Below are 253,153 nucleotides of genomic sequence, written 5' to 3'. Positions count from 1 at the left end.
CATCAAGTCATCTCTTAATATGCAGAACTTTTATCACCACCTCCAGACGACTACAGCCACAAGCACATTTGGATTCATGTCAACCATCCCATTATTTTGAACACCAATTCCTTAGGATTGTTCTTATCTTTTCAGCACTTCATAGGAGGGGTGTTTGGGCTTTCCCATTAATTTTCCTCTTTCTAGGGGAAGGGTTTGTCCCTCATTTTAACCTTGGAAAGTGATGTTTGGTAGTTTGTCTTGTGCTTTCAGCTTTAAGTTGTATTTAGTTAACCCTTGAGTTACATTCAGTACTGTTCCTTGTTTTATTCATTCTGTTATAGCTATACATAGAATATATATACTTGTAATAAGTTGATTTATATTTTAAAATTCCATGGGGTCTACTGAACTAATTTATCATTTTAAACATTTCAATCATGTTTCCTCTTAAGTTTACTTAACATGAAAAGGTTCCACTCCTTCAGTCTCTGCTTATTGCTCAAACGTCATGGTCCTAAAACCAGCCTTGTCGATGTCCTCTGGACTCTCTGCTGCGTTCTTTTTGCAATGTGGAGATCAAAACTGTATACAGTACTCGAATTGTGTATTGAGCTGCTAGGTAAAATTCAAGACGTTAATTAGCTTTACACTGACACCATGTTTTTGGTATGCAGTAGAATCCCACGAAGGCACAGTTCTGGGTTCGTGGCCTCAGTTGTTTGCGGATTTTTCCTTAGAAACTAATTGTTAGCAGAAAGTGCAAATATCCTCCAATTTTTTTTTATAGCTTTTTTCGTGGCAATACTGCACTGTAGAGAGAACAGGAAAGTAACCGTAGAGGAAAACGCAGCTTAGGATGGTGAAAGTAGCCAATCCAAGAGCGCTGTACTCTACTAGAATTTGAAACTGCAACTCCCAGCAGTCCCTACAGTGGCTCTGATGGTGCAGGGGCTGTTGGGGTCAAAAGATGTCAGTGTGGCTTTTAAAAAGTGGGCCAGTGACCAAAAGAGGACAAAGTTTTTGTAATTTGTGTTTCAAGTTTCTGTCTCTGCTGACCTGCCTTCTGTTGGTTTACCTGTACTTATTCGTTTTGTCCTGGATCGTTTCGTGGTTGGGGTCTGGATTGTCTGCCGTCTCCCTGTGTACATGAGGACTGTAAGTGGATTCATTGTCATCCTACGAAGAAAGGAGCATTTCTGAACCCCGTCCACCTGTCACCATTTCAGGAACTACTGGTAGTCCTATCTTTTTATTCCCATTCAAAAGGCAGATCTATCTAGATCAGGATTTAAAACAATTAAAATCCCCAGCCATTATAATTTTAAGTGTTCACATTGGGAATGGATGCAAAGACATTTTGGATGAATTTCCTATCGTCCACATTGGGTGCATAAACATTTATCAAAATCACTTTACAATTACATCCTTGTGATGGGTAATTTATTTATCTCCCTTCAGGATCAGATACAACATCTGATACCACAAATGAGACTGTTCTATGTATGAATTACCACACCTCTAGTTTTTTTTTTTGTAAAGCTGGAGTGGAACATTTGACCAGTCCAGTCTTTTTGCAGCCGGAACTGATTCTTGCTTAAGTGGGTCTCCTGTAAAAAAATTACTATTTTAGCGTTTAGACCTGTTAGCTGAGAGAATACTTTCTTTTTTAATTTGTGATTCAGATCTCTAACATTCCAGCTCACAAAATTAACTGTCCCATCTTGGAGACATTGATTCTGAATTTTTGATGTCTTTTTGTAGTCTTAACCAAAAGTGAGACAGCTTTGACCTTAATTTCAAATTTTCCCAGGGGTTATTGCAATGCAGTCTGTTACACTGGTAATTATAAGGATTAAAAGTAGATAGCTTGCTCTTTAACCCCCACCCACCCCCCAGGCTGCCTCCTGATCGTCAGGCTGAACCAAGCTTCACAAAGTCCCAGTCCTCTGACATACCTAGAGACAGAGCATGTCCAAAACCAGCCCCCAGCAGTGGTCTATGTGAATTAAAATAGAGATCTATTGCCAATACAGTCTAAATACTATAAGCATAACAAAACAAATATTAGAAATGTTAGGATAGTAATCCCAGGGAATGGTGTTAAACAGTCTCCTTTAGAATACTGTAGTAAAAAAAAATAAAAGGGGTTACTAATTTAATTTCTTCCACACATACATACATAAATGTGTATAATTGTAATTAAAATAAAAACAGATAGTGACCGAGAAGGGAAAAGGATGTATAATTACGGTACCAGTGTCACTGCAAGCGGATCAGACAGCCAGTGATATCATCTTTATGATGCCATGCCAGGGTGTGACTCAGGGTCTTATTTCAGAAAAGTTTCAGGATCAGCTTTCTTAAATCTTTATCTGCTTCTCCACTGATAAATATGTAATGTTTGCCTTGAATCTCCACTTTGTTTGGCAGGATACAAGAGGCTGTATCTGATACCGGTTTTTCGTAAGCACCGTTTAATATTATAAAAAGAGGCACGCTTAGCAGCTGTTGAGGGTGAGAAGTCAGGGAAAATACGAATTCGGTTATTGTCAAACGTAATCTCTTGTTTCTGTCGGAGAAGTGACATTACATTTAACTTAGATTGTAACTTCTCGAAGCGCACAATAAAAGTCCTATGCTTAGAGTTGTTCAATCCCCGTATGCGATAAGCTGTGTCTGATTTAAAGTCCTCTCCAATTATTTTGGAGAATAGTTCAGCTACAAATTTCACTGGGTTTGGACTTTCGCGATTCTCAGGTAGACTTTCATTTCTGTTACTCCTTCTGCATCCATCTTCCAGAGCAGCAAGTCTGTCTGTTTTTTGCATTCGGAATTCGCAGCTGTTGCTTTTCCATCAGCGGTGGATGCTAGATTTTCGGCTGTTTAAATTCGAGTCGTGAATGTCAGCATAACATCCTCCAGCTGATCGGCAAATGTGCTTAGTTTAGGTGCATTTTCCTGAATGTGCTCCTCAATTTTTTCCAGCATACATTTAAAGGCTGCCTCAAAGCGATTATATACGCATTTCTCCGAGTCTTTATTATCCTGCCGCAGCTTCTCACTTGTCTTCTCGCATACTATTTCTTTCTTTATATTATTCTTTATCTCTTGCTTGAGCTCCGCGATCATCACCTTCAGTTCAGACAGATCATTTGTGCTTTCGTGAAGCGGCGGGCTCTATTACAGCAGATGTTTCCGGCTTGCCGACCATGTTTATATATGCTTGCATATACTGTAATAGAACCCTCGGGTTGGATAAATACAGGATACCTCCGAAAAATAAGAAATAAAAACACGGCTGCTAACGGAGCTCAGCTTCAGATGTCCATCTCCCGCAACAGACTTTCTATTTTCATCATTACATTTGATCCGTTGCCGTTTTTCATAGACTTTACTGTATGTGTTTTGTTTGTGCTTTGTTGTATTTAATGTATAATCGCCGTAAGGGGAACAGGGGTGGTATTGTTGTTATTACATTCTTTATTTGCTGTTTGATTACTGGTTTGCTTTGTTTTTGTCTGTTTGTGAGTGAGTGCGTGCGGGTTGGGTCAAGGCTGGGTGCATCCCTGGAATCTCCACCATAAAAATAAATAAATCACCGTCTTCTCAACGGTATGAATCTTAGCAGTACTGGACCGCTACAGCGTTACTCATTTCTCCTTGCTGCTGATTGACTGCTGCCCTGAGACGCATCTCTAGCCAAGTGTTCTCGTATTTTCCATTTTGTTCTTCTTAATCCTTAAACCACTGCAACCGGCTATGGTCATTTCCCAGTGCCATTTGCCAGCACGTAGCAGCAGAGTATATTTGGCAGCGTAGATTCATTGAACACCGCAACCGGCTATTGTCGGTTCCCAGTGCAATTTACCAGTACGCCGAAGCTAATCAGTCAGTGCCGTACATTCATTGAGCAGTCCGTCCGCTCATGACCACTGCTGGCCCCTGCAGCACTGCAGCCTCACTGTCTTTGGGATTGAGCCGCTGCACTAGACTAGCCTGCAATCATCAGTGTTTACCTCTGTGTGCTTGCGTGCAGCCAGTTCAACCGCAGTTGGCTCAGTGATTTACTGAATTTAATCCATAGCGTCAGTTGCACCTTGTACATATTGTTCCAGTAGTGTTTTTAAATAGTTTTTACAGTTCATTAGCAGTGTGTAAAATGATCAGTGTTGCAGTAATCGTGGTGCTCTTTGCATGAAAAAAATCTGTTCCATTAAAATTTCACTTTTTGTGAATTGTGACGTTTACTTAAAAAATGCAGCAAAAAAGTATTTGGCATCCAGGGATACATTAACCCCCAAGTATGTGGCAGTTTAAGGGTTAAAGCCCCAAGATGCCACCGAAATGCCCTGCACCTTCTAAGGCTTCTGGCAATGACATTGGTATTTTATATTCTAGCACTGCGGGTGACACATCAGTACAGTACTGTGCAGTATACGGGTTTACCTTTACATTATTTTTTTTAGGTAATGTATTAAGCTGAGGTTGAAATGAAATTAAAGTGTTTTGGGGCCATATTTAGGGTTTAAACTATGAAAACAGGCATTTTTTTAACCACATCCATAATTTGCGGTTTTTCACAATTCGTGGGTACTCTAGGAACGTAACCCCTGTGAATTTTGGAGGTGTACTGTATAGGCATATAGGCAGGCTCTCATATAATGGCAAATTACTAGCAAATTTAAGTTTGTTTTTTTTTTGTTTTTAATATTGATTTTAATTTGAAGAAAATAACATTCCATACAATCAACTCAAACTTAACAAACCAAATTTCAACCCCCCCCCCCCAGAGCAAATCTTTAAAAGCAGCAAGGAAGAGTAGCATCCTTTTCCTTAATACAGAAGATTAGTCAAAGATTTCCAATTTCAAGTCGTATAGGACATCAGTTACCCACTGACTTGAAAGAGGTGGGATGGGATTTTTCAATTGAGCAACATAAGTGTATGTTTAAGCCTATCACTTTAAGCCTATCTGGGAGTACACCAAACACCGCTATTAATTGGTTTGGAGTGATTGACACCAAGGCAGCCTGATAGGCATTCAGATTTCTTGTTTACAATATTAATTTGGTGCACACCCAGAACATGTGGCCCAGTGAGGGTGGAACTAGACTGCAACATTCACAGGTTGAATCTTGCCCTGGATACATTTTGGACAATTTTAAATGAGACAAATGTGCTTGAAAAAAGATTAAGTTGAATATTTGAATGCTTTGCACATATGGAGCTAGAGTATATTCTATGCATGGCTGCCTCCTCCTGTTCTGAAATATTAAGGTTATTTTCCCCATCATATCCTGTAATCTTTGAAAGGAAGGGACTTCAAAGTGTTTTTATATATTGTAGAGATGCTATGAGTTTTCACGGTTGATTATTACAATGATCCCTTCTCCATCGTGGGGGTTGCGTTCCAGAACCCCCCGCGAAAGGTGAAAATCCACAAAGTAAAAACCATATGTTTAGATGTTTATTTTTATTTGTCTCTTTTCCAAAAGCTTAAACTGTGCTCCATGACAAGACAGAGATGACAGTTCCGTCTCACAATTAAAAGAATGCAAACATATCTTCCTCTTCAAAGGAGTGCGCGTCAGGAGCAGAGAATGTCAGAGAGAAAGAAAAGCAAACAATCAAAAATCAATAGGTGCTGTTCGAGTTTTTAAGTATGCGAAGCACCATGCGGGAAGCATATCACTTGACAAAGCAGCCGCAAGAAAGGGAGCAATATGAAGGTAGTCTTTCTGCATTTTTTAGACGAGCGTCAGTATCCTCTAGGGGTGCGAACAACCCCCCTGCTCACACACCCTCCGTCAGGAGCAGAGAATGTCAGAGAGAGAAAAGCAAACAATCAAAAATCAATAGGTGCTCTTTGTGCTTTTAAGTATGCAAAGCACCGTGCGGGAAGCATATCGTGCAACAAAATAACAAGCCCAGCAAGGAAGGGAGCAATGTGAAGGTAATCTTTCAGCGTTTTTTGAGGAGCGTCAGTATCCTCTAGGGGTGTGAACAGCCCCCCTGCTCAAAATGTATTTGAGGAGTTTTATTTAATACGTAATACGTGCTCTGATTGGGTAGCTTCTCAGCCATCTGCCAGTAGGGTCCCTTGTATGAAATCAACTGGGCAAACCAACTGAGGAAGCATGTACCAGAAATTAAAAGACCCATTGTCCACTGAAACCCACGAACCAGCGAAAAATCCACGATATATATTTAAATATGCTTACATATAAAACATAACATATAAAATCCGCGATAGAGTGAGTGAAGCTGCGAAAGTCCAAGCGCGATATAGCGAGGGATTACTGTACTTCTTTTGGTGTGCAGGGTGATGAAGATTGGCCAGGTTCCATTTAGCAAAGTTTTCTAATTTGAAAGAAGTGGAAAAATTGTGTTGATGAGAAATTAAATTTGAAGCTTAATTGTTTGGAAGATGCAAATACATTATCTATGTACACATCTCTACATTTGTTTAATCCTGGACATGTTCCAAACATTAAATACTATGTATGTTTGAAAGGATAGAAAAGGTGGTTGTTGTATAGAGGTGCAACAAGATAAAAGCTTCTTATGATTGATTTCAATTTCTTAAAAAAATGTTAATGTATATGGGGATGCTTTGAAATAGAAAAAAGCTTGGGAAGGTTATTCATCTTGACAGCGTTGATTCTCCCTGCTAATGTGAGATGGAGGGTAGACTATCTATTCACGTCTTGTTTAATATTTTCCATGCAGAGAGCAATGTTTTGTTGAAAAAGAGCTTTATATTTGTGATATGTTCCCCTAGATATTTAAACTAATTGGCTAAGAAAAAATGAAGGTATCTAGTCTAATATTGTGTGCTAGAGAGTTTACTGGAAAAAGCAGTTTTATTCAGATTGATTGAATCCAGATATCTTTTGAAAATTTCCTTGTCAAGTACCATGTTCTAGTTTGAAGTACAGTAATCCCTCACTTATCGCGGGAGATAGGTTCCAAGGCCGACCGCGATAACTGAATTTCCGCGAAGTAGGGACACTATATTTATTTAATTATTTAACGTGTATTTGGACATTTTTACACCCTCCCTGTATTGTTTACAACCCACCATTTACTCTATTAAAAACAGGGACAACTGCTAAGCAATATGAAATCGGTAGATAAGTTTACACTTACTGTATAGCGAAGTACACGTAGCAGCTTGTAGGCGGTCATGACGTCGTCAACCTTGTTGCAAAGATTCCTAAAGCAGATTCCATCCAGACTACTGCCTTATCACGTCCACTTGCAACTCGTTTTGCACCCTGGTTAAAGGACACTGCGGCCGTAGATCTTATATGCTTTTCCTCCTTTTTAAATAAAAAGAATAGATGTCCTGCAGCGGTGTAGCTGTTCCCTTCCTTCAACATATCCAAAACTTTTACCTTTTCTGCAATCATTTGCATCTTCTGTTGGTGCTTGGACACGGCCCCTGAAGCATTAGCACGTTAATGATGAATGAGTGAGATGAGACTTCCTGGTTAATGCAACACTCCGTCGCTGAGCCAATCAGCAGCACACAGGAACTTAACTGCGTGCTCTGATTGGGTAGCTTCTTAGCCATCCGCCAATAGCATCTCTTGTATGAAATCAACTGGGCAAACCAACTGAGGAAGCAAGTAAAAAGACCCATTGTCCGCAGAAACCCGCGAAGCAGCGAAAAATCCGCGTTATGAATTTAGATATGCTTACATATAAAATCCGCGAAGTCGTGAATCCGAGAAAAGTGAACTGCGAAGTAGCGAGGGATTACTGTAGTCTGAAATAATGTTAATACAAAGTGAGACTTCTGGACCAGTATAAAGTTGTTTATGTACATATGTTTCCACAAATTTGGGTTTTGCCCAATGTGGTGAACAGGTAGTCCTAATGACCCATATCAAATGCTTTTTCTGTATCCAAAGGTAAGATCTCCGGGGTGTTAGATTTAATGGGTAAATCTATTATATTAAACAAATGCTGAGAAGCTAAGTGTTTGTTTATAATAAATCCAGTTTGGTATTGTGGTGTTACAGAAGAGGTTAAAAGTTCTGGTGGCAAAAGCTGTCTTTTCCTATAATAATAATAATAATAATTCATTACATTTATATAGCACTTTTCTCAGTACTCAAAGCGCTATCCACACAGGGAGGAACCAGGAAACGAACCCACAATCTTCCACAGTCTCCTTACTGCAAAGCAGCAGCACCTCATTTGGAGACCTGCCATATTCTAAATCTATACTGGCAATTTTGATGATTAACTCGGATGTTTTCTTGGTGTCCAGTTTATTTTTGTGAAAAATATCTGAAATCTGTCCTCTTAAAAATGCTTTTAGTGTTTGAGTATTCCTGCAGAGACCTCCTGAGGATATATTTGCAACAACCCCCCCCCCCCCACCTTGCTGCCTCCAAGTGAGGCTAGACCACACTTCACAAAGTCCCAATCCTCTGACATGCCAAGAGACGTAGCATGTCCAGAACAAAATGAACCCTGCCAGCACCTGTGTAAAAAAGGTTAAAATTGAGATCCTATGGAAGTACATGGTATGACTAATCATCATGGTTCAAAATGATGTCTGGACAAGGCGGCTTAGCTCTTTCTCTGCCTCATTGGGAGTGCTAAAAATGTAAAACTGACCTTCAATAACCATTTTCAATTTGACCTTCAATAACCACTTTCAATATCTGATTTCAGCTCTGCGTGGACGCTGTTTAATGCTGTAGAATGTGCTGCATTTAACATGATATCAAACCAAAACATAGCTTACCACCTTCTAAGATGCTTAATCCTGAACAGGGGTGCTGCATCCAGCACCAGCAAGCACAGCCTACTAAAGGAAACTTTCATATATCTAATTTTCAAAATCTTTCTACAGAAATTTATGTTGGTTCATACTTTAACACTAGAATTACTGAAGTCTACGTAAAAAACTCATAATCCCAGTCCACCTTAAATCCCTTTGCACCTCTCTGTCAGTGTCTTTTGTGTTGTAAATGTGTCGATCAGCACAAGCAGCCTGCTATCCCATCCCCCCCGCCCACCATTGCAGCTCAATTTGCAAAGAAGGTTCTCAGTGCTCAGTGTTTATCTTGGAGTGAAGTGGCTGGAGTTGTATTCAAAATGTCGATATATTACTTACCCTGTACATTTCTTGTGTGTTCTGTGTCTGCAACAATCTATGTAAACACATTGTTATAACAAATGTTTTTCATGTTTTAGTAATTGACAAAATGTAGACATGAAGTGTATAATGTGTGAAGCCTAAAGTCCAAATAACACTTTCACAAAAGGTACAAGTATAACAAAACATCCATCCATCCATCCATTTTCCAACCCGCTGAATCCGAACACAGGGTCACGGGGGTCTGCTGGAGCCAATCCCAGCCAACACAGGGCACAAGGCAGGAAACAATCCTGGGCAGGGTGCCAACCCACCGCAGGACACACACAAACACACCCACACAGCAAGCACACACTAGGGCCAATTTAGAATCGCCAATCCACCTAACCTGCATGTCTTTGGACTGTGGGAGGAAACCGGAGCGCCCGGAGGAAACCCACGCAGACACGGGGAGAACATGCAAACTCCACGCAGGGAGGACCCAGGAAGCGAACCCGGGTCCCCAGATCTCCCAACTGCGAGGCAGCAGCGCTACCCACTGCGCCATCGTGCCGCCCCTATAACAAAACAAGTGTGCTTTTATTCAAGAATATAACCAAAGAAAAGAAGTTGCCTTAGGGTAAGTCGATGACATGACTGCTTGGGTGGTGTAGCAGTAAGAACTGCTGACTCCTAATCAAGAGGTTGCTGGTTCGATATTGGCAGCCTCCCAAATTTATCGTTTTGAGTAGCGAGCTGCCCTTATTGTTAGACACAAATCAAATGTGTGTTTTTATTGTATTAACAGTCAGTGTAAATTTTATGGTACTTGTAAAGTTACCTTCAACCCCAGTTTTATTGTCACGTTCACGCTCCTCCAAACCCCCGATCTGATGCGGTTTTCAGATAGATGTGGTATAACAAATTTGTTTTTGTTATACCACCTCTTTATTTGAAAACCTTGTCAGATCTTGTGCGTGATTGGGACTGGGAAAACTGGGTGTGCGTGACTGAGAATGATTGTAGATCATTTTTTTTTCTCTCTTCAGTTTTCTTCAAGTGTTCCTGCTCATGCTGAATTAGTATGCACCTTCTGGTCCATGATGTCAAAGGCACAGTGACAAGAGAGACAGATATATATGACATTAGGAATAATTCATTTTAGGACCTGTATAGTACATTTCGGAAAACATTGTTCCACTGCTGCAACATTATTCATATTCATTTGCATACCTTCATGTGGTTGTAGTCAGTTATTGCATTAGTTTTGTGCCCCACCCCCTTGCCCAGTCTCCACATGTTGGTGCATGGTGGTGTTTCTTTTGTACTCAAGGAGATGCAGAGGACAGAATAGTACAGAGAAGTCAGTTCTGCGCTATATACAGTACAATCATCAAATTCAAATGTTAACAGTTCCCACACACCCAAGGACTGTCCTTCCTACATTTACGACATGTGTACCTGTTGCAATGTACACACCTCTCTCTACTTCGAGTAGTAGTGTTTTATTATTTTTACCGTGTGGTGAAGCCTCGGTATTAGTATCAGAAAACTATAAAACGTCCTCATTAGTGTTAAGGGGTGCCATAAAATCATGACCACTTTCATCCTCAGATGTGCCTCCTACTTCTCCTGGGGACTAGTAGTTGGAAGTTTCATAACTATTTCTCATGTCCTACTCTGAAGTAGGAAAAACTCCTCATAGTCCCTTTTTTTGCCTGAGGAAAAAAAAAAAAATTTTGTTATAATTTTGTGATAGAAGGAACTTAGAGTCCAGCTCAGGGCGGTGAAGGAGCAGTACAGGAGAAAGCTGGAGCAGAAGTTGCAGAATAACAGCATGAAGGAAGTGTGGGATAGGATCACTGATCACAGGCTGCAGCTCGAAGCGGGGTGCCACCATCGAGAGAGACGTTCATTTGGTTTGCTGTCGTCACAACTTCTTTAACAGGTTTGACCACCCTAACCCACTCTCACCTCGGAGTACTGCACCCTCCACAAATCCTTCTGCTGATACCAGCATAGGAGAGACATCCCCACCCATAATTACAACAGCGCAGGTGAGCAGAGAGCTGAGGAGACCGTACCAGCAAAGCAGCGGGTCCAGATGGAGTATCGCCACAACTGCTGAAGGTCTGTGCATCGGAGTTGGGGGGTCCTCTACAGAGCATCTTCAACCTGAGCCTGGAACAGGGGAGAGTCCCGAGGCTTTGGAAAACATCTTGCATCACCCCAGTCCCAAAGGTATCATGTCCTAGTCAGCTGAATGACTTCCGGCCTGTTGCTCTGACGTCACATGTAATGAAGACCATGGAGAGGCTGCTGCTTCACCACCTGAGGCCACAGGTTCAACACGCCCTTGACCCTCTGCAGTTTGCATATCAGGAGAAGGTGGGAGCGGAGGATGCCATCATCTATATGCTACACCGATCCCTCTCCCACTTGGACAGAGGAAGTGGTGCGTAAGAATTATGTTTCTGGACTTCTCTAGCGCCTTCAACACCATCCAACCTCTGCTCCTTAGGGACAAGCTGACAGAGATGGGATTAGATTCATACCTAGTGACATGGATCGTGGACTATCTTAAAGACAGACCTCAGTATGTGCGTCTTGGGGACTGCAGGTCTGACATTGTGGTCAGCAACACAGGAGCGCCACAGGGGACTGTACTTTCTCCGGTCCTGTTCAGCCTATATACATCGGACTTCCAATACAACTCGGAGTCCTGCCACATGCAAAAGTTCGCTGACGACACTTCTATCGTGGGCTGCATCAGGAGTGGGCAGGAGGAGGAGTATAGGAACCTCATCAAGGACTTTGTTAAATGGTGTGACTCAAACCATCTACACCTGAACACCAGCAAAACCAAGGAGCTGGTGGTGGATTTTAGGAGGACCAGACCCCTCATGTGACTGTGACTGTGAAGAGGGTGCAGACCTATAGATACCTGGGAGTGCAGCTGGATGATAAATTAGACTGGACTGCCAATACTGATGCTCTGTGCAAGAGAGGACAGAACCGACTATACTTCCTTAGAAGGCTGGCGTCCTTCAACATCTGCAATAAGATGCTGCAGATGTTCTATCAGACAGTTGTGGCGAGCGCCCTCTTCTACGTGGTGGTGTGCTGGGGAGGCAGCATTAAGAAGAGGGACGCATCACGTCTGGACAAACTGGTGAAGAAGGCAGGCTCTATTGTTGGCATGGAGCTGGACAGCTTGACATCTGTGGCAGAGTGATGGGCACTGAGCAGGCTCCTATCAATTATGGAAAATCCACTCCATCCACTAAACAGTGTCATCTCCAGACAGAAGAGTGGGGTAAATGTTAACATTATTCAAAGTTATTGTCTGTTTTTACCTGCATTGTTATCAATCTTTAATTTAATATTGTTTTTTGTATCAGTATGCTGCTGCTGGAGTATGTATGTGTATTTCCCCTTGGGATTAATAAAGTATCTATCTATCTAATTCCGAAAAAACAGGTGTGGTGTTGGAATTATCACAAAAAATTGAAATTATTAAAACATTTACAAAATGGTGAAAGTGCTTCAAGTATTACTTCAGTTTTCGGAATAGGAAGAACAATGAGTGAGATAAAGCATGCTGTTTAACCAAACTGTCTTTGAGTGTATCTGAGTGTTGCACACTAGAAAAAGCAACTGTCCAGGTGCACTGAGATGATACTGCAGAGAAAGGCAGCATCACTCACCTTTTGTAGAGGAAGACAAAAGACAAAGTAGTGCCTGCTTCACAAACATTTGAGAGAGGTGGTTCTGTGTGAAGAAACAAATATTACACCAAGTGCAAAAGGCCTAAGCCGTGAGCTGTGCACACACATGCGCTTTATTCACTGCACTTAGCTGCTCTCGATTGCCTTCTTTTATCCATTCAAGAAAAGAAAGAAAAATATGGATGTACAGAGAATAAATCCCCTGCATTCCCCCCCTGTGCCGCTGCTTTATAAGGCCCAGTAGTCAAAGCCTGAGAAATATCAGCTTGTCATCAAAGGCACATCAGCAGTAATGGAGCAGGGAGATCACTTTATGCCAAACACTCAGAGCTGAGACACTTTAAGAAGGAGGAAAAGAAAGAAGTGATGAAATGTAATTCACAGAGGAGCATCTCTGAGAAGTCTGTGGTTAACCCTTTAGAGCCAAACAGCTCTGCCAAGTACCAACAATGTTGGTGAGTTGAGATTTCATAAAGAAATTGTAAAATAATAAAAAATACAAAAAAAAGTTGCCTGCCCACTTGCAAAGAAATCCACCCCATTTATGGACCCTTTTCTACCATTTCAAGGTCAGTGAGACTGTGACCTTAATGCAAGGGGTAACAGGAGTGAGGCCTGAACAAACCTGAGACCACAGACTTGTCAGGCTGCAGTAGCAAATTGCATGGGTTTGCTATCTTTTATTGCTTATTTGGGTGTTTTCAGAAGTTTGTATTAATTAAAAGACAAAACTTAAGATTTCCTCCTCCCCTTCCAGGATTTTAGGATTTTCAGCAGGCAGATGAGTGTATCAGCAGCACGACACGTACACTTGAATCTCAATTTAAAATCCTACTTTCCTGCCATTATATTAAAGTGGTTCAGCCACTGCAGGACAGTTAAGAGCAGACCTGACTATGTTGAGCCTCTCGGACTGGGGGTGTGGAGTCCTATTCAAAGGACATAAAATCAAGACGCAGCACACAGTCCTCTGGTGATACCAACACTGCAGACATATTTGTTTTTTTTCTCTCCTTTCAGGTCAAATGCAGCTTTGAAATTTGGCCTGTGAGCTTAACTTGTACTTCTCAATGACATTAATGAGAAACATTATCTGTGGCCTGCATTCCTGCCCCTCTGTGCCTCCTGACAAGTCATCTCCTTATCAAAAAGGCAGAAAAAGGAAGTTATGAAGAAAAAAATACAAACCACTTATTAAGACAGTTGTGGTTCAGTTGGGCAGACATTGAGTCCACTTCAAGAGCAAAGATTCACAAATTTATAAAATTTGGACATGAATGTCAGTAGGCTTCGCGCTCTAGGAACCAAGTTATCTGAACTAATCTATAACATTTCAGTAATTAGTTACTGCTCTGATGCTGATCTTTCTGATCATAAAATAGGTCATTATGATAGCAACTGACGAGAAGAATTCATACTTAATTGCAGAGTTACAGTATTTGAGGGTGCCTCTAGAGCAGAGGTCTGCAGCCTTTTTTCCCCTGAGAGCTACTTTTACAAAATGAAAATGGCCGAGAGCTACTCATGTTTTCTAACGTTTATTCTCATAGCTTATTTCAACCCAAACAAACTGAATAAGCTTGTTTTGCCTGAACATTTACAAAATGTTGGTGTCCACAACTCATCACAAAAAAATATTTAGTTCACCTGCAAGTGCATTTTGTATGTCTGTATGGCATCTCACACTATTGAATTAAAACATGAATGCTGTCAAAACAAAACAATGCAATTACAAATACAGCAATATTACTTATTCATTTGTCATTTTGTTCCATGTCACTGTTTCACTTCACAAGAGTATTCACATGTCCAGTTGCATGTGTGATATGTTTTTTAGTTAGTCAGATGACTGGCACTGCATGGAGTCAACAAGAGATGCAGGTCTACGGTGGAGTGTAGCCACTTAGGTTCACTCTTATGGAGTCACTTAAATGTTCATCTGTCAGTCTTGTCCTGAACTTTGATTTCATGACATTCATGTCAGAAAAGGCAGACTCACAGAGGTATGTAGACCCAAACAAAGCAGACATTTTCAGAGCTGCTTGGTTATAATTATCTGGCTGTACTAAGCTCCAGAAATTCTGAGAATGCTGTTGAGACTGCACATTATTTTGAAGGTTTACTAATATATCTATACTAATAAAAGGCAAAGCCCTCACTGACTCACTCACTCACTGACTGACTGACTGACTCACTCATCACTAATTCTCCAACTTCCCGTGTAGGTGGAAGGCTGAAATTTGGCAGGCTCATTCCTTACAGCTTACTTACAAAAGTTAGGCAGGTTTCATTTCGAAATTCTACACGTAATGGTCATAACTGGAACCTATTTTTTGTCCATATACTATAATGGACTGTAGCTCGCTGGCCGTGGGAGGCGGGGTTGCGTATCGCGTCATCACGCCTCACACGAAATCACGTGAACTGACTGTGAAGGAGAAAGGACGGCCTTATATGGCGTTCGTTTATAAAACAGCGGCTTCACAAAAAAACAGATCCTTAACAAATTGTTATTGGTATATTTTCCCTCAATTTAAAAAGGTTTTCTTTTCTTCTTAATTAAAATTTAAAAGCAATACTTCAACGCTGTGAAGCCCCTCTAGCGCTGACGTCCGAGGTTCGATTCCCGTAAGCGAGTGCAGTGAGTGTGTACGCCTGATGAGCCAAGAATTAGGGCGAAACACGTGTCGCGTACTCTTTGCATTATTTGACAGTAAACTATTTTCAAACATTCTATGATCTGCTTCTCACAACTGAAGGCACCGTGGCTGATATTAGCTGACTTGCTGGCCAACCATAAGCATTACCTGGTAGGTAACCACCCATACAATCAGATTGTGATTCAGACTACGAATGCCGTGAATGTAATTACCCCGCTCTACATGCTGTCAAATAAACGAACCACACGCCTTGGCGCAATGTTAGGGGCTTCGCCTCTAGCGCCGAGGTTCGATTCCCGTAAGGGAGTGCAGTGAGTGGGTGGTTACCTACCAGGTTGGCCAGCTATGGTTACCTTTTTATGGTTGGCCAGCTAACATCAGCCATGGTGCCTTCAGTTGTGAGAAGCAGATCATACGACCCAAACATACATTATGAGTCTGACAAAACAGTACACATTGGATCCATGGATGTTCACTGTGACTATTGTCAAGCTCAGAAGTGGAAATGCGAGTCTCCTGGTTTGTGCTGCAACGGTGGTAAAGTCTCTGTCACTCTTTTACGTAAGCTTCCTGACCTAATTACGTTCACTTAAAAGATTCTATTGACAAAAACGACACTGATTTAATAGAACTTGGTCAAGCTGTGAGATTACCATCTTCCTTCACTGGAGGACCTCGCTATATGCACGACCGTACACAAGACGCAATGACATACGTACGTCATTATGGCCGCCCTGACTTATTCATCACATTTACTTGCAATCCTAAATTGCCTGACATCACTGAAATTCTCCTTCCACGTCAAAAACCTCACGATCGCCACGACCTTATCAGTCGTGTATTTCATCTCAAGATTCGCTAAATGATAGACTTTCTCACGAAGAGTAACATTTTCGGCTGTACAAATCGTTACATGTACACCATAGAGTGGCAAAAGCGAGGTATTCCCCATGCACACATTCTATTGTGGCTAAACGATAGGATTAAACCAGCTCTCATCGATCAAGTCATCCGTGTGGAAATTCCTGATCCACAGACTGACCCTGCCCTACACAAGATAGTAAAATCCACCATGATATTCGTTTGTTCAAAACCTTAAATCTCCGAAAGTTCTTCACCGATTGCTTTGAAATTTTGACACAACGTTGCATTCGAATATGCGCGTGTTTTTATATACATATTATATAGATGTCACACCTGTGACAGGTAAAAACATGCTTTTTTTTAAAAAACAGCGCCATCTGTTGGACGTAAAGGCAACACACGCCATACTAAATATTTTACGATTCTATTTCAATGTTTCGATCAAATACATTTGTAAGTACGTGAATAAAGGCAGCAACATGGCAGTTTTTGGCGTGCAACCAGAAAGAAATGATAGGAATGCGGTCATACATATCGATGAAATCGCACAGTATCAGGCTGGAAGATACATAAGCAGCAATGAAGCTGTATGGCGAATTCTTTCATTTCCCATACATGAACGAAGTCCAGATGTTGTTCACTTAGCAGTACATGTACAAAATGGACAACGCGTTTATTTCACAGCTGCAAATGTGCAACAAATAGCCCTGAATCCACCGGCTACAACGTTAACTGCTTTCTTTACGTTATGTCAAAATGACGCGTTTGCGAAAACACTGCTGTATTCGGAAGTGCCTACGTATTACACATGGAATGCGAGTAGAAAATCATTTGAACAACGCAAACGAGGAGAGTGAGTCAACGGACAACCTGGCATATTCAAAGAAACTACGATAGGCAGACTGTACATCGTGCATCCCAATCAAGATGAATGCTTCTTTGTTCACATGCTGTTGGTAAATGTGCCCGGTCCAACGTCTTTCCAGCAATTGAGAATTGTCAATGGTGTTACACATGCCACTTTCCAAAGTACATGTCAAGCTCTGAATTTATTGGAGAACGACCAATACTGGGATGTATACATTAATGACGCGTGCAACACGTCACATCCAAATCAAATTCCTGCATTGTTTGCAATCATATTGACCGCCTGCTCTCCTTCTCCAACACAGTTATGGGAGAAATATAAATCGCACATGGCTGAAGATATTTTCCGTCGAATACGCAAGTAAAATTCAAATATAAACATGGATGTCACAGCAAACATCTACAACTAAGCGTTGATAATGATTGAAGAGTTGTGCTTAGAAATCGCGAACAAAGTTCTCAATCAATTGGGAATGCCATCACCGAATCCATCTGCTGCTGCTTCGTTCAATGTAGAATTGCGTCGTGAACAAAATTACAACACGGGTGATCTTTTGTCGTATGTGCAATCAAATATTCCTAAGCTAATGCTTCAGCAAAAAGGCATTTATAATCAAATAATGTAAACTGTCAATAACGTGGTTGGAGAAATCTGGAAATTGGGAACAGAAAGGTGCCGGTTGATCTGACCTCAGGACGAATTTCATTGCCTCATAACTTCTGCAATTTAGTGACGTCAAAAGAACAATTGGTTGAAAAAGTATTTCCCAATATTCAAACCAATTATAAGAATCACGATTGGCTGAGTGAATGAGCTATTCTTGCGGCCAAAAACAAAGACGTCTACGAACTTAATATTATTCAGTCTAACATTCTGCACAGACAATGGAACAAAAAATATTGTATACCCACAAGCATTGTGAAATTAACCATATTAGAAACGTGCGCTTTCTGTTTTCTTTCTTTTCCATTTAACCAGACTGAGCCACAGCAACGCGTGGCCGAGTACAGCTATATTATATATATTATATATATATATATATATATACATACACACACACACACACACATAAACAGTATACATATACATATACATATAAAAAGCGGCTCATACGAAAACAACACGTTTGGCTCAAAAAAGCCGATTGTGGATTTGCGTACAGCCACAGAAACTTTGTAACGGCACGAGACTTCAGGTCACATCTCTGCAAAAGAACCTAATTGAGGCATCTATTTTTACTGGCGGTGGCTCAGGGGAGAGAGTTTTTATTCCTCGCATCCCCGTTATACCCTCTGATCTCCCATTTCAATTTTTGATCTCTTGATTTCAATTCAAACGCCTCGAATTTCCAGTAAGGCTCTGCTTCACAATGACAATTAATAAGTCTCAGAGACAGACCCTACAAAAGGTTGGCATTGATTTGAGGCAAGCTTGCTTTTCACATGGCCAACTGTATGTTGCATGCTCAAGAGTACTGTAAGCTCAGTGCACAGCTTGGCCAAATTACAACCGGAGGGCCGAACTGACAGCGTGGTATACAAAGAGATCCTTAACAAATAATTATTTGTATATTGTCCCTCAGTTTAAAAAGGTTTACTTTTCTTCTTAATAACAATTTTAAGGCAGTACTTCGCCGCTGCGAAGCGCGGGTATTTTGCTAGTAATATATAAAATCTAATGTCTGGCTGTAGGTCTGTCTGCTTTTCACGAGAGAACTACTTAGCGGATTTAGATCATTTTTTTTTTATTATATATAATTTGCTTGAACATTCCGGTTGATTTTGCAACTTCTCATTGCGCTATGTATCATAGTTTACGTGCGGTACCGATTTATTTGCATGAATCCGAGAAACACGCAGCGAGCCGAGAGGAGGGGCCTTCCTCACTCACTCGCCAGTTTCAGGGCGTGTTCCTTAACTCCACTTTTTAAATATCAACTTTGTTTGATATTTAAAATAAAGTGTTACTTAGGTCTTGATGGGTTTGAGTCCAGATATTCTCTTAAGTGTATGCCAATTGAAAAGATTGATTGCAATTCAGATTGTGGATAGTGATTTTTTTTTTTTGGAAAGATCGTCCACCCCTAATTTGACAAGTTAAGTTTTCAAATGTATGTAGGATTCATTAACCCTTTGGCGAGCTAAAGGCTTATGTTTTGAGTTTGGTATTTTTCTGTCCAGTCGTTTTAACTCTAGACCGTCCTCAAGAAACTGACACACACCCATCATCAAGGTCTTGATGTTTTTGATATTGGGATCATAAAACGTTGAGATAGTCCCCCATAGATGACAGGTTATGATTGGTGTGGGCACAAAGCAAAAAAAAAAAAAAAGTCTCTCATAGTCAGACCCTATAATCTATCAGTACAAGAAAAAATTAATTTACAAACTTTGCACATAAATCCAGAAAGGGAGACATATAAACTTGAACTCTGGCAATGGCCAAAGCTTCAAAAACTCATTTAAACATTTAAAAAGCTTCAGTCAATTTTCAGAATCATTTTTCATTACACTGAGAAACATTCTGTGCTACCTCAATCACTGATTAGCTTGCTGTTTCAAGTATACACGTGTAGATGTTGTTTCTATGTGTGTTACCTTCTTCTCTCAACAGCAAAACAAATCCTCAGTGCAAGTTATTACTAACAGTCCGGTGCACAGCCTGAAAGTTGCTGTCATGTTAGCTGCTTCATGTGCAGGCCTTATCTGGACCGTATCTAAGACTCGCACAGCAGATTTTGCTGTAATTTCTTTAGAGCAATAGACAATTAATAGGATGCTAGACTTCTCTACAGCCTGATCCAGTCCAGAGCAACTCAATGTTACATGTGTTAGAAATGTACAATAACATACAGCAACTCAAACATGCACTGTTGAGACCAGAAGTGTGCTTCTACAAAACTGACGTCAAACCTCAAACAGGAAAAGGGCAAAGTAAATCCAAAACGTTTATATGAATTTGTCAGTTCTAGGAGGCTACTGGAGAAAAAGGTGGTGATCATAACAGCAATTCTCCTTGATGCTTTCCAGTTTCAATGTTGGGCTCTCCTGGCATTGTTTTCCTATAATCTTAAATGCAGGAAAGAGTCCTATTGATAATGTCACAATACTCACAAAACTGGAAGAGATGGATTCCATTAAAGAGTTCACCACACAATCGAGGGTTGGAGGTGAAGCTTTATCCTCATGACTTCAGAGAAAGTTCAGTGGCACACATGGAAGGAGGGTGTTATACAGCATGTATTCCATTGCTCAAGTCCCTCACTACCACAGTTACATCTGCTGATGGTTAGCAATCAGCTGATGAGTGATTGTCAGTGAATCCTGACTCTATGTGGAACCCGCTCCCAACTCTCATACTGAGATCCTTGCACTAAGATTCTCCTCGGAGGAACAGCATGCCCAAACACTTGTTGAGGGCCTCACCCTAGGCAGCAGTCTAATTCAGAGAACAAGTTTTAGCGCTTACCTTTCATTATAAAGGCGGCATGGTGGCACAGTGGCAGTGCTGCTGCCTCACAGTAAGGAGACCTGGGTTCACTTCCCGGGTCCTCCCTGCGTGGAGTTGGCATGTTTCTCCCCGTGTCTGTGAGGGTTTTCTCCGGGTGCTCTGGTTTCCTCCCACAGTCCAAAGACATGCAGGTTAGGTACATTGGCGATCATAAATTGTCCCTGGTGTGTGCCTTGTGGTGGGCTGGCACCCTTCCTGGGGGTTGTTCCTGCCTGGCACCCTGTGCTGGCTTGAATTGGCTCCAGCAGACCCCTGACCCTGTGTTAGAATATAGCGGGTTGGGCAATTACTGACTGACTGACTTTCATTATAAAGGACTGGTAGGATATCGGTACAGGGTTACATGCAAATAGTTTTTAAACTCTGAACTTCTTTTATTTTACTTGGTAACTAATTTGCTTTGACTTTATTCCCAAACTTCAATGTTAGTCTCCTCAGCTTGAAACTAGAATATGTGGAGACCTAATCCAGGTATGTTAAATCCTCAAAGGTATTTATAAAATAGATCTAGCAACATTCTTTTCATTGTGAATTAGATACTTGAGGAGTCAGTGCATTTAAGTCTAATACCAGGCAGTAATTGCCTGGATCTACTGTGCTAATTCCTTTCATAATTTTGACAGTTCAATCATACCACTTCGTAATGTCCCTTTGCTTCAGTCTTGCCTTATAGCTGATACCACTCTGTCCTGGAAGCGGCCTGGTCACCAGTGAATTATATGATGATGCGTTCACGCAGTCTCGGACTGTTCAGAGTTCCGAGTTCTGACGTTGTCACCTTCTCTCTTCAGTGTGTTCACATGGGTTTCCAGTCAGACTGTTTGGAAAAATGTGAGTTTGCTGTTGATTTGTTACTTGGTCTTCAAAAAAATAAAAATTTGAAGGCAAATGCCATTTTTGTGGAAATAAGGATGAAAAGAAACATTAACTTTCTCTTTCCTGTAAATGCAATTTGATCATTTTAAACAATTTACTAAAGTATAAGGTCAGTGTTATGTCACAAGTCGGACAACTCAGTTTGCTTTGTCTGAATTGTGAGAGTTGTAATTCCAAGTTTACAGTGCATCCGGAAAGTATTCACAGCGCATCACTTTTTCCACATTTTGTTATGTTACAGCCTTATTCCAAAATGGATTAAATTAATTTTTTTTCCTCAGAATTCTACACACAACACCCCATAATGACAACGTGAAAAAAAGTTTACTTGAGGTTTTTGCAAATTTATTAGAAATAAAAGAACTGAGAAATCCCATGTACATAAGTATTCACAGCCTTTGCTCAATACTTTGTCGATGCACCTTTGGCAGCAATTACAGCCTCAAGTATTGTTGAATATGATGCCACAAGCTTGGCACACCTATCCTTGGCCAGTTTTGCCCATTCCTCTTTGCAGCACCTCTCAAGCTCCATCAGGTTGGATGGGAAGCGTCGGTGCACAGCCATTTTGAGATCTCTCCAGAGATGTTCAGTCGGATTCAAGTCTGGGCTCTGGCTGGGCCACTCAAGGACATTCACAGAGTTGTCCTGAAGCCACTTCTTTGATATCTTGGCTGTGTGCTTAGGGTCGTTGTCCTGCTGAAAGATGAACCGTCGCCCCAGTCTGCGGTCAAGAGCGCTCTGGAGCAGGTTTTCATCCAGGATATCTCTGTACATTGCTGCAGTCATCTTTCCCTTTATCCTGACTAGTCTCCCAGTTCCTGCCACTGAAAAACATCCCCACAGCATGATGCTGCCACCACCATGCTTCACTGTAGGGATGGTGCCAGGTTTCCTCCAAACGTGACACCTAGCATTCACACCAAAGAGTTCAATCTTTGTCTCATCAGACCAGAGAATTTTCTTTCTCATGGTCTGAGAGTCCTTCAGGTGCCTTTTGGCAAACTCCAGGCGGGCTGCCATGTGCCTTTTACTAAGGAGTGGCTTCTATCTGGCCACTCTACCATACAGGCCTGATAGGTGGATTGCTGCAGAGATGGTTGTCCTTCTGGAAGGTTCTCCTCTCTCCACAGAGGACCTCTGACAGAGTGACCATCGGGTTCTTGGTCACCTCCCTGACTCCCTTCTCCCCCGATCGCTTAGTTTAGATGGCCGGATAGCTCTAGGAAGAGTCTTGGTGGTTTTGAACTTCTTCCACTTACGGATGATGGAGGCCACTGTGCTCACTGCGACCTTCAAAGCAGCAGAAATTTTTCTCTAACCTTCCCCAGATGTGTGCCTCGAGACAATCCTGTCTCGGAGGTCTACAGACAATTCCTTTGACTTCATGCTTGGTTTGTGCTCTGACATGAACTGTCAGCTGTGGGACCTTATATAGACAGGTGTGTGCCTTTCCAAATTATGTCCAATCAACTGAATTTACCACAAGTGGACTCCAATTAAGCTGCAGAAACATCTCAAGGATGATCAGGTGAAACAGGATGCACCTGAGCTCAATTTCGAGCTTCATGGCAAAGGCTGTGAATACTTATGTACATGTGCTTTCTCAATTTTTTTATTTTTAATAAATTTGCAAAATTCTCAAGTAAACTTTTTTCACGTTGTCATTATGGGATGTTGTGTGTAGAATTCTGAGGAAAAAAATTAATTTAATCCATTTTGGAATAAGGCTGTACCATAACAAAATGTGGAAAAAGTGATGCGCTGTGAATACTTTCTGGATGCACTGTATGTGGTCATATGGTATTTCAGATTGACAGACTTCAAATCTGAGATGTACAGAGTATTTGAATGCTGAATTTTTCCATACAAATGATAGATAGATAGATAGATAGATAGATAGATAGATAGATAGAGATATATATAGATAGATAGATAGATAGATAGATAGATAGATAGATAGATAGATAGATAGATAGATAGATAGATAGATAGATACTTTATTAATCCCAAGGGGAAATTCACACAAATGAGCTATAGTGTTGAAGTCCATACTTTCTAGAGCAGGAGTTCTTAAACTTTTTTTTTTATCTTGTGACCCAATTTTGCTCTTGTTATTGTCTTCAAAACCCACTCCTTGATAATCGCCATTGGTGGGGAGGAGTGGTGGGATCATCCCCCCTTGGAGACTCACCACCAACTGACCCATAGTCAATCGGAGTAACCCATAGTTTAAGAAACTCTGCACTAGAACCATGCCAGAGATTAAAATGGAGTGGAAGACAACCTCGGTGGGAGTCTGAAATGCCATCACCATTTTAAATGCTGGAGGGACGGTAGTGTTGCTAGAAAAAACCGCCAGTCTGACTCCCTTGCTTGCATGACTTCTGTGGCCTTTTCTTTCCTTCACTTTCTTGAAAGTCGCATACTCTGAATTTAGGTCCCTTCATTTCATAAAGCTCTCCGAACAGACATACAGTTGAGAAGCATCACGGCACCTGTCCAGTCTGCCATAGACGCGTGGCCATTTTCCAGTAGGCAGCTCTGTCAACTGATGATGGTTCTTTCTCTTTTCTGCTCTTGGCATGTTGATACATTTTAAACGTTCGGTACAATTTCAACTATTTTGAGGTCCACATTTTCTATTCACTCCTTCTTGTTCACTTTATAAAGATACAAATAATTACTTTCAGGTTAGGTCAACTCCAATTACCAAAACCCCCTACGGCGTAGGGGTACTCAAAGTTTTTGAATGCCGGTCCACATTCAGTTTGCCACCAACCATCGGGGTCCGCTATAGCCAGGTTTACCGTGTGGGTCTGTAGGAGGCTAGTAATAGATTTAACGCAAATGATAACATTTTTACACAAGACCAAGACATGCACAAAACATGGAAAACAATTCAAAAAAGTCACATGACTACTTGCAATTAACACACCATGACACCAATTACAACAGTTAGTATGTAAATGAGTGTCACTCAGTGTGAAGTGTGAAACTGTTGTTTCGATTTCATAATGGCAGCATAGTTCGGTGAGTAACCAGTCAGTGCAATTCTTATTGCATTCCTGAGGTTCTGGTCGGTAATTACACTTCGATGTTTCGTCTTGATAGTGTTCATAGTGGAGAACGCACACTCACAAGAATATGTTGAACCAAACATAGTGAGCACGGAAATCGCCAGTTTCTTTGCAGCAGGATACTGAGAATCTGGAACAAACTTTGACCAAAAAATTGTTATGCCGACTTCGTTCAATTTTGCTTTCAAAACGTGAGAAGCTTGCAAATCAGCTGCTTCCATTTGCAACAGTGACGGGTTTGAGTCCATTCACCGTCAGGCTGGACAATGAAAGGATCAGCAACAAACAAAAACACAGGCTTCAGTTTTCTGAAATCCTTAAAACGTTCATCAAACTCGACCTTCAAATGATGTAGAAATGTGGAAATCAACTGAAAACATGCCTGTTGATCAGCTGTCATGCAGCTCTTCAGGTTTGGGAAATGCAGCATCTTGCCACCTTCCAAGTCATTGATGAAAATGCTCAGTTTTGTTTCAAAGGCACAACATTTTTCTTGCAATTCGACAACGGTTTTGTCTGCACCCTGAAGTGACAAATTCAGTGTATTTATATGTCCCATAATATCAATAAGAAATGCCAGCAGTGCGACCTTGTCACTGTCTTGAATAAATGTTAAAAATTCTGCAGCTTCTTTGTATTCAAGGACTGCAGGAAGTCAGCTACATCTTCACGGAGATTCCAGAACCTTTCCAACACACGGCCCTTGCTTAACCATCTGACGTCATTGTGAAGCAGCAAATCTCCAAATTCTGCAGACATCTCTTCAAGAAAAGAACGAAACAGACGATGCTGCAGAGACAAATTACATCGTAAAAAATTCACTAATTTCACAAGAGTAGACATCACTTCCGCCAGTTCGTCACAAAGTTTTGAACAGAGGGCAGACTGATGAATGATGCAGTGATAAGCAACAACGTTGGGCTGAAGTGCCTTCATACGAGTGACAAGTCCTCCTATCTTTACCAGTCATTGCTGGTGCCCCGTCTGTTGTAAGGGAAACCATTTTTGTTACATCCAATCCAGCTGCGTGCATAAACTGCGATAATGCTGAAAACACGTCCTCACCGCGGGTCTGTTTTGCTAGCGGTAGTAATGTCAGAAACTCTTCAACAAAATTATGGCCATCAAAAAATCTTGTGAACACACAGAGTTGAGACATGTCAGTTTTATCAGTGGATTCATCGCACGCGAGAGCAAACAATTCAGCCTGTTTAAGATCTGATATTAACTGACCACCGACCACATGTGAATTTCCCATTGGGATTAATAAAGTATCTATCTATCTATTGTCAGAAAGGTCATCTGCACGATGACTAGCAGTATTGTCTGATAATGGTATCTGCTGAATCAATTCAACACACTTTTTGTCGCTAAACAGAACCGAAGAAGCAGACATCATGCATTCTTTAACAACCTCTGCATCAGTAAATGCTTTCTTATGTCTGCCAAGAACCCAAACAATGCGTAGCGAAGCTTCTATAACATTTGATTATGTGGTGGTCGCTTTCGTCATCAGCGATGAACTCGCTACCAACGACGACTTAAGGGCGTCGATCTTATGCGAACGGAGCTCTGACTTTGGTGGATAATTCGCATTGTAAAAAAGACCAAAAAATGCCAGATGACCAAACACAAATTTTATATGCCAGTTTTCAAAAATGCCAGATTTCAGTTATTTGGCATAAAAAATGCCAGTTGGCAACCCTGCTACAGAGTAAATAATAAAACAACAATAATTTTGGTGCTTTTACCCTGTATATTCGGACTTTTGACTTACGCCGTCTGCCAAAAACGTCTTGGCGGTCCGGATTGTGGACCGCGGTCCGCCGTTTGAGTACCTCTACCCTACGCTATTACTTAGACTACAAGGTTACAAGCAGTAGTCGTCTCAGAACCATAACCATAAAGCAGCAGTGGCTGTGATGTGGTGGCACCCTTAGCTTGCACATCTTTTGATGTCTACCCCAGTGATCCTCTTTCTAGCATAAAATATGTCTGCTGAGCTTGGATCATTCCTTAAAGGAATATTTCATCCAAAAATTATAGAATTTTTTTTTATCTGTTACTTACCCTGCATTGTTTTTAGTAATGGATTAAAAAATGTTTACTCTCATATTGTCATGAAGAACAGAGATAAGAAAATTCTTGAAATAATGCGGTTCAGCAGGGGCCAACGGCAAACAGTATTAAAAAATGCCCATGACAAAATGTCAGAGTACTCGTATGCTAAACAACGGATTTTGGCTGAACCGCTGCTAAATAAAGCACGCGTGAATGCCATCTTGTGAGTGCCGGGAGACCGGGCCCACCATTTTAAATACTGGGCTGTTAGTTTTTCTGAATTGCTAAAACACTAAATCCACTTGTAAAAACTAAACTGTCAACTACCAAAATTCTTTCATCAAATCAATCCCCCAGCTGTCAAAATCTTAAAACACTATTCATCTGGTTAGGTCACAATTTGCAAATCTGAATCTCCCATTTACCACAACTCTAAACACATTCTCAAACACAAATCACATTTAGCAGTGTGGTGCACTTGTACCCAGAATGAAGTTAAACACAACTAACACACTGTGTTCATCATTTACACACTACCACTCAAAATTGAAAACACGTGTCCAATCAGTGAACAGTATATAAGTCTAGTGAAATGCAAATGGCATGAGTGGATCCAACAATGGAGCAATACAATAGAAGAGGAAGAGGAGTCCGTGTCAGAGGTGGTGGGCATGGACTAAGACCAAGAAGATCTGTAATTTCAAATGACATTCGAGCAACTGTCATAGATCATGTTCTGGTGCATGGCATGACTATGAGGGGGGCAGGGCAACGTGTGCAACCAAACCTAAGCAAGTTCTCAGTGGCTACTATAATCCGGACCTTCAGAGAAGAAAACAGGTAAAAAGTATACTTATCTATCTCAGTAAGAGGACAATGAAAAATAATTTCTCCATGGTACTGCGTTTGAAAACATTTACTGAAAATAGTAAAGTAAGTAGAAGTATACTTATAATTAAACGGTATTTTTTTTAGAATTGAAAGACAGCCATGAGCGTGGAGAACACGCATGTGCTCACAACACCAGGAGACACTTATTGTGGATATGGTCCATCAAAATAATGCAATTCGACTGCGTGAAATACAGCAGCAGATTATAGAAGACAACATACATTTTGAGGGAATAAATAGTGTGAGTCTGTCAATAATTGACCGTGTTCTGCAAAGCAACAAGATAAGGATGAAACAAATTTATCAGGTACCATTTGAGCAAAACTGTGAGAGAGTGAAAGAGCAACGATGTCGATATGTTCAAGTAAGTAAACTTTTACAGTAAATTCAGTACTAGAATGTATACTGTATTGTCTGGGATGCAGCACATGTATACATCATACTGTGTCATTTACAGAACTAAATGTAGTTTGTTGTCACTGTGTACAGAGAATCTTTGAGCTTGATTCAATGGTTAGGCCTCATGAATACATCTTCGTGGATGAAGCTGGATTCAATCTAGCCAAAAGGAGAAGAAGAGGTCGCAGCATCATTGGTCAACGTGCCATTATTGAACTGCCTGGCCAGCGTGGTGGAAATATAACTATCTGTGCTGCCATCAGCAGCTATGGGGTTCTCCACAGTCATGTTACTGTTGGGCCATACAACACCGAAGTTCTAGTAACATTCCTGGATGGTCTACGGGATGCTTTGCTTGAGCAGAGAGATCGCGAGCAGGCAGAGCATCCCATGTATGTTATCATTTGAAACAATGTGAGCTTTCACCGTGGTCCAAGAATACGTGATTGGTTTCGCAATGAGCAGCATTTGATGAATGTGTTTCTTCCACCATACTCTCCCTTTTTGAACCCTATTGAGGAGTTTTTTTTCGGCATGGAGATGGAAAGTATACGACCAAAACTCTTACACACAGGAAAATCTACTTCAAGCAATGAATGGAGCATGTGGCGAGATAGGAGTGGAATCTTGCCAGGGCTGGATTCGGCATGCTAAAGGATCCTTTCCTCGTTGCCTTGCAAGGGAGACCATAGCATGTGGTGTGATGCTGAGGCAGAATAAATGATCTGAATATGCTGTAAAAATATATAATTTATATATATATATATATATATATATACAGTGGTGTGAAAAACTATTTGCCCCCTTCCTGATTTCTTATTCTTTTGCATGTTTGTCACACAAAATGTTTCTGATCATCAAACACATTTAACCATTAGTCAAATACAACACAAGTAAACACAAAATGCAGTTTGTAAATGGTGGTTTTTATTATTTAGGGAGAAAAAAAATCCAAACCTACATGGCCCTGTGTGAAAAAGTAATTGCCCCCTGAACCTAATAACTGGTTGGGCCACCCTTAGCAGCAATAACTGCAATCAAGCGTTTGTGATAACTTGCAATGAGTCTGTTACAGCGCTCTGGAGGAATTTTGGCCCACTCATCTTTGCAAAATTGTTGTAATTCAGCTTTATTTGAGGGTTTTCTAGCATGAACCGCCTTTTTAAGGTCATGCCATAGCATCTCAATTGGATTCAGGTCAGGACTTTGACTAGGCCACTCCAAAGTCTTCATTTTGTTTTTCTTCAGCCATTCAGAGGTGGATTTGCTGGTGTGTTTTGGGTCATTGTCCTGTTGCAGCACCCAAGATCGCTTCAGCTTGAGTTGACGAACAGATGGCCGGACATTCTCCTTCAGGATTTTTTGGTAGACAGTAGAATTCATGGTTCCATCTATCACAGCAAGCCTTCCAGGTCCTGAAGCAGCAAAACAACCCCAGACCATCACACTACCACCACCATATTTTACTGTTGGTATGATGTTCTTTTTCTGAAATGCTGTGTTCCTTTTACGCCCGATGTAACGGGACATTTGCCGTCCAAAAAGTTCAACTTTTGTCTCATCAGTCCACAAGGTATTTTCCCAAAAGTCTTGGCAATCATTGAGATGTTTCTTAGCAAAATTGAGACGAGCCCTAATGTTCTTTTTGCTTAACAGTGGTTTGCGTCTTGGAAATCTGCCATGCAGGCCGTTTTTGCCCAGTCTCTTTCTTATGGTGGAGTCGTGAACACTGACCTTAATTGAGGCAAGTGAGGCCTGCAGTTCTTTAGACGTTGTCCTGGGGTCTTTTGTGACCTCTCGGATGAGTCGTCTCTGCACTCTTGGGGTAATTTTGGTCGGCCGGCCACTCCTGGGAAGGTTCACCACTGTTCCATGTTTTTGCCATTTGTGGATAATGGCTCTCACTGTGGTTCGCTGGAGTCCCAAAGCTTTAGAAATGGCTTTATAACCTTTACCAGACTGATAGATCTCAATTACTTCTGTTCTCATTTGTTCCTGAATTTCTTTGGATCTTGGCATGATGTCTAGCTTTTGAGGTGCTTTTGGTCTACTTCTCTGTGTCAGGCAGCTCCTATTTAAGTGATTTCTTGATTGAAACAGGTGTGGCACTAATCAGGCCTGGGGGTGGCTACGGAAATTGAACTCAGGTGTGATACACCACAGTTAGGTTATTTTTTAACAAGGGGGCAATTACTTTTTCACACAGGGCCATGTAGGTTTGGATTTTTTTTCTCCCTAAATAATAAACACCATCATTTAAAAACTGCATTTTGTGTTTACTTGTGTTATATTTGACTAATGGTTACATGTGTTTGATGATCAGAAACATTTTGTGTGACAAACATGCAAAAGAATAAGAAATCAGGAAGGGGGCAAATAGTTTTTCACACCACTGTATATAATAGCTTTTTTGCTGCAGTTTTTTTGTTAAAATGTGAGTACAAGAATAAATGAATGAATAAATAAATATTATTTTCCCACTATCCCAGTGTTTTGTATTTATTTATGTAGTGTGTAATCGTTACCAAGTTGTGTTTGCACATTGGCTGGTTTTGTGTGGTTTTTGACAGTAGTGCTTGATTTTGAGTAAAGTTAAAATAGTTTTGGATCAAATGTTTGGTTTTGCAAGACAAGTCGAAGGTTTTGTGAGTATAGTTTGAATTTTAGAGTTTGTGTTTAGTGTTTTGAGACAAAGAGAGATTTTAGGAAATGTGTTTTAGCAAATCAGAAAAACTGTAATGTAGCAGGAGCTGAGAAGGACCTGGTAGGTTTTCAGGGTGACAATATATAAATGTAATGAATTATTATTTATTACAAAGCATTTGTGACTTCAGCAAGCCACAGGAGTGAGGCAGGTTTTTCTTCATTCAGCTTATTGTCCAGCAGTATGAGAAGGACGTGAACTGATGGATTTTTGATCTTTAAATGCAACACTTGCTAGCACCTCTGCGGTTTGCCTGTTAGTAGCCCGACTTCTGCAAGGCTCCAAGACACTTCTTCTTTTTACATTTCAAAGTTGTACCTTGTGCCACAACAGTAAAACTAAAAAGGGAAGTAAAGCCGATAGTCCCACCTGTTAACACCAGACGTTTCAAAAATGTGACATTCATTGTAGGAAAATGTCAAATGCAGAAATCAAGACAAAAGGTGAAAACAGCACGTTTTCCTGTGACATACGCAATGCAGACATCTCGCACGAACATGGGAGACGCTGCAGCGGGGTCTTGTTGGTCACCTCAGTTAATCAGGCAGAAGGCGGGTGTGTGGCCTTCATTTCCATGCAGATTAAATAAGCAGCGGCTATCAGATAGGATTCAGGACAGAACGCAACCCACCTGACCACCGTGAGCCCTTTCAATTTATCTCACATTTACTTGAAGCATTAACCTCTGGACTTGCTGTTCTTTCTCATTAAAAATTAAATTGTATTTAGCTTCATTTTTCATGTCTGTGCCGACATCAAGACAAAATACCACCCACCGCACGTGGCCATCTCTGGCTGCACTTCAAGTTTCATTTCCACCAACATTTATCACTTTTTACATGCAGTATGGAGGACAGACTGGAGGAAATTTCACAGAAGCCCTACTTGGTTGCTTCTATAGCCCACGATAGTTGTGGTCAGTTTTATTGACATCCTGGAATTTTAGGTATATCATGTGCAATATGTCCTGGAAAAAGTGGACAATGTAACAGAGTTGGTCTCCATCCACTCATCTGTTTGATAAGGAGCAGCACAGGATCAAACAGGAACATCTAATAAAGGAAAAGTGAAGGAAGAGTCAAAAACTGACTGGCTAGAAGTTGAGACTAACCTGTGTAACACTGACAGTACTCCTGTGACACAAACTAACCAATGAATGATGGCTTCAGTGTTTAAAAAGGTCACTTTCCCAGTTCTTTACTGATAATGCCAAAGACAAGAATGGAGATTGAGACCATCAGAAAAAACTATCACCACCAAATATAACAACACAAAAGGGTACAAGGCCATCTCCAGAGACCTTGGCATTCCAGATTCCATAGTGCACCATTCTAATGCTCATGAAACTCGAGAAGAAAGAAGACCTCAGAGGTCAGTGTGAAAATATCATGAAGAACATCCAAATGGCTCAAAGCTAACAATGGAGTGATGGTTTCAACCTGCACTAACCACAGCATACTAAAATGAAGAAGTTGTCCTGGGCAAAGGCCAAGGAGGACTCCGATGTTAAAGGACAAACATGAAAAGGCATGACTGATCTCTGGACGATGAAACCGACTCAAAGCTCTTTGGCAACACAGACCAGCGATCTGGCAACAACATGAAGCTCGTAAGGAAGAAAGCACTAGCTATGATTAAATAAGGGGCTGCTTGGCTACCTCTGGTGCTGGAGGGCTTGAACGCATCAAAGGAAACATGAAATCGGAGGGATTTCGGGACAGGATAGATGGATGGATAAAAATCAAGCCCTTTTTCACATGGAAAAATTACCTTTTTACAGATGCTCAAGAAATAATATAACAACAAAACCATCACCACCACTCGAACACACACAAGAATTACAAAAACAGAAAACATCTGCCTTGTTTAAATATTAGAGAGCGGTCCTAATGACGCATTATGCATGTGTGTTACTGATGGGTCTCGACACATTTCTGCTGAATAATTTGTTGGCTGGAAGTCCTCAGTGTTAGTGTGTCTGTCAGAGGATGTACAGCATTGTTCATAATGGCGCTCAGTTTTGCTTCAAGTACTACCTGCAGTACTGATAATTTAGCCTGCCCTTTTAATTAGCTTGTTGATTTGGTGGGCCTCTCCTGAAGTGATGTTACCTGTCCAGCCCACCACAGTGCAGAAAATTGCACTGGCCATCACAGAGTTATAGATGATGTGAAGGGTATCATTTACCACATTAAAGGAGAAATGGCCTGCTCTGAAATAGCCCCTGGGTTCCTCTGTGGTCTGAGGCCAGTCCAACCTGTCATTAATGTGGACCCCCTTCTACATCCACTCCTTACACAGAGACTGGACATCGAGGCTGTTTGGTGCAGCAGCAGTCAATAACCAGCTCTTTGGTTTTTGCCGATGTTAAGATGCAGACAATTCTCTTTGCACCAAGAAATAAACTTAATATAACTTAACAAGTGCAGAGTCATCAGAGAATTTCTGCAAGTTACATGACCTGTTGTTTATAGTTGTAGTTGCAGGTGTACAGAGTGAAAAGGAGACAGGACTGTTCCTTGTAGTGGTCTACTGTTGCTTACATCCGTAACAGAAACACATTCATTGAGACTCACAGAGTTGTGGTCTACCGGGTAGATAGTCCATTATCCAGGAGACCTTAGGATTTTCCACCTGCACATCTCTGAGTTTACACCTTGACAGGGATGGCTGGATGGTATTGAAGGCAATGGAGAAATCTAAAAATATAATCCTCACAAGTTCTGCCAGCTTTGTGCAGGTGATAATAACCCTTGTTGAGCCGATAGATAATTACATCCTTCACTCCAATCTTTGTCCGAACGGCAAACTGCAGTGGGTCCTGGTGGTTTACCATAAGTGGCTTTATGTAGTCCAGGACCAGTCTTTCTAAGGTCTTCATTATGTGGTACATAACTGCCACTTTTCTGTGGTCCTTCGGTGAAGAGGCGCCTGCCTACTTTGGAACAGGAACAATACAGGATGTCTTCCACAGCAGTGGCACTTTCTGAAGCTTTAGGGATGGACTGAACAAGTGACAGAGGACACCACAAAGTTGGTCAGCACAGGCCTTAAGAACCTGAGGACTCCTTCTGGTCCTGCAGCTTTTCCTGTGTTTAGCTTCTTCAATTGTCTCCTTACTTGGTCTTCATTTATAGACATTCCACACTGATGATCAGGGGTGGACTTGTCATTTGCCATTCAGTTGAAGTAATAAAAGATTTGTTGATGTAGTAGGGATGGTTGGGTTGTATTGGTCGATGGAAGAAGGAGATTGTGGAGGAAAGGAAAAATCTGTTAAAAAATGGTTTAGACTGCTAGCTTTGCTCATGCCCCCTCTCTAGCACCTGGATTGCTGGTCCATTTCCAAGTATCTTTCATGTTATCCTGTTTTAGTTCTTTAAGCTTCCTTCCTTCCTTTCACTCAGCTTTTTCCTTCATCTTAGATTAGAATGTGCAACCCCGTGTCATTGTCACAGGTCCTCCAGCAGGACAGCGACTCTAAAAGCACAAAGGAATGGATAAGAAGAAATAAAAAAAATGACTGTTCATCCGGACAGCTAAGAGTTCTCCTAGAAGCTCATGCTTTTACGGAGTGGCTTCTGAGGGCTTTTGTAATCCAGACATTGTGGCTTCATGACTCTACCACCTGCAGGTGCCACAGTGTAAATGTCTGGACTAGGACAGGTCAGGTCAGGTCAGGTCAGGTCAGGTGTGTTTCCATAAAAAAAAAAATCATACCCCCTCTCAACCCTCAGTGTATTCATGTAACATTGTTGCCAACTACACTAAAATGCTGTTCTTGCCAGAAGTGGTTCAGAAAACAAACTGCTGATAATCCTCTGACACTGAGCAATTCACCCAAAAACTTTTGCAAAATGTTAAGATTTCTTCTTTGTTGCTATGCATAAAGCTTTTTTTTTTTTTTTTTTTAAAGCTCAAATTGAACCATCGGCTCTTGAAATATGCTGGAAGGTTGAGATGATTGCTTCATTGTTTAGTTACTACTTATAGCTTATTACTTTTTTCCCAAGAATTTGATATATAGGTAAATTTATAAGTTAAGGTATTTTACAACTGTAGGACAGACTGGCATTAACCACTTGGCTATGCTTTGGCACACAAGAATTTGAGTTAGTTTGCTCTCCACCACGACTCCTCTGGAGTGCAGCCTCTCAGCCTTCTCATAAAATAATCAGTCATAGATAAAGCGACACCCACCGATACATCCTTGATAAACCCTCTAAACACTTCAGGGGAAAAGGCCTGGAACTCGACAATGGGCAACACTGATGGGCAAAACTTTGCACCAATTGTGAAACAAAAGTTTCAGCTTATGCACTCCCAAGAAACCAGGTGCAAAACGTCTACTTCTTTCTTTAAAAACTTTTGCAAACACCAGAGCTGTGCTCTCTCGGCGTGCTTGATGTTCTGAGCATGGATGTAACTTTTGCTCTCCACAGCAGAGGTTGTGAAAAGGCTGGAGCGACCCCTTTTACTTTGAAGGGCAACCTGAGGCTGGACTGGAAGAGTGGAAGACTGGTCTGTATTGGAGTTAGATAAGGATGCCAAGAGACCAACCCTTCCTGAAGAAAAGCAAGTGGCACAAGCAAGGAGGACACCTACATAAACATCACAATTTTTGCTAATGCCAGGACCTGACTGAACTACCATACCTACACCTACTTTGATTTCAAGAACCAATAATTGTAAAGCCAGCTAAAGCTGTGGGCAAATGAACTTCAATGTGAACACCCTATAAACTTAATAACTAGATAGTGAAATTACCCTTTGTGACCACATGAAAGATCAGAATTCATAAGTTATGTGCCTTTTTCTACAGGAGAGAAAACCTTCAAGTAAGCTATTACAATTTTGTACTGTTTGTTATTGTCCTTTGTCTATATATCTGTACACATACACACACACATTCCACCGTCTATTACCTTTATGTTATGAATACATTTTATTATTTGATTTACTGCAGCAAGCATGCTTGGGTTATTTGTTGAAAATAAGTCTGTTGCCACTTCTGAACCACAAAAGACAAAGTCAGAATGATTTAATGTTACATTTTGCGGATTGTGTTCATAAATCGCATAGATCTCTTCACGTTTCTCGCGTCCTGGCTGGAAAGTCAAACACAGACTCCTCACACATTGTACATTAAGAATATTCAAAGAACAGTGAAAATAAACGCAGTGAGTTCACAACATAAAGGGCATAGCGCATCTCTACAGACACAGCCAGAGCTCTTACCTTGCTTACGTCACCCCAAGACTCTTTGAACTGCAGAGCTGAGCCAATTCATTTATTAAAATAACTGTCTGCTCTTCTCCAAACTACATACAATAATTAAAGAAGTAAAAGAGAAGTGTTCTCCACCTATAATCACATAAAAGAGTTTTAAACAGAAAATGCACACAACAGTTCATGGAAAAATACTAATTTATTTTTTTAATAAATAGAACTTTGGTGTTTATAAAATCTAGCTGTAAAACTAAAAGGTTTAAAATGGTACAAAAAAGTTAAAAAAAAAAAAAAAAAAAAAAGAAGAGAGAGAGAGGCCAACCAGTAGCCTCCAACAATTCTTCTTAACCCTACAGATTTATTACGAGAACCCCTTTGTTTAATACAAATTTGATCACAACAAGCCCATTTTAATAGAAATGAAATACATCAAACCCTTTTTTGCAAAACAGTGCTTAGAAATGTACGCACTGGAAGTTGCTGCCAAGATGCACAGTTTAAAGACTGCTGAAGAATACATAAAAGCTGACATGTACGACTGGCATTAAAGGACCATCGCGGTCATACTGGTTCGGTTTAAAAAGGTTAAATAGACTCACGGCAGTGAAACATGCTGCGTGTGTCTGGTTTTTGACTTTCCGGTCAAACACGTTCCATTTTTAAGTGTTCTTTGAGCTTCTATGCTCCTGCAGACCGACAGGTAAGAGCAGGGCATTACTGACAGAAGATGACAAACAAATGAGCAAAATCCATCAAAATACAATTACACCTTTGATAATGAAAAGCGCATTATTACATGGACTGCTTTTGTTAAAAGATTTCAATGGAGTTGTTTTAGATTGTAAAGTGGGGAATTTTACATTTCTGTCACCTCTGAAGAAGGCTGGCTACATCATTACTTTAAACTTGAAGGCTGTAATGTAATGTAGACAGTTGATATAATGAAATTATTCTTAACATATCAGTAAAGGCAAAAGCTTTTATCAAACAAAGTTTTCCATATGCTGCTGAAGTGAAAATTAATTCAGAGAAACAGGAAAACCTAGAAGATCTAGCCGTACTTGAAAAATCAATGTTGACCAAATTCTTTACCTTTAAAGTTGGGAAAGGTAATCTTTATTTGAAAAACACTGCAGAAGTTTGGAGAAATGTTGAGAAATGGGATAATCTGCACTGCACTTTAGTGAATGGGATTATTCCAAGCAGGATATTGGCATTTATGTCATAACGTATAATACATGCCAAATTAATGTTTAACCTGAATTAAACGAAATCAAATTCAGGTAATGAGGAAGTCAATGTTTTTATTTATCTAGTAGTTTAATATCAGGCTGATGATCATTTTAAGGTGCAAGGAAGCCACAATAATATTAGCAGTCACGGATATGCACAACATGACATAATACTTTTGCAATCTTTACCAAAAAAAAAAACAATTCCTTAATTTGAAAGGGGTGGCATCAAAGTTCCTTAGTATGCCTTAATTAAATAAAATGATGGAAAAAAAAAAAAAAAAGATTTCACATTTCATGAGGTAGCAGAGAGAAGGGACATGTTTAGCGTTCCTGCCCAGTCACCTGTATGTGTGGAGTTTGCATGTTCATTTTGTGTTCCGGCGGCACGGTGGCGCAGTGGGTAGCGCTGCTGCCTTGCAGTTAGGAGACCTGGGTTCGCTTCCCGGGACCTCCCTGCGTGGAGTTTGCATGTTCTCCCCGTGTCTGCGTGGGTTTCCTCCGGGCGCTCCGGTTTCCTCCCACAGTCCAAAGACGTGCAGGTTAGGTGGATTGGCGATTCTAAATTGTCCCTAATGTGTGCTTGGTGTGTGGGTGTGTTTGTGCATGTCCTGCGGTGGGTTGGCACCCTGCCCGGGATTGGTTCCTGCCTTGTGCCCTGTGTTGGCTGGGACTGGCTCCAGCAGACCCCCGTGACCCTGTGTTCGGATTCAGCGGGTTGGAAAATGGATGGATGGATTTTGTGTTCCCTCTGGGTACTTTGGTTTTGTCCAACATCTTAAAGTCCTCAGTGTTCTAATAAATGGTGAGAGTGAGCGCGATTGGGGCTGCATGGGTGCCCTGTGATGGACTGGGATTCAGGGTGAACCCGTCCAAATGTGAAACAAAGGTTGTACAACTTGACAATACATTCAGTTTGAAGTAGTAAAAGTTCATGGTTAAACAAATCGTGATCTGCAATATGAGGGTATGCTCATGACCACATAAAGCTGTGGTCTGAGAGAAAGATTCTATGAGGCCTTATGATGACTGCTGAGAGTAGTGGATTTAATAATAATAATTCATTACATTTATATAGCGCTTTTCTCAGTACTCAAAGCGCTATCCACACAGGGAGGAACCGGGAAGCGAACCCACAATCTTCCACAGTCTCCTTACTGAAAAGCAGCAGCACAACCACTGCGCCACCTGTGAGGATTTGGTGTCTAGTGATGCTTTAGCCATATTAACTATCATGATGTCTGTACAAATCATAAACATTTATAGCAGTAAAAGTACATCGTATAAATGTCAGCTTGCTATTCTTAATGTTTCAAATAAAATAAACCTACAAATGAGCATAGCTGAAAAAAGAATGGCTTAAATACTAAAACTGCCATTAAAGTTAGCAACTTTAACTTTGGGGATGCCAAATCCCAATAAGCACATCCCTGGTAATGGGATTAAGCAGGTGAGAAACGAGTGACATGAAAACACTCATAAAAAATGGACTACATTTTCGTGAAAACACTTTGTATTTAACATACGTGTACTATTAAGATTTGAATGAATATGGAGAGCCATCCCCATGTCAAAGTGGTTGTATTGGTTAACTTCTGAGGCTTTCTTCCCCCCTGTGTTAGGCCGGGTGCTCTGGTGTTGTATGCCTAAGAGAGATGTTGTACTGATACGGCTTTCATTCAGCAAATCAAAATCGTTGAAGTAGCCTTTAAGAATGTCCCCAGTTCAATCAAGGCAACGTTATACACTCTGTGTACTAACCTTTCTTTAGTGCCCCATGATTATCTCCTCGTGTAGAGGACCTAAGATAGCACACCATTTTTAAACCCTCATAATCCAGTACGGAGCTGTGGGCCACCAAGCACAAGGCAGTATATGCCAGTCCATCCCAGGGCCCACTGCTACCGAGACCAGTTTGGAATGGTTGGTTAACCTAACTCAATAGGTCTTTGGTGATGTGGAAGAAAAGTACCTACAGAATATCCACACGAACACAGAGAGAACATGGAAACCCGACTCAGACACTGACTCGATGCAGGATTCAAACCCTGGAGGATGGATCCAGGAGGCAGTAGTGCTAACTACTGTGCCACCATTTCACCCCCCCCCCACCCCATTCTTGCATGTAAATAATTTAAAAATCATAAAGCATTAATCAACATTGTTTTTTTTCTGTTGTAAGAATTAATCTCCCGTACAGTAAATTTTAAGAATAACAAAATGTTTACATACACTCAATAATTCATTCATTTCTATCAACCAGAACAGACAAGTTTTTTCCTGACTGCTGAAAATATCAACATATATAAATAAAACAAAGTAAAATTTACACTAAATCTTTAGACTGTTTGCTCGAAATGTTAAGTTATAAGAATCAGAAAACGTATAGGAGGTTGAACAAGGCATTTAAAATGTAAAATAAAATCTGCAGATGGGAGTAAGAAATACAGTGTTACAATGTGGGTTGGATATTGTGAAAATAAAATAAAAACTAAAAACAACAAACAGATGCTTTACATGTCCAATCTGAAAACCAAAAAAAAGAAAAAACACGCAGTGGGCATTGCTAAAAACATTGCGATATGCTGGCCACAGAAACAACACGTATGGTAAACCAAAGGTAACTCCAGGACCGGCAACTACTCCTCAGTCCACCATGTCATTTAGACATGTCGTCAGCCTGTCCTGCATAGCTGAAAACCAATGAGCAACTACAGTACAAAATTCTGTCTAAAACATCAACAGAACTGTTTTACTGTGAAAATGTCTCTCAACTCTGAAAACAACGTCCTATTTTATACTGAATTGTCCCATCTTTAAGGTGAAATGGGCCTTGGCAACTCAAAACCAACAAGAGTAAGAGGCTTCTCTGCTGCAAAGAGAGCATGGCTTACCTTATGGCCTGCCACACTACGTGAAAATAAAACCGGAACTGGTGCGGCGCATTCCGCTTTATAAATGGGCAGAAGAGCGTCCACAGGGTCAGCATTAGGAAAGAGGGGCAATTCAGTAAAGTAAGAGAAATTCTCAATTTAAAATGGGACCAAATATTTGTGTGTTTTAGACTAATTAGTGGGAACTGAAATTCCGATGTTCACCGAGGTGTGGTGCCATAATGAATTTAATGAAAATTGTAGCAGGAAGGACCTTGCGCTGTTTGGGAAGAACTCAGGATGACATTTAAACAGCTCAGGGAAATAAGGAAGCAGCTCTACACTAATCAAAAGAGGGAGACGTATCAGAGGATAGTGCAACACTACAACTTGTACAGATGTACGGTACCATTAGCATTTCAAGGTTAAGGGGGTCTTGGTAAGACAGCGGCCAACTGTAAACGCTCTCATAAATAATACATGAAAAGCAAAAGTTTGAAAATACTGACCGAAAATAACAATGTAAACTATTTTCACAGTTTGTTCCTACATTCAGAATAACGCCTACCCCAATGAATCTGACTCGCAAAAAAAAAAAAAAAAAAATACTGTTTTTTTTTTATGTCAGCAAATAAACACTTTTTTTTCTGCTTTTAAATTGGTTTGCAAGTTGAAATTTTCCAATATGGCTCTGTAATAAAAATGCAGGGAAGCGTGAAAAAGCAGCATTAAAAAAGTATCACAGTTCATTATTGCAAATAGGCAACAAGATGTCACTGAGTGATGCAGCTGTCTCCCATGTCCTGAGCATAGCGGTCTGACACCATAGTCCTCAATTTGTCAATGTCCTTCCGTAACTGGGACACCTCGAGGAGCTTTGTGGAAAGACTGCTCTCACTGTGGAGGTTTTCATTTTCTTCACCTGGATAAGTCATTGCTGATAAAAAAAAAACAAATTAAGAACATGTTATTTAAGAAAATACCACGCACAGAAATATAACAATATTGACTTAACAGCAAACAATGAACTAAGTCTTTTATAGGATGGCTAAGTCTTCACATTCTTTCCAATATGAAATTTCAGACGACTGACAGAGAAACATGGAGGAAAAAAACAGGATGTTGCAACACACCACGAATCAACAGATTAGAGGAATGAAAATGTGCAAAACTTACCAATCTAACACTTTGAAAATGAGACGGAGTGGGAAGTAGAACTTGGGCTTAAAATTGCACAGTGCATGCCTGGCGTTAGTGGGCTGCAGGCAGCACACTCTTTTCTGTGTGGCTGTGCAACTGTGCCCTGCAATGGACCAGCATACCATGTTTTCTTCATGCCTTACACTTAGTGCTCTTGAGATAATCACTGCTTCCTTGAGACCTTAAACTGGGTGAATAAATGTATCCCTTAGCACTTGCAGGATTGAATGTATACCTGTAACTTTTATTCTGTTGTTTTACTTGATTGCACGCTACGCAAGAATTTAACTTCTTCCTCTCTAGCAGTCACCAAACGAGTAGTAGACACCGTCTTAAAAAGGCAATACTTGAGCAAAATAATGCAGTATTTTATATAAGCTTCCGTAGTGACACATAGCTGTTTTTTAAGTAATCAGGTTAGGTTGGAGAGCATGCCCTGATACAACGCGTTGTCGCACCCCCCAAACAACGGAACAGCGCGGGAACCTAATTGTCAACCCACATACTGTAGGTATTTTTACTTCAATAAAGTAAGTATACTGTTAGATTCTCCAGAACCAATTTTGCTTTTTCTTTATAAAACTACATTATACTTTTGTACAGCAATCTGCATTTCACTGAATGTATGAAATGTATTATAAAACTAATCGCTTTATTGTTGAAAAATAGTGAATGATTGTATGAAATGTATTATAAAACTAATTGCTTTATTGTTGAAAAATAGTGAATGATATTTGCTTGTGCTAAACAGAAGTTGGTTTAGGCTGTTGGCAACTATATGAACAGTATGGCAATACTGAAAACTCAAACCAGAAAGCTTGAATTTTAATTTACCCGAATCAATCCAAAATTTAGATGTTATGATTGACATGATTTCAGGCTTCACATTTGTGTTTTTAAAAACTAGCCTTCTCCCATTCAGAAATAATACAAAATTACAGTGGTTCTGTAGGGTGCACTACCTTGAACTTCTCATTCATTCATTCATTCATCTCAAGCAGAACCGATTGCTCTAACACTTTAGGTTAAAAAGTTATCTGAACTGTTCACTTACTGATTGACAGTTAAATCAAAACATGGCAGCAACGACCATTAGCAGACTTAGAATTACAACCATGTAATTTTGGTTCTTAAATCACATCACTGACTCCCAGTCAAGTTTACAGCCAATTTTACAATCCTATTTCTCAAGTCAGTAATCCAGGACACAAATTGTGCTCTCAAGAGATGGACTTCCTTAAAATCATGAGGGTGAATAAAACCTCCCTGGAACACAGAACCTTTAGCTATAGGGCAACCTGACACTGAAACAATCTACCTTCTAATATTAGTGAACCTCTGTGGTTCACTAAAATAAAATTTTAGCACATCACACAATTACCACATCATAGGAAGCTGCCAAGTTTGTTTCATAAATTCTCAAGTCAATAGTCAAGTCTGTCCACCTTACAGGACCTGTAGTATTCCAGAGTCATGAAACAGGCAGGGATAATCATCACCGACCCTTCACATCCAGGCCACAAATTTTTTGAACTTCTTTCATTGGTGCTGACATTAGAACAGTTTTTTTCCTACACAGGCCATCAAGCTCATAAATGGTTAATTCAGCTTAACTGGGCTAGGCACCCCACCCCCCGGGCCTGCCAGGGTCTTGCAATACTATTTACATATTGTTAATACTTGTTTTTCAGAATTTATTTCAGCATTTCTTGCATACATAGAGTGTATGTTTACATTCTGAGACTTGTTTTTTTTTTTTTAATTTCAGGCATGAGTAACAGTTGTGTGTTTGTCGATTATGTAACTTATACAGTGGAACATCAGGTCACGACCGTAATTCGTTCCAAAACTCGATTTGGTCGTGACCCCAAGTAATTTCCACCATTGGATTGTATGTAAATACAATTAATCCGTTCCGGACCGTATGAACTGTATGTAAATATATTTTTTTTAAAGATTTTTACGCACAAAAATAGTTAATTATACCATAGAATGCACTGTGTAATAGTAAACTAAATGTAAAAACATTGAATAACACTGAGAAAACCTTGAACAAAGAAAACTAACACTGCAAGCTCACGCTACAGCCTTACGAACTGCTCGCTGTAAACACTTTTTTTTCCCCATGAGTTTTAAGCACAGGGAAAAAAATGAACATTTGAGAAATCCGTAAATTTATACAAAAACTAACCATAAACAACCACGAAAACTAACCTTGCATGAGTCGAGTTCTGGCATGAAGGAAGTGAGGAGGAACTGAGTGGAAAGGAGATTACAGTTTTGATGTAAACTCTGTGACGATGCGGGTTCGCTGCATACTCCCACCTTGCTTCCCTCTTAAGGGAGCCCTTAAACCCGTCACTGACGGTAATGTTACCGATGAGCACGACAGTGAGGCACTACAATGGAGCAAGGGGATGGTGCAAAAAGTGCCAAGTGCTTTTATGAAAATCAACAAAACAACAATCAAAAACAATCTAAAATTTAACAAATCTAAATTAAATAAAGTGCAGTGCTTTCAGAATCCTTCAATAAATAAATAATCCCATAAAAACAGAAGTGAAGTGAAGGTTAAAATCCAATAGAAAAAAGTCTTCACTAAATACAACGAGGTTAAAACAATGCTCGAATCAGTCTCTTTAAAAACAAGCCCGGTGAATTCTTTAACTTCTTAAAGAAGTTAATTTTAGAATTTAAACATTCTTTAAACGGTGACCCCCGCTGCCTTCTCGGCCTTACGCGGCCAGCCGTCCTTCTGGTTACTCCAGCTCCTTGATTGCTCAGCTAGAGTGACCGCTTCCTTCTGCCCCACCGAGTGTCAGTCAAACACCCCTGCTTGGGCTCACTGTCCAGCTGCCTGCCTACGAGCGCTTACTCGCACCGGTTCTTTCCACACTGTTTCCTGCTTACTTCCTCACTCTGCAAACTCTTTCTTTCTTTTCTTTTTTCATCTTTTTAGCCGCCTCACGCTTCTATTTATGAACAGGACATGGCAACTGTAGCGTGGTGATTATTTAAAACTGGCATCTTGACGTGAGCTGTGGACCCGCTATACCACAAAGTTCTTCTGCGCGATGCACGTCTGACCAAGAACAATGCACTGTAGAGGGAGAGACTGAAGACGTGCATAAATCACCGGCATGTACAAACCGGAAGGGAAACGATATAGAGCACAAAGAGTTCACAGCGAATGCACAGGGAGAGACTAAACACGTGCAGAAATCATCGGTGTGTACGAACCGGAAGGGAAACTGACTTGTTCATCACTCGAGTGTGTGGTCGTGAACAGATGCAAAAGTTTGGCAAACTTTTTGGTCGTAACCCGATTTGTACGTGGTCCGAGACTTTCGTTATTCAAGGTTCCACTGTACTTGGAGAGTCATCAAAACTGGAGTCAAAATCTTTGTATGTATATAATATAGCACCCTGGACTAATAAGTAGAATTATGAACTTATCAAAAATAAAATTTTATTCTCAAGATTTAAAAGCAATAGATTCAAAAAATGGAATTCCGAGTGCAATTAGCAGTTTGAACTGAATGGGTGGGTACTGGACTCCACTGAAAGTGATTCGTTTGAAAGAGAGTTTGACAAGTATGTGCAATTTGTATTCTCACTACATTTTGGTTATGGTGGATATATACACGCAGGTTTCTTTCGGTACATTTCAATGCATTTTCTTAGCATTTCTTTTCAAACATGCCATTTCAGCATTTCAACATTCATTAAGATAAAGAAAAAAAAAAACAGCAGAAACACTTACATCTAATGCCAAGCAACAGTACAAGATTTGGCTCCTTTCCCTGTGCTCTTTCTGTAAGTATGCTGCACAAGGCCCTTAACTCAACCAAGCAGCAAGACATTTCCTTTAAAAGTTCTTCAGCTAATGGCAGATTCTCATTGCAGGGCTGTTTCAGCTTCTGTTCGTCCTGCTGAGTCTGTGACCTCATATTCAAGCATTCTTCAAGTTGTCTTTGGTTCTTGATGGAAAAAATACAACAACAATTTTCAAGAAAATTCCACAATGTCCTAGATGTTTGCCATGTAAGTCTACAGGGAAATGACTTAAGTCCAAATGACTGTATGTCAATCAGTAAAATGCAGCTCTTTAAATATATTTTTAGACAATTATTAAATAAAAAGGAAACACACAGTTATAAACATTTCAGTATAATTATCCAAAAGGTGTGTTTTTCATGTAAAAGAATTTGCTGAAACAAGTTAAAACATACTTTTGATTTCATAATGGTAAAAGTAGACACCATATATTGAATTCTATAGAGTACATAAAATAAAAAACAACACAAATCTAATTGAAAAAAATCCCTGGTTTCAGCTTATCACTTTGTAGATGAAGAAGTGATTTCATTCTTAATACTTATCCGAGTATGAATGATGATAAAAAATGTCTTTCCAGGCTGGAATGAACAAATATAAAACAATTACAAATATAGTAGTATGTCAGTTAAGTTTATTGGAAAGTACATTCATGGGTAGCACTAAATGATTTGCTTCAGTTTTTTGTGTGTACTCAACGCAAAGGATTCTATTCTGTGTTGGAACAATGTTAAATTAAAAGAAAATGACTAAAGGTTTTTTGTTTTTTTCCTGAGCTCCTAATACTTCTTGTTATTAATAATAAACCTGACACTGAATGCTGCTTTTCATTTAACATATTAACAACTTGCCACTCTTCTAGAGGATCAGGTAGCAGGCTGGCAAATATTAAACTGAGCACAGCATAGTGCAGATCAAAGAAGCTGGGGGAAAAAAAGACTGAAAGAATTTCACTTCTACACTGCAGGAAGAATACTCCTAACACTTCCAAGAAGACAAGTTGAAAGTTTTTCAATGTGTTTGAGGGTACCTTTATAGATACAAGATCAATCCAATCATTCTACACTGAGCTGGATGGCTGATTGAGATCACTGTCTACCAGCAATGTTGTAAGTACAGGTTTACTAACACAGCATCTTCTTGAGGAGTCTGTGGCCAGTCCTCGTCTGTCATGTTTCAAATTCACCAGCTGAGAACTACAAAATGAAGGTCAGGATTTGCCTCCCCTACAAGCGGCTGGGTCTACCAAGAAGTTAGAGGTGCAGCAGGTCCAGCAGAACAAGCTTTAGCTTTCTCTCAGAAGCTTGCAAAGCTTAGAAAACCTCACATTTTACAGCTACTGTATATTTTTATTACATTTTCTAATAATAATTCTGGACAGCAAGTTAATGTTTTGGTTATACTTAAAACATATAATTCACAAGTAATGATCAGTATGTCAGTCATATGATATATATTCTTTAAATTCCTGTTATGTAAAATGATCTAAAACAGGACTTAAGAGGTATTCAGTACGAAACAATCACTTTTAATTTAAGTGCAGAGATGAATTCTCACTCTAACAAAGTAATGTTTTCTGCAGATGGAAGGCAAAGTTAGGGTGTACCATGTGCCATCTTATCAAACAAGCAACAGTACTATTAGTCAAATATTAGTTTAGCATTTAATTATGATTTTTTTTTATTAACATGAACAAACACAATGTTCTCATCTCACCAAAAATGCAGAGATGTGAACATCCCAAATGGAATAATTTTAACAACTGACATGTCACTTTTTAAAAAGTCATACCTGTGGGTCAAAGACTTTACTTTTCATAAAGGATTTCATCCTCAAACCTCATTAAAATATGGTTTGCTTTGTTTTTTAATAATATGAAGAAAATATCTTAAATTTACTTTTTGGAAAAAAGTAGTCATCTAACATCATATTGTTTTGTTTCTGACTAATTACAAAAATACTGTATAGTAAAAATTATTATATTGCAACCTCTATTGTGTAATGTATCAAACTTAAATTTATGTTTATCGTCTCACCCCATTAGGATACTACACAATAAAGACATTGGTACTGTTGTGATAAAATTTAAAAACCACAATTTATAATTTAAAAATACTGCGTACAGTTATCCTTCTAGCATCCTTGTATATATATTAAGCATGACTTCTAGATGACAGATTGAAACTGTTTGATGCAAACTTCATCTTTACAAATACTTGCAAAAACTACTCCAGATACCTCTTGCATGGATATTTTCAGCTCCTGTATGTAATCTTCCTTTTCCTTTAGCTGTGCTTGCAGATCTTGGGAGAGGCTCTTTTCATCAGTTAGCTTATGTTCCATCGCCTACAAAAATTTCAACAATCAAGCATTATTAATATGTGCCACTTGAGTTACAGTCACACCATTAGGAGACATACTTGTGCTTTACTGAGGAGTAAGGCTGGATAACATTTACCTGAGTTGTAACTTTAAAAACACAAGGATAAAAACATCATAATAGCAGGTCATCTTTATTGATAAGGTGGTATAATTTACCAACTTGTATTTCACGGCAGAGTAATTAGAATTTGAATACAAATGTAACTTGAGGTTTTTAGTTATCAAAAATATCCCAAGAAATGCAACTTATGTTTATGTAATAAAATTAGTGGAAAACTTGCTTAAAAATATATTTTAGAAATACTTACTTGTAACTCTATAGCTAATTTCTCTGTTTGCTTCCTTTGATTGTCAATGACCTGAAAGTATATATATATATATAAAAAAAAAAAATCAAACTTAAGATGGTCGTTTGACTATAAAACATAACACCAGTTTTTGTGCTAACACTGTACATAAAATCTTCTAAAAGTCATCTAAATCACCTTGTAACAACTCAATTTGTTTCAGTTCTACTTTTCTTAGGGATGATAACAAGACTTCTTAAACTAAACATTTGCAAAGCAGAAATAGTAAAAGTTAAGTGGCTTGCAAGTCTTCATCATCTGAATCAATAGCTAATCTTGCACTTCTAATTTGATTTTCACTGCGTAATTAACTCTTTCCTAATTTTGACCTTTTATTTAAGAGGGTAAAATGATCATTTAACATATAATAAATTATTTAGCAACTGTTTTATGAACACTGTACTGGGTTCAGTTGGTAAACAGGTAGCTTAAAGATGCACACAAACTCATCCCAATCTTTAGCTATGTACACAATCTCTGGATAATAAGCTTAAACCACCATTAGGTTTCTCAATTTATGAAAATGACTATTTTTAATTTGTATAATGAAGTTACATTTCTTCATAAATTAGCAATGGAAACAATTTATTTGGTTGCTTCATTAACATCAATACAAGGATATCACCTATATTCTAACATTTTAAAACATAATATAACTTCATTATAGATCTCCACTTTTAAAACTCATGTAATTATCATTAGAATGCACAATGTCTGCATATCAAATTACTCAGTGTCTAAACCAGGGGTGGCGAACTCCAGGACTGGAGGGCCGCAGTGGCTGCAGGTTTTCACTCTTACCATCTTCTTAATTAGTGACCAGTTTTTGCGGCTGATTACTTCTTTTAATTAACTTGACTCAGGCCCCATAGTTGTTTCTTTTTCTTTAATTAGCAGCCAAACAATAATGAGACACAAAACAAGCAGCCACATGACCAGCTCCCCTCTGCCCATCACACAATTATCTGAAATTAAAGAGAGGTGATGGTCTTGGTAAGGCTGATCTCTCAGGTCACCAAAACATTTTGACGGTGCTCAGAACACAAAAACAACAGTTTTTGAAATGTGTGCTGTGGCAGAATGAGAGCAGCAACAAGCCATGGAATTAAATAACGGGTTTAATTAACAGCAAGAATTGGCTTCTCATTAAGAAAGTGATTGGAGTGAAATTGGTTGGAGTTTGATGCCCCAGTTTAGCTGGTCATCTGTCAGCTCGTTTCACATCTCATTTCTGCTTGGCTGTCATTTAATGAAGAAAGGAATCAATTCAGAGGGCTGAACTCTTCATTACAGGGTTACTAAAGTGATGGGGAAAAAGTTAATTAGCAGTGAAAACTGGTCACTGATTAGGAAAAGGGTTAGAATGAAAACCTGTAGCTACTGCGGCACTCCAGGCCTGGAGTTCGCCAACCCCTAGTCTAAACCATATGTCATTCTTAGCAGCAGTCATATAACCTCCTTTTCTTATCACCTCTAAAACACTGATGAAGTTCATTCGTACCTCCACCCACCCCACCATAAGGCCATTCAACAATTCTACTTCAAATGCTTTGCCTTTTTCCAGCCAATGTACTAAACAATGCTGGAATTTCACTTCCACTGCACTTAATGACACAGAGTTTGCTCACTCAGTTAGCCAACAAGAGATTATGGGCAGGTTTCAAAGGGCGCATAGCTGGCAGAATATAGTCACAGTGTGCTTCGTAAGTTAATGGACAACATATTTTAAAAATGAACACTTGAGCTGATTGTTGTCAACACATCGTCAATATAGCTTGAGGCCATGTGCTGCCAGAAACTGTCATCTGATTCAATGGAAAGGAAACTGTGCAATAAACTATAATCAACCATTGAGCTCCAGGTGGAAGTTATGCATTTGATTTTCATGCCCAGTGCTTTTTTTTTTTTTTTTTTTTTTTTTTTTTTTTTTTTAACTCAAGCACCCACCAAAAACTGGGTCAACCCAAAAATGAAAACAACTCCAGTAATGTGAACATAACAATGTAAGTGTATGTCGTTTGAAAACACCTACCTGAGATATAAATACAACAACTGCACTTCCAACTTAGGCCACATGTATCGACCACATAGCATCGCAAATGGCTGAACCAAGCAGCTTTCTGGATTGTTCTCAAATCTTGAATATATACATTGTAAGCTATAATTCCAGAAGACTGCTTTGGTTGAACATTGCATGCATGCAAACCTCTTACCTCTCCTAAGGTAAGAATGTGACTACTTGTTAACACTAGAATTACCAGAGCCTACGAAAAAACTCATAGATCCGTCCCACCTTAAAACGCTTCCCACTTCTCCGTCAGCCTCTTTTGTCCTTTAAATGTGTTGATAAGCAGCAAACAGCAAGCAGTCTGCTATCACATCCCCACACCGGCACACAGTTTTCTCAGCTCAAGTCTGCTTACCTACTTGTCAGTTGCTTAGAGCTGTACAGAGTGAGAAGTCATGCAAAATGACACCTTTTATAAATACTATATCGTTATTTGGAACACTTGCATTTCATGTGTGTTCCGTGTCTACAACGATCTATGCACAGCAAACACATCGTTAAAACAGAAATGTTTTTCATGTTTTAGTAATAATTGACAAAATGTAGGCATAAAGTGTAGAATGTGTGAAGCCTGAATTCCAAATATCTTTATACACTTTCACAAAAGATAAAAGTATAACAGAACAAATGCGCTTTTTTCTAAGGCTATAAGCGAAGAAAAAGAAACCAGGTTAGTGCTGCATGTTGTCCTGCCTTCTTGGGTAGTATACTGATTAGAGCTGCCGACTATAACTCATTAAGGTTCTGGGTTCGAGTCTTAATGTCTTCCAAAATAACGTTTTGAGTAGTAAGCTTGTTCTTATTGTTAATATTATACAATAAAAGCATACATTTGATTTGCGACTGTAACAGCCCCTGTACATATATAGTACTTGTCAAAGTTAGCGTCTTTTTTTAGTTTTACTAGTTTTACTTTATTTACTTATCTTCCTACAGCATAAAGTCACAAGTATACTGCAGAGCTTCCTCTGTTTGATCGTCAAGGGCATGCTCACAAATTACACGTGTAATGCCACGTAAAATACCTGCTGACACTTTAGTACGCGAACAATGGTACGAGAATGCAGTTAGACATTTTTGGGCACATACACCACGCTAGTGTTTAGATCTGGGCGGTGTAGCATTGGCGAGCTCTGTAAGCCGTGCTGTTTCTTTGAAGGACAGGTGATTGGCAGGATGACGCCGGACTTTCGCCTTTACGCCTGGTGCAGCTGTGTTGTTCTTATATGTGAGGGGACGTTTCTTGCGGGGATGGCTTCTGTTTTCTCCGATCTGAGTTCACCCGTTATAGTGCGTCTTTATTTGAAAACAGCAGTGTCAGATCGGGACGAGCGTGAACGCTAACTTTGACAAGCACTATAAATGTACAGCAGTTGTTACAGACGTAAATCAAATGTATGTTTTTATTGTATAATATTAACAATAATAGCAGCTCTCTACTCAAAACGGCAAACTTGAGAAGCTGCCAGCATCGTACCCAGAAGCTCTTGATTGGGAGTCAGCAGTTCTTAGCATTGCACCACGCAAGCAGTCGTATCAACCCCTTACCGCAACCTGCTTTCTTTTTTCTTCAGTTATATTCTTGAATAAAAGAACACTTGTTCTGTTATACTTGTATTTGTGAAAGTGTTTATTTGATATTTGGACGTCAGGCTTCACACCAGTCATTCTCAGTCACACACACCACTCGCATCCACGTCCGCGCACAAGTTCTGACACGGTTTTATATACAATCATCAGATTCAAATGTTAACAGTTCCCACACACAACTGCTGACCATTATTATAAGGACCATTATTCAATAATTCCCATTTAATGTACCTGCAGACAGTTGTAGTTTCCTGTGATAATATAATTTACCTGATTGTTTTTTTTCTTCTCCTCCTGAAGAAGATCATTATCATGCTGAAGCTGCTTCATGTCCAACATGGGTAGGCGGACACCATCTTCAAGGCACTTTTCAACTTTTTGCTGCAAGCTACAAGTAAGAGATAATTATTACTCCATTATAAATTTCACCTTGCGCATTATCAATAAAAACAATCAAACAGCATGCAGGCATTTTAATGTACTGTATTCCAGAGACAAAAACTTGCATTTTTATTTAAATTTTCAACTAGTGTGACAAACATATATCATTTGTTTGTATAACTGAGCTCTCTCTCTCTCTCTTACAACAAAAAGGTCCTTGGGTAACAGGTTTGATGAAGGAAAAGCAGCTGAACAAACTGAGGTAAGGCAGTCTTTTTACAGCAAACACAACTGGGCTCAATGGAATGCACGGAGACAAATGCTCTATAAATAAACCTGGCTAATCTGCACCTGTTCACTGCTGAGGACACAGCTCTGCCTCATTCTAATTGCTTTCTGGCATTAATACCAAAAGCATTTTGAGTGAGGCACGTCAGAAATCTTCTCATGGTCTTTAACTTTATATCAGTGCCAGCACTAATATATAATTCACCGCAATATAGTGTCCGTTTGTATATAGTCTAGAACTGTTCTTTGAAATATCTCAACTTTGCTATTTAAATGTTTTAATATGGTCCCATACCATTAAATAAAGCTATAACAGATTTGTTATAACAGAAAGGATCTTTCTCAACATTTCTAAACCTACTAAATCTAAATTACATTCAAGTGGTGCTGGAGCCTATTCCTTTGTAGCAGTATTTTCGAGAGAGGAACCATCCCTAGACAGGGTGCCAGTCCTTAACACAGCCCACTTATGCACGCTCCCATGCTCTCATTGACACTGCACCAATCTGGAATCTCCATTTAATCTGATAAGTGCGTCTTTGGGGATTTTGGGAAGAGACCAGAGTACCTAGAGGAAAACCACACAAGTGTAGGAACTCCACACTGGATACATCATTTGAGCCCAGAATGTTGTATCCATAGGTCAGTATTGCTAACCAGTAGGCCATCTATCACTGGAAAGGATCAACAGTCCCAAATTAGAATTTTTCCCATTTCTTAATTTAAGATAATAATGACTTCTAGATAGGACACCCATTTATTGTGTTCTATTCTGCCGGATATGAATGATTTTCCCAGTCTATCCGTTATTATTATTTTTTTTTTTACTATGACTGAACTAAATACATTATTTTACAGTTTCTTTTCTTCTATTACATTCTTGTTTTTATTCTTTTGCAGAGAGCCTTGTGATGATGCCCATGTGCAAGACAGTATTTAATATTAATTTGATGAATGGTTTAGTCCACAACGTTTAATGTCTGATTAGTTATAATTTCAGTTTCATACAGAAAGTATAATTACTGTACACACTGCACATTAATACCACATTTTATAATGAAATGACTATTCATATCTATGTGATTTTTTGGGTTATTTCACATATGTAAGAAAGTTTAAAAGAAATTTACTAATTAAGAGAATAAGAAGTGCATCAACAACAAGGGTCCAATTTCTGGCCTTGCATTAACTGTGACAATTCCAGGATCTGCATTGTTTTGTTTTTATTACCTACACAACTACAACATTACAATTAGTGTTGCAAATTAAATTTTGAGAGTAAAACAAACTCACTATTTTAAAAATATATATGTTCAAATGGGAATCTCCTCTACAGCACAAATAACTATCGAGTTAAATATTTATCTGAACACGGTTATAGACATTGTTTCCTAGCGGCCCACTAAAGCACACAGTTCAAAGCTGACTTGTAGTTCTTACATTTCTTGTTTAGGGGACATTAGGAAAAATTGCACACTTAGAAGATAAATGCTATAAAAATAACCCTTGGCAAGAATATAACATCACCTCCAAGTTATTGTTTGTGTTTTGTTATTTCACAAACCCTAATTTACCACTGAAACCTCCTGGTAACACAGCAACATGTTAAAGGTTTTAAGGTTATGTTTAAAGTTAGGGGATGAATGCATAATTGAGGTAAAACAAACTACTATATGTTCTTTTATAGGGGCTCCACAATAACACCACAAACATATTCTAGTAAGTTGGTCGATATTATAATAAAGTCAGCTCCTAACACTTTAAGCAACCAAAATAAAGTTCAAATCCATCCTGAAAAATACAGTCTGTAAGAGGTAATAAAGGTAGATTTGTGACAGTAGCACAAACAATTAAAAATATTCGGGTTGCAAACCTTCACAGCATACATCCTAAGTTAGTGTAATTCAGTACACTTGTTTAGTGGCAAAAAAGTTGAATACAACCAAAAATACACTCTTGAGATAGATAACCTTATTCATTTTAAAATACCAAAGCCAGTACCACTTCAAAAGGGTTTATTCATGAGTTCTGCCCTGGGGGAATCATCTTCAAAGATTTTGCTGGGCTTATACAGTAGAAGCAGCGGTCTAGTCTATAAATTGAGGACAGAACCATTAAAATTGAGACCTCAACCTTACCTCTGCACGGTGATAATTAATTCCTTTTCTTTCTTTTTCTGGCTCTCAATGAAAGTCTCCTTTTCTTTGATCAGAAACCGTCCATCCTCCCACTTCTTCTTGAGATCCTCAATTCTTTCCTGTAGCTCACATTTTTCTTTCTTTAGTAATTCAATCTATATAACAAAAACAAAAAATCTTATTGCACATTAAAATGTAAAACTCCCCTTAAATTTACATGATTTCTACTCAGTATAAACTAGAAAAATCAGCACGTCACTGATATATAATGCTGCACTCCATTTATACTGGGAAGTCGGAATTTCTGAGTTCCAAGTAGAAAGTTTTAGCTGGATCGTCCGAGTCGAATTTCTTAATCAGAAAGTAGGGACAACCTCGACAAAAGCAACCTCAAACTTCATGATGGCCGCACTGTGCATAAACATTAAGTGAAAACTGTAGTAATATGCTATTGGTGTCCCATGAAATCAGTTATACACAAAGTACCATCTCAACTCTATCTTTGGATATTTTGCTGCACTGTTTAGATGTGTAAAATACCACATAATTCATTGTTATCAAGTTGTCTAGTAGTTGTCTGTATTCCAAAAGAGCAAGCACAACAAAGGATTTCCTGGAGCCGCTCACATTGGTGCTCCCAAATGTTTTGATGACACACTGTGAATTTGGGTGTCATTCCCAGCTCTGAAACACTACTTAAGAGGTAAATGGAATGAAACACTACCTCTGTATGGTAACGATGTAAACAGCACCCCAAGTCATTTTCAAAAACAAAGTAAACACAATTTCATTTACATTATATAGTTAAATACAATATTTCTATGATGGACCCAATACAATGGTGTACTATTGTCATTTTAACAGAAAGCAAATTAAGGTATAGAAATCTATATTTGCTAAGTCCCATCGACTGAATGTGCATTTTTAATCAATAAAATGAAAATGAGTTAAGTAACTCCGAGAATTTTGCTCTCTCAGCACTTATTTACATCAAACTGACTTTTACCAATAAAAATGATTTACAGCTCCCTCCTCCAATGTTGGCACCCATGCTAAATAAATACAAAATGGGTTGGAAAAAATTCAGTCTTAGCTGAACACCTAACAACTATGGTCATGCTGACCACTTAAGTATTCCTACTCACTTAAGATAATCTTAAAAAACAAAATATTAATGGGACCATGTAACTTTAGTTAAGATTTCTCTCAGATGTCTTTCTATGGGTGTCAATAACTGTGGCATACATATAGCATTTGATTAAAATGGTTTACGAAGAGATTTTTTTAATTTCAATTATTTCACTTCACTTAAAGGTTAAGATTTTTTGTTAATACTCTGAATATTATATATATATATATATATATATATATATATACACACACACACACACACACACACACACACACTTGACTATTCTGACTTCATATCCTACTGATAAGGAAGACAAAAAGTAAATAAACAGGATATACAGGCAACTGATTAATATTGGTTAATTTAAGTAATTCTCAGAACTCATTAGACAGCCACCATTAATAAATGTGACTGCAATGAAATGAAGTAATTGCTTAAACTAAAAACATACAGAAAATTGTCCTTGTAATGTACCATAAGCCATATGGATGGGAAAGACCATGCATTAGAAAGTTCTGCAAGACTGTAGTTGTGAACCATGTTCGTGAAATCGGTTACTACATTTTGAAATATCAAGATAAGCATTTAAATTGCTGTTCAGCTGCAAAGGACCACTTGTCAGACCACTAAGTATCCATTAAAGCTGAGTGGCAAAGTTTACCAAAGCATTTTTCACAACAAGTATGCTGTGTTTACAGATGACCTTGGCCACTAAGTAAATTCCTGCATATTTGCAATGCTCCCGCGTGGCTTATCTGGACATTGTGTCTAACCACACTTGTTTCTTCTACTCATGGTAGACTTTCAACCCCAGGGCTCTTCAGTTGCCATATGTGGGTCGTCAGTGAACGTAAAAAGGAAAAAAAGGAAAGAAATAAAAAACTTGCAGTATTAGTACAGTAATCCCTCCTCCATCGCGGGGGTTGCGTTCCAGAGCCACCCGCGAAATAAGAAAATCCGCGAAGTAGAAAACCATATGTTTATATGGTTATTTTTATATTGTCATGGTTGGGTCACAGATTTACGCAGAAACACAGGAAGTTGTAGAGAGACAGGAACGTTATTCAAACACTGCAAACAAACATTTGTCTCTTTTTCAAAAGTTTAAACTGTGCTCCATGACAAGACAGAGATGACAGTTCTATCTCACAATTAAAAGAATGCAAACATATCTTCCTCTTCAAAGGAGTGCGTGTCAGGAGCACAGAATGTCACATAGATAGAGAAAACAATCTCTAGCAAACAAATCAATAGGGCTGTTTAGCTTTTAGGTATGCGAAGCACCGCGGCACAAAGCTGTTGAAGGCGGCAGCTCACACCCCCCTCCGTCAGGAGCAGGGAGAGAGAGAGAGAGTTTGTTTCTCAGTCAAAAATCAATACGTGCCCTTCGAGCTTTTAAGTATGCGAAGCACTGTGCAGCATGTCGTTTCAGGAAGCAGCTGCACAAAAGATAGCAACGTGAAGATAATCTTTCAGCATTTTTAGACGAGCGTCCGTATCGTCTAGGTGTGCGAACAGCCCCCCTGCTCAATCCCCATACGTCAGGATCACAGATAGTCAGTGCAAAAGAGAGAGAAAAGTAAGCAATCTAGCTTCTCAGCCATCTGCCAATAGCGTCCCTTGTATGAAATCAACTGGGCAAACCAACTGAGGAAGCATGTACCAGAAATTAAAAGACCCATTGTCCGCAGAAATCCGCGAACCAGCAAAAAATCTGCGATATATATTTAAATATGCTTACATATAAAATCCGCGATGGAGTGAAGCCGCGAAAGGCGAAGCGCGATATAGCGAGGGATTACTGTAATGGAAATATAATGCTGATTACTGTGGCTGGCAATACAACACCCCCCCCCCTGCAAAAAACATAGAACACACTGTGAAAGATTAAAAACAACACATTAACTATTATTTACAAGGCATTTCTTTATTCTTAATGGGAGAAGAAAATGCGAAGCATCTGTACAGATGCATGGGAAACAAAAAAAGAGGTTTCCGCTGTGCGTGGAGTTTTTTTTGGAGCATGGCTAATGTGTGCCCAAGACTGGCACATACTTAGTGCAATGATCTACATTTTATTTATTTGTTTCTGTGGCTGTTTGTTGTATTTTATTTGTGGTGTTCTTTTTTGTTTGAGGCATGGTGGTGCAGTGGTTAGCACTGCTGAGTCACAGCTCAGATCACATACTTGGCCACAATAATCAGTTCAGAATTGTTGGCAGGCTTTTTCTGTAGCTCTCAAGAATACTTAAAAGACCATTGCACCTCTATAATCCATTAAAATCTAGTTCCGTTCCTACTTCCCATTTAACTTCAAAGCATTTCACAAAGTTCAGTAAAGTTTGCAAACATTTCCATGATTTTGACGAATTCTGGGCAAAGCAAATTCAGTGTAATTCACTCATCACTAGTAGCCACCAACCAACACTTCCAATCCAAAACTGCACTGCTATGGCTTTGTAAAAATTAGCCATGTGGGCCAAGTAGAGTTGCAGAAGACACATTTGGGATTAGTACGGCGACTATACACCGTTGTGTTTACACAGTGTACCACTTAAGACAGAATAATGTGCAGGTACACTGAAGGAACCAAATGTTGTGAAGGAATGTGAGAATGTATACTGCAATTCTCTGGCATATATGGCATAATAGGTGTAGGTGTACTTGAGGGGGGAAGCCGATCGACTCTTGCCCTGGTTTCCTATAGAGAGATTGTATGCAAGAGGTGCAGAAAGAGGCTTCAGATAATTCAGTATAGGCAGGTGGGGCACAGTTAGATATAAAAACAAAACAATATGACCATAATGTTCAGGGGCATCAGCTCCATTTTGGAGGTGCCCATACATTTTCAGGATCTCACAGGGAAGGTAAGCAGGGTTATGGAAACTCAATGAGTCACCGTAAAAACAAGTCCCTAGAAAAATTAGCGAGCCTTATACAGTGGGTTGTCTTCACGGCACACAGGTGTAGGATAGGTGGACAGGCTAAAATTCAAATAATTGTTTTTCACATAGGAGCAAATTACACATGAAAAGAACAAGCTGCTAGTTTCTGCAATCCATATTCAAGGCATTTAACATGCTAGGCTGAGGAGTAGAACTGACAAAGTGATTTCTCTGAAGGTCTGCATATACCATATACTCTGCCCTATCCTAGACGATGCTACAATAATTCACCACCTTTTAGGTGTGATGTATTCTACTCAGATTAATCAACCTTAAACTAACCTTGGACCCCTTAGTGTAGCGTTGACAGATTAAATAACAGAGTAATTAAATAGAAAGAAAATGACCCATTCAAAAAGAGCAGAAAATAAAATGTAATAAAAAAATTATATATAACTCACAAAAAACAAATGACAACAATCTGATACATAACTCCACACCCCAAAATTATACAGTGTACAAATAATGCGTATGGAACAATCTTTTTCCTGTCTCCAGATGTCACATCCTAGAGTAAAAAATACATCTCACTCAATCACTCAATCCACCAAACTCTTCTGTTTGTTTCTTGTTATAAATCCTCAGCCCATGAATAGCCACTCCGGGTAGTGGCAGTGGCCAACTCCAAAATGAAACGTGATCCAATATCAAAGTTGAGAAATCTTCCCTCTGGTCTGCACCTGCTACACCCACAGTAATGTTTTTGTGTTTTGTTCCTTCTCTCTCTCCCACTGTCTTTTTTGTGCTCCTCATTTAACTGTAGGTTAGCGTCTGTGTCTCAGTGCTACAAATAGTCGAGGTGAGATTGAGGAAATTACAAGGTTTATAGTTCACATCATGGTGTAGAATATAGGGGAATACCTTTATAGATCACTGGAGTTTTTTTGTGTGTGGAAAAGAAACAATCCAGCATTAACCATAGAGCTTATGGGAAAATGGGAGCAACTGTATAATTGGAAAGCTAAAACACAGGTGGAGAGGAATATTGTGAAAAATACAAAAGCCATCTTCAGTATTTTAGCAGTAAAAATATGGTCACAAAGGAGGTAATGTATATTAGGAACAGCAAGTGTGAACTCTCACAGTGTCCATGGCTGTTGAACTGGACAAACACTCCGCCAGAGAATGAATTTACACAGGTTCCACATTAAATATGGCAACACAGATGTTCCTGTAGCGGCCCACTTCAACAGCCATGGACACTGTGAGAGGGACTTTAAAGTCACAGTGCTTATGGGCAACTTCAAAACACAGCAAGAGAGAAAAGAATGGGAAGTTAAACTCATGCTAAAATTTAATACATTACAACATGGATTGAATAGAGACAAGAGTTTTATGGCCAGATATGAGGATTGTTTACATCTCTCAGAATGACAGACAACCTGTCTACAGACCACATTGTTTTGAAAAACTCATTACAAACTTCAAAAGACTTTGTTGGACAGTTATCTTATCCAGAGATCTTGACAATACATTGTTCTTTTCTCTCTTGTTAAATTAACCCTAGCCTGAATGAAATCTATTAATTTTTTACATTTAAAATTTCTCATTTAAAGATTTATCAATGTTGTTTCTTGTCCTAGAGTGTGTATATAAACATAGGGAACTCCAGTTTCTGTATTACATCTTGCCTGAAGAAGGGGCCCGAGTTGCCTCGAAAGCTTGCATATTGTAATCTTTTTAGTTAGCCAATAAAAGGTGTCATTTTGCTTGGCTTTTCTCTGAAAATTTGGAAATTCCAGCAAGAAAGACGTGCTGCTTTGATTAAAAAGTTCCTGTGACCTTATTAAAAAATTAGTGAGTACATATACAAGTCTTGCCACATATTTTTCACTGACCACAGAGGAAATTTCAGTAGATTGGGGGAAATTAAAAACAAATACTGCCCCCCATTGTATAAAAAAGGTGATCAGGAGGATCCAAGTAGCTCTAGGCCAGTAAGGTTATGAGAAAATTAACAAAAGCAATTATCAAGGAAAAGATTGACCAACTCATGTAAAGAACAGATGTGAACAGCAAGTTTGGTGTTGGACAGAGGAAGTCATGTTTCAGTAATAAGCTGGAATTCTACAATGAAGCAACAAAATCATATGATAAGAGACATGTACTGTATTTGTTTTTTTTTTTTTCTTTATTTCCAGAAATCATTTGATTTGATTCAACATGAAACACTTCTGATCAAACTAAAAATAGTGGGAGTTCAAGGCTCAGTGTGCAGAGGAGTGCAAAACTGGTTTAAACAGAGGAAGCCAAGGGCTATGGTGAAAAAGTAAATTATGCAATAAAAATGAATAAAATATAAATTTTACAGTTACAGTATTGTACTGTCTTCTAGATGGGTTTCCATTTTTCCCCATATTTAGTGTGCTAGTTTTATGAAGGCGAATTACAAACTTTCTTATCCCCTTTCATTTACCACTAAACTGTCAGGTTGCATCAACACAGATATCACTCCCAAGTATGCCTGGCTCTGCCTGCTAGAAATTAATCTATTGTTTGGTTATTTTAATTGATCCTGTAATCAATTTACAACAAAACCTACCATAGCTAAGCATTAGGAAGTTATTAATTGGACAGCCATTTAAAAACCTAACAAGCTGTGCAAAGAGACTAGCCATATCACTTTTTAAAGGTGAAAAAAAAAACAAAACCTGAGAATAAGACTTTTACCTGTTCAGTCTGTTTCTGGATCTCATCAAGCGTTGGCAAGTCAGCAAGATATGTTTCCAGTGTCTCAATCCTCTGTTGTTTCTCTTGGTTCATTTCAGATTCTCGCTGACATCTTTTTTTAAGGCTACTAATATATCTGTCTCGGGTTTTCAACTAGAGAACCAATAAATAAATAAATAAAGTGCTTAATCTAAATAAAAGAAATCATTTTAGTTAAGGTCAAGTAAATTTAAACCACCCAATAAGATAGTAATGAAAACAGGTAAGGTAATTCAACTTTACACAACTTGTCATTTCTTAGTCTTCTAATGTGAGCAAAATATTACTGAATATACATTTTATTGTGAGCAAGGTGCTACTCTCAACTAAGCTACAGTACTTCAAGGTACCCACTGTGCAACATTTATGCAAAAAATGACCCTAAACAAATTCCCTGGTTTTGTTCCTTGCTGAAAAACTAATTTTAAATCAATAGGTGATGTCTAAATTACCATATACATCTTGGATAATTTTAAATATATAGATCAGATCACTTTAAATGAAGCTGTTAAAGTAATGTAAAGAAACACTGTTAAACATTATTTCTTATGTGTAAACTTTATAAAGTAGACATGACATAAAATACAGTAAAATATGTATTAGAACAATGAATTGTCAAATGCAATATTCAACTTGAGGGTTCTTTCATTCTGTCGGTTTATAAAACCAAAATAAATAATGTGGGCTTTCAGTTCAGTTTCAATATATTGGGGTTAGTATCCTCAAATTAGCAGCATCAGCAGATTTCTGCTTAATGTATTTCTCAGTGTTTGTCCAATGTATGTATACAACTGTTGCAAAGATACTCAACTTACACACTATACACAGTGTTTTTTCATAGTATACTTATTACAATGCAGTGGGGTATCCTTATTAATCTGGCATGATTTTTGATTTCAATTTTTTGCTCTCCATTATATTCTTTTGATTATCAGTGATGCTACAGTAATTATGATGTTAGATTTAGGAGAGCCTTTAACACTACTGGCCACTCTGTTCTCTGAAAAAAATTATGCTGGATTCTCAAACAGTCTTTGTGTGGTTTAGTTCATATTTATCAAATCAATCTGAGTATGTACAGAAATGTGATGATGGACTTGGTCATTATACTCAGAAATTAAATACAGGGTCCTGCAGTGCTCACTCAGTATTCGGATATTTACTGGTTACTCTTTTGCATGCTTCCGTGGAAAGCATTATTAGAAAACTTAGGTCTACCACTGCTTCAAAAAAAATGAAAATATTATCTGGGAGAACTGTACAGATTCTACAAGGTCTTGTTGGTTTTAATTAAATAGGTCTAAATGTTGCTTTTACTTAATTGGCACACAATTTAAGTGTTATCTTTGACAACAAGTTGTCTTTTAAAGCTCACATTACAACACTATCTAAACCCTACTTTATTTTTTAAATTAAAAATATTGGAAAATTAAGATACATTCTAACATATGGAAGATACCCAGAAATTAATTCATTTACTTACAGTAGAATTGACAACTGCAGTGACCACATAACTCCTGTTCTCAAGTTCTTACATTGGCTTAATTTCAATGTAACACTAACATGTGAAGTATTAAATGGCTTTGGTCCTGCTTTCCTGTCTGAACTTATTACTACATTCAAGACAGAATGCACTTATCATTAGATGCCACTCTACCAATATTCTAAGAACTAATAGAACAAGAGCTGCAATGATCTGCGTTCTTAAAGAGTGGATCCATCCATCCATCCATTTTCCAACCCGCTGAATCCGAGTGGATGCCCCATCATTCTCAGCTTTCAAATACATCCTGAAGACTAGAGCATACTGTTAAAGAGCTGCTACTTAGCAGTTCTTATCGCATCCCTGTTTGTTAGTCATTTCTATAAAAATGAAAGTATTCCAACTATGACCCCTTCCTAACCAACCTCAATTGTTTTTTTCGGTGTCCTGTTGTGGTATATGATACCAACACTACTTTAGAGCTATTTTCTTGCCCATTGGAAATATACTGGAGATATTGGGAGCCTTAGAACACAATGATCAAAGGATTTTATCATCTTATTAGAATACCAAGCATCATTTATGTAATAATGCAAAATGCAAAGGAGAAGATAAATGGCCACTTGGCCTAGGTTACCAGAACTGTGACTGTGGTTTTTAGTTGTAAACCCCCCAGAAGTTCTTTTTTCTGTCCATGGATACTCCTAAATGGAATGTATGTTTTCCTTTCCTCCAGTTTCAACTAAAAATATCTTAACTGTAATAGCAACAGACAGTATCCAATGGAATTCATTTTGTTTAAATCAGATTGATGAAACTATTCACTGTGCATTTAAATTAATATTTATTTCTTCATGTGTACATTTTGTACTTGGTACAATTTGTATTTTATCTGTGTCTTGTAGTATGACAAACATCTGGCCATAAAAGGCACGGTACAAGAAGCAATTAATACCAATCACATTTTAGAACTGGGAAAGAAAGGTCTGTGATGAAAGTACCTACCCTTTCTTCCAGCTTCCGGATTTCTTCTGTGTTCTTTGAGGATCTTTGCTTCAGTACTTCTGAAAGCCGTGCAATCTCTAACTTGGCTGCAGCAAGCTTAGACTCCGGTCCCTCATTTTCACCATGAAAAAGTTGTGATCTTACAGACAGCTCTGTCTGCAAAGGAAGGCTGTCGCATGTCATCTCCTGTTAAACCAAACAAAATGAGGTAAAATGTATAAGGGGTGAAAGGATTTTTTTCATTAAATATAATTCAATGTTGATACTAATCCTGTGTCTGTTATGCTGTCCAGCACTCTGTCTTGACAAGGATTTTAATTATACCATTTAACAGCTCTGGGGTCCCCAAACGAAGGCTTAAAAGTGCAGCATGTTTTCACATTAGCTTGTTTAATTTTATACACTTTACTCCAAAAATATCCAGCAGCATACACAAACTGATTTGGACTACAGTAATCCCTCCTCCATCGCGGGGGTTGCGTTCCAGAGCCACCCGCGAAATAAGAAAATCCGCGAAGTAGAAACCATATGTTTATATGGTTATTTTTATATTGTCATGCTTGGGTCACAGATTTGCGCAGAAACACAGGAGGTTGTAGAGAGACAGGAACGTTATTCAAACATTGCAAACAAACATTTGTCTCTTTTTCAAAAGTTTAAACTGTGCTCCATGACAAGACAGAGATGACAGTTCAGTCTCACAATTAAAAGAATGCAAACATATCTTCCTCTAAAAAAAGGAGCAAATAAATCAATAGGGCTGTTTGCTTTTAAGTATGCGAAGCACCGCGGCACAAAGCTGTTGAAGGCGGCAGCTCACGGCAGCTCACACCCCCTCCGTCAGGAGCAGAGAGAGAGAGAGAGAGAGACAGATAAAAAAATCAATACGTGCCCTTTGAGCTTTTGAGTATGCGAAGCACCGTGCAGCATACTTAAAAGCTGCACACAGAAGGTAGCAAAGTGAAGATAATCTTTCAGCATTTTTAGACGAGCGTCCCCCCTGCTCACACCCCCTACGTCAGGATCACAGATAGTCAGCGCAAGAGAGAGAGAAAGAAAAGTAAGCTGGGTAGCTTCTCAGCCATCTGCCAATAGCGTCCCTTGTATGAAATCAACTGGGCAAACCAACTGAGGAAGCATGTACCAGAAATTAAAAGACCCATTGTCCTCAAAAACCCGCGAAGCAGCGAAAAATCCGCGATATATATTTAAATATGCTTACATATAAAATCCGCGATGGAGTGAAGCCGCGAAGGGCGAAGCGCGATATAGCGAGGGATTACTGTATTACTCCCTTCGCTTTGAACAGTAAAATAATTTTTTTTTTGTAAAGTAACCCTATTCTTTCTGTAACAAAATGACAGATTTTAAATTTACATATGAAATCTCTTCAGTCATTCACAGGTATCTACATAAATAATACTTCATTACATACAGATGAATCTAACAAAAGTACCTTGAGCTGAAAATGGTATGGGTTATTACATATCCGAACCGGACCCTGCAGGACTTGTGTTTGCAGCTCATTTTCCCTGATTCTTTGTTGAAGTTGGTGGATCTGCTGTGCCTGCCTGAAAAGTTGAAAGTTAAAAGAGGATTACATTAGAATGGACTGCTTAAATCAAAGTGCAGAGACTTGAGAATGTTCTAAAACAAAAAGGTCAAAAATTAAAGTAGTAAAACAAAATAAATAAACTGATGACAAAGCAGTTACTTTCACTTGTATTCAAGTGGAAAGACTTTAGCATTTTTTGTGGACTTTGCAATGGAAATGACAAAGTGCTTTATAATACTGTATAATACGTAAGTAACAGCACAATTTAACAGAGATATCATCACTTTATTTAATCTATAACATGATCAAAATGAAAAAAGAAAGAAGGAAAACAAATAAGGAATAGGGAAGGGAAGCAGGATTATACAATTTTGTTTGAGAAAAGGTTAAATGGGCAAAATAGCATAGACACTTGACGGAATTTCTGGGTGACCCAAACTTTTGCCCATTTTAATCTTTCTGTTTTATTTCCCAGTTTCAAATATAGCTTCTTCTTTGAAACTAAGGCCAGCATCCCAGAGTCATCTTTTTCACTGCTGCAGATGAAACTGGTATCTGACATGTACTACTTAAGGAAGCAGCCAACTGAGCATCTGTAAGGTGGCTGATTCTCTCAAACTACGGACTTGCGTACTTGTGCACCTGGGCCTTCAATTTCTTTTTCTCCCTAGTATGAGCTCTTCCTACAGAAGAACAGAGAACACCTTTGAATGAAATCTTCAGTTTCCTGTCAATCTGTCACATGGAATAACCTTCTTTTCGCAAAACAGGAAGACACAGAGTTTTTTTTTCCCTTATTTTGGCCATTTTTTAACCCAGAATTAAGCTTTAGGTATCCCAGCATTTGGAAACCCAAGGAATAACAATAATATACTTACTTTATTAACAAGAAGAACAGGTTTCATCTGTACTAACACAGTAAGAAAGGTTTCTCTAATAACCAGTTTGCATTTAAACCTGATTAAAGATGAACTAATAGAGTTTATAATTAGAAAACTGAAGTAATTGCTGACGAAAATCAGTTTTATATATGTCAATAATAAGTCATTTCAAGTGGTAACGGACATTTGCAACATTAGTAATGTCAAAGTTTTATCTTTAAATCAACTTAATGTTACTTTCATTAAGCATACACCAATTTCTTTCAAAAACATGAACATTTCCAGGTGATTCCAAATTTTTGAACACTGGCAAATATCAGATCAGGATCCAGTTCTACTATAGAAATCACACCACAGAACACTTGCAAAGCCAATAAACAGACACTGAAAATATTAAGGGAAAAAAGATGCTGATCTAGCAAAACCACTAGTACCCCATTAATTAATTAATTTAGTTTTATGGTTTACATTTGCAGACATATAACCATTTGACTTGTCTTGATGTCTATTTATGAAGGCTGTCGAGCCTTTTGGGGTTATCCTTATTTTTGGTACCACAGACCTGTAAAACCCAAATTTTTAGGTCTCTTTTGGACCATACTTTGTGTAGGAAATGACACCCTTGTGGTAAAAAAAATAAACCAATAGAGGTTTTCAGCAAAAATGATAAGAAGGACTTTAAATTGTACAGCCATGTCAACCAACTCCAGGGGTTCACCCCTTAATGGGCCGCAAAAGGTCAGGAAGATACATCCTTCACAAAAAATAAAAAAAAAAATGTGGATTTGGTAATTTAGGCATATTAAGTGTCATTTTATGCTATTTTGAGGTTGCTACTCATGAATATGATAATATTCTTGATATTTGGTTCTTTGCCAGTGGCCCTAGCCCTAGAAGAGCACTCACAGAAAGGTTAAAAATGACAAATTTCAAACATAAGCATGTGGGCTATAGTTTTAGACTACTACAAGGTCAGTGATTACGAATATGATAGGCCTTTATGAACCTCTATCAAAAGGTGAAAATGACAAATTTCTATTACAACTGAGAAAAATTAGACTTTAAACATTTAAACTAAAGCACACATTTTAAATTTTCAAATATTTCATGCATTTATTCTTGTTTATCATAGGGTGTTATTTCATGAAGCAAACCATTACATTTGTTACAAATGCCCCGAATTACGGTAGCTTATGCTAATTCAATCTCTTTGGAATCTGAGATCCCAAGATACACTGTACAATTATACAAATGCTGAAGAACTAATTCTTCAAGGAACCCTTGTCATGGGTAAAACACAAGGAATATTTCTCTCCAAGTGGGAAAAGTGATATAGATCCAGAAGGCAAGCAAATCTGAAACTAAACATTTAGCAGTATTTTCACATTAAAAATCCTCAATACTTCAGTATTATAGAAGTACTTTGGAGTTGTTTTATTTTAAAATGCATTATAATATAATGAAAAATAAACAGAACTTTGCATACCATACAAACAGCATGAGAATGCAAGTTATTGGAGGAGTTGCTACACCTGTCTATGTATCAAACGAGAGTTTACTTCAGCCACAAACATACATTTTTTTACTTCAATCCAAGTGATAAGCCTATAGAGACAATGGAGGGGGTGCACGCAGACACAGGACCAGGCACTGTGAGGCAGGAATACTAATCACTCTGCCTCCAGAAAACACATTTTTGAGATTAAAAGCATCTATCCAGAGAAAATAGCATGGAGGATTACAGAAGACAGGATCTCCACAACGATTATACAATTCATGAACTAGTGAGTGAGCAGAAAATTTACTTGTCTGAATATTAACATTTACTTATATTAAAATTTTAAATACACAAAAGTTCAAATGTAAGAAGTATGCCACAAGAAAAGGTTAACCTAATATATTTCACTTACCCTTCAGAGAACCAGTTACTATTTTTCTTAAAGTTCAATATGATCCACTTATACAAGAAAATAGTACAAAAATAAACTACTTAGACTAGAGATTTAATTACTCTTGACAAGTACAGTAATCACCTGCAAAAAAAGTGCTACAACATTACTCTTTAGAAAAATAGTTTGAATAATAAATGCAATATACTAAAATTGCACTAATGCATTTATTTTTACAGTTTGAACAGTTTTGGAGGAAAACCATTTTTTTTAAATGACAATACCTTTTAAAGCACAAGAAGTATTAATTATCTTAGAGTATAATCCGTTTTCCATAACTAAACAAGATTAAAAAAAAAAAAAAAAAACACTTCATAAATATCAACTAAAATGTCACAGCCTCTTGCTTGGTAATACAACAACCTAATATACACTTACAGCCTCATGGCGCCACCTTATGGTGGAGATGACTAAAAACCTATCTTTTATTTCAAATCAGGCACAGTAATAGATTTTTAAAGAGGCTTAATTTTAAGAGGGCAGCAGATTTTCTACAGAGTTTTTCTTCTTGGAATTAACGCCTATGAGCAAACAGTTATTACATATACATATATATATATATATATATATATATATATATATATATATATACATACAGATTGTGACACAGACTACGAATGCAATGAATATATATATATATATATATATATATATATATATATATATATATATACACACACACATATATTTTATGTACATACATACATACACCCAAATGCATCTTTTAACTTGCCATTAAATGCACTAAAATTAAGGCACGCACTTTTCTCCCATTATACTTATATTTTTTAAAGTCAACTTTAAAAATACTTCTTTAAGATAATACATCTTTAAGATGTTTAAATATTCAAAATGTGCAAAGATTTGAAAAGTTCTAAAGAACATTTTTCTCGCCACTGACCCATGCTACTGCAACTCCAGATTCTCAGAGATGACTAGAGATGGTGGCAGACTTCAGTCATATTATTCAAATTACCTCAGTCAAAAACATAAAACTAATTCATGGAAACAGGTTCTGAGCAGAATGTAGGTGTTAATATTATTGACACATTCTTTCAAACAAATGCACTGCTTGCTCAGTTTAAATAAAGAGGAAAAAAAAAACTTGTAGCCAATTCATATTACATTTGTACATTTACAATTGTAAAGCTCTACATTTAGAATGTTCAAAATTCTCTTAATCCAAATTACCTAAGGCAAGGATAATAAATAAAACTATAAGGTACAATCATATTATTCTAGTCTTGAAAATTGCTTCTTTAACCTTTAGAACTTTAGAAATTCTGGGCCTATTCATTCTTTTATTTCAAAGTGTACAATGAAATCACAAAATGTAAGTGTTTGAACAAATCACAGAATAAATAAAACCACTTCCGATGACGAAGATTTTTTTTATATTTAGTCCCACTATACTGTGGAATGATCTAACCACACACAATGTAAAGTATGCCCCATCTGTTTCAGCATTTAAATCAAGGATGAAGATCTGTTATTTTAGCACAGTATATGCTTATTAGAGCTGCTGGTGCAGCTGCTGATGCTGCATTGTTGTCTGTCAACTTTATCCAAGTTTGTCCAGTTTATCACTGTAGCAGACCTACTAATGGACTTTTGCTAACCCATTCATTTCTGAATTCTCTGATCTCTTGGCTGATATCACCCTCTCTCATGACAAAGTTCTTATTGTTGGTGATTTCAACATTCACATTTGTTGTCAATCGAAACCTTTGGTCAACGACTTTTTATCACTTTTGAACTCATTTGATTTTATACAGCATATTAATACGCCAACCCACTCTCTCGGTCACACCCTCGATCTCGTTCTTACTCATGATATTTCAGTGAATAATATTGATTTATGTGATGTTTCTTTTACTGATCATTTTTCTATAATGATGTATCTGAATATTACTGTCAATGTCCCTACTAATAGCTGTCCCCCACGCTGCTCGCGCTTTTTAAATTCTTCTATTATATCTGATTTTAAAACCATTTTCTCTAGTCTTTATGTGCATGACCAAAATAATGATATCGATGATTCTGTCATAAAATTTAATTCCTCCTGTAAAACGATTTTAGACTCAATTGCTCCGCCCAAGATACGTAGTAATAAGGGTAGACCTGCTCCCTGGCTTAATGAAAGTACACGATCACTGCGCCACGCCTGTCGAACTGCTGAACGGCGTTGGAAAAAAGATGGACTGATTGTCTCTAAACAGATTTTTAGGACATCTCTTTTCAATTTCCAGGCTGAAGTTAAGAAAACGAAACAAAATTTCTTTGCCGATTTAGTTTCCCGTCATTCAAAGAATCCTTGGGTCTTATTTAATTCAATTAATGCGGCCATTCACCCCCACTCTGCAATGGGATCAAATAGCATTGTTCATTCATGTGACCAGTTTCTATCATTCTTTGTCAGCAAAATTTATACTATCCGCCGTGGCATTGTTCAAACGGGCTATGAACTTTCTACTGTTAATCATGACATTGTCTTAGAATCCTTTGATCTAGTTTCACTTTCACAGCTAAAAAGAACTATTGACACCCTTAAACCAGCCCCCAGTCCACTGGATATTGTACCACCACGTCTCTTAGTGGAAGCCTTTGATGTGTTGGGCCCACCCTTATTAGCCATCATCAATAATTCTATTAGTTCGGGTGTTGTGCCCTCATTTTTTAAACATGCTGCAGTCCGCCCCTGTCTTATAAAGGCAGAATTAGACCCTGGAGTTTTAGCTAATTTTCGTCCAATTTCCCAACTGCCATTTCTGGCTAAAATTCTAGAAAGAATTATTTATAATCAATTGGTTTATTGCTGATGCGGCTTGAACATCTTGTTGGGCTTAAAGGGGCTGCTCTTAACTGGTTCAGGTCATATTTAACTGGTAGACACTTTTCAGTGACTTTTAATTCCTCTTCTTCATCTACTGCTCCTCTTAAATATGGTGTTCCTCAGGGATCCATTTTGGGTCCTATTTTATTCTCCATATACCTTCACCCTATTGGAGCAATTTTTAGGAAATTTAACATTTCTTTTCACTGCTATGCTGATGATACTCAGGTTTAGATTCCTGTCTGCAACTCTACAACAAATCAACTCCACAACTGTCTGTCTGAATTAAGATCCTGGATGACTAATAATTTTCTTGATCTAAATCAAAATAAAACGGAGGTGCTTATAGTGGGTCCATCAGCTAAAGCCCAAATTGGTCTTGGACTTCTCGGCTCTTTCTCTGTCTTTTCCAAACCTCAAGTCCGCAATCTTGGTGTTATCTTTGACAGTAACCTCTCTTTTGAGAAACAAATAAATTCTGTAGTCAAGAGTTTCTTTTTCCAACTTCGTCTATTAGGTAAGATAAAGCCTTTTTTATCTTCTAGGGATCTTGAGATAGCTATTCATGCATTTATTTTTTCTCGCCTCGATTACTGCAACTCGCTGTATTCTGGGATTAACAAATCCTTGATACACAGGTTACAGTTGGTCCAAAATGCTGCCGCTCGCTTTCTGGTTGGGGCAAGAAAGTATGACTCTGTCTCTCCTATTTTAGCTTCTTTACACTGGCTGCCTGTCAGTTTTCGAATTGATTTTAAAATCCTGCTGCTAGTTTTTAAATCTTTACATGGGCTTGCTCCTGCCTATTTATCTGAACTGTGTGTTTTACATCAGCCATCTAGAGTTCTTAGATCTTCTGGTCAGCTGTCTCTGGTTGTCCCTTGTAACAAGTGTAAAACCAAGGGGGACAGGTCTTTTGCAGCTGTCGCACCTCGCCTGTGGAACTTTTTACCTCATCACATAAAGGAGTCGTCTACAATTGAACTGTTTAAAACAAGATTAAAGACTCATTTCTACTCACTTGCATTCAGTTACCTTCAGTAATACTGATGGCTTCCTCTTTGTGATTATATTACATTACTTCTATTTTTTATGTATATAACATTACTTCTATTTATTATGTATTTTATTTTATGTTCATATATTTTATTTCTATTTATGTTTTATGTAAATTTGTTCTATTTTTGTAAAGCACTTTGGCCATAGCATTACTATGTTTGTTTAAATGTGCTATATAAATAAATTGACATTGACATTCACAATCCTTTTCTTTGTGCTACTTGCCACTTAGTTTCATATTCTTAAAAGTCTCCTTCATAGTATTTTCTGCTTGAAGATCAATTCATTCAAACTGGAGATCATTCGATGCTGCTTCAATATTAAGAGTAAAGGGGTAACTCGGAAAACTTAATTGATCTTCCAAAGATTTAAAATCAGCAAACCACCTTGAAAACTCTTCCTTTAATGCAGGTATCTGTTGACTGTACTTTCCTGAACACGCCTGTTTGATAATCCGTGTCTGTAACACAGGAAAATCATGAGTTTTGCTCACTCAGTTGTTTTGATAAGAGTACTAGTTTCAATTCAAATGATTTAATTTCCACAAACAATTAATTTGCAAAAACACTCTTGCCTTGTTATTTAATGTTCACTCAACTGTGAATGCTCAATCACACACTGTGTTTTTCATGTTACTTTAAAATTCACAACTAATGCCCTTTATTTAAAAAAGAGCAAAATTTCTTGTCTCAGATTCCATAATCTTCTCAAAATATTTCCAATGCTTTATCTATGTACATTGCTATGATAAAGCACATCTGAATATTCAAAAACACTGCCTGTAATTTGGCTCAAATTAAGTTTGTAGCATGCATCACAGGATCAATTACGTTTGAAATCTAAGACAGATTTACGCAAACTCTCCTGGTGAATAAGTATGACACGGATGCACCCCTTTCATTTTATTATTAAGCAGCTTTATGAGGCCAACTTGTTTTCCTTTTGATAAAGGCACACCATCTGTTGTAAGGCTTACCAACTTATTCCAAAGTAAGCCTGATCTGTCCAAGCAGTTTTCAACATATTCATACAAACTGTGGCCAGTTGTGGTGTCCTTCAGTGATTAAACTGATAGCAGCTCTTCTGTTATTGCAAAATTATGATCAATTCCTCTGATAAACACAAGCAGTTGTGTGGTGTCTTGTATGTATGAGCTCTCATCTAGTGCCAATGGATACCATTCAAATGACTTGCCAGCTTCAAGTAGCTGTTCTGACAGATTCTAAAAAATGACATCACTACAATGTACTATAACTCTTTGACAAAGATATAGTATTCATTTTTGCTTTGACTGCTGGGTAGACAATATCAACAGCATCAAGCATACAGTCCTTTAAAAATTCTCCTTCAGAAAAGTTTATGTTTGGCAATTTTATAAGCAATTATTAACTGGCCCTATGAGGAAGCCTCTTGTATGTCTTACAACCCCAAATCAGAAAAAGTTGGGACAGTGTGGAAAATGTGAATAAAAAAAGAAAAAAGCAAGTTGTAAATTCTCCTCAAATTTTATTTCATTGCAGACAGTATGAACACAAAATAATTCATGTTTTGTTTTGTCAACATCATTTGATTTGTAAATAAATATCCATTCTTGCCATTCAGGCTTGCAACACATTCCAAAAAAAGTTGGGATAGGGGCAATTAAGGGGTAGTAATGAGGTATAATAACTAAATAATGATGTGATTTGAAACTGGTGATGTTAACAGGTGATTGCAATCATGATTCGGTACAAAAGCAGCATCGAGGAAAGGCCTACTCCTTTAGGAGCAAAGATGGGCAGAGGATCGCCAGTTTGCCACCAAGTGGGGGCAAAAATCTTTGAAATGATGAAGAAAAACATTTCTCAAAGACAGATAGGAAGAGATTTGGGCATTTCTCCCTCTACAGTGCATAACATAGTGAAAAGAATCAGGGAATCTGGAGAAATTACCGTGCGCAAAGGCCAAGGGCGCAAGCCTAAACTGAATGGCCGTGATCTCCGAGCCCTCAGACGGCACTGCATTAAAAACCGTCATTCATCAATAAATGATATAACTGCGTGGGCTCGGGACTACTTCAGGAAGTCACTCTCAAGCACTACAGTATGTAGTTACATTAGTAAATGCCAGCTAAAACTGTACTGTGCCAAAAGGAAGCCCTACATAAATAGTGTCCCGAAGCGCCGTCGACGTCTCTGGGCTCGGAGGCATCTGGGATGGTCCATTGTGCAGTGGAAACGTGTATTGTGGTCAGACGAATCGGTTTTTCACATCTTTTTTGGAAGAAATGGACGCCGTGTGCTGCGGACCAAAGAGGAAAAGGACCATCCAGACTGTTACCAGATACAAGTCCAAAAGCCAGGGTCTGTCATGGTATGGGGTTGTGTCAGTGCCTTCGGCAAAGGTAACTTGCACTTCTGCAATGGCACCATCAATGCTGAGAAGTATATCTCAGTTTTGGAGGAACAAATGCTGCCTTCAAGACGACGTCTTTTCCAGGGACGCCCATGCTTATTTCAGCAAGACAATGCCAAACCACATACTGCGCACATAACAAAGGCATGGCTGCGTAAGAAGAGGGTGCGGGTGCTTGACTGGCCTGCCTGCAGCCCTGATTTGTCTCCTATAGAAAATGTTTGGCACATTTTGAAACGAAAAATGCGTCAACGAAGACCCCGTACTGTTACAAACTAACACCTGCAACACTTAGTCACTTGATTTCTTCAATGCCTAAACGTCTTTTAAGTGTTGTTAAAAGACAGGAGAACTGTACAAAATGGTAGATGCTGTACTGTCCCAACTTTTTTTGAAATGTATTGCAAGCCTGAATGGCAAGAATGGATATTTATTTACAAATCAAATGATGTTGACAAAAAAAACATGAATTATTTTGTGTTCATACTGTCTGCAATGAAATAAAATTTGAGGAGAATTTATAACTTGCTTTTTTCTTTTTTTATTCACATTTTCCACACTGTCCCAACTTTTTCTGATTTGGGGTTGTACAAAAACATTTTGTTGTCGTTATAAACTTGTTAACAAGTCATTAGCTTTTTGTTGTAATTCACTTTCTGATAAATTGTTTATAAACTTACTGTGTCTAGTTGCATATACTGTAAAATAAATGGACATGGCTATTAATCTGTTAAATGACATGTAGTGTTAATAATAATGCAGTTGGATAAAGCAACCTATAGCAGTAACAGTAAATATGGATTGTTATACAGTCATATGAAAAAGTTTAGGAACCCCCCTCAGCCTGCATAATAATCTACTTTCAACAAAAAAAATAACAGTGGTATGTCTTTCATTTCCTAGGAACATCTGAGTACTGGGGTGTTTTCTGAACAAAGATTTTTAGTGAAGCAGTATTTAGTTGTTTGAAATTAAATCAAATGTGAAAAACTGGCTGTGCAAAATTTGGGTACCCTTGAAATTTTGCTGATTTGAATGTATGTAACTGCTCAATACTGATTACTTGCAACACCAAGATGGTTGGATTAGCTCGTTAAACCTTGAACTTCATAGACAGGTGTGTCCAATCATGAGAAAAGGTATTTAAGGTGGTCAATTGCAAGTTGTGCTTCCCTTTGACTCTTCTCTGAGGAGTGACAGCATGGGATCCTCAAAGCAACTCTGAAAAGATCTGAAAACAAAGGTTGTTCAGTATCATGGTTTAGGGAAAGGCTACAAAAAGCTATCTCAGAGGTTGAAACTGTCAGTTTCCACTGTAAGGAATGTAATCAGTAAATGGAAGGCCACAGGCACAGCTGCTGTTAAAACCCAGGTCTGGCAGGCCGAGAAAAATACAGGAGTGGCATATGCACAGGATTGTGAGAATAGTTACAGACAACCCACAGATCACCTCCAAAGACCTGCAAAAACATCTTGCTGCAGATGGTGTATCTGTACATTGTTCTACAATTCAGCGCAATTTGCACAAAGAACATCTGTATGGCAGGGTGATGAGAAAGAAACCCTTTCTGCACTCATGCCACAAACAGAGTCGCTTGTTGTATGCAAATGCTCATTTAGACAAGCCAGATTCATTTTGGAACAAAGTGCTTTGGACTGATGAGACAAAAATTGATTTATTTGGTCATAACAAAAAGCACTTTGCATGGCGTAAGAAGAACACTGCATTCCAAAAAAAACACCTGGGGCCTCATGCATAACGGCGTGCTTAGAATTCACACTAAAACCTGGCATAAGGACAAAAGTGGAAATGTGCGTATGCACAAAAAAATCCACATGCATAAATCTGTGCGTTCGCCAACTTCCACGTTCTTCCGCTCCATAAATCCTGGTCATCGTGACAAGTAATGCGTGTGCACGCACCTGCTGCCACTCCCCAAACTCCTCCCAGAATTACGCCTCTTTGAATATGCAAATCAATATAAATAGCCCTTAAGCTCAGAGTTCTGTGAAAAGGCAATGGCAAAAGCACGGGGGAAATAAAAGAATTTCAGTGAATACCAAGTGGAGGCAAGGAAAAACATACTATTTGTTGGTCTAAACAGTGGTATAAACAAAAAAAGGAAGTTGATCGAGTGACATAGAGTGTCGGAGAAACTTGAAAGCTCAAGTTCACAAAGTCCACAGTGCCCGAAATAAAAAAGTTGTCACATGAAAGCTTATTAGGGTACAGAAAAAAAAAAAAAAAAAAAAAGGCACATAGTGGGGGAAAAAAGCACGAAATGTCAACTTTAACCTCAAAATTTCCACTTTAATCACGTAGTTTATTTTGTCATTAAAGTAGAACATCATAAACTTCATCTTAAAATCGTTTAATTTACTAGTTTCTCAAATCCCATCGTAACTAAAGTAGAACGTTAAATGATTTGTTTTGTATGTGATCTTCTATGTGCTCTATGTGCACTACCTGCTTCTTAAACGGGCTTTCTCTTCCTCCGACAGGACACAGAAACAATTACATTCGTAATATTACAGCTCTCTGAATAATTAAAAAACTGAGATGTATACTTGATATAATTTTCACAATGATAGGAGTTAAAGCATGTTATTAAACATGGGAACACGGTGGCGCAGTGATTGTTCATGCCTCACGCAAGATGCTTGCTGGGCCGTGCGTGACCTTCGATGAAATAATTTATTGCAGCAGTACTGTCTCTTTCAAATGTACTAACCCCTAATTCCTGTCCTTCCTTTTCTTTCTCCAAATACCCAATCGCCATACAATCAGTTCTGTAATAGACGTTAAGCCATCTGTAAGCTTAGAACGCCGATTCTTCAAAACGTTTAAGTAACATTGAAATATCTTCGTGGTACATGTTTTATTACTCTATCCTTCAAGTGTCACGCCAGCCCCAGCAAGAATACAGCGCAAGGCAGGAACAATCCGTGAACGGAGCACCAGCTCCTTGCTAGCGCTGCAACACCGTATCCTCACATGTTTAATCATTAACAATACAGACTTTTTAAATTAAGTTAAAGTTTTATCTGTATAATATAATAAACATATTTTGCTGCATTTCATTTTAAAAATGATATCATCATCATATGTAAATGCGCGCTTTATAAAGTGGCTCAGGTTGTGCAATATTATAACTGTATCGCAAGTTTACAGTGAGGCGATTGTACTAATAAGTACAAACAGTTGGAGCACTTGATGGACTGATTGAGTGTGTTTATAGTTCTTGGGATAAAACTGTTTCTGAACCGCGAGGTCCGTACAGGAAAGGCTCTGAAGCGTTTGTCGTATGAGAGCGTTTCAAATGGGCAGCATGGCTGAGGCTTCATGTGCTTGATGCTGTATACCGATAATTCTCTTTCCAATCAGCTGCTGTACAGCTGTGATTTCCCACTCAGATACAGTGATATACATACTCCAAGTGGTGCAGTGAAAGTAATATGGAAAAAGATGATCCACTGTGGCAACCTCTAACAGGAGCAGCTGAAAGAAGAAGAAGAAGGTGTAGTGAGAGTAACAACGGTAAAGCAGCTATGGTATTTAGAATAGTTTGACCATTCTGTGGACCATTATATTGTTACAGGTTAATTACAATCAGATGCATTAAAGTAATAAACAATATGCGGTTAATTTCAGTGTATTTATAAAGCACGTCAGGGATGTGGATCTAAAAAAGAAAGGGTAACCACACTGAAACAGAAGCACTGCTTTGACGCTGGGTGCCGCCAGTTTGCAAACGACAGAGTTTGAGCTAGTGTGAAAATGTGCATGGCTTTACGGCATGTTTAGGTTTTATATATCGCGATATGAGCGCGGAAGCGGGCTTACGCAACATTTTTGTGCATACGCACCGTTTATACATGAGGCCCCTGCTACCTATTGTCAAATTTGGTGGAGGTTCTATCATGCTGTGGGGCTGTGTGTGGCTTGTTCAGGGACTGGGGCCCTTGTTAAAGTCGACAGTCGGATGAATTCAACCCAATATCAACAAATTCTTCAGGAAAATGTTAAAGCATCAGTCACAAAGTTGAAGATACGCAGGGGCTGGATATTCCAACAAGACAATTACCCAAAACACAGTTCAAAATCTACAAAGGCATTCATGCAGAGGGACAAGTACAATGTTCTGGAATGGCCGTCACAGTCCCCTGACTTGAATATCATCGAAAAGCTATGGGATGATTTGAAGCAGGCTGTCCATGTCCGGCAGCCATCAAATTTAACTGGAGAGATTTTGTATGGAAGAATGGTCAAACATACCTCCATCCAGAATCCACACATTCAAAGGCTATAGGAGGCACCTAGAGACTGTTATATTTGCAAAAGGAGGCTCAACTAAGTATTGATGTAATATCTCTGTTGAGGTGCTCAAATTTATGCACCATTCTAATTTTGTTATGATGCATATTGCATATTTTCTGTTAATCGAATAAACTTAATGTCACTGCTGAAATACTACTGTTTCCATAAGGCATGTCATATATTAAAAGGAAGTTGCTACTTTGAAAGCTCAATAAACAAAAATCCAAAGAATTAAGAGGGTGGTTCTCAAACATTTTCATATGACTGTATGTGCCAAAGATTCATGAATATAAATTAAGCAGTCCCTTATATGAAAAAATACCTGGCAAAAGACTACAGGAATGGCAGGCTTCAAGAAAAATTTCAACTTTGCTGCTTTGTAAAACTAAAACTGGAAATTAACATTCAACTTGTGAAGAATGAATGTGAACAAGCTATCTGAAAAACCATTACACACATTTGACAGCAAACTATTGACCACCATTTTGTTTTCATTGCATTAGTGAAAAAATAAATTAATAGATGCATTAAATCACTTTGAACAGCGAAGCATACTAAATGTTTCCATGAGTCCCATTATCTAATTTTTTTTTCTCTTATTTTTTTAGGAGAGTGTATGATTTGAGGGGGTCTTCCTATCCTTCTGTCACACTACTCATTTTTGACTATTATAATTTAATTATGTTTCTGAGTAAGCTTCTTGTAGTCTCATATAGTCTCTTCTACAGTCTTCATGTAATAATAGTGCTTCAGAATTTGAAAGTACAGATAGCTTGAACAAAACAGCTTAAGTTCCTCACAAAGGGGGTTGTCAAAGTTTTGTGATTCCTATAAAGTGGTCTCTGGAGTAATACAAATGTAATCTAAGAATTGGCTTTAAGTAAGTGATAAGATGCCTTGGGAAAATAATGTATGGAATGTAAGTAATTACAAAAGGCACAAAATTAGGTGACCCAGATGTGGATACACATTTAACCACTTTAATTGTACGACTAAAAGAGAATATAATAAATTTAAGAAGAATTGCTAATTTAAAAGTATCCTATTCAGGGCCCCTTCATTTTCATGTCCTGTGCTCTAAGACCTACTTGCAAATTTTCAAGGTAACATACAATATGGATGTATTTACAACATATTTTAAGCAATTATACTTTATTTGCAATACAAATGCAAATAAAGTAACTCAAACCAGTTAGTGTCCTCGACCACACTTTATTTAAGCCTGTTATATCAATACTGCCTATTGTTCTTATAATTTCTGCTGTGACGGTGCAATTGTCAGTATTGTCTTTTATAGTTGCCTTAGTCTGAGCCTAATTTAAGTTAATTTCATTGATTTTTCTTAACAGAAAGCAGACAAGATTATATAATTTTAAATATGTTTCTAAGCAGATTTATTCACTTAAAATAATTTTTCATATCACATATCTGAATTTTTTCAAACACACAGAATTTTTTGCCCACAAGAAAAATAACTGTAAAATACTAAGGATATCATGCTGTACATATTTGTATTTATCAGTCTACATATATGTTTCGATTAAATAACTGAACATAAGGACTAGAAAAAAAAACATTTCTTTAGCCTTGCATGAACAATAACACATAAAAAGAACATTTATTTGAAAGACAATCTGAACTTCTAAAGGATACCCTTCAACACTGATAAATGGCATTATATAAGATGTAAAAACTGAATTTAGCTTAATAGGTAATGAAGTAGAACGCCAGTGCACTCAGCAAAAATACTCTTAATATAAACAGCTACCTTTTAAGATTTTTTTTCCCAGTATCTGAGAAATGACTCAAGACACATGTCAAAATAATGCAAAATGACCTGTCATGGGAAATTCAAAGAATCATAGTTATACTTGTAATATGTGAGGCATCCAAGGTACATAATAGTCCGTGTAAATCCCTGTGTGCCGTTGTGTCTGAAGGAGAATGCTGCATGGAAAAGTATCACCTACAAATAAAATCTCACGATAAGAGAGGTGCCAGTTGAAACTAAAGACAGCTTCATAACTGGCACACAACTTGGCATTGCACTTCTCAGTCCTCTTAACCCTTGCTCTCTTCTCTTTTCAGAGCCTTCCCAATGTTTTTCAGTGTTTTCTTTATAAAGGTCTGCTATATTGCAATGATTTTTTCTGAAGGGTTTGTTAACTGGTGCAGGTAAATCCTAATTGTTAATATTCTGATTATTGCTTGAGAGCTAATCTTTTACTTGTTTAATACTAATTTACTGTAAATTGCCATGGTAAATTAATAGGAATATTTAGCCAAAGTCTGCGGTGGGCTGGCGCCCTGCCTGGGGTTTGTTTCCTGCCTTGCGCCCTGTGTTGGCTGGGATTGTCTCCAGCAGACCCCCATGACCCTGTAGTTAGGATATAGCGGGTTGGATAATGGATTGCCAATGTACACCTAAAGACAAATTAATATATTTCAATAACAGTATTCATTTCACTTAAATATGTAATATAAAAATGCAACAAATATCAATGCAAATTATTTTTAAATACTTCCTGATTTTGAGGAAAAAAGTAAGAGGCTGCATTATAAATTTTATATAAGTAATGCATTCCTGACCTTGGTTTTAAGTTTGAATTGGAGACATTTACTTTGCAACGGTGGTTGTTTGGGAGAGTGAAGGTATATGTTAATTCTCCTCCTCCATTTTTAACATATTTTCATTTCATTTCATGCCACGTGAGATACTAGACGAATACATTCCTTCTAATCTTGTCTTGTTCTCAGTACTTGTTTGGCTTGTTGACAAATGCACAGACACATATGTTCCTATGTCTTGTGCAATATTGCTTCTGATTATGCTTATGTCTTTGACCTAAGTAGTGCAACACTTCTCCTTACTCCAGGCACAGATCTTATAAAAATCATAATTTAACTTAATAGCATTATAATTAATCTGAACAGCCCAGGTGGGCAATACCATTAACCTTGCTTTGCAAATAGGCAAGACAAAAACTGAAACAATTGTAGTCTTTATCTATCCATTTTATTCACAAAGCTCTTGAAAAACTGACTTAAACAATTGTTGTTGGAATCTAGGAAGTACATATATAATGATCAGCTATGTAAGATGTCTTAGTATTTAATTGATCATATCAGCGTTTGTGATACGTGAAACTGATTAATAGTTTTCTCAAAGACTAAAATCAGAATTATAGGTCACCATTGGAGTAAATGATAGAAAACTACAGTCTGAAACCAAATGCATTCTTGTTGTTGCATCACATTAAAAATACATTTCATTGAACACATAGTCTTACTTACCAGCTAATTATCTGTTCTTTCTTATTAAGTTCATCCTCTTTTAATTTCACTAAAGGCATCACCTAAAGAGAAAACAAAGTGAATAATTCCAACTTCATGTTTTCCTCATATCCAAACATCCATGACAATACTTGACTTTGTGTTAAGTAATCAATAATGAAAAAAAAAAAAATTAAATCAACAATAATCCCTTAAAGGGTAATCTCCAAGAAATTAATGTAAAATGTTTAAAAATATGTAGACTTAGGATAAAGCGTTACAGATTCACCAATGTATATTAATATGTAGTCTTGTAGTGCACCAATGATGTGGATGGAATAAAAATATAAAATAGATTACAAATGTAAACATCAAAATGAAAGGAGTTTAAGGGATATTATGATAAAACTCGATTCATAGTCAGAGGAAACTGCCTAATAGTTTTTCCTTGTGTGATCTAAATAATAAGTTCATTTTTTGTTTTTAGGTAATGGAATTTTTAACAAGAATTTTGTCATGCTTCTCTTGTCAATTCTGTACAGGGTCCTTCATTATTATTGGAGGGCATTGAAAAAAAAAAGTCTTATGGTTGTTTATGTTTTCAATTTTTCATTCAAAATATCAAAAATCTAACTTTTACTTGAAGTAAAATAAATGAAAGGGAAAAGAAATTCTCATCATAAAACAATTTTTCTCAATTATTGGTACCCCTCAACAGTCATGTAACAGTCTTATCTGCAAAATTCAGAAAATAGCTATACCCCAATGATTTTTATGAATTGGAGCAACAGCTTTTTGTAAGCCTATCTACACTATGCCTCAAATGAAGGCCCCTCTCTTTCTGTGGAATTTGGTGATGACTGGAATGGTGTGATTTCCAAGGGAAGCAGAGATAGCATTTTCCTACAAATATTTCCCAGTCAGCTCACTTGACTGTGTGGGGGGCTTCAGCAAATGTAAGAGACAAGAGATAGAGTCACTCAGGGAAATAAACACCAAGCATCTCATAATTATGTATTTCTATACGGGTAGGTGGGGAGATAAAGATAGATAAATTTGAAGTTGCTGCTTGCCATATATATTCATGTATAATTCGGGTCTTGAAACCTGAAAAATCGATCATAAAATTACTTTTTTTTTTTTTACATCTTCTTGCCTCCTCCAATCTTGCATCAGTTTCTCAGATGCATTGAATTTTGTTGCAGCAGCGCAGTTACCAATTTCTTTCGCTACTCCAATGACGTTTAATTTAAAACCAGCTTCATACTTTCTTTTGATCGAACGCTTCATCATAGATAAGGGATGCTCTTACGATAAAGTTGTATGAGGGTGTGTAATACAAAAAACACAAATCAGTGCAAACGTCACTTCTAAATAGTTTTGGTATTACCGTGTGGTCACGTAGATCAATAGAGAGAGAGAGAGGTTAGGCGTACGCGACGATACAATGCATTGCCACACCCACATAGAAAAAAAAGGACAGTGTGCTCAATGGTTACTACCTCAGGAGAGGTAACACAAAGACAGAAAAGATATAAAATAAAACAACCACTATAATTGTGTGGTTATTTCAAAGCTTTCCCTCAGAAGATGTCGCTGCCTCAATCAGATAAACTGTAGTCAATGATCTGGCAGTTTTTGGACTTCTAGAAAATTCTGAATATGAGTCAAAGACCATTGATAAACCAAACACAATCTGCACACTTTGAAAGCTATACTTTCATAGAGTGTCCAGAACAACATCAGCATAACCACAACAAGACAACATAAGTTATTGAAGTTGAACCCCTAGCCATCAATCAAAAGGATAAATAACTTTGCATCAGTCTTTGTGCCACCAGTTTCTATCAAAGTCCCCATGGCTTGAGACCCTTCTTTGTTATTAAAAACAAGGTATTTAAAGGATTTAAAAATCTGGTTGAAAAGCTACATCTGAAGTATATATTTCCAAACCAACTTTATCTTAGAAGAAACGTTACATCTACTTTTCTGATGATATAAAACAGAAAGCTGTCAGTGCTACCAGGGATCTACTAAGTTATCACACCAGCCTGGAAAATGGCAGATTGCTTCACACAAGACCACTATATGAACATTCACATCAATACCAGTGAAGTGCTATGTTCTGCTGTATAAGAGTTGAAATTTGTGAAACCACACAATCCAGCGGCTGTTGCAACAGACAATGCATCCAATATGGACAATGTTGTTTGAGAAAGTGGGTAAGAACAGCATAGTAAGTGCCTTTGTAAGTAATTTAACAGCCCAGAAATGTTTGCAGATTCCTTGAATAAGCAGCATTATCAACTATATATTGCAAATAAAAACAGTTTTTCAAAGAAGCATCAGATGGTTGTGAGACTCTCAGTCTACGTAACGCTCAAGTCCATAATACAGTATTTTGTCAGAGGGTATCACAATAATAATAATTCTTTGCATTTATATAGCGCTTTTCTCACTACTCAAAGCGCTCAGCAATTGCAGGTTAAGGACCTTGCTGAAGGGCCCAACAGAGCAGAGTCCCTATTGGCATTTACGGGATTCGAACCGGCAACCTTCCGATTGCCAGTGCAGATCCCTAGCCTCAGAGCCACCAGTCCGCCAATGACCAATGATGACCAGGCACCAACAGCATCTAAGTGTTTAATTGATTTACATATCGATCGCTAGTTGTTAGCTAAAGAGGGACAAATATTATTACTTAGCTAAGTTAATGTTAACATTAGAGAAATATGCACATGAAAAAACAAAAATACTTGTACCAGAATTTTAAATGCCAAAAGTACCATTGTATGTTATATTCCAATATGGGAAAATTCTTAAATGGCCAAATAAAGGAAAGAAAAATCATAGTTTTGTGTATAATTAGGTTGTTAATATTAAAATGCATGTGGGTTTACTAATTTGTTATCATTTACTTCTGGAAAGAAAATGAAAATATGATTTCCAGGGAACACGTTAACTCCAGATAATCATAGTTCATTATGGTATGGCCAGATTGATGAAAAAGTGGCCTTTTAAGCAAGATAATGAAATATGAAATGAACTAAGTCTCCAACAGAGTGATACACTTTGAAGGCTCTAACGTTTATTTTTGTAAATTGTACCTCTACTTAAACTGTACTAGATTTTCATTCTTTGTTTCCCTTTCATTGCAGGGACCACGACTATAGTTTAATGAACCTTTTATACCTTTAGCTAGCTTGGATACTACTACTGAATTCAAAATTATATAAGAAGAGTATGCTATGACAAATCTGTACCTAACCCTTTATACTAAAAATAATCAGAATTATTTCATTTATTCCTGCAGGTATTGAGAATTAAATTTTAATCTCTATTAATTCAGTGCCATTACTTGCATGGCAGATACAGTGGATTAAAATACTTACATAAAATGCCAATCATAGCTTTCTGAAACTAAGATACATGGACAAGCATGGATTAATTTGTTATGATGAAGTGTCATGTGGAAGGGATATCCAGTTTTCTTTCTGGAGAAATTATGAGAGTCCTTGCACATATGTAACACTAATGGGGGGGTTGGGGGGAGGGAGAATGAGAATGTGAACTTTTTTAGGCCATGTTCTCAATTAAGAGTTTATCATTATGCTTTGCTGCAACATTTTGTCTAATCATGTTTTCCAAGAATTTATATTTAATGTAATGAATAATATAATGGTTAACATCGGTTGCCCCATAACTCCAGAAATTTAAAAAACACTGGAAAAATTAAAAAAATGAGACACCTGCCTTATCTAATCTAACCCACTTAATACCATCTATCTCACTTCTACCTTTTGGAGAGACCAACTATCAAAGTCATGATATGAATTTGGCAAGACATATGGCAATTGGGTATGAGATGCTAGTCCACAAAATTAGTCTGCACAGGTTTTAAGAACTTGACAACTGACTCCGCCTGGTCCTCCAGCTTTTCCTGTGCATGGCCTCCTCAGTTGTCCCCTACCTTCATTATCAGTTACAGCCTAATACTGATGGTCAGGGTTGGACTTTTCACTAACCATACTTGCTGAAGTGAAAGGCATTGTTGATGCAAGGAGATTGATTGTGTGGTGGGACAACCAATTGGAAGAAAGTGCTTGTAGAAGAAAAGAATAATTTATTAAAAAATGGTTACCTTTGTCCACATTGCCCTGAGCCCTGGACTGCTTAAGTCCCGTAATATGCCCAGCCCATTCAAGAATCTTTTAGGTTATCCTGAGTGAGTTTGTTTTCTATTTTAGCTCTGTAAGTTTCCTTATCCCTTCACTCAGCTTTTTATTCAGTCCTCGCTGCACACCCTTTATAGCCTCTCTGTCATAAAGTGTGAATGTTTTCTTCTTCTCATTCAGGAGACTTCAGCTTGTTAATTGTTATTTGGAAAGCACCACAATGTTTGTTAAGGGTGCATTGATCAGGTTTTTTATGGGCCAATACTGATCACCAATATTATGTGACTGGATTGTCCATTCCGATTCCTTTTTTTTTCGTTATCTCTTTAAAAACATTTTATACTAAGCAACTGCATAATCAACTCAAGTGGCTTTATTGTCATACCATAAAAAAATAGCAAATAAGAAGAAAAAAAAAACAGTATTAACAAATGTAACAAATGTACTGAATATAAATAAGCTTCCAGGAGCAGATCTCAGGGCAGGGGGGCAGCACAGAGTTCACAGTCTGGACAGCCAAGGGGAAGAGGCTGTTGCAGAACTGGATGGGTCTTCTGGATGCGAGACAAACAGACCTCAAGAGAGGTTTGAGCGGTCCTTCACAATGCTATTGGCTTTGCACATACAACACTTTATAAAGTTGTCTTTAATGAAGGATAGAGAGGTCGCAGCAATCCTTCCTGATGTGTGCACTAGCCGTGGTAGGACCTTACAGTCGGAGACACTGCACTTCGCAAACCAGACAGTGATGCAGCTGATCAGAACGCTCTTACTGAATGTGGTGAGAACGGAGGAAAGGAGGCTTGCCTACTTCAGCCCCGAAGAAATGGAAATGTTGCTGCACCTTCAAGGCTACTGAGGTGGTATCAATTGACCAAGTAAGGCCAGCAAACAATCAAAAGAAAAGTGATCCATTTTAGGCTGATATGCAACAGATTTGACACAGGAAATTATTCAAAATGATTTTGAGCCCAAAGAAAGAAAATTCCTCCATACATTACACAATGAGTAATGATGAGTGACACAGAATACCACATCATAAGCATGGATATATATCATTTCATTTTCTCTTATAAAAGTTGCTATATCTCTGGCTCTGACTGAGGATTAATAGCTTGGGGTTATACAGCCCTGCTTAGTATTATAATCAGAATTTATTTAGTTAAAATAAAGACAAGCTTCTAGGCAAGAACACACCAATATGATTCAAGGACATACATAATTCACAAATTTGTAAAGTATTATAAAAATCTCACTATTCTTTGCTGCAAAAGTTTTTCTGTGTCTAGAGAGAAAACAATACCAGCCATAGCTAAGGTACTGAAGGTGTACAGTATATAAGTCAAACAGTCAAATGTCTGACGATAGTTATCTATATTTTACAAATCCTGTTTGATCTTGTGATATTATGGAAATACACACTGCATTCTTAAAGTTCTTATAGTTAAAACCTCTGCCATTATCATAAATTTCAGTAATGAAACTGGTCTCTAAGTTGCACACTCAAGAGGATCTTTATTCTTTGGAAAGACAGTGAGCAAAGCCTGTCAGAGTTACTGGTAAATTATTGTATTCTCTAGACTACTCAAATATAGCTATTATCAAGGTAACAAACTTAACGTATAACTTTTTATTGAATTCAACTACTGTAGGTAGCCATCTAGACCTGTGTATTTCTGTTTAATAAAGAAATCAGCATTCTGGATTTCAATGAACCTCAGTTGTTTGTCTTGCCATTCTAAACGTGGTGTACTGACCTGCAACAATTCTGTTTTATCAAGGAATTTGGTAGTGTATGTGTCTCCATCACTGCACTCCAATGTGTGTACACAGCCTTATTATATTCCTTAAATATATATTCCTTACTTCTCTACATTTCACTAACTTTGATTTCTCTCTTATTATTAAATCTTTACAACAATGTCCTAGAACTCCTTTTTCTTGTATTTGTTGAGTTAAAATCTCACTGGCTTTTTCTACATGTTTAGATTAAGACAGACATGAATTAAAAAGGTTGCTCTCTTTCTCTTGTGGTCAAAAGACTACATTCTGTGTATAATGACAACCTATTCTTTGTAAAACATATTACAAAAACCTCAATAGTCAGTTCAGATAGCCTTCTAGTTTGCAGTTTATTGCTATGCAAAACATATGAAGCGATTTTTATATTTTAGATGTGCTTTAAGTATTTAAAATATTCTTGATGATATTTCTAAACATTGATCTCTAAGAAAATACAAATCAATGTAGAAATAAATGTAAACAAGTCTTGGTCAGCTAATATTACTCATTTTAATTGCCAACAGTGACCTCCAGTAGTGGAATGCATTCCTTTAGGCTTTTGAGTAAGAGGCATTTGATCTTAAATAATAGCACTACTGTACTAACAAGACTTAGGTGAAAACAAAAATATTTATGGATAAAGAAAATACCAATTTCTGAGGAACTCTTATAAACATGTTAAAAAGGGAATATAGTGGTGAAAATAAGTAGAGAAATATCCATTTTTCTAACAGGATTATGATCCTAAAAAATTTGAAATTATTATAGCAATGGTAGATAGATATTGCAGCTGCAGGTGATCTAAAACTTGTGACATACAGCTAAAATTTCCTACCATCAACAGACCACAAGAGGTCATATCGACAATTAAGACAAAAATTAGGGTAAAAGGAGGTCAAATGTAAAAAAAAAAAAAAACAACAATTAAAAACACTGCCACCAGAAGGCAATTTGTGTCAAATGTCAATGGCTGACAATAGGCAGAGAATTACCTGTCTTCCAATGTTAAAGATGCTATAACAAGAGAAAGAACTGCAATTTAATACTGACTGACACAAAGCATATTTCCTTGGCTCCATACTTTACCAATGCTGAAACTGTTCACATTTCTTTTTGTATTATTTATTTTACACCAAAACTAGAAAAAGGGGGTTTACAACCTATGTAGTAACTTTTCTACATTTGTTTTTGGGATCTTTTAAAGGAAAAAAGAAACGCAACGTAGGTGATTAGAACATTAGAACACTCTAGACGAGAACAGGCCATTCAGCCCAACAAAGCTCGCCAGTACCATCCACTTATTTCTTCCAAGAAAACATCAAGTCGAGTTTTGAAAGACCCTAATGTCTTACTGTCTACCACACTACTTGGTAGCTTATTCCAAGTTTCTATCGTTCTTTGTGTAAAGAAAAACTTCCTAATGTTTGTGCAAAATTTACCCTTAACAAGTTACCAACTGTGTCCCCGTGTTCTTGATGAACTCATTTTAAAATAACAGTCTCGATCCACTGCACTAATTCCCTTCATAATTTTAAACACTTCAATCATGTCACCTCTTAATCTTCTTTTGCTTAAACTGTAAAGGCTCAGTTCTTTTAATCTTTCCTCATAATTCAACCCCTCACAATTATTGCACTCATTTTCATTTACCGTTTTCTTCTTTGTTGACATGACTTGTATGCGTTTTTGGCTAAAGCACGGAAGTGAACAGTCTTGGCAGAATAAAAATTACACCAACAAAGCAGTGCAGGACAAATCATAGCTCACAAGTCCTGGTTATAAAGTGACATGGCTTTTAAAACTGATAAGTGTTACTGAAAATATACAAATGGTATAAATCAAGACACTTTAATGTGTTAAACATCACAGAGCTAATCACTGTGATGCACGCAGAATGTAGCACACAACTGCTCCTCCACTCTATGATCCATTCACAAGATAGGGATACACGATTGCAATACTAAATTGCTTACATAGTAGATGAATAACTACAAATGTATGCTGGTAAACTACTCTATAAAGACAAGTTTTGCCTTCTTCTACATTTTACCTCAATACTGCTCTGGACCATAGGGTATCACAATATTTTCAACTTTGACTCTGCCCATGATTTGGTCTAGACCAAATGCAATATAACAGTTAATCATCAGAATGACTACAGAGGCAGTGTGGGTATTTTATCAGCTTTAAATGTTTTACTCTTTTCTGGTAGTAAGGTGGTAGGTAGGTCATCACAGTGTTGCAAACAATAAAAACAGTTGCACAGAGTCAGGTTAAGATCAAGCCTAAAGTGTCAAAGTGACTCTAGAGCTCTCACTGTTTTAAACACACTCATGCACAAAACCACATACATCACAAAGCCAGCCTATGAAGACTCAGGCTCTGGTCCTGTCACTGCTATAAAAATCTGCAGGCAAAAGTAGGTGAAAGTTTGTCTACTGCAGATTTTCCAGAGCATGACATTATTCTCACATACTGTATGGATTGTCAAGGTTTCGAAATGATATGCCACCTAACACATCTGAATAATTAGTTTATATTTACCTAGAGCCATGATTTACCCCACCAAAGTTCCATGATACCAGCGAACTTTTCTTTCCCATACTTGCTTATTACCAGGTACCAGGTGCCTAAAAGTTTCCTTTAATCCTCAGTGATTCTCTTTTAATTAAAATGGCAAGTTACTAATCTTTGTTTTCTAAGTGCTATTACCTGTCAGATATATTTCAACTTTTGCTTATGGGTAGTAATTTAGTAAACAATGTTCATTTGATTCATAAGTTCTGCAAATGAAATTGCAAAATGTACATATATATGATTGTAGTTATAAAAAAGTATTTTTTCCAAGTAATAAATATTATGGAGCAAATGAAGTGTTCTTCAAAACAAACGTATTTCAACTCTGGACCAGAGCCATCCAACAGTATTCAAGTGTTCTCTCTCTCTCTCTCCTTCATGTGCCTTTGCGACTGAAAACAGACGTGTCTCCTAACATGTCACACAACACAGTTAATCTCATTGCACTTCCAGGAATGTTATCTCTGGCGGCTACTTCCACTACTGCTTTGCAGACACAAGGCTTTCAGCACATTGCTTTTGGCTGACAATGCACTACTAGTACCATTATAAACGTGCGCCTTATTTTCTTCACAAAGTTGTTTCGTGAGCTGTCAATGCACTTGGCTTGAAAGGATTCTGATAAGTCAGTAACTTATAGTGTATTCTTTTAAGTTGTAGAGCACTTGTACATTCCATTATTATTAATAGTAAAGCTGGAGGGGTGTAGAGGCACAAGAAGAATTAAATAGTTCTTTCTGTAGCAAGTTTGATCTTCATTACTACTGTATAGAGCAGTGATTCGTAAACCTTTCTTTCATAACCCAATTTTGTCTTTTTTGTGCCTTCAAGACCCATAATATTCCCACTGGGTGTTCCCTCTGGAGAATTGCCACAGTCAGTCATCCCCATGGTCCACTTTGGAGAATCACCGCCAACAGTCATACAGGGGGTTGCAACCCACAGTTCAATGAACAGTTTTATAGAGAGAAATTGTCTACTTTAAGGAGCCTAAAAATATGCAATCGCAATGGGCAGTAAAACATTTTCTTCTTTGTCTTTCAAGGAGAAAATCTATAGAAATAATAAAATAGTGGCTAGGAACACCTGGAAGAAAGGAATATGGATATGGCTGAACTTTTACTCTCCTCTTAGGTTTTGTTCCAGCAATGTTCATGGTTAACCTTGAAAGACATAAAGCTAATCGCTCAACCAATCGTTAAACTGATCAACCTTGTATTGCAACACTAAGATAAGAAATAGCTGTAACTATCGGATTAACTTATCTCGATGTCAAACCTCTTGAGGCACTGTGAAAAAGAATCAAAACCAAAGCACCTTTATATTCAGAAAAAAAGGATTCTGGATATTTTTTTGATGAATACTAAGTGGAAAGACCTAATAAAGTGGGTATGCATAGTATAATGTTTACTTAATGCCTTAATCTGCTCACACAATTAAAAAAAAAAAATCACTGTTCTGCAAAACTGTAAACATTTGCATTATTTGAAGAATATATATAGTCATCTAACAAATGATAATTATTTGGCCACAATAAAAAATAAGCTTAGTGCTCCCAAAAGACATTTGATATTCTTTTATGATGGATCAGAGAGTCCACTCGTTCTTACTTAAGATTATTTCAGTCTTGTGACATCTGAAAACATCAGCATATATATATATATATATATACCTTGAACAGTTTCAAGGGGTAAGTGCATACCATGACCACTTCATCATCATTATTATCTTTGCCTCTGGGCACAAGTACACACACACAAACACTAACTGATCCCAGTCATCAGCAACACAGATAGTCCAGGATTCTCTTGGGAGATGTCCTCTTTCAGCAGCTTACAAGAAAACATTTTCATTATCCTCCGCTTTTTCCAGAAATATAAAAACTAAAAAAAAAAAACAAAAAAACAACAAACATCTGGCACTCAGCTCTCATTAAAACTCTCACGATAGCCACAAGCAATGGGTATACACATGGAATGTGAAAATGTGTAATAATATGAATAAAATAATATTAAATAAGGAATCAACAGATAAACACAAATAGAAAAAAAAACATACAACGGCTCAAACTTAGTGGAGGGAGGCTGGCTGCCTAGTTTCATTTGCACAAGGTTGTAAAAGGGGTTGAGGATTCAAATATTTGTTTTGGTGCCAGCTTATAAACTTTGTTTATCTACAAAGTAAAACCTCAACTCAGTGTACAGGCTTATCTTTAAGAGGATGAAATTTATAGATTTTGATTCCGGACCAGTGAAATGCACTTTCTAAATCTGATATTTTCCATTCTCACATAGTAAGAATAAAATTAGCTCTCCCTCAGGGTGCTGCATTTTAGATCCATATTTGTTTAAACTCCATATAGGGGACCTTTAATCACTTCAGTCAGACTGCAGCCATGCGTCTCCAAAAATTAAACAGTTGATTCAGAATTCTAAAATAGTGGTGCATAGGGATGACCGACTTTATATTTTGGGAGTCAGAGAGAGAGAGAGAGAGAGAGAGAGAGAGAGAGAGAGAGAGAGAGAGAGAGAGAGAGAGAGAGACACACACACATACACAGAGACTGCTTATTGCTTACTACTTGTGCAGAAAGCAAATACAAACCACAAATTAAACAAGAGCTCACATTATGTGCACTGTAATCATATAGCATTATTTATACATAAACGCATCACTCAATGCCCCAACTTTTTCAGGCAAGAGAGAAAGTTGAGGATTCACTCTGTAGATAAACTTTATAAGCTGGCCCCAAAGCACCAAATGTTTGACCACTTTTACAACCCTGTATAAATGAAAGTAAAAAATAAGGGACAAAATTAGAATAAATAACATAAGAGGACAATTGTTAGTCCCCAAAAAAAATAATTACAGCACAAAAACTGAAAATGTTCAGGTATTCATTGAATGTAGACATAAGCTAACAGGAAGTCTTTCTCCCAGAACAGTCTCCTCAGTTCTGCTGCAGTACAGGTATCCTCAACAAAAACCGGAAGACTCTAAGCCTCTGGTCAAAGGCTTAATGTTCTCTTCTCCAATGACACATAGTTATACTCCACCACCTTCTTGTTCATTACAATTTAATTACTTCTCAAAATTATAGCAACAGGCACAAGTATCCTCTATATGTAACTTGGCATAGCTTGCCCATACCAAAGTCATGCAGCCAGCCAAGAGCAATAAATGCACTGCCAGAAAAAACAGTTTACTCCTCCACTGCTTCCCCTAAAAGATACGCTAACACAAGTCACTTGAGAACAGCAGGGCTGGCAGGCATTGAGTTTAAGAGAAGCAGTGGATCGCCTTCTAAGGATGCACAGGACAGAGCTATAAAACAAACTGCTGGTCCAGGAAAAAAAACAAAAAAGCAAATACCAAAACATATTTAATCTAATTTCATAAGGTGTTATTCATTCAGTAATTGCTAGCCTTGAACATATGATAATCACTTTATTATTTTTGTCTGCTTACTTAGGCTATAGGCACTAGTATAGTGTGATTTTTAATCTGTGCAAAAGGTTTACAGTAAGAATTCTTAAAATGAACAATGGTCGTTAAGGAATATCACTATCAATTTATCAGTCATTTTCGCGGTTTACCCAAGTTGGCTGCTTGTCCCCAAATATTTTTCCTCCACTTTCTATAGCACTGGACATCCTTTGAGGTGGCACTGATTATTCTCATGTTATGCTTTTAATTTACTGCCAGGAAGGCTTCTTTAAAAGACAGAAAAAGGGTACAGCACCCACAAATCCATCCATGGCTCCACATCATTCATGGCATCATTGCTGTGTACAAACTGTTTAACCTAAGCCGAAGAACACGTTAATTTCTCTAAAACAACTTCATTATAAATACTTAAATATCTACATGTCAGCATCTAACTTTCTCAATACCCATCACATCACAATGTCTACTCCAGATCTATAAATGCATAATGGTATTTCTTTCACTTCACTTAATGCTTCCTTCTCTTCCTATTCATGAAGCCAGCACTCTCTAATTAATTAATTAACTCAACTAATTAATTAATTAACTCAACTAATTACCTGCTTTAAAAGCCCAATTACTCTATATAATCCACTCCAATGGATCACCATTTACTTTGTAGACTGGAATATGTATGTTTACATTTTCGACTCTTCAGGAATCATCCCTAGACCTTCCACTAACATCAATATTTTCTATACCATTCCTCCTGCTTTACCTATATTTGTTGTCTTTACCATCGTCAAAGCTTCCCCTTTCAAAAACTACAGTGGAGGCCTATTATTTTCTCCCAATGAACATCATTATCCTCATTCAACAACTTCTTGAAGTATTTGCTGCAGGTATCCTTAAGGCCATTATTATCAATTACTGTGTTCCCTTCCAGATTTCTGAAGACATTCACACCTACAACACTCTCTTTTGCTTCCCATCTCCTGAATGATTAAGAACACATTCTTCCTAACTCATAGCTTTCTTACAAGACGTATCTTTGTTGCCTTCAACCTTTGTTTTCTGCCAAACCTTTTCTCCTCAATTTTCTTATCAATATCAGTATTCTAATACTAAGTATCTCGGAGTCTTTGTGGCCCCTTAGTATATCTGAGCTGTCAAAGTTTTTAGTTGTTTTCAAACAGCCATTCTTTGTTTTCTCATTCACGCTTAATGGTTCCTAAGATTCAATTGCTCTTTAGCAAAATTCAGGTTTACCTGCCTTTGATTTTGTCTTCAGTTGTAGTGGCAGGCTCAATGTCAATACTCATCCATAAATACAATGCATAGAATGTAGTGATGAGGAATAAGGAACATGGGTATTTTGAACCTTGCAAACAGAAGTGAGGCTTTTCTGTCAGACAGACAAGACAAGACAAGACAAGACAAGATTAGATTAGATTGTACCTGCTCAGGCAGCAAGTTAATGGCTGTCACCAAAAGGGGCAAGCGTGACTATGCTGGAAGAAATGGACATGGGCAACGATTTTCAGTCATTTAAACTGTCATGGCCCAAGTGATGAGATCAGTGACTAAGGTTGGCCAATCTGATATACCGCACAAGAAACAGTCACACAAAATCAGAGCCTCTAATCAGCCATAACTGCAAATGTATAGGCAATGGATGGATGGATGAATTATTATACAGACAGGATTATATGTAAATACCACACATATAATAACCAGAGGTAACTAGACTGAGAAACCCAATCCATACAATTTGCCAGATCCAAAGTGCTCTTTGTCCTCCCTTCCCCCTTTCTTAAATTTCAAGACTTTCATATGCAGTAGTGTTTTCATAAGAATAAGTTTCCGTAACTTAGCTGCTCAGCACAACCCTGCTTCTTATCCATACTATAATCAAGAAGCAGCCAAGTATACATACAATATATATATACTGTACTGCTTTGGCTAAATTATAAAGCTGCAGTCTTCAGATTTCAAACCCATGACACCCTTCCAGAATAAAAGAACAACTGATCTTGAAACTTTTCTAAAGGTTGAAGCAAGTACACCAAATTCCTTTCACTGCTTGTCCTTCTCCACAATACTGCACTAGATCACTAGAAAAGCAGATTCAATATATTTAATATAAATATTTAGAAAAACTGAAGACAAGTGCTTAGCTAGTTAGAGTTCAGTAAACTTTTGTTAAATGAAGCTGGCACATCACCATAGCCAATCCCAGCTTTCAAAGGGCTTTGTCACAGCAGTAATCCCTCCCTGAATTGGATTCTGACTCCCCGCCTCCTCCTTTAAATTCCCATAAACTTTGTGACATGCTGGGAAAAGTTGCCAGAAAACCACTAGATCAACTCCAGGAAGAGATTTTCCTGAACAGTTGTGACACAGGCCTTCTACAACTGGCAATCCACCTCAAAAGGTAGGAACCTTCTTCAGGGATTAATAAAGTATCTATCTATCTATCTATCTAGTATGTGATATAAAGGACACTAGCTAATTAAAATTGGCAGAAGGATCTATGAGACATCCTGCGAATTTTTTTCAGAATTCACATTTTAAAAATGTTTAATAAACCTTTAAAGTATTTAGTAGTTTTAGGAGAGAAAGAATATTTTTTAAAAAATGATGTTCTTTATTATATTTTCTATGTAATGAAGTAGTTTTTCATGTGATGTTCACTTACAGACTGACATTGCACAAGAACAGAATATAAACATCTAGACTGGAGGAATACATTTCATTTTCACAGGAATATACAAAAGTTTTTACAGGGAGCTTTTCCAAAGTATCAGATACACTATGAGCTAACTATGCACGAGATCAAGTACAAAAATCGGGGCATTTTATTTTTTAGCCAGTTAATATATATATTATAAAGGGGCAGTACTGAAATAAGGGGTTTAGAACTGAATGAAGGAATTAGTTAATAACTCTTACTGCCAATACAAAAATATGTAATTCATACAACTTATTAATGCTGCTAATCTAAAATATAGCCAGACAAGACTTTAGATAAATACAAGCCCCCTCCAAATATCACTATGTAACTTTTCATCCCAAAACTATCAAATTAAAGACTTAAGGATCGACAGGATTAACTTTCTGTTCACTAGTCCAAAAAAAAAAAAAAAAAAAAAAAAAGACATCCTACAATAATTTCACAGTCAAACTTACTTTTTATGTTTAAAAAAAATTAGCATTCAAAATTATCATTAAAACACAAAAACTACAAAAGCACCATCTGTTAAAATTATATTTCAGATATTTATTCAACTTCAGAATATAGCTTGGATAGATAATGATCTCATGACAGTTGTTTACAAAAAAAAAGAGTCTTAAGAAATCTATTCTAACTATCATCTGGTTCAAACAAAACATTAAGAACCTTCACTCTGAATTAAAACAGGAGTAACTGCTAACATTTTAAAGATGGTAAACCATGAAAAAGACGGTATGATTTCTCACTTAGATTTACAATAAGAAGTATGCACAAATACATCAAGTCAGTCAAAGCAAATTTAATACATTATTCGCAGTGAAAGCTGCTAACACTGGAAAAAATAAAGACTTAAAAAGAAAACTACTTATAACAGACAGGAAATGGTTACCAGAATAAACTTCATTTATTGCTATGTGCAAATCATTCTATGGTCAAAGGCAAATAAGAAAACACTCTACTATTGTTTATACCAAAACTCTCTTTGTTTCAAGTTGCATTGCTGGTAATGTGGGTTACCGATTTGAATATCCTAAACAAATTAAGTTTTAAAATTAGTGACCAAATACCTCTAGCAAAAAATGTAACATGCCTTAAAAGAAAATTATGCTTTAACTAGGCTGGAGTTCACTTTCAAAGAATAAGGAATGTTACAATGTTGCATTCACTAATCTACACATAGGTGAATGCAGGTTAGCAGCAATAACATCATTAAACCAAGGACTACCCTGTCTATAGTGTATATTAGCCAATCTGTCGATTAATCTTTATTTTTATAAAGCACCTTCAATGGTGACATTTCCTCCAAATGTTTCAAATACACAGCATGACAGACCCAGTTAGGCCTATAAGGAAGAAGCATACTGCTAGCTAAACGACATTTTGGTTTCTGGGCCTAGACTCGTACCCACTAAACAAGATCCCCAAGAACAAAGCACTTACTGGTCCTGTTTAAGTACCTGTAAAACTATTACTGTTGTCTTGGTATTGTAAAGCACTCTGTCAGTCTTTGTTTACATCTGACAATTTTCTGATTTGGAAAACTAACATCTAATTGCCAAAACTGTGATTATATCTAAATGTAACAAACAAAATATTAGATAGATAGATAGATAGATAGATAGATAGATAGATAGATAGATAGATAGATAGATAGATAGATAGATAGATAGATAGATAGATAGATAAATAGATAGATAGATAGATAGATAGATAGATAGATAGATAGATAGATTAAATAAAGTCAACTATATTGTTAATTAACTGAATATGATCTACATCACTTGTGAAAGGATCTTATTTGTGAAGACTATACCAAGTAAATCTAGAATAAGCATGGAGAGAATATGCATGCATTTGTGGAAGCATGTCCTGTGTGGGAGTGGCACTTTGTTCACAGCAGATTTCTGATGGAAAAGGCCCTTCTTTTCATGATTTTAATTGGATTACATGGATTCAATACTAAACATATGCACTGTCAGTAGGTGAGAGTTCATTTTAGCATTGTTGACAGTTAAAATCCAAAACAATGAAATGATTAAAAAATAACAAGCGAAAAATCATTTGAAGAGTGATTTTTCCCCTTAATAGAAACAAAGTGCTAGCAGAAGCCAGGTCTGGAAGGAATGCAAATCCACTACATGTATAATTATTAATCAATCTAGACATATGTGGTAGAACTCAAAGATAAAACTGAAAAAACACCAAGATATTAGTTAACAAGAAATTAACAAAGAGGTTGCAACAAAGAAGGTTAAAATTTGGCAAACACATAGAGTTGGGCTCCAAGTGGCTGGTGTGACCAACAAGCTGCAACATATATTGCACATTACTTACTTTTGGCGTAGCTTAGAAAAGAGCGGATTCTAAAACTCTACAGATTTATCACTAGATTCAGTTTACAATTACATTGAACTTGGGTGGCATAGTGGTTTAGTGCTACTGCCTCGCAGATTTAGCTTCCTGGGTTCAAATCCCATGCCTGGTTTCTGTCTGTGTGGAAGGTACACAAACAACCTGTGTTTGTTATTGTTTCCCATTATGTGCATGTTCGAATGAACAAAAATACTAAATGTGTGTGTCTATATGGATGGGTCCCATGATGGATTAATTCCCTCTCCAACACTGCTTTCTACCTTGTGCTTGATACTGTTAATATAGACTGGTCTCATGTGACCCTAAAATTGTATAAAATAGGGGTTGAGGATTTTTCAAATTGGTGAAAATAACAGAATCTAGATTTTAAAAAACAAAAAATATTTAATTTACATTTAAAGATACTACACATGAAACAAATAAGATATTTTAAAATGGGTTTGGAAAGGCATGTAATTAGGACAAGTATGTAAGAATATAATATATACAACATTACCCCCTAAAAAATGCATTTTCAGTTTTTCTTTCCTTGTTCTCTGTTTATTTTTATTTTGTAATGTTAAATAACAAAAAAAAAGTTTTTTCTAATTCTGTGAATATGGGCTTATCTCAATTACGTTGTAAATTGCATTCTAACTTTTCAACTCAAAGGGTGACATCATAAACATTGGAAGTGAACAAAGTAAACCTTATTGGTAGAATAATCACAGAACGTCTCACTCGACATTGAATGGAAAGGAAGAATTTTGCTTTTGGTGTTTGTTTTAAGCTTTTATGACTGGACCATTCCAAAATGTTGACTAGATTCATATTATTTAAAATTGCTTTTATACTTGAAATAATGTAAGCTTACATTTATCTTTAGCTATTTAGAAGATTTATGACAAAAGCCCAATAACTTTGTTTAGCTATTCAAGTCAACTTGTTTTAATTTGGTAAGCCAAGGAGGGGTCATTTCGAGGCTGTCTACAGCTGAACAAACCAACATTAACTTTCCACCATCATTTGTAGTTCTGAAGCAAGACACATGCTGCCTCATAAAATGCATTACAATGATGCCAACTAGGTTTTTGTGGACTAAAATGGTAGTGTGTACAAGTACAATGAAATTACAATATTGGCTTCTCCTCATTCTTCGAGAAAGGGCTCCATTTCTATATTTAGGCATTCACTTTTAGGGAGGGGCGGCACGGTGGTAGCGCTGCTGCCTCACAGTAAGGAGACCGGGTTTCGCTTCCCGGGTCCTCCCTGCGTGGAGTTTGCATGTTTCTCCCCGTGTCTGTGTGGGTTTCCTCCCACAGTCCAAAGACATGCAAGTTAGGTGCATTGGCGATCCTAAATGATCCCTAGTGTGAGTTTGGTGTGTGTGTGCGCCCTGAGGTGGGCTGACGCCCTGCCCGGGGATTTGTTCCGGCCTTGCGCCCTGTGTTGGCTAGGATTTGCTCCAGCAGACCCCCGTGACCCTGTGTTAGGATATAGCGGGTTAGATAATGACTGACTGACTTTTAGAGAGCCATGGTTTGAAAGAATGCTCCCACCCCATTATTGATGCTAAATTTATTCTTCTTCATTGGTGTTCCACTAGCATACATTTTTTTTCTGCTGTATTGCAATTAAAAAAGACCCAACAGGATGGTCAACAAATTTTAAAATGTAATCATTTTTATTAAGTAATAATAAGGTAGCTTATCCCAGAGCTTTCAAATGACTGTTTCCATAGCAGACAACATTTTCTGATATACATCCTAAAGTTTCATCCTATTAGACCTTTTTTGTTCTTTGCTATTATGGCTTTTTAACAAACACCCCAAAATACTTTATACTTAAAATGACACTAACGCAAAATATTTTTTCTACATAGTACACTAATAACATGGCAGGCATCCTTGAAAACCTTGTTAAATTTTAACTGTCTCTAACATCCGGAGGTCTATCATATAACCATTCATCTGTCCCTTCAAGATTATGTATATCCACTTGGAGGGGAAAGGACTCGAGAGGCTACTTCGTCAGAATCAAGATGCAATGTTGAACATGACCCCAGTCCTGCCAATCAATGATAATAAAAATTGATCGACATCCTGGTTTTAAACCACACGCATTCCTAAATATTTCCAAATCTGCAGATCATGTGAGCTTCATAGCTCTGTCAAAGAAACAATACCAAATTTTCTTATCAACTAGACCTTTTGTTAGTCATTCACTACATTATTCATTTAGCCGAGATCTGTTTTCCAAATTTGACTGAAGTGTCTTAAGTATTTTAAATTCCACACAGGCAGCAGTTATCTTAAAAATATGACTGGCCCTGGTGAAGATGCTGCAGTATTACAATTACTATACCTGAAGCATATGGAGTTAAATGTACAGTCATGTGCATATATTTCAAAAGCCATTTCCAAAAGTAGACTATCTACTATGTAATCATAGCACAGTTACCAGCAATGGAAAATAGCCCTTTAGAGAATACTGATGTTACAGGAATATAGAAAAAAGTCTGCACCAAGGAACTGCTTTGTGTCATTAGAGTTTTTCCCACTGCAGGAGCTTTTTTCAGGAACCAGGGATTTTTCAGAACCTCAGGAACTTTTATAGCTGTCCCACTACAGGAGCTTGAGCCTTTTGTAGTCAATGGTAGGCAGTTCTCATTACATTTTGTTTTTAATTCCTACTTTAGGGTATGTACTTTTTGTACAACTGGGGACTATTGTGGATGAGGCTTGGGTGATGAATTGTGCTGATTGGCTGACCACAAGAACCAGCACCATCTTAAAAATCTGTTAGTAGTTTGGATTTTGGAGAGTTACCAGTGAAGGTGTAGAACCACACTTCACACAACACATCACTCTTTATTGCTGCCTCCCTGGTGCACTGTACCGTAGACTGCATTTTAGCAATAACTGGGGATCCTCCATGAATTCTCATACACATCTCACATTCACACTCAGTCACTCTTCTTTCCACGTCACATATTTTCCATAAAACCTTCTGTTCCTGTTGTGTAGTGGGAATACAACAAACGAAAGTGGCCAGGAAGCACAAGTGGCTCAGGGCCTACATTGTACAGGAACTCACTGGTTCCTGAAAAAGTTTCTGCAATGGTAAAGCGCTTATAGGTATACTTTTTTGGTGGAGAAATTTTGATGGATTGCAGGAATACAATCTGAAAAACTAACTCATCCTGAACTACAAGCCATTATGTATTATACTTTTAACCAAAAAGAGTTAGCGATTAGCTTTTCAGTAATCACACTATTCCTTGCTTGTGTTCTGTTAACATTAGTGTTGATTGGCAGACTTTGACAAAGCATTTTTCTTAGCGAATATGCTGCATTTGCCAGAGAACTTATTTGCTGAATATTTCCCTGGAAATTGGCCGTATGGCTGTCTTTGACAAACATTTTTTCCTTATAAACCTAAGATGCTTTGCAAGGCCAGCATGACAGTACAGATCTGTAGTAGCCATAAGGAGAACTTTCACACATGCTTATATATTATTCATAATGGCTAACATGGTATGCAACACCATAGTACTACAGACACATGCTTATTGCAAGCATACTCCACCTCATTTAACATCACTACCTAGTCTGCTTCACATATGAATGATGTCACTTCCCCAAGTATGACTTTAAAAATGTGCTGTGGGCACAGCCAATAAGTGCCCCAAAAACTACAACTCTGTGACTGCAATAAGTTTTACTTATTGCTAGTTTACAGCCATTGTTGCATTTTGTTTGTGTCTGTTTCCATTATCTCTTTTGTTGTTTGAGGCATAGTGCGTTCACAGTGGTTAGCACTTCTGCCTCACAGCTCAAGTCACATTTATTGCCACAATAATCAGTTCAACATAGTTGGGAGGTGCTTCCCTAGCCCTCAGTGACACTTAAGACCATCAATCATAATCAATTCAAAACTAGTTCAATTTCTTCTTCCCCATTCACTTCAATGCATTTGGCCAAGTTTGGCAAACTTCCCAAACATTTCCATGATTTTGTGCACTAGAGTGTTGTACCGTGTTAACTATAGATTGATACAGGAGAAAGTAGGGTGTAATGACACCTTTTATTGTCTAACTATTGTGGTAACGCAAAATAAGTGGGGTTTACTCATCACTAGTCTTCATCCATGCAATTGTGGTCAGAAGGTACATACAATTTATTTTTGCTCTTTACACATATTTCCTTTTTGATTTCCCATGATGCAAAATGCCTCTAGAACACCCAAATATATTTAAATAGTGGTACCCTGAGCAGTTATATGTTTATTCAGTTGCTGAGCATATAACTATCATCAATAGTTTGCTTCTCAATCACTCCCCAAAACATCAGAATATGCAGATTTTAAAAAATGTAATCTTAGATTGCTGGTGGTTAACCTAACTCTGCTTCTATTTGTTTATGTTATGAGTGAGATATACACATAGGCTGAAACAAGGTTTTATTCATCCATCCATTTTCCAACCCGCTGATTCCGAACACAGGGTCACGGGGGTCTGCTGGAGCCAATCCCAGCCAACACAGGGCACAAGGCAGGAACCAATCCCGGGCAGGGTGCCAACCCACCGCAGAGGTTTTATTCATGTTGATTTAATAAAGCTTTATTGTTTTACAGTACATTTAATATTCTGACACATTTTTTTCTCTAAATTACTTTTGTGAATCAGATAAACACGCATGTCGACTTCAACTGAAATGGGGAAAAGGTTTGAAATCATGGGATGTTCATATCAGTCTATTTTGTTTTCTACTGTTAAACAAATATCCATGAAAAAACCTTTACAGCGACTTTAAAAATATTTAAAATACTTACTCCTAAATCATGCCAGCTGAACATTTCTTATATTTACCAGTGTTCATAGTCAATGGGGATAAAAACACTTACTTAAATTCAATTATATGATCAGAGATTTAACCAAAGTAATCCTGACTAAGGATACCTTAGTTAACAGCATTCCAAAAGAATCCACAGATAAAAAGTAGTTCTTTTCTGGTAAATAGCCCATTTTTCCATAATAAAATGTTTGTTGTAGCATGAGGTGCATAAGTGTGTATTTATCAAACATACACATAAAACTTCTATTTGTTTTGTTTCATTCAAAAGCAAGCCTTTACTAAATGACTCATTTAAAATGCTTGCTTATGTTCTTCACTATCTACAGCACAAGATAAAAAAAACCTTTTCAGCCCACTACAAAAGCCATTAGAATTTGTCCATCTTTACAACTGCCCCCCTCGGCTCACAAGCACAATTTCAGCAATGTATCTGGGCTGAATCAACTTAAGTGTGTAACCTAAGTTCCTGAATACCATAGTTAAGTCTCTAGCTTGTGCTCATTGGATCTACCAATAGGGCGGATACCGGTCACAATGCTTTGAGATACAGTATTTAAACAACACAGATAAAACTGCAGTAAGTCAACATTAATAACAAACTAAATAAAAAACAGATGTGGAAAAGTACTTAATTTCTGAAATGAGAAAAGCTATTCTGCCTGTGGAGTAAATGAAGTAATGATTCTTTAGTTATTATTAGTTTGCCTGTCAAAAAAAAAAAAAAAAAAAACTTTTACACTGCAGCGCAGTATCTTGCTGATCAGCAAGGATTGCCATATATTAAAGAGCACAGTAACTTCCATATATGTCAATTTTCATCCTTGACTTGGTCAGCTTCCAGAACAATCTGTGCTCATTGCAATGCTATGATGTAACAAAGAATTGTTTGGGGGTAGGTTTGGGGAGGGCATGTCTCTTCAAAAATGTATTATTGCTGGTCAGGTTAAGTCAGAAAGGCTGCACACTGATTCTTTCTCTTACAATACACTTCTTTAGACCAGACACAAACACTTTATTTTTAGACTATTACACCACATTGTAAAATTGTTTCACTCTCTTATTAAAGTAGTTAATTCATCACAGAAACAAAACATTGGGCAAGTTTTCACAATTTGAATTTTTCAATAATGTTCTGCCTAGGACTACTTCTGAAGAAGAAAATCTTAAAGAGAACCGAATAATGTCATTTTTAATCTTCATTCTAAATACCTACAACCACTAAACACTAAGTGTTGAACCCAGATTGCGGGCTCTTTGAGTCTATTAAAAAAAGGTCAGAACTATGAATAACTATGATCGCACAATAGACATACAGAAGACTCATGTCTCTGGCTGGCAACATCAAAGTTGCTCAGTCACCTGATGAGAACAGTTGCCTAGTCCAAAGCTTTATCAAAAATAATTGATGACCCCGACAAAGGAAACAAAAAAAAAAAAAAAAAAAAAAAAAAAGGCGAACCGAGATAGGATCTTTTTTAACAATGTAAATTGTGGTACTGCTCTTGATCACTATGACCTCTTTCCTCAAACAAACTAATATAATGTGACTATGTTTATCTAATATTATTCTGACCTTCAAAATATATTTTTGAACAAAAAAATTCTAACTACTTGTTGCACAAAGTAGACGTCATAATGACATACCAGTTAGGAAAAAGAGCATAATCAGGATGCAAATTAAGCTCTACTGTAATACTGTTTTGTCAGACATTATACAAAAAAGTAAATGTATACAATATTGAGGCAGGCAGGTATATTAAGGCTATAATAATATAATAATTAGCATAAAGTATAACCATTAACACATTTCAGTACACTGTATTAGAAGGCACACAAGTGTTTACTGACAGGATGCAAACTTGTCATCTTCTGGTGCAAACCCTGATGCTTATTCACTTACTCAAGCAGAGTCCAACACTTGAGTCAGAGGTCAGATTGTGCTAAAATTGCAAGAATCTACCAAAGCGTGATTCAGAGTTCAGCAACTCTCAAATTATTTATTGTGAAAACAGAGAAGGGGGGCGGTATTGGATTCTGGCTTGGACAAAGTGATAGCATCCTGGTACAGACAATCACTAGCCTCAATTACAAAGATAATAAATATATAAATAAATATATAATATACTAGGGGGTTCCCCCCTGCTTACTTCACTCGCCAACCCCCCCAGCCAGCGCTATGCACCAGCCAATTCACGTCTCTGCCGCTCGTGTTGTGAAGAGGGGAGCGGAACGCACCCTAAGGAGACGCGGACGATCCTCCAAAACCCCCTCTTAAACGGTGATACAATGGAAAACAAATAGGAGGTTAAAAAAAAAAAAACTCTTTGGTTGATCAGCTGCTGGCTTCCTACTGCTGCCATGTCGCGTGATCTGCATCTCGCACGGCGCTTCGAACATTTAAAAGCCTTTACAGCAGCTGTACTACTCTTTGTCTTTTATTTCCAGCCCCAGGCGTGGTTAAATCTTATGGCACAAAGTCTCGTCTCTCGGGACTTTTTAGTTTATAATTTAAACTGGAATAAGAATCTGAAAATCTAACAACATCAAATTAAAGTTCGATAAATTCTGAAAAGAATGATACCAAATATATATATGTAGGTTTTAAAATAAGCCCGTGACAAAATCATTGCACATTTAGGCTTAGGATTTTATATTATATATATATATATATATATATATATATTATATATATATATATATATATATATATATAATCACACACACAGTCATGTGAAAAAGTTTGGGAACCCCTCTTAATTCTTTGGATTTTTGTTTATCATTGGCTGAGCTTTCAAAGTAGCAGCTTCATTTTAATATATGACATGTCTTATGGAAACAGTAGCATTTCAGCAGTGACATTAAGTTTACTGGATTAACAGAATATGCATCATAACAAAATTAGACAGGTGCATAAATTTAGGCACCCCAACAGAGATATTACATCAATGCTTAGTTGAGCCTCCTTTTGCAAATATAACAGCCTCTAGACGCCTCCTATAGCCTTTGATGAGTGTCTGGATTCTGGATGGAAGTAATTTTGACCATTCTTCCATACAAAATCTGTCCAGTTCAGTTAAATTTGATGGCTGCTGAGCATGGACAGCCTGCTTCAAATCATCCTATAGATTTTCCATGATATTCAAGTCAGGGGACTGTGACAGCCATTCCAGAACATTGTACTTCTCCCTCTGCATGAATGCCTTTGTAGATTTCAAACTGTGTTTTGGGTCATTGTCTTGTTGGAATATCCAACCCCTGCATAACTTCAACTTTGTGACTGATGCTTGAACATTATCCTGAAGAATTTGTTGATATTGGGTTGAATTCATCTGACCCTCAACTTTAACAAGGGCCCCAGTCCCTGAACTAGCCACATAGCCCCACAGAATGATGGAACCTCCACCAAATTTGACAGTAGGTAGCAGGTGTTTTTCTTGGAAGGCGGTGTTCTTCTTACGCCATGCAAAGCGCTTTTTGTTATGACCAAATAACTCAATTTTTGTCTTATCAGTCTAAAGCACTTTGTTTCAGAATGAATCTGGCATGTCTAAATGAGCATTTGCATACAACAAGCGACTGTTTGTGGCGTGAGTGCAGAAAGGGCTTCTTTCTCATCACCCTGCCATACAGATGTTCTTTGTGCAAATTGCGCTGAATTGTAGAACGATGTACAGATGCACCATCTGCAGCAAGATGTTCTTGCAGGTCTTTGGAGGTGATCTGTGGGTTGTCTGTAACCATTCTCACAGAGAGCGGCATATGCGCAGGACTATTTTTCTTGGCCTGCCAGACCTGGGTTTAACAGCAACTGTGCCTGTGGCCTTCCATTTCCTGACTACATTCCTTACAGTTGAAACTGACAGTTTAAACCTCCGAGACAGCTTTTTGTAGCCTTCCCCTAAACCATGATAATGAACAATCTTTGTTTTCAGATATTTTGAGAGTTGCTTTGAGGATCCCATGCTGTCACTCTTCAGAGGAGAGTCAAAGGGAAGCACAACTTGCAATTGACCACCTTAAGTACCTTTACTCATGATTGGACACACCTGTCTATGAAGTTCAAGGCTTAACGAGCTAATCCAACCAATTTGGTGTTGCAAGTAATCAGTACTGAGCAGTTACATGCATTCAAATCAGCAAAATTACAAGGGGACCCAAATTTTTGCACAGCCAGTTTTTCACACAACTAAATACTGCTTCACTAAAAATCTTTGTTCGGAAAACACACCAGTTTTCGGATGTTCCTAGGAAACGAAAGACATACCACTGTTATCTTTTTTGTTGAATTGAAAGAGTAAATTATCATGCAGGCTGAGAGGGGTTCCCAAACTTTTTCATATGACTAGATATATATTGTTGTGAATTTCCCCTTGGGATTAATAAAGTATCTATCTATCTACATATCTATATCGATCGATAGATAGATAATATAATAAAATTCAGTTTTTATTCAAATCATTTCATATAAAAAATATATGAGCACGGCAAGGTTGTGTTATGTGGAGGCATCAGGGACCCATGTTCAATTTTCAACCCAGTCACTGTTCACTGTCACCTTTAAACATTCCACACCATTGGGGGTGTGTATATGTGTGCCCTATCATGTAATGGGATTTATTTACCCAGAGTTGGTGTGTGCCTTGACTCTACTGTTGCATTGATAGGTTATAGCTTAGTAAAAGGAAAAAGATGTTTCAGGAAAATCAACAAATGGCTATGACCAAATTCTTTTCTCAATAAACTGACACTCTAAGGAGTGCTTTCATGACATGCAACACATTTAGCAGACATTAGCCTCCTTTCCTTATAATATATTGAAGGGTTATTACTACGTAATTAATACTTCAATATAATGTTTTGATTTAGATCATCATTCAAGTAGTACTCTTATTATTTAAAGAGTAGACAGGGGCGTTGGTAGGGGGACGTGGTGTTAATGAGAAAAGATAAACAAATCAGTAAGCTGCCAAGTTAAGTATGACTGTTTCGTAATAAAAATCACATTCTTCCACTAGTGTGTTTGTTATTTGTGTTTGTGCACAATCTATTACTTTTTCAGTTCTTAAGTGCTCAATTACTTTCTTATGGGGAGGAGAGTTGCATGCTTTTTCCCAGGCTCCTTAGACTTGAAAGAGCATAGGTCAACAGTTATTTACAGAATAGGACACAATCATGTTGTATAACTTGGTGCAATGTTTTCCAGTGCTGCAGAGAGGGGTGCTGGAGAGACAGAGACTTTAAAATCTTATCTAAACTTTTACAGTTAAGAGAACAATCAGAATGGATATTTTTAAGTCGCTTATTTACTGAGAATTTCTGATACAAGGTGGTAACGGTAATGGGTTTGAACATGAAAAGGCTAATGGACCTCACTTGCAAGAGCTGCATGTCTACTCCTCATGCTAAATCATCTAGGTTTTACTTTTCCAAAAAGGCTTAACTATTTATATGGATTACAGACAAAAATGTTAGTGCACTTTGGTGTGATTTACTGTGTCAATATATTGAATACCCTTGAATATGTCTAGCAATATACTTCTGTACCGTAAACAAGGTTGATAGGTATTCTAGCAATTATTTGATTTCTTGGTATACAATTAATTTTACATTTAATCTGGTAGGTCTATCTGGTAGGTAGAATAATTTAATTTTAGATGTTGTTTGCAATATCCCAATGTTATAGTAAACTGTTAATCAAAAAGGAGTGCCATGTTTTTAAAAGTAAACAACTGCTAAAGAAGCATCCACCTTGCTGTTCTGCTTTTAAACAACGGTGGGCACAAAGTAGAATGTAAAATGAGGATGGGCATGTCATAAAACATTTTTTAAACCTTGTAACAAGTGGTTTAGTTGCATAACAATTAACTCAAAAGGTTCTACGATATATTTAAAATGTGGCGTCTTTCTGAACCATTGGAAGCCTCCAGAAGTATTAGGAACAGCAAGGCCAATTAATTAGTTTTTGCTGTCCACTGAAGACATTTGAGTGTAGATAAAAACATGAATATGAGAAGAGAAATCAGAGTTTTTAGCTTTTACTCCCTGGTATTTACATTTAGATATATTAAACACCATTGAACATAGCAAATTTTGTATCAAACCACCCAGTTTTTCAACTGAGCAAAAAGTATTGGAACAGAATATTTTCAACTCAAAGTCAAAAATACTTAATATTTGGTTGCATATCCCTTGCTTGCAATAAGTTCATCAAGCCTACAAACCCATAGACTCCACCAGATTGCTCTTTCTTCATTGGTTATGTCTTTCCAGACTTTTACGACAGCATCTTTTAGTTGATGCATGTTTTGCGGAGCTTCTTCCTTCAGTCTTCTCTTCAGGAGGTGAAATGCATACTCAATGGGGTCAAGATCTGGTGTTTGACTTGGCCAGTCCAAAATCTTCCATTTGCCCCCCTCATGAAGTCATTTGATGAGGTTGCAGTATGTTTTAGATCAATGTCTTGCTGCATAATCAAGTTCCTCCCGATTAGTTTGGTGCATTTCTCTGTAAATTTGCAGACTCTGTAGACATCCAAGTTCATTCTGTTACTACCAACATGAGTTACATCATCAATAAAAATGATTGAGCCTGTTCCAGACACAGCCATGTAAGTCCAAGTCATGACAAATCCTCCACCATGCTTCACAGATGAGCTTTTATGTTTAGGATCATGAGCAGATCCCTCCTTTCTCCATACTTTGATCTTTCCATTACTTTGGTAGAGGTTAATCTTTGTCTCATTAGTCCATAAAACTTGATTCCTGAACTGTTGTGGCTCATCTCTGTATTTTTTTGCAAATTCCAATCCGGTTTTCCAATTTAAAATTTGCATCTTGCATTTTTTTGTTCTTTATTTCGCCTTATACAATTTCTTGTATTAGGAATTTGTTAGTTTTCGCATACCCCTTGGGGTCAGAGCGCAGGGTCAGCCATTGTACAGTGCCCCTGGAGCAATTACAGGTTAAGGGTCTTGCTCAAGGGCCCAAGAGAGTAGGATCTCTTTTGGCAGTGAAGGGGATTCGAACAGGCACCCTTCTGGATACCAGCACAGATCCTTAGCCTCAGAGCCACCACTCCGCCCCATTTTGCTGTATGGCCCTTATATTGTTGTTCTCTTAAGTCTCCTTCAAACAGTGGACTTTGATATTTCTATCGCTGCTTTTTGAAGGTTTTTCATGATGTTATGGACGGTTGTTTTCGGGTTTTCTTTACTGCTCTCACCATCTGTCATCAATTTTTGTTGTTTTCTTCAGACGACCAGTTTTGATGCCTGATGCTCAGCACATTAGTGCTGACATTCCATAGTGGTATATACAGTGCTACATCCAATGTTTTTGAAATATCGTTGATAGATTTTCCCCTTTTCTCAGCTTCAAAATAGCATGCTTTTCTCCCACAGTCAGCTCTCTGGTCTTCATGTTTGTCTACCCTTCTTAACTACAACTACAACTTCTTAACGTTCCAATACTTCTGCTCACTTGAAAAATGGGGTAGTCTAATAAAAAATGTTCTATGTTCTATGTTGTATAACTAGCTGTAAATACCAATCATCATATTCATCTTTTGATCTCACACACAAATGTCCTCAGAGCACAGCAAAAGCAAATTAATTGGCCTTGCTATTCAAATACTTTTGGAGTGGACTGTAGATGTAAATGCCAAACTTGGGGGACAAATGGCATTCTTTCCATTTAATCTTGTGTGAAAAGAAATATCACACCAAAGAATATTTTTGGGCAACTACCCTTCCTCAAATGTGATACATACTCAAACCCTACTCCAAAACAATCAAACACCAAGATGTCCATTATAGCATAAAGCATAGATCAATTTGTTTTGGAAATGAACTGCTATGTTGAAACTTTCACTTCAGTTCGGGTCACTTGACCAACCAGTTTCTAGCTCCATATCATCCTTCAGGAAGGAAATAATCTATTGCAGCATTGCGTTTGTTTATTGATAGTCTTGTAGTGATTGACCAATCACTCACAATTTTAAATGAACAACTTCACTGTGAATCACCAACACCCTATGCGCCCGAGAGTAATAAATACATATATTTATTTAAATAAGGCTGCATGGTCAGCCCATTATTTTTCATGCTGCTCACCCACAACTGCACCCTCATCAGCAACCATAATGACACATCCTACAGAGAGGAGTCTGAACATATGGTGAGGGGGTGAATTGAAAATAATCTGTCCCTAAATGTCGGTAAGATAAAAGAGATGTTTGCCGATTTCAGGAGAACATCATCTGAATATTCCTCACTGCTCATCAATGGCTCTGCTGTGGAGAGAGTCAGTAGCAATACGTTTGTTGGTGTGTATATTTCTGATTACCTCTCCTGAACAATCAACGCCAACTCTGTTGTCAAGAATGCACAAGAGCAGCTTTTTTTCTGCAGAGACTGAAGCGAATTGGCTTGCCATTACCCATTATTAACACCTTTAAAGGAGGAAAGGTGGAGAGCATCCTGACAAACTATCACTGTGGGGTATGAAAAAAGCAAAGCTCACAAATACAAGATTCTGCAGCGCGTATTGAGGACAGCCGAGAGGATCATAGGGGTCTCCCATTCCTTGATCCAGGACATTTTTCAGACACGCTGTCTGAGTAGAGCTTCTGCCACTGTCAAAGATGTCTCCCACCCATCATACATACTGTTTGTCCTCCTGCCGTCAGGTAGAAGATTCGGCAACATTAAGACTAGAACAACCAAGTCCTATAACAGCTACTTTCCCCAGACTTCGCAACACCTACATGTCACAAAGTACCATATCCCTATAAAACTTCTCCAATTATATACTGTCACTTTACACTCTGCAGTTTATTATGCATATTGAGCATTGATTGAGCTTTATAGTCCTGCATCCTTTGTTTTATTACACCATAACATTACCAACAATAGAATGTATGTTAAATGTAGGATGTTCTGCCTATGCACCGGGGACTGCAAGGAACGAAATTTCATTCCACAATATACAAACCCCAAACACAAATGCACAAAATGAGTCATGGGTTCAAATAAAGGGGTGATTTTTTACAAAATATCTTGTACAGATGGGGTATACAAGTTTGTCTCCTTGCAGTGTGGTCTCTCTTTTTAAAAAAAAAACAAAACACGGAAGTACTTCCAGTGCCAGGGCTTCTCCTGTTGGAAGCACTTTAGGGTCATACAGAAAAACACAAAGTAGGGCTCTCCAGCCCCTACAGGGCCCCCCGGTGGCACCCACAGGACCAAACAGGGTTGACCCAAACAACTTCAAGTTCCATGATGGCGGGGCGTAAATACTGGGGTATTGTCGCCCAGGGATATTGCCACCTTGTATATTGGGGGGAGACAATAACCTAAACCTATTCCTCTCACCCGTCATTCCATATTATTGGTGTCCCTGCTGGGTAAAGTTCCCAAGTTAAGTCCAGCTTGGACGCTAGTCCATCTTTAAAAATACATTTAAAAAACTCTACAATCTTAGGAGAAGGTAGGAAACAGATACAACAATCCTAACCTCTTTATTGCCATTCCATAACTGTGCACCAGTAGAAGAGAGAATGGTATACAATTAAAATCTGAGGCAAGAGTAGGAAATAATGATGAATTAATTGATGAGGACTACTCTGAATTCTAAATAAACTGAAAAATAGGTTGAACATAGTATGTGATCTAGCATCTTATAAACTGTGTTGCCTCTGTGCTCACTGATTAGCAGTTAAGTTTGAGAAGCAATGGCTGTACAGTGCAGCAGCTGGAAAAGAATCCACTTACTCCAATGCACAGTCATGCACAGCACAAACCTGTACAAGAAACACTGGATGCAAGGTAGGAACTAAATTTTGGCTTGTAATCTCAATCACAAAAAAACAATCAAGCGCACACCCTTGTACTCTTCTGCACTTTAAATGATACCCATTGACCAATACTTCAAATCTTTGGGATGTGGAAGAAACATGGAGTGCATAGAGAGAATCCATGCAAACTCCATACAAATTCAGACTGTCCCAATATTTTAAGACGAAAAATTAAAAATGTAGTGTTTTATAATACAGTAAGTAATTCCTAATATTAAAATAAGTATCAAATAAAGTTTTAAGTATAAAACAAGTATGTTGCTCCACTTAAAAAAAAATACATATATTTTGATTGATGCCTTTATCCAAGGTGACTTACAATATTCAAGAGACACAATTGATTATCTTTCTTTTGTTTTCCCAATTGCAGCAAAGTCAGGTGAACCAACTTACTCATGGTCACACAGTGACCCACAACCACAGGGTTTCAAGTCCACATCCTTAACCACTACAGTAATCCCTCACCTATCGCGGGGGTTACGTTCCAGAGCCCCCCGCGATAGGTGAAAATCCGCGAAGTAGCGACCTATATTTATTTTATTATTTATACATATTTTAAGGCTTTATAAACCCTTCCCACACTCTTATAAACCTTTCTCACTCTCTTGTTAACCTTTCCCACGCTCTTATAAACACTTCCTATGCTCTTAAACACTTTCTGCATTCTTAAACACCTCAGACCAACACTGCACACTGCACGCAGCGATCAGACGTCAATGTGTCTGCATTCACTTTGTGAAGGGGGGCAGCTGAACTCACGCTGAGCAGAAATGGACTTTGTGCTGCTTCTGCCAAATTTGCCTGCTTGTCGCTCTGCTCGTTCAGAAGGAGGAGGAGGAGTGTGTGTGTGTGTGGGTGTGTGAGAGCTGAACGCACCTTCGCTCAAACCCCCCCTCCCCGGAAGCGCAGTACGCTCCTGCCACTTCGCATTGTCAAGGGGGTGGGGAGCTGAATGAACGCTAAGGAGAAGTGAACTTTGTGCTGGCTTTGTGCTGCTTGTCGCTCTGCATGTCAATAATTTAAAAGCCTGTACATCACCAATTTTACTGTCTCACTGTCTTGTCTTGCGTGAAGTTAAAATGTTTTATAATAGTAAGATGTTACTCATATCCTTAGCCCGACATCCACATATCATATGTGTTAACAAAGTGTGTTTTATAAGTTTACATGTGTTTAAAGCATGTGGGATGGGTATTTTAAGGCTTAAACTATAAAAATGTTTATTTATATGGTCTTTCTATATCGCGGATTTTCTCCTGTTGCTGATGGGTTTGGAACATAACTTCCCGATAGGCGGGCAATCACTTGTATTTAAAAACCCGCGAAGTCGTGAATCCGCAAAAAGTGAACCGCGAAGTAGCGAGGGATTACTGTACACCACACTTGCCTGTCTTACCATTACCCACCACACAAAACTGCAAAATGTGGGAAAATGTTTAACAGGAAAAATAATAAAAGAAAACCCGCACATTAATAAGAAATAAAAGTTGCATGTATATGTAAAATCAAAGCACAGAATAAACCTGAAATGATAGTAATGAAACATAAAATTAATAAGTTAATGTAAACGCATCCTGATAATTCTGTTTTAAAGGCATCTTAAAGAAGTAAATGTAACATTATTATACAGATTGATTTAATAAGTATTTAGAGAGCAACATATTGTTACATGCTGGGGCCACTGTACCACTTGTATAATGTGCTAGAATACACATACAGCACCATCACGTAAAAAAAAAAACCTCAATGTCCAGTAGTTGCACACCGAGTATGTATATTATACATTGTACAGAATATATACTATTGTAATATTGCATAGAATATGAACATCATTGCGCAATGAACTCGTACCTATATAAAGGTAAGACACTACTGCATCAGCTTAGCCACCATGGTATGTAGAGTGTTTAGTTTTAGTATAAATGTCACAGGATTTTCTTCAGTCACTAAGCGTAACCTATAACAAATTCACCAGGGCCTGGTTCAGAGTTTCCTCCGTAGGGTGTCTGGGCTTTCCCTTAAAGATAGGGTGAGAAGCTCAGTCATCCGGGAGGGGCTCAGAGTAGAGCCGCTGCTCCTCCGCATCGAGAGGAGTCGGATGAGGTGGCTCGGGCACGTCTAACCGGGAGGAGGCCCCAGGGAAGACCCAGGACACGCTGGAGGGACTATGTCTCTCGGCTGGACTGGGAACACCTTGGGATTCTCCCGGAAGAGCTAGAAGAAGTGGCCAGGGAGAGGGAAGTCTGGGCATCTCTGCTCAAGCTGCTGCCCCCGCGACCCGACCTCAGATAAGCGGAAGAGGATGGATGGATGGATGGTTCAGTCATTTAATAATTTCTTTTATTATATTTAAATAACATTTAATTAATGTGTTTTCCCCAACTATTATGAAACATGTATACAATAAATAACTGTTTATTAACTGCCTTTTATTTCCTGAAAAATTGTAGAAAGCCTATTCTAGAAGTGAGGAAGGATTTGAACCAAAACCTGGAAACAAAGAGCTGAAACAGGTGGGTTTATTTCCCTCTGCATTTGAATGTACGGTAGTTTACAGAAAACATCTGACCAGCAAACTTTCTCTGAGAACAGGTTTAGATAAGAATTTTAGATACTGAAAAAATATGATTAAATTTGAAAAGGTCTGCTATAAACACATATAGCCATTTATTTGACTGGAGCTTTTCTGAGCAAGACCTAGGAACACAGACTACACTAGGTTTGACAATGCAATTGTTTCAGTATGAAAGGTCCTCTTGCTTCCAGACAGCCTACCCCGATTCTTCTACATTCTTGCTGGCTTTATTACTTTTCCCCTGGAAGACCCTGGAATTCAGGGTCAAATGTGGACCAAATAGATAGAGTTGGCAACAGGATACCACTGTATGTGCTAATGAATATGCTACCAGAAGAGTTGTGTCCTTAAGGAAAATCTACATTATAAATGATTAGTACCAAGTATAACCATTGACATGTTTCAGTATAGTAAAAGTGTTTACATACTGTGGATATATTAATGTAATATACTTGTGCAAGTCCACTAATTAACTAAGCACATTCCCTTTGTTAAAAAAACATTTCACATACTAGATACCAGCACCAAAACAAAACCACCTAAACTTTTTACTATAAAAACTATAAAACCAGTCACATTTTTAATGGCGATGTGAAGAAGTGTTTTGAGGCTTCAAAAAAAGAATCTTCTATCCACTGCGGCAGGCTGGCGCCCTTCCCAGGGTTTGTTTCCTGCCTTGCGCCCTGTGTTGGCTGGGATTGGCTCCAGCAGACCCCCCGTGACCCTGTAGTTAGGATATAGCGGGTTGGATAATGGATGGATGGATGGATCTTCTCTCCAGTGACACAGTTCATCCAAAAATACATGGTTCATCTGAAGGCATAAAAGACTGTCGATCGCCTCTCCAAAAGTCTGCATTTTGTTTTATAACTTAATGATTCCCTTGATGTAACTTACACGACTATTCTGCTGGTTATGTGTGATAAGCATGGGATGGACATCCATAAACAGATCTCTTTAATACCGACTTGCCTACATTCACAACTAAAGTAAATATTTTTTTACAGCAGCAGACAGTGGGACTCAGCCAGTATTCTGTGTTGGTGTAACAAAGGATGGTGACACACGTATGAAAGGCAAACATTTAAGAGTTGTGAAAAAAAAACAAATACTTAATGGAGCATCACCAAACAGAACTGTAATACATGCTTTAAGCAGGGAGGTATTAGACACTAAACATATAGTGCCAGAATATCATACAACTCTATATGAAGTAGCAAAAATTGTAAACTACATCAAAAACACAGCTAAAAATAAAAAAAATGGGAAATGAGCATGTACAACTTTTGTTTTATTCAGAAATTTGCAGACTTCCCTAACATTATGTACTGTAACTAGTATAAAAAGGTAAAGAGGTAATTGACAGTCTTACTGAAGGAAAACTATTAAAACTGGGCTGTGCATGTTGAAACCACATTATTGATTGGGGGAATCATGGACCTGGCAGATATCTTTGAACATTTCAAGACACACCAGGCATCACTACTAAGCAAAAGGCAGTCACCGATTTAAGCAAATAGATAAAACAAGTGCCTTAAAAAAACACACCCTGGACTAAGTGTGTGCCTATTAGAACACTAGACATAATGGAAATTAAGATGGACTTTAGGACTGTACTCGCATCACTCACATCTGATTTGTACAAACTTAGGAAAGATGACAAGCCCTCTTTTCCCATTTAGAAGACTTCAAAGACAGGTATTTAAATTACAGTAATTACAAACTTGTAAGCTGCAGTGTTTCTGGGAGGATTTGCATGCATATTTCATTTATTATGTACATTGTATTTAAATGTTGAAAATGTATTTACTGTTATTAGTTAATAAGTGGAATCCAGAAGAATATGCTGGTTAGTAGGAACTAAAATTACAGCTAATAAACTGCCATTCCCGAACAAGCAGAAATAAAAAAAAAAAATGGTTTCCAAGGCCAGGAAAGTTGAGAACCACTGCTATACAGGCATCTATTTAAGCATGTCAGAGTTAATTGATAAACCTATTAATCTTTTGTATTTAAACTGTGAATGTCTAGTAATATTCACAACCTCTGCTCACACACTTTCTCTTTCTCTCTCCCTCTCTTTCTGCTTTCTTAGCACTACAAAACAAAGGCTAACAAGAAGACTTCACTACCTTATTACACTGCAAAAAAAGAATCACCTCTTCCTTATACTTTGCACTTTTTCCTTAACCTATAGCACTCTGCTAACCTCTGCACCCACTGTTCCTTTTCACGTCACTGACAGCATGGAGAAGGTGCAGCACATGACCCGCTCTGCTATTAGGAGGGCCTCCACCATGGAAGTCAACCCTCAAACCAAACAGAACCTGCAAGAGCTTTTTGTCAACTTCTGTCTTATTTTGATTTGTCTTCTGCTAATTTATATAATTGTGCTGCTTCTATGAAGGTCCTCTGGTCCTCACAGAATGGGAGGAGTGAACAACAACCAGCATGAAACTGAACTGTGATGTAAAGCAAGAGTGAGGATGAGTAAATTGATAAAAGAAATCCTTGTTAGCAATTTGTTGTTAAAAGGAAACACCAACAACCTGACATAACTGCTTGGTTCTACTTGTTTGGACTTTCCCTGTAAAAGATGCAAGAATTCTATTCTATTTACAAGTGTTAATTTGCATGCCACATACTTTTCTGAACAAAATAAGAATGTCTCATAAGTATAGAGATCTGATACTCTGTATGTAAAATAAACCAGCATGAGTTGTGAAAGACAGAAGGCGAATGTAATTGCACAAATCTTTAAATAACTATTTGCTAAATGCATCAAATGCTTATTTTGATCCCATTAAAGAGTCACAATTAAGCATGGATGATTTGGCAGAATATACTCAATCCTGATTATCCTTCTTGAATCAATTGTCATATCAAAAATGGAACAACTTAATTGTGGTCGCGAAAAAAATATATACTTTCAGGTAAAACAAACAATCATTGACTACTTTATATTTAATACCTGGTTACTTAGTATTTGAGTTTTTACTTTTTAACAATTTCATATCATTTAATTTTTAGCTTATCTTTTCTCTTTCAATATAAAAAAAAACTTAAGTTCTCCTTGCAACAAAAATGCACCATTCTTAAATAAATCTCTAATCTTCAAAATGACAATTATTTATAGCAGTAATCCTCTTTAATAAAATCCCTGTGTGCGTCCAGGTGTCCGTGTGTGGGTGTCTTCTGGTGAAGTGCGCATGTGCGGGGCTTCTGGTGTAGTGCGCATGCATGGGGCACGGTGCGATGCGCAATATTACTGTCAGAGAAAGTTAGAGGCTTTTTACGGAAATAAAAAACAGTATTACTGCGAGAGGAAATTAAAGGTACACAATACAGTGACGCATATTACAGCCACATACAAGCCAGTATTACTGTCAGAGGAGATTAATGGCATATTACCGACGCGGAAGCCTGTATAACCGCAAGAGAAAATTAAAGGTATATTACGGACATACAAGCCAGCGGACGTACAAGACAGTATTACTGTCACAGAAAATTAAAGACACACTATACACGGCGGTAGCCCACGAAGAACGGTCAGCTCAGCAAGTAAACATCAACAAAAGAAAGGCTGAAAGACAGAAAAATACGACCAACAAAAAGAATGAGGTCAAAGTCCCTTGCCATTTAATATAGACTGTTCCTACTAATGTTTATGCACTACTGTTCTAGCGCCCGTTATTGATTGTAACAGGCTAAATGACTAGTTTATTAAATAACATCATTCTCAGATATTTGTGATATCTTATGTCAACTCAAAAGTTGTGATACATCTTCCCTGATAGTTCTGCAAGGTTTCAAATTTGCATTTTTTTTATAATTAGTCTGGGGTTCTAAATTATGACACATTCTATTAAAGCCAATTCTGCAAAATGACATTTATTGCTACGTGCAAGATTTCTCCAAGGCCAGGTGTGTAAGATGCTAAATTATAAGCAGCAGCTAATAACAAATCTAAATAAGAGCAGAATAATTCTATTAGTGGCACGTACCTGCACAAGCAAAATTCCTATCTGATAAAAACACTTATAAAGGAAAACCACTAAAAAAAAAAAATGCATTAAACAATAACTGAATATTTCAAAAGGTACCACTTCTTTGAAATTAAATGCTGTAGGTAGGAATGTATGGGCAATAAAATGGTTGATTCTGTATACCAAATTAAATTATTATGACAGTGAAAGTTTTTGGCAGAATGAAGGCTGGCATAACTCAACTTTATAGTGCCAGAATGGGCCAAAAAAAAAAAAAAAAACAGAGTCTCTTATATTCTGCATTAAAGTATTTGAAAGCAAAGTCCTATTTCCCTGACTTACATTTATTTTTTGGTTATGCATGCCTTTTAGCTTGTACATTTTTACATTTATCCAAGGCAACTTGCAACATTTTAGATACAATTAGCTATATTTGTTACACTTTGTTTTCCCAACTGGAGCACAGGCAGGTGAAGTGACTTCCTTATGATCACACAGTGTCAGAAGAAGTATTTGAAAACACAATCTCAGGGTCTGGGTCTTAAGTCCAAAACTTTTAACTATTAAGTCACACTGCCTACCTTACTTATAAGATTGTATGTCTAGCAAATGGTAAATATTAACAGCTATTTCTTTATTGTGAAAATAAGTTATCCATAAAAAGCATACAAAACACCTTTTACACAGTACAAAATCACAAGCAACCCTGTAAATACATGTATACATTTCCAACTACAATGATAAAGTACAATGCAAAGATAGTTCAACAAAAAAGGAAATGATCCTAGAGTACCATAGATGAACTCAAATGTACAAAACAGTAAACTGATCATACAGCATTAACACAAGAGTTGGAGATCACAAATTACCCCATGTAAAGCAGATCTAAAATAAAATGTGTTTTTGGTACAACATGAATATTAAAAGTTGTAAGGCCTTCAAAACAGACCTAGAGTACAAAGCCTGTACCACAGACTAAAAATCAGTGTTAGAAGACGTGTTTGCAGAGAATTGTGTAAGGGTTTGAAATAGTGAAAACACTAATGTCAGATATTTCTCATGTCTGACATGATGTTGATAGAAGACAAGCAGTGATGATTCACAATTTGTGTTACTGGAATTTACTGAATAGCTTGTCAATTCTGTAGCAGGAATTTTGATGATCTGATAATAATAATAATAATTCATTACATTTATATAGCGCTTTTCTCAGTACTCAAAGCGCTACCCAAACAGGGAGGAACCGGGAAGCGAACCCACAGTCTTCCACAGTCTCCTTACTGCAAAGCAGCAGCACTACCATTGCACCACCTATGAGGATAAGGCAAAAGGATGAATTAATTGAGTTTAGGGAGTCATGCTGGTAGCTGAAGCATTATGAACCTGTAAAACACCTGTGGAATTGGATTATAGATGACAGAAAAGAGAACCAAAATATCCTGAATGAGAGTTAATGAAAGGATAACAGAATTCTTTTTCACTGGAAATAAGGGAATGTTGTGTTCTTTGCAAAATGATAGCAAAATGTCAATACTATCACTGATATTTGATATTCAGGGAAACTGGGGTAATTTTGTGAAAGCAACAGTTCAGTAAAAGACGCATGTCTCTTTAATCAGTTTAGAGATCCTACATGACAGATCTTCAACACTCTTCTGTCACTGAGGTGGCATGAGGCTTGCCGTCGTCAAGTTCTTCCATGAGAACCCTGAATACAATGAGGACAGATCATTTATGTCAGGCAGAATGCCTACAGTGGGCTGGGTCGTCTTATGGCCTGGAACCCCTGCAGATTTTGTTTTACTCTCCAGCCGTCTGGAGTTTTTTTTTTTTGTTTTTTCTGTCCTTCCTGGCCATCAGACCTTACTTTTATTCTATGTTAATTAGTGTTCCCTTATTTTAATTCTTATTTATTTTGTCTTTTTTTTCTCTTTCTCCATCATGTAAAGCACTTTGAGCTACATTATTTGAATGGAAATGTGCTATAGAAATAAATGTTGCCAACGGACAAAGGCACATTTAAGAGTGATTCTGAAATAATGATGGGTATCATAAGCAACAAAAGATGAAACTGACAAATAAAAGAGACAAAAAAAAATGAATACATCAAAAATAACCATACATCAAACCCAAAGAAGCACAAGAATCCAGTATGGAAAGACTCAAAGCAATTGTTATCACTTTTGTGTCAAGCAAACTAAGAAGAAACAGTGCATTCAAGAATATTAGGCATGAAAGAAGAATGAAAAAAAAATGTCCAAGGGAGATCACAATAGACAATTTATAACACAGCAATAACTTTGTAAAATTCAGGGTAGAAACAATGTCAAAATAAGGGACTAATAAATTGTGTTTAGGGGAAGACCAACTACATTGATTTTAGAAACAGAAAACAATGACTCTGTCTACATTCTACGACTGCGGTTTACAAGCATTGACTTGAAAAAACTGGAACCTGTTCATCATTGAGGAGACGTATAAATTGAGAGAAACTGAATCCAAAAGCATTAAAAAACGTTTTAATTTACTGACTCTTTATACAGGACTATAACTGACCATTACTACCTATAAACATCTCATAATTCTACTGCATAAATTAAAAGTCATCCTATCGTACCGGCTGGCTACTTTGGTGGTGGTCTGGAGGCAAAAATGTGAAAACTACTGTCTCAGTATAACATGAAGCTGATTTGTCCGATCTGCTTGGCCACTTACTTTTCCTCAAATCCACTTTGCCAATCAAAATTTATAATCTGTAGGATAATTAGGGCTATGGTTTCCACAAAAATATCTACCTGCTAGAGTTGGGTTTTGGAGGCAAGTTAATACCTTTTGAGCATCTTGCAAAAATCACCTCATGCTCTTTTCACAGTTTGGCCTAGTGCCTTTTTTATATTAGATCACTTTTATAGGTAACACCCTAATGAAAACTGTGTAAAAGGGACTAATGGGCACTAATGATCTTTATATTTACATTTTGGTGCTACTGCCTTAGTTAACTGTTATAACACCACCATCATTTTAGTAAGCTGTATATTTATACAGTAATCCCTCACCTATCGCGGGGGTTACGTTCCAGAGCCCCCCGCGATAGGTGAAAATCCGCGAAGTAGCGACCTATATTTATTTTATTATTTATACATATTTTAAGGCTTTATAAACCCTTGCCACACTCTTATAAACCTTTCTCACTCTCTTGTTAACCTTTCCCACGCTCTTATAAACACTTCCTATGCTCTTAAACACTTTCTACATTTTTAAACACTGCAGACCAACACTGCACGCAGCGATCAGACGTTGATGTGTCTGCACTCGCTTTGTGAAGGGGGGCAGCTGAACTCACGCTGAGCAGAAATGGACTTTGTGCTGCTTCTGCCAAAATGCCTGCTTGTCGCTCTGCGCGTTCGGAAGGAGGAGGAGGAGTGGGGGGTGGGGGGGGTGTGTGTGTGTGTGTGTGTGTGTGTGAGGGCTGAACGCATGTTCGCTCTAACCCCCCTCCCCGGAGGCGCAGTAAGCTCCTGCCACTTCGCATTGTCAAGGGGGTGGGGAGCTGAATGAACGCTAAGGAGAAGTGGACTTTGTGCTGGCTTTGTGCTGCTTGTCGCTCTGCGTGTCAATAATTTAAAAGCCTGTACATCATCAATTTTCCTGTCTCACTGTCTTGTCTTGTGTGAAGTTAAAATGTTTTATAATAGTGAGATGTTACTCATATCCTTAGCCCGACATCCACATATCATATGTGTTAACAAAGTGTGTTTTATAAGTTTACATGTGTTTAAAGCATGTGGGATGGGTATTTTAAGGCTTAAACTATAAAAATGTTTATTTATATGGTCTTTCTATATCGCGGATTTTCTCCTGTTGCTGATGGGTCTGGAACATAACTTCCGCGATAGGCGGGCAATCACTTGTAATTTAAAAACCCGCGAAGTCGTGAATCCGCGAAAAGTGAACCGCAAAGTAGAGAGGAATTACTGCATTATCAATAAACATGCAATACCTTTTTTAAGTGCCTTGGAGTCAAATGCACATGCTTTTTAGTTTTTATTTCTGTGGTTCATAATAGGTTTCAAAGAACACCTGACCAAGTGCTGGGTGGTTGCAAAACTTAAGTGTGTGGTGACAGATGCATGCAGGAAAATGTTAAATTTGACAAATGCACCAACATACTTTCCCTACAGAACTAGAGGCAGCCAAATCAAGATATCCAGCTTAATTACCACCAACAACAGTACATATCAATACACGAACGGGTGTTGCTTAGGGACTTTTACAAGGGACTGCAAATAATGTGCTACTACAAATTAAAACACACTGCAGTTAACAGTGTAGTTACATGGTTTTGGGTTTTCTCTGTCTTGTGTATAAAGTTTCTCCTTGTGTAATACCATGTTTTGTAAAATTTTGTGTTTTATTTTTATTAAAAAATAAATATTTTAGGTAAATAACTTATCTGGGGACCTGGGTTCGCTTCCCGGGTCCTCCCTGCGTGGAGTTTGCATGTTCTCCCCATGTCTGCGTGGGTTTCCTCCGGGCGCTCCGGTTTCCTCCCACAGTCCAAAGACATGCAGGTTAGGTGGATTGGCGATTCTAAATTGGCCCTAGTGTGTGCTTGGTGTGTGGGTGTGTTTGTTTGTGTCCTGCGGTGGGTTGGCACCCTGCCCAGGATTGGTTCCCTGCCTTGTGCCCTGTGTTGGCTGGGATTGGCTCCAGCACGACCCCCGTGACCCTGTATTCGGATTCAGCGGGTTGGAAAATGGATGGATGGATGGTAAATAACTTTTTTTTCAGGGTTAATAATCACAATTCAAGAACGGATTATAAATCCTAATATAAACTATATATGTGTACTACTGTATTAAGTAATAGAAAAATTACCCAGATGGGTTTTACCTTACTTTAAATGTTCACAATTCAAGAAAGGATTATAAATCATAATGTAAACTATACATGTGTACTACTGTATTAAGTAACAGAAAAATTACCCAGATAGGTTTTACCTTACTTTAAATGTTTAAAACATTATAAAAATTTTGTCCCACACACTTTTGTCAGAGTACCGTGATGGGCAAAAAATAGATCTGGAAAAAGAATTTTTTTTTTCAAGTGCTTAAGTTTGTATTGCTCATGTTATCACTCAACATATCTCTTTCCTCATGTAGCCTGTGAAATTTTTGGCTATGTAGCTAAATATATGAGATTATGTTATAATCTCTAAGCATTTTGTTTATTGCATAACATTTCCATCTATTCTTATTTTTACTGGGAGAATTATGAGAAAATGTACATGAACTAATTGCTAAATCTTATTAATAATTCTAAGAATAAATTATGAATTTTAAAATTGTTACTTCTACTGAGAGTAAGGATCAGTCTGATTAGTAACCTCCAGTGGGTTTGTTATATCAGAAGAAGCAGTGCAGTCAGATGCTGCGACTAAATAAGAAGTGAAAGCTACTTTTTTATTGTTTTCCCTAAATATTATGAAAAAAATGAAACCTGGCAATACTAAAACTAAGATATTCCAACGCATGCAAAAATAGTGTCTACTGATGTCTCGCATGCAATGGTGCTGCCAGTGTTGGCTATATAGTATGTATGGTATTAGAAATTTCTTAAGATACCAAAGGATTTAAATTTGTGCTTATCCATAGAGAGACAAAGTCTGCCAGCTCCTCAAAATTTTAACTCTTAGCTGGCAGCTTTTCTGATGAAGGTAACTGCTGTAAAAACTTAAGCAACTCCCTACATAATCCTTACAAAACAATTTAAAAAAATACATATGAAAACTTAAATGGTTACCTTGACAAAGAGACACATCAAAATAAGACTTTTACGTGTTTCTTCCAATTATTTGTCTTTTTTTTTTTTATGCATTACAGATTTCCACACTGAATCACACAATTTATGAAGTTGCTGCAGTTACACAAGCACGGAAAGCACAGATACCGAACTGAAGATCCCAGACCAGTCTACAGCTCTTCAACGCTTCACGATTCAAAAACCCTTCTATTCCAGGTGAAGTCATCTATTGCTGCCTAACAGTGTGTGAAAGTAAAAGAACAGAATGGATTTGTCAGCAAACCGAGGCCTCAATCTCTTGCTCAACTTCCTCCTAATTGTCCTAGTGCTGATCCTGATGCTAATTTTGGTGAAGCTCATGTGACAGGACCATGACAAATGTAACTAAAGTAATCTCAGAGGTAATGCAGATGATTTGAAGACAGGAACTGTTTAAAGTGTGCCCGTGAGGAATATACTGTACTACAGGTCAAGGAGAACATACAGAATGGCTCCATTGCCAAAGATAAAAAAAGAAAGCTCTGTTTGTGTTTTTTTTTTTGATGGAGTATAACAACTAAACATAAAAAAATATACTCAAGCACAAAGCAGTATACAGTACATAATATGGCATGATTCACTTTAATTAAACCTTTACTTTAGGATCTACACTATTGGCACTTAGCAATCTACTAACAACTCAATATAGGATAAGGATTACACAGATTTTCATTTTGCTGTATTCTAGCTACACATCTTAAGAACATGCAAGCAGAATACCGGGTTATTAAAAAAATAAAGGCTTGTCACCCCCTAGTGGTCATCAATTTCAGAAAAACAAGATTCTCTCTTCCTAATACTCAAAGGCATATTTTGTCTTTCAATCTATATGTTTTATCAGTAAATTTCATGAAGAATAAAAAAAAAAAGTGTATTCTCTTATTGTATGTTAAAAAGACTATATATCCTATTATCCTCTTGAAATACTGTTGCTTAAAACACATTCTTTTTTTGTCAGCTTACACATTTTGAATGTCACAGCCAACATACTGTTAATATTCACAATGGACTTCAAATAGAAGAATTAAGTCTCAATTCTTCAAGCTATCCTCTGTTTTCGGAAAGCTATTGGGTGGGAATTTGTCTAAACTGCAGACTACTGCATCTCAAGCCAAGTTACGGGAACTATGAAAATTCATCCCATTGGTTAAAAATACATCAATCATATTGTTAAAATGAATAACAATCATTTACAATGAAAAGCTCAGTTTAGGAAAAAATCTAGATGCAACTTTATTCCCAAAGTCTATGCATTCTGGTCACAAAACATTTATCCAAAACAGCAGCACTGCATGTTGTAAGTTATTTCATTTAATGTCCTGGGGTCTTAAAATGAATGTTTTTTTTTTTTTTATAACCACTGCTTTAAAACTACACTTTCAAGCCCTTATGGTGTTCGCATATTATAAAAAACACAAACTACAAAGAAGTGTTACTTACTCAGTTAAACCTGATAGATTTTAATCTTGTGCTTTAGCTCAACTAAAACATATGGAAAGCTTAATAAACAAACAAACCACATAAAGGAATCTGGTATTGCCTTTGTATGGCAGACACTCTAGTTATCCACAAAGAAAAATACTTAAAAGGAAACTACCCCATTACACAGACATTTGTGTAACTCACATCAAAATTAAAGTAAGAATAAAAATTAGTGTGTAATGTGCAGACAGAATACGTAAATCGCAGAGACACACAATTAGTGAGGCTACTAATACAGCACATTTTTATTGATGAAAGAAATAATAAACAAAATCCATATTGTTTTGGGTTTCTGAGGCCTAGTATAACAACTGAAATGCGACAAATACAGTGATAGGACAAATGACACACATTTGAATTGTAATGGAACGAACAGCATGCTAGGTCCAGTTAGTAATTACTGCTGATTGCATTAGTCCACTTCAATGGCTAATTCTGTATGATTAGTACACAGGCATAAGCAATAACAAAAGTATTATCTCATATTTGAGGCACCTTGAAAACTATAGAAAAAAATGCTTTTTTTTTTTTTTTTTTTATATAAACGTTCATTCTGAAATAATGGATTGTGTTCAAATCATGTTTGATTTCACAAATGTAGCCTTAAATTTAGGATAAATGTGAAAAAGGAATGAGAAATTTAGAAAGTAAAGCAGAAGGTGCTTGAGGCATTTGAAATTTGAATTAAATTGACTTGTCCATTATTTACTCTTAAATATTACTCTTAAGTAAATATTAAATATTTTTAAGCAGCTAAAGTCTCTTTCTTATACTCTGGCAAAAATAAATGTCACAGCAGCAAATGTTACAAACCTCATGGTGAACTCTGACAAACTTGATTTTAAAAATGTACAGTTTAAAAAGATACCGTAAAAGACAATATAATGAATAACCCTGGCAATCACTAAATTATGGGGCAAGGATATTAATGCTTGAAATTTTATTTTTTTTTGTATTATTTTAAGCAGCATTTATTTTTCTGTTACCAAATAACAAGTATCAGTGGAAACATTTAGTATTTGCATATAGTAAAAATAAATCAAGTATTCCATTATGATCATACTAATCTATATTTATATCTATAAATCCTATGCTGATATTTCCCTGTCCCACCTCTGCCCTAAAATCTCCCACACTTGTTGCACTGGGATAAAATCCCTAGTTTTGTCAGAAGTGAATTGTAGGCCATAACAGTACATTAAAGTTTAACAACAAGTCAGTTGTGCCAACATGTTACGATATAGGAGAGCACAACAGTTTATGATACTGCCGAATGGGCACAGCATCCTGGTTTTGAATCTAATGACAGGCCACAGAGTGCAGGTTCACCCAATTTCTGTTCCAGTTTTCTGCTGAATCTCAAAGATTGCAAAGGTTACGTTAATTGGCAAATATCAAATTAACCCAGGGTGTGTGTGTGTGTGTGTGTGTGTGTGTGGTTGGGCCATGTCATGTACTGGCACCCTTGCTCAAGGATGTTTCCAGCACTATCAAAATAGGCATCAGCCACTGCACCCCTGAATATTATTAAGTGGGTTTGAATATGTTCAAATACAACACATCATATGAAATTTAAGATCTCCATTTCACATTGGATTTCAAATGCATTTTTTGCAGTTTTGAGGATTTCAGGCAATCTTTATATTTAGTGTTATAATAAAGTCATTATGTAAAAGTGTATATTTCTAAAAACAAATACACTGTGTGTGCTTATTCTGGGTTTAATGAACAACATGAATGAAATAATTAAAAAAACAGACACAAGCTTAATCGTGTCCCTTTCCTTAAATCACCTACTTTAGCAGGAATAGCAACTACAGAAAAAGGTCAGTATAATCTGAGAAGAAACCATTTTAACAAAATATTTAGGAGAGTGTAAGGAGACACACTGCAATACTATGATTTCATCAGTTAGTGGAAAAAGTGAGAAAAAAAAAAAACAACAAAATGCTCAAGCCTGGAGATAGAGTACATTAGGCAAAAATATATGTAAAATAAAAACGGTCAACGGTAAGGTGTCAAAAGAAATCCATCACAAATATTGGTCATAATTCTAATTCGGGTCATAAAATTACACTGCTATATAAACTGTTTACATATGCACACTTACCTGCAAAGTAACATATACATAAACACGTATATATACACACATACACACACATATATATATATATATATATATATATATATATATATATAGGTATGTGTACATGTATGTGTGTTTGTGTATGTGCATATGAGACTATATACAGTGAGGAACATAAGTATTTGAACACCCTGCGATTTTGCAAGTTCTCCCACTTAGAAATCATGGAGGGGTCTGAGATTCACATTGTAGGTGCATTCCCACTGTGAGAGACAGAATGTAAATAAAAAAAAATTCAGGAAATCACATTGTATGATTTGTACAGAATTTATTTGTATTGCACTGCTGCACATAAGTATTTGAACACCTGGCAATCAGCAAGAATTCTGGCTCTCAAATACCTGTTACTCTGCCTTTAAGAAGTCCACCTCTACTCCACTTAGTAATCTTAATTAGTAGCACCTGTCTGAGCTCTTTAAAGACACCTGTCCACCCACACAATCAGTCAGACTCCAACTACTACCATGGGCAAGACCACAGAGCTGTCAAGACACCAGAGACAAAATTGTGGACATCCACAAGGCTGGAAAGGGCTACGTGGCAATTGCCAAGCAGCTTGGTGAAAATAGATCAACTGTTGGAGCAATTGTCAGAAAATGGAAGAGGCTAAAGATGACTGTCAGTCTCCCTCGGACTGGGGCTCCATGCAAGATCTCACCTCGTGGGGTATCACAGATGATAAGAATCATCCCAGAACTACACGGGAGGAGCTGGTCAATGACATGAAGAGAGCTGGGACCACAGTTTCAAAGATCACGGTCGGTAGAACACTATGCCGTCATGGTTTCAAATCACGCATTGCACGGAAGGTTCCCCTGCTCAAGTCATCACATGTCCAGGCCCGTCTGAAGTTTGCCAATGACCATCTGGATGATCCAGAGGAGGCATGGGAGAAAGTCATGTGGTCAGATGAGACCAAAATAGAACTTTTTGGTCTAAACTTCACTCGCCGTGTTTGGAGGAAAAAGAAGGAGGAGTTGCATCCCAAGAACACCATCCCTACTATCAAGCATGGGGGTGGAAACATCATGCTTTGGGGGTGCTTTTCTGCGAAGGGGACAGGATGACTGCACTGCATTAAGGAGGATGAATGGGGCCATGTATTGTGAGATTTTGAGCAACAACCTCCTTCCCTCAGTCAGAACACTGAAGATGGGTCGTGGCTGGGTCTTCCAACATGACAATGACCCGAAGCACACAGCCAGGATAACCAAGGAGTGGCTCCGTAAGAAGCATATCAAGGTTCTGGAGTGGCCTAGCCAGTCTCCAGACCTAAATCCAATCGAAAATCTTTGGAGGGAGCTGAAACTTCGTGTTGCTCAGCGCCAGCCCCAGATCTAGAGGAGATCTGTGTGGAGGAGTGGGCCAAAATCCCTGCTGCAGTGTGTGCAAACCTGGTCAAGAACTACAGGAAACGTTTGACTTCTGTAATTGCAAACAAAGGCTTCTGCACCAAATATTAACACTGATTTTCTCAGGTGTTCAAATACTTATGTGCAGCAGTGCAATACAAATAAATTCTGTACAAATCATACAATGTGATTTCCTGAATTTTTTTTTTTTTTACATTCTGTCTCTCACAGTGGGAATGCACCTACAATGTGAATTTCAGACCCTCCATGATTTCTAAGTGGGAGAACTTGCAAAACCGCAGGGTGTTCAAATACTTATGTTCCTCACTGTATGTGAAAATGCCTTGTGATGTGCCCAGGGTTGGTTCGTCCCTTGTACTTATTTTTTTTCTTTCATAGCTGACTCTTTGACTTTGTCTCTTCTGGTTTTAATTCCACAAAATAAAAACTAAATTGTTGAAAATATACATCTAGCAAATAACTAGCAGATATAGTATAACTTAATTTTGCATTCTTGTGCCTTTAGGAAGAAAAAGGGGGCATGGATTAGTAAGAAATACAAGGTACCCTAAACTTGCCATAATTATGTTTAACAGAACATGTATAGTTTTCCTTATAATTCTTCAGTCTTGCTCCATTACTGGATTTCAATCTTCTTTCTCTCTCAGGGCTACATCCTTTTTTTACATCTGCTCATTATTCAGATGTCAGAGTACTCTACTCAATATAACTGTGACTCCAAATAAATATCACAATGAACCAAAATAGTTGCTGCTATACATTAAGTGCTAAAAAAGGCAGCCCTAGTAAAATACCAGAGACACTAAGAAATACAAATATGAAGCAAAAAGTGAGCACATTTCAAAACCATGAATAAGACTATTTAAACAAAAAAAACAAGCTATCACAGTTGGAAACGGAAGCATTTCTTTATGCTCAACTAGAAGTCAGCATACTACAACTACTATGTGCCACATTTAAATGTAACCACTAGATGTCAGCCTCTGCTTTTTAACACTAACCTGTGGAATCTCTGGATCCTTGAAGTGCTCCAGCTGATTGAAGGAAGTTAACCGAGAACTACTGTCCAGCAGTTTACTGTGATTTGAATGCATTTGCTCGCTAAGCCACATCTGAGTCCGCACAGAGGGTTGAATAGGTGAACACTCTATTGTTTGCTGTCCCAAAGGATTATACGTCTTGTACATCTCAGATCCAGTTGCCACAGGCTTACTTTCAGGTAAGGCACAAAATGACAAGTCTAAGGCATTTGATTTACTGGTCAGTGAGGGGGTGGGACTTGAATTCACTTTGTTGTGCATACTGAGTTTACACCTTGGGTCTGGGCCCAAGGATCGTATTTGGTTCAGTTGACGCTCCTCCATTGTTAAGTGGCCCATGACAAAGTGCAAGTTGTCCACTTCAGCAAGCTTACATCTATAGGATTTTGCACTGTCAGTCAAGCCCTCTTTACCTGTTCTTAAGTCATCTTTCATGTAAGCCCTACCATCCACAGAACTGTTTCCAGGCACACTGAGCTTAGTGAGTGAGGACCATCTCTTTATAGGACGAGGATCCTTCATGTCCAGAGGACCATCACTTCTTCCGTGATTTGGTAAAGTATAGCAGGAGTTTCTATCAGTGCCTGCTATTCGCATGCTAGGTCTCATGTTGGTGGTAGATGGCATTACAAGGGCAGTTGGTATGGATCCCTGCATACTGACTGGTTTAAACAAGTAAGTGCTGCTGGAACTGGAGTGATCTGTGGAATGAGAGAGACACCAATTAATGACTTATACGGAAAAACAATTCTTATTTATTGAAAGCATACTTTGTCTTGAAATTCTATACACTCAACACTTCAAATTATTAATTTAAATTAAATTTCATTAATGTTCCAAACTAACCAAATAAGGTATTTTCAGCATAAATAAAGCACACTCATGTGTACTGAGCTCACAACATGCAACACGCACAATAATACTCCAGTTCACAATACAGCATTGGACCAGAAGTAGAACACCAGAAGAATATTTGGAGAGAATGTAAAATCTACAGTATATACCATACATCTCTAAAGTTAAGTTAAGTTTTAAAACTACAGGTACTTTGACCATATTCTTATAATTGGCAGTCCCTCCATACAAAAATCTTAGTTTTCCACTAATTAATAGTTGCTACAATGAATTAAAAAAAAAAAAAAAAACCCACTTTTGTTTACAAATTTTTTAAATGGATAGTGGGTGACATACTGGTAGTCCTGTGGCGTGACAGCTCTGGATTTCTAGGCAGGAATCCAAACTTAGGCATTTCCTGTGTGGACTTAGAATGTTCTCCTGGTGTTCAAGTGTGTATTTATTATCATATAATGAAACCTTAAGAATTATAATAATAATGCTTGCTTGTACTAGTATTTACTTTCTGGTCTAAAGTCAGTAAACATCTTTTAATAAGCCAGAAACAATGTATTCAGCAAGGGAAGATTTACAAGATTCACTCAGGTCAACATATAATCTTGGCAAGTCCACCCCATGTCAAGTATCAATTTATTGCTCAGTCTTGTCAGCAACAGAGTCACTATGAAGAGAATGCACACAACCCAAACAGCCAGACCTCCAAAACACACTCCATGTGGTTACAAACGGTTTCTTAGCATGTACATATTCATTATACACTGGTTCTTAAGAAAGTAAAAGGCATAACCTCAGCAATTGGACAAAAAACAAAAGTCATAAAGTAGTTATTACATTACTATATAATGTATATTTGACAGTCCTGCTGTGCAAACATTGTTGAACACTATAAAAGAAGTGAAATGGATTTGAGTTTACCGTCACCTAGTTCAAAGAAATCACTTGAGAACCCCACAGAATATCACAGATGGGATTTTATCTTGTAAACTTGTAAGTTCAATTCAACTTGCAGCTCTCAGGCTGTTAGACTACAAAGCATCACACAAATCGTGTTCAGAAACTTTTCCACTTGTAGTATTATGCTCATTTAATGTAATGACAGAGTGCATGACATTTCCCTTGTAATTCCAGTATTCATTCTCAAAATTTATGAAGGTGCAAACATTTCTCACACAGTCAAGTAATCATTCTATACATTGCTAGAACCTAAGGACCCTTCTTTCAGGACACAAGGGAGGAGTTAGCCTCATTGCCAAATTTATAACAACCACCACTTATTGATAAAAATTCTTACTGCTATGCCAAATTTCTCAAAATTGCACTCCTGACAAACTGTAAATACTCTACACTGAGATCACATTTAAAGAGACAGAAGGAGTGTTAAAGCCAGCTCTTTTGAATAGCTACAGTCCTAAGGTATACAGTATTTTGTTCACTGTGTGTTAAGTTCCATCTGGTTTTAATGAGTAATATAAAAAGCACAGCCTAGCTGACTCTCAATTTCTAGACTAGTTTCCTTATATGGTTTGAAAAAGCTGCACAAAATTACATATGTGCAATGGATTATAATATAACTTCACACTGGAGTTTGGTATTATGTCTCTATCGTTCAGCACTTACTCCATTATTTAAGAATTACATGGTACAAAGTTCTCTGGAGTTGACATATTGCATATAACAATTTATTATAGAATATAGCTTGAAAAGCCGGCAAAGACAAACCACTGCTGAAGCAGCATATTCCAATCATATTTTTTGTACCGAGTTCACTTAAAACCATGCCAAAACAGAATAACTGGTGAAATAAAAGAAACAGACATGTATGATATATTCCCCATATGTTTAAAAGAAACTGAAACTCAAAATATTAGAAGAAATTGGTAGAAATGTTCTGAATTTTGCATGCATTACAAAATATTCAAGAGAACCTGAATGCTTTACAAGTGCTTTTCTTTTTTTTTTATTGAATTTATTTAAAGCATGTAGCATTCCATACAAACAATCCATCCATCCATCCATCCACTTTCCAACCCGCTGAATCCAAACACAGGGTCACGGGGGTCTGCTGGAGCCAATCCCAGCCAACACAGGGCACAAGGCAGGGAACCAATCCCGGGCACGGCGCCAACCCACCACAGGACCACACACACACACACACACTACGGACAATTTAGAATCGACAGTCCACCTAACCTGCATGTCTTTGGACTGTGGGAGGAAACCAGAGCCATACAAACAAGACAAACTTAAAAAAAAAAAAAAAAAAAATTCAATTCATCCCCACCCATGAAAAACAGAGAAAGGCCAACAGCCGTAATACTTTTGAGAGTAGTATAGAGGGAAAGGAGTCTCCCCCCAATATAAGTGCTTACTCTAAAATATTATTAGATCCTGCAAGGTTTTAAAAAAAGTTTTAAACAGATCCTCTAAGAGAGAATTAGATTTTTTCCAGTTTCAAATAGTATACAACATCAGATACCCACTAACTAAACAGAGGTGGGTTAAGATTCTCCCAGTTGATCAAGAGAAGTCTACATGCTAATTGTGAAAAAAGGATATTACAGTTTGTACGTCCTTCTCCACTTCAAATCCATCTGGGAGTACACCAAACACAGCTGTTAATGGATTAAGAGGGACTGTGACACCAAGGCACTCTGAGGCATTTAAATATTTTTGTCCAAAATGATGTTAATTTGGTGCAGGCCCAAAATATGTGGCCTAGTGAAGCTGGAGCTCAATTGCAACGTTCGCAGGTTGGATCTTGCCCTGGAAACCTTTTGGACAATTTTAAATGAGGCCGATGTGCTCCATAAAACATTTTAAGTTGAATAATTGAATGTTTTGCACATATGGAGCTCGAGTGAATTCTGTGCATAGCTGCCTTACACTCCTTTTCTAAGATGTTGAGTAAGAAGGGTTTTTTAAATGGTTTTATATATTATAGAAATGCTGTTTGCATCTTCAAGACTGATCAGTTTTTCTTCTGGAATAGAAATAGTTGGGAGGTGAGAAAAACTGGACAGATTTTGTTTAGCAAAGTTTCTAATTTGGAGTTAGTGGGAAAAATTAGGTTGATGGGAAACTAAATATAGAGTGTAATTGTTCATAGGATGCAAAGACATTATTTATATACAAATCTTTTCAAATGAAGCATTTAGTAAGAGTAAAATGGGAATACAGTGATCCCTTGCTATATCGCGCTTCGCCTTTCGCGGCTTCACTCTATCGCGGATTTTATATGTAAGCATATTTAAATATATATCGCAGATTTTTTGCTGGTTCGCGGATTTCTGCGGACAATAGGTCTTTTAATTTCTGGTACATGCTTCCTCAGTTGGTTTGCCCAGTTGATTTCATACAAGGGACGCTATTGGCAGATGGCTGAGAAGCTACCCAACTTACTTTTCTTTCTCTCTCTCTTGCGCTGACTATCTGTGATCCTGACGTAGGGGGTGTGAGCAGGGGGGCTGTTGGCACACCTACACTATACGGACGCTTGTCTAAAAATGCTGAAAGATTATCCTCATGTTGCTACCTTCTGTGTGCAGCTTTTAAGTATGCTGCACGGTGCTTCGCATACTTAAAAGCTCAAAGGGCACGTATTGATTTTTGACTTTGTTTCTCTCTCTCTCTCCCTGCTCCTGACGGAGGGGGTGTGAGCTGCCGCCTTCAACAGCTTTGTACCGGCGGTGCTTCGCATACTTAAGAGCCAAACAGCCCTATTGATTTGTTTGCTTTACTCTGTTTCCTTTGAAGAGGAAGATATGTTTGCATTCTTTTAATTGTGAGACAGAACTGTCATCTCTGTCTTGTCATGGAGCACAGTTTAAACTTTTGAAAAAAGAGACAAATGTTTGTTTGCAGTGTTTGAATAACGTTCCTGTCTCTCTACAACCTCCTGTGTTTCTGCGCAAATCTGTGACCCAAGCATGACAATATAAAAATAACCATATAAACATATGGTTTTCTACTTCACGGATTTTCTTATTTTCGCGGGTGGCTCTGGAACGCAACCCCCGCGATGGAGGAGGGATTACTGTACATAAAATAACTAGGGGGCTCCGCCCCCTGATCGCTTCACTCACCAACCCCTGGCGTTGGGGCATGACAAAGAGTGAGATGTATGAATTAGATATAGAATAGTGTGCAGGTGTGGATGATGCATATAGAAAGCAAAAAATACAGTGTTTGGCACAGAGTAATGGTTTATTGGAATATTTCTTTGTACACAACATTAGTAGTAAAGATGGTGTCCTGTCCTTGAATGAGTCTTCCTTGGCATGGAGCATTTATAACTTTAACGTCAGATGAACGTCGAACACGTGAGAAGGCAACATAAAGTTGTCCATGTCCAAAAATGGGCTCAGAGAGGTAGATGCCAACCTTGTCCATGGTTTGTCCTTGTGATTTGTTGATGGTCATGGCAAATGCAGGTTTAATGGGGAAGTGTCGGCGTTTCAATGTAAAAGGTAATTCTAGGTCAGAACTCGTAAGGTCAATTCTAGGAATGAGAACAGTATTGTTAGCATGTGATCCTGTAAGAACTGTTGCTTGAATAACATTGTGTGTCATGGTGTTGACAACTAAACGTGTGCCATTGCATAAACCCTGTTTAGTGTTAAGGTTTCTTAATAGCATGATTATTGTTCCGTTTTTTAAGGTTAAGATTGTGTTGTGGTAATCCGGCTGGGTTAATAGTGTTCAAATATTCTAAGGGGAAATTTAGATGTTCATTGTCGTCATCAGAGTCAACTTTGTCAGAGCTTAGAAAGAGTCGTGCCTCTCCAGGAAGTAATGAAATGACCTGGTTATTAATGTGATCAACATTAATATTTTTTGGACATAATATAGTGCGTTGTGTTAAAAGGGGCATTTGGTTTAATGAGACCGCTGTTCCAAACATCTCCGTAAGTAAGTTGTCACAGATGAAGGGTTGAGGAATTGTAATAATATCTGGGTGAAGTCCATCTGTATTGGTGAGTGTACAATGTTCTAGTTGTAATAACCAATTGTTATATTCGGGATCTGGAAATCGCATGTTTTGTACCAAGTGTATGTTTAGAAAGCAAAGCCAATTGTTTGCGTAACATTTTTTGTTCCGCGGTTTTTAGAAGCGCGCCGAGGTGAATTTTTTTGTTTGATGCGGGTTGGTGTTTGTGGTCCCGTTACTCGAGCCGTCTAGTTTTGTATCCGTGATCGTGAATTGATGACTTGTTTGATCTTTATCGTTAGGAATATGGATAAGTAATAAGTAGGATCGAACTCACTGTTAATATGCGGACTGTTCGTTTCTTCGTATTATCACCAATCAGGTCTCGCACCTGTATATGTATTGTAGTTCGGTCTCGTGTTGTTTATATGACGTCGTCGCATATTTTAAGGTGGACTGAATAATAGCTGAGCACATGGCATGTGGAGCAATAGGTAAGCACTGTCTAAAATCTACTCCTAATAAAAGTACCTTCACTCCAAAGGGAATATTATTATTCATCAACGCAATGCCAATTGTCCGCGTATTTTAAGGTGGACTGAACAATAGCTGAGCGCATTGTAAGTGGAGTAATAGTTAAGCACTGTCTAAAATCTCCTCCTAATAAAAGTACCTTTCCCGCAAAGTGAATATTATTATTCATCAACGTTTGTAGAAGTTTATCAATGGTGTTGAGTAAGTGACTGGATGCCATTGTACATTCATCTATAATTAATAGTGTGGCAAGACGGATGTCACGTGCATTGTTACTGTGCATTGTCATAGTGGATAGCGATGTTTCTGTGATTGGGACCGGTATTTGGAATAAGGAGTGACATGTGTTTTTGGAGCCGAGACATTTTTTCTTCCGCGGTTTCAGAAGCGCTTTGTAGGTGCCGACGTGATTTGTGCATATTTGCGTTCTTGATTTGTTTCAGGGTGCACTGTTCCAATGCGATGTAATATTTGTCCACATACGCGGAAAGCAGTATGGGTCATTGCCTTTTGGTGACCTGATATTTACTCCGGTAGATGCAAAATCAAATGAACTATTGTAGGATGTAATGCAGATGCGCCGCCGTGTATTTTGTTGTTTCATGCGGGTTCGTGTGTTTGGTCCCGTTATCCGAGCCGAATCGTTTTGTACCCGTGAGCGTGTATTCATGACTTGTTTGTTCCTCAGCATGCGAAATATGGATAAGTAATAAGGAAGATCGCACTCACTGTTAATATGGAGCCTTTTCTGCAGTTGAACGGTTAATAGTGCTTTATTGTAAGGAGATCCACCTATGCTGCCTAGTGTGAAGGTGTTGAGATGACGTATGTTTAATACGGGACGGTTCCTTTAGAAATGGGGCTTTGGGTGTCACTTCTTATTGATGTTAGTGTGTTTATGGGTCTGATTTGTCGTTGTTGTGAACGTTTCGTGTGCAATGTCTCGTCTCTAATGGGCCTGGCGTGGCGGTCACGGCTTCTTGTTTTTCGGTGCGTTAGGAGCTTGTTAAATCCTCCTGTTTGTGTGGGTCCCGTTTCGTGTGCAATGGGATTCGTGCGGCGCTGTGTGCTTTTGCGGCGTCTGAGCGGGTGGATTGGTGGGGCGAGAGGCGTATTCTTTCTTTTTGTGTGCCAGGGGCTTGTTGAATCGTCCTCTTTGTGTATGTCCCGTCCGTTGCTTGAAGGGTGGGTGGGGGGGTTTTGGGTTCTTTTTTTTTTGTGTGCCAGGGGCTTGTTGAATCGTCCTCTTTGTGTGTGTCCCATCCGGTGCCTGTGGGGGGGGGGGATTGCAGGTGGGCGCGAGCGGCTTCTTTTTTTTTTGTGTGCTAGTTTCGTGTGCAATGGGTTTCGTGCGGCGCTGTGAGTCGCCTGCGTTTGACTCCTTTTTTCTGTGCTGACTCCTTTTTTCTGTGGTCGCGGGGCCTCATTTCTTTGACTCCTTTTTTCTGTGCTCACTCCTTTTTTCTGTGGTCGCGGCCGCCACTCGCGGAGCCTCATTTCTTGGGGCGCCTGCGCAGTACGTCTTTTTGCGGCTACGGCCCATGGGCCGGATGTCCCTGCGTCCATCCGGTTTAGCATTCTCGGTTAGTAATACAACAATAATATACATTTAAATATACATACAAGGGGGATTTGCCCGAGGGGGCCAATTCCAATATCCCAATTATCTGAGATACTGAATTTTGAGTTTTCATTACCTGTAAGCCATAATCAGCAAAATGCAACGAAACAGACACTTGAAATATATCACTCTGTGTGTAATGAATCTATATGAGTTTCACTTTTTGAATTACTGAAATAAACGTTTCGATGATATTCTAATTTATTGAGATGCACCTGTAATATACTGTAGCAGAGTACAATGACAGAACATGTGGTTCACAAGGGTTTATTCCCTTTTTTTGGCTTGTTGTACTCATAGGGATCACAAGGAATACGGGTCAGTTAGTAAGACGGTGACAGAGTGAGAATAGCAAGTGAAGTGTTTAAAAAAAAAAAAAAAAGCAGGTAAAAGGCAAGCACGTCAAACTTGGGCTTGTTTTATTATTTTGAAGGTGACCAATGGGCAGTGGCAGGACAATGTTTATATAATGGCATTCCAAATAAAAAGCCTGTTGGTACCTGTGGACTCACAAAAAAAGTGCTTAAGATTGTCACAGTAACAAGTCAGGTTTCGAACAATCAGTCTACTTATTTTCTCCTTTACAGATGCAGGACATTTTAATACAAGTAGCCTAAATATGTTTAATTACACCTCATTGTTTCAGGCATTGTATGTCAAACCGGTAACCACAGAAGACGGGAGACTAACTTCTGCACACAGCATGTTGGCTATTTAAAGCGGTGATTTTAAAGCATTGTAATAAAACAAAAAAAAAAAAATCATAATTATGAATTATTTTCCATTTGCTTTAATGAAAAGGTCTTATCATTAAACAACAGTCAGGGATCACAGGTTTTACAGCAAATGTGGCAGAATCATATGCAAAGTGATATTTTCAATGCACCGGTAAAATCACTAGCTAAGTTTCCATCCAGTTTTTGCGACGTTTTGTTATCGACAAACAGAATATACGTAAAAAAAAATGTGCGAAATTTGCTGTCTCCAGCCTGTTTCCATCAAACTGGCTTTTTATCGATAAAATGGTGTGCGTGATGACGTCATCCCCCCCAAAACGAACTGTCGCATAACTTTTGTTGTATCGCGAAAAAAATCTGCCCTTGAGCCGTTTCCATACATATGTCGCAAATTATCTACCTTTTTGTTTTCCACGTTACACCCCCTCCACTAAACAAAGAAACAAAGAAATGGAGAGATTATTCAGACAGTTTTTTGAAATTTGCCAGCTTACTGTTATTTCAGTTTCACAAATAATTGGAATTGTACATAATATCCGAAGACGACAGCAGAATGAAGCAGTTGCTTGTCTGATAGCCTTAGAGCTCGAAGAAAGTACCCCAGTGCGACGAAACCCACGGGTATGGGAGAGACGACGGAATAAGACCTTCTGGGAGGAGGTGGTGGAGAGACTTAACAGAAAATCTCTGGCTGCAACATTTTATAATGACACGGCCGATGTTTGAGATGTTGTGTGGATTCATCAGTCCTGATGTTGCGCCCATCACAGGTTGCCACCGACCACCGGTTCCAACCCAAAAGCGGATTGCCATCGCCCTTTACAAGCTGGCAACCTGCGCCGAGTATAGAGTAGTTGGAGAAACTTTCGGGGTTAGTAAAACTACCGTCCATCGATGTGTATATGCTGTGTGCACCGCTATTAAAAGAAAAATTAATGCGGCGTTATATCAGACTTCCGACTGAAGCGGAGGCCAATGAAATTGCATACCGCAATTCCTTGGTGCATCTTGTGCCACAGATTTACTGTGCGCTGGATGGCATGCTTGTGCCTATTCTTCCCCCGATGGAAGGCTACCGCGATTACATTAATCGCAAAGGGTGGCCATCTATTGTTCTCCAGGCCCTTGTTGATGACAGGTGCATGATATGAGACATTTGCGTTGGCACTCCTGGAAGTGCCCATGATGCAGCTGTGTTTGCAGCATCGGATCTGTACAGGTGAGCCTACCTTTCAACATCACTTCACAGTGCGATAACAACTGAATTAACCTGCTTCCCTTAAGGTTTTTAATTAAAACTGAAATTTGAATTAATACAAAATAACGACGTTTAATCAAAAAAAAAAAACTCTCTTCATCAGACCATGCGAACCGCTCCGCCATTCTCGTTTTGATTGCACGTGATGAAAATGTGACACATTTATTTGCGTTAAAGCCCTTTTTTCCGACAAAAACTGTTTCCAATATAGTTTTTGCGACATCTGAAGTATCGATATAGAATTTATGCGCTAAAGTTAAACGGAAAAATATTATGTCGACATGTACAACATTTTATCGATAATTAGCATTTCCATCGGCTATATCGGTAAAAAAATTTGAAGCGCTAAATATTTTTTCGCAAAAACTCCTTGGGTGGAAACCTGGCTACTTTGAAAATCTTGCCGTCACAAGTTTAAGTGGAGGTCTAGCTGTCAGCTTTTGTAATAAAGATAAAAGACTAACCATTCAAAACTACGAATTGACTGATCATGGAAGGTAAGTGCAAAGACAGATCTGAAAAATACTGCAGCTCTGCATAGTGTGTTTGGCGTAACTAGATTCCAAAACTAGTGAGGGTAAAACAAACAACCGTACTTTGACAATCGTCTATTTACCACCAACCCTTGGGTCACTGCTCACTGAAAACATTGCACAACTGTAGAAAATACTTTAGGACAAACGTTCCAATCATCTTGCTCCTGTGTATAACAAGCATACATTCCAGCCTATGTGGTATTCAGTTTATGAAGATGAATCAGTTTATCTGAGAAATGCTTCCAAAAAGTGGATAGAACCTCAAAACATTCTATACAGGCCTGGCAACCTCCTCTTATTCAGAGAATCCATGGTTTCCTTGAGCTTTTCCAGAGCGGCATGGGAGTCTAGTAAAGAAACTTCCTTTTCAGTACACTTATGAAGGTCCATATCTTCTAAGGAGAAGTTGTCACAGAGACATGGGTGCAAACTGACTGAAAATAACATAAGAACATTTAAAACATGTTTTTTGAAATTACTTAGTCTATTAGTATTGAGTCAGGATTTACATTTGAAAACTGGGGCGAAAGTAAAGGCCTGCATGAAGGCCAGAACAAGTACGTACTTGAATAATGAGTCACAATAATATTAATGTTTGCAGAAAATCAATTATCTATGCATATGCACGGTAAAGATCAGTGAAAATTATCTTAGTGGAGACTCAAGCAATTTTGTCATTATAAATCAGCGTCATAAAGGAAATATAACACCCAACTGTCCACACATTCAGACTCACACTAGTTTGTTTAATCAAACATTAAGCTGGGTATCAAAGTGTCATGAAGAAGTAAGTGCCACCAAGAATATACTCTTTTGCTGAATACTTGCAACATACCAGTGTAACAAGACATACCGTTCATCTAAATTACTTTAAATGTGCTTTGCCACTGCAATATCAGCAGCAAAAGGAAAGGATTTAATGAGTTTCTCTTACGAAACACAATTGTTACCAAATGTATTGCAATAACAAGTGGCCAGTTTTGAACATGATGATTGTGAAAGTATAGGACTTAAAGAGCCGAATTTAATTAAGCAATTCAAGAAACTGGTAACTATTGGGAATATTTCTCTTACTATACTCTTCATGTGTTTTAAGAGCCCCTGTCTAAAATTTCACCATAAGCAGACTATTAGGAGTGGGCGCCACAGAGGCTGAAGCTAGATGGAAAGTGATATGCTGGAAGACAGACTCTTGTCATTTCTGAACACAGCACAAGCATCAACTCTACTACATAAATATCCCAAAATGAATGGTCAGCCAGACCAAAAAAAAAACAACCTAGTGTATCATAAGTTTGATAAGAAAGTTATTAACAGTTATAATGCAAATGTATCCATTTGGTACAGTCAAACAGTGGGTTAAACTGGGAGACAGTTAGAAACAGCCTTGTATTATTCCAACATAATCCTTGAAGGCCCTCCTTATTTGGAAAGCAGGTTAACAGCATAGCATGTAGGAAAACACGCAGTCCTAGCAACCAGCTTTAAAAAGAAATGATATCATCCTTGCAACACCAGCCAGGCTAGGCTACTAGCTAATCATAGGGCTGCCTTTCATAATTTGCTATTTCTTCAGAAAAAATATTTCTTTCGCACAAACTGAGCTATTTACAAGTCAAATGAAATATAAAAGATACCGGTACATTAAAATATGAGCCTCTCTATACTAGACTTTAGCGAACATGATACACTAATAACTTAGTAAATAGCATATCTCTATTTAATAGAAAATGCCAAGATGGTCTGGTCAGCAAGGTCAAATGCCTGATCATAGAAAATGCAAAATGCAAAACAGTCTACCATTCCCCAAACAGTGATTTTTCCAGCCATGCATTAAATATAACTTGAACATCTCAAATATGACTTTTGTGACAGTGTCAAATCAAAACTAATTACTGCAATAAAGAGAAATCTTTATTAGATAAAAGCTAAGGCAAAAAAGGGTAACTTTTATGGATTAAAAGTGGTCTTTGCTCCCCTCATGTAATTTTCTCTTTAATTAGGACCGGATAGCAAAAACAACACATATCCCTAAAACTAACTTTAGGAGGAATACAAAAAGGGCAACCAATCTCAGCACATTTTACCTCCCAGCAACTTGTGCATTTCTATGACATTCAGTAATTTTGCAAGGATTTGTTTCATAGGTATTCCAGTTTTCAACTCAAATCCCACAAATGTGCATATCAGGTTACTTATTGACTATAAAATGGCCCCATTATGGACAAGTGTGGGTGTTTTCCTTGTCCATTGTCAGTTCCTAATTTGTACCTGACAGCAGAATAGTAGGTGGGTGGGATAGAAAATAAATTAATGGAAAAATTAAAAATATTATCTTTGTCTAGTTTCAGGCACATACAACTATTTTTAATCCAATTATTTTTTTAGGGATTGAAATATGTGTGGTTTCTCTCTATTGAATTGCTCCCTAGAGTGAGTATGAAACAGTTATAGCTGAAATGGGTTTTGTCTTGGAAATACTTAAAACAATTAAATTGTGCCTGAGCCCTTGATTTTACTGTTTCTGAATGCGTAATAAAAGTAAGTTGTGAATGTCCTGATTCAGCACTTTTTATGACATACAATTCCCATGTACCCTAACAAATCAATATTTGTTTGCCTTAATAGTGAATGGCAGAACAACATTATCTTGATCAAAGTATTAGTTTCTATTATTTAAGCAGTCTTTGCTGTTAGGAGAGTAGTCTCTCATGTGATCATCCACAGTAACATGAAACAGAAGCATCCATGAATTTCTTCCGACCAGTGTTCAGGATGAACACCTGGTAATACAAACCCCTATGAAGGGTATGGTGCTGGGGTGAAGCAAGGATACCTCTCTGTGTGCCACCCTCACTGTGAAGAAAATTCACAAAACCAAAACTCTGCAAAAATTAAGACATTTATTACACACAATAGATTGAAAGTAATACAGTAAAAAGAACAATAATAATGCAAGAAATGCCGTTCACATGCACTCAGTTCCAAACTCTTCATTCTCTTCCTTTAGACCACTGGCAACAATTGCCTCCAGAAGTTTCAGACTGACACACCACCTGACTTCTATGCTAATGCTCCTCAGGGAGCTGTTTCTGGAAAATAACCTCATCTGGGGTCAAGTGTGCTCTCCATAACGTCCCATTGCCTTCCTTACAGAATTTTTTCTGGCAGCCTCAGTTTTTGCTTCATCCCTGAGCTCATATTTGTTGAGCACCCCTGTCCTTTCTGTCCCCAGCTCTTTAAACTTGGCCAAGGAACTTCCTATGTGTTGCAATATTTTAACATGGGAAAATGCTTCAATCTTCGTGCATGTTCCCCACAACTCTCCCACTAGTCTACTGCTTCAAGAGTAATTACTTCTAGGGCACTTAAGGAACCTAAATAGTGTTGCTTCCTCTTCCAGACGCCTTCCTATTATATACTGGCCATACCTCCTTTAATTAAAAAAAAAAAAAAAAAAAAAAAAAAAAAAATTTCACATCCTAGGTCAAAGCACATACAAAAACCCATCTAATAACTTAAAGACTTAAAAGAACTTAAAGAACAGTTTTCTTGGTGAGATTTTTTTCCACTTACCCGGAGAGTAGCTGCTTTTTACTCAGTAGGACTTGTAGCATTCTTAGCTTTCCACAATCCATTTGAAACCACCTCGTCCCACCCTTTACCCCACACTTGCATGGTGTTAAACATGACTAAGAAAATGAAGATTTTTTTGAAGAAAAAAAAAAGTTTACAGTTTCCAGAATGAGTGGAGTATTGGCATTGATTAAAGCCTGACACAGCTAATTATTAAAATGTAGACAATTGAGTCTTAACAAGACACATTCTGTTATTAGCACTAAGCTACTACAGCACAGCATATAAACAATTAGAGGGAAAAAAAAATGTAACATTAGTAACCTTATTTCTAATTACTCAACATCCACACTTAAAAATGCACGTTAAGTCCTACAGACAGCAAAATAATAGTAAACAGTGGCTATGAAGGTCCACCAAATCTCTCCACTGAAAAGTTGAGAAACGGTGAAGTCAAACGAATTAATGCGAAAATTGTCGGTTACACTGCAAATTGGTTAAATGCATATCAATAGACTATGCTGAAACTGTTGGTGGTGATGGTGCAGAAGATGAAAACATCAGCTTACAATATCAAGATGAATATCTACAACAGTTAACACCATCCGGTCTTCCACTGGCCAATTACTGTTAAAAGAAGGATGTTATTGCATAATTTATGTATGAGTGATGAGCTATACAATAGGACAAGATATAGTTGTATTCAAAAGTGGGTGAACAATTCTGACATGTAAAATTTTAACAGGTGACAAGAAAGGTAATGTTGTACATCTTCTGGGGATAACATTAGACTAGGGATGGGCATCGAAAACCGGTTCTTGTTGAGAACCGGTTCCCACTGTTTCAATTCCTTGGAATTGCTTGCCATTTTTGCAAATGATTCCCCTATCGATTCCAGTCGCCTCGAATGACGTCACCATGTTGCGTAGCGTCATTTACCCAGCCGGAAACATGGCACCTAAGCGGCACAAATGCTCAAAAGTTTGGTTATACTTTACGAGAAAGGATGACAACAGGGCAACTTGCAATACTTGCAAAGTAGATATTTAATCAAAAGGGAGGAAACACTACGAATATGCAAAAGCATTTGCACACAAAACACGCGATAACCTTAAATGAATGTTGTGTTTTTGATCCGCTCCGGACTAGTGAATCTCAACCCAGCAGCAGCCGTAACGTTTGCAGGTCCTCTCCCGTTAATACGGCAGGTAACTAATCAACTAACATTGCATATTATGTTAGCGCGATTTGCCTTATTGCAAAACCTGCTATTATTGTGCATTGCATTTAGATGACCATGACGAGAGAGACAGACAGAGTCTGGCTGTCTCAGATGCTGGCAGTTCTCGCTGCAGTCTACCGGTAGCTTCTCCTTTCACAGAGGCGGGGAAAAGTAAAATGACACAGGCCAGGATAGACGAATGTCACCGAGCAGTGACTAAGTTTGTGGTAAAAGGCTTGCACCCATTTGCCACAGTAGATGCCCCCGATTTTCGGTAATTGTATGCTAAGTCAGGGAATGTCAAATTTGCGTGTTCTCCTCTTACCAGATGTTTCATCCGTTTCCATTTCTGAGCTGAAACATGTGTTGAAGGCAGCCGTCACTGCAGATGGATGGGCAAGTTTTAGTCAAGATCATTACCTCACAGTAACGCTGCATTATGTCAGGAATGGCCAGGCTCAAGAAAAAGTCCTCAAAACCAAACCAGTGTACCAAGCACAGACAGGGACAGCTGTAGCAGAGGAGACTGATGAGATCTTGGAGGAGTATGGTATCAAAGACAAGGTTGTGGCAGCCACTGTTGATAATGCGGCCAACATGGATGTAGCTGTCAAAATAGTTGATGGTTGCAGAATTGCACAGTGCACAGTTCCATTGGACTTGAGTTGATTGTATTTGTTGCTGGCTGATGTGGTTTTATTTTTGAGTGCTCAGCTCATATATACTTTTAAAAAGGAGAGTGTAAATGTTACTGGACATTCTTGTGTAATTGCCACAGAATAATTTATGTTATACTTTGTTATTGCTACAGAAGAATATTTATTTTATTATTATTTTACATTTACACATTTTTTTCTGGGGACCCCATGGCACCCCATCGAGGAGCTGTAGGCTGTGGATCTCTTAAGATCTCACTGTTGGGTTTGTAAGGTCATGCTACTGCTAAATTTCTATCTTGTTCAAAGATAAGATATAAAACAAAGTTCTAAGTTAATCGACCTGTGTGTTCTCCTTTTTTAAAAATAAGAATCGATAGGAGAATCAATAAAGAATCGAATTGTTAAACAGAATCGAAAATGGAATCGGAATCGTGAAAATCTTATCAATTCCCATCCCTACATTAGACATTAAAGGAGATCTTGATATGCCATTTGTATTAAAACATTTTCAGTTTCCCGTTAGAATAGCTTTTGCTATGACAATTAACAAATTGCTATGACAATTAACAAATCACAGGAACAAACATTCGAAAAAGTCGGTTTATTTATTAGAGAGAAAGAAACGAATCAAAATTCAATGCGATATTGACAAAAAGTTAATTCCAAATATTGTTTTTACTGAAGTTTTACAGTAAAAGTTTAAAAAGTATTGATGTGTTAATTTAAAAGCCAAACAGAACGAAAACGTATAACGCAAATACCACCTCTAATGCAACATGAAACAATTTTCTTTCAATTTATTATGTTTTACTATTTTTTACTATGGTTAATTACTCGCTGTAATGTAAAATAGTTAGCTCTATTATGCATATGTAACCATTCCCATGAAAATAATCTGTTTAACTTGTACATTCGCTTCCACATACACAAGCGGCAGAGATGCAAAGTAGCTAGTGCCTAGTGCATGGCGTAGGGGGTTGGTGAGCGAAGCGAGCAGGGGGCTGAATAAATAAATAAATACTCAGAACAGGACACCCACAGCTATACAGCTAAAGGTTCTCTGCAGGTCCCAACTCATCCATGCCACCTGAATTTTCTACAGATAAGGTACAAATCCAGAGGCAAAATAGTGTGTTATATTTCCATTCATTCATATTTAAAACTTGCTTAATTCAGTTCAGGATTAGAGAAGTAAATCTTGGACTTCAAACAAATAATGCAAATTCAGCCTTTCCATATTTGTATTTAGCAATGAAGAATGTAATTTTGGAAGTCTTGGCATAAGAGCTTTGTGCTTGAATGACTAAATACATTTTATTTTGGTATTATATACAGTCATATGAAAAAGTTTGGGAACCCCTCTTAATTCTTTGGATTTTTGTTTATCATTGGCTGAGCTTTCAAAGTAGCAACTTCCTTTTAATATATGACATGTCTTATGGAAACAGTAGTATTTTAGCAGTGACATTAAATTTATTGGATTAACAAAAAATATGCAATATGCATCATAACAAAATTAGACAGGTGCATAAATTTGGGCACCCCAACAGAGATATTACATCAATACTTAGTTGAGCCTCCTTTTGCAAATATAACAGCCTCTAGACGCCTCCTATAGTCTTTGATGAGTGTCTGATATGGAGGTATTTTTGACTATTTTTCCATACAAAATCTCTCCAGTTCAGTCAAATTTGATGGTTGCCGAGCATGGACAGCCTGCGTCAAATCATAACATAGATTTTTGATTATATTCAAGTCAGGGGACTATGACGGCCATTCCAGTACTTCTCCCTCTGCATGAATGTCTTTGTAGATTTCGAACTGTGTTTTGGGTCATTGTCTTGTTGGAATATCCAACTCCTGAGAAACTTCAACTTTGTGACTGATGCTTGAACATTATCCTGATGAATTGTTGATATTGGGTTGAATTCATCCGACCCTCGACTTTAACAAAGGCCCCAGTCTCTGAACTAGCGACACAGCCCCACAGCATTATGGAACCTCCACCAAATTTGACAGTAGTTAGCAGGTGTTTTTCTTGGAATGCGGTGTTCTTCTTCCTCCATGCAAAGCACTTTTTATAATGACCAAATAACTCAATTTTTGTCTCATCAGTCCAAAGCACTTTGTTCCAAAATGAATCTGGCTTGTCTAAATGAGCATTTGCATACAACAAGCGACTCTGTTTGTGGCGTGAGTGCAGAAAGGGTTTCTTTCTCATCACCCTGCCATACAGATGTTCTTTGTGCAAATTGCGCGGAATTGTAGAATGATGTACAGATACATCATCTGCAGCAAGATGTTCTTGCAGGTCTTTGGAAGTGATCTGTGGGTTGTCTGTAACCTTTCTCACAATCCTGTGCACATGCCGCTCCTGTATTTTTCTTGGCCTGCCAGACCTGCTGGGTTTAACAGCAACTGTGCCTATGGCCTTCCATTCCTGTTTACATTCCTTACAGTTCAAACTGACAGTTTAAACCTCTGAGATAGCTTTTTGTAGCATTCCCCTAAACCATGATACTGAACAATCTTTGTTTTCAGATCTTTTGAGAGCTGCTTTGAGGATCCCATGCTATCAATCTTCAGAGGAGAGTCAAAGGGAAGCACAACTTGCAAATGACCACCTTAAATACCTTTTCTCATGATTGGACACACCTGTCTATGAAGTTCAAGGCTTAACGAGCTAATCCAACCAATTTGGTGTTGTAAGTAATCAGTACTGAGCAGTTACATGCATTCAAATCAGCAAAATTACAAGAGGACCCAAATTTTTGCACAGCCATTTTTTCCACATTTGATTTAATTTCATACAGCTAAATACTGCTTCACTAAAAATTTTTGTTCGGAAAACACCCCCGTACTCAGATGTTCCTAGGAAATGAAAGACATACCACTGTTATGTTTTTTGTTTAAAGTAGAGTAAATGATTATGCAGGCTGAGAGGGGTTCCCAAACCTTTTCATATGACTGTATAAAGGTGAAGTTTGCATCATGCTTGGTTTTTGAAGTCCAAATGAAGCAGCTCATTTCACCATTGGTATAGACAAACCAATTAGCCAGTTCATCTGAAATTTGCCTTGATTTTAATATTTGCCCCAACTGTTGTTATCACTGCCAGTGTGCAAATTCCACACATATCCCACAGTCCTATATGCCTAACAGTGGATGTGTGTGACATTCCACGGCAACACTGAGCTGTATAAACCACTTAGAAAAATGACAGATGCTTGGAAAGACATCTGTAGCTATGCTTGATGTAAACAGAGAATGAACATGAGGCCTCCATTTCTTTTTTGGAATAAAAACCTGTGTGTGTTTTTTTATTACCACAATCACCTGTGAAATTCTTCTCCCCCAAATACAAGTATTGTCCAGACATGACTTCAATTCATGTTAATGCAGTAGTGCATCATCACCACTGCAAGCCAACTGTCGACCAAGAAAACCATCTCTCATCCCATCCTAAGGTAATTGCTTTTTTTATGTCAAAGTAACAGGCTGTGAAATAGATCATTTACCAGTTTTAAACACTCTAGAAGAACTGAATACCCTCCTCGGATTTGTAAAACAAATGCTATTAAGAATAATATTACCATTTACCAAACCTAAGCCAAAGCTGACTTTTGGATGTCCTGCATCTTGCATATGCTGGCATCAGTGGAGTTTTTTGTGAATGACTTTTGTGAACATGAAGTAAATCAAATGAAGTAAAGAATAAATTACTCAGGTTTAATAGGGATAATGCAGAATTGAAGAACAGCTGACTCCAAAGTAACATTAAATCCATGACTGGAGAGATGGTAAAGATATCTAGACTGAACTTTTGTAGTTTAACATATGGAGAAAAGCACCCATATGAGCATCGGTAACTGTCCGTGATATGATACAATACCTACTCCTACCATTACAGTTAAAATTTATATAATATATAGTTAGAATCTATATTTTATTCAAGATGCAAATGGCTGAAATTTAAAAGAGAAACCTTGGCAGTGAGCAAATAGATGACTTTTAATTAAATTAACACAAAAAAAATCACCTCCAAGGCAAGCACTTTTTGCAGTCATCCTCAATTTACACAGTAGTTGAACACTGAACATTGTTCAGGGATTTCACACACTGAATATCTTCTGCTGTTCGTAGTTTTAGAAACACTAGGAAACTGCACAACTAAGGACCAGATTTTTAAAGACAGTACATCCTCACTGATGGATTCTCAAATTCAGAGTAATCTGACCTACATTAAACTCTGGAAGGTGCAGCATATAATCCATGAGCTTGTAGCCTAATAACACAGCTTAAGAGATGGGCCTCTCTTATGTGGTCATTTGTTTCACATATTAACATTACTATTAGAATTCAAAATTAATTTTGCAGCTTGTAAGCTTGTAGGAAATAAGTCTTATGGTGAGGGGAATTTCAACTTAAATACTATTTTCTGGTGAGTGCCCAAATAGTAATGGATTGCTATTGCTTAGACTTGAAATCAGCAGTAGAATAACATGATGGGTATCAAAAACATCCAATCATCCATCCATGCCTGAATTTTCTCAAGATGTTAGAAGAAATATCATAGAAGTCAATAAACATTCAACAACACAGCCAAGTCTGGAGCTAACTCTGCCCTGGAATCATGTGTGTCATTAACAAACAATATTTCTTTTATTTCCTTATTTTTCCATGGAAATACTTAAAATCCTGGACAAACAAAATGTAAAATTACATAATTGCATATTTATACATTTTGGTAACGGCAAGTAAGCTGCAAGAGCACAAGTCCCAACTAAACAGCTGATTATTTATAAGTGTGCAGACTATGTTCTGATACCTGTGTTTAAATGAGCCCAAGGCATAAATAAAATATTACGTCCGTGAAGATTGTTCTTCTATTCCACCATGACCTATGATACAAACATTTTGCCTCCAAAAATCACAACCACCTCTCATAACAAATGGTCTCTCTGATTGCACAGGCTTGTCCCCCCTTCAATCCTAAATATAAAATAGGTTAGCTGGGATGGTTAGCTGTGCTTAATGGCATTAGGTTGGCTGCTGGTTTCCCTTCCTTTATATTATATTTGTGTGTCCCAGGAACGGAGGCTTTGAAAAATAAAAATCTGTAATAAAAAGGGGAGGTTTTACAGTAACTGCTATAGAAAGTACCCACTTTTACTTCTCAAAGTTGCCGAAAGGTTTTAGTTAGTCAGACAAACTTTACTTGGTTTCTCCTTCAGTATTTTAAATGATTATATGAAAAAGGAGTCCAGATATTTGAAGAAATACACAGAGACTACACTCTTTACACTTTTAAACATGTTTTAGTGGTCACACCTACTCAATAGGGTGTCACATCGTCAAATCAAAATTTTTTTTCTCTTCATCTTCGCAAAGCAACTACATTATTTCATAAACTACTTAACTTAAGGGACAGAGTTTAACAATACAGTGAAAGGACATGGTGTGCAGATGGGATATCGTCTAAACAATGGTTTAGCAATAATAGACAAATACAGATGTAAAAAAATCTAAACATGAACCAGAAATGAAGACACACATTAAAACTTAAAAGGTTAATATAATAAGAAAATATACTTCAACAGGAACCAAACACACAAAGGCAAGCAGTTGACTCACTATCTAAGGAAGGTCTGCATCAATGAATGTTGCTTTGATGATGAGGAAAGTAACAGAGGATTTTAAACACCACTCATTCTACTATATTTTCTCTCATCTACACCTGTGACAAAAGCATGAATATATTCCCACCGTCAAACATCAAAAGGATATTTATGCATCTGAAAGTGCCTAATTAGAAAGATGGTTAAGATCAGTAATAAACTTGCATCACAGGGTAAGAGACCAAGGACTGGAAGAATCTGGAAAGGAAAGGTTAAGATGTATTTAAATTATCTTCAGTATTTCCTTTCAGTTAGCTACATGAATAAAACACTTCACATGCAGATATCATCCACTGTCTTCATTGTAACAAATGATGTTAACTATATAACTTGATATTTCAATTATATGATGACTCAGGCACCGCCGCGAGTGGCAGCCTTTCCAGCAGCTCCGTGTATGACTTTATCTTTTTACCTTTTTTCTGTATTTTTCTCTATTTCACGGTCAACTCCTACCACTTTCTTTTTTGTGGACTAGTTCCCTAGACATTTTTTACACTTTTTTACTACTCTTTACTACTTGGAAATGAATTTTTACACGCCGAGACTCATGTATTCAAGTAGCCAACTTCAAGCGCTGAGAACAAATGCCAGAGCCGGTGTGGTCCCCTATTTACCTGACGAGGTAAGAAGGTCATATCGTGGCAGCAGAGCCGGTGCTAAGATAAAAGCCAAGCGTCTAGAGAGAAACTGGCGATACAAAGCTTCGGTGCCTTCTGTGATCCTGGGAAATGTGAACTCGCTACCAAATAAGATCGACGAACTGGCTGCGCTGATGAAAATGTCAGGACCTACAGAGAATGCAGTTTGTTGTGTTTTACTGAAACGTGGCTAACAACTAACATCCCAGATGCTAACGTAGAGCTACCCGGGTTTAGCACAGTTGGAGCGGACAGAGACGCAAGTACCTGCGGAAAGAACAAAGGAGGTGGACTCGCACTATGTCAATACAAGATGGTGCAACTCTGGACATGTAAATGTTAAAATCTCCTCTTGCTGCAGGGACATCGAACTGTTGGCCGTAAGTTTGCGTCCCTATTACTTAGATAGATAGATACTTTATTAATCCCAGGGGGAAATTCACATACTCCAGCAGCAAAAAATATTAAATTAAAGAGTAATAAAAAAATGCAGGTAAAAAAACAGACAATAACTTGAATAATGTTCAACGTTTACCCCCTCTGGTGGAATTGAAGAGTCGCATAGTTTGGGGGAGGAATGATCTTCTCAGTCTGTCAGTGGAGCAGGACAGTGACAGCAGTCTGTCGCTTGAGAGTTGCCCAGAGAGTTTGGAAACATCATTGTTGTTACTGTTTACATCCCTCCTCGGGTGGATGTGGAGATAGTGGGTGACATCATCCACTCAGCTGTTGCTAAACTGCAAACGCAGCACCCCGAGGCACTTGTGCTAATTGCTGGAGACTTTAACCATGTAACGCTGGACAAAACATTACCTGCCTTCTCCCAGTATGTGGATTGTAACACCCGGGGAAATAGAATTATTGACCTACTGTATGCAAACGTTAAAGATGCATACAGCGCCACCCCACTGCCTGCGCTTGGGAAAGCAGATCGTAACTTGGTTCTGCTTCAGCCTCACTACAAACCAAGAGTGAGGGTCCTACCTACAACCACATGCTCATTCAGGAAGTGGTCCCCTGAGGCAGAGCAGGCTCTGAGAGAATGCTTTGGAACTACGAACTGGGATATCCTGCAGGGGTCACATAGTGAGAACATTGAGGAGGTTGTTGACGGCACTACTGATTACATCAACTTCTGTATGGACATTGTAGTTCCAGTAAGAACAGTACGCTGCTATGCTAACAACAAGCCATGGATTACAAGTGACATCAAGGGCCTTTTGAACCAGAAGAAAAGGGCTTTTAAAGGTGGTGATCAGCATGAGCTCAAGCGTGTGCAGAAGGAACTCGGAGTTCAGCTCAGGGCGGCGAAGGAGCAGTACAGGAGAAAGCTGGAGCAGAAGTTGCAGATTAACAGCATGAAGGAAGTGTGGGATGGGATGAAGATCATCATTGGCTGCAGCTGGAAGCGGGGTGCCACCATCGAGAGAGATGTGGAGAGAGCAAACCAGATGAACAACTTTAATAGGTTTGACCACACTAACCCACTCTCACTTCAGAGTACTGCACCCTCCAACCATCCTTCTGCTGATACCAGCATAGGAGAGAGTCTACCCCAACCCACAATTACAGCAGCCCAGGTAAGCAGAAAGCTGAGGAGACTTTGTGCCAGCAAAGCAGCGGGTCCAGATGGAGTATCGCCATGACTGCTGAAGGCCTGTGCATTGGAGCTGGGGAGTCCTCTACAGCGCATCTTCAACCTGAGCCTGGAACAGGGGAGAGTCCCGAGGCTTTGGAAAACATCTTGCATCACCCCCGTCCCAAAGATATCACGTCCTAGTGAGCTGAACGACTTCCAGCCTGTCGCTCTGACGTCACATGTGATGAAGACCATGGAGTGGCTGCTGCTTCACCACCTAAGGCCATGCCCTCGACCCTCTGCAGTTCGCATACCAGGAGAAGGTGGGAGCGGAGGATGCCATCATCTATATGCTACACCGATCACACTCCCACTTGGACAGAGGCAATGGTGCTGTAAGAATTATGTTTCTAGACTTCTCTAGCACCTTCAACACCATCCAACCTCTGCTCCTTAGGGACAAGCGGACAGAGATGGGAGTAGATTCATACCTAGTGGCATGGATCGTGGACCATCTTACAAACAAACCTCAGTATGTACGTCTCGGGAACTGCAGGTCTGACATTGTGGTCAGCAGCACAGGAGTGCCGCAGGGGACTGTACTTTCTCTGGTCCTGTTCAGCCTATATACATCGGACTTCCAATACAACTCTGAGTCCTGCCACGTGCAAAAGTTCACTGACGACACTGCTATCGTGGGCTGCATCAGGAATGGGCAGGAAGAGGAGTATAGGAACTTAATCAAGGGCTTTGTTAAATGGTGCGCGACAAACCACCTACAACTGAACACCAGCTAAACCAAGGAGCTGGTGGTGGATTTTAGGAGGACCAGGCCCCTCATGGACCCCATGATCATCAGAGGTGACTGTGTGCAGAGGGTGCAGACCTATAAATACCTGGGAGTGCAGCTTGATGATAAATTGGACTGAACTGCCAATACTGATCTTCTGTGTAAGAAAGGACAGAGACGGCTATACTTCCTTAGAAGGCTGGCGTCCTTCAACATCTGCAATAAGATGCTGCAGATGTTCTATCAGACGGTTGTGGCGAGCGCCCTCTTCTACGCAGTGGTGTGCTGGGGAAGCAGCATAAAGAAGAGGGACGCATCACGTCTGGACAAACTGGTGAGGAAGGCAGGCTCTATTGTAGGCACGGAGCTGGACAGTCTGACATCCGTGGCAGAGCGACAGGCACTGAGCAGGCTCCTGTCAATAATGGAGAACCCACTGCATCCACTAAACAGTATCATCTCCAGACTGAGGAGCAGCTTCAGCGACAGACTGCTGTCAATGTCCTGCTCCACTGACAGACTGAGGATATAGTTCCTCCCCCACACTGTGCGACTCTTCAATTCCACCCGTGGGGGGTAAATGTTAAAATTATACAAATTTATTGTCTGTCTGTATACCTGCATTGTTATCAGCATTGTTATCGCTCTTTAATTTAATATTGTTCTTTATCAGTATGATGCTGCTGAGTATGTGAATTTCCCCTTGGGATTACTAAAGTATCTATCTATTTCAGAACAGAAAGCAAATCAGAAAAACAGTTACCATGATCACTCAAAAAAGTGACAAAGGACATTGCAGGATTTACTACAATATACTGTACTGTGCGAGAATAAAAGTATCAAAACGTTAAATATTTAAGCTGTAATTACATCTTTATTATAGTAGATTTGGTGACTTTATAGCACATTGCCGCAACCACCACATGGCAAACCAAAGGACTTACAAAATAACAATTGTTTACAACAATCATAGCAAAGGTAAGTGAATTATTCTTGATCACACATTAGAGAAATAAAAAAATTATATACTTTATTCCATCCTTGAATCAACACCTCCATTTACATCATCAGCACCATACTCTTCAAAGTCATCACAGCAACTGAAAACTATGCATTTGCACTTTCAGAATTCCATTTCCTGAGAAACACTAGTTAGACACACAACCAATATTGCACAGATAATAGCACATGTACTCTAACAGCCATAATGTAGAAAATGTTCAAAGAAACTTAAATTAGGTGTAAAGACAGTTAAATTTTCAAGCCCCTACTTTATTTTCTAAAGGATGAAAGATGTAATTTTGTTTCTACGGAAGGCAGAACCTGCATTTCTAATAATTTCAATGAACAATTGTAAACAGACAGTGAACAACAAAATGTACTCATGATTCCAAATCATTCTAGAAAAAAATAAGAATAAATTATACACAGCAAAAATGTTTGTTTCATGACAAAAGGAGTAGTACACCCAAAAAATGACATTTTGCTATGTTGCTTATCCTATACAGTTTGTAATGATGGGTAAGAAAAAAATTTTATCTCATGCCTTATACCTTATAACAGAATGGAAATTAAGTTTCTGATACAACAGGGATCTATGGCAGTGGATCTCAAACCAGGGGCAAAGCTTACTGGGAGCCACTTCCAAAGGAGCCACAATTAGACTGAAAATAAGTATAAAATAGAAACAAAACACATAAAAATTACTAAAAGTCAAGCTTATAGCAAGGGTGTCAAACTTACGGTCTGTGGGTTCTTCTTTAAAACCTGTTACATATACCTCACAATAACTGTTTGTGTTTTGCAAGATCTCATTAAAGTATGTTTCATATACAGATTGTATCTGTATATAGTTTATCAGGAGTACATTTACACTTGGCATTAAATTGAGTCTCCAGTAGTCGCATCATGTCAGACAGAGATTGGACCAACTCCTCACACATACATACAGCAATCTGGGGCTTAGTGGTTGCTCATTTTGTTTGGGGAGCGCAGTGCATTGTACCTACTAACTTGTTGTTAGAACAAGAATGGTCTGCTCATAATGACTAAACAAGAAAAAGTGAAAAGAAGGTGAACCGGCTCACTGCCATAAAACACTTAAGTGTTTTAGCTTGATGGCAAAGACCCAAACAGTCTCATAAAGGAAATAGTAGCTCAACTTCACATACGTCATAGCCACCACTTTGCTCACTGTTCCGAGTTAAACAGGTGACAGGGCTGGCTTCCCTTCCATAAGCTTACCCTGAATGCTGCCACCATTCCACACAATGCTTTGTTTTTTTTCTGCTGACTTAATTGTTGTATATCAAGAGAAACACATTTGCATTTCCACTTGTTTTAAATGAGAATATTGCTCATGGAAAGACTTGAGTGCTGAATCCAGAGGAAGACAAAGTAGCGTCTGTAATTAAATGAATACAGTACTATGAAAAAAATGTCTACAGTGCCTCATTTTTCATTTTAAAAATTATTTTTTATTTTCAGAAATATGTAATTTATTCTTAACTTAAAATACAAGACAAGTGAGTAGTGGGCTGGTTTTATTACTACTAAATTTTGTATTTCAGTAATTACTGGTTATCATCTGTCCCAAAAATGCTGACTTGTTTAATGTTAAGATTAAGAAACTCCGGCAGTAGTAAAAATAAGTTCTATTTCATAAAAGCATAAGGATTTTTTGAAATAGCCTATTCAATTTTGTACTATGCTTTAAAAACACAGGCATTATAATAGAACTGACAGCACTTGTAAGTTCAAAAACAAGCATCTTTGTCAAGACTGCAGCAAAAGTACAAGTGGGTAAATACCATGGCCCATGTAGGGGGCTTTACGTATTCTCATGGTACATTGAGGGACGTTGAAAGAATGAAGGTTTTGAACCACTATGCTGACCAATACCAGCAACAGCATACAATATCAAAAACTTCCATGAAAAAAAAATCTCACTTTACTTGTGTCGAATAACCGAAATATGAAGTCATTCATACAGTATGTATTCTCATAATTTGCCAAACACATGTATTTGTTATAAAATAACGTTAAATGCTGCACATTGGCACAGTTGTGTCGCTGCTTCGCGGTGAGAACACTATGGTACATATCCTGGTTGCTCCCTGTGTGGAGTTTCCTTGTTCTCACCGTGTTTGTGTATGTGTGTGAAAGGTGGCTTGGCAATCCTGAATTAGCCCCTTGTGTGCATTAAGTGTGTTCACCTTGCAATGGACTGGCACTCTGTCCTGTAGACTGTCCCTGCCTTGCACCCAATGCTTGCCTGGATAAGCTACAGTGCCCCATAACCTTGTTCAGAATTATGGAGTCTTGAAAAATGTTGTGGTATTGTTAAATAAACTACTTCCTTAATCTCATGATGATATGAAACACGCTCAGAAGTCACCACCTGTGATAATATTTTTATTCACTACTGGAGTACCTTGGGATTATTTAGAGGCAGGCTGTAAAGCTGTACGTGTGAAATGACCTTCTGCTTATTGAAGAATCTCAGGTGAGCACAAGTACAATAAATAGTCTCTTGTTGATAATGTTTTCACTAGCTTTTCATCTTTTGTTGCAAGTCTCATGGACAACTCTATACTGTTGATATCATGTGAAGCACAATGTTAGCTAATGAATAATATGTTACTGAGATGGACTAGTGATCAATGGATAAGGGGTGGGGGGTAGGTTTTCAACTCAAATGCTCATGGTTGAGCATGATCTGTTGTATTCCATCCATCCATCCATCCATTTTCCAACCCGCTGAATCTGAACACAGGGTCACGGGGGGTCTGCTGGAGCCAATCCCAGCCAACACAGGGCACAAGGCAGGAACCAATCCCGGGCAGGGTGCCAACCCACTGCAGGACACACACAAACACACCCACACACTAGGGCCAATTTAGAATCACCAATCCACCTAACCTGCATGTCTTTGGACTGTGGGAGGAAACCGGAGCGCCCGGAGGAAACCCACGCAGACACAGGGAGAACATGCAAACTCCACGCAGGGAGGACCCGGGAAGCGAACCCGGGTCTCCTAACTGCGAGGCAGCAGCGCTACCACTGCGCCACCGTGCCGCCCGATCTGTTGTAGTTCCACATGAAAACATCTTTGACGGAAGAAAACAAAAAACCTTCAGCCATATTCAAAAAGAATAAATAATGAATAAAGCAAAGGAAAAAACCCTCAGTTCATGTATAGGTGAATACTGCTACTTACTCCCAATACTGATAAAGAGAGCTTTTTGCTCCCCAAAACCCTATAATGGAAAAAGTTAAAAGAAGTTCACTCAAGACTGTCCCAAACAAAAGGGAAATAACAAATTATTTATAAATAACCTTTCACAAAGCACTTAATTATTAGGTACTACCTGAACGATTTGAAATGTCTCTTTCTATATGTTAATAGCATCTCTAATGTTTAGAACCTACTGTTACGCTGAACATATTTGAAATCTTTGTCCCCAAGATGAAAGGGAGCAGAAGAGTTGAAACAAAAGGAGGGTTTTGTGCTCGTACTGCAGGAGCTAAAAGTTTGTCAACTCCTATAGCATGCACATCACTTTCCTATGTGCAAGTTTGAAATGCAGGAGTACGCAGATATGACTATTAGCAACCAGTTTATTTTATTAATAAATAACTTACTAGTCTGGTTTTGAATTCAAAATACTAATCCAAGACATTGTCTACAAAAAAAGATTTGAAAATAGCTAGCTGTGAGCTTGCTGCACTCCATTCTATTTCACTTTTGCTGCAAATATGGAAATAGTACCTCTCCTTCTCCATAAATGACAAACCAAAGACTTTTCAATTATTGATTGATTGCTTAGACAACATAAAGAAGCACATAACTAAAAATTAGTATATAAACTCATCTCTAGTAACTACACCTGTATGCTCTGTTACTGACGACATTTCATAGGCGCTGCATTCCCTCCTTGTGATGCTATGGGAGTACTGCAAAAATAATCTTCACAAAGATTAAGGAGCCATGAAATATTGAAAGCACAGCCCTGATCACCAAACAAGCTTAATTCAACATCATATGTTATACATCCACATACTATATTCATTACATATATGCTTAAAAAATAGACAACCTCACTAAGTAAAAGTTATGTTCAATATTGAAAAACTGGGATAGATGGGAGTAGTAGTAAATGGTGGACAATTTGCACATGAGAATCTGATCACCTGTTTACTTAAACCTTTCAAAACTTGATTAAAAACTTGAGGAAAAAACTGAATTAGCTAAATAGTATGAAAGTGAATGAATCTGGTACTACTAATGGAGATCAAAACAAAATTATTCTATGGTAAACAGAAACAATTTAAAGTATTCGTATTATCTATTATGATCGAACATTTATGAAAGCAAAGTCTGCATCTAAAAATTCCATCAATAAATAACAGTCAGTGTTTAACAAAACTACATATTGCTTCAATGTTTAGAACACAACCCATATAGGTATAAATGGGTTACATTGAACTATTTACTAATTTTTTCTCAATAAAATACACCACGTCGGTTACCACATTCTGCCATTTCCTTCTGACAGGATATGCTGTGCCTATAGATTTATTTCCTTCTGTGTAACCTTTGCTGCATCTTGTAGGATAATTAATTGCTTTATTAGAATTTCAGTGATAGGGCTCAATTACATACCATACAGTGCATCCGGAAAGTATTTACAGCGCATCACTGTTTACACATTTTGTTATGTTACAGCCTTATTCCAAAATGGATTAAATTCGTTTTTTTCTTCAGAAATCTACACATAACACCCCATAATGACAACGTGAATAAAGTTTAGTTGAGGTTTTTGCAAATTTATTAAAAATAAAAAAATTGAGAAAGCACATGTACTTGAGCTCAGGTGCATCCTGTTTCCCCTGATCATCCTTGAGATGTTTCTGCAGCTTAACTGGAGTCCACCTGTGGTAAATTCAGTTGATTGGACATGATTTGGAAAGGCACACACCTGTCTATATAAGGTCCCACAGTTGACAGTTCATGTCAGAGCACAAACCAAGCATGAAGTCAAAGGAATTGTCTCGAGGCACAAATCTGGGGAAGGATACAGAAAAATTTCTGCTGCTTTGAAGGTCCCAATGAGCACAGTGGCCTCCATCATCCGTAAGTGGAAGAAGTTCGAAACCACCAGGACTCTTCCTAGAGCTGGCTGGCCACCTAAACGGAGCAATCGGGGGAGAAGGGCCTTAGTCAGGGAGGTGACCAAGAACCCGATGGTCACTCTGTCAGAGCTCCAGAGGTCCTCTGTGGAGAGAGGAGAACCTTCCAGAAGAACAACCATCTCTGCAGCAATCCACCAATTAGGCCTGTATGGTAGAGTGGCCAGATGGAAGCCACTCCTTAGTAAAAGGCACATGGCAGCCTGCCTGGAGTTTGCCAAAAGGCACCTGAAGGACTCTCAGACCATGAGAAAGAAAATCCTCTGGTCTGATGAGACAAAGATTGAACTCTTTGGTGTGAATGCCAGGCGTCACGTTTGGAGGAAACCAGGCACCGCTCATCACCAGGCCAATACCATCCCTACAGTGAAGCATGGTGGTGACAGCATCATGCTGTGGGGATGTTTTTCAGCGGCAGGAACTGAGAGACTAGTCAGGATAAAGGGAAAGGTGACTGCAGCAATGTACAGAGACATCCTGGATGAAAACTTGCTCCAGAGCGCTCTTGACCTCACACTGGGGCGATGGTTCATCTTTTAGCAGGACAACGACCCTAAGCATACAGCCAAGATATCAAAGGTGTGGCTTCAGGACAACTCTGTGAATGTCCTTGAGTGGCCCAGCCAGAGCCCAGACTTGAATCCGATTGAAAATCTCTGGAGAGATCTTAAAATGGCTGTGCACCGATGCTTCCCATCCAACCTGATGGAACTTGAGAGGTGCTGCAAAGAGGAATGGGCAAAACTGGCCAAGGATAGGTGTGCCAAGCTTGTGGCATCATATTCAAAAAGACTAGAGGCTGTAATTGCTGCCAAAGGTGCATCGACAAAGTATTGAGCAAAAGCTGTGAATACTTATGTACATGTGATTTCTCAGTTCTTTTATTTTTAATAAATTTGCAAAAACCTCAAGTAAACTTTTTTCACGTTTTCATTATGGGGTGTTATGTCTAGAATTCTGAGGAAAAAAATGAATTTAATCCATTTTGGAATAAGGCTGTAACGTAACAAAATGTGGAAAAAGTGATGCGCTGTGAATACTTTCCGGATGCACTGTAGGTTATTGCATAGACGGATTCCTGAAAAAATAAAGACATTAGTGCTGGGCGGTATACCGGTTCATACCGAAAACCGTTTTTTATTTTTTTTATGATACAGATTTTTTTCTTATACCGCAACACCGGTTTAAATTGCCTAAATGACGTTCGGAACGTGGCGCAGCGGGAAACTGTTCAAGTGGGGACCTTTTTCACTGCTACACCGCTAAACACAGATTTGTTGCACTAGGGCTCTTTTTCACTGCTACACTACCAAATAGGTAGCGATAAAGTTGAACATGATGAACAGAAGAACTTTTGCCAAAAAAAAAAAGGAGTCACGTCCGTCGTCTGGAGATTCTTTAATTTTAAAAGGTCAGATGTGTAAATACTGTTTCTTTACTACTAGATAATACTGCAAGCCAAGTTGTACTTGTTTTATTTGTTTTCAATACAGTGTAATGTACCTGGGTACTGTGTAATAGTGTGACGACATGTTGACTTTATTCTCGACATTTCTACTTTATTCTCGCCGTTTATGTCAAGATTAAAGTCGACATGTTGACTTTATTCTCGTAATTGTTAACATTAACAGAAAGTGTAGTTAGTTTACAAAAAATATTTACTATTTATTCCTTTTCTAAGACATATTCGGTGCAATACAATTTTTGACAAGCACTTCTGGATATTTTACTAAGTCTAAATGCCTCTTTGTATGGTTGAAAATATGTTGTCAAAATTATAGTTTGTTTTTGCAAAATTTGTTCAATAAAAAGGTTCTATATTTTGACTGCATCTGTCATGCAATGTGATACCTTCTCCATTAGTGCCACCCCCTTGAAAAACTATCACTTTATAGGGCAATGCAAAACTGTATTAATACTTGTGTGCACATTAAAATGTTTTTTTTGTACAATGTACAATACTCTTGACAGTGGAATAGGTTATTCTTAGCCAGTAATTGCAGTGGAAAATGTGGTTAACATCCACTCATGCATGGGGAAAAAAATACCGTTGAATACCATGAAACCGGGATAATTTAGAAAAATACCATGATATAGAATTTTGGTCATACCGCCCAGCCTAACAGACATATCAATTTTATATTGTGTTATCAGACAACAAGTGTATAGACAACTTTAGCACACAAAGATGTGTAACAGATCAGCCATATTTGGAGTAAAAAAACAATAATAATTATTATAAAATTTATAAATTATATTTATTATAATTTAGAGTAGCATTATTAGATCATCCTTCATGTACAAATGTCTGAATCTAAATATGGTTCTTCAGTTCAGTGCATACCTCATATTGTGAGCCACATTTTGCATTAATAACATATGTAATTTTCATTATTACTTTTTTATTATTATTGCATTAATATCCAAATGTGTATTCCCATTCTAAATATACTACCAAATAAGGATGACAGTTAATAAACCATGAATAACCATTACTCCTTAAAATAACTTGAACATGAGTCCCATTTTCCTTTAACTACTGGATCCACTACACTTAAGCATGAAGGAAATAAAAGAAAAAAAAGAGGGGAAAAAAGTGTATTTATATTGAAATCAATTTTATTATTTGGTGTGAAAAGAGGAGAAAAAAAAAAAATTGAAGCCGATAATGGGACAATCGTAATTCCTTTGACATCGACTCCAAAGATTTCCACAGGTTCCATGGATTATTCAAGCCTAATAATTTCACTTAAAGAGTGGCCTTGCTAGGTATAAAGGCAGATTTAACTGAAAGATTTCAAATTTTAAATTTACAGTATTCAGTTCAACAGTCAAATAAGCTAGACCAAAAGGTTGAATTATTATCAATTATCAATAGTCATCTGTTAGCCACTGCTGAAAAACTAATCAAACACTCTCCATTTTTCTATAAAGTAAACCAACAAACAAACAGGAAATGTGATTTTAGGAATTAGGTATATATACTCCACATGCGTTGGAAGGGTGGTACATTCATTAGCACTGCTGTCTCACAACTCTAGGTTCGAATTCTGGTCATTTAAGTGTCTGTTTGAAGTGACCAAATTATAATTACATATGAATATTTCTTTGGGCTTCTAACAAGCTAAGTTAACTAGTGGGTCTGAACTGATCTGGCATAAAAGCCCTATAATGGACCAGTGCCAAGGTTGGTTACATCCTAACACCCCATGCTATCAGAAGATTTCTAGCTTCACAAACCTGAACTAGATAAAGTGAGCTCTGTTGAAAATGATGAACAAATGAATAGGAAAACAAAATATATTTATGCATTCATAAATATAAAGATAAAACTCCAATACTATCATTAAAATTAAAAATGCTTTGAAAAAGAGAGAACAACATTCACATGGGGAACAGGGGTAGTTTCTAGAACTGCAGCATGTTTAAGAATGATTATAGCAGGTCCTTACATAATTTTCACACTAATTTACAAATATGAGAAATAAATAAGACAAATCTCTCTTATTACTTTACACCAATATAAACATTAAATGAAACTTGAAACCTGTCAAAACAGATGTGAAGTAAACATAAAATAGGTCTTTATATTTTATGCTTTGTGATCACAAAAATGAAAGGCCACATATTGTAATAAAAATGGTAACTGCATAAAATCAAGATATGCAACTACATATGCATTATGATTTCACAATGTGATCTCTGCTTTAAAATAAAACATGCCACTAAAATAAAATGCAGAAGCAGGGGCCCACTGGGGTTTTATTATGCACAAAGTGGCCCCAGGCAACATGCTTAATTATGAAAAAGCAGTGCAAGGGGGAAACAATTTGCTTCTTTGCAGCTGAACACTTGGTCCCCTTTGGTACTTGCAGTACATGTTCAGTGATTCTGCAAGTTAATCAGTCCCTCATATGTTAACAGAGGCACCTCATCATTTGTTAATCATCCAAGTCCCCCCAGTTACTATACCTTAAATATGCAATTTAATATCAAATTGCATAAATTCTCTCACATGCTCACTCTCAGGTGCTTCAGCGAACAATCCATTTGAATGTGCAAATAAAACCTTTAAACCCATAATAAAAAGAAATTCTGGAACATTATGGGAATGAGAAAACCATTCCCATCCTGTATAACACACTGCTGCACAAAATAGTATAATGACTTAACTACCTCGCATTAAGATCCTAACTTTTTTGTTTCGCTTTCCAAAATGGGACAGTGATGAGGTAGGATTTTCCTTGTACAGGATGATTCAGCCATCCATCCATTATCCAACCCGCTGAATCCAAACACAGGGTCACGGGGGTCTGCTGGAGCCAATCCCAGCCAACACAGGGCACAAGGCAGGAACCAATCCCGGGCAGGGTGCCAACCCACCGCAGGACACACACAAACACACCAAGCACACACTAGGGCCAATTTAGAATCGCCAATCCACCTAACCTGCATGTCTTTGGACTGTGGGAGGAAACCGAAGTGCCCGGAGGAAACCCACACAGACACAGGGAGAACATGCAAACTCCACACAGGGAGGACCCGGGAAGTGAACCCAGGTCCCCAGGTCTCCCAACTGCGAGGCAGCAGCGCTACCCACTGCGCCACCATGCCGCCCAGGATGATTCATTCTTATCATAAAATGTTTAATTTAACCTGTAACTGTGGTGTGATTTGCATTTTTTTTTTTTATTTAAATGCAGTGAGAATTCAAGCAAAATGACACCTTTTATTTAAATGTATAATGCATCCAATGTAGTTTACAGGAAATTTTAAAATATAACCCAATTTAAAATATATCACACAGTATACACGGTTCATTTGGTTATAAAGAACTTTTTTTAATCCTTTGTTTTGTTTATTTTTACAGTTTGGTCTGGCATGGACAGCTCTAGTCCATTCAAGCCAAGGAGTAATTGTTGACCAAATTAACCACCAAATATAGTCACACAATGCCCACTTTACAGATGCTGTTTTTTCACTAGCAAAGACATAAATATACTCCAGTGGCTTTAATGCAATAGAAAAACTGATAGGGAGGGAGATGACACATTTTTGTAGTTTTCTGGATCAATGAAAGTGCTGCAGCACACATCTTTGGATCCTTAGTAGAAAAGAAACTGTCAGTATTCATGAGATATTTACAGTACATACCTCTTAATTCACCCAAGTCCTCACTAAGGATATGACTTCCATGTATGAATGCTGTTTAAAAAGAAATCATTGAATTTCACTACTACAGGTGACCCAGAAAGTCCTACTATCCTCCCAGGAAGTTTAACCCAAGATTTTTCAGTGTGAGAAAGGTACTTATGATAACTGCACTGATCAGGTCTTTTAAACCTTAAATAAGCTAAATCTGCATCAAGAGCTTGGAACAAAATCAATCTAATGAACACTATAAGTAAAATTAACATTATTTAGAAGTAACTATTTTAATTAGTTTACCTGAGCTCACCCTATATAAAAATTGTGACCAATAAATACAAAAAACACATCACTAAATCATACTGCTGCATCTAACCAGTATTTCTTTCTACACTTTGATACTATTGTCAAATTTCACTTCTTTATGAAGAATTTTTTTGGGGGGGGCAGGATATACTTTATATTATTTCCTTGAGGGGAATTTTTTTTTTTTACATTTGAGTATAAAGACACTGAAACTGTAAACTTTTATAGGCTTGTCAAATTGTTTCAATAGTATCAGACTCCACTGTTGTGCAATAAATGGCACTAGAAATTCTCATTCAGTGCAGTATTAGCAGAAAGGTGGTTTATTCTTCCATGGAGGTACAGCAGAATGTAAAAATGTAATGCACATCTAGTTGAAGAATTTTGTTGCAGCCTTTTCACGGTGATTTTCACTTTTTTTTTTTTTTTTTTTTTTTTATATAAATGTCCCCTGAACAAAAGTACACTAACTAGAAATGCATGAAGAGATGGCCAACAGCTAAAATAACAAAACACAACGTTTGAGACACTCATACAAAAAGATATAGCGTGTGAAAAAAGTAAGACATACTGGGGAGCAAATACATTTTAATATTTTCTCTCAAAAAAAAATGCATAACCAATTTTCTACATTTTTCACTTTCTGGCCTTTTTTGAACTCTGATAAAGTTGCAGTGCATTAGCCACAACACAATGAACAGCAAATTACTCAACTGTTTACAAGATTCAAAACTGAAAGCAAGATGCAGTTATGTGAGGAATATGCTGACAGCATTTGAGGAAGTATGCAATGAGACTTGAGCAAGACTTCAGAAAAATACCACAATTTAATTTATGAAATGAATAGCATTGTCATATTATCTACAACTGATAGTGCCTGCTTGTCAAAAGTAACAAATCACTTACTTTTCTCTGTAGTTCTCTTTCTCACAAACATTTCTAAAATTTAATTAAGGTAGAAACTGCTATATTTAGGGAGGTTATATTTTCTCCATTTTGCATCAGCAGACAGGTCAATGTAGGATTTAATGCTCCTGTGGGTCACTTCATAAACTTGCTAGTGGCATCTGTTTCAGTATTTTTTCCAATGTCAATTTGAGGTTCTGAACTCTTCATTTTCTTTTGAAATAATATCTAAATAACATACTATATTTCATCAGCAGTTGAGGTTTTCTTGTGGTTTACATGGAGGAATTTATCCATGCCTTTATATAACATTGTGATATATTAAGAAAAATATGTAAAGATGGTAATATAGAGTATAAGAGTCTAGTACACACCAACAAGTAATATGGATGCAGCTTTCACTAAGTCTTTTTTTTGCAAGGGAATACAACATTTTTTTTAGATTTTACACATATTTTGACCATCTCTCTCAGCAATGTACAATTAACACTAAAGGCATACACTGCAATACAAAGCTCAGAATGGAAATTAGTTAAGTTAAATAATTGATGCAGTATGTTCTTATTACATAACTAAAGTCACATGAAACAGATTGCAACTTGTAAGATACAGCATAAAGGAAATTGCAAAGTTACAGTTTTGTTCAAATAGCCAATACTATTCATAGATGCTGATTATTTGACGAAATCTGAGCATGACCTACACCCTTAACATTACATTCTTCTTCTACCTTCTGCTCCTCAATATGGTCCTGCTTTCTCTGTCATAGCTTCAACGCAAATAACCTTTAGTAGGTGGAATGTGAACTATCTGTCCACCAATGAATTCCGGTAAACAGGTCAAGCTGCTCGGGTTCCTCTTCAACATAGAAACTTTATACTACCCCTTCCTACTGTGGAGTTTTGCTGAAGATGATGCTGTCAAAAATAGGCCATGTATGTCACAAATCAAATGTTACAAACCAAAGCAGAAGACAGGCTGAGTTATAGGTAAAGTTAAGTAAACCTAGTTACAACACCAGCCGCAGGAAAGGAGGCAGTAACACCATTTCTTGGGTGTCAAAACAGGGTGTTATTATACATGATGGGGCATTCCTTCATGTGTGGAGGCTGTCCAATATTTCTTTAGAAGGTAAACTTTTCAAAAAAAAAAAAAAAAAAAAGAGGCAACAAAGGAGGAATATGTTGTGAGTACTGACTGCCAAGGAATGTGAAGACCTTTGTGTTGACTCAAAGCTGCTGGGTAAGGCATTGTGACTAAAACAGAGAAGGCAGTCGAGAGAGAGGGGGAAAAAAAAAATTAACGTACACATATTTATACATATACAAACATACACACATGAACATACATACATCCATCCATTTTCCAACCCGCTGAATCCGAACACAGGGTCACGGGGGTCTGCTGGAGCCAATCCCAGCCAACACAGGGCACAAGGCAGGAACCAATTCTGGGCAGGGTGCCAACCTACCGCAGGACACACACACACACACACCCACATACCAAGGATACACTAGGGCCAATTTAGAATCGCCAATCCACCTACCCTGCATGTCTTTGGACTGTGGGAGGAAACCGGAGCGCCCGGAGGAAACCCACACAGACACGGGGAGAACATGCAAACTCCACGCAGGGAGGACCCGGGAAGCGAACCCAGGTCTCCAGGTCTCCCAACTGCACGGCAGCAGCGCTACCCACTGCGCTACTGTGCCGCCCTGAACATACATACATACATCTCTCAATTATAAAAAAAAAAAAAAAAATCTTGCGACGAGAAGTGATCTTCTAAAGAGACAGAGAGACACTTCAGAGAGGCAGAGACACTCTCACTTCCTGTGACACGGTCAAGTCATGTCATACTGACATCCATTGGAAGCATGTTCCCGTGAGACGGTGACCTAGGCAATGAAAATAATAATCAGCCCGGAACAAGTGGAATTGAAAACCTTGCAGGTCCAAATAGGGTCAAAAATAAAAGACAAAAAGAGTAAAAGACACAGTAGAACTTCATAAAGACGTTCACATGCAGAGCAGGATACAGATTATGAAAGCAGTGGAATTCAAAAGACTAAAAAAAAACCTTGGCGCAATACACGCACAGAGCAAGTTCAAATATATGACAGTACTAATATTCGAAAGTGTCCCCAAAAAAAAAAAAATGCTTACAAACGGAAATTACTACTAGGTGAAATAACGGAACAACAAAAAGAGATTGAATATATGGACATAGGTGATATGTCGGAAGTATGTACATATTGTAAGGCTTTAAAGTTTAAGTCGGAGACTTGTAGATAGATAGATAGATAGATAGATAGAGATCACCTAATTCATGTTGCCATCAGGGAAAACTACTGCTGCTTCCCAATAAAGAGGTGTTTCCGCAACAATTCAAAGATTTGTTGTTTGGTGAAAGTGAAATCCATAAACACTACAGGCAAAATATAAACGTCTACAATAATAACAAATCACAAGGACCAACATTTGAAAAAGTCGGTTTATTTATAAGAGACAAACGATATTCACTCACGGCCATTTATACGTTGCATTATCACGCTTAAGACCAAACAAGGAATCAAAATTCAATGCAATCTTGAAGAAAAGTTCATTCCAAATATTGTTTTTACTGAAGTTTTAAAATAAAAAGTGAACATAATGCATATGTAACAATTCCCATGAAACAAAAATCACTTTAAATTGTATTTCCACAGGACCAACCCCAGGGGCTGGTGAGCGAAGCGAGCAGTGGCAGACCCCCCCCTAGTCTCTGTTATATAAAAAAAATTCTGATAACAAGACTTTTTTTCAAGTGATTTTTCAAGTCCCACAAGACATGACTTTAACCATGAGATTTTTTCAAGTCATGCCCTCCTCTCAACCATATTCAACCATGCTCAAGGTCCTCTTAACTCTCATTTGTGTGAATGCTTTTGACAGACACAGTTTCTGCCCTCTCGGCTCTTATGAATTTTAACGTTTTCCTCACAGTTCTTGCTCTCTCAGCTCTTATACTGTAAATTTTAACGTTTTCCTCACTAAGTTCCCAATTAAAGAAGACGTATTATGTCCAAATTTAATCACGAAGGGTTATCAACATAAGAAATGAGTACACAGGCAATCCTAGCACTGAGAAACAATGAAGTCAAACGAATTAATGCCAAAATTGACTATCGGTTACACAGCAAATTGGCTAAATGTGTACCAACAGACTAAAAAAACTACAATCACAGATTTGTCCCATGTTATATAACAGCACTCCCCTAACTACAGTAGTTTCTTAAACAAATAAGGCACATTGAATTGTGAACAAATAAATTTGACATCCTGACAATTTTTTTCAAGGTCAAAACATTGAAATGCATCTTAGTTGAAACTTCATCTATTTTTCATGCTTTCATCTTACTCCCAAAACCACAGTCTCCCCGGGAGTACCTGCGAAGCAGTAATCTGAAACTCTAGTCTGGCTTAAAACATACAAGACATCATCCATTAAGAGCCTGTAATGTTAGGCCGGATTCTGAACTGCCAAGCACACAAAAAAATAAATGCTTTGCTATACCACCAGCAAATTCCCCAAACAGGAAAGAAAAAATTGATTTGTGAAATCAGAACACAATTGGATGCATTAGAAGGAAGACACTACCAGAAAAAAGTGCCATTAGAAAACGAGCCATATCTGACTTCCTTTTGTTGAAACTAATTTTAGATTGAATATAAATCTTTTTATTTTTAGTATGAACAGATGTTCTAATTCTTAGTAAAAAATAGCAAAGCAGTATTAGGAAGAGTAGTAATAAGAAAAAAAAATATTGGAGAATTGTTGTGGGAAATGTAAATTTCAGCAGATAAGTAGTATACTCACTACAGGGAACAATGGAAGAGGGTGCTTCACTGGGGTGTGGGTTATAACAAGCAATATAACAACTTAAGGAAAAAACGAGAAAGCAAAACCAGCAGTGATGTCAAGAAGAAAGATTTAAAAAAAATGACTAAATAAACAGGATGGGCAAAATGTTAGAGAACTGTAATTTGGACTAAGGCTCAGAAAATAAAATAATTTTGGTTGTAAGCAAAACACATTTGAAGCATCATATGAAGAATATGAAAGTGTATTACAAATCTGCAGTTTATGGAAATATTACTTATTACAATAAAATAGCTGGTAGTGAGGTTGGCATTGAGAAAGGACAGTACTAATTACATAGCAACCCACAATGATGACAATGTATGAGGAAGGACAAACAATTAACTGAAAAAATGATGAGGAAAAGTGAATCTTTGAGAAAGGCAGTACTTCAGGAGTGATTTCACCCAACCCCCAGTCTGTTGGGATTTCTGATAGGGACTTTCAGCAGAGCTTCTATATGCTACTGGGTTTGTACTAATGGAAAATACAAGATTTACTGAGATAATAAAAGCTAGTGTAAAAGGTCTACAGAGGACTTCAGAAAAAAATAAGACAATAACTGAATTTAAGGAGGTAAGTAATTGATGATGGCATGACACTAAAATGTCTGGGTTATGATGTTACAAGGACAACTCTTTAGTGCATATCATAACGGAAGGGGTTCTTAAAGAATTTAGTGGTATTAGGGGTAATGTGTAAGTGACAAGAACAACCTTTTTTAAGGTACACAAATCCAAAAGTCAATGTAAAGGGAAGGAGGTGAAGATTAGGCTAGGAAAAAAAACAGCCCCACCTCAATAGATAGAATAGTCCTCTGTCTTGACTACTTATCTTTATACCAGTAACGGCACACTACACATTATGTGCAGTAAATACACTTGACTTGAGCATTCATAGTTTTCATACTCTTTCTCTGTAAATTTAGTATTCGTTTGCTCAGAGGTTGATGCGCTTGCTGCTTCCTGAGCAGCTCTTCTTTTCTCCACCCTAGCAGCCCGTTTCTTCTCTTCTTTCATCGGTATCATTTTGCATTGAAACTGATTAAGTCAGTGTTTGTGTTGCAATTACTTAGTATGTTTTCCTTAATTTTTCACTTAAGCTGGCACTTAAGTCTTCAATCTGCCTCAAGAATGATTTAAGGTATGAAGAGGTTAGGGGAAGTGACGACCATAAGCATGCACCGCATGGCCCCCTGCTGGCCACTGCCGAGAATTAATTCTACAATAAAATAAAAATAAAAAGAGAAATAACCTTGGAGGTCAATCACCCCGAAAAATGTCACGTAGTATGTGTACCAAATTTCAGGTCAAATAGTTAAAACGGTTTGCGAGCTACAGGTGATTTAAAATCCTGGACAGACAAACGAACAGCCACGGTAACGTATTATATAAGAAGATGATGATTATAGACTAATGATTCTCAATGTCTATAATGTTATTCTAGTTATTGGAAAATATCTTTTAACCATGTGCATCCCCCATTACTTAGCATATTGATTTCTTTTCTTCAGAACTAGGGGGCTCCGCCCCCTGCTCGCTTCGCTCGCCAACCCCTGGTGTTCTGAAATTACAAACAGCATGATGTATGAATGAGATATAGCATAGTGTGAAGGTGTAGATGACGCATATAGGAAGCAAATAAAGTTGTGCATGTAGGGGAAATTAAGATGGTCATTGTCGTCATCAGAGTCAACTTTGTCAGAGCTTAGAAAGAGCTGTGCAACTCCAGGAAGTAATGAAATGACCTGGTTACTAATGTGATCAACATTAATATTTTTTGGACATAATATAGTTTGTTGTGTTAAAAGGGGTATTTGGTGCAATGAGATTGCTGTTCCAAATATCTCCGTAACTCTTTTGAAAGCAATGCCAATTGTCTGCGTATTTTAAGGTGGACTGCAGAATAGCCGAGCGCATGGAATGTGGAACAATAGCTAAGCACTGTGTAAAATCTCCCCCTAATAAAAGTACCTTTGCTCCAAAGGGAATATTATTATTTATCAACGTTTGTAGAAATTTATCAATGGTGTTGAGTAAGTGACTGGATGGCATTAGATGCAAAAGCAAATGAATTATTGTAGGATCTAATGCAGTTCATAAAGTTTTCACTTTCAGGTACTTCGTCAGTTAGAAGCTTCTGTTGATATTCAGGATATGAATGTAAAGGAGGCAGTCTAATTTGACCCTTTTGACAATAACGTGTAAATTCATTACTTGTATTGCTAGTTGTTTCTTCAGGGAAGTTAAGTGAATGATAATGATTGCAAATGACATTCAGTAATCCCAATGAATTTTCATGAATTGCGTTTATTTATTTTGTCCCTTCGCTGCCGTTTTTGTATCTCTGAGACTCGAGGTGTTTCGTTTTGAACCCTTGCCTGTTTCGATGCAGCACTTTGAGACGCGTGCTGTATGCGTGTACGTTCACTGTGTCTGTCCATCTGCGCTCGTTTCTGTTAATGTGTTAGTTGAGCTTTGCGTTTTTGGAGCCGAGACATTTTTTCTTCCGGGGTTTCAGAAGCGCGTTGTATGCGCTGACGTGTATTTTTTTTTTTCATGCGGGTTTGTGTGTTTGGTCCCGTCACTTGAGCCGTATCGTTTTGTACCCGTGATCGTGAATTCATTACTTGTTTGTTCTTCAGCATTAGATATATGGATAAGTAATAAGGAGGATCGCACTCACTGTTAATATGGAGCCTTTTCTGTGGTTAAACGGTTAATAGTGGATCAGTATAATGAGATCGACCTATGCTGCCTAAATTGAATGTGTTGAGATGACGTATGTTTAATACGGACGGTTCGTTTAGTAATGGGCAGGGTTGCCACCCGTCCTGTAAAATACGGAATCGTCCCTTATTTGAGAATGAAATTGCGCGTCCCGTTTTGAATCAATACGGGACGGTTTTTGTCCCGTTTTTTTTTTATCCTTTTTTTTAAAGCAGCGTCTCATGCAAATCATCCCACACGCATTTTATGAAGATGCCTCCTTTCCTACTTTTGATTGGGTAATACTTGATGTCATCGTTATTTTGATTGGTCATTTTAACTGTCCAGTGAGGAGGGCGGGTCTTTTAAGTAGAGTCTGCAGAGTGTTGGCACTGGGATGTGGCCCCCGCTGCAGTATGCGTCCCTTATTTTTTTGTATTAAAAGTGGTAACCCTAGGAAGCTTCTGTGGATATTCAGGATATGAATGTAAAGGAGGCAGTCTAATTTGACCCATTTGAGAACAACGTGTAAATTCATTACTTGTATTGCTAGTTGTTTCTTCAGGGAAGTTAAGTGAATGACAATGATTGCAAATGACATTCATTAATCCTAATGAATTTTCCTGAATAGTGGACTCATTATTGAACGCGTTGTCAGCTAACGCAAGCGTTTAGCAGGTGTCTGTCGTTGATGTCCGTGACGTGTATGTTTTGCTTGTGCTGTTTGAGAGGCGCGTCATTGTATGTCCATTATTTGGGACGTGTTGTTTTGGAGCTGTAATCGATTTGCCTGTGCTGTGTGAGAAGGCCGTTGTAGTTTACGGCGTGCATTGCTTGTATTGAGCCTTGCCCGTTTTTGTATGTCGGTCAGTTGAGCTTTCTCATTTTGGAGCCTTGCCTGCTTGTTTTCCGGCATTTGAGATGCGCGGTGTAGACATCTGCGTTTATTTATTTTGTCCCCTCGCTGCCCCGAGACATTTTTTCTTCTAGAAATATGGATAAGTAATAAGGAGGATCGCACTCACTGTTAATATAGAGCCTTTTCTGCGGTTGAACGGTTAATAGTGCCTCATTGTAATGAGATCTACCTATGCTGCATATTGTGAACGTGTTGAGATGACGTATGTTTAATATGGACGGTTCATTTAGAAATGGGGATTTGTGTGTCATTTGTTATTTATGTTACTGTGGTCGTGGGTCTGAATCGTCGTTTTTGTGTACGTTTCATGTGCTATGGCCGTAGTCTGTCCCGTTTCGTGTACAATGGGCTTTGTGTGGTGCTCGCGGCTTCTTTTTTTTTGTGTGCTAGGGGCTTGTTGAATCCTCCTCTTTGTGTGTGTCCCGTTTCGTGTGCAATGGGTTTCGTGCTCGTTTTTTCTGTGGTCTGACTCCTTTTTTCTGTGCGCAACGCCTCATTTTTTATTTTACGTTGCATTCCATCCGGTTCCCGTTGCTTGCAGGGGGGGGGGGGGGGGATTTGTGGGGCGCCTGCGCAGTACGTCTTTTGCGGCCACGGCCCATTGCCGGATGTCCCTGCGTCCATCCGGTTTAGCATTCTCGGTTAGTAATGTGGATGTTGTTACAGCGATTGCCAGCTTTACACTTAATAGAGCAGGGAATTATGGCAAGCAATGACATGGCCAAACACAGCACCCACAATATAGTATTGTTTGCTTGCTCACTTCTGAGAATAAAACAGAAAAGAATGTAACAGAGAAAAAAAAATGTTTTTGTAAATCTTAGGCTTTCAGACTTACTTGGCTCTACAGCTACAATAACAATCACCATGTGAATTACTTTAAAATTCAGTTCTCCGTTGCTCCTCAATGTCTTCCATGCAAATAACTGAAATGCATTTTATTCTTACAACTAGATATTAAGCCCGTTACAATAACGGGCGCTAGAACAGTAGTCCATAAACATTAGTAGGAACAGTCTATATTAAATGGCAAGGGACCTTTTATCTCATTAAATTTTTCCCGTAAAATTCCTGTAATTTTCTCTGACAGTAATACTGGCTTTGCTGTCCGTAATATGCATTCAATTTTCTGTCAGAACAGTGGGCAATCAGCAGATTCTCCACAGCAACTGATGTAATGTGCGCGAAAATAAATCTGCTTTTAAAAGTCATCGTATTGTAATATCATGAAAATTCGTGTATTTAGGAAAACCCCTTCAATGACTAACACTTTACACTTTACCGGGCCAAGCTTCTTAAATCGCAAATCTGACATCCTCAGAGTGAACACTTGCACAACAATGGGAAGCTGTTCTCCGCGTCTCAGTACCCGATTGGATTTTTCATGTTTTATGTCTTAGGTCTTACCTCATTTACCGAAATCCGATTGGATCTGCCGCGCGATATTTTATAGGTCCCGCCCTCTCTGTCTTGTGTGACGTGTCAGGCGGCCTTTGAAGCATCGCACCGTGCCCTGCGCACTTCACCAGAAGACACACACACATGGACACTGGACGCACACAGGGGTTTTATTAAAAAGGATAATCTTGCTAGTTCTAAACAAACTTACATATTGCAAGAAAATCCATCAGACTTTTTCTAGTGTAGGTATTCCCTCATGGGAACAGAAAGTCAATCATCACATATTTTAATTTTCTAAAATGTAACACCCCCTGTATCTGTAGCATGAATGCTGCCAGCAGGCAAGCAGACAAATCATGAACACTCAGTTTCACTGCAATGAACAGACGGGACTACAGCAAGGTCTAACATCACTGAATAAAGTGTTTCCAAATGTAATTACAAATGTTTCCTCAAGCTGATCCTTTAATTTTTCCACAGCAATTTAAAATCAAAATGCAGCAAGGCAACCATTATGGAGGTTGTTATTTACCTATTTTTCAACTCCCTTGGCTCTTCTACACACATTGAAATAAAGAACTACCTATTCATCAGCTCTGCAGTGTGGTAAAAAGAATTACCAATTTAGAGATAACTTCACCAATAATGCAGTTGAAACAATTTAGATCATACGAGTTGTTTGCCACCTGAGAAACCAGAGTAGAGTGAATTAAGAATGGAAAATGATAAAATATTATAATTAGAATGACAGGTAATTTTTCAGTAAAATATTTACTTTTGTAATTGACAATCGGCCCCTTTGGAAGACTTACAAAAAGAAACCCCTTTTTTCTATAGACATATTTATAACTTCTTATACAGTGTCAATACATATGGGCTTCTCAGTAACAACAGCAAAATGATATGGTTAATATAAAAGTATAGGAATGTCTGTAAAATCAGTATCACAATTAGAGTATTATAGGTGCGGACAAAATGCATACAGTTGCACCTGTCAGCATACTGAACACATGCACCTGCATATTTTTTTCTCTATTCCATTTTTGTACTGCACAAATGTAAACATACAGAAAAATGCATTAGGTTCTACACTGAAATTTCACAACATACTAACTGCAACAACTTTATCACAAGACAAAGACTTGGCCGTTATGAGCTTTTTTTTGTCTAGTTTTACAGATTTTGTGCATAAAAGAAGATCAATTTATAAAATCAGGTTGCATTCTATACCTACATGTATGGACATACAGTGTTATGTAAAAGTTTGGGCACCCCTCTGAGGTTGCATGATAATTTGCTCTGTCTTCACAAGAGAAATGTAGAGAAGGGGATGTTTATCAGACCAAAATTCTCAGTGTAGCATTATTGAGTTTTATGAAATAAAACATACAAAATGGGATGCGCAAAAATCTGGGAACCCTTTTAATTGCATTAATTTGAAGACCTGTAGTCATTTAATACCGACAGTACAAAATTGCTTTGAATGGCAAGAGCCAGATTTCGGGGACTTGTCAGTGGCTATAGGAGGTGTCTACAGGCTGTTATTTCAGCAAAAGAAGGCTCTACTAAATATTGATGGGATTATTCCTCTGGGGCACCCAAATTTATGCACCTGCCTATTTTTGTTTAAATGCACAAATAAATTGGTTTTGTTGGTGTAATAAAAAATGTTTCACTAGTGAAATGTTGCCGTTTCCATAAGGTATAAAATATGTAAAAATGAAGCTGCTGCCTCAAAAGCTTATCAAGTTATAAATTGATACATTCATTTTTTTCAGGGGTGCCCAAACTTGTACATAGCACCGTATCTACCACTATCAGTTTTGTGAAATGTTAAACACTGTAATGGTCATCACACTGTGAAATGAATGTGTTACCTGGATGCACACAACACAAAATACAGACAGAAGCTTACGTCACTGATTTACTAAAATGCTGAGACAGAAAACATTACAAATATAAGTTTTTAAGCTTTTGTGTTTTAAATACATACAACACCAATTTCATTAAGAGTAAAAAGGCCAGTTTGATCAAGTGGCACACACTAATTAGGTGTGAAGTCTTAAAATATAATAATGTGAATTTAAATTCTTCTTTAATGTATAGAAATACAATTAATGTTGTCAGATCTTTTCATTCTAAAGAGTACTTGCAGTTTGACATTTTACTTTGTTTCAGTTTAGTTGATTTGCTTTAACTAGCAACTATTTAATTATGAGGTGCAAATCAAGAAGTCAATTGCTACTGCATCATAATATGCTCATTATCATTTTAAATAAAGCATCTAAAGACAGCACCTTGGAAAGGTGAGGTATTCTAATCTACTCCATCCACCCAAAACATTTCAACAAATAAGTCCAACTGCCTGACAATGCCAATTGGGAACTGCGTCAAAGCTAACAAACTCCAAAATTCTGAAACGCTAAGAACAAATCACAAAGGTCGAAATGTTATGGTTTTCTAACTACATTTAAAACAGTACAGCATAACATGGCACCTCTTTAAATGTACTCAGGTTTCAAATTCAAGTATTACAATATTTTTGTTAATGCTAATAAAAATACTTTTTGAATGCTAATTATTTACACCTATTGCTAAGTGATTACTAATACATTATTATATAACTCTGGAGCAGTTAGCTAAAAGTCCTAAAGAGCAACTGTTACTTCAATGGGAATGGTAGGTGGCCAAAAGAAAAGGACAAGTACTTGTAACTGAAGTGGTAAGAATCACACAGGCTCTCAAAGGCACGTTCACCAGATAAAGACGTACAGAACATTTCCAAATCAGACAGGGACTTTAACAATATGAATGACTACAAAACAGACTGAAATGAAAGTGTGTATCTACTATAGCAAACTACGCCAAATCCCCTTCTAACCCTGAAATAACTACACACAAAGTAACAAGCCAGGATGAAGTGCTAGTGTCAAAGGAGTTTACTCCAATCTCATCTGGAACCCAAAGGAAACAAAATACCACCAGCAATGGGTAACTGCAAATGGAGTCACATTCTTGTGAACTGTAATTTCTGCACAGTGCTTCAAGGTGCCAGGCTAAATGTTCAAGTAACTCTAAACCAACTGATCGCCGATTTTTTATCAGTAGTGTGAAAATATATTCTAATCAAGAGTACTGTATCCCATTTAAACAAAACCAGGGACTAGTGCCAAAGTGCTCTGGCAGTCTTCTACATGGATGTATATTTCTGACATGTTAGAGTAAAATTGATAATTCAAATTAATTCTTAATGGTTTTGAGTGAACAGAATAATCTATGGTTGACCTGAACAGATTCAGCTCCTCCATACTTTCCTCACAATTCATATTCCACCATTTTGCAATAGTTCTAGTCACTCTTCTCTAGAGTTTGTTTGGTCATGCTGTATCATTTTTTGTAACGCAGGTCAAATATGCAAACACTCTAAATGATGCTTTTACATGAATTATATGTTTTAAGAACACAATACTTTGACCAGTACACAAGCTACTGTCAGAGATGTGGGCGTTGTGAGTGTTTGATAGGTTTCTGTAGGAAAAATAAAGGCAAGAAATTCAGTATGGTACCACTGCTAACATTGGTTCTGTCAGTTTCTTTAGAGAGGAGGAACAGAAAGCCTGCCCGAGGACTGCTAAGGTCAGGTGTGGTCTGACCCTTCTGGCTGCAGTCATACTTAAATCAAAGGACCAGCAGAAGTCAGTTTTCAGTCTTAAAACTGTTTTCTGAGAATAGAAAATGGGAAAAAATTATTGCACAGTCTATTGGCTTTGCAATCAATTAGGACTGTATCTTATGGTATCAAAACTTCCTTTTTTAGAATTTTTAATCAATACCACGGTAATAAAATTAAAACTTGGATGAAAGACGGATGGATAAAGTAAAAAAACTTGGAAGAAAACGGTCTGAGTGGGGAGGAGGTGTGGGACAGAGCTGCATGGACAAGATTATTGACCCCACATAGATGTTGGAAGAGATCTAGAAGAATCAGCACTCTGCATCAGTACACCCACAACTGAAAAGGACAGAGTTATTTTTTCAATCATTCAATCCATTCACACACAGTTCTCGAGGTTACCAACAAACATCCATCATGGGGTTTAGACAATCAGTCACTTGTAAACCAGAAAAAAGCCACTTACCTTCAACACTGTCACAGCAAGATGTGCCAATTCCAGTATCGCCACTGTCAGATGTTGTGCTCAGGCATCTTCTGCGAGTGCTACAGCTACTTGCAGTAGAAGCAGATGCCTCCCAGGCTGAATTCTCCCCAGGTAACCATCCTTCATTAGGTGTATCTGAACCTGTAGAACATCAAAGAAGGAAGATTTACAGTCGCACTATAATCTACTCATATCATATAAAAAGTATTAACCTGCACAGAGCAAAAATATAAATGACATTTTCATAATGATAAAAGAACAATATTTGTTCAACAATATGTCCATCCATCTAAGACAACTGCGTCAACCAACAACTCACATAAAACTATACAAATCTGTATGCCACATTTTACTGGGTAGGTATGTCCGATATCTTTGTAACAGTCAAAACAAAAGTTTTGTTAGGTAGGTAGGTAAATATGTATCAATCAGATACCACATATGTTCCATGTGCTCCCTTGATACAGCTTGGTGTGTACTATTTAGGCTGCATCTTGCATCATGCCTCAAATGTATGTATTCAAGTACAGGAAGCTCTGTATAAGCAAACGCATTATATACAGTATATGCAGGCATTAAAGTGAATGTCAGAGAAGAAAAATAAATTTGCATTAAGTCAACCTAGATAAATGTATAGCTAGGAGCTTCAAAATAGGAGGCCTGAGGGGGCAGCACACAGAGGGAGGTCCCTGTCCCCTACACTGGTTAAATCTTTGCATTTAGCCGACACCTCTGCACTAAAGGACTCTACATGCCCGTCTATGGAGATGTGAAAAGAGAAGGTGTGAAAACTCCACACAGATAAAGACTGGGTGCAGGACTCAAACCTAGGACACTGAATTCACTATTCAACACTATTATCATGTTAGATAAATCAAATAATGTTATGTGCTAGATGACACTGAACTATTAAAAAGCAAGCAAGAACACTAAAATTCTATACACCATTCTAAACTAATGTACTGTATTTTCATCAATTGTAATTTTTCAGCACACGTAATACATCTCTGTACACAGCAACCTAAATTATACTAACAAATGTTTAGTCTAGGAATTTAAAGAACCAGCTATTTTCTTCAGAAATTCATGACAAAGGCTTTTGCAAGCTTTGTTTCCAATTAGAGGGGTGGTAGTTTATCACAGTGCATCTGAAACAGATTCTATTACTGTACTTTGCTTCAATAAGAATTTAAAAACTGTATTTACAATAACCTCCCACCAGTACCTCTGCCAAATCTGTCAAACTGAAAATGAAACGGGTGAGGATGACTGGGGTTTTTGTTGACTGTCTAAAAGACAAGCATGAACAGGCTTTCCATGTTCATGAGAAAACAAAATATAATGACTCATTTTGTTCTAGAATTCCAAGGCTTCACACTTTAACAAGTCTTCCTTTTGCAATTACTAATTAATTTTACAAAGCAAAATCACAAAACACGTATAAACCCAAGGTCACACTTTCATTCATCCTTCAATTTTCAGGATCTTCTTATTGTACTTTATGGTTATATGGTGCCAGAGCTTCACCCATTAGTACTGGGCACAAGGAAAGGACCAATCCTTGATGAGATGCTATTCAATCACAATAGATGGCATCTCAAAATACAAATATAAGCATACAGAAAACTGACATATACTAAATTAAAAATGGAAATTCCACCACACACTAACTGGGACTTGATTTGAACCCAAAAGCTTACAGTTATAAGGCAGCAACAGTCCACTATGCCATCCTTAACCATATGTTACACAAATATAAATTAAAAAGAATGCTCAGCATATTTATTATAAGCCATGGCACACTTGAAAGAGCTAGTAAAACATTTTTCTAAGTAAACTTTTACAACTGTTATTAATTATATTTATATTTATTATACATGCATTTTTACTTCAGAATCATCACTCTGCCGTGGTTAATTTGGAAACTTGTACTGTTATTGTCATTCACTAATGATAACAGCAAAAAAATGTCCTATTCAGATGCAATCAAAAGAGTGCAAATAAAATGATAGGCTGTTTTTTTTACCAAAATGTACGTCTTGCTAAGTCCCTTTCTCCTAGGGTGAGAATAAGACTACCAACAAAGCCAGCAAATGACACTAAGGCTATGCGAGGTCTTAAAAGTTCACATCATCCTTTCAAAATATTGACGATGATTTGTACCATTGTGGGGGAGGTTGGGGTGGGTGTGGTTTAAGAGCTGCCTGTAGATTACAAATAAATAGCTGCTGTACGAAGTACAATGACACCATCAGCAGCCAGATGTACAGAGGAAAGCGTCTACACAAGCTGGTTGGAGAATGGTGTGTAGGCATTTTAGCTTGAGACACAGAACTTAGTTTTGTTGTCTTTGAAAGTATTATTACAATGATTCAAAGGTGATTCATTCCAAGTTCATTTAAAATTGCTACAAATCAAAGTGCAGTATTAGCATGAAACATTAAAATTAGGTCTGCCTCATAAAATTGTTTTGAATAAAATCTACCAACAAGAAACTTGAAGTTATTAACTACTGTTACTCACTCAAACACAGCATGTCAGTTGTTCTCTTTTAATCATATCTATTATAAAAAAAAATCTTGAAAGGGAGACGAGACGTAATCTTCTTAGAAATTCCTGAAAGACAATTTGATATCCCGCGAGAGACACTTTAACGTCACGCGAGACAAGGCAGCGAGACAAAATTTAAAACAAGTTCACGGACATGCTTCTGGCAGAAAACACGTCATGTGCTCCCAGTTCTTAAAACAACGACAAGCAACAAGCAGAACATGCAGCTCGCCAGCAGCAGCAAGTCAGATGATCCGACTGCTACTCCTTAACACGCATTCAGCCAAACCCCCCCCCCCCCCCACCACCACAATGCAAGTGGCAGAGACGAGAAGTGACAAAAGGGCAGGTGCTGTACAGGCTTTGAAATGATTGACGCGCAGAGCGACAAACAGAATACACAGCTCACCAGCAGATGATCCGACCGCTTCTCCGTTGCTTATGTTAAGTGCCCCCCCACACAACGTGACTAGCAGAGACGTGAAGTGGCAAAATGTCTGCTGCTGTACAGGCTTTGAAATGGTCGACGCGCAGCGCGACAAGTAGAATACGCAGCTTGCCAGCAGCAGCAACAAGCCACCAGATGATCCAACTGCTTCTCCTTAGCGTGCGTTCAGCCGCCCCCCCCTTCACAACGCGAGCAGCGTTATACGTCCTGCGAGAAAGAGATCTAACACATGACCGGGGGGCCAGAAATAAGGGACAAGTACAGTATTGTTTTCAGAAAAGTTTAAAGTAAAAGTGAAAATAATGCATATGTAACAATTCCCATGAAAATAACAATCTCTTTAAATTGTATATCTGGTAAACCAAACCCGGGGGTGGGTGAGCTAATCGAGCAGGGGGGAGGAGCCCCCTAGTTCTTAACAAAAAAAAAAAAAAAAAAAAGGCGACTTGACAAGTATTATAGGGAAAAAAAAATTTACTTTTATTATTATTGTATCATCGAGGCTTGGCCACCATGCCTATTTTGTCTTTTCTTAACAAGCATGCAAACGACATGCAGCAAAAACCATATGATGTCACAGGATCCATATAAAGAATCAATCGCTGCTGGTACCACCCCAATTCAAGCACTGCCTTGTAACACCAAATAAGTATCACCATGTCAGCAATTGCCTTCTCCAGTGCCCAAATCTCAGTGCACTGGTTACGTAAAATATAAAACTACAAAGACTGGCTTCTTTTATCCCACAAGCCTGCCTAGGATAAATGGGTTAGTAAAAAAGAATGGTGAATGAAAAACACTAATGTTGCCGACAACTTTAGCCTGGGATTCAGCCACCCACCATATAAGCCGACATTCCACCATGCAAATGAGAGGCTTCAAGGGACCCTTTAAAAACTAGCAAACCAAGATTATTAAAGAATTCCAACTTGTGTGGACACGATGTGCAATCATTTTAAGGATAGGGAGCTACCTAAAAAGCACAGAAATGAGCACTGTAAAGAGTGAGAAATCACGGCCACTGCAGCAGCACTTAGCTATACTCTTTTCATTCAAACTGTGTACATGGTGCACTGATCAGGATGCCTGACAGTTTTCTTGCGATGTGTGCAAATTTAAAAATGTGATGGCTACAGTTTGCCACTTTGGCTCCAAACATTTGCAGAAAAAAAATTCTCAATCGACAGTGTTTTATTTTCTTTGATGATGTAAATATCATCAACCATCAGCTCAACCCGACCTCACATTAAATATTTCACTTTCAATATTTCTTAGATAGATACTTTATTAATCCCAAGGGGAAATTCACATTCTCCAGCAGCAGCATACTGATACAAAAAAACAATATTAAATTAAAGATTGATAATAATGCAGGTTAAAACAGACAATGCCTACATTAAAGAAAGTTTGGGAACTTAGCCAAACCACAGATACAGTGGTCCCAGACCTGCACTTTGAGGAGCTCAGTTTGGTGGCAAAGCAATGAACAAGAGATGTCAAAGTTAGAGTATAAGGATTGTGGTGTGGAATATTGGTAGCATGACTGGGGGGGCAGGGGGATTCAGGCAAAGAGGCAAAAGTGCCTAACAGAATGAGAACTAATGCATGCTACATATGGAGATAGGTGAAAAAGTAAAGTTGCAGAAATTCATAGTGAGAATAGTTAAAGGTACAAGTTTCTTAATGCTGTGGTTGTTTACTGGGCAGGCACGGGGAGCGGCATGTAGTAGTTGTTAAAATAATTGTCTGTAAACAAATGATGACTATAGTCTTAGTACTGTATGTACCCCCCCAGACTAGCAGAACCAATGAAGGGAAAATTTTTGAGCTAGGGTGATGGAGGTGACTGCAATGGTGGTTACTTGAAGGGGCATGAAGGAACCGGTGTTGATGGTTATAACAGGGACTTTAGCTTTTGTACCAGGAATGTTTAGGGTAAAGAGACTCTCAAGTTTGGAATTCTCTGGCAAGGATTTGCCAAAGATGATGCTCCCATTACCTCTCAAGTTGTCCTCCCTTAGAGTACAGAATTTGGATGTAAACAATGGTCAATGGAATAAGTGCCACCAACTGTTGTATGCAACTGCTTAGCTACAAGTTCTCTCTCAGCTATACTCCATGTGGTGTTAGTTATGGTCAACAACATGTATCTGGTGTGTATGGAATACAACAGACTATTTGCAAATAAAACAATTTGATGAGGACATGGTGAAAAATGTGAAGATTATCCTTTGAGAAGGCAGAATATCTCAACATTTCTTGGTTGAAGTAGATTTTTTTTAGTCAGAGACAAAAAACAAAAATTAAGAGGAAGCATGGATGAAGGGGACTTTGACAAGCACATTTGCCAACATACTGGTAAGCAAAAGTAAATGAGGTTTCATCTTCATCACTTGTGAATACGAACAGAAGTCTGCAGTTGGAAAAATGGACCACCAAACCACAAGGAAATATACAGAAGAATACTGAAGAAGGGGAGGCAACTGACAAAAAAAGGAGATGCTATAAGGAGTGGCAAATAATAAATGCAGAAGGTGACATGGCAGTGTTTCTTATTAGGTATCAGGCAACAGAAAAGAAGCTGCATTGTGCACTTGTAAATCTAAAAAAGGCATCCAACAGGGTTTCTAGGACCGCGGAGAGCAGAGGACAATAACTTGGGTGGGCAACTAGCTATCCTTGCATAATCCCGGAAAACGGCTGTTAAACCATTAATGAGGAGAATGATGTACATCTTTCTAAACTCATAATAGTTTAATATGTACCAGCTTACAAAAATTCTATAAATATGAGTTTGAATGTTAATCAGGATACTACTACAGTAATAGACAATATGGAGGAAAGCTATAAATAAACTATAAACAATATAAAAACTATAAACCAACACTTAAGAGGCATAGGCCACATGTTGTGCAGGGCTCAACATGATATTCTGCAGATGAAGAGCTGCGGGCAGAAGTAGGTGATCAAAGTAATGAGCCTCTCTTCCCTCTCCTACTGCAGCAAAAATATATTACAGTTGATAAGAACATTTTGTTTTATTTCACACCATTTTAAGACAATGCTTGCCAAGCAAACAGCCAACTAACGTACAGAACGTGCGTGAAATGGTGTGTAGGCCGAGGTATTTAAACTACATTGGTTTAACTGTGAAAAGTCTCTTAAAAATGGTAATAATATTAATAAAAAGAACCTCAGAAATAGGACAGTTATTTTCTATTACCATTAATGAGAAATTAAATCAGTTGTTTTCTTACTGCAGTAGATGCTTACAAAAATAGCCATAATTCAGTGATGTTAGGTTTAGGAGTAGGACAGGACCAGGAGCAAAACAACACTTTTAGGGCACCAGAGATCTATTTAAATGTCTGTTCCTAGTGCAATTTCACATCCAAAAGCAAAGCAGATAAAACACAGAAAAAGCCCAGCCCTAAAACGTGTTGTGAATGGGTGTGAAACAGGTGTTTTTCAGTGTTAATAAAGATGACATTTGCTTTCCAGTCAAAATTATTAAGAGACTGATCAGGGAAGTACAGAAAACAGATCTGTAAAAATATAGCATTGTATGGGACAACACAATGCCAAACTTAACATTGGGGGTAAAACAAACTGCAGATCTTTCATATTCAAATGTCAGTTTTTGCTTTAGAATAAGACATTTCTATCATACACTTGAATTACATTTAAATAGTGACTTTCAACCTGACAGACTTAATATGTACATTGGAGGGATCCCACAATGGAGCATTTTGATGATTGATTAATCTGGTGAATATTGGAATGATTAATAAATGAATAACCTTATCTGAAAACTAGTGGTTGTAAATGAGAAAGGCTGTGACAAATATTATTTGGCACTGTCCCATCCCTATATATATTTAGTAAAATAATTTGAAACACAAAACCTAACAGTTTCAACTTAAATTCATTATCATATTACCACATTGTTTTTCACTTTTACATTTAAATAAAAAGAAGCAAAATGTTTCTTCCTTCTTTATACAACAATAAAATTCAAAGTTAAACAAAATAAATAATAATAAACCTGGATTCAAACATGATGAACACACTTAAAATCCAACCGTGAATATAGAACAACAAATACAAGGTTTTCAGGTCAAACCTGGTTAAATGCGATGCTTATCAAGTTGTGTCATATTCATTAGCAGTCTATCTACTTTGCAACGGTCTTCAAAAATCATTTTTTTGTGATATGCCATTTCTCAATAAATAATTACACCAAAGTATGCTCAAATGTACCAAATAAATCATGATGGCCTTTCGATTTTTTGTTATTTCCCTAATTTTGCCTTTGTAATATAAAGTAGTTTCTACAAGGATAGCAATGAACATGCGGCCAAATATGCAAGTGGATTTTCTATTCAAGCACAGAGCCAAGGGTGTTCCTTTTCCCTGTCCGCCTGTAGACACTTTTAGAAACCAAGCACAGCTTTCACTTTCAATTAAACCAGTCTGCTGTAATGTGTTTCAGAAAACAGAAACATGTTGATATTGTATAGTTACGATGTCTTTCCCGGACCAGAGCAGATTTTTTTTAAAAGCTTAGACCGCATCCCAACATGCAAAAAATATGAAGTCATTCAACCATCCAATATCTACACGCTACAGGTGCCATGGGAAGAAAACTTGAAGCTAAACTAGAATACACTGCTTTGGGTGTCAGGTCAGTGTCAGAGCAGGTACGTCCAGTTAAAAGGCCTGCGTGAAAACACTGAATATGAACAAATTTTCAGTAGGTATTGTTAGTTGTGCTCTTGAAAGATGTAGCATTAGAGAAAGTGCTGAGGCAGGCGAGTGCAGTAAGTATGAAATAGCGGAAGTACACTACAAAAACAGATTCAAGTCAATAACCCACAGGAGTAAAAAAATGTAAATGTAAATTGACAACAAAGTTTTGTCAACAATTTTGAATAATCTTTAAAGCCCTATTACACTGTAGAAGTACTTCATCTACTTGAAGAGTGCACCTTTACATTAAAATCAAGCAAATTAACATTTGTTAAACTAAACCATTTAATTACAAGATGGATGCCTATTAATACCTTAATGGCCCCTTTAAGCCTGCATACAGCAGATTATCTGTTGTAAGCAGAAAATCCTCTTCCAAATGTAAGTACAGTCTACCATTTCCAAATGTATGTACCTCCAGTTCATTTATTGGCATTCTCAGATGACAAATTCATTTTTACTTTTATGTACAATTAAACAATGATGTTCCTTTGAAATTTAGGATCACCAAAAAAAATAAACATGGCATTTTCTTATTTTACCGATGTGGAGACCTAGAAGAGGGTATAGTACCTTCAACAACTGAAATACAAAACCTATGGGCTTCGAAGCAACAGCACTAACTTTTTCAGCAGCAAATTCCCCCTTACATCAGAATAAAACAGTATTCTCTAAAACAAAATATTTTTCACATGGATGTAATAAAAACATTCCTTTGTTTATGAAGTGTTTTAAATTACCTATATCTAGTCCCAAATTCCCAACTTTTTAGCTAATTCAATTTCAAAATTGCATCAAGGTCTATACTTTGATAAAGTAATTTCTCAAACTAATCAAGAAATCCTTCTCTTGATGAATGCTAAACTCAAAGAGCACCCAATAAAGGATAATACAGATCAACAGTAGCTACCCACACAATATAAAAAATCTCACTGCTCAACTTTAACAAGAATTTTTATAGTGGGTTGTAGCAGGATTTTTTTAATCACTAACAGCAACCAAGAACAAAAGCATACTGAACATTTAAGAGCTTTCAATAAAATTCAACCCAGCAACTCCTACATGTAACTCAGAATGTGATCTCTGAACAAGACAAGAGTTCATCAGCACAGAAGCCTAAAGTAACAGCCTCTCTGTGCCAAATCAAATAAATTATTACATATGTGGCTTTTGATACAAATATTACTGACTTCATCCTTAATCTAGAACCAAATCAAGTGGCTGTCATCTTTACACAAGCTCCAGGCTAACACTAAGGTGGCGCAGTGGTAGTGCTGCTGCTTTGCAGTAAGGAGACTGTGGAAGATTGTGGGTTCGCTTCCCGGTTCCTCCCTGTGTGGATAGCGCTATATAAATGTAATGAATTATTATTATTATTATTATTAATTTATGTTAAGTAGCACCTTCACAAGGTCTCCAGATCACACAACTAGATTACAAGCTTGAAAGTGGATGAACCGACTGGACTTTCAAAATTTCAGTATGGCGCCATGGGCCATTTACTTATTACACAACCATAATAAGCTGTATTTTAACCAAGTGCACTAGATCAAGGACTTCATTATCAAGTTAAAACAAGCTAAAGTATAAAACAAAAATGTATTTGCCACTGGTTACAGAATACACTTGTATTTTCAAAAAAGAAAACAGGTTAATTCTTTTTATTGATTATATAGGGTGGTCCAGATCTAATTATGCAATTATTGCATTAAAAGTTGCATAGTTAGATCTGGACCACCCTGTACATTTAAACTCCGATTCCTTAGCCATAAATTTGCAGTGATGGGTTCACCAAAACTACTTTCTAGCAACCTGTTTCCCATCCAAATAATGGCCAGGCCCAAAAATGCTTATCTATTCTGAATCACCATAAAAGATCAAATATATTACAATTGGTTATTGATATTTTTACAGTTGAAATAAAAGGCAGGTTAAATACTTGCTCAGGGTCACACAATGAGGCAGAAGCAGGAACTGCACTGACAGCATTGCAGTTTAGGGTCTGGTGTTTTAGTCACTATGTCATACTTCATGCTGTGCTTCAATATAGTTATTTTTGCATGACTTTAAGCAGAAATATTGTCAAGCAAATATTAACATTTAACTTAACATTTAACTGGCTTGTATTAAAAAAAAATGCAACACTCTTGCCTTACTTGGCTGTGGTGACATAAAAAACATTTAGCATTGCTATGACCAACCATGTTCCTTTTTTGTTACTTATCCTGGCTCAGATGAACTTTGTGTTGTGGTTCCTCTACATTAGAGAGAGATATTCGATTCACTATGAAAGTACCTTTACTAGTGGGTATTAAAACAAAAAGAATTTGCAAAAAGTAAATTGGTAAACAATATATAGCGCCTTTAAGATAACTTTACATATACTATTATTAGGCTCTTGATGCTTTATAAAATCGTCTTGTTCCCCGCAAGAGCTTTACCACAGACAGATGAATGACCTAAAAAAGAAGTCTAAAACGTATTACGTATAGTGTCCTTTTTGACGTAACACACAAAAGGCAGCACCGTCACAATACGCCTGATTCATGATGGAATAAACAAGACAAGTAAATATGTCCATTTACCATACACGTTGCAATTGTAGTTGGCAGATTAATTTGAGGAACCCCGCTAACAATACCACGGGTACGCGGGGAAGCAACGTGCTGCGATTTTCCTTCGGCTTGCCAGTGTCGTGCCATTTAAAACGCTGGCGATTTTACTAGCTATCGCATCTTCCAATTCCCAATGATTCAGAAGCTTGTGACGTTCTGCTCCTGGGGCGACGTGTAAAAGGCAGTCTGAACTGCTCCAAAAACAAAAAGACCCCTGTCAATGCGCTCCATCGCCAGGCAGCACCCACATATGCAAAAGCCAGCCACGGAGACAATCTGCCAGCTCGGCGACAAAGCAGCCTTTAATCGAATCGCTTTGTGCGCGCCCACCCCGATTGGCCGTAAACATATTTCAAAACATCGCCCTCGAGAGCTTTCACCTACCTGTTGTATGCTCATATTTGTCCACATAGTCCGAAGGTATCCTCGACCACATCATCCGCTATATGCCCAGTAGACGCGCCAGGTGACGACGACGCTACTTCTAAACGCTTTTCGAGGCAGACTCAGTAGCGATTATCTCCCTCCAGTAAAACAAAATAAAACGACAAAGAAAAGGGAACAAGCAAAAATAAAAGCTGAGTTATGTAAACCTCATGTTTCGACACGACGGAGGTGGCTTCACATCAGCAGATGTACACGCAGCCCGGCGGAAACGTGCACTCTTTGAGTAGCTCGACTGTTTAGGATGTGATCTCACAAGCCGAGCCCTTCCATTCTTCGGAGGAGGGGGAGGAGGCACAAATCACAGCATGGGCTACCCCTCCTACTCGATGGGCACCGAGAGCAGAAGCGCGGCCGAGTCATTCAAAGTGTATTGAGTGCTAGCCTTGGCGGAATATTCGACTTTTAGTTACTCAACGATCTGTTTATTTATCTGAACGGCTGGATAACGTTTTTCACCTCAGTTACGTTAAGCCTGACGTCAGCGTCTGCGCAGCTGCAACACAAGAGGCAAGGCTGCTGTTGTGTTATCGGCGTTTTTGTAGCGCATACTGTGGTCGACTGTGACCTTTAGCCAATGAGCCGTTTCTGTAGTTCAAAATCTGTGGTCGGGGTACTCAGAATATAGACCTCCGCTGTGTCATAGCTTCAAGAGATCACGGCCACTGTCAGCGTGGTTTTTACACGTTTTCCACGTGCTTATGAACGTTTAATTCGGTGATTAACACTAGGTGATGCGGCTGATTGGCCGAATTCGAATATGGACGAGGGAATACGGGAGAGCTGTCTGACTGTCAGGTAATACTTAATTTGTCCCAAAAAGAAATTTACTTTCAACGGTGGCCTGGCAGCCAGTCCAGAGCAGGGTCTAGCCGCCCCCGCCTGTTGTCGTATCATGGTCCCCGGGCCTCTGGATAAATATAAATAGATTGATAAATATACGTTATTTCCTCCCAAAAGGAAATAAAACATTACGGAAGCTCAAGAAAAAAAACAAACACACACTACATACATACGAACTTCTGGCTTCAATAAGAGAGCAACTGCTGTCAATAACATGCTTGTATGTCGGGGGGGGGGGGGTTTGGGGGGTTCAGATCGGCTCTCTAGTATCGCAGGTTTACATTTAAAGGCACTGACATTCCCAGCAGTACGAGGGAGGTGGTGGAGGGGGTGCTAGAGGGCATACCTTCAGGGGACTCCCTCGTACTGCTGGGAGACTTCAATGCTAACGTGGGCAATGACAGTGAGACCTGGAAGGGCGTGTTTGGGAGGAATGATCCCCCCCCCCTCCCTCCCCATCTGAACCCGAGTGGTGTTTTGTTATTGGACTTCTGTGCTCATCACAGATTGTCCATAACGAACACCATGTTCAAGCATAGGGGTGTTCATATTATTTATTGTATCAGTATGCTGCTGCTGAAGAATGTGAATTTCCCATTGGGATTAATAAAGTATCTATCTATCTATCTATCTATCTATATGTGCACTTGGCACCAGGACACCCTAGGCCTCAGTTTGATGATCGACTTTGTGGTGATGTCGTCGGACCTGCAGCCACATGTCTTGGACACTCGGGTGAAGAGGGTTAGGGGCGGAGCTGTCAACTGATCACCACCTGGTGGTGAGTTGGCTTCGATGGTGGGAGAGGATGCCGGTCTGGCCTGGCAGGCCCAAACATGTTGTGAGGGTCTGCTGGGAATGTCTGGCAGAGCCCCCCTGTCAGAAGTAGCTTCAACTCCCACCTTCGGCAGAAATTCGACCACGTCCCGAGGGAGGTGGGGGACATTGAGTCCGAATGGGCCATGTTTCCGTGCCTCTATTGTTGAGGCGGCTGACTGGAGCTGTGGCCATAAAGCAATCCCTGAACCTGCTGGTGGATACCAGCGGGGAGGAATGCTGTCAAGCTGAAGAAGGAGTCCTACCGGTCCCTTTTGTCCTGTGGGACTCTGGAGGCAGCTAATAGGTACTGGCAGGCCAAGCGGAATGTGGCTTCGGTGGTTGCTGAGGCAAAAACTCGGGCATGGGAGGAGTTTGGGGAGGCCATGGAGAACTACTTTCGGACGGCTTCGGGGAGATTCTCGTCCACCGTCCGGCGTCTCAAGAGGGGGAAGCAGTGCAGTGTCAACACTGTATATGGTGGGGATGGTGCGCTGCTGACCTCGACTTGGGACGTTGTGGGTCGGTGGTGGGAGTACTTCGAAGACCTCCTCAATCCCACTAACATGCCTTCCAATGAGGAAGCAGAGCCTGGGGACTCGGAGGTGGGCTCCCCCATCACTGGGACTGAGGTCACCGAGGTGGTCAAAAAACTCCTTGGCGGCAGGGCCCCGGGGGTGGATGAGATTTGCCCGGAGTTCCTCAAGGCTCTGGATGTTATAGGGCTGTCTTGGTTGACACGTCTCTGCAACATCGCATGGACATCAGGGACAGTGCCTCTGGATTGGCAGACCGTGGTGGTGGTCCCCCTCTTTAAGAAGGGGGACCGCAGGGTGTGTTCCAACTACAGAGGGATCACACTCCTCAGCCTCCCAGGAAAAGTCTATTCGGGGGTTCTGGAGAGGAGGGTCCGTTGGATAGTCGAACCTCGGATTCAGGAGGAATAGTGTGGTTTTCATCCTGGTCGCGGAACAGTGGACCACTACACCCTTAGCAGAGTCCTGGAGGGTGCATGGGAGTTCGCCCAACCAGTCTACATGTGTTTTGTGGACTTGGAAAAGGCATTCGACCGTGTCCCTCGGGGAATGCTGTGGGGGGTGTTCCGGGAGTATGGGGTACCGGACCCCCTGATAAGGGCTGTTCAGTCCCTGTACAGCCGGTGTCAGAGCTTGGTCCGCATTGCCGGCAGTAAGTCGAACCCGTTTTCAGTGAGAGTTGGACTCCGCCAGGGCTGCCCTTTGTCACCGATTCTGTTCATAACTTTTATGGACAGAATTTCTAGGCGCAGCCAGGGTGTTGAGGGGGTCCGGTTTGGTGGACTCAGGATTGGGTCACTGCTTTTTGCAGATGGTGTTGTCCTGTTTGCTTCATCAGGCCGTGATCTTCAGCTCTCTCTGGATCGGTTCGCAGCTGAGTGTGAAGCGGCTGGGATGGGAATCAGCACCTCCAAACCCGAGACCATGGTCCTCAGCCAGAAAAGGGTGGAATGCCCTCTCAGGGTTGGGATCGAGATCCTGCCCCAAGTGGAGGAGTTCAAGTATTTCAAGTATCTCGGGACCATGTTCACGAGTGAGGGAAGAATGGAGCGTGAGATCAACGGGCGGATCGGTGCGGCGTCCGCAGTGATGCGGTCTCTGCATCGGTCTGTCGTGGTGAAAAAGGAGCTGAGCCGTAAGGCAAAGCTCTCAATTTACCTGTCGATCTACATTCCTACCCTCACCTATGGTCATGAGCTATGGGTAGTGACCAAAAGAACGCGAATACAAGCAGCTGAAATGAGTTTCCTCCGCAGGGTGTCTGGGCTCTCCCTTAAAGATAGGGTGAGAAGCCAAGTCATCCGGGAAGGGCTCAGAGTAGAGCCGCTGCTCCTCCGCATCGAGAGGAGTCAGATGAGGTGGGTCGGGCATCTGATCAGGATGCCTCCTGGACGCCTCCCTGGTGAGGTGTTCAGGGCACGTCCAACCGGGAGGAGGCCCCAGGGAAGACCCAGGACACGCTGGAGGGACTATGTCTCCCGGCTGGTCTGGGAACGCCTTGGGATTCTCCCGGAAGAGCTAGAAGTGGCCTGGGAGAGGGAAGTCTGGGCATCTCTGCTCAAGCTGCTGCCCCCGCGACCTGACCTCGGATAAGCGGAAGAGGATGGATGGATGGATGGATGGATGGCACTGACATTCGCATTGAACATGTCCAGCTTGTTGTTTCTAGTTTGTTTGTTCCGATATCCAATGTGGTTAGGGCAACAGAATTAAGGTCAGAATGAGTCATTTATTGGAATATTAGTAAACAGTGAATAATTTTTGTTTATGAGGTAATAAGCATTAATCAGGATGATGCAACTGGTCTAGGCAGTAACAAATACTATTAATACTACTACTATTTCAAATACTGAATAACACATTTAAGTTTTAATTGTAATTTTCATAATGCTCATACACTCATTTGCAGACAACTCCTGCCTTTTCCACTCTATCTGATCATACCAAGTTAAAAAAAATATATCCAGCATTAAAATACTGTGTGTCTCTCTGGAAAATCCTTGGGTACCGTTGGTTTGACTTTGTGTCAAATGAGCGGTTGCTCATGGAGTCCCGAACGAGGCACATTACATGCATTGTGAGGGAGCGTCAGTTACGGCACTAAGGCCATGTGGCGTGTTTACCCGAGAGTGATCCAGCTCATAAGATCCTCATTGTTAGGGACCCAAGTGGCTGGACCAGGCCAAGGGGTCGTCCACGTAACACCTGGCTGCGGCAGATAGAGGGTCATTTCCGGAGGGTGGGACTGGATCACGTGTCTGCCTGGGGGGTTGCAAACTGAGATCCAGAGTTGTTTCGTCGTGTAGTGGGTGTGGCAATGCACTGTACCAGTGCATGCTCCCCAACTTGACTTGATTAAAATACCATCTGAAATAAGGAGTCTAGACTGGTTCTCCATCATAAAGAAATGCCACAGTACCTGAACTCACTGTGGCTCTTCATAACATGTAAAAGTTCATCCAACTTATTTAAAAACAATTGAACATTTCACATTTATAGAGACGGGCCACTTCTGTGTACTATCCACCATAATTTTATCCTTGCACTTGTTCTTTCAATCTTCGGAGAAGCTATTCCTGCAGTGAGGTGCAATGGGCAGCAGTGATCACAGTGCTACCAGCTGATTACAAGAACATTTCATATGTCCCACTTTACATTCTCAGAGTCTCTTACATTTAATTTTTTTATATACTTCATTAGTCCCCGAGAGGAAATTGTCTTTTTGCATGACTTTTGGAGGTCACAGGGCCAGTCATTGTACAGCACCACTGGAGCAATTTTCAGGTTAGGGGTCATGCTCAAGGGTCTTCTCGATGATAAAAACTTAGGCAGCCATCAGATCCTCCCAAATCCTTTGCTCACCCCATAACAACTTTCAAGTTCCCAGCTCATCCAAAAGGCAGAGGATACAGGCCAACTGTTCGCATGTGCCTCCAATGTCAGCTGTATATCTTCTAATTAAAAAATAATTTGGGATTAATAGTAACAAGCCACATGCCAAATCTCTTATTATAAAAAAAAATCTTGGAAGGAGACGTGACGTGATTTTCTCGTATAGACACTTATACGTCCCGCAAGACAAGTACACGCCCGGGGCCAGAAATAAAGGACAAAGAGTAGATGACAAAGTAGAACATTGTAAAGAATTCAAAAATGTTGCCGCAGTACACATGCAGAGCAGGTTAGAGATAATGGAAGTACAAAAATTCAAAAGTCTCAAAAAAAGAATAGTAAAGATCTCATTAGCGCAAACAAACTGAAATGATTACTCGGTGAAATAATGGAACAACGAAAAGAAATGGAATATATTGTTCAGATTTAAACTTTAAGTTGGAGACTTTTAGATCATCTAATTTGTGTTGCCAGCGAGAATTAAAAGATTCCAAAAACGTTGGCGCGGTATGAAGTCCCGTCAAACAGAGACTTTTAACCTGAGATTCTTTTAAGTCATGCCCTACTTACAACTATTTTCAAACAAGACCACGGTCACCTAACCTTAGTCATGTAAATGCTTTTGTCAGACGCAGTTCCTGTGCTCTCAGCTCTTAGTCGTGTGAAGGCTTTTGGCAGACACACTTCCTGCTCTCTCAGTTCTTATAAATTTTATCAGGACAATAATTTTATACGTTGTAGATGACACAACAACGACTAAGTGAAGAAGAAAGAGCACGGACAAGCATTTGAAAAAGTAGTTTTATTTATTAGAGAGAAAGAAACGATATTCACTCACAGGCTTTGTCATGATGTAAGTCCAAACACGGAATCAAAATTCAATGCGATCTTGAAGAAAAATTTATTCCAAATATTGTTTTTACTAAAGTTTTAAAGGAAAAGTGAAAATATTGCATATGCAACAATTCCCATGAAAATAACAATCTCTTAAAATTGTATATCTGGTTAACCAAACCCGGGGGTGAGCGAGTGAATCGAGTCTTTTTAATAATAAAATAAATTGTTTAATAATCATAAAAATAAAAAAATTGCCCCCCCGCTCAATAAAAAGAAGAGAGGGAGTGAGCTCCTATGAAAGGCAGCCGCCAGTGAAGTGCTCAAAACCAAAAAGACACTACATTCAGAATAAGCAGGTGCAGAAAATTGATGGAAATTGCAGAGAATAATTGTGGACTACAGAATAGAAGGGACTCACTATTAGCTTATTCAATGTTACAAATGGGCATCAAAGCTGAAAAAAACCATTAACTGGTTCAGTAGTGAAAATGGATATGACTTACTGTACAATGCTTGTCAATTATTATTTTGCTGTAATTTATACTTGGAAAAGGGTGCAAAACCCTTCACCTGACACTAATACTTTCTGACAAGCCGAAGTATGGGGCATTTTCCTAAAGCAACCAAAAGACGTATTAAGCGAGAATATCACTGCCTCAGTCAAGAATGTCCATGGACCTTCATATTGTAATAGCGCCAACAAGTTGCATCAGCCAACGGATGGCGTCATGGCATAATAAGTAGCTCTATTAGATAACACTACATCATTGAAATAAGTAGCTCCAGTACCAGCTGTAGGGGAACCTATAAAAAGGGCAAGTCTACCACAGTCCACAATTTCCATTCTGGTGGGGCTAAAGTTGATTTTGCATTATGCAACTTCTAGTCGTGTGGTATGTCAGGAAAACCAACTGCAGTTGTTGATCTCATTGCCAGACCATGTCATTTTAACAACTAAAAATTGCGGAGCATGTCACATTTACTGACTGAGTGCTTACTTTCCAGTGCAGTCCTGCTCACCCCTTTTTGGGATAGCCAATAACAGGCTGCATGATGGAGCCGGTGCTGTATGAAGTGTTAACAAGTACAGCAAGTTCAGCCACAGCCTCTGACCTTTTTTTCTTTTTGCATTCTGTCATGCATGTAAAACACAAGACATCAGACAGACGAGCCTCTCTATTGGTCCAAAACACCTGCATTCCTTACTCCTACAAGGCTACTCGTGAACTGTACATCTGGATGAGCATTCATTGATTGTCAGCTCTTATTCACACAGAGCCCACCCTTACAACTAAAGACAAGATGAAACCCGTTTACTGCAGTCTAGTTGGAGTGGTTCACAGGGTATGTCATATTACGTCACATGAATGCCTCCAACTCACTAAAATTATGTAAATGAAGGCTATGACTAAAACTGCATGATGCAACATATATCTTTTAAGAGTGTGATGTAAAAAGCAAAAATCAATTGGGCTGGCGCTACTTTAGTGTAAGGAGCAGGATGAGGAGAAGGCCAACAATTCGACTCGGAAGTTATCAAGAGCCACATAGATGTGAAAAATTGACTTCATGGGCTTTTTTAAGTTGATGACAGAGAGTCCTGAAGCAGAGATCTGTCTGCTCGTATACAATAGCTATATCACAGCCCAGAAATGCAGCTTTGATCTAGCTTTGATTCCAAAGGTATCACGTCCTAGTGAGCTGAACGACTTCCGGCCTGTCGCTCTGACGTCACATGTGATGAAGACCATGGAGAGGCTGCTGCTTCATCACCTGAGGCCACAGGTCCAACACGCCCTCGACCCTCTGCAGTTCGCATACCAGGAGAAGGTGGGAGCAGAGGATGCCATCATCTATATGCTACACTGATCACTCTCCCACTTGGACAGAGGCAGTGGTGCTGTAAGAATTATGTTTCTAGACTTCTCTAGCACCTTCAACACCATCCAACCTCTGCTCCTTAGGGACAAGCGGACAGAGATGGGAGTAGATTCATACCTAGTGGCATGGATCATGGATTATCTTACAAAAAAACCTCAGTATGTATGTCTCGGGAACTGCAGGTCTGACATTGTGGTCAGCAGCACAGGAGTGCCGCAGGGGACTGTACTTTCTCTGGTCCTGTTCAGCCTATATACATTGGACTTCCAATACAACTTGGAGTCCTGCCACGTGCAAAAGTTCGCTGACAACACTGCTATCGTGGGCTGCATCAGGAGTGGGCAGGAGGAGGAGTACAGGAACCTAATCAAGGACTTTGTTAAATGGTGCGACTCAAACCACCTACACCTGAACACCAGCAAAACCAAGGAGCTGGTGGTGGATTTTAGGAGGACCAGACCCCTCCTGGACCCCGTGATCGTCAGAGGTGACTGTGTGCAGAGGGTGCAGACCTATAAATACCTGGGAGTGCAGCTGGATGATAAATTGGACTGGACTGCCAATACTGATGCTCTGTGCAAGAGAGGAAAGAGCCGGCTATACTTCCTTAGAAGACTGGCGTCCTTCAACATCTGCAATACGATGCAGCAGATGTTCTATCAGAGGGTTGTGACGAGCGCCCTCTTCTATGCAGTGGTGTGCTGGGGAGGCAGCATTAAGAAGAAGGACACCTCACACCTAGACAAACTAGTGAGGAAGGCAGGCTCTATTGTAGGCACGGAGCTGGACAGTTTGACATCTGTGGCAGAGCGACGGGCGCTGAGCAGGCTCCTGTCAATCATGGAGAATCCACTACATCCACTAAACAGTATCATCTCCAGACAGAGGAGCAGCTTCAGCGACAGACTGCTGTCACTGTCCTGCTCCACTGACAGACTGAGGAGATCGTTCCTCCCCCAAACTATGTGACTCTTCAATTCCACCCGGGGGGGGTAAACGTTAACATTATTCAAAGCCCAGGGGGGTAAACGTTAACATTATTCAAAGTTATTGTCTGTTTTTACCTGTATTTTATTATTGTTTTTTGTATCAGTATGCTGCTGGAGTATGTGAATTTTCCCTTGGGATTAATAAAGTATCTATCTTTAAACACCTCTACTACACCGTATGGCAGTACAGTACCCAGTACCCCTGCTGCGCCACCTGATAGCTCAGCACGCACATCTATGCTATACCATCTTGACAGCTCAGTATTCAATATCACTTCTAAGCTACCTGGCAGCACAGCACACAAGACCTCTGATGTGTCAGCCTGGACATGAATAATTAGTGCTGAGTGAGTAGCACTGTAAGCTGACATTCCATCTTTCAAATGAAGCGCTTCAGAGCCAACCACAGTCGCGCAATTTCCATTCTAGTACAGCTATAAAAAGAGGTTTTGCATGTGCTGCAGTATAATTATGGCAGTGTTTACTTCTGTGTTGTGATTATTCCATACATGAATATCTTTTTTTGTTGATGTTGAAAGATACAATACAACCCTGTATTGTTGACCAATATAGACAAGCAGGTTTGTCTCATTACTGTTTGCAGCAATAAGCCAAACAGGAATCTTTAAAACAGTAAGTATTTGAGTATATCCCTTTAAACCCAATGAATTATGCGGCAACGGTAGAATGGGAAAATAAAAAAATAATGCACATCCAAGAAAGAGTTGTGCGATTTGTCAAATGGTTGCGAGAGGCTGAGAAGATTTTTAGAATGGTTCAGATATGAGGATGACAAGGAAAGAAAGCTTGTTTTTTTTTTGGTCATGTTAAGAGAGATTGTTTTCATGTGCATTTAGGCTCCGTGGGGTGTGTAAGGTTCTGAAGTGGACCTGAAGACATATTGTTTCAAAAATGGAAGAATAAAAACTGGGAAAATGATGGAGCTAGAATAAGCTAAAACTGTAAATTGTACAAATGCTTCGCAACAGCAGCAGTCTTCTCAATTTATAAGCTGTGAAAGTGGAGGACAGTCTCAGTTGATGGGTGGGTTCCTTTTCTACATTTTAGTGAACAATTCCAACGTTTCAATTAGCAATTATTACTTTACCACAAATGGCAAGTTCGGTCTTCAAAGAATAGACGTGTTTGATTTATTCAGTTTTAATCTGTGTTTTAATCTAGTATTTTTTTTCCAATGTACCTTTGCATATCTGGCAGTATACTATTATACTAATGTTTGTACAGGTTTGTGCTGGTATTGAATGGCTTTATTCAGTATGCTCACTTTACAGCGGATTTCTTGTTTTGAAATATTTACACAGCATTAATGCTGCCTTTTAACTAACTCTACTGAAACAGGACTGACAGCTGGGCACCAGGTGCAGATTCATTGCAAACAAGAAAATTAAAGTAAGAATTACTTGTAAATTGACTACATCCAATTTAAGTGATGGATACTTGCATAATTGCTAAATTGTAAAGTGCAGAGGGAATTGATGTGGTGCTGTTTAGTCTGTTCAATGCTTCATTATACTCTTGCTCGATTTTTTTCCCCAGCATTATTTTCCAGTGTATATTTCTTGCTTGCAGCTTGACAGCACTTAAATGCACTTGTGACTTTGTTTTACACTGAGAGCTGGCATTGCACTAAGCATAACCAGTCTTGTCAGAAATGTTGCCTGGAGCAATAGTGCTTTGACTTCAGTCTTGAAGTCTGCAAGACATGTTAAAAAAACAGACCACTGCCTTATTAAAGGCAATCCTACTGGATCCAAATATGAAACAGAAGCAAAGCAAGGCACAACATTTTACAAGTTATTTCAGGAACTTTTGGAGGAAAATGAAGGATTGGTGTAAAATTGGAATTGTGCTTAGCCTTGATACTGTCTGGTCCCTGGTGTTCTAGCGGATAAGTAGAATAAGCGGTCAGTGTAATAATGATGAATGGCATCTCACAAAGACAATGTGACTACTTCTGCTAAGGTGATTACACCACTAGTCACACATTTTAGACCAGATAAAAGTGATCTGCCTCAAACGTAAGAGAGTTAACACAGGGATGCAATTTAAAATAAATAGGTCAGCATTAATATGCCTTAACTCGGCAGCTTCTCTCATAGCAGAAATAGTTTACCTGGAAAGTTTATTAATAATAGTAATAATACATTTAATTTAATAGGCACCTTTCTTAGCACTCAAGTTAATCTTTCAAACAATTGAACAGCAGTAATACAACAACAGTAATACAGATAAAAACAAATAGAACAATAAAATCAAATAGCAATAAGGGGACAACAGTAGTAACAAACATCAAAGATAGCTGGCTGTATCAGTGGCAAAATCATAGTTGGTATGCATGTTTGAAATGATGTTTTGATGGCAGTTTTAAATTGCGTTATTGAGTCTAGCTGACGGACATGAGAGGTAAGAGAATTCCAGAGTTGAGGGGCACTATGAGAGACAATGCTCGAGCTCCCATAGAACAGAGTTTGATGTGTAGTACAGAAAGTAAAGCTGCAGATGAAGATCTGAGGGAGCGAGAGGGAGTGTAAGTCTGAAGGAGAATAGTGGGGGAGAGTGGAGCAAGATTGTGGAGTGCTTTAAATGTTTAAAACAGTGTTTTGTATCATATTCGGTAGTAGACAGGGAGCCATTCAATTTGGGAGAGAATAGGTGTGATGTGTTCAGTGGACTTGGAACAGGTAATTATCTTAACAGCAGATTTTAGGGATGCCATATATATATATGTTTGTGTTTTCACATTGTATGAAAGAAAGAAAGAAAGAAAGAAAGAAAGAAAGAAAGAAAGAAAGAGAAAGAAAGGCAATACATTACACAGATAAAACATAAAGAAAAGATAAAAAGCATTCACAATCACTGTGAGGCTTATAAGGTGTATTGCCATTGGTAAAAAGTAGCATTTTTTGACCAAAATGCTTAGACAATAAACAATGTATGTACAACATACTGTAAATCCAGTACTCATCTTTCAGTGAATATTTATAATTTTACATTGAATATTTCAGCAGTTGGGCTAAAGAATTGAAAGATTTTCAAAGCATATTTTGTCCATATATATATATATATATATATATAATTCACTAAGTCCATGGCAAGCAAGACGCACGTAAGACCGAGCCCCGCCCACCAACAATTCACTAAGCAGCCGACTATGGCACACGCACTACAGAGCCAACAATTTGCACGAGAGCGAAAGCATTTGCCAAGAATGTTTTCATTAATCAAGAACGAAAGTCGGAGGTTCGAAGAAGATCACATACCGTCGTAGTTTTGACCATAAACGATGCCGACTGGCGATCCGGCGGCGTTATTCCCATGACCCGCCGGGCCGCCATTACTCCCACTGGCATGCCTCCGCATAAAGTCAAACTTAAAATTGGTTCAGTCGTCGTGCTTCTCAGAAACCTCATGCCAGCAAGAAGTCTCTGTAAAGGCACTTGACTGACTGTTCTCAGCATTCACCGCAATGTAGTGGAGTGTAAATCAATCGCAGCTCCTACCTCACAAACTGTCCATATTCCCCGGATTTCGCTGACCCCATCATATTCAAATTTGCCTTTTACTTTTACACGCAGACAATTTCCTATTAGATTGCACTTTGCAATGACAATTAATAAGGCGCAGGGACAAACTTTCAAAACGATATGCCTGTATCTGCCAAACCTAGTTTTCAGTCACGGACAATTGTATGTTGCTCTCTCCAGAGTTCCATCTTTTCATTCACTCACAGTTGTATCCTCAAACCCACCCCATTTGGACAACTGTGTTTTTCAGGAAGTGTTCACCCATCAATACATAATTATGTGGCGTATGCTACGCTGCAGGTTGGCTATATTAAAAATATATATATATATATTATCTATCCATCCATTATTCAACCCGCTATATCCAAACTACAGGGTCACAGGGGTCTGCTGGAGCCAATCCCAGCCAACACAGGGCGCAAGGCAGGAAACAAACCCCAGGCAGCGTGCCAGCCACCGCAGAGTGCACACACACACACACACACAATTTAGGGACAATTTAGAATCGCCAACCTGCATATCTTTGGACAGTGGGAGGAAACCGGAGTACCCGGAGGAAACCTACACAGGGAGGTCCCAGGAAGCGAACCCGGGTCCCCTAACTGCAAGGCAGCAGCGCTACTCACTGCACCACCATGCCACCCTAGTTTCATAATAACTCTTGAAATATTTCTCACAGAGAATGAATAATCAAACAGAAAACCTGAGGCTAACGGAAAAAAGAAAACAACAGCAAACATGAGAGCTCATTTCTATGTAGACAAAAACTACAAAGGCTTTTGATGATTTATTTTATGGTGAACAAAAGAAAGTGCGGCATAAAAGAAACTGCTGTGGGCATTGATGCCAAACACTATTATCTTTAGGGATCCCATCAATGATTTCCCTTTGCCAAAGTATGGACTAAGCGTAACACTTGACATTCTTTTTAATGGGCCTAGGCAGTCAGTACTTAGGGAATTGCCCTCTGGCTCGATGTAATCACATCATGGTGGCGGTTTCAGAAGTTTTGATGTATGAAAAGCAGTAAAATGTAGCTGAACCCATAAGATGGTCTCTTGATTGTGCGTGCTGTCTGTTGGGGGTGGGGATAGCTGGGTGTTTAATCACAAGGACACAACATACCAGCTGCTAGCTGTCTTGTCATGGATTAAGACAGTAAACAAACAAGGTGACTTGGCCACTTTTTTTTGGCTTATAAAACAGGAGCTATTTTTGGAGAATGTGGATTTTCTACTGGTGCTTCATTTTAACATTATTTTCATTATGCTACTGTCTTTTTATTTTTGTGAGATTTTTGGGGTGTTGCATGCAATTTTGTATTAAGCTAAAATACTGTATATACTGTATGTGAATAGTGTATGTTCATTAGGCATCTAAATCCAGATGCATTACATTAAAATAAATTGAACTGAACTTTTTTTTTTCCAGTACATTAATCTATTCATTCTTCCATTTACTGAATCTGTTTGATCCAATTTTAGGATGTCAGGGTGCCAGAGACTTTAGTAGTAGTAGTAGAATAAAGCACAGGGGCCAGTTCCAGATGGGGTCCCATTGATATAATAGTCTCAACTTTGTGATGCGGACAGAAAATGGAGTGCCTGGAGACCCAACATTCAATCTTCACACAGGAAGTGATTTGTCCAGAAATATACCAAATATATCAACCTGTGTAAAAGTTACTGTTTAAGCATATTTCTGTAAAATCTTTTTATAGAAACATGTAAAAAGCACCTACTGTGATAGCCACGTCTGTTTATCTCTCTGTCCTAATGAAACAATTCAGCTCCCAGTGAGCCCATGTGGTTGAAATGTGGCATACTTATTCTTCAAGGAATTTTTTTCCAATTGATAGTTTAAATTTTATTGTGTGCATGCACTGTGCACAATTTTGAATTTTCAAAATCTCCCATTGAGAAGAATTGGTGAATTTATAAACTGGTCTGTCTTAAAACAGTGAAGCCACTTCAACTACGTATTAGCCTACTGTTTCAATCTTACCTTGAGAACGATTGTTTCTATTTCTGTGTTTTTTATATTTCGTTTTCTTTTGGTTGTTCAACAGCTACTCCTGAAAGCAAAACAGTGAAACACTTCCAGCTCTGTGCACTGAAACAAGTAAACCTCAAAGCAGGAAATGTGCTGGTCAGAAGTGGGCAAGTTTAAATTCAATGTAAGATGCATATTTATTTACTCAATTCATCAATAATGGTATTCTTTATGTATCCTATACAGTAGTGATGGCATTGTTTTCAAGGTAAATACCCTCTCTTACTGTATCAGAATGTAGGTATACAGTGGTGTGAAAAACTATTTGCCCCCTTCCTGATTTCTTATTCTTTTGCATGTTTGTCACACAAAATGTTTCTGATCATCAAACACATTTAACCATTAGTCAAATATAACACAAGTAAACACAAAATGCAGTTTTTAAAATGATGGTTTTTATTATTTAGGGAGAAAAAAAATCCAAACCTACATGGCCCTGTGTGAAAAAGTAATTGCCCCCTTGTTAAAAAATAACCTAACTGTGGTGTATCACACCTGAGTTCAATTTCCGTAGCCACCCCCAGGCCTGATTACTGCCACACCTGTTTCAATCAAGAAATCACTTAAATAGGAGCTGCCTGACACAGAGAAGTAGACCAAAAGCACCTCAAAAGCTAGACATCATGCCAAGATCCAAAGAAATTCAAGAACAAATGAGAACAGAAGTAATTGAGATTTATCAGTCTGGTAAAGGTTATAAAGCCATTTCTAAAGCTTTGGGACTCCAGCGAACCACAGTGAGAGCCATTATCCACAAATGGCAAAAACATGGAACAGTGGTGAACCTTCCCAGGAGTGGCCGGCCGACCAAAATTACCCCAAGAGCGCAGAGACGACTCATCCGAGAGGTCACAAAAGACCCCAGGACAACGTCTAAAGAACTGCAGGCCTCACTTGCCTCAATTAAGGTCAGTGTTCATGACTCCACCATAAGAAAGAGACTGGGCAAAAACGGTCTGCATGGCAGATTTCCAAGACGCAAACCACTGTTAAGCAAAAAGAACATTAGGGCTCATCTCAATTTTGCTAAGAAACATCTCAATGATTGCCAAGACTTTTGGGAAAATACCTTGTGGACTGATGAGTCAAAAGTTGAACTTTTTGGAAGGCAAATGTCCCGTTACATCTGGCGTAAAAGGAACACAGCATTTCAGAAAAAGAACATCATACCAACAGTAAAATATGGTGGTGGTAGTGTGATGGTCTGGGGTTGTTTTGCTGCTTCAGGACCTGGAAGGCTTGCTATGATAGATGGAACCATGAATTCTACTGTCTACCAAAAAATCCTGAAGGAGAATGTCCGGCCATCTGTTCGTCAACTCAAGCTGAAGCGATCTTGGGTGCTGCAACAGGACAATGACCCAAAACACACCAGCAAATCCACCTCTGAATGGCTGAAGAAAAACAAAATGAAGACTTTGGAGTGGCCTAGTCAAAGTCCTGACCTGAATCCAATTGAGATGCTATGGCATGACCTTAAAAAGGCGGTTCATGCTAGAAAACCCTCAAATAAAGCTGAATTACAACAATTTTGCAAAGATGAGTGGGCCAAAATTCCTCCAGAGCGCTGTAAAAGACTCATTGCAAGTTATCGCAAACGCTTGATTGCAGTTATTGCTGCTAAGGGTGGCCCAACCAGTTATTAGGTTCAGGGGGCAATTACTTTTTCACACAGGGCTATGTAGGTTTGGATTTTTTTTTCTCCCTAAATAATAAAAACCACCATTTACAAACTGCATTTTGTGTTTACTTGTGTTATATTTGACTAATGGTTAAATGTGTTTGATGATCAGAAACATTTTGTGTGACAAACATGCAAAAGAATAAGAAATCAGGAAGGGGGCAAATAGTTTTTCACACCACTGTATGCTAACAGTGCAGCTTGTGCCTTTGACCCATCCCATGCTTGTCTCTGCTGCTTGCACAAAGCTCATACACAGCAGCTCAGTTTCTCCTCCTCTCTGAAATCATGGTGGGTAAGTGACACAATATTCATGTCCACAAAAGGAAAAATGAAAACAGCTTAACTTGTATAGAAATGTACAAATGATGGCTCGGGGACATTTCATGCTAACATTGACTAAATGTGTACACAGTATTTCTGTTAGTCATAAAATGGATTTTCCTCCAAGGCAAAACAGATGTTGTCCTTCGAAAACAGGCTATTGAGTAGGCCAGAATCTTACCTGTTCTGCCCAGCAGAGGCAATTTTAACTTCAGCCAGGCCTCTAAGGCTAGCTGCTGGCTTTAGCTGAAGCTGGACCAAAAATGAGGAGCTAGCAAAGTAACTATAAACAACTCAAAAACAATACATAAGCCCCAGGATGTCTGTCAACATTTGGCTTGTAAAAACAGAGCAAACAAAGAATTTTTATAGGTAAATAATTTATTTCTCAAAAATAGATTCCAGGTCTTCTGGCTCCAAAGTGGACAAATACTTGACTGAAATAATGCTAAAAACCGGCCTGTCAATATTGGATGCTACCTCCCACTCAATGCTGCTATAATAGAAACTGGCCACCTGTGACCCTAAACTGAATAACCGGATTAGAAAATGGATGGATGTTTAAAGTCCACTTAGTAGTAGTGCACAATGGTATTAGAAAGGGCCATTAAAGAAGCCATGGGCTAAAACATTCTCCCAAGATGAGCACAGTGCTAGACTCTGCCTTTTCCATGTACCACAAAGAAATTTATTAGAGATGACATTCCCATTAAAATAATTCAGATGGGGCGGCACGGTGGCGCAGTGGGTAGCGCTGCCTCACATGCCTCACAGTTAGGAGACCCAGGTTCGCTTCCCGGGTCCTCCCTCTGTGGAGTTTGCAGGTTTCCTCCGGGTGCTCTGGTTTCCTCCCACAGTCCAAAGACATGCAGGTTAGGTGCATTGACGATTCTAAATTGTCCCTGGTGGGTGTATGTGTGTGTGTGTGTGTGCCCTGCGGTGGGGTGGTGCCCTGCCTGGGGTTTGTTTCCTGCCTTGCACCCTGGGATTGGCTCCAGCAGACCCCCGTGACCCTGTGTTATGATATAGTGGGTTGGATAATGGATGGAAGGATAATTCAGATGAAGTTGCAATCTCCTTAAAGCAGCAGACCTTTTTTATTGCTCAGATGGCTATCTCATCCAATGAAGGTGAAAATCAATTTGACACTATTGTGGATGAATCAGATCACATCAACACAGCCCTGGTAATAAACTCAATGGGAATGAGACAAAAAACAAAGAATAAAACATGGCGCAGACACTGATTCGTCAGGATATACATATATTTTTTTAACCTTTCATGACAATCTTGTCATAGGGAAGTTTTGTAATTTTCTTGGCAGACTTGCTTCAAAGTACAGTAACTAAAATATCCTCTAAACTTTCAGTTTGCTAGAAATGTTTGCATTGTACCCCAAACTGTCCCTTCATGTGGTTGTCATGAAATACAGTTTTACAAAGTAATTTATACAGTCTCCTGGGCATTGTGTGCTTCTTATAGCAAATCCCTCCCCAGCAGCTTATTATTTTCTTAAAAAAGGGAGTATTTACAAATGCAACGTAAAGCTAAACAATATTGAAGAAATACATGATTAAATAAACTATAAATTGACATTTCTTATGAAGCTGCCTAGAATGACTTGAGTCAACCCATCTATAGGACTTCCCAAAAGATAAAAATGTCTCTGTGCCACTGAACTTTGAGTGCTTCTTTTTTACACTAAAATGAGCTTTTGACCCTGCTCTTCATTTTTCATGGAACCTGGACAGTAATGTGATAGTCCCCAGAGAAACAAGCCCACTTAACCATATAATATGTAAGCTGTGAAGGATAAATATTTAATTTGACAGCAGCGTGAATAATCTTGTTCCAACAGCTCTGGCGGTGTTATGCTTTCACCTCAGTTAGTGTTCTATAGACAGATACGTTTACATTTTTTTGTAATCTATCCATGTATCCAGTGTAGGGTCATGGGAGAACAGAGCCTATGCAACAAGCAGTGGGCTCAATGCATGATCCAGCCCTAGGCAGGGTGTCGGTCCATCAAATAACACTCGCACACGAGGAAAACCAAAAACAAACTCCTCTTAGGCATGTGAGTGTTCTCTAAAATTCTAAAAATGTGCAATTAAGGGTGAGATAGCCTCTCTAAACATGAGCATGAGTTAGTTGTTCTCTGATATTCTCTGCTGCTATTTTCCCTGTTCTCCGACCAACTCTACCTGCATGCAATACCACTGTTTTCTGAGCAAGTGAGCTGCATGGCCCTATACCTCACAGGTGGCGCAGTGGTAGTGCTGCTGCTTTGCAGTAAGGAGACTGTGGAAGACTGTGGGTTCGCTTCCCGGTTCTTCCATGTTTGGGTAGCGCTTTGAGTACTGAGAAAAGCGCTATATAAATGTAATGAATTATTATTATTATTATTTTATACTGTGCATACTAAAAACTTAATGATTATGATGGCAAGCCAAAATAACATTTACAGATTTCCTAAATGCATATTACGATATCTGGAAATGCATTTAAGGTATCATATAATGAAATTAAGATATCTGAAAATATGTCTACATTAGGATACCTTAAATGCATTTTAAGGTATTTCAGATACTGTAGATTTCAAAGTATCTTAAAAGGTTACAATGTTCATCTATCCATTCATTTTCTTAACCTGCTTATACTTAGCAGGTTTGCAGGGGAGCTAGAGCCTATCCCAGCAATCATGGTGCATAAGGCAGGAACCACACTTGGACAGGATGCCAGCCCATCACAGGGCCGAACATATCCACAAACACTAACTACAGCCATTGTTGCCAATACACCTAACGTGCATGTCTTTAGACTATGGGAGGGAAACCGCAGCACCCTGAGGAAACTAATGCGGTCATGGGGAGAACATGCAAACTCCACACAGGGCGCACCCTTGATGTAAACCAAAACCTCCTTGTTGTGAGGTAGCAGTGTTACTGCTGTGCTACCCATACACCCATTACAGCAGATGGACAGGGTATGGTAGTATATGTCCTAGATGTAAAACCTTTACCTGAATTGGATGCCATGCCAAGATACTTTATAGATTCTTTGGGGGCTTGAGTTCTATAAGAGGAATAATTGCCCAGACCTCTAGTGGGCATTCTACTTCAAGGTTCCCTCAGAGGCATTTGGACACTGAAGTGTTTGCAGGGATGACCCAGAAGTACTCCTGAGACTAGGCTTAAAAGGGCCTCCAATCAGAACAGCTTGGACTTGAGGCCAGGATAGAAGCAGAGGTAAGAGCACATCTGGTGAGAAGGAAGATAAGGAGAAAGAGGAGAAAAATTAGGCAAGTGTGTTGAGAAAAAGAAAGGCTATAAGGCAGTGGTTCTCAACCCGTGGGCCGCGGACCAAAGGTGGGCCGTGCTAAAGTCTTAAATCAGTACCAAAATTAGACAAAAAGTCAGAGGAAACAAGAAAATAATCCGCATTTTTTACGCATTGTTAGCGGCAGACCGTACGTACAGATGCAAGCTGCAGGATTTTAGGGCTTAGAGATGCTTTGTTTAATCTAGTTATTTTAGTACTTTAGTTCTGAATTAACCAGTCGTGCACAAGATGAATTGGCCGAGCTGTCTAGCGATCGCACATTACAAACCAAATTTGACGATCCTGCTACGGCTATCTCTTCCTTTTGGTGCATAGTTTTGCTTGAATATCCGTTGTTGTCAGCACTAGCGATGAAAGTTCTTATACCTTTTTCAACAACTTATTTGTGCGAGGTTTCATTTTCTGCATTGACTGCCATGAAAACAAAATATCGGTCAAGAATGAACATGGAGGATGATCATCGAGTGTGTTTATCAAAAATTTCAGTCAGAATTGACATGCTATGTAAGCCCAAACAGCATCATCTTTGACAACTTTACTAATGTAAATGAAACTAAAATAAACCAGATAATGATTATCGTTGTCTCTCTATTTATTATTGTATTTGTGTAGCAAGCAATGAGCAACTAAACATGTAAAGAAAAAATTACATAAAACTGTATATTAGTAATATTTATCCCCAATTACTAAACGCATGAGCAATAAATTATATGCCAGCGAAGGCTAACATGTGGGCCGCAAAAATGTTTGAATTGTTAATGTGGGCCTTGCATAAACAGGGCCTGAGAACCACTGCTATAAGGTATGGAGGGCAGTTTTTGGTCATATCCCCAGGCAGAGGAGTACAGTTTTGTTACTTACTTTACTATCTGTATTGTGTAGACTCCTTCCCTTCCTTGTATTTTTGTTATTTAATAAAGATACCTTGCTGGTTATTATCTGGTGTATAGTAGTGCCTCTCTGGGATCAAGGTCTGTTTCATAGCATCCACATTTGGTCACAAAATAAAATAAACTAGGCACTGTCTGACTTTACTGGACATATCTAGGCATACGAGCGTTTACCGTAAGAATAATTTGACTGTCTGTTTGAGCGTTCAGTGAGAGATATCCCCATCCTATAATCAATCTGCATGCGATGCCAGATTGCTTTTCTTTGCCACACTAGATTTTGTAAATTTAAATTTAGGGACTCGATTTTAGAAAGAAAGGCAGCATCAGGGAACTTACTGACTGGAATTTATTTTTATAGTGCTAATTAAAAAATCAAAGCTAAATAAATAAATGAAAAGTCTCAAAAATTAAAGTAATGGAAATGGCAAAAATGAGCTGTGGGAAAAAGCATTTCCAGCACTGACTGGCGCATGGAGATAATGTGGTGACGCCCATGATCTCTTGGCAATGAACGGGGAACAGTATTGAACCCATCTTGAAACTCACAGGGATTCCATTTTTTCTGCTTGATATTCTGTACATTGTAAGATTTTTACAGGCAAGGAAAACATAAGTTACGAGGTAAAGATGTAATCATATCATCAGAGAGTGGCAACATGTTGCATGTTCATTAGCACATGCTAGCAAGAAATTCATTGTACTCTGGACAGTAATGACCCTATTGACTTATGTATGCATTTTCAACAATCAGGTTGTGGAGCATTAGTACAGTGAGATAAGAAGAGTGGGTGGCATGGTGGCGCAGTGGTAGCGCTGCTGCCTCGCAGTTAGGAGACCTGGGTTCGCTTCCCGGGTCCTCCCTGCGTGGAGTTTGCATGTTCTTCCCGTGTCTTCGTGTGTTTCCTCCCACAGTCCAAAGACATGCAGGTTAGGTCGATTGCCGATTCCAAATTGGTCCTAGTGTGTGCTTGGTGTGTGGTTATGTGTGTGTGTCCTGTGGTGGGTTGGCACCCTGCCCGGGATTGGTTCCCTGCCTTGTGCCTTTGTTGGCTGGGATTGGCTCCAGCAGACCCCCGTGACCCTGTGTTCGGATTCAGCGGGTTGGAAAATGGATGGATGGATAAGTCAAAAAGTAGACCTGAAGACCCAAACACAAGACATTTGCATACAAAGGGCACAATACCAAATAAGGATTGAATGTTTAAATCGTCTCTAAGTTTTCCACGCCCACTGATCAAATGCAATCTGGCATGTTGCTAAGCAACCAGTAGAAATGGATGGAACAGCAATGTTTCTATAGCATACTTTCATACAAATAATGCAACTCAAAGTGCTTTACAAAATGTCAAAGAGAAAGTTACAACAGTTAAAGTGACACATGGAAGGAGCAGCTGTCCAGTTCCCAACAACTGTAGGATAGACAGATAGATAGATAGGTTTGTCTCCAAGAGGAAATTTGGCATTTTACGGAAGCTCTTTCAATAAATAAAAACATAAATAGCAAGATAAATAAATAATCATACATATCTATACATGCAGTATATACAGTACATACATACATACACTAACTGTGGTCTGAACAAAGACAAAAAGTAAAAAGAAAGAAAACCTCTGACTTGGCAGTCCCAGTCACAGTGAGGCATTATGCAGACGTATTGTATTGGTATAAAGGAGTCCCAGTAGCATTTCTTCACACACCTCTGCTGAATAATTCAATGGCTGAAAATCCTCAGTGTCAGTGTGTCTAAGAGAGGATATGCAGCATTGTTCATAATGGCACTCAGTTTTAACTCTTTCCCTTGCTATGACCTCCAGGGGGTCCAAAGTGCATCCTATAATAGCCTACAATTTATCTTGCATTAGTTCATATACAGTGCATTCACAGCGCATCACTTTTTCCACATTTTGTTATGTTACAGCCTTATTCCAAAATGGATTAAATTCATTTTTTTCCTCAGAATTCTACACACAACACCCCATAATGACGATGTGAAAAAAGTTTACTTGAGATTTTTGCAAATTTATTAAAAATAAAAAAAATTAAGAAAGCACATGTACATAAGTATTCACAGCCTTTGCCATGAAGCTCAAAATTGAGCTCAGGTGCATCCTGTTTCCCCTGATCATCCTTGAGATGTTTCTGCAGCTTAATTGGAGTCCACCTGTGGTAAATTGAGTTGATTGGACATGATTTGGAAAGGCACACACCTGGCTATATAAGGTCCCACAATTGACAGTTCATGTCAGAGCACAAACCAAGCATGAAGTCAAAGGAATTGTCTGTAGACCACTGAGACAGGATTGTCTCGAGGCACAAATCTGGGGAAGGTTACAGAAAAATTTCTGCTGCTTTGAAGGTCCCAATGAGCACAGTGGCCTCCATCATCTGTAAGTGGAAGAAGTTCGAAACCATCAGGACTTTTCCTAGAGCTGGCCGGCCATCTAAACTGAGCGATCGGGGGAGAAGGGCCTTAGTCAGGGAGGTGACCAAGAACCCGATGGTCACTCTGTCAGAGCTCCAGGGGTCCTCTGTGGAGACAGGAGAACCTTCCAGAAGAACAACCATCTCTGCAGCAATCCACCAATCAGGCCTGTATGGTAGAGTGGCCAGAAGGAAGCCACTCCTTAGTAAAAGGCACATGGCAGCCCACCTGGAGTTTGCCAAAAGGCACCTGAAGGACTCTCAGACCATGAGAGAGAAAATTCTCTGGTCTGATGAGACAAAGATTGATCTCTTTGGTGTGAATGCCAGGCACCGCTCATCACCAGGCCAAAACCATCATGCTGTGGGGATGTTTTTCAGCGGCAGGGACTGGGAGACTAGTCAGGATAAAGGGAAAGATAACTGCAGCAATATACAGAGACATCCTGGATGAAAACCTGCTCCAGAGCGCTCTTGACCTCAGACTGGGGCGATGGTTCATCTTTTAGCAGGACAATGACCCTAAGCACACAGCCAAGATATCAAAGGAGTGGCTTCAGGACAACTCTGTGAATGTCCTTGAGTGGCCCAGCCAGAGCCCAGACTTGAATCCGATTGAACATCTCTGGAGAGATCTTAAAATGGCTGTGCACCGACGCTTCCCATCCAACCTGATGGAGCTTGAGAGGTGCTGCAAAGAGGAAAGGGCGAAACTGGCCAAGGATAGGTGTGCCAAGCTTTTGGCATCATATTCAAAAAGACTTGAGGCTGTAATTGCTGCCAAAGGTGCATCGACAAAGTATTGAGCAAAGGCTGTGAATACTTATGTACATGGGCTTTCTCAGTTTTTTTATTTGTAATAAATTTGCAAAAACCTCAAGTAAACTTTTTTCACGTTGTCATTATGGGGTGTTGTGTGTAGAATTCTGAGGGAAAAAATGAATTTAATCCATTTTGGAATAAGGCTGTAACATAACAAATTGTGGAAAAAGTGATGCGCTGTGAATACTTTCCGGATGCACTGTATATTCTGTGATTCGTAAGCAGTTTTTTCAAGACTGGGAAATTTACAAGGCCATGGTAATTCAGTGAATGTATGGGTTCTTTGGTTTGCTGTCGGACAGCTCCTTACCCTGTACACTTTTATGCTTCTTCTTTCCTATCACATTTTCAGCCTTCTTGCAGAATTAAAAAGTGAATGAAACAGTGAGAAGGAAAGAGACAGAGAGAAAGAAAGGTAGAAAGGAAGACAGAAAGAGCAGTTTCAGGTCATAGTAAATATTTAACATTTCCACCTGCCGGCTTCCTTTAATTGAGAGATTTGCACACATAACATTGCATAAGCACCATGACCTCCAACTGAATTTGATAATGGACGCGTGGATGAATTATTGCATAAGTCACACTGAAATCAATCATTTGTGGGTTTCTGTGAGGAAACCGAGTTACTTCATTTCCAGTCTTGTTTTACATGAGTCTCTTTGTTTGTAAGTTACTGGAAAGAGGAACTGCAGCTTCAATTATGAATAACAATAGATGTGAGTTATGGCAAATTTAAATGTACTGTCATTAGGAAAAATATAATAGTTTTTAAAAGATTAACAATCAGATCATAATTGTCTGTGGTTCAGTGGTCACACTTCGGTCTTGCAAGAAGGAGACCAGAATTTACATCCTAAGTGCCCATGTGAGTTTCCTATAGGTGATCCAGTGTCCTGCCACAGTCCAGAGACATGCAGATTAGATTGATTATTGATGCAAAATTGTTATGTGTGTGTGTGTTTGCCCTGCGATGGGCTGGTGTCCTGTTCAGGTGTTGCTCCTGCCTTCTATCCGATGATTGCTGAGATATACTCCAGCTACACCTTGCACCCAGGCTGGATATGTGTGTTAGAAAAGTCGGTGTATATACTAAGCATTAATACTACACTTGTCAATACCTTTACATTCTCCATAGCATTTTCTAACCCACTTAGTCCTGAACATCTTCTTCATTGGGGGTGCCGGAACCTATCTCAGCTAGCATAGGGCACAAGGCAGGAACAAACCCTGGAAAGGGCACCAGTCCATCATGGGGTGCACATACACACGCCCCAGTCACACACTACAGTTGATTTAGAACTATCAATTTACCTAACCTGCATGTCTTTGGACTTCTGATACAAATGACTAACCCATTCAGTTCCAAACTCTCTTAATTCATCTCAGGGTTATGGGAGGCCAGTGCATACGCGAACAGCCTTGCGCGCAGGTTGGTTGTATTTGTTGTTTGCACATGTTTTAAAACTTGTTGATTAAAAAGTCTGAATTAAGGTGGTGTTTGGTAATTTAGTAAAATGTTTATGGTTGAAAAGGTTGTGCAGCACTCATTCTATCCATTGAGAGCTGAGTATGTAATACTGAAAGACTGAAAAACTGGTCAGTTTCTGACTGGAAGTTGGCAGCGTGGTACACGTCAAGGTATTTTTCCCAACAGGAACCCATTTTTAGATTGTAATGGCTATTAAGCATTTAACCTAATTTGGCACCTTATTCTGTCCATCTCTCAAATCATTCTAATAGCAGATGTGAAATACTTTGTTATAGGAAGAGAATTAAAAAAGTTCCATTCAAGCCGGCTGCTTTCATTTATTATTTTATGCTTCTCTGAAGTATACTTAGCACAAGTGACTGTAGTTGTATAATTGTGCACTGAAATGGACTGGTGCCCAGTTTAGGATTCATTCCTGCTTTGCACCTGAAGCTGTCATGGAAGGCTTTGTAGTAATACCACCCCTCAATCAAATTAAGTCTGAAAATGGATAGACAGATTATTTAGTAGTTATGACCTTGCTTGCTCTAAGGTGTCTGTGGTAATTATAAGACTAAACTGTTTCACAATAAACGTCCTTGAAATCTAAAGGTGAAAACCGCAAAAATCTAACAAATTAAACAGTCATCTCCAAAAGGTGTACCCATCAGTTTCTGTGGGCCATGCTTGGAAGTCCAACCTAAATGTAATAGGGCATATTTTAAATTTCATTCTTTTTGAGAGATGGTGGCACAGTTGTTAGCCCTCTACCTCCCAGCTCTAGAGTGTCAGCTTTAAATCTTGACTGTCACACTGGCTGGGTGGAGTTTGCATGTTCTCCTTGTCTTTGAGGGATGGTGTTCCACTGACAACTCTAAGGACATTCACATTGTGTGTGTGTGTGTGTGTGTGTGTTTCCTTACACTCAGTGATACTGGGCTACGCTCTAACTCCTATCAGTTTGAAATGAATTAGCAGGTTAGAAGACTGAAAATGGATGACAGATAATAAGAACCATTGGACTGTTGTAATCTTCTTAAACATAGTGTTTTATGTTTACAACAGAATTACATGTAGGGGATATAGAGCAGCGGCACGGTGGCGCAGTGGGTAGCGCTGCTGCCTCGCAGTTGGGAGATCTGGGGACCTGGGTTCGATTCCCGGGTCCTCCCTGCGTGGAGTTTGCATGTTCTCCCCGTGTCTGCGTGGGTTTCCTCCGGGCGCTCCGGTTTCCTCCCACAGTCCAAAGACATGCAGGTTAGGTGGATTGGCGATTCTAAATTGGCCCTAGTGTGTGCTTGGTGTGTGGGTGTGTTTGTGTGTGTCCTGCGGTGGGTTGGCACCCTGCCCAGGATTGTTTCCTGCCTTGTGCCCTGTGTTGGCTGGGATTGGCTCCAGCAGACCCCCGTGACCCTGTGTTTGGATTCAGTGGGTTGGAAAATGGATGGATGGATGGATGGATATAGAGCACCACAGCACTTAACATGAAGAAAAATGCAAAAGGACCTCTAGAACCTGCAGTGACCCACACAGACTTCCCACAAAACCTTCCCCCTTTATCATAGCCATTGCTTTAATTAAATTTAGTTTCAGAAAGAGCATTTCCAGCTGGCAAAACACGTGTTGGGTAATTAAGTCAGTGTTAAACATTGCCTGTGTGCAGTCGCCCAGAGTTGCTCAATTAATCAGAAGCGCACTCTTTCCCCAATTGTCTGCGGAAATAGAGTCCCACTGCAAGTTGTTTTATGTACGGCACAATCTTTAACATGACAGAAGGAGCAGAATATCAGCCTAATTTTATATTTGCATTGCTTATAAATAAGGTGTTGCTTATATACAGTAAGGGATTGGCTGGAAAGCAAAAGATTGCCAAGATGGAACAGAGCATTGAACATTCCCAGAAGGGACCTTCCAGAGAGATGAAAGGCTCACCCTGGCAGATGGAGAGTCCTTCTGCTTGACAGTTGGAAGCAGTAAACCCGGTCTGTGCTTTGTGAGCACCAGAAGTGAATTCTCTGAAGGGTACCAACAAGATAAAGAAGCCCTTCATGACTGGCAGAAATATAGTGCAGTTCTTCCAGGCCAACAACTGGCAGCACAGATATTCTATTAGGGATAAGTCGGACCCTACCACTATAAAGAGAGTGAACCATAAGCCTGTATGGTGCCTTATTGGTCTGGAACTTTGTGAATGTTGTTCTGGTGTTTAGTTCCTCTGGGGTACACCAACTGAAAATGTAGACTTGTTAACCTGATATTGTGTAAGACACATTAGGCAACAAGCATTCTGAGCTTGGATCCTAACATCTATTTGCTGTCCGTGAGGATTTTGCACTTGTGCCCTGGTCCAAGTGTGTTTTCCTCCAACACTCTAGAATCGGGCATGGTGGGTTAAATCTAAATGGCCCTCAGGTAAACGAACCCTGTGATAGTCTTGCATCCATGACTGGCTCCTGCTTTATGAACAATACTGCCAGGATAGGTCCTCCTCCTAGCAATTTAATGGGTGGAATATTGTTACTTTAGGTTATCCATCCAATAACTTCAGATGTACCAATTCAACTTTTATATGCCTTTCATCTCCCTTGGAGTGGTAAAAGCTTTTGTTTTCATATTATGCCAAGTTCAAGTCTACTATATTGTCTATAGCAGGGGTGGCCAACTCCGATCCAGGAGAGCCACAGTGGCTACAGGTTTCCATTCTAAGTATTTTCTTAATTAGTGACTAGTTTTTTGCTACTAATTAACTTCATTAAATTTATTAGCTATTTAAAACTCAGACATTTTAATTCAGGGCTGAGCAACGTCAGTCCTGGAGGGCCGCAGTGGCTTCAGGTTTTTATTCCAACCCAATTGCTTCATGACAAATCATTAATTGATGAAGAAGCACTTATTGCTCAAGTAACATTTTTCTGCTTCATTTTAGTTGCCTTGCTTGTTAAGATTTTGAACCTGGTGACGCCCTTTCTGTGTATGTGCCAGGGGAGCAAGCTGCACAGTACCTCCCCCGGACCACTTGGTTGTAGCCCCTCTGGGTGACTGTGGTACCTCAGATTCCCGCAGGGCTCCTTGGGAAATGGAGTTCTCCACAGCCCTGTTGGGATCCAGGGTGGCCACCAGGAGGCGCTGCAGGGATTCCTGGGCCATAGTTCAGCCACACCTGGAGGTACAATCGGAGGCAGGTGGTCAAGCACTTGAAGCACTTCCGGGTGAACTATAAAAGGGGCCAGCAGCCACCACTCCAGGAGCCTGAGTCGGGAGGAGTGGTGGTGTAAAGAGTAGTGTGTGTGTTTTGCTTTGGTTGGTGCTTTTGGGACTGTGTACTGCCTGTGGGACACGGGGAAGATGTGCCCCACAGGTGAAGAAAAATAAAAGTTTATTGGCTTTTATATGTGCCTCCAATGTCAGTCTGTGTCGGGTCGGCACCTATATAGTGCCTTTGTTACAACCCGAAATTGTTTATTTTCATCTTAAATGGCTGTATTCATTGTTTTAACTGCTCCTTATTAGCAACAAGATGCAAATGACAAAGGAACCAGCAGTTTTACATCTAGCTTGTCTCCATTTCCAGTCATGTATATTCATCATTCACTATTTGGTTTAATTAAGTACTCGGAAGGAAACTGAATAGAAAGTGAAAAACTGAAAATTACTCATCCGTTTTAAGCTTCAAATTGCTTGGATGATACATGTATCATTAGAAAGGAAAAAGAAAATTATGATTTAAGAATACATTGACATGGTAGAGTTGAAATACTAACAAACTATGAAATTAAAGAAGATCTGTTATTGCTGAGAATTGGCTTCTAATTAAGCAACTGGGTTGCAACAAAAACCTGCAGCCACTGTGGCTCTCCAAGATCGGAGTCAGCCACCCGTCGTCTATAGAGTACAGTGAATTTCTTAAGTTGTATGTCTGATCAACATGCAGCAGATCGTCACCCTCCAGCCAGCACTATAAGCTCCACTTACAGTAACTTGTGAGTGTAGACAAAAAACGGAGGATCTGATGTGGAGGTGGCATTAGTCCACGGCAATGTGATGTACTAAAGAGGTCAAATGTCACACTTTACATTAACTCATACATTTACAACATTTAATGCATTTATTTTTTAGGAAATTGATGTAATGCATGTACTTAGCATGTGACTTGTAAAGATAGGAGGACCATGTTCTTTCAACGCCCCATACTACATTTTAGTGTTCTGTCGATATTAGAGGTAGTCACAGCACACCTCATAAGCCATAGCCTGAAAGCAGGATGGTGTCACTTTATAATGAATAGCTACAAATTTCTATCATCTTCCATACTGTGATGATAAATTAGACTGGACTGCCAATACTGATGCGCTGTGCAAGAAAGGACAGAGCCGACTATACTTCCTTAGAAGGCTGGCGTCCTTCAACATCTGCAATAAGATGCTGCAAATGTTCTGTCAGACAGTTGTGGCGAGCGCCCTCTTCTACGCGGTGGTGTGCTGGGGAGGCAGCATTAAGAGGAAAGACGCCTCACGCCTGGACAAACTGGTGAGGAAGGCAAGCTCTATTGTTGGCATGGAGCTGGACAGTTTAACATCTGTGGCAGAGCGAAGGGCGCTCAGCAGGCTCCTATCAATTATGGAGAATCCACTGCATCCACTAAATAGTATCATCTCCAGACAGAAGAGCAGCTTCAGCGACAGACTGCTGTCACTGTCCTGCTCCACTGACAGATTGAGGAGATCGTTCCTCCCCCAAACTATGCGACTCTTCAATTCCACCCGGGGGGGTAAACGTTAACATTTAACATTATACAAAGCTTTTGTCTGTTTTTCACCTGCATTATTATCTTTCTTTAATTTAATATTATTTATTGTATCAGTATGCTGCTGCTGGAGAATGTGAATTTCCCATTGGGATTAATAAAGTATCTATCTATCTATCTATCTACTGATATTTTACTGTGAAAAGACATGATTTTCTACTAATGTTAAACTCAACACAGGCTTCTTCCTTTTTATATGAGCTGGGTTATTGCTGTACAACACACATGTTCAGTGCAGCAGTGATATTTAATAAACAAGTGTATTCTGGTGAGATATATACTTCTTATGCACCCAGCTTGACTTTGAAAAACATGAATGACAAAATTTTCTCATTGAATATGGTTTGAACACGCATCTCATGTCAGTCTCAAACCTGAACCTGGACCCACCTCAAACTATTTTTGCTGGCCATGCCAACTCAGATGAGACACAAAAGTAGCAATGCACCTTCTTGCTTGTAATTGATTGGTCTCCTAATACCTGGACTTTTTTGTGTTTATATAAAGCATTTGCAGTTAGCCTGTCCCAGTTATGCTTTATAGCAGATGACTCTCATAAGGCTACTGTGTCCTATACTTCTTGAGTACACTGCAGAGTCCCCAGCATTCATTGATAAAAGAAAGTAAAACCACTGTGGTTGTTGACATCAGTCTGGGTAAAACCAATGTCACATTGATGACATCTAGTTGGGAGAAGTAGGGTGTCAAACTTGACGACTGCAGTTGCTGATCAGATTACATAACTAGAGATCACTGAGGGTGTCAAATTATGCCACTGTGTCCACAGTTTTACATTTAAAAAGTATTGCACTCTTATTTCTTTTTCTGACAGCCAGTAACATGCTACTTGTGTGAAGGGTATGGCGAGTTCAGCTGTAATTTTGACTCTTACTTTTCTTTTCTCCATTCTGTCATGGTACATAAAACATGGGCACCTCTCTCTTCTGTTTGTAAAGTCCAAAATATCTGCATTTCGTTTTTATTGTAGGTGTATTACAGTATATGCATTTTCACTTCCAGGTGAGTGTTCACTAGTTGTGAGCTCTAACATGCGACTTGATAAAAATCATAGCTGTCTGATTTTGTTTGGGTGAGTCACGGACTGGTTGGACTGAGTCACTGGGTACATCAGACTAAAGGACTGGACATCATGGGACTGCATGGTGACTACATCTGACTCGCAAAGATTTTGTAAATTAAGTCTATGATGGAAAAACACTGGAAAAATCATGTAACAAGGCAAGGCCTTAACAAGTATACTCTTGTGTTGTAAATGTTTTCTTTATTATTGACTAGTTAACCAGTTAGTCCTGTCCACCTTAATGTTTGTGTGTCTGTCTGCATCTGTCCAGTTGTAATGTTTCTGTCATTCCAACAGATGGCACATTACAAACATTTTTAGTAATAAAATGCATTGCATTATTCATTCCAATAGATGGCACATGACATTGACAGTGCTTTTATGAATCCCATACCAAATGGCATATAACAGAGATATATGCATTACATGATGCACTGGAAAAGGTTAACGATGAGGTCTAAGCTACTACTTAGCTTTCAAACTGTCTTAGATGGGTAGCACAGCTAGTTTATAAATAATTTGAATTTTCAGCCATTTGTACATTCTCAGATTCTAGTTTACCCACATATTGACAGGGGATAAATGTGGCACCACTTCACAGTTTGTAACAAGGTCTGGTTTTATTTTAAAATTTTGATAGAGCTACTATACAGTACTTGTCCTTCATTCTAAATAATGCTGGTGCTTTCAGATTTTGCCTCTTTATCAAAGTAGTTGGGGGACACAGTGTTTAGACCTGCTGCCTCAGAGATATAGCATCCTGGGCTCAAACCTCATGCTTAGCTGCCACCTGTGTCTATGTGGGTATTTCCTTCCATTAGGCTGATTTGCCCCTCTTAAGAGTGTGTGTGTGTGTGTGTGTGTGTGTGTGTGTGTGGTAGTGGACCCTGCACTAGACAGGCACACCATCCTGCTTCTACACAATGCTGGCAGTCCTCCACAATCCTGAAGTGGACTAAGCAGGTTTGAGGATGCCCATTTTATGTTATGTTAGGTGAGTTTTGTTGATGTGTTCCCATTTTCTTTTTATTCTCCACTCCTAAGAGATGTATCAGCTTTCTTCATCTCCCTGTTGCTTTTTCATACATAAGCCGTTTTTATCCTACCCTTGGTTCAGTTCTATAGCTAAGTTCACATGTTATCAGACAAACAGAAATTTCATGTGAATGCCCTCGGAGTTGAACGATGCTACTTGAACAAGTGGTGCTACAACTTTTCATCTCAATGCCATTGCATAAAATAACAAAATACAGTCTGGTCATACAGAAATGGAATGTTTGTGGTCAGATTGCATTTGGAGTAACACAATACTCCTTTACTATGCTTAGTTTGTTCTTTATTTACATGAAAAATATTTATATTTAGCTTCTGTTTTTACAGATGAAGTAACAATTTAGAGTGACCTCCCGTTTCTCTGAAAAATCCATCGGGGAAACTCACATAAATACATCCATCCATCATCCAAACTACAAGGTCACGGGGGTCTGCTGGAGCCAATCTCAGCCAACGCAGGGCGCAAGGCAGGAAACAAATCCCGGGCAGGGTGCCAGCCCACTGCAGGGTGCACACAAACACACACCCACACATCAAGCACACACTAGGGACAATTTAGAATCGCCAATGCACCTAACCTGCATGTCTTTAGACTGTGGGTGGAAACCCACGCAGACACAGGGAGAACATGCAAACTCCACGCAGGGAGGACCCAGGAAGCGAACCTGGGTCTCCTAACTGTGAGGCAGCAGTGCTACCCACTGCGCCACCAGGCCGCCCCACATAAATACACCAAATTAGAAAAGTGAAGTGAAGTCAGAGCTACAAAAACTTTGAGTACAGCTTAGGATGAACTGCTCCCGTAGGTCAGAACTCTCCTAAATACCTATCTAAGATGGCTTATGTCGCCACATTCCATATTTCTTCTCCAAGTCATCCCATCAACTATGTATAGTAGGACCAGTCCTTGTAACGGTATGCACCCAAGTCACCCTGTGGTTCCGGGTCACTACTGTACTCCATCTTTTCTCCATGGCCATCTGTAAACCTTGCATCTCTGCTTCACCTCCAGTTACAGGACTACCACCCATCCCTTACCTACTTCCTTTGGCTCTCTCCTGGCTGATTCCTCCCCACCTCAGAGATGCTATCTTGTCCACCACAGTCAGCAGTCCTCGTCTATTGTGATGACCACTGTGCTTTAGCACAAAGCAGTTAACAGAAAGTTGGAGTCATTCTCAACACTGAATCCTTCTGTCCACTAGCAGCTGTTGTTCACAGAACTAAAACAAAATTTAAGTAGTTGTTTTAATTTTCTGTGGAATCTATCTTCCAATTGGTCATTAATTAAAAATATCCATCCACCCAAACAAAGAATTTTCAAGCCCTCTTAATCCTGTGCAAGATTAACCCTAACCCTAACCCCAAAGGGTGTTTATTTCATAAGGGAATTACTGAAATTCCCCACAACCCTGAACCAGATTAAGTGTGTTTGATAACAGAAAGATGGTTAATTAAAACTGGCTTAACAGTTCCATTTAGATATCCAGCCACTAATAAATCTAATTACTCTTGAGCTGACGGCCCACTTTGATCAAATCGCCTAAGCCCATAGAATGTAATAATTTCATAAAATAAGTATATTCTGTATTCCTGAAGCTGCCGATGTTACCATGCAGGTGTAATCTCCTGAAAGTGTGTGTTAACCCATAACAAAGGGTGGAAGGGAACTCGCAAACACTGGGCCAACATGCAAAGTCCACACAGCAGAATCCCCACCTGGAAAGTGGGGATCTGCTGCTGTACTACTCACTGTGCCACCCTATACATTTGATTCTTTTACTTCTTTGTTTTTTAGTGGTTTACAACTATTATTTACTTATTTTTTTGACAAAGGGCTCAAAAACCCAGCCCAGTAACTATGTATGTGTAGCGGACATGTCCTCTCTGTGTCTGCAGAAATATTTCTTAGTGTCCCCAAAACATGCAGTTATCTTGACTGGTAGCTGTGAACCAGATAGTTGTTTAAGAGTCTGGCATGAGTTTACCCTCAGATGGACTGACACTCTCTGCCTTGTCTGTTTTTTGAAGCCAAACCCATAACCGAAAAACAAGCTGCTTTAGATACCAAACAGTTTCAGTGAAAAGCACAGAGAAAAAGGAAGTAATAATGAACAAAAAGGCAGAGCACATCATTCTTTATCATTTCTTTCTTTGTGTGACTGCTTTTAATAAAACATAGCCTGTATTTAATAAAAAAGCTTTATCTTGTCACCTTAGTCTACAAGAAATAGACCATGCAAGTTAAACATACAAATCAAAGTTGAATTCTTCAGAACAGTAAAACAAACTCCCATGGGAGGGATACTTTATGATTGAGAAGGTACAGGTAAAGCCTTGAACAAGTGTTTAATTCCCATTATAGATAGGAATTAAGACATTTACTTAAAAATATAAATAAATTAAAAAATGCAAACAAATAAATAAAAGCAGCTGCTGGCGTCCTCCAGTCTGGTAACTCCCTCTGTTTCGGAAGTTAATTCTGTTTACAAGAAGTGTTTGACATTTTCCTAATGGAAAACTTCCAAGGCTCTCCTTTTAAACTACTACTAATACATAAATACACTGTCAGTATCATAATGTGGTGAAGCCAAGTTCTGCTCTCCCACTGTCAATCTGGGATTCTCATTTCTCTCCTTCCTCAGGACATTGCTCTCTATTCCTGATGTCACATCCTGGCCTGCCTCCAGGAGTGTCAATGCTGACTGTCTTGTTTGTCACTCATTCATTTTCCAAACCTTTTTTCTGCCCAATATTTACTGCATTAGATTGCCAATTCTTCCCCTGGCAGAATCACGTGCAAGACATTAATTTAACCAGGAAGAGATGGTGCTCAATTATAAAAGGGCGCATTCCCTTGCAGCAGGCTATTGTGGAATCAACTGTTTACCTAATCTATATGTCATAGGGGAGAAATAGCAGAACCAAATAGCACCCAGGGTGGGACATGACACCAGGACTGTATGGCCAAAAGCTGCAATGCTGTGTGTGCCTGGTTCTACTTAGGCTACTTTTAATAAGTCATTCCTTTAGATAGATAGATAGATAGATAGATAGATAGATAGATAGATAGATAGATAGATAGATAGATAGATAGATAGATAGATAGATAGATAGATAGATAGATAGATACTTTATTAATCCCAAGGGGAAATTCACATACTCCAGCAGCAGCATACTTATAAAAAACAATATTAAAGAGTAATAAAAATGCAGGTAAAAGCAGACAATAACTTTGTATAATGTTAACGTTTACCCCCCCCCCCCCCCCCCCCCCCCCCCCCCCGGGGTGGAATTGAAGAGTAGCATAGTTTTGGGGAGGAACGATCTCCTCAGTCTGTCAGTGGAGCAGGACAGTGACAGCAGCCTGTAATTGTAATTGTGGGTGGGGATGTCTCTCCTATGCTGGTATCAGCAGAAGGATGGGTGGAGGGTATAGTATTCCGAGGTGAGAGTGGGTTAGGGTGGTCAAACCCTGTAAAATGTAATCTTGCCTATCTATAAGGTGGTAATACTGGGCAAGTTACTGTGGCATCACTTTGGGTGTTTATGCAGCATTTCAGAGCACTTCATAATGCAGCTCATCTATATACAGCAGGGGTGGGCAAAGTCATTCCTGGAGGGCCGCAGTGGCTGCGGGTTTTTGTTCCAACCCAGTTGCTTAATTAGAACACAATCCTTGCCAATAATTACATTTCATGGCTTGTTAGTGCTTTAACTCTGCTATGTCAAGTCATTCTCATATTCTAGATTTTTTTTCCATTCTAAGGATATCATCCAAATACTTTGAAGTGTAAAACGGATGGGTAATTCTCAATCCTTCACTTTTTTCTCTTCTCTTTCCTTCCAAGTATTTAATTAAGCCAAATAGTGCACGATAAATACACACAAGTGTAAAAGGTAACAAGCAAAATGGATAACTGCTGGTTTCTTTTGTCATTTGCATCTGATTGCTAATAAGGAGCAATTAAAAACCGAGAATGCAGCTGTTTAAGACTTAAATAAGCAATAAGGGTTCATAATCTTAACGAGGGAGATAACTAAAATGAAGCAGAAGTGTTTCTAGAGCAATAAGTGCTTCTTATTAAGCAATTGGGTTGGAACAAAAACCTGCAGCCACTGCGGCCCTCCAGGAATGACTTTGCCCACCCCTGATATACAGTACATGTATATATAAAATCCAACGTCCGTCTGTGTCTGTATGTCTGTTCGCTTATCACAAGAGAACTACTTAATGGATTTAGATTGGGTTCTTTTCTATAATTTGCTTGAACATTCCGGTTGATTTTGCAACTACTCTCATTGCGCCAAGTATCATAGTTTGCATGCGGTACTGATTTATTGCTGCAAATCCGAGAGAGACGCAGCATGCCGAGGGGAGGGGGGCGGGGCCATCCTCACTCATGCACCAGCTTCCATTCGAGTCGGTTTACTTCTCGCCACATGTTGGAGCGTACCTTGCCTCCTCTTAACTAGCGATACCTGTTTATTCAACAGACATTATCACCTACAGATTGTTAAGGAATAACGTTTGATGTTTTTGAGAGAGATCAGAGCTACGTGTGTTTTAGAGTGGAGCTGCTGATTGCCAGAGATATCACGGCCACGTGCTTTTCTCCCCACACGGGGGACACTCTCCCATCAGACCTGAACACGTTCAGATACAGTGCCAATGTCTGTTGATTTTTAAAGTTTGTCTTGTTTCACTACTACCTGGGTGCAGCCGTGAGGGACGACTAGTATTGTATATACTGCATGGAAAAAAATAAAATGCAGCATTTTATGTAATGAAAAAACTTTTGTTATAGCTTGTTTTCTAGAACAGCAATATTATTGGCCAAAGCTCTTTAGGTGCACTTTTGTCCTTCAAGATCTAGGTGGAGCAATACCTGATCAGGTCGCTTTTAAGAAGGTCTTAATTCAAAGCTTAATTTTCAGGCAGGCAGGCAAGTTATGTGTCAGCGTCGCCAGACACATTGGAGAGACCCACTCAGCTGTGTCCCAACCTGAGGCATGGTTTCACAAAACTGGCAGAACAGAGGACTGTCCAAGACCTGGTCAGCCTTGAGGACAAAAACATCACATCAAATTTGTCCATCTGAGAGATCATTTCAGATCTGTAATGTGTAGTGGTGTTAAAACGAGAAGGGTCTGTCTGTAGACCTTTAGCGGCTGGCCCCCTGTGGATCCTTTAGCCACAGGACCCTGGTAATGTCATTCATGGGCCTGTGGCTAATTGTGATAGAAGGTCCACCTTCTGTTAGAAATGGAAGTGACGTTGCTGTTCAGTACTCTTGAATGCTATTCATTTTTTTTTTTGCCTGATCTTTTGTTCAGATTACTTTTTATATTGGGATAGCAGGTGAAACATCCAAACAGACAAAAGCCAGGCTAGCAGACTAAATGACAAGAGCTTAAAATTACTTACATGGGAAACACAGCATGCTTCTTCTATCTTCTGTAATATAAAAGGCGTAAAGTACACTTTTGCAAGGGGATGTTGGGTGAAGCTTAAACACGAGTGGAAATGCAGCACAACACATAGGAGAATCAAAGGATAGTTGACTACCTCCTGCTTTGTTGGCTTTTCTTCATAATCTAAAGTACAATAAACTGTCCACCTTCAACAAAGAACATGAGTCAGACTTGACAGTGTTCATGGTTATAACCAGTCAATGACTTACTGCAATTCTGGAATTCAATCGGACCCAAAAGGAACAAATTCTTGACTCATAACAGCAGAGATATTGATAGAGAGGCAATTTGGATGGCGGATGCAACAGCAAGCATCAACAACAGAGGTCACTATTTGGAAAAAAAAAAAACACAAATCTTCGCTTTCATACATATAGGATTTCATGTGCGCTATATTGTATGTAACTGCACATGGAGAACAAACTGCAGCAAGTAAGTGGTGTGATTATCTGGTTATCTTTACAGCTCAAGCTCCAACCTCATCCATTAATTTAGTGAAGCCCATCTATACCTCTGTTTTCTGAACTGGTTTATTCCTCACAGTGTCACAGAATGCCTGAATGGCAGCATTAGCTTGTAAGGTGTGAACCAGCAATGGAAGTAGAATGCAGCAGAGGACACACTTACCAACACACCTATGCTTCCTCACATACCGAGAAATGCCAATAATTGTAATTTTTTTTTGATAAACAATGCAAAATATCTTTCCTTAGTAAATATCATCATACATACTCTGCATATACAGAATGCATATTGTGTTTGGAGGCACAGACAGGCTAGATGACTCCTTATCTGGGAGGGAGGCCCTCATCATGGATGAAGACTGTAAGTGTAGAGGCATCCCAACTGGGAAAAGGAATGTTGGCTACACAGAAAGTGCATTTAGGACTGAAGCTAGCAATGACTGTTGTGGAACTCTGGAACAAACTATTCTGAGACATGTAGTTAGAGCAGAAACCTTGGCAACCTTTAAGAAGAATCTGGATGAGATTTTGGGACAGCACAGCTATTAGCTAAACAAACAAGACTGATGGACTAAACGAGACTGATGGTCTACCCTTAACCATTTTTGGACATCTAATATGAGCCTGGAACAGGGGAGAGTCCTGAGGCTTTGTAAAACATCTTGCATCACCCCAGTCCCAAAGGTATTACGTCCTAGTGAGCTGAATGACTTCTGGCCTGTCGCTCTGACGTCACATGTGATGAAGACCATGGAGCGGCTGCTGCTTCACCACCTGAGGCCACAGGTCCACCACTCCCTCGACCTTCTGCAGTTCGCCATCATCTATATGCTACACCGATCCCTCTCCCACTTGGACAGAGGCAGTGGTGCTGTAAGAATTATGTTTCTGGACTTCTCTAGTGCCTTCAACACCATCCAACCTCTGCTCCTTAGGGACAAGCGGACAGAGATGGGAGTAGATTCATACCTGGTGCCATGGATCGTGGACTATCTTACAAACAGACCTCAGTATGTGCGTCTCGGGAACTGCAGGTCTGTCATTGCAGTCAGCAGCTCAGGAGCGCTGCAGGGGACTGTACTTTCTCCGGTCCTGTTCAGCCTATATACATCGGACTTCCAATACAACTCGGAGTCCTGCCATGTGCAAAAGTTCAGTGACGACACTGCTATTGTGGGCTGCATCAGGAGTGGGCAGGAGGAGGAGTATAGGAACCTAATCAAGGACTTTGTTAAATGGTGCGACTCAAACCACCTACAACTGAACACCAGCAAAACCAAGGAGCTGGTGGTGGATTTAAGGAGGAACAGGCCCCTCATGGACCCTGTGATCATCAGAGGTGACTGTGTGCAGAGGGTACAGACCTATAAATACCTGGGAGTGCAGCTGGATGTTAAATTGGACTGGACTGCCAATACTGATGCTCTGTGCAAGAGAGGACAGAGCCGACTATACTTCCTTAGAAGACTGGCGTCCTTCAACATCTGCAATAAGATGCTGCAGATGTTCTTTCAGATGGTTGTGGCGAGTGCCCTCTTCTACGCAGTGGTGTGCTGGGGAGGCAGCATAAAGAAGGATGCCTCATGCCTGGACAAACTGGTGAGGAAGGCAGGCTTTATTGTAGGCATGGAGCTGGACAGTTTGACATCTGTGGCTCCCGTCAATCATGGAGAATCCACTGTATCCACTAAACAGTATCATCTCCAGACAGAGGAGCAGCTTCAGCAACAGACTGCTGTCAATGTCCTGCTCCACTGACAGACTGAGGAGATCGTTCCTCCCCCACACTATGCGACTCTTCAATTCCACCTGGGGGGGTAAATGTTAAAATTATACAAAGTTATTGTCTGTTTTTACCTGCATTTTTATTACTCTTTAATTTAATATTGTTTTTTGTATGAGTATGCTGCTGCTGGAGTATGTGAATTTCCCCTTGGGATTAATAAAGTATCTATCTATCTATCTTGATATTTTTTTTTTTTACCAGCCATTTCTCCTCCAGATTTGCTTTTTGAATACATTATTTGTATTCTCCATGTAAACAATTTTAAAATGGGCGACCTCAGTCTTAATTAAAGATCTTTGTAAAATATTTGTCACTTGTGCCTAAGCATATCCAATGCAAAATGTACAGGGACAGGAGCAAAACTAACCTGGAAGAGAGTAAATATACCCTCAGGGACCACCTTACCACACAACCCTGCTTAGATGTATCAGTAATAGAACTCGCAGATCAAAAGCAGACGCAGAATGTTAGACTAACAATGGAGTCCAATTAACAGAGAATTCGGAAGCTACAAGCAATCTGAGAAAACTATACTACCTGGAAACTTAAAAGCAAAGTGTAAAATAATGAACTTGAAACTAAAAGATGCCTAAACAGACTGTTTTGGTTGTACTAGAAGTACATCGTTTTAACATTTACTTATTTGGCCAAAACTTATATCCAGAGCAACTCACAACATTTGAGATACAATTGGTTAACTTTCTTTTTGTTTTTTCTTCCTGTTGGAATAAAGACAGGTGAAGTGACTTGCTCAGGGTCACACAGTGTCAGTGGTGGGATTTGAAACCACAACCTCAGGGTTTGAAGTCCAAAGCCTAAACAGTTAATACTGATCAGTATCACAGGATCTGCAATCTAATGGTATAACTAAGCTAACTGAAGTAATGTGCGTGCGATGCATCAGTGGTTTAACAAAATTGTCAGCAGACAAGAACATTTGCAGAACAGGACTCATAAAAGCCACCAAATGCTCAGAGTAGTCCATCATTTTAAGGAGAAGTCTACACATTGGCATTGGACATAGCAGGTTCACTGCTCCACGTTCAACTTGTGATTTAGTAGCACGTCTTAAAAACTAATCAGGTTCAGCTTATGCCAGGAGCTCCCAACAGCAGCTTATCAGATTTTCAGGAGGTGGTCTCTGTAACCTTGAGTAAGAGCAGCATTAAAAAGAAATGCATTGTTGATTCAATTTTAAATGGATACATTTGCCATGTATATTCTCATCAATCTACACTCAATAACCCATAATGACAAAGTGAAAAAACATTTTTTTTAGAAAGGTTTGCAATTTGATTAGAAATGAAAAACTAAAATGTCTCATTGTCTAGAAGTATTTAGAGCCTTTGCTCTGGCACTTCAAATTGTGCTAAAGTGTATCCTGTTTGTTTTAATTCCTCTTGAACTGTGTTGAGAACTTGATCAGAGTCCACTTCTGGCAAACTGAATTGATTGGACACCATTTAGTAAGATGCACTTCTGTGTATATGAGGTCCCACAATTCACACTGCATGTCATGACAAAGACCAAGCCATGAAGTCCAAGGAACTCTTTAAAGACATCTGCAAACTGGGTGAGACGTAGGTCAGGATAAGGATATAAAACCATTTCTAAAGCTTTGAGTGTTTCCAGCAGTGCAGTGGCCTCTATAATTGTGAAATGGAAGAACTTTGTAACAACCAGGACCCTTCCTGAGTAACTTGGGAAGAATAAGGTGACCAACAACCAAATTGTGACTCTAACAGAGCTTCAGAAGTCCTCTGCTGGGATATGAGAACCTTTTGAAAGGGTGACCATCTCAGCAGCACACCATCAATCAGGTGTGGCAAGATGAAAGCACCTCTTGAATTAAAGGCATATGACAGTTTAAAGGACTTAGAGAGCCTGAAGAAAAACATTATGTGGTCTGATGAGACAAAAATCTTTGGACCAAACTCTAAGCACCATGCCTAACAATGACCAGGCACTGCTCATCATCTGCCTAATACAATCCCTTCAGTGTAGCATGGTTGTGGCAGGATCATGCAATATAGTTGCTTCTCAGCAGAAAAGATGGGGAGACTGGTCAGAATGGAGGAATGCAGCCAAATATAGAGAGGTCCTTGAAGAAAACCTGCTCCAGAGTACAAGTGACCTCAAACTGGGGTGATGATTCACGATTCAGCACAATGACCTGAAACATATGGCTGAGTCAATATTGGAGTTGCTTTGGAACAAGTCTGTGACTGTCCTTGAGTGGCACAGCCAAAGCTCAGACTTAAACCCCAAAGAACATGTGTGGACAGACCTGAAGATGGCAGTTTACAGGCATTTCCCATCCAATCTAATGGAGCTTTAGAGGATCTGCCATGAAGAACAGGATAAACTGCTTAAATCCACATGTGCAAAGCTTCTAGAGACTTACCCAAGACAACCCTAAAGCTGTAACTGCTGCCAAAGGGGCTTCTACAAAGTACTGAGTTAAGGATCTGAACACTTATGAGAGATTTCAGTTTTTGATTTTTAATGAATCTGCAAACCTATCTGAAAACAGTTTCACTTTGTTAATATAATTTAGTGTACTATTTGAGAAAAGCGCTATATAAATGTAATGTGACCCTGTGTTCGGATTCAGCGGGTTAGAAAATGGATGGATGGATGGAATTATTATTATTATTATATTTTCTTCCCTAAGAAACAGAACATCTCCCTACTCCTAGACTACAACTCTGAGTACATGTCCTGGTCTATTTTTGTACCTTAAAACAACACTGAGACTGCAAAAGATGATGACGTCAGCTGTTGAAAGTAAACAGATGGCAACCGATGCCAGTACTGAGCAGGGAAAGGGTTAAGTGTGAATAATTATTAAATTGTTAAAACATTTTTAAGCGATTTCCCTTGTTTGTTTTTTTTCCTTGCTTGTTGGTTTAAAAAATAAAAACACACACCCACACCTCTGATCCCCAGCACCACCGTTTGTAAATAATAATAATTCATTACATTTATATAGCGCTTTTCTCAGTACTCAAAGCGCTATCCACACAGGGAGGAACCGGGAAGCGAACCCACAATCTTCCAGTGTCTCCTTACTGCAAAGCAGCAGCACTACCACTGCGCCACCTGTGTTTACCAAAATTATGTCTACCACCATGTCCGATTTTAGCTGTGTAAACACGTATACAGCAACATCTGGTGGCATGCACTAGAATTGCTACAAGTACCTTTTGCACAGTAACTTTGAGACTCATAATATTAAACATTATTGGAAAAAGTAACAATTTTTGGACAACTATCAGCTGTCAATAGTCAGATTTCTTCACATGGACATTCAGTAACTGAAAGTCATTAGAAGAACAAGAAAAACAATCTTCTGCAAAAGTCAAAAGTGCCACCAATAATTGGAGAGTATGCATCCCAATATTCTTTTGGTGATGACAAAAACCTGCAGTCTAAGCAGTCCATCATAGATCCGTCACCCCATTCCGAGTTCAGGTCCTTCAGTTGAAGAGGAACACTTCTGACAGCCCTTTTAATTTAGTCATAATAAAAATTAACGTGCTTGAGAAATCCATCTTTAGCTTTAAAGTTGAAAGTGAATATTTCAGTCACGAAGACTCCTCACACAAACATGTTCATCATGAGCTCTAACAGACTTAAAGGTGCAAACCATTTCACCAGTGCAAAAAAAAAAAAAACACTTTTATGAACCAATGGTTCATTTGAAATACTTGGTTTTATCTCTGGTACCCCACCTAACTGGAGTGATTGCAACTTTTTATGCATAGTCCAGGTTAAGTGCTTAGCCACCAGGAAACTTCTGCTCTATTCACTAAACATCTCTAGAAAAAAAACACACACATATTTTCCTCACTGAAGTGTTTTTTTCCACTCCCAAGCACACAGAAAAGCAGACAAAACCAAAATGTTCCAAACTGCTACTTAACTGTGATTGCTTGGCACTGAAATGCCCCAATCCATTTATTTCTCTATCTTATCTAACTATACAGTCGCACTGCTTTCCACCCCACAGGGCGCCCTGCTTCCTGTTCCAACAACAGGAAGTCAACGATCAGAAATGCACTCGTCTCCTCTTATTGCTCAAAAGAGCGCCTTCAGCAAGAGGCATGTTTTAAGTTCGCATTTTATATACAGCATATAAAAAGTACTGTGCTGTGGACCCTGCTGACATGTTTGATTTTATAATAAACCTGCCCAAAGCAGTAAACTCCACTGACTTGGGGGCTCTGCCCAAAATATTAAAAGGGTAGTATTAAGCAACAACACCCAGTGCACTTTGCAATCCTGTGGCCAAGTCAAGAGAGCGTTTGAATTTAATGACAACTGCTGCATATTTAATTTTCCTACTTGTTTCTGAAGGTAAAAAAAACACTAACAGCAATGACAATTTCAACAACAACAAGAACACCACCATCAAAATCGTTAAAAATGAGAAGTGAAATGAGGTCGTCATTACCTGGTGTGCTTTCTTCCTATGCTTTCTATACTGTTTAAGAGCACGCAGGAAGCTGTGGTGTTTCTGGGTAACTAAGCTGAAAGCTAGTACAGGAACTTTTTTCTAGCCAATTGACATAGCGCTTACGGAGGGACAAAAACACCCATGTTTGCAGGTTGAATTCACTGTCCTCAGCGGTCCCCCCGATGATTTTGAAAGTGGCATTTCAGAACTCCGCTTCTAAAAGTCTACCCAAAGCTGCCTTTGTCCTTGTCACATGTGCCATTACTGCTTCTCTGACCTTATTGAACCGCTTCATGCTTCATCTACAGACAGTCAATGCTGCCTTGTTCTTCTTCTGGGGGACTGTGGCTTTGAGAGCTCTCACTACAAGTGGTACTGTGCAAAGTTAAGTTACCACAATTAACTTGCTCTAGCAGCGCACTCCTTTTAGTCGAAGGTTTCATTATCTTGTGGCTTTCCTACTATAAAACAGCTGAACACAGAAAACGTAAATCCTATTCAAAGCTGAAACTTATAAACATACTGAGCAGTCACCTTGTGTAGTGTGACATACAGTGGCTGTGCATCAATGGACCTCGGTATCAGAGCTCTTAATTTCACTCCTGGTGGTCTGCTGATTTCTGTTCTAACCAAGATGTCAAAGGTTCCATTTTCTCTTCAAATTAAAATCCTTCATTATGATGATCGTGTTTCCTCATCATTTCATCAATTCAAACACACACAGGCAAATGACATTAAACACATCACAGAGAAGTCCCTTATGTTCACTTTATGCCTCGTTATTTTTTCTCTTTTTAGATGAACTCCTACTGTTAATTAAATAGAAGAATATTAAAAAAAGACCAAAAGGACACAAATACTTTCTATAATATGTGGCTCTGCTACAAATTGCCAGTTTACTGAACCAGCATGGTTTCTGGATGTTGGAAGAAACCAGAGAACAGAGCAGGACAAGACCGGAGCAGGCTCCACACATAGTAAAATGCCAGACCAGTCTAGCTCAGAGCAACTTAATTGTCCATCCATCCATCCATACTCTTCCGCTTATGTGAGGTCGGGTCGCGGGGGCAGCAGCTTGAGCAGAGATGCCGAGACTTCCCTCTCCCCGGCCACTTCTTCTAGCTCTTCCGGGGAAATCCCGAGGCGTTCCCAGGCCAGCTGAGAGACATAGTCCCTCCAGCATGTCCTGGGTCTTCCCCGGGGCCTCCTCCCGGTTAGACGTGCCCGGAACACCTCACCAGGGAGTCGTTCAGGAGGCATCCTTATCAGATGCCCAAGCCACCTTATCTGACTCCTCTCGATGCAGAGGAGCAGTGGCTCTATTCTGAGCTCCTCCCGGATGACTGAGCTTCTCACCCTATCTTTAAAGGAAAGCCCAGACACCCTGCGGACAAAACTCATTTCTGCCACTTGTATTCGCGATCTCATTCTTTCGGTCACTACCCATAGCTCATGACCATAGGTGAGGGTAGGAACATAGATCGACCGGTAAATTGAGAGCTTTGCCTTACGGCTCAGCTCCTTTTTCACCATAACAGACCGATGCAGAGCCTGCATCACTCCACCTGTTGATCTCCCGCTCCATTCTTCCCTCACTCATGAACCCGAGATACATGAACTCCTCCACTTGGGGCAGGATTTGGAGGTGCTGATTCCCATCCCAGCAGTTTCATACTCGGCTGCAAACCGATCCAGAGAGAGCTGAAGATCACAGCCTGATGAAGCAAACAGGACATCATCATCTACAAAAAGCAGTGACCCAATCCTGAGCCCACCAAACTGGACCCCCTCAACGCCCTGGCTGTGCCTTGAAATTTTGTCCATAAAAGTTATGGTGGTGGAGGGGTTTGCGTGTCCCAATGATCATAGGAGCTCTGTTGTCGGGGGCTTTATGCCCCTGGTAGGATCACCCAAGGCAAACTGGTCCTAGGTGAGGGACAAGACAAAGAGCGGTTCAGAAAACCTACCATAAAGAATAAAAACTTTGGACGGCATATTCCCTCGCCCGAATGCGGGTCACCGGGGCCCCCCTCTGGAGCCAGGCCTGGAGGTGGGGCTCGATGGCGAGCGCCTGGTGGCTGGGTCTGCACCCATGGGGCTTGGCTGGGCACAGCCTGAAGAGGCAACGTGGGTCCCACTTCCAATGGGTTCACCAGTTGTAGGAGGGGCCAAAGAGGTTGGGTGCAGTGTGAGTTGGGTGGTGGACAAAGGCGGGGACCTTGGCGGTCCGATCCTTGGCTACAAAAGCTGGCTCTTGGGACGTGGAATGTCACCTCTCTGAAGGGGAAGGAGCCTGAGCTAGTGCGCGAGGTCGAGAGGTTCCGGCTAGATATAGTCGGGCTCACCTCGACGCACCGCTTGGACTCTGGAACCAATCTCCTTAAGAGGGGCTGGACTCTCTACCAGTCTGGAGTTGCCCCTGGTGAGAGGTGCCGAGCAGGTGTAGGTATACTTATTACCCCCCGACTTGGAGCCTGTTCATTGAGGTTCACCCCAATAGACGAGAGAGTAGCCTTCCTCCGCCTTCGGATGGGGGGACAGGTCCTAACTGTTGTTTGCATATATGCGCCGAACAGCAGTCTGGAGTACCCACCCTTTTTTGTAGTCCCTGGAGGGGGTGCTAGAGGGCACACCTTCTGGGGACTCCCTCGCTCACGTGGGCAATGACAGTGAGACCTGGAAGGGCGAGATTGCGAGGAATGGCCCCCCCGATCTGAACCCGAGCGGTGTTTTGTTATTGAACTTCTGTGCTCGCCACAGATTGTCCATAACGAACACCACGTTCAAGCATAGCGGTGTTCATATGTGCACTTGGCACCACGACACCCTAGGCCTCAGTTCGATGATCGACTTTGTGGTTGTGTCGTCAGACTTGCGGCCACATGTCTTGGACATTCGGGTAAAGAGAGGGGCAGAGCTGTCAACTGATCACCACCTGGTGGTGAGTTGGCTTCTATGGTGGAGAAGGATGCCGGTCAGGCCTAGTAGGCCCAAATGTATTGCGAGGGTCTGCTGGGAACGTCTGGCAGAGTCCCGTCAGAAGTAGCTTCAACTCCCACTTCCGGCAGAACTTTGACCACGTCCCAAGGGAGGTGGGGGACATTGAGTCTGAATGGGCCATGTTCCGTGCCTCTATTGTTGAGGCGGCTGACCAGAGCTGTGGCCATAGGATGGTCTGTCCTGTCGTGGCGGCAATCCCCGAACCCGTTGGTGGACACCGGTGGTGAGGGATCCCATCAAGCTGAAGAAGGAGTCCTACAGGACCTTTTTGTCCTGTGGGACTCCGGAGGCAGCTAATAGGTGCCGGCTAGGGAATCCATTCCAGGATGGGCTTATCCATTCCTGGGAATTCGGGAATCCTGCATTTCATTCCCAGGAATCCCGGGCTCCCGGGGATGACACAGTGCACGAGCATCTCACATGTGATAGGTTTTAGAACGACCGAAACATATTTTTAATAAAACTACTGCAATATGTTGACATAAATAAAAGACTAGCCTTATCTACAAGCAGTTCATGCTGTCATATAAGTACATGTATCTTTAGTTGTGGTAATAAGAGAGTAGAAAGCATAACGTCCTCACAGGTGGCGCAGTGGTAATGCTGCTGCTGCTTTGCAGTAAGGAGACTGTGGAAGATTGTGGGTTTGCTTCCCGGTTACTCCCTGTGTGGATAGCGCTTTGAGTACTGAGAAAAGCTCTACATAAATGTAATTTATTATTGTTATTATTATTAACGTGTCCAGCGTGCGGTCGTCCAGGCAAGAACGCACCTTCGTGCATAAGTACGCCAGCCACTGAGAAAGCATGCTCTGCCTCCACTGAAGTAGGCGGCACAATCATTGGATACTGATACACTTGTTCTAAACAACGCCCGCGTTTGCCGTTGCGCTGAAACACAGCCATTTCAGCATTTACTGATGCATCCAGTTTCTTGTCATCATTCTGTGATGGCAAGTTTCTTGGCACAGATAATGTGGATGCAACAGGCTGATGCATTGCAATTTCAAGTTGCTGCTCAAAGCTGTTGTCTGATGAAGTGCAAGCTGCAGCAATGGCGCCTCCTTAATTATTACTATAACTCTGTTATTTCTTGATCGATTTTTACACGCTATATATGCGAGCTTGGCTGTTCCTGTTTTCCCGGGAATTACAGCAGTTTCATTCTTGGGATGTGGGAATGAAAAATGTCCGGGAATGGATTCCCTAGTACCAGCAGGCCAAGCACAATGTGGCTTTGGTGGTTGCCGAGGCAAAAACCCGGGCATGGGAGGAGTTTGGGGAGGTCATGGAGTACGACTTCCAGACGGCTTTGAGGAGATTCTGGTCCACCATCCACCGTCTCAGGAGGGGAAACTGGTACAGTGTCAACACTATGTATGGTGCGCTGCTGCCCTCAACTCGGGACGTTGTGGGGAGTACTTCGAAGACCTCCTCAATCCCACTAACATGCCTTCCAATGAGGAAGCAGAGCATGGGGACTCAGAGGTGGGCTCACCGAGGTGGTCAAAAAACTCCTTGGTGGCAAGGCCCCGGGTGTGGATGAGATACGCCCGGAGTTCCTCAAGGCTCTGGATGTTGTAGGACTGTCTTGGTTGACATGCCTCTGCAGCATCGCATGGACATCAGGGACAGTGCCTCTGGATTGGCAGACCAGGGTGGTGGTCCCCCTCTTTAAGAAAGAGGACCGGAGGGTGTGTTCCAACTACAGAGGGATCACACTCCTCAGCCTCCCTGGAAAAGTCTATACGGGGGTCCTGGAAAGGAGAGTCTGTCAGATAGTTGAACATCGGATTCAGGAGGAATAGTGTGGTTTTCATCCTGGTCGCGGAACAGTGGACCAGCTCTACACCCTTAGCAGAGTACTGGAGGGTGCATGGGAGTTTGCCTAACCAGTCTACATGTGTTTTGTGGACTTGGAAAGGCGCTCGACCGTGTCTCTCAGGGAATCCTGTGGGGGGGGGGAGGTGCTCCGAGAATATGGGGTACCGGACCCCCTGATAAGGGCTGTTCGGTCCCTGTACAACCAGTGTCAGAGCTTGGTCCGCATTGCCGGCAGTAAGTCGAACCCGTTTCCGGTGGGAGTTGGGAATAATAAGGCAGCAAAATACCAAGGAAAATCCCCTTTCTGAGACAGCCTAAACACAGTAAAGCTAACTTCCTCGATATACTGGCCTGCTCCTCACCAGATAATTTCTTATTCTGGCTCCATGTTCATTGGACTGAAGAAGTAGAAGCCCTTATAAAGATACTTTCTGCAGCACTTCAAGTGCCATTTGAGACCTTTGGTAAGCATTTCTTGTCAGCCCTTTTCCCAAGCTCATACAAAGACTAAATTTCCAAGGAACCTCAGTTACTGTAGTTATTGATTGATTGCTGCTAAGTACTTGCAGCATGAGGGGTTCCCATTTTTTGAATTCCCATTTGGGTAATAAAATCTGATCCAAGCTGTGCCCTACCATTGAGATTAGACTGCTATCCTGTTCACTGTCACGACTTGCAACCTCCACACAGACAGTATTTTAATATGGAAAGGCTTTTGGGGGCACCTCCATAAAACATCAAAACATCTTTTACAAAATATGGAGTGACCCACAGTATGATATTTAATTCTGTCTCACTACTTTAAATTTGCCTATGCTTAACAACTACCAACCTTTGGGGACATACAGGTCACAGATGTAATGCACTTACATCCAGGATTATGGTCCACTAGCTTCTGTCAGTAGTAGTACTGAGTAAAAATGTACTGATAAAAAAAAAAATTATGAACAATGACCTGGAGAAAAACACATGGTCAATAACAGGTAGAGGTCAAATACTGGAAGACAGAAAGTCTACAAAACCAAATCGCTAACCAAAAATTAAAGTCAAAAGTACAGAGCTATTTTCTATAGCCAGGAGTTACAAAAACACAAGAATCAAAAAGAAAAAACAAACACTGTATAATCAATCTCAGATAAGCTGGGAGTGCACGCATTGTCCTTTGCATGGTCACGTCAATAACGTCACCAGTCACACACTCCCAGTGCATCAGGGAACAGATTGCCACAGCAGCAACTATCCCCCAAAACAGAGGAGAAAATGTCAGTAAATAATTATAAGATTTTTAGAAAAGCCTCTGATTGCAAAATAAGATGCACCATTGAATTCCTTGAATCTGAAAACTTCTAACAAGAAGTCAAAATGAATTGTATGTCAGGCAGGAGATGCCAAAAAAATGTAAGATAAGGTGCCATTCATGACAAGTTCCTTTAAACTTCACCTAGGTGTGACTGTTACTGTAGCCTTCCTATTGGGAGTGTTCTCTCGCCTTCACCTGATTGATCCAGCAGAGAATGGAACTCGCCTCTCAGCTCCCTTTGGCTAAAATAGAGTAAATGTGCAGCCACGAAAGCAGGCTTTAATAAAACAATCTTTAAGCTTTATTCAAAAAGATAGTGCTATAAACAAAAGCAAAATAAAGCATGAACACAATACAGCCTGGCACTGCTAGATGTTTAGTCTTTCCAGATGGCCCATTTCTTGCATTGTTTGAAGTGTTTGCAGTAACTCAGACCATTCTTGGAATCTGTTCTCTTTTGTAATGTGGATTAAATGGTGTTTTTATTTTTAGTTTATTAAAGAAGACTCATAATATTGAATGTATTTGTTTTATTAAGGTAAGATGTAGCTTTTATGTGAATAAACTGTGTGACCAAGATTGTAGTTCTAGACAATTGCTTTTAACTGTTTGCACTTAACCAAAGTTTAGTATAAAGTTTTGGTGAAAAAGCTAATAAAGTCACATAACAATTACCTAACAGGCAATGGCATTGTACTGTCACGAGATGTAACATGTGTGATAAGTCTACTTATGAAATAAAAGGCTTCCACAAGTAAAAAAGGTTTGGGGACTGTCCCCATATAATCTCCGTAGGACAAAGAAAAAGACGCAGACTTCTTTTGCGATCAAAAACATAAATCGTGTTTGACATCGGTTACATGAAAACATGGCGTTTATATACAGACAAACAAAATGGAGACGGAAAGTGAGTTGGCAGGAGATGACGTCAAAGCTGTGGGACAGATGCAATGTCATCAAAGGCGGACCGGAAATGATGTGGTAATGGTAATGATGTCATCAGGAGGAGCTGGAAGTAACATCATATGAAAGGGCCAGAAGTGACGTCATCTGGGTTTGACGGACGTGACGTTTTCGGTGGCAATCTTTGGAATCTGTCAGCGTGTAGTTATTTTTCTTCCTTTTGTCTGATGGAAAGAAAGAGAGAGAGGCACTGTTACCACATATCAACCCCTCGTCTCGCGATATTTCTCACCTTTGAGCTTGTTGACTGCCTCCTAAGCACACATGTGTGACACATGGCACATGTTTGAAGAGCTAATGAGAACAGGAAAAATTTTTAGAAGACATTGATTACTAATCTTGAAACAGCATTACAAAAGAGGTCTGTTAGATATGTTCTACTTTTAATCCAATTGAAAGGAGTCAAAAGGAATAAACACTGTATATTGGCAGAAAAATACTATAAAATATATATGCAAATTATACGAGAATTAAGGGACGTATGCAAATAATCACCTAAAGTTAAGAAGAAATAGGTTTAATCTGAGGAAAACTAACTAGCGTGTATATGCTTGTAAGAAGATGAGAAATGCGGGTTTTTGGGGATTTCTTGTTTAATGTGTCTCTCAAAATTACCTTAAAAATAACTTCAGGTTGACGGGTAACAAAAATCACAGGTAAATACTATGTTGTCCCAATTGTACTCAAAGAAAAGAAAACACAGCTACTGAGAGAGATGTAGATACATCTACTAAGAAAGGCAAATGGGAGGTAGATGAAAAATGCAACAGCGATATGAGGACGAAAAAAGTGCTGAAGCCACACTGAACCATCAAGGTTATGAAAATGCAGTGCCACCCAACATACGTCCCAACAAAAGAAGAGGACAATGTTATGGTGGCACATACTTTCAAAGAATGTCTTGTGACAGTGTGGGTCGGTTCCACGCTACCAGGTTGTCCCAGGGAGCCTCTTTAACCCGCTACCGCAAATAACATACCTGAGGGATGAGCCTAGCAAATGAGGACACACATGCAAAGCTGTTAAGCAGGACTCTCACTTTGATTGAGGCCATCTTTGGGGGCAATGTTGACTTGTCACATATCTTCCTAGATTTGGTCGAGCAAATGCTTTTTCGGTCTTCCGCATGGCCACTTGCCAGGCAGGCTCAATCATAAAGCTGTCTTGGCCGCTTAGTTGTCATCCCTGCAGATGACATGGCCGTACCACTGAAGGCACGCATGGTGCATCTTCTTGTCAATTTCTGCCACGTCCATGATTTTCCGAATGTCAAGTCTAGTTAGGCCCATTGCAGCATATCCATGACATACTGTATAGCACTTGTCCTTGCTTGGTTGAGGCTGGCCAACATTCGGTCCCATACAATGCCACTGGGCTGAAGACTGCTTTATAGATCTTTGCTTTGAGGTAGTTTAGAATCTTGCGATCACAGAGGACCCTTGAAACCTGTCACCATTTCAGCCAAGCCGCGTTGGTTTGGGCTTGAGCATCTGGCAGCATATTGCTGTCTGTGCAGATAAGCGATCCAAGGCATTTAAATTTTGTGACCTTCTGGAATTCCTGGACATCAATATGGATAATGCCATTGGCCTGCATACTGCATTCCATGTATTTCATTTTCTTGATGTTCAATTTTCTTGTTTTCCACCTCTGTGCGAGGTTTTCAAGGGCCTGTCAGGTTTCATCTGTGAGCGCAACGTCATCAGCGTACAGAAGTCTCCATGGGTGCAACATCTGGAGATCTGCTGTGGCTGTGTCCATACATAAATTGAAGAGTGTGGGCGAGAGCGCCGATCCTTGGTGGATGCCCACGTTGATAGTGAAAGGCAGTGAAATGCCAACTGGGAGTAGTGCTTTTTATTAAAAACCATCAAAAAGCAAAGTGTCCAAAAAGTGCAGTGCTCTCTTCAATAAATGAATAATCCATAAAAACATTAACAGACCACGAGTTTAAAATCCATTTTAAAACAAGATTAAAACTAACAGTCATCTGGTCCTTCATATTCTGTCAGATGAGCCCAGCACCATTTCATTTTCATCTCTCCGGCTAACCCATTGCTCGTTCAGCTGGCGGAGACACAAGCAGCTGCGGTCCTCATGACCTGACCCCTGTCTTAGATGCCTTCAAGTGACACTGGCCAGACTACTCGAGGTCAGTTATCCTCTTATTTTCCTTCTTGCACCCCTGGAGTACCTCAGATCCCTGGGATAATACACCATCTCTTCTGTTCCCACTCCTCAACAATTAATTAGTGGGAAGATCCAACCCTAAAGTGCCGATCGCTCGTGGGCCTACAACAGCGCTGCCTCGCACTCACACTGCCTGGCTCTCTCCACAAGGCTGTTCTCACGGCATTCTCTCTCTCCTCCTACCGAATTCCTCTTAAATACCGCTGTGGGCACAGCGTCACAATCATGCACTACAAAATGCCAATAAGGCAACTGAGACGGACCGCATCCTCACGTATGGGTGCGTCTTGCCTCAATTACCTCACCAACCTTCCACAGCTGCGTAAGCACACACACCCACAGAGATTGAGCTGGCCATTCAATTATTTATTTATTTAAAAACGGGGTGGGTGTTTAGCTGCGGACCCACTTTACCATATACCTCAAATGGATAAGAAGAATGGACAGTTCCATTGACATCTTTCCTGGTTATTCTAAAGCAAAGCTTGTTTTCACAGACACAAATTTGAATCAGTCAGGTTGCATCTTTTTTCCAATTTTGACTTTTAATAATAATAAATAATTCATTACATTTATATAGCGCTTTTCTCAGTACTCAAAGCGCTATCCACACAGGGAGGAACCGGGAAGCGAACCCACAATCTTCCACAGTCTCCTTACTGCAAAGCAGCAGCACTACCACTGCGCCACCTGCAAATAAATTTAAGTAATGATTAACGTTAGAATATTTCTTAACTGAATCCTGTCTTTTTTTTTTATATCACCTGCCCCAGTGTGCTTGTCCAAATCATTTGTAATTTCTTTAGTTCTAATAAAGGTAGTGCTCTGGCACTGTGGGACTATATCTTGCATGTTCTGTTCAGGAACGAGCTGTGCTTGTTCTGTTAGAATTGTGCAGTCCTTTCAGGGGTAACCATGAAGTAACCAGCTTGTGAGCCATGCTAAGGTTTTGAAGCCATGGTTTCTAGTCTCGGCCACGTTTGATTTGTGTGTGTGAGATATGAGTGATGAGTGAATGTCACATAGGTAAGTATTATGGGGTGTACATGTAAATCAAGTCATTTCCAGTACTAATATCACCACCAATATAGAAACAAACTTAATAGGTTAAAGAACCTTTCGTGAGCATATTTACATAATTCTCCTTTCTTCTAATTCTGGTCAGCTCTTTTATTGATCTTACAAAGTTCATAAATCGAAAATCATGTTTCCAAAATCAGCTGCTTTATTTCACACTTCTGACGTCATAAAAAGGAGTCAACAGCACAGTATTTTGGTATCCCATACTATAGAAACAGCTTTCAAACCATGTGTGCATTATGGTAGCACTTTTACATTATTCTTTTGATTTAAACTTGTGCTCCTTTCAACAAAAACATGTATAGCCAAGTGTGGGGAAACAGGGTTGCTGCCACAACCCAGGGAAGCTGCCACCTAGCATTCTGGAGGAGGTAGTGCCTTATTTACAGTATGTCTGCTCTTCCGGTACTTCTGTTATGCCAGTCCCAGCCAAGTAAGGGCCCCGGGCTGTCCATCACACAAACAAAATCATAGGCTCACGGTATAGCAGAGCTCATTACACTTTCTTCTTAAATACCTTTATCAAAATACTAAAGTCATTCTTATGCAAACACCATATTAACAGACAAGGTACAATTATCAATAGTCAAGTAACAAGCTGGTTTATTATAAAAAGCATATACAGGAAAAAAAGAAACAGTAAAGGACCACTTGTTGAACATTAAAAGAAAAGTTCTACTTCTTCCAGCAGACAGTGAATGGAGTGGGATTTCAAGCAAGCAGTGATAACCACTGCACCACTATAACATGGCGGATAAAAAAAACATGGATATACTTACTGTTTGACAACAGGGTAGTGCAGTGGTCATGTACTAAGGATGATCCCATGTCCCCAGTTCAAATATGGAACGGGTCAGGTCTGTCTGGTGCTAGCGCACTCTTCTTTGTGAGGGTCAATGCCCGTTCCACATTCCAAAGAAAATGACGAAAGTACATTTGGCGACTCTAAAGTGGCTCCTTGAACGTGACTGGATACTTTAATTAACTCGTGCACCAGCCAGTTTGTCCCTCTCTGTGATCCGAACCTGGGATAGACAGACTAAAAGAAGCACAGATGAATGAGCACAATTAGTGAGTTATGGGTAGGTAGTAAACACTAGCTAATGTACCAAAAAGCACATACGTGAAGAACTGCTTCTGTTTTAAAGAGACCCAGCAGGGAACCTAACTTCTACTCAAATTGGCTGAAACAAAAGGCAAAGCTGCACTTTCTTTGAACCTGAAGTTTGCATCTGAACATGAAGGCAGCTTTTATGGTCTACATCCCTATTCCTCTACAAATATACACTTTGGTGTAATAGATTGGTGCTCAAAAAGCCTATAGCTTAATTCCTTCATGATTTTAGACATCAGCCATTCTTAAATCTTCTCCTGCTGTTCATTCTTTATTAGAAACTGAATTTACGGCTGTGATGGTATCAATCAGGATTACCGGCTCATGTATATTTCAGTGCTGTGGATTCCTTTTTTCTGCTCATCACAACACTTTTGCCACTTTTTTCAAAGTTCGAGTGCCATATAAATGAAAAAGTCCCTGTGCACTTGAAGGGGAAACTTTTAACGCTTACTCTGTCCTTTGAAGTTGATCTTGTAAAATGTCCTTCTCGAGTCACAGCAAGTTTTAGCCGTAGAGAAGTATCTAAGTTAACATGTGAAAGTCTGGTCCTGACACAAGGATTGTGGTCAGAGCTGCACACATTTAGGGGAATCAGCAGATGTCCATCTGTATTGAGCACCTTGAGGTTGGGGACTGATGCCTCGGATATGGTGATCACCTCCACACTCACCCCCAGAACAGTAAAGATTTAGTTATTAGGGGAGGTAACAGACTAGATTGTATCAAACATACAGTGGCTCTGGCAGAAAGATGCTTTTGCAGTGCACAAAATAATCAGAGATGTTGATAAGCCAGAGCGGTCATTGTCCTCACCTTAACAAATGGCAGTTAGTAAAGGAAGGATGCCAGGTCAGATTCAAAGAGTTACATGAAAGCATGATGACTGAGCTGAATAGGTGGTCTTCCCTGAGGTTGTGCCTGTATGCCAAATGTGCATCCTGGTAATCCTAAAGACATCATATGGCTTAATATGTGGCCTAAATCTTGACACGGTTGTAGGACCCTGGCGCGAATTTTGGAACACATGGGACCTGTGCAGCAAGGATGTGTTACATTTATACTGAGAGGAACACTGATGGGAAGCCATACTTCTTGATTCCTTGGGTTAAATTGTTCTTACGCAATGTTGGGGTACTAGGTGTTTAGGGCTGGGTACATTTTGTTTTTCTCTTTTAAATTACGTTTTCCACTCTGAGTGCTGGTATCCATAGTTAATATTAGTTTCCCAAACCCAAATCCTCATTCCACTGTAATCTAAGTACTAATGAGGCCGGTGATGTTCCTACGTCTGCACTTCTTCATTTACTTCCCGTTGAGACTCCTAGCAGTGTCTTGCAACATATCGAAAATACCCGAAAACCACCTGCCTTGCTGCATTTCTTCCTCCATAACTTCCAGAATTTGCTCACATCGTGTTTCACTTTTTCAATGTTGTTACTAACATTGACAATGCTGGGAGCTTTTTCATTATAGGCAAGAACAGTAAAGACAATTCTTGTACACTTAATATGCCAAATAGAAGTAATGGACATAACCTTAATATTCTCAAACCCATTGTGAGCCATCGGAAGCCTCAGCCTATCACAATAGCAATGCATTTAGGAGAGAAACCAGCCCTGGACAGGGAGCCAGAACATCACAATGAAGGAAAGGACTGCGATCCTAAAGGCTTTTTTTTTTTTTTTTTGGTGGCATTTATTTTAGTTTTTCTTTTTTCCCCTCTCAGTTCTGTTATACCACAGAGAATTACCATTTCTTCCATCATTTTTTTAATCCTGGTTCCCACCCAATTTTTCAATTTCCAGGTCACGCTGAAAACTGTCATCACCCCAAGCTACTGGCACCTCACCTACAGCCCAGTGCACTTACAACATTATCACACGCCAAAAGGGAGAAAACTGCGTTAACCAAACTCAATTCAAACAACTAAAGTGGGCTTTTAAATATCAAACCCACAGCAACAGTCCAGACTACTCACCTGAAGTTAGCAAGATGACACAGGTAGAAGCTAATCACTCGTCATGATGCTACAGTTTCCCCGCATCAAACATACATGGAAGAAACCGCAAAATTTCAAGGACTTTTGGAAATAATGGAGTGGATATAAAAAAAAAACGGGGACCAGTGCTCCATCTGGTGCTCTTCGTGCTAGTGGAAAAATAACATTTTTGATGGATTTTAATGACGTATATGACGACAAATATTTTGTACAGTATATAAATACATATACACACACACAAACACAAACTAGCAGCAGCAGCACTCAAACTGCCTGGGTAAGTAATTTTGAGGCAGAATTATCCAACTTGTGTTAAGTGGTGTTTCTTAAAGTTGTACCCTCCCAAAGACAAAACAGATATTTATTTCAGGGCACTAAAACCAGAATAGACACTGCTATAAAAATGGGTTCCAATGTAGTCTGGCATCTATTCCTGACAAAGTTGGGACATGCGTGCCAAATTTTGTTGAGATTGGACAGAAACCAGCCTCATCACAACCAGCAGGTTGCCACAAAAAAAAAAAAAATTGCCTGTTCTGGCTCCCTGTCCAGGACTGGTTTCTGTCCTAAAAGCATTGCTATTGTGATAGGCTGAGGCTTCCGATGGCTCACAATGGGTTTGAGAATATTACGTCCATAACAAACACACACACACACATTGAGCTTTATATATTTTACATTCACAATGGCCCATGTACACGGCATTGGCCAGAAATATTTATAGAAAGCAAAGGAAAGAAAGCAAAGGTTTATGGTTGTTTTTTTTTTTTTTTTTTTTTTTTAATGGTAACCCTGTTGTTGTTGCCAGCTATTCCATCCATTATTCACACTGACTATCTATCAATGTCTCTGCTTTTGTGAGTCAAGAATTTGTTCTTTTTGGGTCTGATTGGATTCCAAAATTGCAGTAAGTCCTTGCTGGGCTGTATCCATGAACACTGTCATGTCTATTTCATGCTTTGTTGAAGGTGGACAGATTGTAGTAGTTAAATTATGATGAAAAGCCGACAAAGCAGGAGCTAGTCAACCACCCTTCGCTTCTCCTTTGTGTTGTGCTGCATTTCCACTCTCAATCAATCCTTACCCAACATTCCCACTGTTAAAGTGCACACTACTCCTTTTATATCACCATTGCATCGAGGTTTTCATTCAGTCTCTGCAAATAAGTGTTTTAGCAGTGGACTCTAAATTAGCTTCAATGGAAATTAATGTGCGTGTGTCCATAGGTTTCGACTCCCTGCAACCCTGAACTTGAATACGAAATTTTACCCATGCAGTAGCAATATTGGAGATCAGATTCATTCTTAAAAAATACAAAGACAACTGCAATGTAGCATAGCATTTCTCCTCAGCAAAGAGAACATTATAAAAACAATTAAAAAACTGCACTTACAGTAGCTTTTCTTTTTAATGCTGATCACTTATACTCTCCAGTATGAGAAGCCAAAAGAAGCCCACTGTAAAATACTTTTCTTCACCTGATTTACAACTGAAGAAATGCTGTAAGTCAGGGATTGGCGAGGAGTGGAGTGAGGCGATTCAAAGGAGATGTCTTCATACAGTTCTTGTTTTCTGCTCGTCTCCTGGTGGACTTCCATCTTCTCAGGATTTCATTATTTATGTAGATTTCAAAACTCTACCTCAGATTCAGTTAATAGAGCAAGCACAAATTCTGAAAAAAGACTAGTCATAATTTAAACCTACTAACACATGTGTACTATTGTTAAAAGTCTCCTACTTCTTTTTACATTAAACCCCTCTGGCTCAGGTCTAACTTTACTTTTTACAACTTGAAACTGTTTTCTAGAAGCCTCCACTGCCCTATTAGCGTCATTTTGGTATGTTAACATGTATTGATTTGCTGTAGTTTCCCCACTATGCTTTCCAAGAACATTTCTGTAGATATAGTTTGTACTTAATTTAGGCTTTATTAACAAGCCTGTTTTTCTAATTTTAGTTTATAAAATAAAATGCCTGCAGATTAAAGAGGAACATAAAATTACATCTACATGCATTTGTAGTTTAACAGTTTAAGTTTATTTACAGAGTACAGTGAAATTCTTAATTGTGAATCTAATCAACTGGAAACACAATGCCACTATCTGCCATCACAACCAGCTAGAGCAGACTTTACCATGACA

At 39.0% G+C, this 253,153-nt stretch overlaps 2 protein-coding genes and 1 non-coding gene across 3 annotated transcripts; 2 read left to right on the top strand and 1 right to left on the bottom strand.

The window, feature by feature from the left end:
- Positions 1 to 36,126: 36,126 nt before the first annotated feature.
- cep85l (centrosomal protein 85, like) lies at positions 36,127 to 193,677 on the bottom strand. Its single transcript, XM_028797800.2, has 13 exons — positions 193,016 to 193,677; positions 182,249 to 182,410; positions 131,977 to 132,716; positions 81,840 to 81,901; positions 65,013 to 65,127; positions 63,557 to 63,742; positions 61,030 to 61,182; positions 54,283 to 54,437; positions 51,746 to 51,863; positions 47,779 to 47,829; positions 47,327 to 47,434; positions 45,015 to 45,231; positions 36,127 to 40,988 (listed from the first exon to the last, which is right to left on the bottom strand). The coding sequence occupies exons 1-13, from the start codon at positions 193,068 to 193,070 to the stop codon at positions 40,825 to 40,827; spliced, it is 2,286 nt and encodes a 761-aa protein (XP_028653633.2). The 5' UTR covers positions 193,071 to 193,677; the 3' UTR covers positions 36,127 to 40,824.
- On the top strand, positions 95,999 to 126,492 carry LOC114648652 (uncharacterized). Its single transcript, XR_003715732.2, has 3 exons — positions 95,999 to 96,212; positions 116,023 to 116,085; positions 126,016 to 126,492. It is a non-coding gene; the product is annotated as an uncharacterized LOC114648652 (transcript).
- Positions 118,126 to 118,892, top strand: pln (phospholamban). Its single transcript, XM_051924680.1, has one exon. It carries the CDS (start codon positions 118,394 to 118,396, stop codon positions 118,550 to 118,552), a length of 159 nt encoding a protein of 52 aa, XP_051780640.1. The 5' UTR covers positions 118,126 to 118,393; the 3' UTR covers positions 118,553 to 118,892.
- Positions 193,678 to 253,153: the final 59,476 nt, after the last annotated feature.

Source organism: Erpetoichthys calabaricus, chromosome 3 (genome assembly GCF_900747795.2).
Source record: "Erpetoichthys calabaricus chromosome 3, fErpCal1.3, whole genome shotgun sequence".
Taxonomy (NCBI): Eukaryota; Metazoa; Chordata; class Cladistia; order Polypteriformes; family Polypteridae; genus Erpetoichthys; species Erpetoichthys calabaricus.
The sequence above is the reverse complement of the archived record's forward strand: the minus strand, read 5'-3'. Positions and strand labels throughout refer to the sequence as shown.

What these genes read in the sequence shown, in the direction of transcription:
- pln (XM_051924680.1), top strand. Translation starts at nt 118,394, where the DNA reads ATGGAGAAGGTGCAGCACATGACCCGCTCTGCTATTAGGAGGGCCTCC.
- cep85l (XM_028797800.2), bottom strand. Translation starts at nt 193,070, where the DNA reads ATGATGTGGTCGAGGATACCTTCGGACTATGTGGACAAATATGAGCAT. An exon ending in AGGATCCAGAGATTCCACAG is followed by an intron (nt 81,902 to 131,976) that starts GTTAGTGTTAAA and finishes TTTTCTCTTTAG; the next exon opens with GTGATGCCTTTAGTGAAATT. An exon ending in AGAAGAAAAAAAACAATCAG is followed by an intron (nt 47,830 to 51,745) that starts GTAAATTATATT and finishes ATATACTTTCAG; the next exon opens with GTCATTGACAATCAAAGGAA.